At 46.0% G+C, this 236,005-nt stretch overlaps 6 protein-coding genes across 15 annotated transcripts; 5 read left to right on the top strand and 1 right to left on the bottom strand.

Moving 5' to 3' along the window:
* The first annotated feature begins 2,221 nt into the window (after positions 1-2,221).
* TOP6BL (TOP6B like initiator of meiotic double strand breaks) lies at positions 2,222-96,544 on the top strand. The gene is made up of 16 exons (XM_058526299.1): positions 2,222-2,266; positions 4,498-4,639; positions 9,078-9,131; positions 48,047-48,156; positions 53,455-53,538; positions 55,189-55,244; positions 55,890-55,961; positions 57,453-57,648; positions 64,458-64,608; positions 66,509-66,655; positions 73,839-73,960; positions 75,016-75,126; positions 80,442-80,540; positions 92,428-92,503; positions 96,098-96,279; positions 96,367-96,544. Exons 1-16 carry the CDS (start codon positions 2,237-2,239, stop codon positions 96,430-96,432), a joined length of 1,698 nt encoding a protein of 565 aa, XP_058382282.1. The 5' UTR covers positions 2,222-2,236; the 3' UTR covers positions 96,433-96,544.
* A 101-nt stretch (positions 96,545-96,645) lies between these two features.
* RCE1 (Ras converting CAAX endopeptidase 1) lies at positions 96,646-99,805 on the top strand. Of its 6 annotated transcripts, none has more exons than XM_058526294.1 (9): positions 96,646-96,845; positions 96,983-97,085; positions 97,179-97,262; positions 97,531-97,609; positions 98,135-98,302; positions 98,431-98,502; positions 98,732-98,838; positions 98,925-98,961; positions 99,135-99,805. In XM_058526294.1, exons 1-9 carry the CDS (start codon positions 96,661-96,663, stop codon positions 99,368-99,370), a joined length of 1,071 nt encoding a protein of 356 aa, XP_058382277.1. In that variant the 5' UTR covers positions 96,646-96,660; the 3' UTR covers positions 99,371-99,805. The 6 variants fall into 6 exon arrangements, with proteins under 6 accessions (XP_058382277.1, XP_058382276.1, XP_058382280.1 ...); XM_058526293.1 differs by having other exon boundaries at positions 98,925-98,985; XM_058526297.1 differs by having other exon boundaries at positions 98,925-98,990; positions 99,135-99,227.
* A 1,858-nt stretch (positions 99,806-101,663) lies between these two features.
* On the bottom strand, positions 101,664-205,435 carry PC (pyruvate carboxylase). Of its 5 annotated transcripts, none has more exons than XM_058526288.1 (23): positions 205,371-205,415; positions 204,952-205,004; positions 200,417-200,455; positions 125,048-125,183; positions 124,729-124,913; positions 124,309-124,474; positions 124,032-124,177; positions 123,767-123,884; positions 123,304-123,455; positions 121,725-121,843; positions 119,222-119,384; positions 116,673-116,855; positions 106,505-106,649; positions 106,050-106,139; positions 105,742-105,963; positions 105,086-105,242; positions 104,245-104,485; positions 103,850-104,099; positions 103,392-103,636; positions 103,128-103,307; positions 102,793-103,041; positions 102,374-102,514; positions 101,664-102,294 (listed from the first exon to the last, which is right to left on the bottom strand). In XM_058526288.1, exons 4-23 carry the CDS (start codon positions 125,181-125,183, stop codon positions 102,046-102,048), a joined length of 3,537 nt encoding a protein of 1,178 aa, XP_058382271.1. In that variant the 5' UTR covers positions 200,417-200,455; positions 204,952-205,004; positions 205,371-205,415; the 3' UTR covers positions 101,664-102,045. The 5 variants fall into 5 exon arrangements, with proteins under 5 accessions (XP_058382271.1, XP_058382273.1, XP_058382272.1 ...); XM_058526290.1 differs by lacking the exons at positions 204,952-205,004; positions 205,371-205,415 and adding exons at positions 189,872-190,028; positions 204,866-204,945; XM_058526289.1 differs by lacking the exon at positions 204,952-205,004 and having other exon boundaries at positions 205,371-205,435.
* LRFN4 (leucine rich repeat and fibronectin type III domain containing 4) lies at positions 109,820-113,592 on the top strand. Its single transcript, XM_058526292.1, has 3 exons — positions 109,820-110,336; positions 110,771-112,132; positions 112,756-113,592. The coding sequence occupies exons 2-3, from the start codon at positions 110,781-110,783 to the stop codon at positions 113,315-113,317; spliced, it is 1,914 nt and encodes a 637-aa protein (XP_058382275.1). The 5' UTR covers positions 109,820-110,336; positions 110,771-110,780; the 3' UTR covers positions 113,318-113,592.
* On the top strand, positions 202,189-205,759 carry LOC131395880 (uncharacterized). Its single transcript, XM_058527686.1, has 2 exons — positions 202,189-202,206; positions 205,046-205,759. The coding sequence occupies exons 1-2, from the start codon at positions 202,189-202,191 to the stop codon at positions 205,757-205,759; spliced, it is 732 nt and encodes a 243-aa protein (XP_058383669.1).
* Positions 205,760-215,747: 9,988 nt separating this feature from the next.
* Positions 215,748-216,666, top strand: C31H11orf86 (chromosome 31 C11orf86 homolog). Its single transcript, XM_058527685.1, has 2 exons — positions 215,748-216,017; positions 216,568-216,666. Exons 1-2 carry the CDS (start codon positions 215,748-215,750, stop codon positions 216,664-216,666), a joined length of 369 nt encoding a protein of 122 aa, XP_058383668.1.
* The last annotated feature ends 19,339 nt before the right edge of the window (positions 216,667-236,005 follow it).

Raw genomic sequence — 236,005 nt, 5'->3', positions numbered from 1 at the left:
GTTCCCATACTACAGACCCCTGAGACAAGCAGTTAGGTAGGTCACAGCCAGGTGGGAGATGAACTGGGTAGCTGTGGGAGAGTGTAAAGAGGGGTTAAGAGATTTTTGTTTCAGATTCTGGCTCTTCCATTTACAAACTCAGCATCATACAACCTCTTCTTAGAACCTCATCTTCACTTATAAAACTAAGATAACAACACCTTCCATACAAGGTTAGGAGGATTAGTTATGATAAATAAGAAAAAGTGAAGACCACTTAGCACAGAGTAGATACCCAACACATGTGAAGACTGCATCAAACCTGACTACTAGGGTTTATGCTGTGGAAGTCCTGATGTGGCAGGCCCTCACATCAAAGGCTCCCTTCCTCACTTCTGCCTACATCCAGAGGGAGGGCAGTTGTGTCCCTGGCTACTTCTGTTAGGCCTCCCCTGCCTCTAGGATGGTGTTGGATGTTCTACTGCCTGGTCGTCCCCGAGCCACATTCCAAAGAGGAAGGCTGGAAGCCAGGATGACCAACTCATCTGAAGTACTTCTACATTGGCAACTGTTCCTCCACTCTTTATTCCCAATGCTATTCTCAAGGTAGGGCATTTTCTACTGGGCCAACACTCTCCAGGGGAAGAAATATTTTAAAGAGCCATCCATCCCCAGCACCTTGGTTTCTCACCCATCAAGTAGTGAAGATAAGAGTTATCTCACAAGACACTTTTGAGAGTGAAAATTTATATAAATAGCCAACAACTCCCACTCCCACAACAGGCAGTCATTCAACAAATGTTAGCTCCCTTCCTCTTGGCAACTCCTCTTCCTAAAGGGCACACCTGAAACAAAAGAGAGTGAAAGAGTAAGGAAGGCTCCAATGATTTCCCAAATGCCAACTGTCTTATCAAGTCTGAGATGGTATAATAATGAATTTTCCAGAAATAAAAGACGACATTCTCTAACAGGTTTACCCGTGAGCAACTGAAATTGGGAGGGTGGTCAACAGCACTGGGCAGACTCCAGAGGGCTATGATTCAGGTCTCAGTAGACATGTGCTTTGGAGTAGCACCCAAGTTGTGTACTGGACAGGCACTCTGCCAGCTCCCCTGCCTGTTCTGTTCAATCCTGGCTTCTTAGAGCTGGGGTGGAAGAATTTTCCTTGAAGGAAAGCAGCCAACACCCTGTCCCACCCTTCTCCTTGGGTAACTCTTTGCCAGGTAGGAATCACTCTCACCAGTTTTCTTTTGGCTGCCTGAGGAACCAGCTGCTGGATCCTCAGTTTGGGCTCAAGGCCCCCTTACCACACCCCTCCCTGAACCAACCCTGAGTCCAGCAGCTGGAGCCTGGAGGACTGCCTTTCTGTCAGCTGGGAACACTCTTGGAAAAACCCCAGGGATGCTTCTGTCAGCAGGAGCCTAGGAATGCCAGCTCCTGCTCGGCATATTCAGTCCCGAGTCAAACGTGGGGAGAGGCCTTTTCCCCAGAGGGTCCCTTTTCAGGTCCTGCCGGGGGCTGGGTGGCCACCTTAGAATTAGGCTGGGGACATGCTTGGGAAGGGGTTGTCAGCGAAAATGCAGGACGCCCAGTTTTGAATTTCAGATCAACAAATAATTTTTAAAGTACATGTCCCAAATATTGCGTGGGACAGACGTACGCTTAAAAAATTTTCGTTTTATCTGAAATTCAAATTTAACTCTCCGTCCTATATTTTGACTTTCTAAGTCTGAAAACCAGAGGTTGGCCTGGGGCACCTGGCGCAGCCTCCTCAGGAGGTGAGGCTGCCTGGGGTCACGACCCGGCTTGGGGGTCCCGCACCGGGCACCAGCAGCTTCTCCAGGCTGAGGGAAAGCGCCGAGGGCGGCCCACGCGTTCCAAACAGGGCTGAGGGCTGCACCGCGGCGGCACCGTGGGAAAGTCTCTTTCAGGAGGAAGGAGGAGTCGCGGCCCGCCCTCATTCCTGCTCGCCTCCAGCCTCCGTCGCCGCCCGCGGGCTCTCCCCAGCCCCGCAGCCGGCCCACCCGTCCGCCCACGGACCGCCGCGGCGACAGCAGCCTGCCTGCCGCTCCTGGCAGGTCTCGGCAGCTCGCGGGCGGGGCGGCGGCGAATGCGCAGGCGCGGCCGCCGGTGGGCGGGGCTGGCCCGCGCGCAGGCGGGAAGGGAGGGCGTCGCGCGGCTGGGCGTGGGCGCGGGCGGTCGTCGAAGCCCTGTAGGGCGCCGGGAGACTCGGCGTCGGTGCTGCTCCCCGCGGGGAATGGAGGGGACGGCCGTGGCCGTCTGCGAGGTGATGCCGAGAAGGGAGAGAAAGCAGAGAAAGACACTCTGGGGAGACGGCCTCTGTGAGGAGACCGCGAAGTTTGGGCTGAGGGGTCTGGCGTTGCCTGAGGTTGAGAAGGAAGGTTCGGGAAAGATAGGATTCGGTGCAAGTCAGCCTGCCCCACACGGGGTTGTGAGGAGCAGATGAGCCCAGGAGCGCGGGAGCGTGTGGGCAGTAGAGCCCGCGGGGTACCGGTGAGGAATATTGACCCCGTGGGGGAATGGCCGTGCACCGAGCGCCGGTGCGCTGTCCCCACGGGAGCAGAAGCACCGCGCCCACTTCACAGCCGAGAAAACCGAGGCTCAGCGAGCTGAAGTGTTGGCCGAACGTTAGCGGACCGCCAGCTTAGAGCCAGGATGCCCGCCTACGAGGACCCAGCCCGTGCTGGGGGGACGCGCAGAGAGCAACCCGGGGGGAGTCGGGACGAGTCCGTGCAAAACGGGGGTGAGGGAACGTTGTTCTAGGCCCTCAGGTCGACCAAGGTGTGGTGCGATCCTGGGTCAGGGCCTGGAGCAGCTGGATGGTGCCAGGGCGGGATGCGGAGGCCTCCCCCAGCTCTGACCGCACCGCCGTGCAGAGATCTTTTCTGCTCTGGAAGGTGGGACTGAACGCCTGGCGTGACTCGCCACGTTTGTTCGTCCGTTCCAGCCCTTTCGCGGCCTTCGCCTGACGGAGTTCTGAGCTCCTGGCCTTGTAAGGGACACTAGACAGAGGAAATAGAACCATGGCCCGCGCGGGCTTGACCTGTTGGGACCCTAGAGTTCTCCCAGGCTTTCTGCCTTTTCTGTTGTCATCGAAGGAAGTTGGAGGATTAGATTTTACCAGTGACAGAACCTAGGATAGAACCCAGAGCTTCTGGCTCACAGGCCTATGTCCTTTTTCCAACTGCTCTCTCGTTGGAAGAAGAAACTTCGGGAAAATCTTAACAGAGGGAGCGCAGTGAAAGGATGTGTGAAGGAAAGTGTTAGACTATAGAAATGCCTGGAAACCATCCTTAAAAACTCTGGTACGAATTAGGATCTTAGTTCCAAGTTCTGTTACTGTGATCTCCCTGCCTTTAAAAAAAGGGGTAATAATTTTCCCTGTGGTACCTTAGTGTGGAAGTGAGGGTCTAGTTTCATAAATAATAGGAATTAAATACAATATACTTTATTTTAAATTTGTGTCATCAAGACTGAATGTTTTATCCAGACAACTTGGAGACCTGTTCAACTTAGAATATTGCGTGCAGTCCTTACTGCGAGTGAACTTATTAGAAATAATAGCTAATGTTGATTAAGCATTTACTTTATGCCAGGCACTGTTAAGCATTTTGCACATATTTTGTTTACATTCATCAGCAGCCATATGTGGTAGATTTGTCTTCATTTTTATGTATTTATTTATTTATTATTTTTTGGTGAGGAGGATTAGCCCTGACCTAACATCTGTTGCCAGTTTCCTCTTTTTGCTGAGGAAGACTGGCCCTGGGCTAACATCCGTGCCCATCTTCCTCTTCTTTATACGTGGGATGCCTGCCACAGCATGGCTTGATAACCGGTGCATAGGTCCGTGCCTGGGATGCGAACCTGTGAACCCTGGGCTGCCCAGGCAGAGCACAGGAACTTCACCACCTCTCCACTGGGACGGCCCCTGTCCTCATTTTTGTGCATGAGGAAGCTGAGGTACAGAAAAGTTATGTAACTTGCTCAAGGTCACATGCTAGAATAGACACATCAGGGATTCAAAGCCACGCAATCTGCTTCCAGAGCCAGTGCTCGAAACTAGTATTCTGACCCTCAGAAATGTTGATTTAATGAAAGGTAAAGATGATTCATAACCAGATGCGGTTCTTATTCATAATCTTCATGTTGGTTTTTATTTGGTGAGAAAAAGAAAAACAGGAAAAACTCGCACTTAATTTTTCCAAATTATTATTTCCAGATGAACTTAAACCTTTGAATAAAGCAATTTATTGTCTCCATTTCCTGTCTTGTTGGGCGTTGTGTTGAATTTCACTGTCTCCTTTCTTATGTCACTTCCCTAGCTATTTCTTTTTTTTAGATGCAGTGCTTTGTTCTGAGCAAATGTAAATTTGACATTTTGCAAGCAAGAATACTATTTTTTGGAAATTAGAATTATTAACTATATCATACAGATTTATTACTACCATGATTTTTAAAGAAGATTGTGTTTTCTTTGAATTGTTCCCTTTTCAGATTTTGAAATATTTAATAATTCACTGGAAGTGTGAAACAGCAGGAGAATCAAAGGGAGCGTTGCTAGAAGGACAGCTAGTGATTTCCATAGAAGCATTAAATTCTAAGCACCAGGCAAATACTCTTCATTGTGTAACAACGAGTAAGTGGAGGAAGAAAAAATACTGATTTTCTATCATTCTTTTGTCGTGATTTATGTTATAGTTTATTTAAAATTTTTAATTGGTCAGTCTTACATCATGTTATCACTCTTAAGGTTTTTCTATAATAAAAAACTTAACTGATTATATAATAAATATCTGGTGATAGGTTTACAAATGTGTCATACAGGAAAGGTGAGTACAATACTTATCACAGGATTATTTATTTTACTGGTTCAAGTTAAGATTGCTTAGAAACAGTTTCAGTCTTGTAGTTGGTTTTAACCTCCTCTTTCACAGCAAAATTATATTACATTGAGTTTTATCTCCTTTTTCTTTTATGTGTCCAGCCTTTGGTAGTGGGGAAAAGAGCCAAAAAGTAGAGGAAAAGGAAAAGAAATAAAATGATAAATGGTGCATACTTTGATAATCCTAACTTGCAGTTAGTTTGAAAATACATCTCTCTTCCATTTGGCTCTTATTCTTACATAATTTTTGCCTTTACTCTTGAGGGAAAGCTGATGTATTGAGTGGCCCCAAAACAACTAATTTTCTTGAACTTGTGAAGTGATAACTTGTTTGGTTTTTCGTATGTGTGTGTATAGGTTTATTGAAGGATACTTTGGAATGAAGTTGTCCCATCAGCCTTAGAGGAGTCACCCTGAGTCCCAGTTGGATACTGTACTGGATAGTACTTTAGGCTCTACAAGACATTTTCTTTGTGTACCTCGCAGTAAACATCCTCAGGAGAGGTATGATAGGTTGGTTTGCTGTTACTCTGCATGAACTCCACTCTGACTGGACAGAGTTCCCACCATTCATGAGAGAGATGGTTAGCTACATAGCCAGGGTGATGTTGGTCTGTATATGGTTGTAGGAGCTTGTGCATTGATTCTAATCCAGTAAACTGTGGTCAAGGTAGCAGGGTTGATTTCACTCACAGCAAAGAACTTGAGCCACAACAGCTTTTGGCAAGAAACCCAATTCCGTAGGTATTTTGAGCCTAAAGGACTTCTTCACCCCATCTAGTATAGGGGGTATTGCTCTTCTCTTTACTGTCTGTGATATTTATGTAATTATTTTCATAATTTTTTTGGCAGGAGGAAAGGTGATACATACTTTTCTTAAAACATTCTAATGTTACAGAAACGTATGTTATGGAAAGTGAGACTTTCCAGTAATTTCACCCCTTGAGATAATAATTAACGTTCAATATATATTCTTCTAGATTTTTCTTTGTATATGTTCATGGTCTTTCATCAGGTGGATAAAAAGCCAGATTGCCAGCATTCTGGGAGTAAGGGGTAATAGGGGTGTTGGGTATCTCAGCAATCAGTGTTTATGTTCATTCAATCCGTTTGTTTTTAGTAAAATTTTGATTCTCAGCCCAGAGACCCATGCTTCTACCTTTTCAAAGAATAAACTCTCCTCCAACCCCCACCAAGGTTAGGGAGGGCCAGTCCCTAGAATGCTGAGTGGAGGAGGGAATCTAAAGATCTAACTACTTAAATTTGTTTTTTCAACCGATTCTCCTTATTTTAGCTCCCACCCCACCTCTACTTCTAGAGGTTCCTGATACTGCTATTCCTGAGTCTTTGGGGATTTTGTTGTATAATTCAAGTTGTTTCTTGGCCTTCCCCTTTTCTGGTTTATAATTCAATTTCTCAGGTCTCCTAAATCCTTTCCCACTGGTCGTTCTGCTTTTCAGTTTCTAGAATTTTATTGCAGTCATCTTTTTGTCTTATTCCCTATCTTTGTGGGTTTATTCCTTTAAAAAATATCCCTTTTCTATTGTTTTATTGAGATTTCAGGAGGGAATAAAGATAGATGTGAATGTTCAATCTATCATCTTTACCTGAAAGTGTGATGTGGTATCTTGGTCTGAAATCTCTGATGATGAAGAATCACGATTAGTTACCTAGGGCTGCTGTAATAAAGTACTACAAACTGGATGGCTTAAAATAAATTTATTTTCTGACAGTTATGGAGGCCAGAAGTCCAAAATCAAAGTCTCAGTAGGGTTGGTTCCTTCTGGAGGCTCTGAGGAAGAAATCTGTTTCCTTGGGCCGGCCCCGTGGCATAGCGGTTAAGTGCGCGCGCTCCGCTGCTGGCGGCCCGGGTTCGATCCCGGGCGCGCACTGACGCACGGCTTCTCTGGCCATGCTGAGGCCGTGTCCCACATACAGCAACTAGAAGGATGTGCAGCTATGACATACAACTATCTGCTGCGGCTTTGGGGGAAAGAATAAATAAATAAAATTATTAAAAAAAAAAAAAAAAAAGAAAGAAATCTGATTCCTGCCTCTCTCCTAGCTTCTGGTAGTTGCCAGCAAGCCCTTAGTGTTTCTTGGCTTGTTGACATATGACTCCAATCTCTGCCTCTGTCTTCACGTGATGTTCTCCCCTGTGTTTATCTGTGTCTCTGTCTTCACATGGCCTTCTTATAAGGACACCAGTTGGATTTAGGGCCCCCCTAATCTGGTATGACCTCATCTTAATGTGATAATATCTGCAAAGACCCTATTTCCAAATACAGTCATATTCGCAAGTTCTGGGGCTTAGTTCTTCAAAATCTCTTTTAGAGACGCAAAATTCAACTCACCACAAACCAGCAAATTTTATTACTAGAATGATCCATCTCTGAGAAGGTGAGAGATGACTATATAGTTTTTTTCCATCAGTAATTGTTGAAGGCTTTAACAAATATTATTTATTGCAGTTTTTCCCAAACTGTGTGCTATAGAATGTTTATGTGAGTTATGAGAGAGGAGTTATGTAGTCATCTAAATTTATGGAACACTGATTAAAATCAAATGAGTTTCATTACTTTAGATCTTCTCAGAACCTTTAATATGCCAGCATGGACTCTGAATCTTTAAAAATGGGCTATAGTATATAGCATTTCCCAAATATATTTCACCTCATAGCTCTTTTTTTTTTTTAAAATATCATCTGTTCTGTAGAGGGAATTTTAGGGAATGCTGTTGCTTTAAAGATATGTGTTCTACAAATAGGTTTCTACTGTTGTCTTTGCATCTAAAGGACAGCACTTTATTACTTAGAAGTATAACTGAAAATTGGGGGCTGGATAGGGTGTGGAGTAGGCAGGATGATTGCTTTTCCTGAGCATATTCACCAAAAGTGAACCATTTTCAACAATTGTTGCCGTGATATTTGTTAAAACTAAGAAAAGATGTTAGAGGAAACAGTGTGACATACGCAATTGAGAAATGTCTTGGACACTGTGTGACATACAGGCTGTGCTTTTTTTCTTGTTAATGTTCTAGCTCCTCACTAATCACACCAGTATAGGCCTGCCACCACCTGCCATGCCTGTCCCAATGACCCACTGTCCTTTAAGTTAGAACCAGTATATGCCTGTGTGGAACACTAAGAGAAAAAAAGGTGATTGTCTTTTATTAAATTCTATGCTACTTGGGCTCAGGCCTTTTGAAGTATGTATTGTTTGTCCAGAATCATTCAAAATCTGGAGATCTAGAGCATTGCTACCCAATAGAACTTTTTGTGATGGTGGAAATGTTCTTTATCTGTGCTGTTCAGTACAGTAGCTGTTAGCCACACGTGGCTATTGAGCACTTGAAAGTGTAGCTAGTGTGACTGAGGAACTGAATTTTTCATTTAATTTAGCTAAATTTAAATTTAAATAACCTCATATAGCTAGTGGCTACTGGATTGGACAGTACACATTTAGAGAATGGTGTTGCCTCTCACTCCAGTGATTCTCAACCTTTTTTCCCTGCCTGAAGAATACACATTTCTTGAGGGATAGACACATTTCCATTGGTTCCTATGGCAGTGACTCTTAACTGTAGGTCATATCCCTTTGAGGGAGGGCGTGTTCAATTTGGAAGAAAGCTCCCAGTGGTTCTGATCTTTTTTCTCCTCTTAGTTGCTTGCTTTCTCCCTCACCCTCTTTCTCTGAAGAATTATTGCTCTAAATGTTCTAATGTTCAGATTTAGAACTCTAGGTACAGAGAGTTCTTACCTGATAGTCAGTAAAGTTTTTTCTACTAAAGAGTAAATTGGTCAAAAGAAGGACCAACATTTTTAATTGAATCTTATACTGGAACATAGGTTATTGGCACAATATACTCTAGTTCTAGCTACAGCTTGCCATCTTCCTATAATCCTTTTTTTTATCAGGAACAGTAATATCCAAAGAGGCAGTTGTGGTGTTGAATATAGGTGAAAAGACTTGCTATTTGGTTCTCATCTCCAAGAAGTTATTCTGACCCCAAACAGTCGTTGTAGCCTCATAATACTTTTTTGGTGCCCCCATTTTTACTGAACTCATTAGTAGTGGTCACTTTTTTATGTTCTGTATTTATAAGCAGTGTTTTCAGGCTCACATTTGATTTTTTAGATAAAATCCATTTAATTGTTTTATTTGTGATATTTTTTGTATTCTGTTTCTTACAGTTGCTTCTGCAGGAAGCATTTATGGTGGTTTGGACCTCAAGAAGTTCCTGAAAGGTAAAGAATTATTCAACTTCCACAAAAGTAAATCTTTTCCTAGCAATGAATTTGGTATTTTCTGAAACAGACTTATGCTGAAAGATAGGGTTGCCAGATTTAGCAAATGAAAATACAAGACACCCACTTAAATTTGAATTTTAGAAAAACAATGAATAATTTTTTGGTATAAGTATGTTCCATGCAATATTTTATCTGGCAATCCTACTGAAAGATGATCTATAATATTGTCTAGATACGGGAATGGACAAGATACCTAGGTCACTGTAGCTTATCTGAATACTCTCTAGACAATCTCAGGCAAAATTTTCCTAGATGTAAAATAAAATTTTTGTAAAGTATTTGTTCCCATATACCTCAAAGAAATAATGTGTGGAGAATGCTTTTACTGTAAATGATTTTGGCTAGTATTAATACTGTTTTCCACATGCCAAAATTGGTGTGGTTTAAGAACTTTCAGTGACCTTGGTTTTAGAACTTCTTATTGCCTTGACTTGAGAATAATCTAAAGCTGAAGGACATACATTTATTTTAAGGAGACCAAAATGATCTGAGAACTGTTGTGCTTTCATTTTTATCTTCTGTGGTTGTGTGGTTTGTAAAGATTATCCAGTGGGCCTAAGTTTTCCTAATGAGTGGTTAATTTACAAATTTTACAAAATAACTTTTTTTTTTTAGTGAGGAAGATTGGCCCTGAGCTAATATCTGTTACCAGTCTTCCTCTTTTTGCTTGAGGAAAATTGTCGCTGAGCTAACATCTGTGCCAGTCTTCCTTCATTTTGTATGTGGGACACTGCCACAGCATGGCTCGATGAGTGGTGTGTAGGTCCATGCCTGGGATCTGAACTGGCGAATCCCAGGCCGCCGAAGCGGAGTGCACAAATTTAACCAGTATGCCACCGGGCCGGCCCCCAAAAGAATTTTTTAAAAGAAACTTTCCCCAGCTAAATCTGGAATATAAGTAGATTGTGGTGTTTTTTTTTTTACATTTCCATTTGTCATTGCTTTAAGAAAATATGCTATGTATTAAATATGGAAACAACCAAAAAGCTACATTAGAAAGGTATATGTTATAAAATAAATGTTTATGAAATACCATTGGACTTTTTTAAATGGCAGGGTTTCTAGTGCTTTTTAAAATGCAATCAATTAAAAAATTTAATTTGTAACCAAGTTTCCAGCAACTCAGTTATTGCCTAAATCAGAAGTACCTTTATTTATCTTGGTCATATTAAAGAAAAAAAAGAAACTATTTTTGCAACCCACAAGATGAATGATTCTAAAGACATAAATGTATAGGAAACAATTTTACCTTTTGAAACTTCTTTTTAGAAGTAATTTTTACTTTAAGCATGGGGATTTAAAAGTGCTTGCTTGCTAAATTAAGGGTCATCAGGTGTATTCCTCTTTGCCTTCTAAATTGTCTTTGCCATCTGAATCTACCTTCCAGCTGTCTGTATCCTGGATTCTTAATAGACCTCAGCTTTTTCTCTGTGATCCGAATTTTATTTATACTCTGCTTGGTGTGCACACATTTAAAAGCAGTGATTGTGGAGGAAAAGTAATAAAACAAAAAATAAATTGAGATTTTTTGTTCTTAGCTCCATTACAGATAATCTGTGGGAGCTTGGGTAGAATGTTCTGTCTATACTAATAATCACAATGATGACTTATTGAGCATTTCTATGTGCTGAGCCTTGTGCTTGACACAGAGGAGTTCCGGTGGTGAACAAGATAGTTTTGGTTTCTCCGCTTATGCCCATACTTAAGATACCTTAGTCCCTTATTTCTGCTGCCTCTCAAAGCCTGTGCCCGGAAAAAAGGGAGAATCAGCTTATTGTCCTGGAGAACTTGTTCCGATTCTAAGACCTTTGGGAAATCTGAATCCAACTTTAAGAATCATGAGTTGACTGCCTCAAAATCATCTAGTCTATTTATCAATCTTTAGTTCTCCTCTTTTTTGGATTATGCCCTTGGGGTGGTGCCAAGGATGGAAAGATCATTCCTAATGCCACTGCTCCAGTTAATATGTGTGAAAGTGCTTTGAAAAAAGTGAAAATCCATATGAATAAAAGGGAGTATGTTATTAGCACTAGGGAGGAGATAGGAGTATTTCCTGCAACATAAACCTATACTTAACATGCCTGTACAATGAGTGTTCAGATCATACATGATGCTACTTCTTTGACTAATATTTGTGAAAAAAGTGAAAAGCCATGTAAGTACAAAGGGAATGGTTTTATTATCATTGTTAATACTAGGGAGAGAGTATTGAGTTCAGTATAGTTTGTGGAATAACCGCCTATTTATTATGCTAAAACAAACTTTAGACGGTTTGTGTCCTGGTAACTTAGTTTTATTTTAAAAGCTCAAAGCAATTTTATGCATATTTATATAATCTATTTTTATATCCTTGTGATAAAGTGGAGGGGGCTAACTTTTTGTACAAAGAAGTACTGCACATCGAGTACACAATAAAAATTGAGTCATTTGCTCATAGTCAATCACATTTAGTAGCCTTTTATTTTAGCCTGTCTCCTCTCCAGCTGTTAGGGCTCATAATTCTAACCTCCACTCAATAATGCTGTTTATTCTTATTAATTAGTAACAAAAATGACTCAGTGAAGCTCACAAATGAAATTGTCCAAGACTAAGATTTGAATCCCTTAGCTCCCTGGCTTATGCACCATTAATTATGCCTTTATTACTATTGTTATTTATTTAGCATTCCTATAACATTGTTAGCAAACTGCTTTAAATTAGTCCATTCACAAATCTTTACACTGTTCAATTAGCTTCATCAGGAAGTGTCTGGTGGTTGATTCATTAACCATCAAGATTTCCAGATGCTAAAGAATATGTATCTATACAAAATTAATAGTATGGCTCTGAATTCAATTTGTTAACTATGTTATCCTCTTCATCGCGTGGTTGATTTCTCTCGGTGCCTAAAATAAGGTCTGACCTTTGTTTAGGGAAACTGTACTGTTGTAGAGCTGTCCAACTTCAGTTTTCTTTACTCTTCAGTCTGTTCTATCAGGGTTGTATCAAGGTACTTTTTCTCTGAATCTGGAATACTTCAGAGTAATTCCTGTACAAACATGCTCACATTTCTGTGTGTTTTATTTGTGCTGGATTAATAAACAATGACCAAGATAATCTCCCTGTTTTCCTACCTCTCTAATGGTTTTTGTTCTCTTTTTTGTTTTTTTTCTTCTCTGGTCCCTAACTATTCACATTTTTATCCAGTAAGCCTTTACTGAACATCTCCCTTGCCACAAGGAAGTCATAGGGAGAGGTATCTCTGAAAATAAAATACGGTGTAATAAATACTCTAATGGAGGTATGTGCGTTCAAGCTGCTTCTTGGGTAACCCAGAGGATACTCCCTAAAGTTCAGTCGCCAGTATGCCTTTCTTCCCTTAATTATTCTGCATCATTATTCTACATTTACTTCAAGTAGGTTTTCTACTTGTAAGACTTTAGCTATCGTTTCTGTGCTGATGAGACATTTTTTTCCCTCTCTATCAGACTAACATGTTTCCAGCTTTGATTGCCAATTAGACTATTCCATTTGAGGGCTCCTCTGAAATATCATGTGCAACATGTCTAAAATGGGGTTCATTTTCTTGAAACTAACTTCCTATGTAATGTTTCCATTCCTTTCAATGATACTAACGTTCTCATAATTCTCCAGGCTTAAAAATTTTGGCTTCTTTTTTTGGCTTCTCCTTTTTCTTTTCTCCATTATCTAATCTAATTGAATTTTTTGTTAATTTTGCTTATAAAGTATAGAAGTATTATTTATTAAATTATATATTAGTTTAGATATAGTTTTATGTTCCTCCCTTAATGACTGCCAATTTGTTATTAGAATAAAACACCTCAGACCAGATTTGAGGTCCTCTGTCAATTAGAATAATCTGTACTTTGAAAGATGATGCCCATTAAGATAGATAAATTCTTATGTATTTAAAAATTCTTACTACTTCATATTAATATATGACTACTATTCTACATCATATACTTATCCATTTATGTAGAAATCCGTTTACGTATATGCTTATCCATTTTTGTAGAACTACCTCTGTCATAAACATCTGTTTGGTGGAACGTGATGGCTTAGGTTGTCCTTCTTGTCCAGGTCTGGAAGCCACTTCCTATCGTGTTCTTACTCTAGAGAAGAAAAGAAGAAAAAGGGTAGAAGAGAGTAATGAGATGGGGGAATATGAAAAAAGCCGTATTTATAGGTCTCTATTTATTTTACTGTTTCTTCCTCTTCTATTCATGTTATTTTTATTTATTTTTTATCTTTTCAAATATCTCCTCATTCCCGTGTTTATTGACATAATTTAATTGTTTAGTAAAACACAGTTTGTCCAGTCATTTTAAAAAAATGTTTGGAGAGCCAGCCTGGTGGCGTAGTGGTTAAGTGCCTGCGCTCTGCTGTGGCAGCCCGGGGTTCGGATCCCAGGTGCACACCAATGCACCACTTGTCAAGCCATGCTGTGGCAGCATCCCATATAAAGTGGAGGAAGATGGGCATGGATGTTAGCCCAGGGCCAGTCTTCCTCAGCAAAAAGAGGAGGATTGGCAACAGATGTTGGCTTAGGGCTCATCTTACTCACAAAAAAAATGTTCAAGAGGCCAGCCCGGTGGCATAGTGGTTAAGAGCGTGCTCCACTTTAGCGCCCTGGGGTTTGCAGGTTCGGATCCCAGGTGCAGACCTATGCACTGCTCATGAAGCCATGCTGTGGCAGCATTCCACATATAAAAGAGAAGAAAATGGGCACAGATGTTAGCTCAGGGCTAATCTTCCTCAGCAAAAAAAAGAAGAAGAAGAAGATTGGCTATAGATGGTAGCTTAGGGCCGATCTTCCTCACCAAAAAAAAAATGTTCAAGTGTTTTTCCCAGGTGAGAAAAGTTTTTTTTCTTCAAAAGACTAGATAAGTATACCAGCCCTTGAAAGTAGGAAAGATAGCTTTGCTGTTAATGTGTGGTTATATGGTTATGAGAGTTCAGTTTTTGCCTCTTTCCTGTGTTCCACCGTTTTGATGTCAGGGAGACTTTTAAAAAAATGTTTCATTTAATTTTATCCTCTTTGTTAATTTGTTGGGATAGGAAATGAGGAGTGGTGCTTTTTGTAACGTTAGAGAGATTGACCGGTCCAGGCTTGCTCAACATTGAGTGAGACACTCAAAAGGCTGAACTCGTGGATGTCTGGCTTAATTTTTTTTTAAATCTAAGATTGTTATATTCAAAGATTAAAAATCTGTTATAATTTTATTATAAGATCAACAACTCTAGGACTCAGTAGTTAGGTAACGCATTTCCCCCCAGGAGCACGTTTTGTGGACTTGATCTCATTCATTCTTGAGAGGTAGGTCAGACATAAAAATTATCACCATTTCTGTTTCAAAGATGAGGAACCTGAGACTTATCTCAGCGTCACATATTAAGTTTAGAAGTAAGGGAAGAGTTTGTGGACTCATAGGTCATTGATTACCCTGTGAGTCCACACTTAATCCTCAAGCTTTTGATATGTTCTAAGCAGTCTCTTGCTGCCACTTTTGCGTAACACAAGATTTTATAAAGAGAAGGTTGATTGAAGGTCGAGAAGTTAAAAGAAATGAATTTGTCTTCTTTTGCTTCCTTAATATTTCTTTAGTCTTTTCCCTGTTAAATTTATCTAATTGTACTTCACTATTGAGAATATTTTCAAGATTTGATGTGAAAGGGAAGGGGATGGAAAGGACATGAACCTTGATGTGTTTTTCTTCCTTTTGAACTTGAGTAAGTAAAAGAGGAAGAAAAGGACAACTCTTATTATTAGAGATCCTGGGAGGTGGCTCATTTTCCAGCTGAGTGGCTTTTATTCAGCACTCTATGTGAGCTAGCCTGCCTTGTACCTGCTTTGGCTTAAAATCTTTGAACTGTTGTTACACCTTGTTAGGTAATCAGCTGGGCACTTATTACTCCAACTCTGGCTTCTTGGGTTACCATATCCCTTTCATCTCCATAGCAGAAAATGTTAGCTACCTATGGTAGTGAATTTGGCTGGTATGGGAACAGAGGACATTTTGAGTATTCTTCCCTGAGTAGACTTTGTGGTTAGCTGTTTAGCACATGTTTAAATGTGGTCATGGGGGCTGGCCTGGTGGCATAGTGGTTAAGTTCCTGTGCTCCACTTCAGCGGCCCGGGGTTCGAGGGTTTGGATCCTGGGTGCAGACCTACGCACTGCTCATCAAGCCATGCTGTGGCGATGTCTTACATAAAAAAAAGAGGAAGATTGGCACAGATGTTATCTGAGGGCCAATCTCGCTCAACAAAAGATAAAATAAAATAAAAGTGGTCATATGACACCATATACAAAAGTTAACTCAAAATGGATCCAAGACCTAAATCTAAGAGCTAAAACTATAAAACTCTTAGAAGAAAACATAGGTGTAAATTTTCATGACCTTGAATTAGGCAGTGTTTTCTTAGATATGACATTTAAAGCACAAGCAACCAAAGGAAAAATAGATAAATTGGACTTCATCAATATTAAAAACTTGTATGCTTCAAAGAACACTATCAAGAAAGTGAAAAGACAAAAAAGTGGTAATTATGGGCCAGCCCCGTGGCTTCACAGTTAAGTGCGCGAGCTCTGCTGCTGGCGGCCCGGGTTCGGATCCCGGGCGCACACCGACGCACCGCTTCTCTGGCCATGCTGAGGCCGCATCCCACATACAGCAACTAGAAGGATGTGCAACTATGATGTACAACTATCTACTGGGGCTTTGGGGAAAAAAAAAAAAAGGAGAAGGATTGGCAATAGATGTTAGCTCAGAGCCGGTCTTCCTCAGCAAAAAGAGGAGGATTAGCACAAGTGTTAGCTCAGGGCTGATCTTCCTCACACACACAAAAAATAATAAATAAATAAATAAATAAATAAATAAATAAATAAAATTTATTTTAAAAAGTGGTAATTATGTGACATGATGGAGGTGTTAGCTAATGCCACGGTGGTAATCATCTTGCAATATCTGTGTGTTAAACTAACAGGTTGTACACCTTAAACTTACGCACTGTTATATGTCAATTATATATCAATAAAGCTGGAAAAAAACCTAAAAAACAGAGAGGGTGAAAAGACAGCTTGCAGAATGAGAGAAAATATTTGCAAATTATATATCTGATAAGAGTCTGATATTCAGAGTACATAAAGAACTCGTACAACTCAGCAATAAAAAGAAATAACCTAATTTACAATTGGGCAAAGGATCTGAACAGACATTTGTTATGAATTGAATGTTTGTCTCCCCCAAAATTCATATGTTGACGGCCTAATCCCCAATGCAATGGTATTTGGAGATGAGGCGTTTGGGAACTAATTAGGGTTAGATTAGGTCATGAGGGCGGGGCCCTCATGATGGGATTAGTGGCTTTATAAGAAGAGGGAGAGAGAGAAAGATATTTCTCTCTCCCAGTGTACCCACTGAGGAAAGACCATGTGAGGACACAGTGAGAAGGCAGCCGTCTGCAAGCCAGGAAGAGAGCTCTCACCAGGAACTGAATCACTAGTACCTTGATCTTAGACTTCCCAGCCTCCAGAACTGTGAGAAATAAATTTCTGTTGTTTAAGCCACCTAGTCTGTGATATTTTGTTGTGGTAGCCTGAGCAGACTGAGACAATATTTATCCAAAGAAGTGGCCAATAAGCCCATGAAAAGATGCCCAACATCATTCGTCATTAGGGAAATGCAAATCAAAGCCATAATGAGATACCACTTTGCACCTGCTAGTATGGCTATAATTAAAAAAGAAAAAAGAAGATAAGCGTTGGCAGAGATACAGAGAAATTGGAACCCTTGTACTTTGCTGGTAGGAATGCAAAATGGTGCAGCCACTTTGGAAAACAGTTTGGAAGTTCCTCAAAAAAGCTAAACAGAGTTATCATATCACCTAGCAGTGTTCACACGAAAACTTATACACGAATATTTATAACAGCATTATTCATAATAGCCAAAAAATGGAAACAAACAACACAAATGTCAATCAACTGATGGACAAGATGTGCTCTCTCCATACAATGGAATATTATTCAGTCATAAAAAGGAATCAAATCCTGATGCACGTTACAACATGGATGAACCTTGAAAACGCTATGCTAAATGAAAGAAGCCAGACACAGAAGGCTACCTATTATATGATTCCATTTATATGAAATGTCCAAAATAGGCAAATCCATAGAGACACATCAAAAGTAGGTTAGTGGGAGGAGGAAGGAATGAGGAGTTACTATTAATGGGTATGAGTTTTCTTTTGGGAGTGATAAAAATGTTCTGGAACTAGATAGCGGTGATGGTTGCATAACCTTGTGAATATACTAAAAGCTACTGAATTGTACACTTAAAATAGTGAATTGTATGGTATGTGAATTATAGCTCAGGTCTTAAAAAAATAGTTATATGAAAACAAAGTTTCTTAAACTCCCATATTCCTCTATCTTTCCGTCTTCTCTATGCTAACACCCCTTCTGGCCTCCCTGCCCAAGGTTAACCACTCAGCACAGTATAATCCCCTGCTTTCTACCTTTCCTTTGTTACCAGTCTCTAAACATGAGTAATCCCCATTGTTTGCTTTTTCCATTCTTATTTCCTAGCTGCCAAATATTTCCAGTACAAATCATAAAACTGGGCATTGGGTATAATACACATTTAAGCAGAATTTCCAACTTTATTAGGGTTGTTCAATAATCATTCTTTTATCTTTTTTTATCCTTTTATTTAATTCCCATAGTGTATGTTCCAACTACCTGAACTCATCTAAACAAATATCTTTGCCTTCTATTTCACTGAGAGGGTTGAGGTTGTGCAAGTGGTATTTCTTCAAAGTCCCTTTATAACTTAAATTTGAAATATGAAGTTGTAATGAAAAGATTGGTTTCTTATTAGCTCCATGGCCTTAGACAAATCACAGTCTCATGACAACTACTTCATCATCTGTGATATATCTTTGAAGACATTTGACTATATTTGGAACCTAATTTGTAATAGTTTCACTTTTATTATAAAATGATTTTGTATTATAATGAAGTGCTTTTGACTGAGTAGGTACAAGGTGTTTATAAAAAATTTTCCTACAGAAAGGTCACCAACCTATCTAAATGTCTATACAGTACTAAATAGCTGTAATCAGCAGTAAGATGTGGAATAAATATTGAGGAATCTGGGTTGTAGTCCTGACTTGACGTTAACCACTTGGTGTGATTTTGGTTATCTTGATCTTTTTGTACTTCAGTTTCTTGGAATGTAAAATGTAGGGAGGGGGGTCACTGTATAAAAAGCTTTCAAAACATAATTTTTTAATTCTGCCTTACATCTTTGAACCTTAGTTATCTGATATATAAAATGAAAAACTTGGGTCTCTTTCACAGGTGGCTTTAATTTTATAATGTGAAAGCGATTTGAAAAAGTATAAAGCACCATGTAAATTAACAGGAATGATATTCTGTATTTCCAGAAGTATTTCTCATCCTTTAAAAAAGACAAATATGCTATTTCTCTGTACTCTAGTCCCTTCCTGTTGAACCTACATCACCTCATTTTTTGTTGTTTAAATCTTTGCCTCTCATACTGGCTTCTTCGCCCTATGTGCAAATGTTATCAAGTCTTCCCCAGTTTCACAAAACGAGGAACAAAAACAACCAACTTTCAATCCTACTATTTTTCTCCTTTCCTCCATAAATTTCTTAAGGGAGCGATCTTTTACTGCTCTTATCTGTTCTTATTCACTCAATTCCTTAGTCCCTTATAAATTCACTTTTCCCTCTTACCATTCTATTGAAACCACCCCTGAAAGGTTAACATTAACCTCCATTGTATGTTTACATTTTAATAATTGTTTTCTAATTGTAAAATGAATACATTTTTGTTGTAGAACATTTGGAAAATGCAGAAAATATAAAGAAAAAATAAAAGTCACTTTATAAGTCCATCATTCAGAGATGATAATTTTTAACATTTTGATGTTTTTTCCCCAATCTTTTTATAGTAATAATTACACACAAGCCCAAACAATAGACATATCTAATATGGTTGGTTTTCTTTTTTAACAAAATTAGAATCAAACTGTATATAGAGCTTTGTAATGTATATTTTTCTATTTTTGATGTTATATTATGAGCACTTCCTATCACTTTTTAAAATTGCTGAACTTATTCTGAATTTTTGTATGTTTTATCATGCCTTGTATACAATAGATAGTCAAAAATTATTTATTGAATGAATGGATAGCTTAAGAAGCAGAGAAATTCAGAGGAAGAGCATATGACTGACTGTAAGATTTAGTCATTCTGGTTAGCCACTTGCCAGCTTTGTGGTTATGAGCAAGTTATATAACTTCCTTGTGCCTCAGTTTTCTCATTTGTAAAGTGGCAATAATAACACTTAGGGCTCTTAGGAAGATTAAAATGAAAAAATATTTAAAATAATTCCATACTGCCTGGACCGTAGAAGGTACTCAAGGCTTCTGTTTATGCCTTTGACCACTCCATCTTCCTTCCCCATTGTCGCCAGCCTAGATCTGTTCCCTAAGCTCTGGATCCATTCTCCATACAGCAATCAGAGTAGTATTGTAAAACTATAAGTTTATTATGTCATTCCCCTGCTTAAAACCCATCAATACTTACCATTGCAACTGGAAAAAATCTATATCTTCTTATCATAAACTGCAAGACTGTGAATGAGCTGGCTCATTTCTGCCTCTCTAAGCCTTATCTCAAACTCTCCTTTCCTCAGCTCTCTTGTCTCCAGCTGCACTGGCCTCATTTCTGTTCCTTGACACACACCAAACCCTTGCTCATATCTGAGCCTTTGTACTTAATCCCTTTACCTGCAATGTTCTTTCGCTAGTTTATTGTGTGGCTGATTGGTTCACTTCCATTTCTGTATCTCAGCTCAAGTGTCACCTCCTCAGAAAAGCCTTCTCTGACTACCCTATCTAAAATAGTTTCTCTTACTACTCTACTTATTTCTTTCATAGCACCTATTATGTTCTATAGGGATCTAATGGGGTTTTTTGTTGTTGGTATTTGTTTGTTTATTGTCTTTCTCAATTAGAATGTAAGCTCCATGAGGAGAGGGATATTGTCTACCTTAATCATCCCTATGTTTCCAGAATCCAGTACAATGTCTGGCATATAGCAGGTGTTGAATAAATATTGGTTGAATTAATGAATGTATTAGTCATCTCCTTTCTTAAAACTTTAACCTCTTTCTCCCTGTGCCTCCTTCAAATCAGTCTATAACAGACAGAGATTCTTAACTTAGGGTCATTGATCTAACTAAAATTTTGTGCAAGTTTTGTGTTTATGTGCATGTATCTGGCGAGAAGTGCAAAACTTAATGAGATTTTAACAGAGTCTGTGACCCAGTGAGGATTCAGATGGCAGGCTAACTTTCACCCATTCTTTAAATAATAATCTTCCTTAGGTCCCTCCCATACACATAATCTTTGTCCCCCTATAATAACATCTATTCTCTCTTTTTTCCTTTCCCTTCTCACTTAAACTTTTTAAGATTAGTCGTCTGAATTTCCACAGGTACCTCAAATTGAGTGTGTCTAAAATTTAATATCTCATGGTCTCCCATAAGCCTCCTCCTCCAAGTTTATTTCCTATTTCACTATCTAAGTAGCTATCCAGCTTAGCTATCTGAGTTTTTCTTCACTTTTCCTTGCACTCATATCCAGTCAATCTCAAAATTTTGCTGATTTTACCTTCAAAATATTTCTTGACTCTGCCTCCTTTTCCCTATCCCTATAATGGTCGTAATTCAGAATGTCATTATTCTTGCTTGTAATAATTTCCTAATTGGTGTTCTTATCTCTAGTCTTGGCCCCTCAAATCCATTTTCTTCAAAGTTGGCAGACTCCAAAGTCAACACTACTCTATAATTGATTCTCACTCTTACTAAAATGATCTATTAATGCATCTGTCTCCCTCATGGACCTTGAATTTCTTGAGGGTAAGGTTTTTGTCTTAATTATGCCTGTATCCCCACTGTTTAGCCCAGTGTTGGCCACAAGGTGGGTGCTCCATAAGGGTTTAAAAACATCTAGAAAAACATTTGAAATGTGAAATGTTTGCTTAAATACATAAAATATCGGGGCCAGCCCCGTGGCATAGCAGTTAAGTGCACGCGCTCCGCTGCTGGTGGCCCGGGTTCGGATCTCAGGCGCGCACCAATGCACCGCTTGTCAGGCCATGCTGTGGCTGCGTCCCATATAAAGTGGAGGAAGATGGGCACAGATGTTAGCCCAGGGCCAGTCTCCCTCAGCAAAAAGAGGAGGCTTGGCATGGATGTTAGCTCAGGGCTGATCTTGCTTACAAAAAAAAAATACATAAAATATCAAAGGATAATATAATAAGTTTACTCATTACACAAAATTAGCAGATATTGATATTGATATATTTGCTTCAAGCTTTTTTAAATGATAATACATTAGAGATAAAGTTGAAAACTCTCACATTCCCTGCAAGTTTTAAATGTGAACTTTGATAAGTTTTGAAATATGTGCTTATTTGTCATACGTATATTTTCCTTGGTGAAGTGTATATTCATATCTTTTGCCCATATTTTAATTGGGTTCTTTGTTTTCTTCTTATTGAATTTTGAGAGTTTAAAAAAATATATTCTGGACGCAAGTCTCTTATCAGATATGTGATTTGCATATATTTTCTGTCAGTCTTTGGCTTTCCTTTCATTCTTTTAAGTCTTTAGAAGAGAAGTTCTTAATTTTTATAAAGTCAGATTTATCATTTTGTTCTTTTACGGATCATGTTTTTGGTGTCTTATCTAAGAAAGCTTTGCCTAACCTAAGGTCACAAAGTTCTTGTTCTATGTGTTCTTCTAAAATTTTTATAGTTTTAGGTTTTACGTTTAGATCTATGACCCATTTTGAGTTAATTTTTTTATATGGTGCAAGATTTGGATTGAAGTTTATTTTTTTGCATATGGATATCCCAATTGTTCCAGGATCTTTTATTGAAAATCCGATCTTTTTTCCACTAAATTGCTTTTGCACCTTTGCTGAAAACCAATTGACTGTATGTGTGTGAGTCTTTTTCTGGACTTTGTATTCTGTTACTTTGGTCTGTTTGTCTTGATGCTAACACTGTCTTGATTACTGTAGTTTTAAAATAGGTCTTCAAGTCAGACAGTGTAAGTTTTCCAACTTTGTTCTTTTTTCAAGTTCTTTTGGCTATTGTGGGTCCTTGGCATTTCTATATGTATTTTAGAATCTACTTGTCAGTGTCTACAAAAAAGCCTGCTGGGATTTTGACTGAGACTGCATTGTATTGATAGATCAATTTAGGGGAGAATTAACATCTGTCTTAGCAATATTCAGTCTTCTGATCCGTGAACACAGTATATCTCTACATTTTTTAGGTCTTCTTTAATCTCTCTGAGCGGTGTTTTGTGGTTTTCAGTGTACAGGTGTTGTACCTTTTTGGTCAGATTTAACACTAATTGCTTAGTATTTTTGATGGTATTTCAAAAATTTTCAATTCCCAATTGTTCATTACTAATATTTGAAATGCAATAGATTTAAATTTTTTCAACATTGGAAAACTATTAGTTCTAATAGCTTTTTTGTAGATTCCATGGGGTTTTCTACGTTGAGGATAATACCATCTGCAAAAAGTGTTTTATTTCTTCATTTCCAGACTGGATACCTGTTGTTTCTTTTCTTACCTTATTGAACTGGCTAGATCCTCTAGTACAATGTTGGATATAAGTGGTGAAAGCAGACTTCCTCACCTTGTTCCTGATCTTAGAGGGAAATCATTCAGTCTTTCACTGTTAAGTGTGATGTTAGCTGTGGGGTTTTTGTAGACACTCTTTATGAGTTTGAGGAAGTTCTTTTGGTCCTGGCTTGCTGAGAGTTCTTATTAGGAGTGGATGTTGGATTTTATCAAATGCTTTTTTATACATCTATTGAGAGGATCATATGGTTTTTCTTTTTTAGTCTGTTAATATGATGAATTACATTGATTTTTCAAATGTTAAACCAACTTTGCATTTCTGGGATAAATTCCACTTGGCCATGAGGTATTATCCTTTTTATATATTGTTGGATTTGATTTGCCAAAATTTTATTAAGAATTTTTCCACGTTCACAAAAGATATTTGTAGTTTTCTTTTCTTGTAATATCTTTGTCTTTGATATCAGAGTAATACTGACCTCATAGAATGAATTGAGAGGTATTCTCTGTTTTTCAATTGTCTAGAAGAGTTTGTGTGGGAGATATTATTTCTTCTTTAAATATTTGGTACAATTCATAAGTGAAGCCATCTGGGCCTGGTTTTTCCTTTGTGGGAAATATTTTAACTCGAATTTCAATTTCTTTAATAATTATAGGCTATTCAGGTTATCTTTTTTTTTCTTGAGTAAGTGTGGGTAATTTGTGTCTTTCAACGAATTTGTCCATTTCATCTAAGTTGTTGAATTTATTGGCATAAAATTGTTCATAGTATACCCTTATTATCTTTCCAATATTTGTAGAATCTCTAGCCATAGCACCTCTCTCACTCCAGGTGTTGGTAATTTATGTTTGTTCTCTCTCTCTCTCTTTCCTTAATCAGTCTGGCTAGAACCATGTTCTTTCTGTTGTATTTTATTTCACTGATTTCCACTCTTTTTTTTTTTTTGTGAGGAAGATCAGCCCTGTGCTAACATCTGCCAATCCTCCTCTTTTTTTGCTAAGGGAGACTGGCCCTGGCTAACATCTGTGCCTCATCTTCCTCCACTTTATATGGGACGCCACCACAGCATGGCTTGCCAAACAGTGCATCAGTGCGCGCCCAAGATCCCAACCCGCAAACCCCGGGCTGCCGCAGCGGAGCACACACACTTAACCGCTTGCGCCACTGGGCCGGCCCCTCCACTCTATCTTTTATTCTTTCCTTTCTTCTGTTTGCTTTGTGTCTCATTTGCTCTTCTATTTCCAGTTTCTTAAAGTGGAAGCTGCAATTGTTGATTTAAGACCATTGTTTTCTATACTGAAGTAATAATATTCTTTTATATGGTTCTTTTAATAGGTCTAAAGTTTTAAAATTATATTTAAAAATTATTAGTTTAATTATTATAATTAATCTGGAGTTTATTTTTATTTATGATACAAATTAGGAATCTAATTTAAATCTTTTCATTTCTCCAATAATTTGTATTGCTATTCTATCATATAGTAAGGTTCCATATATGCTTGAATCTGTTTCTGGGTGCCATAGTCTTTATGTCTGTCCCTGGGCCATATCCTAGAGTTTTTTTTCCTAAAGCTTTAGAGTAAATCTTGCTATATGATAGAACAAATCCCCCCACCTTGTTGTTCTTTTTCAGAATTGTCTTTGGTTTTTAAAACCGTTGCTCTTGCCTATGAATTTTATAATTAGTTAAGTTCCATGAAAAATCTTGTTGTGATTTTGATGGTTATTATACTGAATTTATAGATTAATTTGGTAGAAATTAGCATTTTTATAGTATTAAGTGTTTCTACCTATGAGTTGATATAGCTTGTCATTTATTTAGGTCTTCTTTTTTTAAAATATGTTATTTAGTTTTAATTGTCATAACTAGAAGGTAGGCATTATAATTTCCAGTATATAGATTCTGTGGGAGAATAAGGAGCTTTCCAAAGAGTGCATGGTTAGTAAAGCCCAAGTCTGCCTGACTCCAGAGACCATTTTGCTAGATTTTATTATTTGTTCAAAATATTTTCTGCTGTCTATGTGGGGGAATTATACTTCTTGCCCCATTGAAATAAAGCTGGGCCATATAAGTTGCTTGGGCCAATGAAATGTGAGTGGAAGTGATGTGTACCACCTCCCAGGAGAAGATTTAAGAGCCAGTATGTGTTTTGGTCATAGCTCCTTTTCTTCTAAGGATGTCTAAGATGGAAGGTGCTCCTTTAGCCTGGATCCTGCTTTGAAGTGGCTCTTTTTTGCACTTGCTTGAAGTGCTGCAACCTCTTAATTGGTTTCTAGAGTTCTCACAAAGGCAATTTGATATTGTTGTTAAGTCAGTATCTCCAAAGAGGGGTGAGGGCCTGGGCTTCCTCTTCTTCCATCTTGCTGATGTCACTCCTATTTAGATCTTCTTTATGTTAACAGTTTGTAATTCTTTCCATAACAGTCTTAGGCATCTTTTGTTGTATTTGTTCCTAGTGTCTTATAGTTTTTGTTGCTACTGTGAGTGGTATTCATTTTTTTTTTCAACATTGCTGGATTGAACTCTTATTAATTTTGATAGTTTGTAGACTCTCTTGGATCCTCTATATGGGCAATCAAAGCATCTCTAAATTATGACAATTTTGTCTTTTCCTTTTCACTGCTTATATGACTTCTTTTCCTTATCATGTTGCATTGGGTAGAATTAGTATTAGTATTGAATAGAAGAGCAGGGGTGATATTAGGCAGTGTCTTGCCCTCCTTTAATGGGATTACTTAAAATTCTACTGCTAAGTATGATACTTACTATAGTTTTTTCATAGTTGCTCCTTGTTAGGTTAAGGAATTTTTGTTCTATTCTTAATTTACCAGTAGTGTTTGTTATGAATGAGTGTTGTATTTTCTTTTTTTTTGGCGAGGGGGAGGGGAGGAAGATTGGCTCTGAGCTAACATCTGTGCCCATCTTCCTCTATTTTGTATATGGGACGCTGCCACACATGGCTCGATGAGGGGTACATCAGTCCCCGCCCAAGATTCGAACCAGGGAACCCCGGGCTGCCGAAGTGGAGCGCGTGAACTTAACTGCTATGCCACCGGGCCGGCCCCCCAGTGTCGTATTTTCTAAATTGCATTTTCTACGTCTTCTGGGATTATGACACATTTTTTAAAATCTTTAATCTATTAATATTATGAATTGTGGTGATAGACTTTCTGATGAAAAAGCCTTGCAGTTTATCACAATTTGATGTATAATTTTGATATATCCTGAATTTAATTTTTGCATCTGTGTTCCTAGTGAGATTGGTTTATATTGTCCTTGTCCTGTTTTGGTATCAAGATTATACCAGCTTTATAAAATGATTGGGTAGGTTTAGTGGGGCCAGCCCGGTGGCACAGCGCTGAAGTGTGAGCGCTCCACTGCAGCAGCCCGGGGTTCGCAGGTTCGGATCCCGGTGCGCATCGACACACCGCTTGCTAAGCCATGCTGTGGCAGCGTCCCGTATAAAGTAGAGGAGGATGGGCATGGATGTTAGCCCAGGGCCAATCTTCCTCAAGAAAAAAAGAGGAGGATTGGCATCAGATGTTAGCTCAGGGCTAGTCCTCCTCACAAAAATAAAATAAAATGATTGGGTAGGTTTATCTATTTCTGTTTTGGAACTTTTTGTATCTGTTCTTTGAAGATTTGGTAAAGCTAACCTGTAAAAAAGTCATTTGCACCTGGTATTTTGGAGTGGGGGGAGGTGAAGAAGGAAATATTTTTGATAACCAACTTGTTTTCTTTCTTCTTTTTGTTTTGTGAGGAAGATCAGCCCTGAGCTAACATCTGACGCTGATCCTCCTCTTTTTTGCTGAGGAAGATTGGCCCTGAGCTAACGTCTGTGCCCATCTTGCTCTACTTTATATGGGACACTGCCACAGCATGGCGTGACAAACAGTGCATCGGTGCGTGCCCGGGATCCAAACCTGCGAACCCGGGCCTCCGAAGCGGAGCGCGCACACCCAACCGCTTGTGCCACCGGGCCGGCCCCCCAACTTGTTTTCTTTAATGATGTTTTGTTGTTTAAGTTTTCTATTGCTCCCAGAGCCAATTTTGGAGATACATATATTTCTTAAAACACACACAAATTATTCCTTACTCCCTTTCATTCATTCATCCAGTACATGTTTATTGAGCACCTGCTATGTGTTAGGCATGTCATCTTAGTTTTCAAATTAGTTGAATCAAAGTTATTTATAGTATTCTTTCCTGATTTAAAAATATTTGTGCTCTTATCTCTTTGGGGTTTCTAAATCTCTTTAGGGTTCTTTATGCTATTTTTGTGCCTTCTCTTTTTCTTGATGATGATGATGATAATACTAATAGCAAACATTTCATTTTAAACACAAAAAACCTGTTCAAAGTCACAAATCTAGTAAGCGGTTGAGTGGGATATGTGAACCCAGACTGACAGGCTCCAGAGGCTGTCTTAACCACTATTCCATAGTATTTTGGTCTACTCTACAGTATACTGTTTTGTTAGAGGTTTGCCTACTATACCACCTTTTCAGATAACCAAGTCTTCATTTATGCTAAATGAATGAACTGAACAGATATTAATTTCTCTCTTTCTTTGACAACTTCTCACTTCACTCTTACACCACACATTGAAGAAAGCTATAGCCTGTATCACATTTGGTCGTCAAGTTGTTGAGGTTTCGTGAAGAGGCAGGTGTAGGCTTGGAAAAACGATCAAGTTTTTCTCCCTCCATTCTCAATCTACGTCCTTTTTGTTTGGGAGCCGGTGGTAGTATGAGGCTCAGGTGTGTATTTCTTTGTTAGAGACTTGAGTGACCACATCTTTGCTGACTGCCTTGCTTGGCTTGGTAAGCCCATTGAATATGCAGCAATGGCTGCTATTCTCTCTGCTTTTTGAGGAAGTGAATGAAGATTTGACACAAGATTTCTGAAAGGTTGCTGATCCTCCATTAAAATGTCCTGCCTTCTATTTCTTTCTCTAAAGCATGTCTGGAGTTGTTTTATAATGTGGAAATAATTAGCCAATTTAACTAATTACATGAAGCCACAGAGCCAACCAAAGAACTTTTCATCTTTTGGCTTAATTAGCCTCATTCTTTAAAGTGCTTGGTATTACTACTTTATTTACTGGTACATTACTTGCAAGCATTATTATAAGACTATTTTAAAGGACAGGAGTCGGGCCAAACAAAACCAAATAGTTACTGGTTGGCTGAGTCTCTTGGGAAAAAAAAGAACCCTCACAACAAACAGATCTCAACTCTTGGCTTCATCAGAGAAGTTATTTTTAAGTGGAACTTTTTGGTATAGAAGCCATATAGCCCTTTTTAGAAAATTGGAAAAATAGAGAAAAGAAAAACCTTCTTGCACAATAAATATTGGCATTTTATTATATTCTTGTCTGACTTTCACTTCATATGTTTTTAATAAGGTTGTAATCACAATATATACACAATTTTCTCCTACTGCATTTTTTTCACTTAACATGTAAGCGTTTTCATGTTAATGACATAGTCTTCTAGTCGTTTTTAATTAATAAGTTGTCTATAAGAAGATATATCATAAATTAATCATTTTTATGTTTTTAGGCATTTAGGTTTGTTTTTGTTTTCCCATTATTATGAATAGCAGAATATTTTAGTGGTTAGGAACTCATGCTGTGTGTCCTTGAGCAAGTTATTTGATCTTTTGAAAGTACCTACCTCATAAAGCTGTTTTGAGAATTAAATGAGGTAACAGACATAATGCAGGTAGCACAGTGGTTATTCTGAGTACATAGTTCTCAATAAGTGCTAATTAATGTTAATGTCACTGGGATGAATATCTTAATGCATATAACTTGTTACTTAATTGAAAAATTTAGGACAAATTTCCTAAAGTAGAATTACTTGATCAAAGTATATGTATATTTTTATGGCTCTTGAAATTGCTTTAAAAAAAGTTGTGCCCTGTAATAGTAACATTTGTATGTGAAGATATCAACTTCCTGTACTTCGCTAGCATTGGGAATTTCAATTACTTAAAATGTTGTAGCCAATTTAATAGTTAATAAAATGGTATATAATTTTAATCTGTATTTATTTAAACCTTTTTATATGTGTTTACTATCAGTACTTTCTTTTTTTGGAACTTTCTCCATGTCTTTAGGAACAAACATCTAAGATGAAGTTTAGAATAAATTCAGTCATTAGTTGTATGCTATAGTCTGAATGTTTGTGTCCCCTCCTGAATTCATATGTTGAAATTCTAATGTCCAATGTAATGGTGTTAGGAGATAGGAACTTTGGGAGGTGTTTAGGTCATGAGAGTGGAGCCCTAATGAATGGGATTAGTGCCCTTATAAAAGAGACCCCACAGAGCTCTTCAGGTCCTTCTGCCATGTGAGGATACAGTGAAAAGTCTGCAACCCAAAAGAGGGCCCAGAACATAACCATGCTGGCACCCTGATCTTGGACTTCCAGCCTCCAGAACTGTGAGAAATAAGTTTCTGTTGTTTATAAGCTACCCAATCTGTGGTATTTTGTTATAGCAGCCCACACAAACTAAGATACTGTACAAGTTGTATTTTTAGACTTGACACCATTATGGACAAATTATTCAGATTCTATTTCACTGTTGTAATGCCATTTTGTTTTAAAATACTCAATTGGCTATGGAATGATAGGTCTAATGTAATGATTTCCTAAATCTCATTTTCTTCTAATACTCTATTGATACAAGATTATTGCTGTAGAATTTCTTGAAGAATTAGAATATTATCTAAAAATGTTCTTTCAGCAACAGCTATTTGTATGATGAAGTTCTTTTCCAAAGAGAATAAAATAATGAAAACTGAATGTCTGTACTGTGTTACTTATATTAGAATTTATTTCACTCTAAATAGGTATATATAGTGCTGAAAAACACAGGCTTTAGAGTCAGCCCTATGCTTGAACCCAAACTTTTATGTGCTATGTAACATTTGAACGTCCATTTTCTCAGTTGTAAAAATGGGAATAATAATAAAATTCCTACCTCATAGAGTTATGCAAATTTAGGTAGGTAATATTATGAAGTGTTAATATAGTGCCCAACACATAGGAAATGCTTAATAAATGTTACCTGTTATTAATAATAATAACATTTAGTTTTACTCTGAATGATCAGGCTGGGTTCTAAACAAAATTTCTCTTTGCTTTGCTCCAAACTTTCTGAAAGGATTTATTGAATATAAATTATTTCTTTTGGGGAAGCTAATAGAAAACTAGGTGGTATCAGTTCTCTTTAGTATTGGAAAAAAATCGTAACAGGAGAAAAAAAAGACTTTCATTTCTATCATATACTTTTTATTCTCATTCAAAAAAAGAATAATTGCTTTGCATATTAATTGCCAGATATAAAAAGTATATACTGCATAGCCTAACAGTTGGCAGGAACTTTAATTTTTCAGGTATTCTAGACTTGTCTGTATTTATTTGCTACATCAAATCCAAGTTTTATTTGAGTATTTAATTACTCTATGGGCATTTAAAAATTTCATTTTTTTATTGTTTATGAAATATTTTATATGAATGATATAAACCTAAGAATAATGAAAGAAACAAATATCACCCATAATTCTAGGGATAATTACTATTAACATTTAAGTATTTTTTCTTAAGGTCTTTTTTTCTGTACGTATATATTTTACATAAATACCATTCTGTGTAGTATATCTTATATTTTTCACTTAGAGTAAGCATTTTCTTATCTCATAAGAAGTCTGAAAATATCATTTAAAAATCATGGTGGAGGTCCTAGCCAATGTAATAAGGCAAGAAAAAGAAATAAAAGGCATAGAAGTTGGAAAGGCAGAAGTAAAACTGTCTTTATTTGTAAATGACATCATTGTTTATGTACAAAATACTAGGGAATCTGAAAGATAATTATATGAATTATGTGAAGAAATATGTGAATTTAGCAAGGTCACAGGATACAAAGTCAATATATAAAAAAATGTATTTTCATTTACTAGCAGCAAACAATTGGAAAATAAAATTAAAAACAATTCCATTTATAATAGCACCAAAAAACATGAAACACTTAGGGATAGATTTAATGTAAAAAAAAAAAAGTAAAATGTCTTTCTGCTGAAAGCTATAAAACATTGCTGAGAGAAATTAAACAATATATGGAGAGATATACCATGTTCATAGATTGGAAGATTCAATATTGCTAGGATGTCCATTCTCCGCAAGTTGATCTGGGATTCAACATGATCGTAATTCAATAGACTTTTTGTAGAAATTGACAAACTGGTTAAAAAATTTATATAGAATGATAAGCAGTTATAGCAAGGTTGCAAGCATCAAAGTTAATATACAAAATTCAATTGGTTTCTTATATACTAGCAAATGAAAGAGTGGAATTTTAAATTAAAAACATATTACCATTAACATTAGCACCCCAAAAAATGATATACTTAGGTATAAAGCAAAAAAAAAAAAATGTGTACGAGATCTGTGTGAAGAAAACTATAAGGCTCTGATGAAAGATATCAAAAGACAACTAAATAAATGGAGAGATGCTCCATGTCATGGATAGGAAGGTTCAATATTGTCAAGATATCAGTTCTTCCCAGCTTCATCTGTAGATCCAATGGAATCCCAATCAAAATCCCAGCAAGTTATTTTGTGAATATCAACAAACTGATTGTAAAGTTTATATGGAAAGGCAGAAGATCCAGAATAGCCAACTCAATATTAAAGGAGAAGAACAAAGTTAGAGAACTGACACTACCCAACTTCAAGACTTACTATAAAGCTACAGTAATCAGGACAGTGTGGTGTTGGTGAAAAAATAGATCAAGGGAAAAGAATAGAAAGTCCAGAAATAGAGCCCAGAACAAAATAGAGAGCCCACATAAATATAGTCAACTGATCTTTGACAAAGGAGTAAAGGCATTTCAGTGGAGCAAAGATAGTCTTTTCAACAATGGTACTGGAACAACTGGACATCTACATGCAAAAAAAAAAATCTAGATACAGATCTTACACCTTCACAAAAATTAACTCAAAATGGATCAAAGACCTAAATGTAAAAAAGCAAAACTATAAAACTCCTAGAAGATAATATAGGAGAAAACGTAGATGACCTTGGGTCTAGAGATGACTTTTTAGATACCACACCAAAGGCATGATCTGTGAAAGAAATAATTGATAAGCTGGGCCTCATTAAAATTAAAAAGTTCTGCTCTGTAGAAGACAATGTCAAAAGAATGAGAAGACAAGCCACAGACTGGGAGACAATATTTGCAAAAGACACATCTGATAAAGGACTTTTATCCAAAATATACAAAGAACTCTTAAAACTCAATAATAAGAAAACAAACCAGTTAAAAAAATGAGCAGAAGACCTGAACAGGCACCTCACCAAAGAAGATATACAAATGGCAAGTAAGCACATGAAAAGATGCTCCACATCATATGTCATTAGGGAATTGCAAATGGAAACCACAATGCGATACCACTACACACCTATTAGAATGGCCAAAATCCAGAACTGAAAACTCCAATTGCTGACAAGGATGTGGAGCAACAGGAACTCTCATTCGTTGCTGGTGGGAATGCAAAATGGTACAGCCACTTTGGAAGACAGTTTGGCAGTTTCTTACAAAGCTAAACATACTCTTATCATATGATCTAGTAATCATGCTTCTTGGTATTTACCCAAATGAATTGAAAATTATGTCCACACAGAAACCTGCACGTGGATGTATATAGAAGCTTTCTTCATAATTGCCAAAACTTGGAAGCAACCAATATATCCTTCAGTAGGTGAGTAGATAAGTAAACTGTGGTATATCTAGACAATAGAATATTATGCAGCATTAAAAAGAAATGCGCTATCAAACTGTAAAAATACATGGACGAAACTTAAGTGCATTTTGCTAAGTAAAAGAGGCCAATCCAAAGAGGCTATGTACTGCATAATTCCAAATATATGACATTCTGGAAGAGGCAAAACTATGGAGACAGTTAAAAAGATCTGGGGTTGCCAGGGGTAGGTGGGGGTTGGGGAGGAAGAATGAATAGTTGGAGCACAGAGGATTTTCAGGGCAGTGAAACTATTCTGTACAATACTACAATGGTGGATCCATGTGGTTACACATTTGTCAAAACCCATAGAATGTATAACACCAAGAGTAAACCCTAAGGTAAACTATGGACTTCAGGTGATAATGATGTGTCAGTTGATTCATTAGTTTCGATGATTGTAACAAATGTACCACTGTGGTGCAGAATGTTGATAGTTGGGGAGGCTGTGTGTGTATAGAGACAGAGAGTATATGAGAACTCTCTGTACCTTCCCTCAATTTTTCCCTCAAAACTGCCCTGAAAAAATAAAGGTTACTAATTTTTAAAAAAGCAGAAAAATGTTATATGAAAAATATGAAAAGGAGCTAAGACAGTCAAAAAAATCTTGAAAAGGAAGAGCATTGCTGGAGGACTTAACCTATACAACAAAGTACTTTCTACAAAGCTACAGTAACCAATACCGTGTCGTATTAGCATAAGGATAGACAAATAGAACAATGGGAAAGAATATTGTCCAGAAATAGGCCCATACTTATATGGTCACTTCATTTTTTTAATAAAGTTACCAAAGCAATCCAATGAGGAAATGAAGGCCTTTCCACAAATGTTGCTGGAACAACCAGATATCTATAAAGAAGAAAATGAATCTTGACACCTACTGCAGATCACACATACACATTAGAGGTGAAAGATAGACCTAAAAATAAAAGCTATGAAGATATTGGAAGAAAACAAAGGAGAATAATATCCTTGTAACCTGAGGGTAGGCAAAGATCTTAGGGCATAGAGATAAGTAACTGTAAAAGAAAAAAATTGATAAACTTCATCAAAATAAAAAACTTCTGCTCATCAAAAGACTGTTAAGAAAATGAATAGGTAAGCCACAGTTGAGAGAAAATACTTGCAAAAAGTGTCTGGCAGTGGGCTTTTATCCACAGTATAAAAACAGCTTCTAAAACTTAATAATAAAAAGGCATCTTGATTTAAAAAAATGGGCCAAACACTTTACACCTACTAGGATGGCAATAAAATAATAATAATAATAATCATAATAATAATCATAATAATAATAATAATAGTGGAAATAACAGATGTTGATAAGTATATGGCAAAATTGGAACACTTGTACATTGTTGGTGGGACTGTAAAATGGTATAGCCACTGTGGGAAACAGTTTGGCAGTTCCTCAACAAGCTAAACATAGAATTGCCATATGACCCCAAATTTCACTCGTCTGTATATACCCAAAGAAGTTGAAAGCAGGGACTCATATAGATATTTGCACGCCAATGTTCATTGCAGCATTATTCACGATAACCAAAAGGTGGAAGCAACCCAATGTCCACCAACTTATGAATAAGTAAACAAATTGTAGTATATATACAGAAGAGAATATTATTCAGCCATAAAAAGGAATGAAGTTCTGATACATCTTACAACATCAATTAACCTTGAAAACATTATGCTAAGTGAAATATGCCAGACACAAAAGGAAAAATATTGTATAATTCCACTTATATGAAATATCTAGAATAGACAAATTCATAGAAAGTAAATTAGAGGTTACTAGGGAGTGGGAAGGAAGGAGAATGGGGAGTTATTGCTTAATGGTTACAGAGTTTCTGTTTGGGATGATGAAAAAGTTTTAGAAATAGTGTGATGGTGCACAACATTGTGAATATAATTAATACCACTGAATTGTATACTTAAAAATAGTTAAAATGGAAAATTTTGCTATATATATTTTTTACCACAACCTAAAAAATTAATAATGTAATATACCCCAAACCATTGAATTGTACACTTTAGATGGGTGAATTGTATGATATGTGAATTGTATCTCAATAAAGGTATTTTTTTTTTGAGGAAGAGTAGCCCTGAGCTAACAGCTGTTGCCAATCCTCCTCTTTTTTTTTTTTTTTGCTGAGGAAGATTGGCCCTGGGCTAACATCTGTGCCCATCTTCCTCTACTTTATATGGGACGCCGCCACAGCATGGCTTGATAAGCAGTGTGTAGGTCCATGCCCAGGATCTGAACCTGCGAACCCCAGGCCACTGAAGCCGAGCATGCAAACTTAACCACTACACCACCGGACCAGCCCCATAAAGCTATTTTTTTAATGAGCCAAAGATTTGAATAAATACTTCACAAAGGAAGATATCTGAATGACCATTAAGCACATGAAAAAGTACTTAACATCAGTCATCAGGGCATGCAAATTAAACCCACAATCCACCAGGATGGCTAAAATTAAGAAGAAAACACTAAATGTTCGCAAGGATGTGGAACAGCCGGCACTCTGATATAATGCTGGTCAGAGTGTAAAATGGTACAACCACTTTGCAAAACTGTTTGACAGTTTCTTATGAGTGAAACATATACCTACGTCATGACCCATCAATTCTATTTCTAGGTATTTACCCAAAAGAAATGAAAACATATGTCCAAAACAGGATTTATAAAAGAATGTTCATAGCAGCTTTATTCAAAATAGCCAAAAACTGGAAAAATCCAAATGTCCCACAGGAGAATGGATAAATAAATTGGGTATATTCATACAAAGGAAAGCTATTCAGAAATAAAAAGGAATGAATTACTGATACATGTAACAACATGAATTAATCTCACAGACATTATGCTGAGTAAAACTGGACAGAAAAGAATATACTGTATATGATTTCATTTGTTTCAAGTTCAAGAACAGTAAATCTAAAGTAGTGAAAAAATAAAAAAAATGGTTGCCTCTGAGAGGTGTTGACTGGGAAGGAGCAGTTAAGAATTTCCTGGGATGATGAAAATGTTCTGTATCTTGATAGAGCATGAGTTACTTTGATATATGCATTTGTCAAAACTCTGCAAATTGTACACTTAATATTTGTGCATTATACTGTATGTAAAGTTTACCTAAATAAAAGAACTGTAAACAAATATTGAAATCTAGTTAGTAGGTTTGCTTTTTCCAGAGATGTGGTTTAACAATTCTGAAACTACTTTGTGTATTCTAGCTTGCTAAAATGAGTAAGTATATTGAGGATAATGGGAGCCTGATTTCTCACTGTTGGACAGGAAGTTCCATGTATGGAAAGGGGCAGACTAAAATGCACCCTGTGGAATTGGAACTCATGGTTCCAATTATAGAGTATGTATTATATGTGATAAATATAGAAATATAGAGATATGTGTGTGTATCCTAGCTTTGTCTGTTGAGAGAGCCTAAAAACAATGATACTCCAATAGCAATCAATGCGCTTACTTAGCTCTCAAATCTTGGTTTCTAAACACGCTTTCCCACTTAAAAGAACCAGAACTTCTTAGAGAAAACACTGATTCCAGTGTTGGGGTAGGGAAAATACAAGATGAACCTAGAACATCCTAGAAATTAAGCAAGTTCTCAAAGATGATGGAGATAGATTAGAAGACACAGGAGCCAGTTGGAAGGGACTTCCACTGACCAAATATAGGACAGTAATATAGGATAAATAATGATAGTAAGAGATTATAATTCATTGAATAAAATAAGAATGCATGACTCCATACTGATGTAAATATGTAGGGGAGAAAGGAAAGCTCTTCTTTACAATAGAATGCCAACTAATAAATGTAGAAGGGATAAAGGACTTAGAAAATCATCAGTGGATGCTAAAACAGTGACTTTGGTGAGGAACAGGATATATATGTAATTTGTGGAAAGCTACTTTGAAACTATTAATTAATTATGGGGGAAAAATAATAAATGTCGCAAAGGAATCTATGCGACATGTTAACCAAATGATCAGTTAACATCACCAGTATTGGAACAAACTGATATCATATACCTCCTGATAGCACTGAAGACACAACATCACTTTTGTGATATTTCTGCAAAAAGTGTATAACCTGAATCTAATTATAAGGAAAGAGCAGATGACCCAAATTGAGGGACATTCTATAAAATAATAAGTCTGAACTCTTCAAAAATGTCAAGGCCAGGAAAGACAAAGAAAGGAGAGTAAAGAAACTGAAAACTAAATGTAATGTGCAATACTGGATTGAATCATAGGCCAGGAAAAAAGTAGCTATGAAGGACATTATTAGGATAATTGGTGAAATTTGAATATGGACTATGGATTAGATAATATTGTATTCATACTAAATTTCCTATTTTGATCATTTTACTGAGGTTATGTAAGAGATCTTAGAAAATACGCACTGAATTATTTAGGGGTAGAGGGTCGCAATGTCCTTATTCTCAATTGATTCAGGAAAAAATATGCATACATATGCACACAGAGAAAGAGAAAGGAGATAAAGCAAATGTGTCAAAATATACAATTTCTAAATCTGGGTAAAGGGTTTATGAGAGTTCCTAGTACTCTTCGTTGAAATTTGAAATTATATGAAGTTTGAAATTATATGAAAATAGTTTGAAATTATATGGTTTGAAATTATATGAAAATAAAACAAGTTACAAAAATTTATACTATTCCATTGAAAGGTTGTATAATAATTTATTTAACCTTTTCTCTCTTTCAGGATATTTGGTGATTTCCAGTTTTGTGGTATTATAAATAGTGCTTTGATGAAATTATTAGATTGTTTTACATAAAGGTATTGCAATTTACATTTTCACCATCAGTGCATACAAACACCTGTCTGATCCACTCTCACCAGTATTGTTCATTACTATTTGAAGAAGACTTTGATAATTTGACAGGCAGAATATCATATTTCATTTTTTTAGGTACTGAAAACACCTTTTTTTAAATTTCAAAAGCAATTCCCAAATATTATAAAAAGTTAAATCAAAAGGTGAAAAATAAATATTTACAATCTTGTTCACTCAGAGACAACCATACTTTGAATAACTTGGCATATCTCCTTTCAAATTCTCTTAGGAGTGTGTGTGTGTGTGTGTGTGTGTGTGTGTGTGTGATTGTGTATTTCTATTTCTACCTAGAAAAAAATAGAATTATTATATCTCATTTTAATTTGCATTTTTTAATATAAGTGGAATTACTGTCTTATGTTTATTGATTGGTTTTTTTTTCTTTGATGAATTGTGTGTTCATATTCTTTGCTCATTTTCACCTTTAGGATCTTAGCGCTTTTCTAATTGATACAAAGGTCTATCCTTTGTATAGTAAGTATAGTAATCCTCTATGCCATTGTTGGCAATTATTTTAATTTTTTTGTTTTTGCAGTATTTTAATTTTCAATATTTACATTTTAAAATTTTTTCTTGGGGGCCGGCCCTGTGGTGCAAGCAGTTAAGTGCGTGTGCTTCGCTGCGGCGGCCCGGGGTTCGCCGGTTCGGATCCCGGGCGCGCCCTGACACACCGCTTGTCTGGCCATGCTGTGGCGGCATCCCATATAAAGTAGAGAAAGATGGGCATGAATGTTAGCCCAGGGCCAATCTTCCTCAGCAAAAAAAGAGGAGGATTGGCAGGTATTAGCTCAGGGCTGATCTTCCTCACAAAGAAAAAAAATTTTTTTTTTCTTCTTTTAGCTTGTATGTATTTATTGGAAATAGATTAAACTACTTATGATCAACTCTGGTCCAAAGAATCCCCTGCTAACATACTTGATAATTGGCCATCTTCATTTAAATGCAGATTTTACATAGGTTTAAGTCTGAAATTTTTTAAATTGAGGTATAATTGACATATAACATTATATTAGTTTCAGGTATACAATGTAATGATTTGATATTTGTATATATTGCAAAATGATCACCACAATATGTCTAGTTAACATCCATCACCATTCAGTTACACATTTTTTTTCTTGTGATGAGAACTTGCAAGATCTACTCTTTTAGCAACTTTCAAATATGCAATACAATATTAACTATAGTCACCATGCTATACATTACATTACCATGAGTTATTTATTTTATAACTAGAAGTTTGTGCCTTTTGACCCCCTTCAGCACTTTACATTTTCACCATCAGTGCAACCACCCCTTGCCTCTGGCAACCACCAATCTGTTCTCTGTATCTATAAGCTTGTTTTTTTTTTTAAAAAAAATTCTATGTACAAGTGAGATCATACAGTGTTTGTCTTTGTCTGACTTAGTTCGCTTAGCATAATGCCCTCAAGGTCTATCCGTTTTGTCTCAAATGGCAAGATTTTGTTCTTTTTTATGACTGAATAATATTCCATTGTATGTATGTGTGTGTATATATATATATATATATATATATATATATATATATACACCACATTTTCTTTATTCATTCATCCAGTGGTGGACACTTAGGTTGTTTCCATAACTTGGCTACTGTAAATAAGGCTGCAGTAAAGATGGGGGTGCATATATCTTTTCAAATTAGGGTTTTTGTTTTCTTTGGATGAATACCCAGAAGTGGAATTGCTGGATCATATGGTAGTTCTATTTTTAATTTTTTGAGTAACTTGCATACTGTTTTCTGTAGTGGTTGTATAAATTTACATTCCCACTAACAGTGCAGAAGAGTTCCGTTTTCTCCACATCCTTGTCAACCCTTGTTATTTCTTGTCTTTTTTAAATAATAGCCATTCTAACAGGTGTGAGGTGATATCTAATTGTGGTTTTGATTTGCATTTCCCTGATGATTAGTGACGTTGAACACCTTTTCATGTACCTGTTGGCTGTCTGTATGTCTTCTTTGGAAAAATGTTTATTCAGATCCTCTGCCCATTTCTTAATCGGATTTTTTTTTTTTTGGCTATTGAGTTGTATGATTTATTTATATATTTTGTATATTAACTCCTTATCAGATACAGTCATGCGTCACTTAACAACAGGGATACATTCAGAAAAATGCCTCATTAGGCGATTTCATTGTTATGCGAACATCATAGAGTGTCCTTACACAAACCTAGATGCTATAGCCTACTATGCACCTAGGCTATATGGTATTAATCTTATGGGCCCACCGTCATATATATGGTCCATCGTTGACCAAAACAACATTGCACGGTGCATGACAGTACATGATTTGCAATTTTTTTCTCCTGTTCAGTAGTTTGCCTTTTCATTTTGTTGATAGTTTCCTTCACTGTGCAGAAGCTTTTTAGTTTGATGTAGTCCCACTTGTTTATTTTTACTTTTATTGCCTTTGCTTTAATATCATCACCAAGACCAAAGTCAAGGAGCTTACCACTTATGTTTTCTTCTAGGAGTTTTATGATTTCAGATCTTACATTCAAGTCTTTAATCCATTTTGAGTTAAATTTTGTGTATGGTGTGAGATAGTGGTGCCGTTTCATTCTTTTGCAAAGTATTTACATTTTTAATTTAAAAATAATTTAGACTTACAGAGAGTTGGGAAAACAGTACAAAGAGTTCCTGTATACCTTTCACCCAGCTTCCACTACAATTAATATTTTAAGTAACTATAGTACAATTACCAAAACTAAGAAACTAACATTGGTAAAGTACTATTAACTAAACTACAGGCTTTATTGTTTTTACCAGTTTTCCACTAATGTTCTTATTCAGTTCCTAGATCCATACTAGGATTTTGTTTTGCATTTAGTTGTCATGTCTTTTTAATCTCTTTCAATCTGTGACAGTTCCTCAGTCTTCCTTTTTCTTTCATGACCTTGACACTTTTGAAGAGTACTAGTCAAATATTTTGTAGAATGGCCTTCAATTTGAGCTTGTTTGATGTTTTCTTATATTAGCTTGAGGTTATACATTGTTGGGAATAATACCACAGAGATGATGTATCCTTTTCAGTGCATCATATCAGGGGATTGATCATGTTTATATGTCTTATTATTGGTAATATTAACCCTGATCACTTGGTTAAGGTGTTATCTGCCAGATTTTTCCAAGTAGAGTTACTTTTTGTAATTTTTAAATATTTGCAGGAAATCCTATGAGACTATGCAAATATCCTGTTTCTCCTTAAACTTGCATCCACTAATTTAGCATTCATTGGTGGATCTCACCTGCAGAAATTATTACTGTAGTGTTATTGTGATTTAACATGTCCTCATTCCTTCTACATTTATTTATTGGAATTTGTAAGGAAGAGCTGTCTCTTCTTCACCTTTTATTTATTAATTCAATTATTTATATCTGGATGAACTTGTGGATATTTATTTTATTTTGGGGTTTATAATTCAATACTATTTTTTGCTCTATTTTGAGTTTTCAAACGTTATAATTCCTGCCTTACAATGTCATTATTTTTGCTTTAAACTGTTAGTTGTATGTTAAGAAAAATGTGAGAAGAAAAAAATAGTCTTTTATATTTATCCACTTATTTATTATTTTTGATGCTCTTCATTTCTTCCTCTGTATCTGGGTTTCCATCTTCAGCCTAAAGAACATCCTTTGGAATTTCTTCTATTGCAGGTCTTCCAGCAACAAATTATTTCATCTTTTATCTAAAAGTGTCTTTATCTTACCCTCATTTTAAAAGGATATTTCACTGGATTTGAAATTCTAGCTTGACAGTTTTTTCCTTTGAGCACTTTAAACATGCCATTCCATTGTTTTCTGGCCTCCATTATTTCTCAGAAGAAGTTAGCTGTCATTCATATTATAGTTCCTCTGTATGTAATATGTGCTTTTCCTCTGGCTTCTTTCAAGATTCTCTCTTTATCATTTTTTTTTTTTTTTTTGGTGAGGAAGATTTGCCCTGAGTTAACATCTGTTGCCAATCTTCCTCTTTTTTGGCTTGAGGAAGATTGGCTCTGAGCTAACATCTGTGCCAGTCTTAGTCTGTTTTGTATGTGGGATGCCTCCACAGCATGGCTGATTAGTGGAGTAGGTCCACGCCTGGTATCTGAACCTGTGAACCCGGGCTGCCGAAGCGGAGCACAAGTAACTTTAACCACTTGGCCACGTGGCCAGCCCCCTCTTTATCTTTTTTTTTTTAAGATCACTTTGACTGTCATGTACCTAAGTGTGATTTTCTTTGCGTTTATCCTACTTGGGGTTTGCCGAGCTTTGCACATCTTAATATTTTTCATCAAATTTTAGAAAATTTCGTTCATGAGTTTTTAAATATTTTTCCAGTCCCGTTCTTATTTTCTTCTCCTTTTGGGACTCTCATTACACGTATTTTTGACTGATTGATATTGTCCTACAGGTCTCTAAGAATATACTTACTTTTCTTCAACCATTTGTTCTCTACTCTCCAGATTGGATAAGTTTTATTCTTTGTCTTCAACTATTTCACTGACTCTTTTGTCACCTCTAATCTGCTATTAAACCTATCCAGTGAATTCTTCATTTCAATTATAGAACTTCAGTTATAGAATTTCCATTTGGTTCTTTTTTTATAGTGTACATTTCTGTGCTGATATTTCCTGTAAGATTACTCATTTAAGCCACCTTTTAAGTCTTTGAACATATTTATAATATATGCTTTAAAGTCTTTCCTAAATGTAACATCTGTAAAAGGCTTGGCTTTTATTGATTCCTTTTTTTTTCTTGTGAGTTACATTTTCCTTTTTCTTTGCATGTCTGGTAAATATTTATTTCATACTGGGTAGTATGATCATATTCTATATTCTGTTCTACCTCTGAAGAGTGTGGATTTTTGTTCTAGCAGGCTAATCATCTTGACCTTGTGCAGGCTTGTTTTATACATTTTAAAGGGTAGATCTGTAAAAGCCACGTCATTTTCCAAACTCTTCTAACTTGCTACCACTCAACCTCCAAATTCTATCTTCTCTGTGGATCTTGTTGAGGCTTGGTTTTAGGCATTTTTAGGGTAGATCAAGAGCAGACCTTCATTTAGGATATGGTTTTTACTACCAAAGCATTACCATTTTGGCATCTTAGCTGGGCGCCATCAGTTTTATCAAGGTCTCTCCGTTCTGGCTGGGCCTGAAGGCCAACATTTCCCAGCACTGCTTGACCACTAGTATCGTCTTCCATTCTCAGCTCCATTGGAACTGCTCTCTCTGCTCTCTTATGTAGTCTCACCTATGCATGCATAGCCCAGCCCTTGGCCAAGGACTCATGGGGAGCTCCTGCACAAACTTTTGGTACCCACTTCTGCACAGCTCCTTCCTCTCCAGTGCCCTGCCTCACAGACTCCAGGTACTTTCACAACCCTGAACTCGATTCCCTGTCTCCTCAGCTTAATGGAACCACTGTGCTCTGCTTGGGCTCCAGGTCCCTGCTCCATGGACAGGAACATTTCCCCAGGCAGACATTCAGAGCAATCATAGGTTTTATCTCATGAGTTTCCCTTCTCTCAAGGATCACAGTCTTGTGCTACATATTGCCCAATGCCTGAAAACAATTGTCTCGTATATTTTATCTAGTTTTATAGTAGTTTTTGGTGGGAGGGCCCATTTGGTACCCGTTATTTCATCATTGCTGGAAGGTTTTGATGTATGTTCACATTGCCACATGATTGAAATTTTTCTGTCTACTTTAGCAGTTGAAGAGCTGTGTGAAGAGGTGTTTGATATTGATGATAATATCATTCTTTCCCTCTTATTCCCACGCTATTTCAGCAAATAGATGCAAATGTAAACTCATTTTTAAATGGTTATGAATGGTAACTAGACTTTTAGTGGTGAACACGATGCAGTCCATACAGAAGTCGAAATATGGTGATGTACACCTGAAATTTTATAAACCAATGGGACCTCAATAAAAAATAAATTTTAAAAATAGGCACCAATTAAAAAATAAAATAAATGGTCCTGCAGGTTTATTTAATAGTTCTTTCAGCAAGGACTTGTGGAATGTAAACACTTTAAGTTTCTCAATCTTTAATAGTTTGGTTCTCTTAAAAGTCCAGAAAGTCCAAAATTCCAGTCTCTTTATTTCTTTTTATGGCCAGCCTGGGGGTGTAGCGGTTAAGTGCGCGCTCTCTGCTTTGGCAGCCTGGGGTTCGCAGGTTCGGATCCTGGGCATGCACTGATGCACTGCTTGTCCAGCCATGCTGTGGCGGCCTCCTATATAAAATAGAGGAAGATGGGCATGGATATTAGCCCAGGGCCAATCTTCCTCAGCAAAAAGAGGAGGATTGGCATCGGATGTTAGCTCAGGGCTAATCTGCCTCACACACACACACACACACACACACACACACACAAAAAAAAGTCCAGATTCAAAGCTAATTTTCTTCAGATCTTTGAAGATAGTACTCAGTTATCTTCTGGTATCTAGCATTGTTGATGAGAAGTCTAACTCATGTACCTTTTGGCTAGTTTTATTCTCTTTTCTAGCTTTTAGGGTTTTCTCTTTATCCTTGTTATTCTGGGTTTTGTTGTGATGTGTTTAGCTGTGTGGCTTTCTTGCTTTATTTTTATTTTTATTTTTTTTAGAAATTTATCCTGCTTGGCACTTGGTAAGTTTTTGTTCAAACAGTACTTATATCTGTCTTTGTTTTATGATAATTCTCAGTCATTATTTATTCTAGATCTATTCTTTTTTCTTTTTAATTTTTTAGTGTTTATTTTTTATCTATTCTTAATATCTTTTATTTTTTACTTTCTTCTTCTAATTGATACATGATTCACATGCCATAAAATATACCATTTTATTTATTTATTTATTTTTAATTTTTTATTTATTGCAGTAATATTGGTTTATAACATTGTATAAATTTCAGGTGTACATCATTATACTTCTATTTCTACATAGATTACATCATGTTCACCACCCAAATACTAAATTACAACCCATCACCACACACATGTGCTGAATTATCCCTTTCGCCTTCCTCCCTGCCCCCTAAAATATACCATTTTAAAGTGTACAATTCAGTGGTTTTAAGTATCTTCACAAGGTTGTACAACTATCATCACCATCTCATTCCAGTACATTTTCATCACTCCAAAAAGAAACCCTGTACCAATTAGCAGTCACTCCCCTTCCCCCTCCCCCATCCCTTGGCAAACTAATTTACTTTCTGTCTTTATGGATTTACCTATTTTGACATTTCATATAAATGAAATCATACAATATATGGCCTTTTGTGTCTGGTTTCTTTCACTAAGCATAATGTTTTCAAGATTCGTCCATGTTGTAGCGTGTAATAGTACTTTATTTCTTTTTATGGCTGAATAATATTTCATATTTTGTTAATCTGTTCATCATTTGGTGGACATTTGAGTTTTTTCAGTTTTGCCTATTATGAATAATACTGCTATAAACATTTAAGTACTGCCTTTTCTTTTAAATGTGCTCTTTTACAATGTCTAATCTACCATCCATAGGGTTTTCATTTCAAACACTATGTCTTTAATTCCCAAGATTTCTAGTAGGGTTTTTCACTATTACTTTCTGTTTAATTGATGGCAGTGTATTTTTGTTTCATAGCTTCTTTTTTTTTTTTCCTGAGGAAGGAAGACTAGCCCTGAGCTAACATCCAATGCCAGTCCTCCTCTTTTTTTTTGCTGAGGAAGACTGGCCCTGGGCTAACATCCATGCCCATCTTCCTCTACTTTATATGGGATGCCGCCACAGCGTGGCTTAACAAGCGGTGCGTCAGTGCGTGCCCAGGATCCGAACCGGTGAACCCTCAGCAGCTGCTGCGGAGCACGCGCGCTTAACCGCTTTCGCCACCAGGCTGGCCCCTCATAGCTTCTTTTTATCTTTGAGAGTATAAAATATCCTTGAGAGTATAAAATATAGAGTACTTAATTTTAAAGTCTCTTTCAAATTGTTTTGTTAACTCTGTTTCCTCAAGTGTAAGTTTTATTGGTTGATATATGTCGTATTTTTTCATGGTATTGATCTTTGTTGGTTGGTAATTTTTAGTTAAGAGCTAATTGTCCATGATCTGTTTGTCCTGAACAGATCCTGCATTGATAGCCTTCCAGTAGGAGGTTCTTTGGGTTGCTGAGCCCTAATTTTGCAGATTGTATATCTTGGATTAAAGTTTGCTTGAGTGGCAAGATACAAAACTCTTGCATCTTAACAGATTATATAATTCTGAGTCTTATCCCCACTTATGGGGGTAGGGGCACTAAGGCCCTTATCCTGCGTCCTTGATGCTGCTACTAGTATCATTGGGCTTTAGCTGACCCTCAGGTAGGCAGGTGCCACATCTCTGGCCTTTGTTCATGCTTTGGTCCCTTACTTAGACCTCCTATGTGTGGCCTGTGTGACTCTTGCTCTTAAGCCTGTGGGTTGTTGCAATATTAGCCCCATGGTTTTCCCAGGTCAGGCCCCAAATATGGTGCATCTTTGGTCCTTACTTCCCATTGTAGATTCTCTCTCTCTCTCTCTTTTTGCTTTCTGAAGATGAGAGAAGAATACCTCCCTATTTCTGGTCTACAGAGATTTTTCTTTTCTTTTTTTCTCACCAGGACTATGTATTTATTAAGATTTAAAAATACTTGCTTTATCATTTTCTGTGTTTGAATGGAAAGATGAGATTTCAACATATGCTCAACTAATCTTGAAATAGAAGGGTTTTACTTAGTTCTGTTGTTTCACTTTTCCACATTTAACTCCAGTCAATCCATCTGGAATTTTTTTTTTTTTTTTTTTTTTTTTGGTGTATGGAGTGAGGCAGTTGAAATTGATTTCCCCCAAAATAACTGCACATTTTATTTTAAATTGTTATTAAGGTTTCTGGAGAAGTCGAAGTTATTGACAAGCCTTTTTCTCATGTATCTACATATTTTCCCCATCTGTAATACTACTTCAAAGAGAAGTAGGATTCAGGAACAATTTTTTCTTATTTCACAAAAAGGTAATTAAATCACAGAAAAAAGGGGGTTACTTTAGGTCAGAAAATCAATCAGTGGTAAAACTGAAGATTGATGTTAAGGCATCCTCGTTCAGTGCCAAGTTCATTAAATTCAGTGTAGCAATTCCTTGCTGCCATAATATCTTGGGCTTTGTGACTAGTTTATATTTGAAAAACAAACTAACAGCAAGAAAATATTACCCATTAAGATTGATAGTTAGAACTTGATCTTGATAATGTCCATACTTTTTGACGTGGTTAAAGGTTTTTTAGATATGTAGTATGAACACTTTAGGAGAAAGTTGTGCTATTATTTTCGGATATATTTTATTGTTATTAGATTTTTAAAGTTGAATTCTTGTATAATATCAGCATTGTCAATCTCATTTACAAGGTAGAACTTCCAGAGACTGAGATATCTTTATTCATATTTAGTTCTCCATTATAATACTACTGTACAGGGGAGATAGGGGATGGCATTTTATAAAATGGAAATTTGGTTTCTTTCCTTTATGAGTGCCAGGGTACATAAAAGAAGAAGGGTAGTGCATACTTTGAGGTTCTCTTTGTGAATGATGGTCTAGAACTCACTGATGCTTTAGGGAAAGATAGTTCTGAGTCAACACATGTAAATATACCAAGTGGTTAATTTACAAATTAAATTAGCAAAGTTTGCTTTTCTTTGTTAAAGACTACCTCATTAAAAAACATACTGTATATTAGGTATATGCCTGAGAGAGTCATTCTTGAATTTTTCTGCTTTCATTTATTTTTTTAAATTTTTTATTTTATTTTTATTTTATTTTATTTTATTTATTTTATTTTATTTATTTTATTTTATTTTATTTTATTTTAATTTTATTTTATTTTCTGTGAGGATGATTAGCCCTGAGCTAACGTCCTTTGCCAATCCTCCTCTTTTCGCTGAGAAAGATTGGCCCTGGGCTAACATCAGTGCCCATCTTCCTCCACTTTATATGGGATGCCGCCACAGCATGGCTTGACAAGCGGTGTGTCGGTGTACGCCCGGGATCCGAACCCAGGGCTGCCACAGCAGAGCGCGCAAACTTAACCGATACGCCACCTGGCCGGCCCCTCTGCTTTCATTTCTAAATCCAATACTGGATTTGTGTTTATTAATAATGAATTAATTTATTAAAAAATACAAGAATATCAGCTAGACCTACCAGTTATGAAGATTTCTGATATTGAATATGACCTCATAGGAGTTAACTGAAAATACAAATTGATTTAGCAAATGTGAAAATTGAAAACATGAAATTAAATGTCTTAACCCCGTAAAGTAATTCTAAATGTTCAAGCAATTTGCTGATCCACAGCCATTTCCAGTCATATTTTAAATTTTGCAAATAATCTTTTCATCAGGGAAAAGCCGCCTTGGCTCATCAGTTTTATAAACAATTACAGAAACTCTGGTGCTTATCCAAACTGCTTGTTGTATTTTGTTGCCATTTCTTCTCGCACAGAAATACAGTCGATATTGCCTGGATTCTCTGCAAAGCTGAATTGGACTTCAGAGGAAGCCAGCTGTTCTCAGGACATATCAGGGATAACACCCTTCCAGATGATTTTTGAGGCAGGTTTTGTTGTGGTTCTATAAATAACTGATATTTTGATTCTTATTTTTCTACAAATCTAATAACAAGAAACGCCTAGGTTCAGCACAGTTCCAAGTTGAAATGATGAAAGGATTGTTTCCCAAACTCTCCTGTGCAGATTTTAAATCACTTGGGAGCTTCCAAAATATTGATGTTTCTGTCTCCCTCCAAGAGGTTGTGGTTCAGCTGGTCTAGGGTGTTGGATTAGTCTGCTAGGACTACCATAAAAAAATACCACAGATTGGGTGGCTAAAACAAAAGAAATTTATTTTCTCATACTTCTGGAGGCTAGAAGTCCAAGACCAAGGTGCTTGTCACTGTTTTCTAACATGACCTTTCCTCTGTGCGTTATGTGGAGAAAGAGCTCTCTGGTGTCTCTTCCTCTTCTTATAAGAATATCAGTCCTGTCAGAGTAGGGCCCCACCCTTATGACCTCATTTAACCTTAATTACATCCTTAAGGCCCTATCTCCAAATACAGTCACATGGGGGGTTAGGGCTTCAGCATATGAATTGTGGGGGACACAATTCAGCCCATAACAGGTGTGGCCTGGGCTTTGGAATATTTAAAAAATCCCAGATGATTCCTAATGTGCAGGTAAATTTGAGAACCCTGAAACAAGCCATTATTTGAATTTGAGTCTCCTGAAAAAGAAAATAAAAATGGATTCTCAGTGAAAATCCTATTTGGATACATGTTTATTAGATTGGTTTAAAGATCTTTATTGATTTATTTGTAGCCCAGATTTTTGAGAGTGATAGTTTTATTCTCCATTCCCTTAACAATTCTATGATGCCCTCCTATCTTTCCTTTCTTTGAGTTGGTGGAGACATAAAGAATTAGAGTACTTTAAACATTCTTCCAAGAAGCACTTGGGAGGCCTTTCTCTTATTTGAACAATTATAAGCTCCTTCTAAAAGGAAATGGGACAACAGATATCCCTGGCCTGTTCCTTATCTTCTTTAGAGGAATGAAGGGTAAGCAGTCTGGAGCAATTAATGGTTAGTCAGCGCTGAAACTATTAATGTCAAGTAGCAATAAAAAAGCTGACTCCAGTGAACCAAGGAAGGCAGTTCTAGAAAAGGAGATCATAGTGCCAGTCTGAACAAACACTGATAATTCTTATACCTAACATTTATATATGTTATTTAAGCCTCGTGACAACTGTGAAGTGGATAGGACAAGAATTTTCACCCCATTTTACAGATAAGAAAACTGAGATTCAGAGAATTCCAACAGATTTTCCCAAGACAAAAGTTAAGTGACAGAATTAGAATTTGAACCAAAGTCTTACTCATACTGTTTCAATATTTTTTCATTCATTCCGAAACCTGTGTTTGTTCAAGTCAGCCTTACTGTGCTAGATGTTGAAGGTACAGAGTTCCAAGATATGTTACTTGATCCCAAGGAACTTGGAATCTAAAGGAAAAGATAGAGAAGTAAACAAATAATTACAATACAGTGTAATATGTATCATCTTAGAGGTAAGCACTGAATGTTGTGGTAGCATAGAGGAAGGGTACCTAACCCAATGGGAAGCAGTCAAGGTCTAGAGGTCTTGATGAGACTGAAAAACAGATTTTCTGGGTATAAGGGGTTCAGAGACTTGAAAGAATAGTAAGTTGTCATCATAATGATAAATTTTCTCTTGTTTTTTTTACGTTATTGCAAAAGCAGTGTTTCCCTCAGGAAAATCAAAGTAAGCTTTAGAGCACAGATAATTTGACTTAATCAAGGTAGCCACTATTAATATCTTGGTGTACATCTTTTCACATAAGAGTGGGACATTTCAGTTTAAGGTTTCCAGAATGGTACAGTTCCAAGCTTTGGCTATGGAAATAGTTGGCTAGAAATGAGTGGAGGTCAAGGTCATTGGAGTTGAAGAGGTCAGGGAATTGTGAGACTAAGTTGTTACTTAAACTGGTCATCTACTTGGATGTGGAAATCAGCCAAGATGATGGCAGGACTTGGAGTGCAGAGGAGAACTGTGAGCTTAGTGTCAGTAATCAGGTGGTGATGGATGAGGAGAGGTAAAATAGTATAACCTCAGAGGACCAGGGGTTTCCTGAAAGCATTTGTTCCATTACATCTCATTGTCTTAGTACTGTGCAGCTATTTAAAAAATATTTGAGTGAAGAGAGAGAAGAGAAAACAGAGAGATTATGAAAGATTTCATCATATATACCTCAGCTGGGGAGAAGGGTCAAGTAGCAAGGTTCATAGCAAAGGCTAGTGAGTGGAGACAGCCATGAAAAAGCTATAATAAATGATCCACTGCTTTAGGCGTATGAGGAGAGTTAATCCCAGGGAAGACTGAGGAAAGCTTCATTTAGGAGAGATGCATTGTGTTTGTGCTCAGAGTCAGTCCTACATCTTGGGCTCCATTAGGCTGGATAACATGTCCCTCCAAAAGCAATTTGATTTTATAAAATCTTCATGACATCTTTATCCATTTCTATGTTTATTTTTGCCATAATACTAAATGATAAAATGGGTATACATATATATATAGATATAGATATATATACACACACACACAAACATATCTATGTATTTATACCTATCTCTGTATTTCTCTATTTCTCTATCATCTATTTATCTATTTAACTAAAGAGAGAGAGAGATACACTTCTAGAAAGTCATATAGGACCCATGACTGCGTCAGTTCATGCTTGAAAATATAAAACAGCTCCCATATTCTATCATATAATTAGACTTGTATTTAAAGGAGAAGGCTGAAACATATGATTCAGTAGAGGTTTCTGCTGCCCAGCACTGGCAGCATCTTTTTTTTCCTGACACACTTAAGTAAATTCACTGCCTCTGTAGGGATGTCAGGCTGGGCTACTGGGTTTCTAACACCCAACTGTAAAAGGCTGTAAAAGGCTTTGCAGTCAGTCTCTCTCTCTCTCCCTTAATAATTTATGAGTGGATTTGAAAAGGAGCTATTTGCTTCGTGTTAACTATCCTCTGCTGACCTGACATTAGGTCACTTTATCTTCTCAGTCTGCAGTAGGTGCCAATCCTTCGTGTGTATTTCTTTATCATCTCTTATATCTAAATCATAAAACTTTTCACGCTATTATATAAATTTTTTTTTGTCCTTCTCTTCTGCTTTCAAATTCAGAGATTGTTTTATTTATCTCTGTAGGCCCAGGTATGTAATTAGCCACATTAAGTGTTTTGCGAGTGAGTGAATGCATATATTCAGTAGTCATGCATAAGCATTGCCTATCAGGCTCCATAAAAAATGATGATAGATTATATAATTCTTAGAGAGGCAGCATCACGTGGTGGAATGTGAGCTTTGGAGTCAGATCTAGGTTTGAATCTCAGTTCTGCCACTTAACTATCTATTTGTGACCTTGGACAAATTAATTAGCTTATTTAATCTCATTATCTTCATCAGTAAAATGGAGTATTTCCTACTTGCATGTAAACTGCTTGGCATGTAGCAGGTGTTCAGTAAATGGTGGCTCTCATTCTTATTAATTGTAGCCCCTCTCTGGGAGCTGCTCAAGGAACTTTCACTTACTTGGTTGCCTTACTGCTATGTATAATTAGCCCTTTCTGTGATACACCCTATAATCACCAAGGTTACAGAAGTTTGAAACTGTTCCAAGAAGTTGTTTTGCAAGTGTTAAGTACAGAAAATGCTTTTAAGAGACCATTGCTTTTCTATTATTTGAACATTTTATAGTAACATTTTTCAAATGAAGGATGTGACTATGATATGTATGCTGCAGTTACTATTTAATTACTGCTGTTTACATTTAGATGTTTCCAGAATTTTCTAATAATCCCCATCAGTTTTTCTAATAATTTTTCTAATATTTTTGTAATAATTTTTCTAATTATCCCCACCCGTTGCACAGTTGTTGATCTCTTTTTCAGTGTACTTATTAAAAGTATTATAATTTATTCTTCTTTATTAGATATTTACATTTTTCTTCTTTATTGTGTTATGAGATTTTGAGGTCTGGGACCATTCTTTTCTTTAATATATACCTAGTACATGGCTCTGTATTCTCTGAGCCACCAGTAAGAACTTACTGATTTCTGACTGTTTATCATCTTCTCGTTCTCCTGGACTTGTCTGTTTTCTAGCAGACTCCTTACAACTTTGGTTTTAGGGAAACTATATTAAATACAATGAGTTAATATAGAAAAGTGGTTAATACTAAAGCTTTGGAGCCAGATCATGTCGCCTTGGCAAAGTTGTTTCACCTCTTCGAGTCTCATTCTTTTTCATCCATAAAATGTGGGTTACATGTACCTAGTAGGGTTTTTGTGAGGAGTAAATAGGGTGATATAAGTAACACACTTTAGCACCATTCCTAGAATAGAGAAAGCCCTCATTAAATAGTAAATCTTATTATATTTGTAGGGAGGTATCAGAGTATATTGGAAAGAGCATGGACATTTGGTGTTAGATAGACTTAGGGTCAAATTCTAGTTTTATCACTGAACAACTGAATGACCCTGGGCAAGTTGCTTAACTTCTCTCAGCTTCATGTTTTTTTAAATCGACAAAGGGGGGATAGTGATACTTGCCTCCAGGATTGTTGTGAGGTAATATAGGTATAGAACCTGCACAATGCTTGCCACATAGTAGGCATTCAGCAAGTGGCATCTATTATTGTTATCACGTATAACATATGCTTTCAGATTATTATTTGATCCTTAAAACAGTTCTGTGAGCTAGAAAGAGTGAGTTTTATCCCTGTTTTGCAGATTAGGAAATAAAAATGATTTTTTTTTTCATGGTTACTTAAGTAATTTTTACAGAGCCAGTACTAGAACATAGGTCTTCTGACTTTGGAGCTTTTTGCTTTCCAGCTTTTCCTTAAAAATAAATGTTTGGATGAACAGATTGACTTTCAAAAATAGGTTCCTTTTGGTGTCTGCTCCTTTGACTCTACTCGGATTCTTAATACAGATTGGCCTACGTTAGGATAATAGAGTTACTCTTCTCAGCTCCAGTCTGAATTACTTTTAAATTTGTTCCAAAAGGTGGTTTTGAGATTGTGGATTTTACTCTGATCATTGTTCATGTGTCTTCTGAAGTTCCATGAAATAGGTTCTCTAACCCCCAAAGTGATGGCTGTTATATTCCCTTTTGTGTCCAATTCTCAGACCCAAAGATGTTTCCCCTTGGATGTCTGAAAAGCTTTCTGAGGTGTAGTTACTTTTATAGGAAGAAATACCATAATTTAATTCATTTGTGCTCTTGGGTTTCTGTATGCATGGTGGATGTTTTTGTTGTGTTGTTACAGGTGGATGAAAAGCCCACAATTTTGATGACAGATAGTCTGGTTATAAAGAATTTTTTACGAAAAATTGTCATGGTGCACCCTAAGGTAAGCTGTTCTTTTCCACAATAATAATTCTCTTGTTTAAGTCACATATTTTCAAGAGACCTCTACTCTGTAGGACATGGAAGGATCTGGTTGGTTCTCTCTCTTTTAATGACAATGATTACAACTTTTAATATTGAATTGATTTGGTTTCTTTGTCTCTAAGGCAATCTTAATGTTGGTCATGTGACATAGCTGAGAGCCCTTGGATATAGAGAGAGCTTTCTTTTGGGTTCTTATTTTCACTTCCTTACTGTTTTATTGTATCACTTTGGATACCTCTTTTCCCTGCTCTGTGCTTCATTTTTCTGTTAAACCTGGGTCATAAATCTTGCTGAATATCTTCTTTTCTAAAGTGACTGTAAGAGCAAATAAGGAAATTTTGATAAAGTACTTTGAACTTTGGAGAGCTAAAATTTTTATTATTCTCTGTGGTTAGATATGTTTATAAAGATGCACACAGTTAAGTATTCTATATAACTTCCCCATTTTTTCTCTTGCTAGCTTCCTACTTTTTCTGTCGTCAGCAGGGTTCAGTGCTTATTGTTTGGCAGTCACTATTCTAAGTGCTCTCCATGCACTCACTCACTCACCCCTCACAACACTCCTCATGAAGTAGGTTTTATTATCATCATCCCCATTTTGTAGCTGAGGAAACTATGGTACAGAGGTTAAATAACTTGCAGAGCCAGGATTTGAACTCAGGCAGTCTGGCTCTAGAATCTCTTATCACCCATTATGTTATATAGAAAGAAAAATGTAGGTTGAAGGTAGGGAATAATTAGAACGGTGAAATAAATTGGAGGGAAGACATAAAAGTCAGATGGGGGCAGGGAAGGAAAAGCAAAGAAAAAAGCATGGAATCTTCCATGTATGAGAAGAATGGAAAGAATAGAGAGAAAAATTGATAGTTCCTTTAAGAAAGGGGAGAAAAGATACATTGGGAGAACAGCAGAGGACAAAAGGGTAGGATTTCCTGATAATTTGTGACTGCTTGGAATTGTAGTATAGGACTCAGTGTATTTAAGACAGAGAATTTGGGGCCGGCCTCATGGTGCGGTGGTTAAGTGCACGTGCTCTGCTTCAGCGACCTGGGGTTCGCAGGCCGAGATCCCAGGCGCAAAACGATGCACTGCTTGTTAAGCCATGCTCTGGCGGTGTCCCATATAAAGTAGAGGAAGATGGGCCAGGGCCAATCTTCTTCAAGAAAAAAGGGAGGATTGGCATCGGATGTTAGCTCAGGGCTAGTCCTTCTCACAGGAAAAAAAAAAAAAAGATGCAGAATTTGAACACCAATAAGTGTTAATTATGTTTAGGGAAAGTACAAGTGAAAAAAAGGTGATATAAAAAAATCCCCTTTAGGAATTGAGTACGGAAGTTTTTTTTTTATAATTTTATTTATTTTTTTTTTCCCCCAAAGCCCCAGTAGATAGTTGTATGTCATAGCTGCACATCCTTCCAGCTGCTGTATGTGGGACGCGGCCTCAGCATGGCCGGAGAAGCGGTGCGTCGGTGCGCACGCGGGATGGAACCCCGGGCCGCCAGCAGCAGAGCGCGCGCACTTAACCGCTAAGCCACGGGGCCGGCCCTGTACAGAAGTTTTTAATGGCTGTCCTGGTCCATGTTAAATCTCACATCCCATTTATTTTTCAGATTAGATTTAATTTCAGTGTAAAGGTGAATGGAATCCTCTGCACAGAGATCTTTGGGTAAGTCCTTAAATCCATGGCTTAAGTTTATGCCATGGCTTTACAGTTTTGCTCAGTCATTATTGTCCTATTTCCAGTGGGTTTACAGTTTGATTTTTTGACCCAAAGTCACCTTAAAACTAATTTTCTGAGACCCCCCAACATTTTCTTACTCTATATTAGCTTTTTATTTTATTTTATTTTTATTTTTTTAGTTTTCATTCCTGATTTTTTTTTTTTAATTTTTTGTTTATTGCAGTAACATTGGTTTATGACAAACACATAGGGACAGAGATCGGATTGGTGGTTACCAGAGGGGAAGGGGGGAGGGAGGAGGGTGAAAGGGATAATTCGGTACATGTGTGTGGTGATGGGTTGTAATTAGTATTTTGGTGGTGAACATGATGTAATCTATGCAGAAATAGAAGTACAATGATGTACATCTATATTAGCTTTTAATGAGTAAATAGATTCATATAAACCTTTCCTGTCTTTTCGTTTCACTCGAGTGGGTGAACTTAAAAATTGTCATTTTCCCCTTGGTTAATTGGTTACTGAATTCCAGTAATCTCTGGGGGTGCTAGTAGTCATGGAGCAAAATTTGTGTCAGGCAGAGATTGGTTTTAGAATCTTTGAGATATAGCTTAGCTTTTCTTTGCTTTGCAGGGCCGAGAATGAACCCACTTTGAACCTGTTGAATGGAATTGCTCTTGTCGTAAACTGTCAGCATTATGTGAGGTGAAGGGGAAAAGCATTGTTGTTTCTCTGCGTGTTTTACTCTCCTATTATGAGTATGAGTGTGGGTAGAAATTGAAAATGGTCTCACTTGTCATTTCTTAGTGCCAGATGTCAGATTCTCTGTAAGAAAAGTTAAGGTAAAACTTTTAAGCTATTTGTATTGAAAACTATTATTATTCCTGGCTCCTTGAATATATTCTAATTACCTGAGGACATGTTCCTTCTCTCCATACCTTATTTTCTTCTGTAAAGTAAACAAAACAAACCCTGCTAATTCCAATCCCATTTAGACATGAGAAGAGAGGACTGAATTTAAAAGGTTACCTGAACTCTTAGCTAGAGAGATACTATGAATAAAAAGGAATTCTTCGTATATTATTGTTTGTGCATCAGCATCTTGCATATATTTGGAAATCATCTCTCTCTTCACCTCCACCCTCCTCAGATTGCAAAAAACCCCGTGGAGGAGGTAGTAAGTAAATGAAATAGAACCCTCTGCCTTGCCTTCCTATGCTATCCAACTACCGCAGAATCCAAAGTGAACATGAATTATAGCAAGAGAAACCTAATTTATGTTTAAGTCCAACTAATTTGTTCTTTATTCAGTAGTTTCTGCCTCCATTTATATGCCCTGAATCAACACTGGTAGTTATAGGATCTTAAGGCTTGAAGAGACTGTCCATGGTTTTTTAGCCTGTTTTCTTACTCTTGCTCAAAATTACACCTCAGATTAGAATATTTTTTTATTCTTTAATATATACAGGGAAAAAAACCACCACCCCTTATCTTTCTTTAGTAATCTTCTAGTATCATACAGTCCTAACAGGTAGATAGCTCGTTATCGTAGATTTACTGAAAGAGTTTAAGCCTTTGAGCCAATGTTTATGGACACATTTCCCTGAGTGACCTGATTAGAGAGAGAGGAAAAGGTTCATTAATACTTCTTTTCTGTTTAGGAAAGAGTGTTGGAAAGTAAGCAAATATCAAATTTCACTAGATTCTTTCTAGCAGACAGAGATGTCCTAATTTTTTCTTATTACTCCTATCAAACAGTAACCTCAGACCTCATTAGGGGAAGGTGTAGCATGTGTGAGAGCAGACATCTGAGTATCATGAGGCCAGTTTTAGGCTGTTTGTGATTCAGGGGCTACCTCACCCCTACCATGCTGGTCTTTGAATGATCTTGGAAACTTCTGCTCAGAAGCATAGAGTAATTTTAGTAGAGGAAATACGCTTTTGAGAATATGAAACTGCCAATAGTGGCAGCAAAAGCAGGAGATATGATACCATTCCTGAAATGCCAATTTGTCTACTCTTTCTATTGCTTGTGGTTCCCTGAGTGGGACACAAGCTACTTATTCCAGCAAAACTGACATGGCGGGTTATATGGTTATGCATATGCTAGAGGTTATAAAAGGAATTTTGAATGCCCATTTAAAAATTTCTTAAGAGGGGAAAAAAGCTAAATTTGTCTTCCCTGTTTTTTGACAGTAGACCAGAATTTGGTACAAGTGAATTATTCTGCAGCAGAATCCATCCTGTGCTAGGACATCCAATAATGCTTTTCATCCCTGATGACGTGGCTGAAATGGGCTTGTCGAGAGAGCTGATACTGACTCCAGCTGCTGCTCTGTGTCCCTGCCCGAAGGTCTTTTCCAACCAGCTGAATAGGATTTCTTCAGTTTCCATATCCTTTTGATGACAGAACCCATCCAATTGTCTTTGAAAATAGATTTTTATATCCCAATTCTAGAAGAACCTTTAGCATATAAACTTTGTGTCTAGAAGCCGGTATGATTTGTATAAAAACAAAAATCCACATGAAAGCCAAGCTTGAGAATTTTTCTAAGAAACCAAAAACTATAAAATGTGACCCATGTGCCACATTCTTTTCATATAATCCAATATGACGAAGCATGGAATGAATGGTGTAAGAGGGAGAGATGAGGCTGGAAAAGTAGTTTGGAGTTGAATATGGTGGATCTTGAGTTCACACTGAGTGTGAACTGTATTCTCCATATAATGGGAAACCATTGAATGTTTTAGGAGTCTCCAGCTGCATTGTACAGGATGGATGGGAAATAGAAGTCAGTAGTCACTAAGTAAATAAGTAAGTGAACTGGGCAATAGATAACAAGTGCCTGAATTAAAAGTGTGATGAGCATGGAAAGGAGAGACTTATTACTGGAAGGAATCAACATAATGAGGTAACCAATTTATTGTTGGGGTAAGGAGAGATTAGAGGCAGGGAATGGCTCAAGTTGATATCAAAATTTCCATATCCAGGGGCCGGTCCTGTAGCATAGCAGTTAAGTGTGCACACTCCGCTGCTGGCGGCCCAGGTTCGGATCCCAGGCGCACACCAACGCACTGCTTGTCAGGCCATGCTGTGGCGGCGTCCCACGTAAAGTGGAGGAAGATGGGCACAGATGGGCCAGTCTTCCTCAGCAAAAAGAGGAGGATTAACACAGATGTTAGCTCAGAGCTGACCTTCCTCACAAAAAAAAAAAAAAATTTCCGTATCCAGAATAGGCAAATCTATGGATACAGAAAGTAGATGGAGAGGGATTCTTTTTGGGGTGATAAAAATATCATAATCATAAAATTTATGGTGGTGACAGTGCACAACTCTTTGAATATATTAAAACTCATCTCATTGTACACTTTAAATGGGTGAATTGTATGGTATGTGAATTAAATCTCAAAGCTGTTAAGAAAGATTTCCATAGATGACTGACAGAATGATGATACTGTCAACAAGATGCAAATCATAAATAGTAGATTTGGGGGGTAAAGAAGATTAGTTTGGCTTTAAACATGTTGAGTTTACGGTGCCTGCATGACATCCTTTGAAAATGGCAAGCAGCTATGTAGAAATTTTGGTCTGGAATTTGGAAGTGGTCATATTTAGAGATTTTAGAGCCTCAGAGTTTGCTCCTTAGGTAAGTATAGTATAGTGCTGTAGTTAGAGCATGGCACAGGAGTGAAATGCTGGATTACCCACTAATTAACTGTGTGACTTGAGGCAGCTTACTCAACCAGCTTAAGCCTTTATTTCCTCAGCTTTAAAATGGGGATAATAATGCTTACCTCATAGATTTATTTATTTTCCCTTGCAAAATAAATTCTCTTGGGGTTTGTTTGTTTGTTTAGGATTAATTGTATAATAATCCACATGAAGCTCTTAGCATACTACCTGACAAATGATAAGTGTTCAGTAAATACTAGGTATTATTATTATTATATGATTGAAGCTATAGGAGTAAATGAAGTTATAATAGAGTACAAAGAACAAGAACAGGGGCCGGCCCCACGGCATAGCAGTTAAGTGCACGCGCTCTGCTGCTGGTGGCCCTGGTTCGGATCCTGGGTGCGCACTGATGCACCGCTTGTCAGGCCATGCTGTGGCGGCGTAGCATATAAAGTAGAGGAAGATGGGCACGGATGTTAGCCCAGGGCCAGTCTTCCTCAGCAAAAAGAGGAAGATTGGCATGGATGTTAGCTCAGAGTTGATCTTCCTCACAAAAAAAATAAAGTAAAAGAACAAGAACAGGAAAGGACCAAGGTCATGGTATGATAAATGTCAGCTGAGAAATTTTTTAGGCAAGTGGAAGGAGCAGGATAGTGATAAAGACTGTGCATGGACATTTTGTATTTTAAAACATGATTTTTCTTCATATCTAGATCATACAGAAGAGTATAAGGTAAAATATACAAGTTCTTCTTCATCCTCATCCTATTCTCCAGAGGGAATAAGACGAATTTTCTATCCTTTTAGAGTTGACATTTTAATGTCAGCACACTCCGCTGCTGGCGGCCCAGGTTCGGATCCCAGGCGCGCACCAACGCACTGCTTGTCAGGCCATGCTGTGGCGGCGTCCCACGTAAAGTGGAGGAAGATGGGCACAGATGGGCCAGTCTTCCTCAGCAAAAAGAGGAGGATTAACACAGATGTTAGCTCAGAGCTGACCTTCCTCACAAAAAAAAAAAAAAATTTCCGTATCCAGAATAGGCAAATCTATGGACAGAAAGTAGATGGAGAGGGATTCTTTTTGGGGTGATAAAAAACTCTGGTGGGGTTTTGGTTTCTGAAAATGGCAAACGAGGTAATTTAGACCAACCTTCCCAGTGAAGACAGAGGCTAGATGAAATATTAAAACATTCTAAAAGTATCTAAGAGCTGGTGAATACAGAGGAATTTCTGGGCCATGATTTATGAGAGAAAGGAATTATAGAAAGACGAGCCCAGCATTGGGGTCTGCTTTTGCCCTGGGGTCATTTGCCAATTAGAGCAAGCAGCTGAGAGGCTAAAATGCACTTCTGAATCAATGCAGGACAAGAGGGGGTACTATTAAAAACATCTCTTGTTTTGGGTGGGGATAACTAAAAGGCTACACTTTAAGGAGTAAGGTGAAGTTGAAATAAGTCATCCTTCACATGAACTGCGTATGTTTTTTGGGTCATATAGGCAGGCCAGAAAATGTGAAACTTTGAAATTGGATTAAGATGATTCTAGATTGATAATTCTCCCAGATGCCTTGTAGAAACAAACAAAAATTCTTTCTGGAGGAATATAACTGCATTTATGATTCAAATTATTTAATAAATACTTGCTTAAATACAGTGTCCAGCTCATATGCACACACACATGCACACGCGCACGTGCACACACACACACACACAAATAACCAGGTACAAGAGAGGACAAGGTAACATGAATAAGAGCTAGCAAAAACAAAGACAACAGAAACATCCCCTGGGACTCCAGATATTGGTTATATCAGACGTCGATTTTAAAAATAAAAACTATGTTTACTATGTGTATGAAAATGAAAGCCAAGCTGAAAACTATAAAATGTGACATAAGTTTTAGAATAACCAAACAGAAATTGTAGAACTAAAAAATACAATAACCAATAATGAAATTCAGTAGGCAAGACAGCAAATTAGACACAGTCTAAGTGAATTTGCGAAGTAAAAGATAAGGATAGCAAAAACTTAGCAAAATAAAGCAAAGAGAGACAAAAGGATGGACAATACAGAAGAGAGGTTAACAGTGAGACAGTATAATGTATGTTTAATTCATGACCCAAAGGAGAAGAGAGAAAACGGGGCAGAAACAATATTTGAAGAGTTAATGGCTGAAGCATCTAAAACAGATTTAAAAGCTCAGCAATCAAGCAGGATAAATAAAAAGATATCCATACCTGTAGAAGATCAAAGACAGAGAAAAATCTTAAAATCAGTCAGGGAAGACAGATTTTCTTCAAAAGAGAAACAAATTGACAGCTGACTTCCCTAAACCAAAAGAAAGTAGTAGAATAATAGTGTTAATGAGCTATAATAAAATAATCATTAACCTAGAATTCCATACCCAGTAAAAATATCCCTCAAGATAAAAGATAATGACCCTATCTGTATATTATATTAATGTCATAATCCATACAGTCAGAAGAATTAATTCAACTGACTTTAGAATGTAGTGGGTTTTTTTATTGTGGGAACATGAGTTTATAACATTATATAACTTTCAGGTGTACATCATTATATTTCGATTTCTGTATAGATTACATCATGTTCACCACCCAAAGACTAATTACAATCCATCACCACAAACATGTGCCTAATCATCCCTTTCACCCTCCTCCCTTCCCCTTTCCCCTCTGGTAACCACCAGTCCAATCTCTGTCTCTATGTGACTGTTGTTGTTTTTATCTTCTACTTACGAGTTAGATCATATGGTATTTGACTTTCTCCTCTGACTTATTTTGCTTAGCATAATACCCTCAAGATCCATCCATGTTGTCACAAATGGCTGGATTTCATCATTTCTTATGGCTGAGTAGTATTCCATTGTGTATATGTACCACATCTTCTTTATCCGTTCGTCCCTTGATGGGCATCCAAGTCTTGGCTATTGTGAATAATGCTGCAGTGAACACAGGGGTGCATGTATCTTTACACATTTGTGTTTTCATGTTCTTTGGATAAATACCCAGCAGTGGAATAGCTGGATCATATGGTAGTTCTATTCTTAATTTTTTGGTGAATCTCCATACTGTTTTCCATAGCAGCTGCACCAGTTTGCACTCCCACCAGCAGTGTATGAGAGTTCCCTTTTCTCCACATCCTCTCCAACACTTGTTTCCTGTCTTGTTAAATATAGCCATTCTGACGGGAGTGAGTTGATATCTCGTAGTTTTGATTTGCATTTCCCTGATAGTTAATGATGTGGAACATCTTTTCATGTGCCTATTGGCCATCTGTATATCTTCTTTGGAGAAATGTCTAGAACATAGTGTTTTGACTGTACATTCTTGGTGGGATAACTCTAAGGATGAAATGAACTGCAAAGAACTCTTAATTCATTCATTGGTCTTGATTCTTAGTAATAATATTGGTATTATTGTATTGAAATTGTTGTATGCATACTTATTATAAAACAAATATGTAATTATATTAACATTGGTAGGAAACCAAATTTTTAGCATAAGGTAGAAGATATAAGTGTAAATTCAAATAAATAAAAAAAATTTTTTAAGTAATCTTAAAGTAGAATTGAACATACCAGTATGAATCACCAATTTTTCTGACTTTTAAAGTTATGTATTTTTTAGCTTTGTCCGCTAAAGAAAACTTAGAAGCAGTGAGCACTCCCACTGCCTAGAATGTGTTCTCTAAATGCCATTGCTCACTAAAAAGGAGAAATGGCTTATTCTAGGCCTCAAGTAGAAATATACAAGATGAGCCTGGGTATCCTGTTTAGCCAGAAGGCAAGGGAGCTATCAAAGGCCAATGAGATTATGTCAAAGGATTTAGGAACTTCCACTTCCAGCCATGATCAAATAACAAGGACTGGATTCAACCTCCTACCTTGAACTAAAAAATGGACGAATCACATTAAACAACAGTTTTTATATATTACACAACAGATGGTGCAGGACAGTGGTTCTGGAAAGAGGAGAAACAAACAAATGAACCCTACAATTGCCCCCACCATACTGCCTAGAGAGAATTTCCAGGCTACAAAATAGGGGGGGGGGATGGATATCCAACTAGTATCTGGCAAATCTCTCTGAGTTGAGAAGACAAAGTTCAGAGTTCACGGAGGTCCAGGCAGCTATAACTTATAGAAAAGAGTACTGAAAAGGAGATAAATACACAGAGCCAGAGAGAGCTCTAGACAGAGGAGAATCCCTGGAGTGCACACAGAGCTGGGAATAATTTCTGTTCCTACCAGGCAGGATGGAAAACCTCGTATTTCATAAGGCATCAGGTGGAGTCCTAAGAAGGGTTTGCCTGAATGGTGGGGGAAAGTTAGCCCTAGCCTGCAGGCTTCTCTGGTCCCACCTAACAAAGCTTTACAAAAGTAAGACCCAAAAGGCTCAAACTGTTTCCAAGTAACTTTATAGCGTCCCAGAAAAAAAAAGTTCAAGAATATTTATAGGAGTACAGAAATATCCTGCACCCAACATGGTAAACTTTACAATGCTGGGCATCCAATAAAAAATTATTTGCCATGCAAACAAGCAGGAAAAATAAGACCCATAATGAAGGGGGAAAAAATTAGTCAATGGAAACCTATTAAAAAGAGGATGGAAAGCAAAGAAAGATAAAGGAAAATATATATTCTGGTCTCTTTAGCCTCGGTTCAGGGGACAAGAAAGGTTAGGCAGTGGTTCTTAACTGGATAATTTTGCCCTCAGAGGACATTTGGCAATGTCTGGAGACATTTTTGATTGTCATGGCTAGAGGGAGGGGTGCTACTGGCATCTAGTGGGTAGAGGCCAGGGATGCTGCTAAACATCCTATAATGCACAGGACAGCCCCCACAACAAGGAATTATCTGGCCCAAAGTGTCAATAGCGTTGAGGCTGAGTAACCCTGGGTTAAACGGAGGGTGAGAGTGGGAATGGGAATTCAAGAGAAAGGAACCATCTCAGCGGCCTGCCTTCCTTTGTCTTGGTTAGAGAATAGGGTTGGAGAAGGTGAAAAGTTTCCTTCTCAATCTGAATATACTCAAATACTTACTGGAAAATATTCCTTTGAAAATACTTCTATTCTAGCATGTATCACATTGTATTACAGTTTACTGGTTTTTATGTGTATCTCCCATACGATAAATATGATAACTTGAAGATCAGTATTAAATCTGGATATTTGTCTTTGTATCCCCAGAACTTAGTACAGTTATTAGCCTGTAGTACCACTCAAACCTATGATTGAATGAGTAAGATGAATAAATAAACGAATTGTCCCAATACTATAGCTGCAGCAGACACTCATTAAACCCAGAATAAATTTCTAGGGATTCTAGTGGCTCTATCTCTGGTGCCTCACACCTGTATTCAATGTGGAAAAGGCTTAATAGGTAATTGCCTAGCACACTAGTTTATTTCTGGGAGTGTGAACCAGGTCAGTGTTATGTTTGTTTTATGGAAATGAATACATAGTCATAAAAAACTAAAATTTGGCAGTTTTCTTTAGCAACTATACATATTTCTGTATGGACCTTCATGTCTGCCTCTGATATCGCCAAGTCAGGAACAGCCAACTACTACTGTCTTCAAAGATACCTTTCATTTCATTGACTGGAAGAAATATCACTTGTGTGTGGTGCCCAATTTGGATCTTAATTTGGATAGAGGTATATCTCCTTCTCTTTGCACAGGAATAAAGAAACATGGAGAATATTAGAGAAATGCAAGGACATATAAATGGCAGGTATATATAAAAATAGGATCCAGTGTTCTGATGGCCTAGGTTGTGGGGTGCAGGTGGGAGTCTGGCTAAGTTTAAGAGTGAAGTGAGATGAACAGGTGTCAACAGGCAAAGCCCCATCAGAGCCTAACCGTCTTGGCATTACATGTTGATGCTGGTTCTCCCCTCACTTTGTCTACTGCCTCTTCTATTCCTGGTCCTCTTGAAGTAGTCAGTGGGCCTTCATCTTCTAGGGCCTTGTTCAGAGGTTTCTGTTGTACCTTAATCTGTCAACTCTGGGGTTTTAGAAAGGTTAGTAAAGGAGCAATGACATCTTTGAACTATTATGGAAGAGAAATGTTTCCTAATGAAATGAGAAAATCCACACAAAATTACTTAGAAAAATTAAAACACCACATAAATGCAAGGCAGGAGTATAAACCATTTAGGAACAAACCTAGGAAGTTGGCTGTAATATTTATGTAGAACCTAACCACATTAGCTTTGGGTGAATCATGCTGAAAGTTGGATGCTTAATAACTGGACCAGCAAATAAAACTGGGAAATAGGAATGTGCAACCATGAGCTGATGTCTAGGAGGTTTACAGTCTTGAGCATGACTGTCATTAGCTAGAATCCTTTGAGATTTAGAAGGTAGTCTGGTCACTTGGATCCTGAGGGTCCTGATGACCAGTAGGGAAGAGGTATTCTAGAGTTGTGACTGGCATGAGAAGATTGAAGCCTCCTGGAATGGGGAAGTATCAAGGGGGAATGATAGAATCTTCATTTAGGAAGTAAGCCTCAGGGTAAGGCTCTATTTTCTGGAGTTGGAATTTATCCCAGAGGGTGGAATGAAAGGGTGGTGTCCTTGGATAGGGTCTCTGGAGGTAAGTGGTTTTGTGAAGAATGTTTGGTCTTAACAGATGGGATGTTATGCCATCAGGGTTTTTGAATCTCTAGGGCTCTCCATATCTCCTTTTCTCTTGCATTTTTATTTTCGTTTTTTGTTGGTTTCCTTCATTTTTTTGCCAATTTGTGATGCCTGAACTTGCTAAGTTACCTTTGGAAATGAATAATGTAGAAAGTGTCCCCTCATCTCCCTTTCTCATTACTCTAAAGGATGGAACCAGGATCCACATGGAGATACTTCTCTATATGGATCTGGATGGAATTTAGGACTATCGTGATTTTATTCTAAAGGATCAAGGTGCTAGAAAGTGACCAGAGGGCATCAGATTACTTGGGAAAACAAATATCATATAGTATTCTGGCTAAGAGCAGATTTTAGAGTCAGTCTAAAACAGTTCCACTACTTACTGTCTCACGTTGGGCAATGTATTTAACCTGTCTATGCCTCTTTTCTTATCTGTAAAAGGGCATAAGAATAGGTCTTATACCATAAGGTTGCTGTTAAGTCTAAATGTTAAGATAGTACGGGCAAAGAATTTAATATAGTATGTGGCATGTAGTAAGCATTCAATACAAGTTAGCTGTTACCATTATCATTACTCAGGTTTGACTGTGACCTCTGCCTCTTACTAGCAATACCTACCTTAGAAAGTTGTATGAGAAATGAGTGGATTTATTGTATAATGCTTCTCAGTAAATTCTAAGGAGTGCTGTTTAGTTTGCATTTTGCACACTCAGTTGTTATTTTGATGTTCTTCCTGTGCATCACTATTAATTTGCTTCCATCATGTGGAGAGAGAAACTGATTCAGGAGAAGGGAGTGTTCAAATTTAGCTCTATCTCAGATCCTTCTTTGTTTGAGGTATAGGTTCTTTATTTACTGCACATTTTGAGGGCTTTACTTATCTTAGAATACTGTGTAATAACTTATTCTCTAGATTTGGTGTTTCCAGATGTGAGTTATCAGGTGGAATCCAGTGAGGAGGATCAGTCTCAGAATATGGACCCCCAGGGACAAACTCTGCTGCTTTTTCTCTTTGTGGATTTCCACAGTGGATTTCCAGTCCAGCAAATGGAACTGTGGGGTAGGTATAGGAGAATGGGACTGCCAGCTTGGGTGTGTTTAAATGTTAAGAGAATAAAGAAAGGGAGACTTTATATGATGTATATATCTGAATTAGAATAATGAATGTCAATGAAAAACCTTGCTTAAATAAGTTAAACAAATTAAATGCTCTGTGGAAAAGATCTGTATCTTGAAGCGTCAGGTAAATGATGACATTCCCAGATTTGTTTGGCCGGAAATCAGTAGACACTTCCTGTAATGCTCCCTACAGAGTATATTACCTTAGATGGGTGGTTCTCAACCTTAGCTGCACAATATATTATCTGGGGAGCTTCTAAAAAATGCCCAAACCTCACCCCCAGAGATTCTGATTTCCTTGGACTGAAGTGGGGCTCAGGTATCAGTATGTTTTTAAAGCTTCTTAGGCTTGAGGAGAATTCACTGCTCTGCTGCTTTTCCAGGTGGAATCAAGAAATGTTATTGGCCTTGCTTGGCCTTGATGCAACATCTCAAGTATAACATGAGGAGATGTGGGAGTGTTTTGGTATGAATGGCTTTGTGTGATTGCCACATAGACCTCTGGAAAGGGAGAAATTGTCCTTGTTCAGGCATACAAGGGAGAGCCTTTGGCGTTTATCTAACAGATGGGTGATAACCTGTTATCAGAAAGGTTCTCTCTGTTAGAGGTAAAGCAGTGATTTCGCTGTTTTGTGGTCCATGAAACACATGCATCAGAATTGCCTAGAGTATTTGAAAATGTGCAGTTTCCTGCGCCAAGGATTAACTCATTGTTTTGCTGTAATTTAAAAATCTGGTACCGCTGAAGAATCTGTATTTTTAACAAGATTCTCAGGTGATCCTTAGATATAGTAAAGTTTGGAAACCACTGAGTAGGGAGTTGGCTTATGCTTTTTAATCCAATAAACCCTGAGACATAAATTTAAGTATTTCTCAATGCCCTCCTAAACTCTGAGAGAAGTAGCAAGAAGTGGAGCTTATAAATGTCTGGGGAAAAGTTCAGAAGCCTGCCTTTTGGTGCTCCTGATTTGTTTCTGTGTTCTTCTTTCTCTGTGGGCCAGTGTTTTTTCCTGGGACTCTACTCTCCAGGCATTCCAATGCTGTTTGGTGTGGCCCTGTTCCTGTGGCCTTGAGTCATAAGAGAAGTGAGACAGCGTATAACCTCAGATCAGAAGAGCTCACTTTGGCTGGTTCCAGCTATTTGTTGAACAAACCATTGTCAGCTGTGGGATTCTTCCTGCTGCCTGCCTTCCATGCCTCTCCTACCTTTTCCCAAGATGTATATATTCTTTAGGAGAGAATCACTGCTTTCCTGGGCTCTGGCTTGCAACTCTTTGTTTGAGGAGCTGGTGTTCTCTGGTGCCCCACTGTCCCATTCATTAAGGCCCTGGAATGGAAACATAGAAGAGACCCAAACTAATGAGGCTTCCAGCAAGGAAGTCAAAGGTGAGGATGCCCAGGGTCATTACCTGGCCTGTGCTCACATGGACAGAGACTGAAAAGAGAAGCAGCTTAGTATTGTGGAAAAGACTTTAGGGTAGAATCAAGAGACCTGACTTTAATTTTATTTCTGCTACCAAATTCCTCAATGATTTTTGGAAAGCAAGTCACATAAATCATCTGATCCTCCCTTTTCATGTATTTAACATGAGATTGTTAGACTAGGTGATATCAAAGCCCCTTCCAAGTCTAAAGACCCTCTTAAGACTTAAGATCTGTTATCTTCTGGCAGGTTTTGTTTTTTATTTATTTTTTTTTTTTTGAGGTCTGCTAGAGGGAGCACCTTATTCAGTCTTCCCTAGGATGACCTAACATCTGATACCATGTTCGGAATCCTGTTGAACATACCTCAAGCACTCAGATTCCTCAGAAACCAGTGTTACCTATCATTCTTACAGTACTGTGATAGTTTCTGTTTAGCTTGACTCTGAAGGCCTGTAGCATCTCAGGTAGTTGTATTCAGTATTGGATTAAGTCCATCACTGCATTAGTAAACATAGTATCTTTTTAATTTTTATTTATTTATTTATTTTTTCCCCCAAAGCCCCAGTAGATAGTTGTATGTCATAGCTGCACATCCTTCTAGTTGCTGTATGTGGGACGCGGCCTCAGCGTGGTCGGAGAAGCGGTGCGTCGGTGCGCACCCGGGATCCGAACCCGGGCCGCCAGCAGCGGAGCGCGCGCACTCAACCGCTAAGCCACAGGGCCGGCCCTCATAGTATCTTTTTAAATTTCCTTACACATTTGGTAGTTTAGGACTAGCCTTTGAAGAATATGCACTGTGAGGGTAAGTAGATTTAGATATATGGATATAGCTATAGTAATTCTGTCTTCTTTTTCCCCTCTACTTTCTCATATCCTTGGAAGCTTTCTCTGGAGCTCCTTTTAGGAAACAGATTGTGCAGAACAACAGTCTGTTTCCATGTGTCTTTAAAAAATCACTTAATTGGCCTTCTGCCCACCTTGTCATGGTAACTTTTGTATGATTACCCATTATTTTGCCACAGAGTTAAAGGCTTCTAGCGATATCAGCAGTTTTAGAAATGAACTTGTAGCTTTTTAATTAAATGTCTGCTTTCAAAAGAGGTCTAACTGATTTCTTGAGACTATTCGTAGGACCAAACTGTAAAAAATAGTAATCCAGATGATATCATAGCAACAGTGATATTTTCCCTTTGATTATTACAATGTACATTTCAAAACACTTCATATATATTATTCCAGTTTATCTGCACAACATACCTGTGAGAGCAGGTGGTACAAAGCCACTTTCTGTACTGAAGTGAGAAAAGTGAAGTGACTTGGTCACCACTAGTTGGTGGTAGAATTGACCCTAGAATCTATGTTCTCCTGACTCCAGTTCCAGACCCCTGTTGAGCAGATGACGTATTACCTTCCCCTCCAGGAAAGCATCATGGTGCCTCGGGGTAGATAATGTTCCTTCCATTTATGGTTTCCTTTGTCGTGCAGAAGCTTTTTAATTTGATGTAGTCCCATTTGTTTATTTTTTCTTTTGTTTCCCTTGCCTGAGGAGGCATATTCAAAAAGATACTACAGGGGGCTGGCCCAGTGGCGCAGCGGTTAAGTGCGCGTGCTCCGCTTCAGCGGCCCAGGGTTTGCAGGTTTGGATCCCGGGTGCACACCAACACACCGCTTGTCAAGCCATGCTGTGGCGGTGTCCCATATAAAGTGGAGGAAGATGGGCATGGATATAAGCCCAGGGCCAATCTTCCTCAGCAAAAAAGAGGAGGATTGGCATTGGATGTTAGCTCAGGGCTGATCTTCCTCCTCCCAAAAAAAAAGATACTACTAAGACTCATGTAAAAGAGCATACTGCCTATGTTTTCTTCTAGAAGTTTTATGGATTCAGGTCTTAGATTCAAGTCATTCAAGTCTTTACTCCATTTTGAATTAATTTGTGTGTGTGGTGTAAGATGTGGTCTATTTTCATTCTTTTGCATGTGACTGTACAGTTTTCCCAACACCATTTATTGAAGAGACTTTCTTTTCTCTATTGTGTGTTCTTGGCTCCTTTGTCGAAAATTAGCTATCCATAAATGTGTAGGTTTATTTCTGGGCTTTCAGTTCTGTTCCATTGATCTTTGTGTCTGTTTTTCTGCCAGTACCATGCTGTTTTGATCACTACAGCTTTGTAGTATATTTTGAAATCAGGGAATGTGATGCCTCCAGCTTTGTTCTTTTTTGTCAGGATTGCTTTGGCTATTTGGTGTCTTTTGTTGTTCCATATAAATTTTAGGATTCTTTGTTCTATTTCCATGAAAAATGACATTGAGATTTTGATATGGATTGCATTGAATCTGTAGATTGCTTTAGGTAATATGGACATTTTAACTATGTTAATTCTTCCTATTGTGAGCATGGAATATCTTTTCATTTCTTTGTGTCTTCTCAGAATGAAAAGACAATCTACCAATTGGGAGAAGATATTTGCAAATCATATATCCGATAAGGGGTTAATATCCCAAATATATAAAGAACTCATATAACTCAACACCAGAAAAATAAACAACGTAATTAAAAAATGGGTAGAGGATCTGAACATTTTTCTCAAGAAGATATACAGATGGCCATCAGGCACATGAACAGATGTTCAGCATCACTAATTATTAGGGAAATGCAAATCAAAACCACAATGAGATAGCGCCTTATGCTCGTCAGAATGGCTATTATTAAAAAGACAAGAAATAACAAGTGTTGGAGAGGATGTGGAGAGAAGGGAAACCTCATACACTGCTGGTGGGAATGTAAATTGGTGCAGCCACTATGGAAAACAGTATGGAGATTTCTCAAAAAATTAAAAATAGAACTACCATATGAGCCAGCTATTCTGCTTCTGGGTATTTAGCCAAAGAACATGAAAACTCTAATTCAAAAAGATATATGTACCCCTATGTTCATTGTAGCAATATTCACAATATCCAAGACTTGGAAAAAACCTAAGCGCCCATTGACAGATCAATGGATAAAGAAGATGTGGTGTATATATGTATAATGGAATACTATTCAGCCATAAAAAATTAAATCTTACCATTTGCAATAACATGGATGGACCTTGAGGGTATCAGGCTAAGCAAAATAAGTCAGACAAAGAAAGACAATTACTGTATTATTTCACTCATATATGGAAGATAAACAAACAAACACATAGATAGAACAGATTGGTGGTTACCAGAAGGGAAGGGGAGGTGGGGAAGAGTGCAAAAGGGGTAAAGGGGCATATTTGTATGGTGACAGATGACAACTAGACTTTTGGTGGGGAGCATGATGTAGTCTATACAGGAGGCAAAATACAGTGATGTCCACCTGAAATTTATACAATGTTATAAACCAATGTTACCTCAATAAGAAATGAAGTTTAATTTAATTTAAAAAGAGAAAAATGTTTCTTTTGTCTTGCATTTTTAATGCAGCCCTCAGAAAAGCCAGCCAGCCTTAGGCTGCTTCATCATAGTACCTTTGAACAGACTATCCAACGGAGAGTAGAAAAACACTGAAAAAAGAAAGATTAATTAATAAGTATTTTCTCCAGGTGCCCTATGAAGTGAATTTTTCTGTGTCTGTTACATCAGGATCATCAATACTAGCCTATTGTTTGATGACATATTTTGCCCGTCGCTTTCACATGTTAGCTTTTCTGAGTGATGCTGAGCAGTGGTGCCTATGGTTACTTTATCAGAGATAGTCCCCCATTTAAGAAGACCTTATACCAGCAGTTCTCAGTCACCTTTTTTTTTTTTTTTTAGAGTAGCAGATTTTAATACTGCACTTTCAGTAATTGATAGAACAACTGGACAAAAATTATAAGAATACAGAATATTTGAACAGCACTATCAACCAACTTAACCTAATTAATGTTTATGGAACACTATATCCTACAACTGCAGAATACTCATTCTTTTCTTTTTTTTTTTTAATTTTTTGTTTATTGCAGTAACATTGGTTTATAACATTGTAAAAATTTCAGGTGTACATCATTGTACTTCTATTTCTGCATAGATTACATCATGTTCACCACCAAAATACTAATTACAACCCATCACCACACACATGTACCAAATTATCCCTTTCACCCTCCTCCCTCCCCCCTTCCCCTCTGGTAACCACCAATCCAATCTCTGTCCCTATGTGTTTGTTTATTGTTGTTATTATCTACTACTTAATGAAGGAAATCATATGGTATTTGACCTTCTCCCTCTGACTTATTTCACTTTGCATTATACCCTCAATGTCCATCCATGTTGTCACAAATGGCTGGATTTCATCGTTTCTTATGGCTGAGTAGTATTCCATTGTGTATATATACCACAGCTTCTTTATCCATTCGTCCCTTGATGGGCACTTAGGTTGCTTCCAAGTCTTGGCTATTGTGAATAATGCTGCAATGAACACAGGGGTGCATGTACCTTTGCAAATTGGTGTTTTCAAGTTCTTTGGATAAATACCCAACAGTGGAATAGCTGGATCGTATGGTAGTTCTATCCTTGATTTTTTGAGGAATCTCCATACTGTTTTCCATAGTGGCTGGACCAGTTTGCACTCCCACCAGCAGTGTATGAGAGTTCCCTTCTCTCCACATCCTCTCCAACACATGTTGTTTCCTGTCTTGTTAATTATAGCCATTCTGACGGGCGTGAGGTGATATCTCATTGTAGTTTTGATTTGCATTTCCCTGATAGTTAGTGATTTTGAACATCTTTTCATGTGTCTGTTGGCCATCTGTATATCTTCTTTGGAGAAATGTCTGTTCAGGTCTTTTGCCCATTTTTTAATTGGGTTGTTAGTTTTTTTTGTTGTTGAGATGCATGAGTTCTTTATATATTTTGGAGATTAAGCCCTTATCAGATGTATGGTTTGCAAATATCTTCTCCCAATTGTTAGGTTGTCTTTTCGTTTTGTTGATGGTTTCCTTTGCTGTGCAGAAGCTTTTTAGTTTGATGTAGTCCCATTTGTTTATTTTTTCTATTGTTTCTCTTGCCCGGTCAGATGTGGTGTTTGAAAAGATGTTGCTAAGACCGATGTCGAAGAGCGTACTGCCTGTGTTTTCTTCTAGAAGTTTCATAGTTTCAGGTCTTACATTCAAGTCTTTAATCCATTTGGAGTTAATTTTTGTGTATGGTGTAAGGTAAGGGTCTACTTTCATTTTTTTGCATGTGGCTTTAATTTTTTGCATGTGAGTTTTAATTTTTTCCATACCACAGCATATCTGAAAGGATTGACACACTGATAGTGACAGTGGCTCGCCACAACAGTGATGCTCAAATAGGAACAGAGTAGGGTTAGACACACTCTCCAGGAGGCTTTCCCTCCTCCTCTCTCTCTTCTCCTTTGGGAGTCACCGCTATCTTTGTTTATAGTATGTGGTATATATCTCTGTTTCTGATATGAATTAAATAGGATCCTTCATTTGTTTCTGCAAAAACAATGTCATTCTTCACTTTAATTTCCATGAGCTTTCTTTTATTTGTAAGTGGGAATTGGGTGAGTTTGTAAGTTGCTGGGGGGTTTTTGTCTAAAAAAAAAAGTAATTATTTGTGGACAGTCAGAAGTGGCCTCTTCTTTCAAGAGGCCTCTTTCCCATTCCCAGCCCTGACTCACAGCACAGGAACAGCAGTCTTGAAGTGGTTGTTCTCACTCAAGGTTACCAACATTCTCCCTCCTCTTAGGAGTTCACACTCTGCTCACAACTCATCTCAGTGCCATCCTCATGGAGAGCCACAGCATGGTGCAAGATTCCATCAAGGTTGCCGTGGACCAGGCCTTGGAGCAGCATCACCAGGCTGCCAAGGTAATAAAAAATTCACAACTCCCTTTCTCCTACTCTCTCTAAGAAAAAGATAGCTAAAGTATATGGCAGACACGGCCTGAGAGCCCTTCCTCCCTTAATGCCTCTTCCTCTCATCTTTTGTCACCTGGGCTGATCTTGTACACTGCATCTGGCTTAGGAACTCAAGCTTTAACTTAGATGGGTCACTGTAACCAGCTTGCTTAGTCTTACCTCCTAGTAGGTGAGTTTGAGTAAATAAGGACAAAATAGTAGACAAAAATGACTGATAATGCACCTCTTCATTATCTATATATATATATATATTTTTGTGTGTGTGTGAGGAAGATCAGCCCTGAGCTAACATCCACGCCAGTCCTCTTTTTGCTGAGGAAGACTGGCCCTGGGCTAACATCCATGCCCATCTTCCTCCACTTTATATGGGACGCCGCCACAGCATGGCTTGACAAGCGGTGCGTGGGTGCGCGCCCGGGATCTGAACCGGGACACCAGCAGTGAAGCGCGCGCACTTAACTGCTATGCCACCGGGCTGGCCCCCTTCATTATCTCTATTAATCTCCCCTTCCCACGCATACTTCTGGAGCTACTGCTTCACTAAATCTTACATTCTCCCCCTATTTCCTAATCCTTTATAACATCACTTTCTTTTCTTACCTGACTTTCTGAATTCCTCTCCTGTGTACTTTTGGTAACACATTTCTTACTTCTTATGGTTCCCTTTTCAGGGAAAAAGCAAGCATAGCAAGAAAGCAAAGCTTAAAGCTTTTGTTTTTAAATAGTAAATGTATCTGTCATATTGCCCAGTGTCTTATTACTTGTCTTTTCTGAATGTGTCTGTGTCAATAAGTCATCTCTATGAAAGGAGAGAACATTTTTAATTTATTTCAATCCATAAGTGTCTTTTATATGTCATGACCTCAGTAAGTATTGTTGATGAGGAGGAAGAATTGTTGAAATCCTGCTCTGACTGAAATCTTTGGTCCCTTTGGGATTTTCTGAACCAGCAGCTTGAGATTATTATAAACTGTGGTCTCCCCCTTACTTGTTATGTTCCCTAGGCTCATCAGAAACTGCAGACCTCACTCTCAGTGGCTGCGAATTCCATCATGAGTATCGTGACTGGAAGCACCAGCAGCAGCTTCCGAAAGATCTGCTTCCAGGCCCTTCAAGTTAGTAGGAGATTGGGTATGCTTAAATGTGCCAGGGTTTTAACGACATTCTACTACCTAGCTTAGTAATATGTACAGTGCTTTCAGAAACATTATTTCATTTGATCCTCCTGTAATCCTACGTAGTACCAGGCCTTTGGTAAGTGTTTTAAGAAATATTTGTTGGGGCCGGCCCCGTGGCTTAGTGGTTAAGTGCGCGCGCTCCGCTGCTGGTGGCCCGGGTTCAGATCCCGGGTGCGACCGACGCACCGCTTCTCGGGCCATGCTGAGGCCGCGTCCCACATACAGCAACTAGAAGGATGTGCAACTATGACATACAACTATCTACTGGGGCTTTGGGGGGAAAAATAAAAAAAATTAAAAAAAAAGAAATATTTGTTGAATGGATAGTGTTGTGTATACTATTTTATAAATGAGAAAACAAGTTATTTAAAATTTCTACTTCCTTTGGGTCATGTAGCTAGTTACAAGCAGAGCTAGGATTAGACCAGTAATTCCTAATTCCTTGTTAAAGAATGTTCTGTAGACTCATGGTGACAGAATACATTGGAAATAGCTGGGCAGCCATAAGTATTATGTGTATTTGGCAGTATGGAATAGTGTAACAAGTTTCGGAATTAGATGCCTGAGTTCAAATCTTGACTCATTTACTACTAGCTATGTGGACTTAGGCCTGTACTTAACTTTTCTATAAGTGCTTCATCTATAAATTGGAAAAAGTAATAGTACCTCACAGGGTTATTATGAGGGCGAGGGCTAAATGTGAACGTGCCTAGCACATGGTAGGTTGTCAATAAGTGTTAGTTTCTCTCCTTTTCAAGAATATGTGCTGACCAATTGATATTATTGATATTATCAGTGGGGTAACACATTCATTCCATGTCTGTTGCTTCACTTTTTTGGTACTTTTTTCCTTGAAAAGATAGTATAAATTTTTTTTTTCCCCCAAAGCCCCAGTAGATAGTTGTACGTCATAGCTACACATCCTTCAAGTTGCTGTATGTGGGACGTGGCCTCAGCATGGCCCAAGAAGCGGTGCGTCGGTACGCGCCCAGGATCCGAACCCGGGCCACCAGCAGCAGAGTGCGAGCACTTAACCGCTAAGCCACGGGGCCGGCCCGAAAAGATAGTATAATACACACAAAATTTTAAATAATAACTAACAAACTTTATCACCATAATTAAAAAAATTTTTTTATTGATATTTTAATGGTTTTTAACATTGTGAAATTTTGGGTTGTGCATTTTTGTTTGTCCATCACCATATATATGACTCCCTTCACCCCTTGTGCCCACCCCCCACCCCCACTGCCCCTGGTAACCACAGTACAGTTTTCTCTGTCCATGTGTTGGTTTATATTCCACATATGAGTGAGATCATACAGTGTTTGTCTTTCTCTTTCTGGCTTATTTCACTTAACATAATATGCTCCAGCCCCATCCATGTTGTTGCAAATGGGACGATTTTGTCTTTTTTTATGGCTGAGTAGTATTCCATTGTATATATATACCACATTTTCTTAATCCAGTCGTCAGTCGAGGGACACTTAGGTTGCTTCCACTTCTTGGCTATGGTGAATAATGCTGCAGTGAACATAGGGGTGCATAAGCCTCTTTGGATTGTTGATTTCAGGTTCATTGGATAGATTCCCAGTAGTGGGATAGCTGGATCATAGGGTATTTCTATTTTTAATTCTTTGAGGAATCTCCATACCGTTTTCCATAGAGGCTGCACCAGTTTGCATTCCCACCAGCTGTGTATGAGGGTTCCTGTTTCTCCACATCCTCTCCAACACTTGTTGTTTTTTGTCTTGGTGATTGTAGCCATTCAAACAGGCATGAGGTGGTATCTTAGTGTTGTTTTGATTTGCATTTCCCTGATGATTAGTGATGTTGAACATCTTTTCATGTGCCTATTGGCCATCTGTATATCTTCTTTGGAGAAGTGTCTGTTCGTTTCCTCTGCCCATTTTTTGATCAGGTTGTTTGTTTTTTTTGTTGTTCAGTTGTGTGAGTTCTTTATATATTATGGAGATCAACTCCTTGTCAGATGTAAATATTCTCTCCCAGCTGGTGGTTGTCTGTTCATCTTGATTCTGGTTTCATTTGTCTTATAGAAGCTCTTTAATCTGATAAAGTCCCACTTGTTTATTTTTTCTTTAGTTTCCCTAGTCTGGGTAGGCATGTCATCTGAAAAGATTCCTTTATAACCAATGTCAAATAGTGTGTTGCCTATATTTTCTTCTATGAGTTTTATAGTTTCAGGTCTCACCTTCAGGTCTTTGATCCATTTTGAGTTAATTTTTGTGAATGGCGATAGCAGATGGTCCACTTTCATTCTTTTGCATGTGGCTGTCCAGTTTTCCCAACACCATTTATTGAAGAGACCTTCCTTTCTCTATTGTATGTTCTTAGCACCTTTGTCAAAAATTAGCTGTCCGTATATGTGTGGTTTTATTTCTGGGCTTTCAATTCTGTTCCATTGATCTGTGTGTCTGTTTTTGTACCAGTACCATGCTGTTTTGATTACTATTGCTTTGTAGTATGTTTTGAAGTCAGGGATTGTGATGCCTCCTGCTTTGTTCTTTTTTCTTAGGATTTCTTTAGCTATTCGGGGTCTTTTGTTGCCCCATATAAATTTTAGTATTCTTTTTTCTATTTCTGTGAAGAATGTCATTGGGATTCTGATTGGGATTGCATTGAATCTGTAGATTGCTTTAGGTAATATAGACATTTTAACTATGTTTATTCTTCCAATCCACGTGCATGGGATATCTTTCTATTTCTTTATGTCATCATGGATTTCTTTCAATAATGTCTTGTAGTTCTCATTGTATAGGTCCTTCACCTCCTTGGTAAGATTTATTCCTAGGTATTTTATTCTTTTTGATGCAATTGTAAATGATATTATCTTTTTGAGCTCTCTTTCTGTTAGTTCATTATTAGTATACAGAAATGCAACTGATTTTTGTGGATTGATTTTGTACCCTGCAAGTTTGCCATAGTTGTTGATTGTTTCTAATAGTTTTCCAACAGATTCTTTAGGGTTTTCTATATATACAATCATGTCATCTGCAAATAGTGAGAGTTTCACTTCTTCGTTACCTATTTGGATTCCTTTTATTCCTTTTTCTTGCCTAATCGCTCTGGCCAAAACCTTCAGTACTATGTTGAACAGGAGTTGTGAGAGTGGGCAGCCCTGCCTCGTTCCTGTTCTCAGAGGAATGGCTTTCAGTCTTTCCCCGTTGAGTATGATGTTGGCTGTGGGTTTGTCATAAATAGCCTTTATTATGTTGAGGTACTTTCCTTCTATTCCCATTTTGTTGAGAGTTTTTATCATAAATGGATGTTTTATCTTGTCAAATGCCTTCTCTGCATCTATTGAGATGATCATGTGGTTTTTATTCTTTGTTTTGTTGATGTGATGTATTACGTTGATTGATTTGCGGATGTTGAACCATCCCTGCATCCCTCTTATAAATCCCACTTGATCATGGTGTATGATCTTTTTAATGTATTGTTGTATTTGGTTTGCCAATATTTTGTTGAGGATTTTTGCATCAATGTTCATCAGCGATATTGGCCTGTAATTTTCTTTCTTTGTATTGTCTTTGTCTGGCTTTGGTATCAGGGTGATGTTGGCCTCGTAGAATGATTTAGGAAGTGTTCCATCTTCCTCTATTTTTTGGAATAGTTTGAGAAGGATGGGTATTAAATCTTCTTTGAATGTTTGGTAAAATTCACCGGAGAAGCCATCTGGTCCTGGACTTTTATTTTTTGGGAGGTTTTTGATTACTATTTCAATCTCTTTACTTGTGATTGGTCTATTCAGATTCTCCACTTCTTGTTGGTTCAGTTTTGGGAGGTTGTATGAGTCTAAGAATTTATCCATTTCTTCTAGATTGTCCAATTTGTTGGCATATAATTTCTCATAGTATTCTCTTATAATCCTCTGTATTTCCGTGGTATCCATTGTAATTTCTCCTCTTTCATTTCTAATTTTATTTACTTGAGCCTGTTCTCTTTTTTTCTTAGTAAGCCTGGCTAAGGGTTTGTCAATTTTGTTTATCTTCTCGAAGAACCAACTCTTTGTTTCATTAATCCTTTCTACTGTTTTTTTTGGTCTCAATTTCATTTATTTCTGCTCTGATTTTTATTATTTCTCTCCTTCTGCTGGCTTTGGGCTTTGTTTGTTCTTCTTTTTCTAGTTCTGTTAGGTGTAATTTAAGGTTGCCTATTTGGGCTTTTTCTTGTTTGTTAAGGTGGGCTTGTATCGCTCATAATTTTTAATTTTTTCATATTATCTCATATTATTATATTATGTAGTTGTAACCAAAGTATTCTATATTCTTATGTAATTTTACATTTCCCCCTGTCTTAACAGTCTTAAAATTTGAATTGGTTAGCCAGTAGTCCACTATATTGATTTAATCTAATTTAATAAACCATTCCCCTAATGATAGACATTTAAGTTGTTTACACTTTTTTGTCATTATAAATAGTGCTTCAGTTAATACTTTTATGTGATACCTTCTTTTGATTTATTTCCTAGAGTAAATTTTTATAAGTGGAGTTATTGGCTCAAAGAGTATAGTACCTTTATAATCCGTGCATCATAGTTTCAACTTTCTGGGTCATGTGGATAGCACAGGGTAGTGAGAAGAATACTATATTGGCAATCCTAAAGTCAGACCTAACTTTCATACTAACCAGCTGTGAGAGCTTGGGTGGGTCACTTCTCCTTTTTGAATTTCAGTTTTCTCTAGTATAAAATTAGTATATTGTATTAGGTAATTATTCTGTCCCCTTTAACTCTAATATCCTACAATTCTATAGTAGAAAGTAGAGGCTGTTACCCATTCTTTATGGATGCAAACTGTATTATTTTGTTCCTTTCCTCCCTAAAAGACTTATCTGAGGAAAAGTTCTTATATCAACCTTAATTGTTCAGTGGAACCTCTGCTCTCTTGGAACTTGTTTTAGAGGGGAGCAGGTTACATAACCCCTTCGTGAACAGGTGGATCTCCTACAGAGATAGGAGGACAAAGACCTTGTTCGAAAGATCTTGCTTAGGTAACGGAAATTGGAAGACATATAGGAACCACAACTGCCTGCCTCGTGCCAAGTATCCCAGACCTTCTTTCTACTCCTCCAGTGTCCATAGGAACTAAGGAAACTCCTAACACAATGTGAGGAGTGTCGTTGGTTTGCTTTCCTTTTTGTGTCATCCTCTCCCCCTATAAACTTCCTGTGAGTTCTTCCCCTTTGGTTGCCAGTACTGGAACTCAGCACATTCTATCTCTGGCCCATTTTAGGCAGCTGATACACAGGAGTTTGGAACCAAACTGCACAAATCATTTCGTGAGATTACCCAGCACCGATTTCTTCACCATTGCTCATGTGAGGTGAAGCAGGTAAGTGTAAAGTAATAATCAGTACTTTGTTGGAAATCTTCCATATTGGTATATGGGAATCTTGAATACAGGGTGGGTAGGTGCAGGTGCTTTAGATTGCACAATCTGAAGTTAGTCTTTCAGCAAAGAAGGCTGTGGTTCAGAAAAACTTTATAGAATGTAGTATTACATAGAAGTTAAGAGCATGGTTAGGTGTCACTTGAATTCCATTTCTACCAGTAACTAGTTGTGTGGTATTATTGTGGAAGCTATTTAAGCTTTCTAAGCCTCAGTTTCTTTATCAGTAAAATAGGAATGATGCATACCTAAAATGATTGTTGTGAGGTTTGAATAAGATAATGTATGTAAAGTGATAAGCACATACCTACTCATAATGGTGATGATATGATGGAATTCTTATGTTTAGTTTTGCCTAATCAAAAACATACTTTTATCTATTCACCTTCTTGGATGCTGGAGATATAGAGTTGCATTAGTTGGGGTCTCTACCCTCAAGGAGATCAAATAGCTTCCTCTGGTTTTGTGACAGGCTCCTCTAATGAGTGAAGAGAAATCATAGCTGGGAAATTCTACATATCTACAGATTCCAGGTGTAGCTTCTAGTAGTATTCCAATAAAGCCCACTTTTCTGGCTTTCTTGGCTCCAATCAGTAAAATTAATTTTTCTGCAACTAAAGTATAAGATGAGTAAATAGATTAAAGATGAAATTATCATACAGTAGCTTCTGGCCAAGGTGGAGTAACAGGGACCAGATTTACCCTCCTGCCTGTAATAACAAAAAATCTGGACACAACATATGAAACAATGGTTCTCAAGTCACTGGGCATGAGACAATTAATGGCATAGTCATTCCTGAGAGATGGAAAACAAATGAAGTGAGCCTTATGCTTGCCCTAGCATACTGCCTAGAGAGAGTAAAGAGGCCATGGAGTAGGGAGAGGGAATCCAGGCAAAGCCTAGTGGTCTCCCTGAGTTGAATAGATAAAGCTGGGAATCCAGGGATGCCAAGGCAGCTAAAGTGTTCAGGGAAGAGTACCATAGAAGAGAAATCTGCATAGAGAGAGAATTCTGGAGATCTTCAGAGGTTCCCCCTCTGGTGTTCAGTTGAGTACTGATCAGCTCATTCATGTGAAGAAACATCTAGGTAAAGAACCACCCAGAAGGATTAGAGGGAACAATATGCAGAGCTTACACAGGGCTAGGAATAGTGCCTATTCCCCACCAGAGAGGAAAGCCTTCTAATTCACGGAGCGTCAGGTAGAATACTACAAAGCGTCTTGCTTCAGGAATGGAGTAAAATTAAACCTACAATAAACACTCCTCCAGTCCTGCCTAACAGAGCTTAAAAGCAGAAGCAAGACCTAAAAGGATCAAGTTGTTTCCAAGTAATTCAACGGCATCATAGAACAAAGTGCAAGAATATTTATAGGAATTCGAAAATATCCAGCACCCACGAAGTTAATATTGACAGTGCCTTGCATCCAATAAAAAATTAACAGGCATGCTAAGAAGCAGGAAAAATAACCCACAATGAAGATAAAACTCAATCAATTGATCAATCAATCATTCAATCAAAACTGATCCAGAACTGATACAGAAGATAGAATTAGTAGACAAAGACATTAAAACAGTTATTATTATAACTGTATTCCATATGTTCAGGAAGCTATAGGAAAGATGGGACACATTAAGTAGAGATATGGAAGGTATAAAAAAGACCCAAAACAAACTTTAAAGATAAAAACTATGATGTCTCTGAGGTAAAAATTACACTGAATAGTATTAATGGCACATTAGACACAAGTAAAAACATATAGCAATAGAAACTATCAGAAATGAAACACAGAGATTAAAACAAACAAAAAAATAATAGAGCATTGAGCACCTGTGAGTTATGGGACAACTTCAAGTAGCCTGATATATGTGTAATTGGAGAATCTGAAGAAGAAGCAGGTGCAGAAAATATACAGTATTTGAAGACATAATGGCTGAAAAATTTCCAGATTTGATGAAATCTATAAACCCCACAGATCTAAGAATCTTAACAAACCCCAAGCCCAAGGGACATAAAGAAAACTACACCAAGGCACATCATAACTAAATTGGTTAAAACCAGTGGTAAAGAGAAAATCTTAAAAGCAAACAGAAGGGAAAAAAAAACTTATTATGTACCAGGAAACAAAGATAAGGATTATAGCAAATTTCTCATCAGAAACAGTATAAACTAGAACAAAATGGAGCAACATCTTTATAGTACTGAAAAAAACCTGTCAACCTAGAATTCTTTACCCAACAAAAATATCTTTAAAAACAAAGATGAAATAAGGACTTTTTCTGGGGCCAGCCTGGTGGCATAATAGTTAAGTTCGTGTGCACCACTTCAGCAGCCCAGGGTTCGCAGGTTCAGATCCTGGACACAGACCTATGCCTCGCTTATCAAGCCATGCTGTGGTGGCATCCCACATATAAAGTGGAGGAAGATGGGCACGGATGTTAGCCCAGAGCCAGTCTTCCTCAGCAAAAAGAGGAGGATTGGCAACAAAAGTTAGGTCAGGGCTAATCTTCCTCACCAAAAAAATAAATAAATAAGGACTCTTTCTGACATACAAGAGATGAAAGAATTCGTTATTAGCAGACAAGAAATGTAAAGAAAGTCCTTCAAGCAGAGGAAAAATGATACCAGATGGAAACCTGAATCTACACAAAGGAATGAAGAGTATTGAAAATGGTAACTACATGGTGAAATATAAAGACTTTTTCTTATTATTTAAATCTCTTTAAAACATAATTAACTTTTTAAAGCAAAAATAGTATTTTATAATCTATATAGAAGTAAAATGTATGACAACCATAGTACAAAGACCAGAAGGAGAGAAATGGAAATATACTATTGTAAGGACTTATACTATATGTGGAGTGGTATAATATTACTTGAAGGTAGACTGATAAGTTAAAGATGAAAGGAACCATCAAAATAACACAACAAGGAGTTATAGCTCATAAGCCAAAAAAGGAGATAAAATGGAATTATAAAAAATATTCAACCCTTAAACGAATGAGAAGACAAGCTACATACTGGGAGAAAATATTTACAAGAGATACATCTGATTAAAGGACTGTTACCCAAAATATACAAAGAAGTCTTAAAACTTAACAGTAAAAAACAACCTGATTAAAAAATGGGCCAGGGCTGGCCCCGTGGCTTAGTGGTTAAGTGCACGTGCTCTGCTACTGACGGCCCGGGTTCGGATCCCGGGCGCGCACCGACGCACCGCTTCTCCGGCCATGCTGAGGCCGCGTCCCACGTACAGCAACTAGAAGGATGTGCAACTATGACATACAACTATCTACTGGGGCTTTGGGGGACGAAAAAAAAGGAGGAGGATGGGCAATAGATGTTAGCTCAGAGCTGGTCTTCCTCAGCAAACAGAGGAGGATTAGCACAGATGTTAGCTCAGGGCTGATCTTCCTCACACACACAAAAAAAATGGGCCAAAGACCTTAACAGACACCTCACCAAAGAAGACATACAGGTGGCAAATAAGCACATGAAAAGGTGTTCCACATCATATGTCATCAGGGAAATGCAAATTAAAACAAGATACCACTACAAGCCGATTAGAATGGCCAAAATCCAGAACACTAACAACACCAAATGTTGGTAAGGATGTGGAACAGCAGGAACTTTCATTCATTGCTGGTGGGAATGCAAAATTGTACAGCCACTTCAAAGACAATTTTGCAGTTTCTTATAAAACTAAACATACTCTTACCATGTGATCCAATAATCATCCTCTTTGGTATTTACCCAAAGGAGTTAAAGCTTATGTCCACAAAAAAACCTGCACATGGCTGTTTATAGCAGCTTTCTTCATAACTGCCAAAACTTGGAAGCAATCAAGATGTCCTTCAATAGATGGATGGACAAATAAACTGTGGTACATCCAGATGATGGAATATTATTCAGCCTTAAAAAGATATGAGCTATTAAGCAATGAAAAGACATAGAGGAAACTTAAATGCATGTTATTAAGTAAAAAAAAGCCAATCTGAAAAGACTATATACCATATGATTCCAAGTATATGACATTCTGGAAAAGGTGAAACTATGGAGACAGTAAAAAGACCAGGGATGGACCAGCCCCGGTGGTCTAGTGGTTAAGTTCAGTGTGCTCTGCTTTGGCAGCCCAGGTTCCGTTCTCAGGCACAGACCTACACCACTCTATTAGAGGCCATGTTGTGCTGGTGGTCCACATACTGAAAAATAAAGGAAGATTGACATGGATGTTAGCTCAGGGTGTGTATTCCTCAGCCAAAAAAAAGGGAAAAAAAGATCAGGGGTTGACAGAGGTTAGGAGGGAAGGAAGAATGAATAGGTGGAGCACAGATAACTTTTAGGGCAGTGAAACTACTCTGTATGGTACTTTAATGATGGACACATGTCATTATACATCTGTCCAAACCCACAGAATGTACAACACCAAGAGGGAACCCTAATGTAAACTATGGACTTTGGATGATAATGATGTTTCCATGTAGGTTCATCAATTTGTAACAAATGTACCACTCTGGTGAGGGTTGTTGATAATGGGAGAGACTGTGCATGTGTGGGGGCAGGGAGTATATGGTAAATCTCTCTACCTTCTGCTCAATTTTGCTGTGAACTTAAAACTGCTCTAAAAAATAAAGTCTATTTAAAAATTTTCAATCTAAAAGAAGGTAGAAAAAGAGGAAAAGAAGAAAAGGAAACGAAGAGATGAGACAAATAGAAAACAATTAGCAAGATGATATATTTAAACCCAGCCATATCAATTATCATTTTAAGTGTAAATGGCGTAAACAACCAATTAAAAAGCAGAGATTGTTAGATTCAATAAAGAAGCAAGAGCTGGGGCCCACCCAGTGGCGCAGCGGTTGGGTGCGCGTGCTCCACTTCCGCGGCCTGGGGTTCGCCAGTTTGGATCCGTGGCGCGCACTGATGCACTGCTTGTTGAGCCATGCTGTGGCGGTGTCCCATATAAAGTGGAGGAGGATGGGCTCGGATGTTGGCCCAAGATCAATCTTCCTCAGCAAGGGAGAGGAGGATTGGCATAGGATGTTGGCTCAGGGATGATCTTCCTCACAAAAAAAAGAAGCAAGAGCCAACTATATGCTGCCTACAAGAACTGCAGTTGGAGTATAAAGACAGAAGTAGGTGGAAAAAGATGGCTTACACTAATAAAAAGAGAGCTGGAGAGGCTACAATAATATTAGACAAAGTAGATTTCAGAGAAAAGAATATTACCAGGGATAAAGAGGGTCATTTCATAATGATGAATACAATACAATGAGTATACTACAATGAAGACAATAGCCCTAAACGTTCGTGAAACTTTTTAGAGAGCTTTAAAATACAGGAAGCAAGGGGCCGGCCCAGTGGTGCAAGCGGTTAAGTGCGTGCACTCTGCTTTGGTGGCCCCCGGTTCGCGGGTTTGGATCCCAGGTGCACAGGGCTGCACTGCTTGGTAAGCCATGCTGTAGCAGCATCCCATATAAAGTAGAGGAAGATGGGCATGGATGTTAGCTCAGGGCCACTCTTCCTCAAGGAAAAAAAGAAAAAGAAGAGGAGGATAGGCATCGAATGTTAGCTCAGGGCTAGTCCTCCTCACAAAAAAAAAAAAAAATACGTGAAGCAAAACTAATAGAACTGTAAGGACAAATAGACAAATCCACAATTATATTTGGAGATTTCAACATACTCCACTCAATAGTTGATAGAACAAGTAGACAGAAAATCAGTAAGTCTATAGAAGTCTTGAATAACACTATGAGTTAACTTGACCTGATATTTATAAAACACTCTGCCCAACCACAGCAGAATATACATTCTTTTTAAGTACACAAGGGACATTTAGCAAGATAGACCATATTCTGAGCCATTAAATATATCTCAATAAATTTAAAAGGAATCAAGTCATACAAAGTATGTTTTTGACCAGAATAGAATTAAAATCAATAACAGAAAGATATATAGAAAATTCCAAATATTTGGAAACTAAATGACACACTTATAAATAACCCATGGGTCAAATACAAAATAAAAAGGGAAATTAGAAAATAATTTAATTAAAATGGAAATGCAAATTATCAAAATTTGTAAGATGTTGCTAATGCAGTACTTGGAAAAATGCCTGTGTTAGAAAAGAAAAAAGTCTCAAGTCAATGACCTCAGCTTCCAACTTAAACTAGAACAAGAAGAGCAAACTAAATATGAATTAAATAGAAGAAATGAAATAATAAAGATTAGAGTGGACGTCAGTAAAATGGAAAACAGAAAAACAATAGACAAGAATCAATGAAACTTAAAGGAGGTGCATTGAGAAGATTAATAAAACTGATACACATTTAGCCAGACTAATCAGGATAAAAAGAGAGAAGACACAAATTGCCACTATCAGAAACAAGAGAGGTGGCATCAGACATTAAAAGGATTATCAGAGTATATTATGAACAACTTTACTGCAGTAAATTTGACAACTTAAATGGACAAATTCCTTAAAAGACAATTATAAATTACAAAGTTCACTCAAGAAGAAATAGTTCTATACACCTGATAGCTCTATGTCTCCTAAAGAAATTGATTTTTCAGTTAAAAACCTTACCACAGTATTCAGAATGTTTAAAAACTCTCAAAACTCAATAATAAGAAAACAAACCAATTTTGCCCACTTTTTAAAGTGGGCAAAAGATTTGAAAACACATTTCACAAAAGAAGATACACAGACAGCAAATAAACATACAAGAGGGGCTTGCCCAGTGGCATAGTAGTTAAGTTCACATGCTCCGCTTCGGTGGCCTGGGGTTCGTGGGTTCAGATCCCAGGTGCAGACCTACACACTGCTCATCAAGCCATGCTGTGGAGGTGTCCCACATACAAAATGGAGGAAGATTGGCATGAATGTTAGCTCAGGGCCAGTCTTCCTCACACACACACACACACACACACACACACACACACACACAAACACACATACGAGAAAGATGCTCAGCATCATGAGTCATTAGGGAAATGCAAATTGAAACTACAATGAGATACCATTTTACACCTACTTGGGATAACAAGACTGACCATACCAGGTGTTGGCAAGGTCATGGAGGAACTGGAACTCTTATACCCTATTTGTAGGAATGAAAAATGGTACAACCACTTTGGAGAACAGTTTGGCAGTTTCTTAAAAAGTTAAAATATACACTTATCATACAACCCAGCCATTCTACTCCTAGATATTTACCCAAGAGAAATGAAAGCATATGTCCTCACAAAAACTTACACACTAATGGTCATGGCACCTCTGCTGTATTTGTAATAGCCAAAAACTGGAAACAACCCAGTGTCAACAGGTAGATGGATAAACAAATTGTGATAGTATATCCGTTCAATGGAATACTACTGAGCAATAAAAGGAATGAACTATTGATACACACAGTAGCATGGATGAATCTCTAAATAGCCATGCTGAATGAAAAAAACCAGAAACACAAGAGTACATACTGTTTGATTGCATTTATATGAAATTGTATAAAATGCCAACTAATCCATAGTTACAGATCAGTGGTTGTTTGAAGATGGGAGGTATGGGAGGTGGAGGCAGTGATTATGAAGGGCAAAGGAAACTTTTGAGGGTGATGGATATGTTTATCTTGATTGTAGTGATGGTTTCACAAGTATGTACATATGTCAAAATTTATCAAATTGCACATTGTATATGTATATGCAGTTGATTGTGTATATGCATGTTGTATCTCAATAAAATTATAGACAGTCTCTGAGAGAATGACAGGCCCTTTAGCACCTTTTCTGCTGCTTCTGTCCCTCTCCTACTTCTGTTTGCCTGATTAGATGGGGAAGTTTAGTTGACCAGGCACCCAGGGATCACAGCATCTCATGGATTTGCCCATCCTTGTCTGCTTTGTAGCTAGAAAGGCACAGGACAGCTGTGAAACCCCTGTAAATGCTCTCTTCACCACACCTTTTTTCATGGTTGTATGTACCTTCTAGGAAGCACCTTCCTAGGAATGCATCTGCTGTTCCCTCCAGCTGGTTCACTGCAAATACTTTTTTTTGGTGAGGAAGATTGGCCCTGAGCTAACATCTGTTGCCAGTCTTCCTCTTTTTGCTGAGGAAGATTGGTCCTGAGCTAACATCCATGCCCATCCTTCTCTACTTTTTCTGTTGGTACGTGGGATGCCACCATAGCATGGCTTCATGAGTGGTGTGTTGGTCCGCGCCTGGGATTCAAACCTGCAAACTCCGGGCTGCTGAAGCAGAGCATGTGAACCTAACCACTATGCCACCAGGCAGGCCTCTCACGGCAAATATTTTTGCTGGTTTCCCTCCAACTTCAAAAGCTGCTGCCCACAACTTAAGCAAATAAAAGCTAATACCCATTGTATCGGTTTCCTATGGATGCTGTAACAAATTACCACAAACTTGGTGGCTTAAAAGCAACAAAAATTTATTATCTTACAGTTCTGGAGTCCAGAAGTCTGAAATCAAGGTGTTGGCAGGGCCACACTCTCTCCAAAGGCTCTATGGGAGAATCTTTCCTTACCTCTTCCAGCTTCTGGTGGCTCCAGATGTTCCTTGGCTTGTGGCCACATCACTCGGATCTCTGCCTCCATCCTCACATGGCCTTTCCCCTTTGTCTCTCAAATCTCCCTCTGCCTTTCTCTTATAAGGGCGCCTCTCATTGGATTTAGGGCCCACTATAAATCCACGATGATCTTACCTTGAGATCCTTAATTACATCTGCCAAGACCCTTTTACCACATAAAGTCACATTCACAGGTTCTGGGAGTTAAGACTTGGACATATCTTTTGGGGGGCCACTATTCAATTCACTACAGCCACCACATCTTCAAATTTCTAGGGATAGGTTCAGGGGGAGGCATGTGCCATTATCATAGGACCTGGGATAGATGAGTAGGATCTAGAAGTGTTTCAGCCTGTAAAGTCCTTTTGCTTGGGTCTGTGATATCTCAGTGAGATCTCAAAAGGAAATGATCTGACCTCTTTGGCCCCATTCTGTTGCTATAGTGATAGCTCATAGCCTCAGGACCATTCATAGCCCAATTAACTTGGCAGATGGCTCGTGAACTCTTATTCAGTAGTCATAGGTCTTGGAAGGAACAGTTATTGAATCCTTAATCTTTGCCAAGATTTCCATTCTTATATCCACAAAGATCCTACGACGTAGGTTGCAGTTTTCCCATTTTATAGATAAAGAAACTGGTTAGAGAACTTTCCTAATTTGCCCAGAATCACAAAGTCAGTAAGTGGGAAGGCTAGGATTTGTACTGAGGTCTCCTGGCTCCGAAGCCTAGTAACGTTATTACCTTATAGGACTGGATCACAAGCCCAGGGAATACTAATGATCAGAGGCATTGATAAGAACCCATGCTTCTCCACTCAAGATCATTACTGTTTCCCTCTGATAATGGCCATTTAATGATAAATAACTTGTTAGTGGCACAAGAGTGGCACCCAGTGGCTTCAGCTAAAAACTACAAGACCAATGACAGGTCAAATTCTACCTCTGGACCAGTCCCTCAGTTTCCCTTTCTAAAACGGTAAAGTATAATAGCTGACCTCTTGAGTAATATAGAATAAAACCATCTATGGCTATTATATAGTTTATGGGAAAATGGAAGAAATGAGAGAATATGTATTTAGAGTTTTATAGAATATATTCAGGGAAAAGTCATGCCAGGAGTGGAGATATTAAGCCTGGGTCTTGGAACAGGGCAGTGGGCCATGAAAGAGTAGAGATAGTGCTCCAGGGCTTAGTGTCATAGATATGTGTAGGGACTGAAAACTTAAACGCAGAATAAGCAGGAGCAGTAACAGGAAGGCAGCTTTCTAAGGAAAAGTATTGTTTCCCAGGAGGGTAGACCAGAATTAAATGTCTCACAGAGTGTTAAATCCAAGGAGGCTGACTCATCTAGGGGACCTGATGATGAATGAAGAGTGTGCAAGGCTCCGCTGGGACTCAAAGCTTTATATCTAAAGGTGGGTATTTCCTTGGTGAGACCAATTTCAAGACAGGAGAAAGGTTTGTCTATTACATGAGCTTTTCCAGGCTAGAGTTAAGTAAAAGAATATGCTCTCTCTCAAAAAAGAAAAAAATGTTTGGAAAATTTCCTAGTACTGTTTCTTTTTTAATACCCTTAGGGCCATCTTGACCCCTTCTATGTTCCTTGAAATATAATTACTTAGAAATTGAAACTTGCTTTAGTAAACAATATATGATAGAATGTCTGTTTTTCATTGTTACAATTCACATACCAGAAAATTTACCATTTTAAATTGTACAATTCAGTGGTTTTAAGTATATTCATTGTGTTATGCAGCCATCACCACTAAATTCCAGAACATCTCCATCACACCAAAAAGAAACCCTGTACCTAATTTGCAGTCAGTCCCAATTCCCCCATCATCCATCCCCTGGCAACCACTAATCTACTTTCCGTCTCTATGGATTTGCCTCTACTGGGTATTTCATGTAAATGGAATCATACAACGAGTGGCCTTTTGTGTCTGGCTTCTTTCACTTAGCATAATGTTTTCAAGGTTTATCCATGTTGTAACATGTAACAATACTAATTCATCCCTTTTGTGGTTGAATAATATTCCACTGTATGGATATACCGTTTTTTTAATCCATTCATCAGTTGATGGACATTTGTGGTATTTCCACTTTTTGACCATTATGAATTATGCTGCTATGAACATTTTTGTGTGGATATATGTTTGTAATTCTCTTGGGTATATATCTAGGAATAGAATTGCTGAGTCATATAATACCTTTATGTTTAACTTTTTGAGGAACTCCCAAACTGTTTTCCAAACTTACTTTCCCACCAGCACTGTATATCGGTTCCAATTTTTCCACATCCTCACCAACGGTTGTTATTGTCTATCATTATTATTGCCATACTAGTGAGTGTAAAGTGGTATTTTATAGTGGTTTTGACTTGCATTTCCCTAAATAAATAATGTTGAACATCTTTTCATGTGCTTATTGGCCCTTTGTATTTCTTCTTTAGAGAAATGTCTATTCAAATGCTTTGTCAAACCCATTTTTTAATTGGGTTGTTATTTTGTTGTTGAGTTATAAGAGTTCTTTATTTTGGATACAAGTCCCTTATCAGATATGATTTGTAAATATTTTCTCTCATTCTTGTGGGTTGACTTTTCTTTATAGTGTCTTTTAAAGCACAAAAGTTTTTAATTTTGATGAAGAGGGTATCTATTTTTATACACTTGTATTCTTGAAAAACAAGGAGCTAGGTGGATTGGGTTCAGATTTTAGTAAGTACCTTAGTTTCTCTGTCCACACTGAACCAAGTGTGGCAGGGCTTTGAAAGGCTGCAGAGCACTATAAGATGTGCTCCGTGGCTTCCCAGGTTTAGTCTCAGTCAGTCATTTGTTGAGCACTTACCCTGTGCAAGGCACTATGCTAGCTGTAGAGATATAGGCACGAGGAACCTTACCTTTCAAGGAATTTAAGATGTAGAAAATGGACACACACACATAAAAATGAACAGGGCCATGCAGTGCATACTTCAGAGCCCAAGGAGTGGGGCAGACAGTAGGCAAGTGACTGGAGTTCAGAGGAGGAAGGAAAAGCCCAAAGTGGCTGAAGCAAGCTAAAAAAGGCTCCAACAGAAGAAGGAAGCCTTGTTGGGGGCTGGGGGGATTCACATGAGCCAGGAGGAAGTAAGAGGGAGTTCCAGGTGAGGGAGGACAGCTCTGTGAGGTCAACAAAGACACCAGGCACACTCGTCTCACTGGGGCTTGTTTATGCTTCTGCAAAACTCACTTAGGACTTCTAATTTTTTAAGCAGCTGCTCCCAGAGAAAAATGATGCAGAGCAGAGCACAGAGGATGCACATGAAAACAGCAACCTGGAGCTCCTTGCAGGTAACGTTGCAGCTTTCCAGGTGAGCCCTCGACCAAAGCTGGGAAGTAAAAAATATGACTTCAGGCTTTCAAACTGCACCTTCTACCACAGCCATATCCTTCCGGGATTTGGTTGGCTCCCACCGCCACTACGGGTGTTCTAGGGCAGACGGAGGCACTCCCTCCCAAAAGCTGATATGAGAGGACTAGAAATTTCCCATATAGTTTGTGCAGTTACAGATAGCTGCACATGATGGGGCAGGACTCTGAATCCAAGGGTGGGGGGCGTGTGGCTGGAAATAACCATAGCCACTGGCACCTGAACCTGTATGGTGCAGGTGCCAGGCACTATTCTGAGCTTTCAAAATGCATTAATGCTCTTAATTCTCAAAACAATCTTATGAGGCATAGGCACTATTATTATTCTCATTTTACAGATGAGGAAACTGAGGCCCAGAGATGTCAATAAACTTACCAAGGTCACATAGCTAGTAAATGGCAGAGCCAGAATTCAAACCCAGGCAGCCTGGCTCTGGTCTGTCTCTAAAAGAGCCAGATGAGCGGGAATGCACCATCGGACAAAACAGTGCCTGAGCTTGAGGGAACCTGGGGACTGACTTCAGCACCTGTGCTTTGGTGGTAAAATTCCTCTTTGCAGGGTCACAACTACAACATGCTGTATGTTGTCTATGCTTTGGCCTAAGATGTATTCCTGAATCATCCTGTCAATTGAACCAGTTTTAAATGTTGTGGGGGCTGTTGCCACTGCAAAGAACACTGCAGTGAAGGCTTGTATAAAGCAGAGAATCTATTTTTATAAATTTAGATTGGAGATTTAAAAGAGTGGAAGTATATCACATACCACAATTCAGTATTTACCACATACAGTTCAGTATTTTATGCGGTGAAGGGACAAAAGAATAAGTACTTTCCTTAGAAGGAAGAAATTACCATTTAATTCAGCACCTTCTGTGGAACTGGGGTGATGCTAGGCTCTTCCACAGTAACCACTCTTTCACAGGGGATTTCACAGACCCTTTGGGGTAGGCAGCATTGGTCCTCTCTCATAAGAGACAACCCAGGCTCACGGGCTGAGTAGAGTGCTTAGCAGGAGGAGGATGTGAATTCAGCCTGCTGCCTCTAAAGCCCATGCTTTCTCCAAAAGCCTTAAAATCTAGGCGTTTACAATCTGGTGGAAACTCCTGGAAGACTGCTTGAGTTGCTCTGCCTTATAAAGCTGCAACTCTAGTTGCCATCAGTCTATGCCCCACGTGGGCAGCTCTGCTGAAGAAAATCACCAAATGCTGCATGATGCCACCATATGATACACCTGTGGTCCATTCACTGAGAAGCCTTGTTTGTCCAATCCTTTGTCTTCCTGGCTTTCTCCTCAGTCGCTACTCCATTCTTTTAAAAATCTACCCAGCCTCTGCCTCCTGACTTAAGCTTCCTACTTCACATTTACTGATCTCATTTCTCAGTAAACTCACCCAACTTGTACTCCCCCACTGCCAGAACCTTATCAGCATGGGACCCATTCCTTCTAGGCTCAGGAGTGGCATTATCCTACTGCTTTCTCAGGGCCTGCTTGCATCAGTTATCACTTCTGTACCTTCACCTTCTCTTTTGAGTTCTTTAGCACCAGCAGGTCAGTCTCTCATTCTTCAAAAGGAAATCTCCCATGATCTTGAACTTGTTCCATCTCTCTCTCTCCATCACGTCTCAGCCAAGGTTCTCAAAAAAGCAAGCTGCACTGTCTCCCTTTCTTCTCATTCTCTTGCTAACCCTGGGCACTTGCTTTCCCTGTGGCTTCTGAACTGCAAGCTCTCTTGTTTGGGAAGACCTCTTAATTACCAAATTGATTGTGTATTTATCTTTACCGTACTTGAACTATTTGCAAAATTTGGTACTGTAAGACTGTGGTTCTCCCCTCTCTGACATTTTCTCTTCAACTGGCTTCCTCTGGTCATCCCAAAACAGTGATCATACAGCACTCCCTCCCTAACTGCTCTCTTCCACCCCGGGTGTTGACTCTTGCTCTGGGCTCAAGACTCCCCAGTTGGTATGACCAGCCTTGGTCTCTCCTGAGTGCCAGTTTTATCTCCACAGTAGGCAGCTGCATGTGGAAGTCCCATTTGTACCTCAGTTTCCTCTTTCCTAATACGTTCCCCTCTGCACACCCCCTCAAGATCAGCTTTTCTTACTTTAGTCTCTGTCATGATGGGTAGCACCACTATCCAGTTTTTCACATCTGAAACCTGAGATTCATTCGAGATGCTCCTCATTCTAATGTTCCACATCCAATCTATCACCAAGGCCTGTCCGTTTGGCCTCATGAATACTTCTGGGTTTTTGTTTTTTGGTTTGTTTTTTTTTTTTGGTCAGGAAGATTGGCCCTGAGCTAACATCTGTTGCCAATCTTCCTCTTTTTGCTGAGGAAGATTGTCCCTGAGCTAACATCCGTGCTAATCTTCCTCAATTTTGTATGTGGGACATCACCACAGCATGGCTTGATGAGTAGTGCCTAGGTCCGCACCTGGGATCTGAACCAGCGAACCCCAGGCCGCTGAAGCAGAGTGTGTGAACTTGACTATGCCACCAGGCCGTCCCCTCATGAACACTTCTGACTCCTCTATTTCCAGTGCCTTCACTTCTCCTGGACTCCAGAGGGCTTCCTGCCTCTAATCTGACTCTAAGCCACACCTTGGACAGAATGATCTTTCTAAAATACCAAATATCTCCAGTGTTTAAAATTCTTCACTGCCTTCCTATTTCCTACAGATAAAAATCTATTTCTTGGCCTTCTCTGATTCCTACTCATCCCTTCAGATTCATCTCCTAGGACTCCCCACCTTGCATTTTATGTAAGATGCTGTTAATGCCTTTGGGTGTTTGTCTAACTCCTTCAGCCTGAATTCCTTTCCTCTGAGTTCCTTGTCAGCCTGGCATATTTCTCTTCATCCTTCAAAACCTGGCTCAGACATCTCAGAGAAAGCTTTCTTCATCTCCAGAGACGGTTAACAGCTTCTTTATCTGTTCTACCCCTGGGCTTTGTGCACACTTCTGCATCCCTTCTAGGATCTGTGAGCTTCACGCAGGGAACAGCTCGTTGATCTACATTCCTAGCACCTGCTCAAGAAGAATCTATCGACCCAAACTTGCTTTAAATTTGCATCAGTGAATCAGTTAATAGTACAAAGGCTGCCTATGGGCGTGAGCAACAATGGGAGAGAGAGGTGAGGCTGACTTTAGGGCAAGGGAATCCGAGCTTGGCAGGGAGGGAGCTGGATAGTGCAGACTCCACGAAGAATCTGTGTGCAGTGACTGAGTGGGGGTGAGCCCCAAGTGAGGGCTTGGTACAATCACAGATGCCCCTTCCGGGGCGCAGCTCAGAGGGGACAGGGAGACCCTGAAACCATTCTGCAGCCTCAGCTTGATCCTGAAGGCCCTGAGCTGCCGGGTTTTGACCTGGACAGGACCTAATGAAAAGTTGAGGTGGGAGGGCTAAGAGAGCCGGGCCCCAACTCCTCCCTTTCTTCCAGGTTTCCCCCTGCCCCCAGGGTCTTTGTAGCACTGGGCCATGGGTGTAAGATGAGTGGGCTTGTTTTCTCCTAGGGATCAGCAAGCAAGTGAAAAACAAGAGGCTCAGGAGGGGCAGTCTCCGCCAGGGCGTGGAAGACAAGCAGGCTTTCCACTCAGCCAGGGCCCCGAACCCGTCGGAGGCCGGCCCACGCCCCGCGGAGCCTACCGCGGCCTCCCTGACCCCTAGCAGGGCAGGCCCGGGGAGAGACCTGGAGGTAACAGGACGAGGGAGGGCGCGGCGGGAGGGCGGGTACCCGGCGGCGGCCGAGGTTCCTCACCCCGGGCCCCCTTTCCTCTCGCAGGACGCGCTGTGGCTGCAGGAGGTCTCCAATCTGTCCGAGTGGCTGAGTTCCGACCCTGGGCCCTGAGCCGAGCCCTCTCCCCGCGCGTCCGGCCCGGCGGCTGCTGGAGGCGCGTGCTGTCTGGCGTTCAATAAACCTGCTCCTCGCGTGAAGCTTCTGTGTCGGTATCGGGGCCGGAGCGGGGGGCGGGGCCGGGAGCCCGCGCCGCCGGATGACGTCACCCGCGCTTCTGGCAGGCGCGGCCCGAGCGGCGGCGGCATCGCGTCACTGGTGCGCGCCGCGAGTCCGGGCGCGATGGCGGCGCTGGGCGGGGACGGGTTGCGCCTGCTGTCGGTGTCCCGGCCGGAGCGGCAGCCCGAGTCCGCAGCCCTGGGCGGTCCAGGCCCCGGGCTGTGCTGCTGGGTGTCCGTGTTCTCGTGTCTCAGCCTCGCCTGCTCCTACGTGGGCAGCCTCTATGTTTGGAAGAGCGAGCTGCCCAGGTGCGGAGATTGCGCGCGCGGCCGGAACCCGCGCCTCCGGGAGGCGGCGCTGCGGGCGGAGCTTGGGCGACCCAGGGGCGGGGCCGCGCTGTCAGGAGGCGGCTGTGGGCCCCCTGAACTTGTTGCCCCTTCCTCAGGGACCACCCTGCCGTCATCAAGCGGCGCTTCACCAGTGTCCTGGTGGTGTCCAGTCTCTCGCCCCTCTGCGTGCTACTCTGGAGGGAGCTCACGGGCATCCAGGTGCGGAGGAGGCGGGGCAGAGGGTGGCGGGGGGAGAGATCTTGGGACTCTGGGCGAGGGAGCAAGACTGATGCCTCCTTTCCTGTGGCTCAGCCAGGCACATCCCTGCTCACCCTGATGGGCTTCAGGCTGGAGGGCATTTTCCCAGCAGCACTGCTGCCCCTGCTGCTGACCATGGTGAGTGTTCCTGCTTTATCTGTCCTCCTGTTTCTTTGTTATTAGCATGACTCTCCTTTTTGTGGCCACTTTTTGTTATCCTGATTGTGTCCCGCTTTTGACTGATGGGAGACAGGAATTGTGGATGGCTCTCGGCCCTCGGGTATGCATGGGTGGGAAATCCTGGCTAAGAACAGGAAGCTTGAAGTCTCGAGGCCTTGTCTGAGCAAGGACAGTGGATTATGGTTTAAGCCTTTCCTTTGACCGCTCCTGTTTTTCTGCCCCCCAGATCCTTTTCCTGGGCCCACTGATGCAGCTCTCTATGGATTGCCCCTGTGACCTGGCAGATGGTTTGAAGGTTGTCCTAGGTGAGTCCTCGGGACTAGGGGAAAAAGTAGGCACAGGCAGTCCAGGACAATAGGGAAAGGGAGTCAGTGTGCTCATGGTGGGACCTGGACATAAGATGTGAGATATTCCGTGTTTCCTCATTAGCAAAATGAGCACATGTAGCGGGTGGCCTCTAATAGTTAGTTCCTGATGTCCAAGGAGCCCCTTAGGGACCCCCAAGCAGTACTTGGTGTGAACTAGAGAGTTTTGTCCCCTGCTTTCCCTACCTTTTGGCTTCCCCAAACCAGACCTGGTCTTGGGCAAATTTTGATGTTTCCAGAGTTTACTACCAGGATGCCCTGCCTCAGCTACCAATGCCTATCCTTTCAGTTCTCTTGAGACATTGTTCTATGCTGGGTCTGGTAAAGTCGACCCTTACCTTTTCTCAGGAGTATTGATGCCTAACCTGAGTTTGGCCAGGGGAAGGTTATGGGAGAGGGACCCTTGGGAGGGGATCTCTGTTCAATAACTAGTCACTCATTGCTTGTCCTGAATCCCCTCCCTAGCCCCTCGCTCCTGGGCCCGCTGCCTCACAGACATGCGTTGGCTGCGGAATCAAGTGATTGCGCCCCTGACAGAGGAGCTGGTGTTCCGGGCCTGCATGCTGCCCATGTTAGCACCGTGCACGGGCTTGGGCCCTGCTGTGTTCACATGCCCACTCTTCTTTGGAGTTGGTGAGTCTGTCCAACCTGGTCCTGTTGAGATGATCCCAGCATGGGAGCCGAAAATGGGGCTTGGGGCAAGAGTAGAACCTATAGGGTGGGCCAGGAGGAATGTGACATGGTTCTTGCTTTCCTCTTAGCCCATTTTCACCACATTTTTGAGCAGCTTCGTTTTCGCCAGAGCAGTGTGGGGAGCATCTTCTTGTCTGCAGGTGAGTCCTAGGGTGCTTGCCTGGGGCAGTCCTGGGTTGGGGTGTGTGAGGGTGTCCCTGATGAGCCACTCTGGAGGAAGAATTGGGAGCAGAGGGCTATAGTATTTGAGGGGCCGCTGACCATGGGAGTTGGGGTGCAGAGGACAGCCATAGGTGCTGGAGCAGGCAGCCACTGCCCCCAGGGGGGAAGGGAATGTCTTTGGCTGATGGGTGTGCAGTGCTGGGGCAGGAAGAGCGTGCAGGTGTGGTCACTCGCGGCCTCCCCGTCTTCAGCGTTCCAGTTCTCCTACACAGCTGTCTTCGGTGCCTACACTGCTTTCCTCTTCATCCGCACAGGTTGGTCCTCAGTCTCTCATGGGTCCCCGGGGGCTCAGGGGCCCACAGGAGTGGGTGGGAGAATGGGAATGCTGTGTTTGTTCTAGGAGCGACAAGTTTCTTCTACCACGGTCCTTGAGACAGGTCTGAGCCAGGGCCCTCAGCCTGGTGAGGTGTGAGAGGTGGAAGAGGAGGCCATGGTGTGTGGGTGGGTGGAGCATTGCTCTGCTCTTTCAGGAGAGGAGGGTCATTAGCCCTGGAAGGGCTTGGGGAGGTGGTGGGGCTGCCCCATGAGCTGCTCTGTCTCCCCTCCCCAGGACACCTGATTGGGCCGGTTCTCTGCCACTCCTTCTGCAATTACATGGGCTTCCCTGCCGTATGTGCGGCCCTGGAACATCCGCAGAGGCGGCCCCTGCTGGCAGGCTATGCCCTGGGTGTGGGACTCTTCCTGCTTCTGCTCCAGCCCCTCACGGACCCCAAGCTCTACGGCAGCCTTCCCCTCTGTGTGCTTTTGGAGCGGGCAGGGGACTCAGAGGCTCCCCTGTGCTCCTGACCCATACTCCTGTACACACTCCTATGAACTCTCATGGGCTCTCTAGCCCCTCCCCATCAAGGGGTACTGCAGGGGAGGAGCTGGCCGGGGTCCCCGAGATCTCAGGAATTTTTTTAGGGGATTGAAGCCAGAGCTAGTTGAATCCCAGGGACCAAGAGAAAGGAGCAGAGATCCAAAGGGTGTGGCCCCTGTCAAAAGGGGGTTGAGGAGCAGCTGGGAGTGAGGGGCAAGGGGCAGGTCCCAGGAGCCATGCACTCCCTTCCTCACTTTGGACTGCTGCTTCCCTGAGCTCCTCTGGCCCCCTCTGCCTCTGAAAAGCTGCTCGGGGGTGGAATTTACAAAACCCCTCCCCCTAACTTCCCAGGGTTTTCTCATTGTCTTTTTGCATCAGGACTTTGTATTGGGATATTAAAGAGATTTAACTTGGGTAACATGGCCTTAGACCTTTGGGAATCAGTCTGTTGGGGGTCTTGGGAGTGTGCCCACCACCTGTCCCAGCTACCTGGAACACTAACCTCTGGGCAGGTCAGCCTGGTAGGCATAGTCCCCTGGAATAGGGGACAGGATAGGGGCCTCTGGCTGCCTTGGGTCTGTAGCTTCTTCCTTCCTGAGCCAGGCCCCAAGTCCTAGGACAGGTGGCCTGGGGCTGCAGGCACCAAGTGTGGGCCCAGTTCATCCTGGGGCCTGTGCCTTGGCCACCAGAGTCAGGGAGTGGGACCCAGGGCCCTGACTCCAGGGATGGAGCCTCCAGCCTGTGTCCTCTGAGAGGGTGGAGGGTCCACTGTGGGGCCTCCACCAGCACCTCCCCAAAGTCTACCAGCCTCACATTACACAAGGAAATAGGTCCAATTGGAAGAGGAACCAGCTCGGAGTCACCTGGGAGTGGACGTTTCTCTGGGTCTCTCCACCTCGGACCTCTGCCACTGTGCTGCTTGTCTGGTCCCTGGAGCAACCAGAAGCAAGGCTGCAGCCTCGAGAGCAGCAGCAGCGCTGCTGAGCAGCAGTAACTCAGGGTTCTTTCTCGGAACCTGCTGGTGCTCTACATGCTCTTCCTCTTGGTTTTAGAATGCGTCTCATGTTCTCATTCCCCTGAGACCACTTGTTTTAATTCTTGAGTATTATTCCTTTGAGTCACATTCCAAACTGAAGGAGGTTGTTCCAAGTCCCCTTCCCTGAGGCTGGTGGTCGAAGGAAAGGAAACGGATGTGCCAGTCACTTCGCACGGCACCCCCATGTTGGCTGTGCCTAAATTACATTCACCTGGATCTAAAAGGGCATCATGACAGTCACACACCTACCTCGCTGGAGAACTTTCCTCTCCCCTAGCCTGTGTAGCAGCTGTCGGGGAGGCAGGGGGGTTGAGCACAGGCCTGTGTTAGAGGGTATATTTGGGATCTTGGAGTCCAAAGAGGAGGACGCCAAGGTCCACCCCAAAGATTGGGTTGTGGTACCCCGAGAGCAGTGGGGTGGCAGGGTGCTGGGGATGTACTTCCTGCCTGGTCCCCCAGGTCAGGGGATCTGCATTGTGCCCGTGCCCTTTCCCTTCCCTCATGCTCCTGCTCAGGAACTGCCTTTTACCTCAGGCACCATCCTCACCTCCCCCACGGGGGCAGTGGGCAGCAGTGCAGTGATGTGGGCAAGGTTGCTGTCCCACCTTATAGGTAAGGGAATTGCAGCTCAGGATTAGGATTCTCTGGAGGACTGGTTGCGGGGGGGGGGGGGGGGGGGGGCAGGATTAGATCCTAGGACTCTCAATCCAGTGCTCCTAACATTCCACTGAATTCCTCACATCCAGAGGTTCTCACCTGAGGGTCTCTGTCACCTCCAGAAGGTGGTGCCTGTTTGCATCCAGTCCTGAGCTAAGTGGGAAGTTGGCCCTGGATTTAGAAAGTAAAGCAGTGTGGTTGGGAAGCAAGTCCACCAACCGCCTGGGTTTGAACCGTCTCTGCCTCTCCTGGATGAGTTATTTAACCTTCCTGTGACTGCATTTCTGTGTCCATAAAATGGGTGAAGAAGGTTGATTCCCTGAGTTAGTAAGTGTTTAAATGCTTAAAACAGTCCCCCTGGCTCCCAAGCAAGCTTTCAGTAACAATTAGCTAATCCTGTTCAGGGTGTGTATACAGTAGGCACTCAGTAGTGGCTTAAGCCAAGGCCACTACTGTTATCCTCACTACCTTCCAAGGAGGAAGATGAACTGGCCTGCACCCCCATGGGGAGTCCAAGAGGCAGCCCTGCCCCTCTGCTGAGTGATTCCAGGGTTGGGGGTGCTGCACAGGACCCAGCATGCAGCATGGCGGGCAAGGAAAGCCAGATTTATTGAGCACAGTTCTCAGGACCTGGGGCTGAGGTCACCCCCCCAGAAGGCAGGACCCCTCAACCTGCTCTCCTGGGTCCTGCCCACCTGTGATGTGCCACCACCTGTAGCCTCCAGCCAGGAGAGGACCCTTGTTTGGCAAGAGATGAATATGTGAGCGACTGTCCACTAGCAGGGAAAGGACAGATGGCTGGAGGAAGGGAATGGGCTACCGCAGGCAGTGTCTCTCCTGCCACAAAGAGCTGAGGACAGGAGCTCCAGGGCAGGCCTTCCTGCCCTCAGGCACCAGCTGACCTGGGCCTGCCCTGGCAGCGAAACGTCTGTTGAAGGTTTGGGATGGAGCTGCCAGTCCGGGGCAAGATCACTCGATCTCCAGGATGAGGTCATCACCTTCCAGTGTCATGTCTTTGGTCACGTGGACCTTGCGGACAGTGCCCTCCATGGGTGAGGTCACCACAGTCTCCATCTTCATGGCGCTGAGCACACACAGGGGCTGGCCCTTGGCTACCTTGGCCCCTGCTTCCACCTTGATGTCTATCACCTTCCCAGGCATGGGTGCCCCAATCTGACCCTTCACGTCCTTCAGGGCCTTGGGGTGGAAGTGCATCTCCTGCAGACAGGGCAGAGGGCAGGTGAGACACCAGGCCCTGCCCAATCCCACCGCCTGGGTGGCCCTGGGGGAGCTGTACCTTCATGGCCTGAGTGTCCTTGACCAGAATGCAGCGCAGCTGTCCATTGAGCTCAAAGAAGACCTGCCTCTGGCCAGCCCGGTTCAAGTCACTTACGGCCAAGGCTTTGATGTGCAGCGTCTTGCCCCGCTCCAGCTCCACCTGTGGGGAGGGCATGGAGGCTCTGAGTGGGGCCGGGGCAGGTGGCGAGAGGGCAGCCCCTGGACCCAGTCCCAGGCAAGTCCCCCACCCTGGGTCTCAGCTCCTCACTAGTACAGGCCTAGCTCCCTGGTCTGTCAGGGGTACTTCATGTACCCACAGCTCATGAGTCCAGGTGATAGCCAAGGTAAAGCCTGGAGCTCTAGCTGTGCTGGGGTCCTCAGGGATGGCCAGGGCAGGGGTGCTGGGGTGGAGAGTAGACAGGTGCCAGAGCCACTGACCTCAAATTCCTCTGCAATTTTGGGTCCCTGCAGGAAGAGGCGGGTATTGAGGCTATCCAGGGGGCCAAAGGTGGCAGTGAAGTCCTTGAAGTGGGCAAAGACATCGGGGTATATGGCCGCCGAGAGCACGTCCTCCGGGGTCACCTCCTCCCCATGCCGCTCTGTCAGCTCCTTCTCCAACGCCTGCAGATCCATGGGAGGGAGGGAGGCTCCAGGCCGTCCCTCCACCCTTGGCAGGTCCTTTAGAACCTGGGGAGCAAAGCAGAGGATCAGGCCTGATGCCTGCACTCAACACCCACCCTGACATTCTGCTGGGCCTACTGGGCCTTCCCTACCTTAGAGCGAAAGGGCTCAGGGAACCCCCCGTGGGGGATGCCAATGTAGCCCTGCAGGAACTCCACCACGGAGCGGGGGAAGGACAGCTCTTCTGCCTGGGCTTCAGCCTCCGCCCGGCTCAGCCCATTCTGCACCATGAACTGGGCCAGGTCGCCCACGATCTTGGAAGAGGGTGTCACCTGAGGAGAAGGGCCCCTGGATTAGGGTGCCAGGCACCTTATGGAGGCCCAGAGGCAAGGGTAAGAGCACTGGGCCTGGCTCACCTTGATGAGGTCGCCCAGCATCTGGTTGGCCTCCACGTAGGCCTTCTTGACTTCCTTGAACTTGGAGCCAAGCCCCATGCTGTGTGCCTGGAAGTGCAGGTTGGTGTACTGGCCCCCTGGGATCTCGTTCTCATACACGTCCGAGTTGCCAGACTTCATGGTGGCCGTGCAGTCAAAGGCCGCATACAGTCCCCGGGCCCCCTCCCAGTATTCACTGTAGTCAAACACACGCTCCAGGGGCACTCCTGCAGGGATGCCAGAGGTGGGAGGGCTTGGAAATGTGCTGAGCTCTCAGGTGCTCCTCCCAGGACCCCAGGGCCAGCTCAGGTCCCATCTCAGATGTGGGTGATGGAAGGCAAGGCCAGGCAAGAGTATCTAGATTCTAGGATATACCAGACTCTACTGGTGGGGGCTGCAGCTTTGAGAGGAGAACGGCTGTGGGCTGCTGCTGTTCCTACCTGTGTCCAGGGGAGTCCCTCGGGTACAGGCCACCAGGGCCCCCATGCTGGGCTGTGATGTCATCCCGGACATGGAGTCAGATGCCACATCCACCACATCGGCCCCAGCCTGGGCAGAGGCCAACATGGCTGCCACGCCTGCCCCTGATGTGTCGTGGGTGTGGATGTGCAGCGGGAGGTCGGGGAAGCGGTCCCGGAGGGAGTTGACCAGCATGGTGCAGGCCAATGGCTTCAGTAGCCCTGCCATGTCCTGGGGAAAGAGGGGAGGAGAAAGAGAAAGACGGTAAGGAGGAGGCATGATGTGTGCATGGTGGGGGAGATGAGTGGGGGGGATGCGGTGGGGAGGGAGAGATGGGCAAGGGGGAGACTCCTGGGGGTGGGCCGGGCCCAGGCACCTTGATGCACAGGATGTGGGTGCCAGCTCGCACCAGCTCTTCAGCCAAGTCCATGTAATACTGCAGCGAGTATTTGGTGCGGGTGGGGTCGGCCACGTCACCTGTGTAGGAGATGGCAGCTTCCACCACGCCACCAGCACTGCCTGCTGCCTCCATGCCCAGCAGCAGGTTGGGCAGGTAGTTGAGGGAGTCAAAGACCCGGAAGACATCCATGCCGTTCTCCTTGGCCACCTCACAGAACCTGAGTGGGTAGGAGAGTCCAAGGGTTAGCCCCTTCCTCCTCCCCGCTGCACATCCTTCTCTGGCTTCTGGCCTATCTGTGGACCCTAGGGAACGAGACTGAAGAGTCTGGCCTGGCAGTGGGCGTGGCACCCACAGAGCCAGTGTTGAGGGCAGCACAGTGTGGACAAGGCCTTCTCCAGGGCAGCCTGGGCTGGGCAGGGTCGCCCCAGAGGCATCCAGCACGGAGCAGAGCTGTCCAACGCTAGGCACGTGCAGTGCAGCTTAGTCTGTCCAGGTCAGAGGAACCAGCTGGGGATTCTTTGCTTTGCAAAGGAGTGGCAGGCTGAGGGAGCAAGAGCACTGGCCTGGGTTCCAGCCCCTGCTCTACACCACATGGCCTGGGACAAGTCACCTGCCCTCTCAGGGCCTCCACTGCCCCGTGACCTAGAAAGCTTTCCGGTTCTCAGACTATAATTCTGCACTTAGCAGTCCTTGCTCGGGTGCAGCCACTGAGAAACTTGGTTTTGAGCCCGCTGTGGGGAGTACAGGCCATTGCACTGTGGCCCAGCACCTGCATGCGCACGCCATGCACCGTCTGCTCACCCCACCCCAGGCTCACTTGAAGACCACATTGTCGGGGTAGTTGGTGTAGCCCACGGCATTGGCCCCCCGCAGCAGCATCTGGAACGGGATGTTGGGGATGAGCTCACGGAGCTCCTGCAGCCGCCGCCAAGGGCACTCATACAGGAAGCGCATTGCAACGTCAAATGTGGCTCCTGCACGGGGACCGAGAGGCCTAGGTCAGCCCCGCATGTCTCGGGGACCCCACCACGCCCTGCAGCTCTGCAGCCTGAGCCTCCAGCCCTAACATCTGGCCTTGCTCATCCAGGGTCTCACGTTTCCACCCCGACCCCTGCAGACTTTTCCCTTCGCTGATCTTTCAGGGCAGCTCAGGCTCACTGTGTTCTCTCTGCACCCTCTTTCACAGCCCCCCCACCTATTCTCTGTGCTAAAATTAACTAACAGGCTGGTGTCTCCTCTCCGGCCCTGAGCTGCCTGGGTCTCAGCTCTGATCTCATGCCCAGCACCAGGCCTGGCCAGAGTGGGCACCAGTCACTGCTGAACAAATGAACGCTGTGCCTTCTTTGGTTCTCTCTAGTTCCATCAATGTTAACATCTCCAGCTTCTCCTGCAGAGTCCCCAGGGGCCTGGCCACACTGGGGTACCAAATTCCTTCCAGGTGCTGTCCCACATTCCAGCCCTCTTCCAGCATACCTCCCCAGTTCTCTATGCTGAAGAGCTTGCTGAAGTTGTGGGCAACATAGGGGGCGATCTTTTTGAGATCGTGGGTTCGCACACGAGTGGCCAGCAGGGACTGGTGGGCGTCCCGGAAGGTCGTGTCCATCAGCAGCAGCCCCTGGTGGTTCCGCACTGCTCGAGCAAAGCCTTCGGGCCCCTCCCGAAGCAAGATGTCTCTGAAACCAGCTGGGGGTGGGCCTAGGGCAGACCAAGGCATTAGCATCCATCCTGCAGGCGGCAACCTCCTGTCTCCCCTATGAGTTGGCAAAATGAATCTCACTTACCTATGGGCACCCCAGGGACAATGGGGTCCGTGGGGCTGGGGTTGGCCTTGACGGGGATCGGGGTGGTCGGGCCATTCACCATGACATGTCCTGGGGAGAGAGTGGGCATCAGGTCAGGGCAGAGTCTGAGTTGAGGGCAGGAGTGAGAATAGGTGGGCTCGGGGATGGGGGGATTCCTCCAGGATCCCCAGTCCTCCAGCTGGCCCCTGTCCTCTCCAAAGCCAGGGCCTCGTGGGTCCAGGCAGTGGGGACCTATTGAGGGCCACATGGATGGGAAGGGGGGGGCGTATCTCTAAGATCAGGAGCAAGGAAGGTGGGGCTGGGGGAGACTGAAGCAAAGGAGGAGGGTGCAGGATCAGATTGAGGGCAGGGGCAGGGGGTGCTAGGAAGCTCTGGGCAGGGGGCCAGAAGCAAGGCATCGGGGAGGGGAAAGAAGGGCAGTCTCAGGGCCGGACCCAGGTAGTGCAGCAGCTTCTGGGCCCGGTTCTGTGCGGGCCGCAGCTGGAATAGTTCCGGGTTCTCGTCGATGAACTGGGTGTCCACGGTGCCTGCCAGGAACTGCTGGTTGTTGAGCACATTCTGCAGGAAAGGGATGTTGGTCTGCAGGACAGAGGTGGGTGGGAGGGTGTCACCACGCAGCATGGATGGGGAAAGAAGAGGCTGAAGGTGCCACCCTGGGCCAGCACAGCTTCTCGAGTTCCCCAGGATTCCATGCTGAGGTTCAAGGCGTCCCTGTGGAGTGCCATTTCCCCATCTCCTCACAACACCCTCCTCCCATCCTGGCAGAGTCCCCTAAGCTGTCAGGGGACTGAGCCCACTTCCTCCTTGCTCATCCTGGGGCATGTGCTGAATCCCACCTCCTCCTTCCTCAGGTATCTGGAAACAAGCACTTCCTCCCCTCCACACAGCCCAGAAAGTGGATTAGGCCTTTCCCACAGCACTGTGGTGTAAAGCAGCCACCCTCTCGCCTTCCTGGCCACGATTCTTGAAAGAGGCCCCTGCATTCAACAAACCCACTCCCCCCACACACAACACACGGCCACGCCCTGATATTCTCACATGATATTCTTGTCACTAAATCCAATGGCACTTTCCCGCCCTCTCTTGCTAACAGCTCCCACCTGGACGTTTTCTCCCTGAGCTTCTAAGACCTCTTGCTCTCTTTCTTCCTGGTTCCCACTGGGGGCTCCTCTCCCCCTGCAGGATGGCGTTCTGAGGGCTGTCACCGGGTTCTCCTGCTCACACAGCACACTCTCCCTGGGTGGCCTCATCCTAGGCCTCCAGCTCCAGAGCCAAGACCCTACAGTGGAAATACCTCCTGGGCACCTCTCCTGTGTGTCCCTCACACAAGCTCATCAAGTCCAAAATCGGCGTCCGTCACCCAGTCCTCCTCTGCCTTCTGGTAGGCTTTACTGTCTACCCGGTTACCAAACCTACATTCCATCACCCTCACCACCCACTCCTCCTGCGCCACTGGTCACGCCAGACAATTCCCCCATGGCCATCTCTAGCTCTGACCCCTTGCCTCCAGCCCACGCCTCCTGCCAGGCTTCCTTGGCACGACCACCTCTAGCCACACCACATGTGCCTTGTGCTCTTAGAGCTCCACGCCTCTGCACCCGCCCGGAAGCTCTTCCAGGAAGTCTGGAAGTCAAAGCCCTCCTTTGTCCTCACCACCACCCTCACAGCAGAGCCCGACTCTAGTAGGCCTCTGTGGGATCAGCTGTTGGAAAGTTCCTCCCTTGGCCTCATCACCTTTTGCTTGTCTGCATTCCTCACACACCTGGGAGCATTTTTTGGGGAGCAGGGGTGCTGTCTGAGGTACCTGTATCCGCCTGCTTTGTGCACAAGGGCCCTCGGTTCTGCTCATTAAACGCTGGGTGACAGCCTGAAGTTGGGGCAGGGTAGTCCAACCCAGAGGCCGCATGGGGCCTGGGAGCCAGTGCTGAGAGATGCCCCGTGACAGTGAGGCCATGTGGACGGGATTTCAGCGTGCACGTGCCCGTGACCACATGGCGACAGCCCTAGCTGTCACTTCAGAGAAGGCATCTCCGTGTGTCACCCACTCATAATCTCTGGTTGCACCTTCAACAGGGACTCCAGGCCCAGCATGAGCTGCTGGACCCTGTTGCTACCCTGAGATATTCTATCTGCCCCCCCAGGGCTCCTACTGCCTGGAGGCCTAGAGGGGAAGGGTGTCTCCCCCCACAGAGTCCCACAGGCGGTCATTTTAGAGTGGGACCCAGCCAACATGGCCTCATGCCTGTCTGGTGTGACAGGTCTGCTGTGTGTCCCTGAATCTGGTCTCTGCTCCTTCTAAAGAGATGCGGACATTTCACTTGGGCCAAGGCATGGCATTTGAAAAGAGAAAACCAGTGAAACCATGTAAAGAACCTAGAACCACGTAGAGGTGAGAGGATCCTTGGAGGCCTCCCCGTCCCATCTTGCATTTCCCTTTTGTAGATCCCTCCCCCTTTGTAATTCTGGAGGGATCTGTCATCTCCTCTGCGCTGTAACCCCAACTCTCAGCACAGAGCGGCATGTAATGGACGCTAGTAAATGTGTGTAGGGTGAATGAAAACATTTCTGATGGTGAGAAGAGGAACACAGAAATATCTGATGCCACTGAGCATCAAAGTTGACCTGGGCTAGGGTCCAATGCCTTCATTCTACAGATTCAAGAGCTGAGGCCCGGGAGCAGCAACAGTAAGAATAGCTGCCAGCGGCCGGGCAGCTAAGCCCTCACAGGCTGCATCACTTCTCTTCCCACCCCTACTAAGTGCATAAGTACATACAGTTAACAGCCCTTGACCTAGATGACAAATTGTTTCAGTGGTTAAATAAGTTGCCCCAGGCTACCTGCTGTACCAGGCAGGATTAGAATTCGGTCTGTTTCCTTGAGTTTGCCGCACCCAGCCCCTAGGAATCAGGTCTAGAGAGAAGGGAGGGGGCAGGGGAGGACCCAGGTAGCCTGAGAGCGAGGAGATACTAGGGGGAGATGGTGACTTCCTGTTTCCCAACCAGGGGGACCACTGTGAAGGACCACGGTGCCCGAGCTGGTTCCAAGCCCTCAGCGCTCCCACCCAAGCCCGGCTCTTGGAGGTAGGAAACCGGGAACTCACACCGGGGGGGCCCTTTCTCAGCGGAGCCGAGCTTGTGTCCCGGGCCACCCCACCAAGGAAATAGCCCGGCAGGGGCAGAAGGGGGAGGGAGGGACTGCCAGCCGGCGAGGATCACTGACGCACAGCTTCAAACAGCGTGCCACCGCCAGCCTGCTGGGAAACCGAGAGCGCAGACCAATCGGGCCCGAGGTGGAGACCGGTTGGCTCCCGAACACCGGGCAGGCGGGGCGCGGAGCCTGGGAAGGGGGAGGGAGGGGCGGGCAGCAGGGGCGGGGCGCGGCGCCAGCCCGGAGGCCGAGCCCTCTCGGCCCCACCCACGGCAGCCCTGCCGGGGGCGTCGCCCAGTCCACCCCAGTCCCCCCCAAGGCCCCTTGCCTGTTGGGGACCCTTCACGTGACTCGGTGATGCAGAACGGTTATGACCTTCAGTGTGTGTCTGTGAATGTGAGGGTCCCAGTAACAGTGCAGGTTTGCGCCCGGCCCTGCCTACGGGTGCGGGGACGTGTGGGTGTGTAGGCATGTGTGGGTGTGTTGGGGAGGGTGCCCAGCGACATGTGACAAAGACTCCCGTCTCTGGGAGATGGTGAAGAGGCCCGCGAGCTGGCGCTTTGTCTGGCTGTCTACAGAGTGACGGTTCGCGCAGCGGCGGCGGCGGCGGCGGCGGGCGCCCGTGCGGTGCAGGATGCCGGGGCGCCAGGGTGGCCGGGGGCGCGCGCGCCTGTGCCAGGGTGAGTGCGCTGCAGCAGTGCTGGGGGGCCGCGCGGCGGACCGCCGCCGGCCGGGGCCTGGGGCGTGACCAGGAGCCACCCGTGGGCGCTGCAGTGGCCGCATGTCCCCGTGACCTCGGGAGCCGGCCCGGGCCCGCGTGGATCCCCGCGCGCCCCTCCCCGTCCGCCCTCCACGTGCGTGTCCGCGGAGCGCGTGCTCGCTGGCGCGCACCCGCCTGCCTGTCGCCGCCGTCGCCGCCACCGCAAGCCGCGCCGGGAAAAGGTGCCGGGAACCGAGTGAGCCGGGGCCGCGGGCCCGAGCGCCATGGGCCGGCGGGTGCGCGGCGGGCGGCCGGTCAGCCCAGGGCCTCGCCCCCACGGGAGAGCCGCCTGGAGTCGGCGAGGGCCGGCCGGGCCCACGGGGAGGCCGGCCCGCGCCCCCTGAGCTACAGACGCCAGGTGAGGGGGCCGCGGGGTAGAGCGCGGAGGCTGTCAGGGGAGGGGCGACGGGCCACAGGAAACGTCCGGGGGGAGCCTTCCCTGGCGCGGGAGGGGATGGCGCAGAGGGGGGTGCTGGCGATTCCAGGGGACGCCAGGGAAAGGAAGTTCCGGGACCCTCCCTGCTCTTTTGGCCACCTCTGCTTCCTGCCTCATGCCTCATCTTGTCCCCCGAGCCTGGACTCCCCCTAACTGCTTAGGAAATGTGACCTTTACTCAGGGGGGCCTGTCCCTGCAAGCCCCAGCCTTCCCTCAACCCTGGGGGGCCCCTGTGGCCTCTGACCCTCACCCCCTCCAGGCCAGGCTCTGGAAGCTGGCCCCTGGGACTGGGCCCTGGGCACAGGGAGCACCTACACCAGCCACACCTGTGCCTGGGCTGTGGCCCTTCCCTACAGGGCGCTCACCATGGCCCCACCACCACTCCTGCTGCTGCTGCTGGCCAGTGGAGCGGCCGCCTGCCCACTGCCCTGCGTCTGCCAGAACCTGTCCGAATCGCTCAGCACCCTCTGTGCCCACCGAGGCCTGCTGTTCGTGCCGCCCAACGTGGACCGGCGCACAGTGGAGCTGCGGCTGGCTGACAACTTCATCCAGGCCTTGGGGCCCCCGGACTTCCGCAACATGACAGGGCTGGTGGACCTGACCCTGTCCCGAAATGCCATCACCCGCATTGGGGCTCGCGCCTTTGGGGACCTGGAGAGCCTGCGCTCCCTGCACCTGGACGGCAATAGGCTGGTAGAGCTGGGTGCCAGCAGCCTTCGGGGCCCCGTTAACCTGCAGCACCTCATCCTCAGTGGCAACCAGCTGGGCCGAATCGCGCCGGGGGCCTTCGATGACTTCCTGGACAGCCTGGAGGACCTGGACCTGTCCTACAACAACCTGCGGCAGGTACCCTGGGCTGGCATCGGTGCCATGCCCGCCCTGCACACCCTCAACCTGGACCACAACCTCATCGACGCACTGCCCCCGGGCGCCTTTGCCCAACTCGGCCAGCTCTCCCGCCTTGACCTCACCTCCAACCGCCTGGCCACCCTGGCGCCCGACCCGCTCTTCTCCCGGGGGCGCGACGCTGAGGCCTCGCCCACCCCCCTGGTGCTGAGCTTCAGCGGGAACCCCCTGCACTGCAACTGTGAGCTGCTCTGGCTGCGCCGGCTGGCCCGGCCCGATGACCTGGAGACGTGCGCCTCCCCGCCAGGCCTGGCTGGCCGCTACTTCTGGGCAGTGCCCGAGGGCGAGTTCTCCTGTGAGCCCCCCCTTATTGCCCGCCACACGCAGCGCCTCTGGGTGCTGGAGGGCCAGCGGGCCACGCTGCGGTGCCGGGCCCTCGGCGACCCTGCGCCCACCATGCACTGGGTTGGCCCTGATGACCGGCTAGTCGGCAACTCCTCCCGAGCCCGGGCTTTCCCCAACGGGACCTTGGAGATCGGGGTGACAGGCTCTGGAGACGCAGGGGACTACACCTGCATTGCCACCAACCCTGCTGGTGAGGCCACAGCCCGCGTAGAGCTACGGGTACTGGCCTTGCCCCACGGCGGGAACGGCAGCGCTGAAGGGGGCCGCCCGGGGCCCTCGGACATTGCTGCCTCAGCCCGCACTGCTGCCGAGGGTGAGGGGACGCTAGAGTCTGAGCCAGCTGTGCAGGTGACAGAGGTGACCGCCACCTCAGGGCTGGTGAGCTGGGGGCCAGGGCGGCCAACGGACCCCGTGTGGATGTTCCAAATCCAGTACAACAGCAGCGAGGACGAGACCCTCATCTACCGGTGAGGACGCACTTTGCAGCCCCGTGGCCCCCAGCTTCGTTCCCAGCCGCCCTCCCTCTGAGCCCTGCTCCACTCCTCCTGGGCGCTGCCACACACCCCTCCTCAGCTTCTGAGCTGCCGGGGGGTGCTGGGGCTGCAGGGACAGAGGAGGCTCAGGCACCAGGGACAGGAGGTGGGGAGTGCTGTGAGGAGGCTGGCGGGCCCCACCAGGTCTGTCGGGTGCGGCTGAGCAAGCGCAGGCCTCCTGGTGTGGGGCGTCCATGTTTAAGCACGTGGGGCCAGGCCCACAGGTGCATGTTGTTTCTGCCTCTGGCGATGTGATTCTCCACTTGTGGCCTCCTCGGCTTGCCCTGGGCCTGTGTCCACACCTGTGGACAGACACCTGTCTGTCCCCTTGCACTGTCTCCACTGCCGCACATGCATGCCTGTTTTGGTTCCTTTACCTTCTTGAGTGAACAAGGCACATGTGGTCCTAAGGGCAGGGGGTGTTCAGAGCTGGGACCTGGGAGCACACTGAGGGCGGCGGGGAGTGAGCTGCGAAGGGCACTTCGAGGCCATGTGAGGGTGGGGGCTGGGGCCTGGACCCTGATGCCTGTGCTCTGACCACCTGCCCTTGCCCACAGGATCGTCCCAGCCTCCAGCCACCACTTTCTGCTGAAGCACCTAGTCCCTGGTGCCGACTATGACCTCTGCCTGCTGGCCTTGTCACCCGCCGCTGGGCTTTCCGACCTCACGGCCACCAGGCTGCTGGGCTGTGCCCACTTCTCCACACTGCCAGCCACACCCCTGTGCCACGCCCTGCAGGCCCACGTGCTGGGCGGGACCCTGACCGTGGCTGTGGGGGGTGTGCTGGTGGCTGCCTTACTGGTCTTCACTGTGGCCTTGCTGGTTCGGGGCCGGGGGGCTGGGAATGGCCGCCTTCCCCTCAAACTCAGCCACGTCCAATCCCAGACCAATGGAGGCCCCAGCCCCACGCCCAAGACCCACCCGCCGAGGAGCCCCCCGCCTCGCCCCCAGCGCAGCTGCTCCCTGGACCTGGGAGACACCGGGGGGTGCTACGGTTATGCCAGGCGCCTTGGAGGAGCCTGGGCCCGACGGAGCCACTCTGTGCACGGGGGGCTGCTCGGGGCAGGGTGCCGGGAAGTGGGGGGCAGTGCGGAGAGGCTGGAAGAGAGCGTGGTGTGATGGGAAGGGAGCCAGCCCGGGGCAGAGGGCGTGGGGCGGGCAGCCGCCTGGCTGGTAGGTCAGTACTGCCTGCGAGTCCCTCCGGTTTACCCTCGGTACCTCAGGCCCCCTTTATGCTTGGCAGGACAGGGGGCCCTCCCTCTGGTTCTGGCCCCCAGATGGGCATAAGGGGACAGGTCCCTCTGACAGGTGCTCACAGCCACTGAGGCAGGGGCTGCAGCCACCAAGTGGGAGTCTTGTTTTTCTTTATAATAAAATTGTTGGGGACACCTCAATGCTAGTCTCTGGTCTCATCCTGCTAGGCTCCCTGAGAGGGGAGGGGAACACATGGGCCAGTGGAGGCACACAGACAGGATGGGGTCAGGGCTGGGGCTGCCAGCCCCGTGGAGGCGGCCCAGGCAGCCCGGGGTGCCCTCGGCCCCCTCACCGTCTGACGGCCCAGTGCCTGGGTCTGCTGCCTCCAGACCTGGGTGAGCCCAGGCCCGGGCCCTAGCGTACCATGCTCACCGGGCACAGCACCCTCCGTGCTCTGTAAGTGCAGAGAACACGCCTTCCTGGCAGGACGTGGCAGGATGTGACGCCCTCACGGTGGCCTGGATGTTAGAATGCAACTAGTGACAATAGGAGCAGGTGAGACATGGCACAGCCCCTCAGGGAAGAGGCCTGGGCTGGCAACATTCTCTTAACACAACTTAGTGGGCAAGTCCCCATGGCTTCCGATGCTCATGACCTTATTCGCCATCTCCCAGGGCATCTCCTGGATTTGTAAAATGTCATCCCAAAAGGACTGGAAAAGGGCTTGGGATCCCACTGCCCTGCTATCAGCCCAGGACCCCCTGGAAGGTTCCTGTCAGTGCTGCAGGCCCTGAGCGAGATCCCGGCTCCCCAGCTGCTCTGCTGACACCCCCGGGGCTTTGCTCTGGGCCTGTCTGGAAAAACAGAGTCAAACCTCCCTCGCTGGGCACTGGAGGGGTGCCCACAGCCACTGCCCTGCTCTAGTCCCCACTCCGAGGAGCCACAGTCCAGGGGTGGCATGCCCTGCTCTGCTTCCTCTGTGCCCAAGTCCCTGCCAGCCTCTCGCCCTGGGCTCTGCCAGCCTTCTAAACACTCACTGCTCCTGGGCATCGGCTGGAAGAATCAGTGCTTTGAACACAAACACTCACAGGCGTGTGTGCTTCCCACTCTGCGCCAGGCGCGCCCAGGTCCTCCAAGAACATGCTGGTGCCTGACCCACTGCGGAGGCTGGGTGCTGGCACCCCGGGGCCTGTGATGGTGCCTGGGCCCCGGTGGCCAAACTACACGTGCCGAAGGCTGTGTGGTCTTTCTGTGTAAGGCCTGCTGTGGTTCTGATGGGCAGCCCGGTGAGAGCTGGTGCAATAAGGTGTGTGTGCACACGTGTGCAGACCAAGTTCACATGCTTGTGGGTTTGCACAGCATTGACACACACACGTGCCTGCCCTCCCAGCCGCAGAACACATACCTGGACGTGGCCCAAGAAAGATCCTGGTTTAAATAAATGAAACAAGATCGTCAACAGAGAAGAGCAGGAGAGCATGAGCCCGCCAAGGGGCCACGGAGAGAGGGCAGAGGCGGCCCAGAGTTGAGTGGGGAGGGGGACAGGAGGCAGGGCAGGGTGGGGAGGGGCAAGGCACGGCCCGGCGGCAGGTGCAAGGTTGGCAGGAGGCTCCAGGCATGGCAGGAGCCCGTGGCCTAGTCTGAGTGCACGTCCGGGGAGGACACTGCTGCCCCCAGGAATCAAAAACACATGTCCTGCTGCTGGCTGCCCCCCTTCTTCCTTGTGGCTCCCCTGGCCCTGGTTTCCCTCTTCCACCTTCAGGGTTCTAAGGTTGTGGGTGCTCGTGAGCACTCCAGGCTGTAGGGCAGGTGGACAGTCCTATGGCCCAGGAGTACAACCACAGCAGCCAGCCGGGGTCACCAACGAGGACAACACACAGCAACAGGGGCGGGCAGGCGAGGGGTGGGGTAGCCGGCCCCCCCACTGGGGTCACGGTCGCACTGGCCACCCAGCCCTGGAAGCAGCCCCAGGACACCATGCCAGGAAACCAAGCCCCCACGGCAAGAAGCAGGCTGAGCACACGATGTCACGGCACATCTGCACACAGTGGGAAACGGCCCCCTGACCAGGAGCCGCGAGGCTCCTCCAGGAAGAAGGCAGAGATACCAGCACCTGGGGAACGGGCCTTCCCTCTGCGGGGGGCTGAGGGCCTGGGGGGGATGGCCGGCCTGACACGGGCCCCATAGGCTCCCTCCCTCCCATGTGCTCTGTCAAAAGGCTTCTGCACCCACTGGGGCACCTGCCGCCACGTGCCACAGAGCCCTGTCAGCAGGTGGGAGGAAAGACGCAGGGCGCAGAGGATAGCACTGCCACACCCCCCAACCCCACCGGCCGAGCCTGGACCACAGGCAGGCTGGCAGCAGCTGAGCAGAGAAGAAAGCGACGCGGAGTGCCCATCAGCCAGCGCCCCAACACCCCCCCACCCCTGTGCGCGGCAGGCAGGGGAAGCCGGGCTCTGTGATGGGCGACCATCCTTGGGGAACTCCCAGAAGAGGATGAGGGGGCCTGCGCAGGGCCACCCCTCACAGGGCAGAGCCCTGATCGCCTGTTCTCCTCGCCCTGCAGCGTCTCCTGGTAGCGTCTGCCCGGGGAGGCCCACAGATACCTGGCGGCGCTGGCGGCAAGGACAGGACAGTACGTGGCTGTGACTTCATCTCTAGCTACAGAGCTAGGGCACGGGGCCCAACCAAGAGGCCAACAGGCACTTCCGGTCCTTGCCTGGCAGCCAGGCTGTGAGCCCCCTAAGGGTGGGCCCCTGGCCTCCTCTGCCCTTTGCTCAGGCCTGCTGGCTGCAGCCTCCTTCTTGGCTGTCTCTGAAGATCCCAACATTCTGCATGTACCAGGCCTGGCGGGGGCCACGAGGGCAGGCGGGGGTCTGCCTTTATGCAAAGTGACCTCATCCATGCAGGCCTGCCCTCTCACCTGGGTGTCCACAATTTCCTGGAATGAAGAACTACCTGGAGAGCTTGTTCAGAACACAGGCTCCAGGGCCCCTACCCAAGCCTGTGGGGTCCAAATTTCCAGAAGAAAGGCCTGGTAACATGCAGATCTAACACACGCTCCAGGTGATCTCACCCGAGGGGCAGGAAGTGGTGTGGGGCTCCCCTGAGCAAGACTCTCGACTCTGGCCGAGGGCCAGCGCCCCGGCCGACTCCCCGGGACACGGCGGGGCCGGCACCAGCAGGGACTGAGAGCTGCAGAGTCCACGCACAGCAAAGGGGCAGGACTGAGGCAGGGATGTGCACAACGCGAAGGCAGGCAGGGCCCGCGGCCTCTCACCTTCACACCCCGGACGCGGAACTCGGCCAGGGCTCTGCTCATCTTGGTGGCGGCCGTGGGGTGGTCCTTGCCGTGGGCGATGACTTTGACCAGGAGGGAGTCATAGTGCGGGGAGATGACGGCTCCTTGGAAGGCGGAAGCGTTATCCAGGCGGATGCCCATGCCCTCTCCGCTCCGGAACACCTGCGGGGAGAGGGGAGCAGAGTCAGGAACTGGTCAGAAGCCGGAGTCAAGGTGCGGCCCCCAGCCCAGGCTGGACGAGGGTGGGCCTGGCAGGGCACTGAGGGCCACGCACGAGAGCGCCCACAGGTTAACCCCAACTCTGGCTTGTGAAGTTCTGCTTAGTTTCTGCCAGAGAACCCAGGGGCACACTGCCTTCTCTAAGTGCACCCAGTCACTGCTTCCTCCTCCCCGAGCAGAGCTGGCAGGGGCAGGACAGGGGACAGGGGAGGACACGCCCTGCCAGCGCCAGCACTCTGGGCTGACAGAGCCCAGCACAGCACAGACAGGGGCCTGGGCGGGCAGGGACCAGCCCTGCGTCTCTATTCCAGGGCCCATTCCCAGCGAACTTCACCGCCCGCCTGCCCGGCCCTCCTGCCTTTCAGAGTCCTTCATTTGTTCACTCATTCACTCCCAGGCGTGTGTGCCCACCACGTGCGAGGCACTGGGGACAGGGCAGCTAAAACAGAGTCCCTGCTCGCATGGGGCTCCCAGCCTGCCAGGTAAGGGGACAAACGAGAAAATGCCCAGACTGGTGACAGGGACGCTGGGATGGGAGCAAGGCGAGGAGACGAGGCAGGCCAAGGGGGTTCTGTTTTAGTGTACAGTGATGGGGAGGCCTCAGTGTCCCCCCACTGCCCCCTCCTTCCAGAAGGGGAGAATCGGGGGAAAAGGGAGATGAGGCAGAGGAAGAGGCGAGCAGCTAGGAAATACCAGGACAGGGAGAAGGGCTGGCTGCGGGAGAGACGCAGGAGGCCAGGTGCGCACGTGCCCACACAGCTGCCCGGAGAGGGAAGCAGGGGAGAGAACGACGGGTCAGAGAGGCCGACTTGTGGGGACAGACGGGGAGGGGCTGGGGGGACAGAGGTTCGGGGTGTCTGGGGGTAACTAGCACACAAGTGAATGTTGTGATGGGATGGGGGGTGGGGGTGAGCCCCAGCAGGAAGAGCCTGCCCCAGGGGCAGGGGGACCCTCATGAGGCCCTTGTAAGGGGACGGGGAGTGGGAGGGACAGCCAGGGGGCTTGGGACACCCAGTGCACCACATTTCCGCTTCTAAGGGACGCGGGCCTGTGTTCGATAAAAAGGAACTTAATAAAATATTTAAGGGTGAGCACTCAGCTGTGAGCAGGAACTGTCGGCTAAAAATACCCTGTGGTAAACCAGGTTTGGAGGAGCCAGGCGAGGAGGCGGAGGCGGAGGAGGCAGCGTCGCGTCACAGGGCTGCCCCTTCCGGCCGAGGGCAGAGAAGTCAGGGGCCGCCGGCCGCATAGCACCCGGGCCTTGGGGCTGGCTCCCACCTACGACTTGGATCGTTCCAGAAACAGAATTCTGGTGGCAGCTCTCTGCCTCAAGCCAACCAGCTCTAGGCGACTTTCAGAATCCAGACAGCCCCCCTTCCCTGCAGACGTCTCAGAAGCCCAGTATCTGTCTCAAAATCACCCTGGCCTCTGGAGCAGGACCTGAGCTCCCCAAAAGGCCTGCTTCCGCGGAGGCCAGGCCACCTGGGGAGGCAGCACACCAGCAGAGCTGGCAGCAGGGCTGCTGACACACGGGATCTAGGGCTACCTCAGCCAGCGTGAGATGGGGGCCAGGGGACAGGCACCCCAGCAGGCCAGAGGGCCCTGCCCGCAGCAGTCCTGACACTGGGGCGGGGAGGGGAGACAGATGGCTTTCGGGGCACCTCCGCACTGGGAGGAAAGAGACAAGGTGCAGGAAGTGCCCCAGAGGAGTCACAGGTCCTGGTGTAGGGGAGCCTGCCCGGCTCCCTCAATGTCCCACCATGCCTGCAGCCCCAGGCCCACCTCCCAGGCTCCTCCCTGCCTCCACCATCCCCTGACTCCCGCATTCATCCCGGATGGGCCCGCTGGCTCAGCTTGCCCCCTCCAACGGGACATCCGGGCCCCAGTCCTTTGCTGCACCCCCTGGGTCCTGCCACGCCAGCCACCCTTCCTCAGACCGCAGGCAGGACAGAGGGGGCAGCACCGCTCTGTGGGCTTCTGAGAGAAGAGAGCAGTCAAGGGCCTGGGCCTCATTTCTGGGGACTCTGCGTTTGGCTTCACCTCCTGGTCTGCTCCCTGATCCGCGTGATTCACTGGCTGGCTTGCTAGCCTGTGCACGTGGCAGCCTCCCCCCAAGGAATGCTCTCTCCTTACTCTTGGACATTGCCTGGCTCCCATATTCTCTAAGCCATCTTCAGACCGGCCCACACGAGGGTTGCCCTCACTGCCGGGCCCACGGGCTCCCTTGTGCCCCTCGGAGAAGCAGTCTGGCCCAGGAGAGTCTCCAAACGGCCCGGGCCGAGCGGGTGCTTGGTGGAATGTCGGCCTACCTCGATGCGGCCCGTGTCTGGCTGGAAGCTGCGCGAGGGGTCCTCGGTGGTGACCCGGCACTGGATGGCACAGCCATTGATGCGAATGTTCTCCTGCCGCAGGCCCAGGTCGGGCAGGCTTCGGCCCTCAGCCACATGGATCTGGGCGTGGACCAGGTCCACACTGCGGGTGGGGGGAGATGGAGGGGAGCATGAGGCAGGGGATGGACGAGGAGGGCGGTCCACACACAGACTCGGCCCGGCCTGGCCTGCCCCTGCCAACTCTTTCCGACCTGGGCAGCCGGCTCCTCCCAACCAGACCGGCGGCCCCTGCCCTGTGCCCACCAGGGCTGGGAACTCTGCACGGCTGAACAGGGAGAACCTGGCAGCTCGAAAGGCAGGCTGAAATACTCGCACCTACCTGCTCTTGCACCTCCCCCAAACTACCCCTCCCCGCACTCTGCCCTTCTTCCTCACTGGGGTCTCTCTGTCCTCCTGCCTCCCTCAACCCCGCCTTGAAAAAGCCTGGATTTGAAGCCTCAGATGCCCCGTTCTTAGAGTGGTGTGAGCTATACTGTGTGTGTGTATGGGGAGCAGTTTGCAAGAGAAGGGGGTTGTGAGGGCCGGGCTCACTGAAACGGGGACCACAGCCGTTGGAGGGTCCACATGGGTGGGCGCTGTGGGCAGGACACTGTCCTCTCAGGGCCTGTGCTACAGCTGGGCTTGTGCCCAAGACCGCCCCCCGCAAGAAGCCCTCAGAGCACAAAGCTCTCCAAATGGGCATGGTTTTATAAGCTCAGCCTCACTGCCTGCCACGCTCCTAAGGACAGCAACAAATCCAAGTGGAACAGCTATTAAAAAAAACACTCAAGGTTTAAAATTTATTGTCACTGAGGCTTGCAGTAAGAACAGCCTGGAAACTGCACTGGCAGATCTTCCTCAGTGTTTTGTATTTCCTGCTAAACCACTTCACAGTAGTGATGCTGATTACCACGGATCGCCACGTCCACACACCATGGACTCTGCCTGCGCTCTTTCCAGGCTTTATCTCTACAATAATGCTCTGAGAGTCACTGTCATTCCCACCAGAGGAGGAGCCTGAGGGTCAGAGAGGCTGCAGCTCACCCAAGCGCTATGCGGCTAGTGACCTGGGAGGAACCTGACCTGGGAGGAACCTGCACCCCAGTCTGTGTCTGTCTGACACAAAAGCCCCGCTCCCGAGCCAGCAGAGACCTCCATCCCTCAAAGAGCAGGCTCACGATGGATGACAATTCTACAGCAACGAGATGGGGAGAGGCCCACGGGGCCAGAGTATGGAGCGTCCACCCTGACTCCGCCTTGCCCTCGAGAGAACAAGGCGTCTAGGGGCCTCCGTGCACCTTCTGGGCAAAGGCAGGCGCCCCCACAGCATCCTCCCTCTCAGGTGGGATCAGGGGTCGGGGAAGGAACTGTCAGGAAAGTTCCATGGTGAGACGGACTGGCCCAAAGCCAGGGCTTGACACTTAAATGGCTCAAAATATGTTCCTCGAAACAATGAAAGACCGTTTAACTGTTTATAAAATGGGCAGATTTTTTAAAATGTCTATACTCGATGCTTGTGGGAGAACAAACTGGTACACGCAATCTAGAAAGCTAATTAGGCGAGATGCTGCCTATCCTTCAATCAGGCAGTCCCACCAAAGGTGTCTATCCTTGGAACTGTTCAGAGAGGCAGGGGAAGACTGGGGAACAAAGATGTTAGTCGACACACCCTTAACAACCACAAAAGCCAGACACAACCTAATTGTCTAATAATAGAGGACTTATATGTAAATAAGTTATGAAATATACAGGAGATGGAATAGTGTGCAGCCACTAAAAGTATTTAGAAAGAATAACAGCCCGGGGGAATGTCTTCAACATATATTAAATTTAAAAAGTAGAATAAAAACTCTATACAAAATACCTCAGCTGTCTCAAACTATTTATAAAGTAAATAAAGATGGAAAGAAACCAAAAGATTTAGAGTGGGCATAGGCAATACAACACAGGGCTGGACAGAGACCAGCTGTGTGACCCTGGGCAACTCTCTTAACCTCTCTGAGCCTTGGTTTCCTCACCTGAAAAGTGGGGATGATCGGCACCTTCCCCCAGGGTGGCTGTGACATGCAGCACACAGCACAGCACAGCCAGAAGCCGCCTCATCATCCAGTTCTGAATCTTTTTTTTTTTTTTTTTGGTGAGGAAGATTAGCCCTGACCCAACATCTGTTGCCAATCCTCCTCTTTTTGCTGAGGAAGACTGGCCCTGGGCTAACATCCGTGCCCACCGTCCTCTACTTTATATGGGACGCCGCCACAGCATGGCTTGACAAGCGGTGCGTAGGTGCGCCCGGGATCCAAACCTGCGAACCCTGGGCTGCCGCAGCGGAGCGCACACACTGAACTGCCGCGCCACCAGGCCGGCCCTGACTCATTTTTATTTGCTCCTGTGAACTAGCTCTTACAACAACATTGATGCTTTCAGCATATAATGTAACGCTCACTCGGTGATCTCCTCGGTGACGGTGTGCTCCACCTGCAGCCGGGAGTTGACCTCGATGAAGTAGTGCTTGCCGTGCTTGTCCACCAGGAACTCCACCGTGCCCGCGTTCTCGTAGCCCACCTGAGGGGCGGCAGGGTAAGAGGGGCGCGGCGATGGGAGCCCGAGAATGACTCCATCTCACCCACTGGGTTGGTTCCATAAAAGAAGAGACTGCAACAAACCCTGCCCCAGTGGACGGCAGGCAGCCCACCGGCCCTGCCCCTGGGGGGGGCAAGCGCCCTGAGCCCACAGCTGGGCCCCCACCTGGACGTCTTCCCCCAGGACTCCACCAGGAGCCTCAGATGGCTGCACCCAGCTTGTCTGGGGTGAGACCTCAGGAGAAGCTCCCGTCCGCCCAGACCGGCGCCCTCTCCCCAGTGGCCTCCTCGGCTTTCTGGCACAAGCCCCACCCATGCATACCCGGCTTCCCCTGGACCCTTCTCGTTCTTAGAGGGTCTTCATAAAGTTCTCCTCTACTGCATCATCACCGCTGTCCACTACCCAAAGAGATGCCAGTTGAGGGGAACCAACAGATGATGGCTCCAACTCAAAATTCAACCCTAATTCTAGTGTCACTTCTGGTCCTCCAAAACCACACACTCGACTTCATTTGGCTCCCTTACATATGTTCTGGATGAGACCTGGCATAAGCCAATAAATAAGACCAAACTCAAGGTATGAATACACCTCATATGAAGTCACCAAACTCCCAACTCTAAATTAGACCCTATCGACGCCTTCAGCTTCAGCCTCGCTGCAGAGTGCCGGCTCTGGCTTTCAGTCTGGGGAAGGTTACAGACTCATCTGCTGTCACCTCTCCTGGGACCAGGCTGCCTGAGAGGTCTGAGGAAGCATAGCTCTGGAAGGAGAGCAGGACCAGGGGCCCACCTGGTGACCAGAAGAACCGAGAGCAGGACCCCTGCTACAGGCCTGGCCATGGCAGGTGCTCTCCTGGGACAGTCTGGGGACAGGTCACTGCTGGGGAGCCAGCTGCCGTCTCCCGCCTCCAGGCCCCAGCAGGCAGAGACTGGACGAGAGAGGACCTTAGGAGCAAATGGGTTGCAATGAATGTGATGTAGGGGACAGTTAGCAACCAGTGAGGAAGAAACGCCTTAATAACGCTTATTAATCTTGATAGAAGCCACTGAATCTCATTCCCTTTATGCTGGGAGTTTGTGGGTGCCACACAGAAGCACAGTCTATGCAGAGGGTGCTGAGAGAGTGGTCGGTGACCTCTTTCCCTCCCTCTTTGCAGCCTTTCTGTACTCCAGGCTTAGCCTCTGGGCCTGGCACCTCTGCTATCAAACAGCAAGATCCCAAGGACCCCACATCAGCCCTCTGTCCTCCAAGAGAGTCCTTGCCCCAGCCTCCCAGAGCCGGTCTCCCTGGCCCTCCCTGCTCCCCAGCAGGCTGTCCACACCTGCACCCCAGTGACCACCGGCCATGAGGCCTATGCCTGCAGGAGCTCAGAGCGAGCCTGCAGGAACAGGCTCCTTGTCTCCCCGTGGGAGACTCTGCCCCAGAGAGCCCCTGCCCTTCACCTGCTTAGCTAGTTTGACGGAGTCGCCTGTGAGCCGGGTCCGGAGCTGGGGGTCCAGGTGGGCAGCAGGGGCGATCTCGACCACCTTCTGGTGCCGCCGCTGGATGGAACAGTCCCGCTCATACAGGTGCAGAATGTTCCCATACTGGTCCCCTGGGGCAGAAGGTAAACCAGGTTCGGCTTCTGCTGGCATCTGAACACCTCCTAAACACCCGACAACCCCACACAACCACTGTGGCCAGTCAGGGCCTGCTCCCCACAGGCGGCAGCCAGGACAGAAACCATCACAGCCCAGGCATCAGGGCCCTGACCAGTGCTGCCCCAACAGCCCGCCTTCCTGAGGGAGGGTCTGCCTGAGGGAGACTCCGGAGCTGTCCCATGGGCCAGCCGCTGCGAGCCCAGAAGGATCGAGGCCTGCTTGGCTCCTGCCTTGTGCTGCGGCCCCAGGATCGCTCCCCACTCACCCAGGATCTGCACCTCGATGTGGCGAGGCTTCTCAATGAACTTCTCCACAAACAGCGCCCCGTTCCCGAAGGCGGCCAGAGCCTCCGAGTAGGCCCGGGTGTAGTTCTCCTCCAGCTCCTGGGAGGGCGGGCAAGGCCAAGCAGACGTTGAGCCCCGCAGCTCTGTCTCCCTGTCTGCATGACCCCCACCCACTCCCAGAACCCTAGGGTCTGCTCTGGTGGCCTCCCAGCCCTCCCTGCTCTGCTCTCTCGGGCTTCTGCTCACCTCGTAGCTGTGCACGACCCTCATGCCACGCCCCCCGCCCCCATAGGCGGCCTTGAAGATAATGGGGAAGCCGTAGGTGTTGGAGAACTCATGGGCCTCGTGCAGGGAAGTGATGGGGGCATCTGTGCCAGGGACCACGGGGACACCTGTTGGGAGACAGGTACGTGTGGGGCCTCTGTAACAAGCTGGAATCCCTGCCAAAACCCACCAGCTCCCTTTCCAGACGGCCCGTCTTGAAGAGCTGTGTGGCTCCCTGTGGCCTGCCCGCCATATTCACCTGCAGCGATGGCGATGGCCCGGGCCTCCACCTTATCTCCCATCTTGCGGACCACCTCTGGGCTCGGCCCGATGAACCGGACCCCGGCATCTTGGCAGGCTTGGGCAAAGTCCGCTCGCTCTGACAGGAACCCGTAGCCAGGGTGCACTGCGTCCACATTGTTTTCCTGGGGGTAGGGGTGGTCAGAAGAGTGGAATGCCCCTCAAACCCCTTCAAACGGGCCCTGACCAAACCCTGTGGCTCTTGCACCTCCCCCACCTCACTTGCTCCATTCATTCATTCATTCATTCATTCATTCATTCATTCATTCATCTGTTCACAGAGACTTACTGCCAGCTGGCGTGGGGGCCGGCCACAGCACAGAGAAGACAGAGGACCCAGTCCTGGCCCTCAAGAGGCCTCCCGGCCCAGCTGGCTCACCTTGGCCACCTTGATGATGTCTGGGATATGCAGATAGGCCTGCACCGGGGCGAGGCCGCGGCCAATGAGGTAGGCTTCATCTGCTTTCTGCCGGTGCATCTGGCCCGTGTCCTGCTCCGAGTAGACCGCCACGGTGCGGATGCCCAGCTCCGTGCAGGCCCGGAATACCCGGATGGCGATCTCACCTGGGAGGTGGGCAACAGGATGAGAAGTTAGATTCCTGGGTCCTGGGAGAAGCAGAGAGTGGAGCCGGGGGCCGGGGTGGAAGAGGAAAGCTGAGGTGGGGCTGGGTGTGTGGCCCCTCTCGCCATGTGCTCACCTCTATTGGCCACCATGACCTTCTTGATGGGCTTGTACTCCAGGCGCCGGACATTCGGGGAGGGGGCAGGGGCGGTGGAGGTTCGCCGGACACCCAGGAGCCTCAGGCCCCCGTGGACAGTTCGGAACCTCAGCATCTGGGGAGGCAAGTCAGAGACAGGTTAGAGCAGCCTCAGCACAGAGGGTCCCCAGGAAGAGCGAGGGTCCCACCCCAGCCCCGCAGCAGCCCCACGTAGAAGCCTGCATCATCGCCCTCAATTCCTGGCCGACCCCAACATTCCCCGGGGCCTGACTGGCTGGAGGGAGAGGAGCAAATTCAAACCCAACCTGAACCCCAAGCTTACCCTAGTACTCTAATACTCACTGTAATTTTTACAACACCTCAAGCTCTTAAAGCAGTTCCAGAGGCCCTGTGTGACCCTGGTATGTGTGCTCTCAGTGTCCCCTCAATGCCCTCTGCCAGGTAGCTGGGCCCCAGCAGTTTCAGGCTTCAGAACCTCCCAGCACCACACTGATCCCTGTGTCCCTCCCTCAGGCTCCCTCTGGCTGGGCAACGAGGGCAAAGTGGATCTCGAGGGTCGAACCACATCAATGTGCCCTCAGGAGGCAAGGCCTCCACTCAGGTAAAACACATATTTCTTCAAACAGCAGCAGAAACCTTCCTTTCTACTGAAGACTAGTAAACAAATTAGTAATGAAAACCAACTGAGAGCAAGTGAAAGAGGCCAGGCACAAAGAGGCTAATACTGCATGATTCCATTTATATGAGGTCCCAGCATCATCAAATTCACAGAGACAGACAGTCAGCTGGTGGGTGCAGGGCCTGGGGGAGGGGAGTGGGGAGCTAGCGTTTAATGGGGACAGAGTTTCAGTTTTGCAAGATGTAAAGAGTTCTGGAAATGGACGGTAGTGATGGTTGCACAACAGTGTGACTGTACTTAATGCCACTAAACTATATACTTAAAATTGGTTAAGATGGCAAATTCTGTCATATATATTTCACCACAATACAAAGAATTTTTAAAAAATCAACAGAGGGCAACTTAATCCCAGAATGTAGAACATCTTCAGAGGTCAACCCCCTCCCCCATTTTACAAATGAAGAAAACCAAGGGACAGACAAGCTTAAAAAGACATGTTCAAAGTCACAGCTATTCACAGCGGAGCCGGACGGCGTGCAGTCCCTCAGCTCCACCCAGTGCCTGGATCTAGCTAACCATGTGATTTATTTCTTAGTAAAGTTCATAACCCTTGGCTCGACCATTTTAAGTAAGGAACATAAAAATATGTTCAATAAATAAAACAGATATTACAAAAACCTCAGTGTCATATTATGGCGAACAAGACAGTGAAGGGGAAATAAAGACCAAACAGAAAAGAGAAGATGGGAAATAAGGAAACGAGGAGAAGAGAGAAGCCCTCAGCCCGGGGAGGGAGGATGGCCGCTGACCATCGACCCCGAGCCAAGCACAGGGCCAGGCCGAGGCAGCAAGGGCAAGGCAGTCGAGGAGGCCTCTGCCCTCACAGGAGGTTCCAGCGAGAGGAGAAGAGGAGAGGAAAAAACCAGACAGAGTAAGGTCCTTTCAGATCATGATCAGTGCCTCAAAGGTGAGAAAACGGAACATTCTGCCAGCTACCCAGGGGGAGCTCACCGGGGCTGGGGTCAGAGCAGGCCTCTCTGAGGAGGGCACATGAGCCGGGACCCGAGGCGGGAAGCAGCGGCCGTGCACAGATCTGCAGGGAACGCACCCCAGGTCAAGCAGCAGCGATGGCCTGGGCCCCAAGGGAAGAATGAGCTAGATGTGTTTAAGAAAGAACCGTCGGAGAGCTGGGGGCGGGGACAGTGTGGCACGAGGGGAGGCTGAAGGTGCGGGCGGGGCCCGACTGTCCAGGCCTCTCTCGGCTCTCCTCTATGCACAGAGGGATGGTGGTGGAGGGGCCTGACCCGCTGCACGTGTGGAGAAGATCTCTGGACTGGAGGTCAGGGAGGACTGTCAGAGGGTGCACGTTTGGGGCAGAGACGAGACATACCGTGCCTCTGCCTAGGGTGTGAGCAATGGGGGCTAGGGGAATTGGAGAGAATTTGGGGGTACAATAGGCAAGATTTGCAGAAAGATCCACTGTGAAGACGAGGGAAAGGAAAAATTCTAGGATGGGTGGGTGGAAATGATCCTCCCTGCTACAGGAGAGACTAGAGAACCAGGACCGGCCGGGAGCGGGCTGGAGCCCACAGGAGAGGTGAGAGCAAGGCAGAAAACCTGGTGCTGGTGGCAAATGGGTGATGTTTGAAGCCATGGCCTGGAGGAGAACAGACTAGAGAGGGGAGGCGGGCACCTTCGGGGCCCACTAACGGGTTAAGAGTCTGGATGAGGAGGAAGAGCCATGGAAGGAGACTGAGGGGCCCCAAGAGGAAGAAGGAAAGCCAGGAAGCGCCGCGTCTGTCAGGTGGACCAAAGTGTGTGCTCTCGGCACCGTCCGAGAGGCAGAGTATGATGAGGACTCAGCGGGGCCGCTGTGCGAGACAGGACGAGCCTGGACAGGAGGTGGGCGCCCCCAGTCAAACCCAGCTGCCCGAGCACGGGGGAGTCAGCCTTGCTGGGCTCTGGCTCACCTTCTAAAATGGAGGACATTGTCCTTATTTATTAATTACAAAGTGGACACAGCTGGCAGATGCCACGGTGACCGAGCAATCCAGGTTAACATTGCCAGCACAAAAGGGACATCATGTGCCTCCTGATATGAGGCCAAGAAGGACCTGAGGGGTGTTCCCGCCACAGAGGCACAGCCTGACTCTAATCAGGAGACAACATGAGGCAAACCCCAACTAGGGAACATTCCACAGAATAACCGGCCTGCATTCTTCAAACATGTCAAAGGTCATGAAAGACAAAGACTAAAGAACTTTCAGGTTCAAGGAGGCTGAAGAGACATAACAACAAAGTGTGTGTGTGATCCTGGATGGATTCTGGATTTCTGCTGTGATAAAGGACATTAGGGAGACAACTGATAAAATTGAAACAAGGTCTGCAGATTAGAACTAAAGAGTATTGTGTCAACGTTAATTTCCAATCCTGATCACTACACTGTGGTTATGGCAGAGAACATTCTCATTCTTAGGGAAAAACACTTATTGTTTAGGGATTTAGGGGCATCATGTCGGCAACTTACACTCAAATGGTTCAGGGAAAAATATAAGAATAATGAAGAAAATATGCTAAATATTAGTATTTGGGGAATTTGGGTAAAGAGTGTTAGAGAATTCTTTGTACGGCTTTTGCAACTTTTCTGTAAGTCTGAAATTATTTCAGAATAAGAAACGAAAAAAGCCATCCCTCTAGCAAACACTGACGGAAGAGAGAACCACGGGGAGCAGTACGCACTCACGATAGGTGCCGAGGTACCAGCTGGGCGCTCAGGGGTGGAAGCATTTGACCTTCACACCTTTCTGAAAGCGCAGTGAACTTCAGATGTTATCCTGTTATCTCCCCCTCACAGAGCCACCAGCAGCCTCATCCTCTGCCGCTCTGCTCCGGATAACCAGCCCACTGGGAGGGAAATCCTTTCCCGGTGGAGCAGCTGGGACCAGGCAGGCCCTGGCAGTCGACAGCACACACATCAGAGAGCAGGCGTGGGGTGCGAATCTCCACCTCATCCTGGGCACCGAAAGCTCTGCTCAGGGCGCAGGTGGGATCTGCAGCAGGGAGACAGCCCAGGAGAAAGAGCCCAAGCTACGGCACAGGGTCAAGAAGAGGCAAAGCGCTCCTTCTGGCAGCACAGCAACAGAACAGTAAATGCAAGTGGCTAATAAATTGTCAAGAGCTTCACCTCACCAGAAATCACCATGTTCAAGAGAACGGAGAGGCCCCACCTCTGCCTATTAAATTAGCAATCGTGTTGTAAATAGTCAGATTAATGCCACTAAGGCCTGTGGGAGACAGACCCCCGAGGGGTGGTCTGGACGTCTGGATATCAGGGCAGCTCTCTGGAAGCTGTCGACAAAACCCATCAAGAGGCTTTAAAATATTTATGTACCTTGGCCCAGTAACCACCAATCTAGGAATGTAACCCAAGGAAACATTCTAAAATGGGAACCCAGATGGACGCAGAAAGATGTTCAAAATAGCATTATTTACAATAGCAAATAATCAGAACCCACTTAAAGACCCAATACTTGGGCATCTATACAAACAGACATTATGATTGTTTGCACAGTTTTGATGACACAGAAAATGCTTATGATAGAATGTGACGCTAAAAAATTACAAGATACATAATATGATCTCATGAAATTTTTTTTTTTGGCAGGGAGAGAGTCACCCTGAGCTAACATCTGTTGCCAGTCTTCCTCTTTTTGCTTTTTTCTCCCCAAAGCCCCAGTGCATGGTTGCATATCCTAGTTGTGAGTCCCTCTAGCTCTTCCATATGAGCCGCTGCCACAGCACGGCAGCTGACAGACGAGTGGCGTGGTTCCAGGACTGGGAAACGCACCCAGGCCTGAGAAGCAATAAGAGCACCAAACTTCAACCACTACGCCATCAGGTCTGGCTCAGGAAGTTTTTTTTTAAGGCAAAGAAAATAACCAGGAGGAACTCTGTCAGCGTGGCACCATCACTCACGCCTGTGTTCCAGAATTGGTGGTGGTGTTCTTTCGTGCTGCTTTATGCGTCTCTCTACAGTCTATATTTTCTCCTTTGGGGATGTAGTATTCATAACTAGAAAGCAAAGTGAAGAAACAGAGGGGATAGGAAGACTTTTGTAGAAAAAAGCTAAGAGGAGTTCCTGAATCGTCTCCCCAGGTGAGTGAGACGACTCGGCTTACATCCTGTGAAAACTCTGCTGCGAGTGGGGCCGGGCCTCCAGGAGGCTGGTGCCCCTTCCCCACACACAGCAGGGCCACCTCACCTTCCTCACTTATTGCCCCAGGTGAGCCTGCTATAGGTCTTCCTCACCTGTCTACGGGTGAGCAGCTTCACAGCAGGTGCCACTGGCACTGAGATTCTCAAACCTCCAGGACACTGTCAACTATTTCCAGGGAGGCCCAATCTTTTCTCCCAGATGGGTGGGTTTACCCCTGTGACCACTTGGGCACTTACCTATTGTCTTGTGGGTAAATAGATCATTTCTGTCCCCACGCACCACACACACTCCCCACTTCCTTTTCCAGATAAAGAAAGGGATTCCTGGAGGTTATGCCCACAGGGTGGTACCAAGTGCCTCCTCAGCTCACAGCCAGGAACCCAGGGAGTCTCGCTGCCAGGCATTAGAGACCCTTGCACACAAGTTCTTCCATCTGATCCTCACCAGGGCTTCCCTGGCAGTCCCACCTTACAAACTAAGAACACGGCTCCGGGCAGTGTGGGCAGCGTCTGAATGCCCCGGAGCCCTGTGGCCCAGCGAAAGCAGGCCTGGACTAGAGACCTGAGCAGTGTAGGCCCTGGGGCACAGGAGCAAGCCAGGCAGACGTTTACAGAGGGGAAAGGTCAGGGCCCTTGGCTGAAGTCAGAGGACTGGGGAAAGTGAAGCAGAGAGCAGCCTCGTAGGGCTGGCAGCCCAGCGCGAGCCTGGAGTCTGCAGGCCTGGGTCTGCTCCCAGCCATACCTTCCCCAGCTGTGAGGTCTGGGCACCCGAGGCCTCAGTTCCCCATCTGTAAAACTGAGTAACATGACCCCTACCTCGGTGGGTTACGCAGGGGCTCACTGAGCCAGGGCACCCTGCGCGCCATGCCTCGGGAGATAAACACTGGTCTCTATCCCTACCTTCCCACCAGCCTTTCCTCCCAGATGAGCACAGGGAGCAAGAAGGAACCCCCAGCCTCCACACAGCCACGCAAGACCCACACTCTGTACCCACTCGCTCAGGGCAGGGCCACAGCATCGGGCCGGGAGAGCCTGGAACGTGCGCCAGCCGCCCAGCAGACCTCACCGGAGAAGGAGGGCAGACTACGCTCAAGGAAGACCCACACCCCACAAAAGCAGATGGGGAGTGGCTCTCCCCAGAGCACTCACCCCGCACCAGCCAGGCGCCCAGAGCTGCTTCTGCCCAGGGAGGCCGCGGGCGGCAGGCTGCCCCACCTGAGGGCTCTGGCTCCAGGATACAAAGTTCTCAGGCTCCAGACCACTGGAGGCCTGGGTGGCAGCCAAGGCTGAAACCAGGGGAAGGGGCACCCCAAACAGCTTCCCACCTCCTCCTGCTCTGGGGCCCAGAGGGGGCCTGGGAGACAACGGGAGGCAGGGAGGTTGGGTCACGCAGGCAGCAGGTGATTCACAGCCCAAAGCCTGCTCCCCTGACCCCTGGGACCAGGAGACTGTGAGGGAGGTGGTCTGAGGCAGGGCACCAGCCAGGAGAGGGACAGCAGACCTCCTGCTGCCACTGGAGTTAAAGGCACAGAAACATCAGCCAGCAGGGAGAGTGGGGCTGGGAGGCTGATCAGGAGGCGCTCTCGTGGACGACAGAGGGCACAGGTCACACTGCCCCTTGGAGCCTGGACAGAACGCTGCAGCTCAGTTCACAGCTTAGTCACATGTGGACCCTCCCCCTGCCTCCCTCAAAGCCCAGGCCTGGGACCTGAGGACACAAAGATGAATAAAAACACTGCCTCAGGGCCGGTCCCGTGGCTTAGCGGTTAAGTGCACGCGCTCCGCTGCTGGCGGCCCGGGTTCGGATCCCAGGCGCGCACCGACGCACTGCTTCTCCAGCCATGCTGAGGCCGCGTCCCACATACAGCAACTGGAAGGATGTGCAGCTATGACATACAACTATCTACTGGGGCTTTGGGGGAAAAAATAAATAAATAAATAAAAACACCACCTCATTCTCAGAACACCTCCACCTTTCTCAGAACTTATTACCCAGCACCCAGTCTTTTCCCTGGTCAAATCCCACCCCGCCTTGGAGACCTGAAATTCAGGAGGTTTGGCTGCCTGGTGCCTCCCAAAGCCTTTCCAGAATCAACTTCACTGGGAGAAAACCTACAGGTCAGATGTGGGCCACCTCACGGAGCCCCCTCTTCCCGGAAGCAGGACCTTCATGGGTCACATGTGTGATGTGTCCACTCTGGTTTGTTGGTCTGGATGGGCCAAAGGGAGTTGCTGAGTGGGCAGATTCCCACTACTCCCTAAATCTTGCCCCACTCCCAAAGCTGGAGCAGGGAGAGGCCCCTGAGCAAAGCTCGGGGTGGCGCAGGCAGGAAGCCATGCAGTGACCCACCAGTAGACGCAGAGCACCTGAGGTGTGAGTGGAGGCTGGTGGGAAGGCCTCAGGGCACCAAACTCCCTTCCTGCAACCCTTCTAGAGAGCTGCCTTCAGCATTAAACGGGACCCTCTGCCCCGAGATCAAGCCCTGGCATCCTGAGTGCCAGCCTCTCCTCACAGTGGCACTTTCCTAAAAAGAGCCTCTGGAGTGCTGGCCTTCCCTCGGACACCGTTCCAGATGGCATCCCTGTCACCCTCACACCAGGGCAGAGAATGGGCAATAGCGCCGGTCATAGGTGAGCAGTGTGGGGCTGGTGCCAGGCTCCCACCACGGGTTTTTGGTTGGTGGATAATGACCAAGAAGTCCTCAAGGTCGGGGACAGTTTGGCTGAGAATCTTCTTTAAAAACTCCAAGGGCAGGGCTGGCCCGGTGGCACAGTGGTTAAGTGGACGCGCTCCGCTTTGGCAGCCCGGGGTTTGCAGGTTCAGATCCTGGGTATGCACCGACGCACCGCTTGTCAAGCCATGCTGTCGCGGCGTCCCATATAAAGCAGAAAAAGATGGGCACGGATATTAGCCCAGGGCCAATCTTCGTCAGCAAAAAGAGGAGGACTGGCCTTGGATGTTAGCTCAGGGCTAATCTTCACCACAAAAAGAAAAAAAGGCTCCAATGGCCTTGTTAACCAAACCCAGCATCTTGGAAAGCCCTCGTGTTCTGTCGCATCAGCTGACCCTCCCAGGCAGAGCCACAACCCTGAATTCAGCCAGGGAGGCTGCTTTCCCTTGCTGGCTGGATCTCCCCAGCAAGAGAGGCCCCTCAGATGCTGCCAGAGCATCTCTGGTCACCCGCCTCAGGGACATCAAGTTGCCTTGTTCGGTGCTGGTGACGCACATGAGCAAACATCACCCTTTCTGACCTCAGAGATGGGGGAAATGGCGAGTAAGAGAAAAGCAACCATCATCAGTCGAAGATCCCTTCCCCTAGTTTCCTCTCTAGAGAGCTGACAGTCCCCGAGAGGCCCGTTTGCTATTTTTTGCAAATGCCAGCTGACAGATCCCTTTCCTTGGCCTCAGGTTGTGCATTAGAGACAGGAAACAAGACGGCTTTGACTCTCGCTTGGGACGTGTAAACAACGCCTCGCCGGCAAGACTGAGGCACGGAGAAGCAGGCAGTGTCTGGAACACCTGTTTTCTCCCCCGCCGCCTCTCAGCGTGACACCGCAGACAGTTTCTACTTCTCTTCAGGCTTCAATTTCCTCCTCCCACACTGGATCAATAGGCTCAGTGCTCTCCTTTCACAGCAAGTGACGAGGACCGAGTCAGGGGACTGAGGCAGGGGAAAGATCTTGACAGCGTCTGCCTGGTCCTGACGATCTGCCCGCGTTGCTTCCACAACATCCAACACTCACTCCCCAAGCGCCGCCTGTGTCCCAGGTCGGTGCCGGCAGGAGGGGGCACAGTCCTGAGCGGCACACCTGGCAGAGCCTCTGCTCTTTACCAGGCACAGGATGCTCTACCGGTACTGACTCAGGGAAGCTCATATCTCCTAGCCCTCCCTTTCACAGATAAGGAACCAGCTGTAGGGGGATTAAGTAACTCCCGAGGTCACCCAGCAGGGCCAGATCTGAGCCCCAACTGTATGCCACCCTCCAGAGCCGGAGCTCTGACCCACTAGGGCATACGGAGTCACCACCCAACTAAAAGAGTAAGTTGTGACTTTCATCAGAACCACAGTGTGACAGGCACTTGGAAACCAAAAACCAAAAACCCCACCCCTGATAAAAACTGTGACCGCAGCCCTGAACTCCAGCACAGCCACCAGCAGCGCTCTGCACTTCCCGCCAGAGAGCAGGCCAACAGTGCCAGCAATCGTGCGTCCACCATAAGCAAGGGCAGTTTCAATGGGTCCAACAAATCATCAAAATGTCACTAGAAATCCCACTACTTCAGACCTAAAACTACAGCTCCCAGGCTGCCTCCTGCAACCAGAAACAGCATAGAATTCAGCTGTCAGGCCAGCATTGTCCAAGTTTTGCTCCAGACAATATGGCCACTTGCTCAGGGTGGACGTGCCCTGAGCCAGGGCAGCCTTGCCGGGGTCAGGGAAGGGCAGCCACTTGAAACTGCAGCCAAGCATCAGGTCCTGGAACATTCCTTCAAGGATTTATACTGCTTTCACCCTGAATATTCCTGTTCTTCACATAGCGTCTCCTGCAGCCTTCGAGGGCAGCTGTGGGCAGGAGACACAAAGGAAGGGAAAGCCAAGGCCTGCTTCAGGGGTGGCTGGCTGGTGTGTCTGTTTTGAAAGCCCACAGTCTGGACTGCCTACCCTGAGCCTCCATGTCCCTCATCACATCTGTCTCAGAGGTGTGTTGGAGAGCAGCCAGAGAGGGTGAGAAGAAGGGAGAAAGCGTCAGAAACAGGCCCCTAGGAATCTCAATTAACTAACAAGGCTCCTATACATCTTCCTACCACCCTCTCCCACCCAGCACCCCCACCAGGCTCTGTCCCCCGCCCCCAGCCGGCCTCAGCAGCTGCCAGCAAAAGCAGGTCAGAACCAGAAAGAAAGAGTTCTTGGCAGAGGACTCCATGCTGTGGCAGAAGCGCGCCTCAGATGGATGGGGCCGCTCTCGGGGAGCCTTCCTTCCTTCCAGGCAGCTCTGCGCTGTCCTCAACATGTCCGATGGGGGCCCCAGGGCTGGCGGCCAACGGGGACAGATGAAAGGAAAAGCTGCGCCTGACTCTCGGGGCTGCAACAGCCAATATCAAAGCACCCAAGACAGGACAGACTAAGGCTAAGATTTCTGGTAGGGGGAGCTGAATGGAGACACAGACACAATGAAGGTGACAGAGGAAGAAGAAAGGAGAGCGAGAATACCAAAGAGAGACTCGGAGTGGAAACAGCATGCGGGCCTCTGGCAGCACAGCTCCTACCCAGAGCGGGACCTAAGCGGGACCGCAGTGGTTCAGAGCCGCCCCGGCGCGGCTCCACATCGCCCCGGCAACCCTCAGTGTCAGGCAGCAGGCAGAGGGGAGAGGGTGGAAGAGCGACAACTGAGACAATTGGCACTGCGTGGGCCGCGGAGATTTGTGGACTGGGGGACGGAGGCTCAGAGAAAGGAGGCGAGGGAGGGGTGCTCAAGGCCCGCAGGGGAGTGGCAGGGAAGTGCAGGGATGAGGAGGGGGCCGGCTGGCGCCTCAGTGGCTGCCCTGTCACAGCCTCTTTTTGAGAGCAGGGAGACTTTCAGGGTGAACACTGCCCCCTGGTGCAAAAGGGGCGCTACTGCCGACCTGTGCCTGCCTGCCCAGGCACCTGAAGGTCTGGGTAAGGCTCACAGGGGGAAGGCCACCTGCCCTCATTTCTACACATCCTATAGGACTCACTCAGGAGGGCCTTCCTGGACACCCTCACCTCTCCAACCAGGCCGGATACCCTCCCTGGGGCAGCCATTTGTTTTCAGCATAGTTCTGTCATTGCCCTTGCCATACCCCACTATCCAGCTTATGCGGCTCTCCACAAGGTCGTGTCTGCATCCTTGGGAAGGAGCCCTTAATGTTATAACCATTCATTGACCTGTCTCACCCGACACTGTGAGGACCTTGGGGACAGGATCCTCAGTCTATTTTGTCCCCCATTGTCTCCCTAGCACTCTGCACAGTGCCTAATACTGAAATTAAATGTCTGGAGAATGAATGAATGAATACTCCAGGTCATACAATGAGTTCGCAGAGTAGTATGATTCCAGAAATACTATGGAGCACTCAGACAAAGATTAATAAAGCATGGCCCCTCCTAGAAGCAGCACACACAAGCTAGCAGGACACACAAGTGTGTCCCTTACACATAGATTAGAACCCAAAGTGTTGATAAGGAAGGTCAAAAGGGCAAAGTCAGCAAAAACCAGACCTCCCAGACTGAGAGTGGGAGCATTTCAGGGCTAAGTGAGGGAACAGGCACTAGAGACTCAATTCTAAATGTGGCTGGTCAATGCTTTGCAGGGAGATGGACACCAGAACACAGCAGGCATTTGCAGGTGGTCCAGAAAGCTCCCTGACCCCTTTACAGCCCACCCACGCGCTGCTGGAGAGTCATGTAGGACCTCCTCCCCACTCGCTCACTCAGTTCACCCCAGTTCCAAGGTGGCAGGAAAGTGATGCTGGCTGGCTTAGGGAGGGACTCCCAGATGCCTCAGGGACTTCTGGACCTGGAAAGCTCAGGACAAGCAGGTCCACCCAGTGTAAGAGCTGAATCGTGTTCCTCAAACAGAAACGTAGAAGCCCCAACGCCCAGGACCTCCGAATGTGACCTTAGCTGGAAATAGGGTCTTTGCAGAGGTAATCAGTGAAAATGAGGTCACTAGGGTGGTCCCCAATCCAATATGCTTGGTGCCCTTATAAAAAGGGAAAATCTGGACACAGAGACAGACACACAGAGAGAAGATGATGTGAAGACACAGGAAGACGACGGCCATGTGCCTGAAGAGATGTATCTAGAAGTCAAGGAAAGCCAAGGATTGCTGGAAAACACCAGAAGCTAGAAGAGACAAGGAATGATCCTCCCCTAGCGCCGTCAGAGGGACCGTGGCCCTGCCAACACCTTGATTTTTGACTTCCGGCATCCAGAACTGAGAGACAATAAATCTCTGTCGTTGTAAGCCACACCGTTTTTGGTACTTTGTTATGGCAGCCCTAGGAAACTAACAGACTCAGGTTCCCCACAAAGGACCAGAACCTAGAGAGACCCAAAAACCAGGGGCCAGGGGAGCACAGGGTGGTAAGGATGTCCTCTACTCTCACCTGCTCATCCTGATGCAGACCACAGTAGGGGCCTTCAGAGCACAGAGCTATTTAGGACTGGGATCAACGTCCCTCCGGGCCAGGGAAGGCCGAGTGGGAGGCAGCAAACACAAGCACGTGAACGGAGCCGACACCAGCATGTGGCTGCACGGAGAGCCGGCAGTCAGCAAGAAGACCTCCTGAAGAAAGACACCGGGAACAAATCTTAAAGGATGAAGTGAGGCCGGGAGGCAGGGAGTGAAGGTGCTCAGGGGAAGACCAAGCGCAGACACCTAGATTCCCGGTTCGGAGCTCGCATGCACGGCAAGGAACACAGACTGTACCCTCAACGTCAGTGGATGTGACCAAAGAAACCAGGCAGGGGAGAAGAGATCTGCAATTTAGAGGGACCACTCTGGCCATTCCGAGGAAGTTGGATTCGAGGAGGAAAAACTAGAGGTGGAAGATAAACAAGGAAGATGTTCTAATGTAGGCAAGATTTAATGAGAACTGGGTTAAGAAACACGCCCCAGGTAATATCACCAGCACCTGGTAGATGAGGGTAACAGGTAAGGACAACTCTTGGCTCCTGTTTTAAGGGAAAGGGTGAACGGTGGTGACGCCAAGTTAGGGAACACAGAAGCGAATGTCGGTAGAGACGAGTGAGCTCAATTCTGACCCTGATGAGCTTGAGTTAACCGCCAGCTATGCAGCTGGGGAGGGCACACAGGCAGCTGGACTGTGAGTCTAGTGTTGAGGGAGAGCTCTCAGCAGGAGAGGGAGATCTGGGAATCATCCTCAGTCTGCTCAGGGGATGAGGGCAGGAGGGGCGGATGAGACGGCCAGAAACACCTACAGATTGAGATGAGCAGAGGGACATCCAGGGACCGGCCAGAGAGCTGAGGGTTCCGAGGAATGAACAGTGTCTAATCCACGGGATTCAGCAGCAGAGCTCTGATAAGGAATAAAACAACAGCCACGGGATTCAGCAGCAGAGGGCTCCCTGGTGGCCTCGGTGGCGGCTCAGAGAGGGTGGAGGTAAAAGTGAGGGCAGGAGTGAGTGAGAGGTGAGGAAGTCTCTCCTGCAAACTCCCCAGAGTTTGGACAAGGACTTTCAGAACATTTAGGTAAGAAGAGGAGAAACGCAGGATGAGCTAAAGGGTACTGGGATCAAAGGACTCAGGGCCGGCCCCGTGGCTTAGCAGTTAAGTCCTAGGGTTCGCCAGTTCAGATCCTGGGCACGGACCTACTCACCACTCATCAAGCCATGCAGAGGCGGCGTCCCATATAGAAGAGCTACAACTCTACAACTGTGCTACACAACTATGTACTGAGGCTTTGGGGAGAAAAAAAGGAAAACAGTGGAAGACTGCAACAGATGTTGGCACAGGGCCAATCTTCCTCAAAAAAAAAAAAAGGACTCTTTCTTCTTTTTTTTTTTTAATGAAGCATTTGAAAACCACAGACAATACACCTAGCAATATGAGACCCAGGAATCCACAATAAACTGATGTCACTACATTGATGTATTTGCTCCACATTTTATGGTAAGAACTAGGTCTGGTGAAACGTAGAGGATTGAACACAGGGGTTCATCTCTACGCCCTTCTAAAATCCCACTAAAACATCAGTGAAAGGATCTTTTTTTAAAGAGTACAAACCCAGAAGGAGAAAGAATGGGAAGGCCAACGACCGAAGATGAGAGAGATCAATAAAACTGGACGAGAGACAGCAAGTGGACGAGGGGCAATGACTGAGGGGTGGAGAATGCGCAGGGGATGCCACAGGCAAGCGACTTCGAGCGGCAGGCTCCTGGAAAGTTCAGAATGTAGTGGCTCAGGTGCCTCAGAAGGTGGGGCCGTAAACAGAGGCTGATTACAGTCTCAGGGAGTGATAGCCTGGACCTGTCCCCGCAGCACACACGGCCAAGGGACCCTCCCAACCCCACTGGAACGACAGCAGCAGCAAACACCCTCGGCCAAGCCCTCTGCAGTCACTTGCTGAATCCTCCCAACCACCCCTGCGACGGCTTCACCTGCACACATGTCGAGAGCCGTGGTCACTGCGACTAGGGCAGGACAGATGGAGTCACGTGCCCAAGGCGCGCTGCTAGAAGTGTCAGAGCCGGTGCACCGGTCATGGGCATCCAGGGCCTGCTCCTACCACCGGGCGCCAGCGCCTGTCAGAAGACAAGAGCCTAGGTCCCTGGAGAGGCTGCTCCTCAGCCATGAGGCCCAGCCCAGACAGAGCACAGGGGATCATGGACGGGTCTACCAACAGACAGGGAGACTGCAACCTCTCAACTCCCACAAAGCGGTCCCCAGGCTGAGCGCCAGGCCACACCAAGGACTCCTCTCTAGGAAGTGACGCTGAGTGGGCCCGCAGTCTCCTCTCCCGAGGGTGATGACAACCGGGCCACAAGCCCCAGGCTCTCCAGTCGGCTTTGCTGTCACCATCTTCAGTAGGAATAGACATCCCAAATCACCAGCTGTTTGAGGAAACTGCCAAAAAATTCACCAAAACAAGCTGGGAATTAGAAAAAGGGAACGCTGACGAGAAAAGTAATATAGAGAGCAGACACTTAGAAAAAACTATAATTAATCTCCTCAGAGAAGTAAGAGAAGCTATTGCCTGGAGAGGCGGCAGCTATTTTAAAAAGGCAAGGAGAAAGAGCTCTAGGAAATTAAAAATAGAGGTGCAGACATTTTTAAACATAATAAATAGAAGGATTAGACAGTCGAGGACATCACCCAGAAAGCCTGACAGAAAGGCTGCCGTATGGCAAACAGGGAAAAGGTGAGAAAAAACGAGACCAAGTCCCGGGAGCCCGGCACCCAGCTCCCCGGAGTCCCAGTGCGGGTTGGGGGATCATCCACAAAGGCTTCCTGGAGCTGAAGGACGTGCACCTCAGGTTTCGAGGGCTCTCTGAGATCCCAACACGACGCCCAAAGTCGCCCCTGGAAATGGGATCAGGTGGGATCCCACTAGCTTCCTGTATTAGTTTCCTGGAGCTACTAAAACAAACTACCCACGGACTCGGTGTCTTAAAACAACTGAAATGTATTCCCTTTTAGTTTTGGAGGCCAGAAATTCAGCATCAGTTTCCCTGGGCCCAAATCGAGGCGCTGACAGGGCCACACTCCCTCTGGAGGCTCAGTCCTTCCTCGCCTCCTCCAGCTTCTGGCAGCTGCCAGAACGCCTCTGCTTGTGGCCGCGTCACACCAGGCTCTGCCTCTGTCATCACTTGGCCTTCTCCACAGTGTGTGTCTAATCTCCTGTCTCTCTTCTGAGGACACATGTGATGACATTTAGGGCTGCCCAGATAATCCAGGATCATCTCCTCATGTCAAGATGCTTATCTTCATCACATCTGCAAAAACCCTTTTTCCTTATAAGGTGACACCTTCAGGTGCTGGGGATGAGGGCTTGGTTAACTCAGGGGCCATCACTCAGGCTACTACCCTCCCAAAGAGGAGAATGAGAAGAAGGTCACACAGCAGCCTTCAATAGTGACATGGAGCCAGAAGCTACTTCTGAGGGGATATGTTCTCCAACCTAGAATTCTCTACCCAATTAGGCCATCAGTCAAGTGTGGGGGGCAAAGTAAAGACGTTTTGGACATGCCTGACCAAGGAAAGTTTACCACCCACATGCCATTTGCCCGGGAAACTCCCGGGGACGGGCACTAACAAAACAGGGAGTAAATAAACCAAGACTGAGGAAGGCTCGGGAGCCAGGGCCTGGGGAGCCAGCACAGAAGGAAGCAAGGGGAACTCTCAGGGTGATGGTGCAGGAGGCCTCAGCACGCCTGCCATCCAGCAGCCTAGAGAACCACCGCTCCAGACAACAGCAGAGGCCAGACAGCTACCAGCGGTGGGGCAGTCCCAAGCGTGGGGCTTAGGGGTGTTTAAACAAACAAACAGGCTAGATTACCTAATGTCTCTAAAAGAATGGAGAGGAGACGGCAATCTACAATTTGTCTGGGAATGAAGGGATGAGGCAAACAGTAACTCCGGAAACTGAGAAGTTATACAAGAAAGTGTTAAGGCCGGCCTGGTGGCTTGGCGGTTAAGTGCGCGTGCTCCGCTACTGGCGGCCCGGCTTCAGATCCCGGGTGCGCACCGACGCACCGCTTCTCCGGCCATGCTGAGGCCGCGTCCCACATACAGCAACTAGAAGGATGTGCAACTATGACATACAACTATCTACTGGGGCTTTGGGGAAAAAAAGGAGGAGGATTGGCAATGGATGTTAGCTAAGAGCCGGTCTTCCTCAGCAAAAAAAAAAAAAGAGGAGGATTAGCACAGATGTTAGCTCAGGGCTGATCTTTCTCACAAAAGAAAAGAAAAGAAAGTGTTACCATGTATACACTCGGCGCCTTCTCAAGTGTGAATGTTTACTTGATTTCATAAAGTAAAAAACGAAAATGTACTTAAAAACAGTTACATAATCATGCTGGGAGGAGGGAGGCAGGGAAAGTGGGTATACGTCTGGGGGCTGGGGGTAAAAGCAAGCTCCATCTCCCCGAGGAGGAGGTCAGTCAATGGAGTCCACGCCACGTGGAAACAGGAGGGAAGCAGCTAGGAGTTAAACAGATGGAGCAAGCCGGAGAAGGCTCTGAGGCTCAGGTAAAGGGCTGGCCTTGAACTGGATGAAGAACACCTCCCTCCTCTGAGACCAAAGCGCCTAAATTTTCTGGGACAGTCCCAGTGTAAAATACCCCAGCGTCTGGCCACAGGCAGCTATGAGGATGTAGCTGGGTGGGACCCCGGCATCACCCAACACTGACTCAGCCCGAGGCTGAAATGACCAGTAGCTTCTGCCCTCTGGCTCTCTACGCTGAGACGCCTAGACATCACCTTCTGGGCAGCACAGCCGGAAAGGCAGCAGCCCAAGAAGATAAATGTGCCGACGGCAGGGCTTCCTGTTCACAAACAAACTCCCTGTGAGCCACAGCTGCTCCAAGAAGCAGGAATAATGAGTTCAAGCTGCATCAGAGATGACTGAGATTCAACTTGAAAAAGAATGTCTGGCCAGTCAGATCAGCAGAAGATACAGATTAGAAAAAGCAGTGGCATTTCCCTCTGAGGGAGTTTAAAAAAAATTTAGACAGTTTTCTGAATGAGTTGGTTTAGGTTAAGTGATTCTTCTGGAATAGCAAAACAGTGATTGGGTGAAATTTCTTAAATTTCTATTGTGATTATGTATCCTTGCAGAATGGGAAGCAAAGCAGTTTTCAACCTGTATTTTGGCATGTTCCTATAAAATACTGTTTTAATATTCTTTCTTTAGAGAAAAAAAGCAAAAATTAGACACGTTTGGAGTTCAGATACTAAGTATATTTTACTTTAAAATATACCATGGATCAGAGATCTGCAGCGCTCAGCACATCCTGGCCAGAGAAACGTGAGCTGCAAGACCAATTACTTCAGTCTCCTCCTGGGCTCCTGACTCTTCTCAACCAAGATAAAGCTACTGAGCCAAGGACTGCCAGATTCAGCAAATTAAAATGCAAACTGTTCAGTTACAATTTGAATTTCAGATAAACCACAATTTTTTTAATGTACAAGTATATCCCGTGCAATATTTGGGGTATACTTACACTACAAAATTATTTGTTGTTTATCTGAAATTTAAATTTAACCAGGCATCCTGTATTTTATGTGGCAACCCCACTGTGCCAGCAGTGCTGAGGCCCAGACTGGGCCTCAGGAGAAAAGAAACATGTGAAGAGGGCCACCCCGTGGCGTAGCGGTTAAGTGTGTGCGCTCCACTGCTGGCGGCCTGGGGTCGGATCCTGGGCGCGCACCAATGCACTATCAAGCCATGTGGTGGCAGCATCCCATATAAAAAGTGGAAGAAGATGGGCACAGATGTTAGCCCAGGGCCAGTCTCCCTCAGCAATAAAAGAGGAGGATTGGCATGGATGTTAGCTCGGGGCTTATCTTTCTCACACACACACACACAAAAAAAAACAACATGTGAAGAGAATTCCCAGATGCTGACATAACAGGGAAGGAATAACATAGGAGGTAAGACCGCAGGGGTCCAACAGCCGGGGGTTCCAGTCAGAGCTCCACCAGGCCCACTGACTCTGGCCCTCAAAGTCTTCATCTGTAAAATCAGAGATAACAACAGTAATGCCTACAGGGTTGTTACCAAGATCAAACGAGTTAATGCCTGTTAAGTGCTTAGAACAGTGCCTGGCTCAGAATCAACCTTTATTATGAATATCAGCTTTTAGTAGTAGCAATGGGGGTGCTGAACAGTGGGGACATGACCTGCTTCTGATGGACAGAGGTGAGGCAGGGAGGGGAGTACGAGAGCGGGGGGTGGGGGGGGGAACCAGAGCACAGCCGAGGCCAGTCGGGGCTGGGGCTGTGCACGAAGTACCTTGTTCGTTGGGATGACACTTTGAAGTACAACCTGACCCCGATAGCCTCCTTAGTCACAACAAGTCAGACAACCTAAGAAACAGGGTCCTCTCATCCAGCTGCATCATGTCAGCAAGGACCCGCCGTGAGCCACACGCGCCAGGTGCAGCTGGCTCCCACAAGCTCACCCAGCTCGGCCTCTTCCCAACTCTGTGCTCACTGACATTGAGTTGGTAGCCTGAAATCGGCCACAGTGGGCGTGTACATACCACAGAAAACGGCAAACGCTACCAGCAGGGCCCTTTCCTCACCTCCCCAGAGCCATCACTGAAAGAACACCCATGTGGCCTGAGTATCCCACCTTGACCCACAGACGGGAAGTGAGGGGGGCTGGGCGAACGGCGCCTCTTCTCCATTTTCCCTCTTGGCTACAGAACCCAAACAAAGAGGCCTGTTTCTTTTGTAAGGGCCTGGTGTCCAGAGTGCTTAATTTGGTCAAAACATGTCGATGAGTAAGGAAGAAAAGAATTAGGCACTCTCTCCATGTCGTAAGGCAGTTAAGAAGCCATTCTGCAACACAAATTAACCGTGAGAATATCAAAATAAAGATTCTTTTGAGAATCTCATTTAACAATGTGAAAATTATTCTTTTGTTTCTAAAGGATTATTTTCCTTACTGCTACCCTTGACACCTTTTCTCTCCCTCCCTCTCTCTTTTGTTTTTTTTTTTTTGGTGAGGAAGATCAGCCCTGAGCTAACATCCAATGCCAATCCTCCTCATTTTTTTTTGCCGAGGAAGACTGGCCCCAGGCTAACATCCGTGCCCATCTTGCTCTACTCTATATGGGACGCCGCCACAGCAAGGCCTGACGAGCAGTGCATCGGTGCACGCCTGGGATCCGAACCTGCGAACCCCAGGTTGCCGCAGCGTAGCGCATGCACTTAACAGCTACACCACCAGGCCAGCCCTCCCTCTCTCTCTCTCTTTCTTAACCAACATAGGCATTTGCAGATTGAAGCGTGAGGGTTTACAAAATGGCTGTTGGACGTACATGTCAAATCTCTGGTCTATAACAGAACTTACCCCCCTCCCTCCCTATGCCCTTCCTGCCCCCTCCCAAATGACACACACACCCCAAAACCAAACCAAACACCTTTTCCTGTCTTCCTCACCTTCATCTCCCCAGGAACTACAGCTTAGGTTTTGGAGTCATCTTCCGCCCTTCTCTCTCCTTCACCCACCATCTAGTCAAGAAGGCCTATCACCTCCCTCATGTCCTCCCTCTTTTCATTTCTACAAACAGACCCTAGATCATCCCCTTCTTACTACTTGAACTCCTGCAAAAACCTAACCATTATGAACCATTACCATCGGTTGGCTTCAGCCACCAATCCACGCTATACACTGTGGATAGTTAGTGTCCCAGAATACAGGCATTATTTCACTCTCTTCTTAAAAACCCTCTCCGCCTCGCCATTCCCACAGGTAAGAACCTCGCCTCCTTTAGGCCCTCTCCCATCAAGAGCCCAACTTGCCTTTTGAGCCTTATTTCCCATCATTCCTCAGCTTCCTGGATCCTATAACTCCAGCCCAACAGCCTCCTCCTTGTTCCCAAATAATCCAAGCACTTTCCCATCTCCCTTGGAGCACTCCCTCCAACGAGACACTCCCCACCTGGAACACCCTTCTCCCTGTGCCCACCTGTGCAAAGCCTGCTCATGTCTGGGTTATACATCTAATTTTTCTCCCTCCTGAAATCCCACCAAAACTTCAGTGAAGAGAATTTTTTTTTAAGCTATAAACCTCCAAGAGCAGAGAGACCAGGAGAGGAGACCACAGCAACATAACTGTGGAAGCTGGAATGCAGCTCAAGTTAGCAGACCTCACGGCCTCTGACTGGCAGTGGGGAAGGCTGACCACTCACCAGTTTCCACCCCAGAATCCAAGAAAGGCTGGGGAACAGCGGCGCCAAGTCTCCTGGACTGGGATGAAGGGGCTGATAGTACAATGCGGGCTGGGTGGAAAGCTTCTGAGAAGCAGTTAGATCCCTAGATCCGTTACCTCAGGCTGCTGGAGACCACCCTCTCCCGTCCTCTCTGGAAGAAGAGCAGAGGTTTACTCTCTGGAGGGATAAAGCCTGGGGTCTCTGCACCGGGGGAAGTGAGGCACAGCCAAGGGCCTGGGTAACTTGCCAAAAACAGGGGAGGGAGGTTGAGCGAGCCTGTGCATCCTGTCCCCTTGCCCCTCTCAGCTCCCAAAACACCAGCAGCCAGCCCTTCCCCTCCTTCGAGACCTGCTCCAGCCCCAGAGGGAAGACCTCAGGACATTGACACTGAGGTTTCCCAACGAAGAGCACACCACATCACCTACTGTGCAACTCAGACACCGGACCCCCAGGCAGCTTCTGGCTCCTAATGGTAATGGTGAGCAGGCAACCATGAGCACTGGGCAGCCGAGGAAAGACCCCTTCAAAGACAGAGACCAAAGGAAAGCAGCAGAAAAAAGCAATTGGAGGAAACAGCTTATGCAAGGACAAGAAAACTGACACGGCATTAACAACCTCCGAGAAATCAGAAAAGATCACATCAGTGAAACAACAGCATATGCATATGCTATGCATATATTTCTAAAGAACCATTCAGAGAGCACAAAAAGCTCTCAGAAATTAAAAATATGATAGAAATAAACAGAAAACCAATAGAGGGGTTAGAAGATAGGGTAAAGGAAATCTAGAAACTGAAGCAAAAAGACCAAGAAATGGAAAATAGGCAAGAAAGGGAAGAGAACTAGAAGGCCAGTCCAAGAGACCAAGAGCTAAACACCAGGAGTCTCAGAAGAGAGACCGGCGAAAACCAAAGGGGAAGAAGTGGAAGAATTCGAGAAACTCCCAGGACAGGAGGACGTGTTTCCACATGGAAGGAAGCACTGAGAGCCAACAAGACGGATGAACAAACACAGACGCACACACCAGACATGTGAAATTTCAGATCCTGTAAGCTTTCAGGAAGAGGGCAAAAGAAAAGAACACAAAGAAATCACTGGGGGTTTGGATTTCTCAACAGCAACTGGGGAAGCTAGAAAAGTACCAAGCAATCCTTCAAAATTGTAAAGGACAAATGATTTCCAACCTGAAACTCTCTATCCAGCTAAACTGTCGATTATGCATGAAGGTAAAATAAAGACAGAGGACCACGGCTGCACCAATTGACCTCCCTGGCTCCCCTCCTCCTGCGGATGCGCTCCCCCAGAACAAGGGGGCAACAGGCCAGAAAGGCAGCAGGAGCCACAAAGAGAGGCAGCAGAGGGTCCGGAGCACCAAGCTGAGAGCAGCGCACCAAGGGGAGAGGGCGCAGGACCCATGCCATGGGCACCCTCCCCTCGGGGCCCCTGAGGGAAAGCAGAGCCAGCATTCTGACTGAGGGGACCCCCGGTGGAAACGGCCTCGGCTGAACCTGACTTGAGACGGGAAAGTAGCATGAATGACACTCGAGACCCAGGTCCTGGCTTCTAACCCACATCTTAGAGCGAGGCTTCTGATCCCCTCGGAGCACCAGGGAAAAGATGTTAAAACCCGCCCGACCAAAAGGAGACCTCACATTCAGACACACACAGGCTCGGACGCGCGTAGGGTATTTCTAAAATGAGACTCAAGACGCGGGTAACAGTGGTGCCTCTGGGGAAGAGACATGGGGAAATGGTTTATCGTTCACTACTTACCCTTTTGAATTCGCATTATGTTCTTGATTATTCAACAAGTGAATAAAATACAATATATGAAAAGGGGATCGTCCTGCTCTTCAAGGCCCCTCCCTCAGGAAGCCTGCCCTTGTTCCCCTACATGACCCCCAGCACCAGCCAGCTCTGGTGTCCTCTTCCCTTCGGCTTCTCACTGGGCCCTGGTTAGCAAGTGTTGGCTGAGGGATGGACCTTGAGCTCTTTGTGGACAGGTCTAACTCATCCTTGAATTTGCTCCAGGACCTGTGGAAGCGAACTTTCATTTTCCGCCTACTATATGCCAGGCACTGGTTTGCTTAATTCTCACCACAGTCCCACAGGGATCAACCTCATTTTACTAATAAGAAAAATAAGGTTCAGAAGGACCCAAAAGGAGTAGCCGACTCAAGAATTATGGAGCCCGTCCAACTCCAGAGCCCCTGTTTTTTTTCACGAAAGGACCTAGCTTGGTGCCTCATTTGCAGTAAGGTTCCAGAATGTTTAGCTGAAGCAAAACAAAATTGGGTTGGAATTAAAGTTTTCTACTGGAGGTGGGGTCTTCCCACGCTCTGAGACGCAGAAAAAGAGGCCAAGGGTCTCAGTGGCACGCAGCACCTCTGCCCAGCCAGGAAAGCCAGGGCCAGCAGTTACAAAACACTAAGAAAGTTTCCTCATTAAGTCATAGTCTTTTAGTCTACTGGATTACTGTTGGGGGCCAGGTTTTCGTTTTTTTAAAAAAGCAGCTTTATGGAGATATAAGTCACATACCATACAGTTCATACATCTGAAGCACAATTCAACGACTTTTAGTATATCCACAGAGCTGTGCGTCCATCACCACGATCAGTTATAGGACATGTTCGTACTCCTTAACCATCACCCCCTCAACTCCCTCAGCTCCCTCAGTTTGAGGCAATCACTAATCTACTCGCTGTCTCTATGGATTTGCCTATTCTGGACATTTCATATAAAAGGAATAATAAATTATATTGTCCTTTGTGTCTGGCTTCTTTCACTCAGCATAATGTTTTCAAGGTTCATCCATGTTGTAGCACGTATCAGTACTTCATTTCTTTTAATTGCCAAAGAATATCCCATTGAATAGATATAGCACATTTTATTTATCCATTCATCAGTTGATGGACATTTGGGTTGTTTCTACTCTTTGGCTGTTATGAATAACGCTGCTATGACCATTTGTGTACAAATTTTGGGGTGCACGTGTTTTCATTTCTCTTGGGTATATATTGCTGGATCCTAGGGTAACTCTGTTTAACTGCTTGAGGAACTGCCAGACCGTTTTCCACAGCAGCTGCTCCCTGTTATATTTCACCAGCAGTGTATAAGGGTTTCAATTCCTCCACATCCTCGCCAACACTTATTATCATCTGTCTTTTTTTTTGTGTGTGTGAGGAAGATTAGCCCTGAGCTAACATCCATTGCCAATCTTCCTCTTTTTGCTGAGAAAGATTGGCCCTGGGCTAACATCCATGCCTGTCTTCCTCTACTTCATATGGGAGGCCACGGCAGCATGGCTCGATAAGTGGTGTGTCAGTCCACGCCCAGGATCCGAACCTGCTAACCCCGGGCCACCGAAGCGGAGGGCGCGAACCTAAAGGCTACACCACTGGGCCAGCCCCTATCTGTCTTTTTGATTAGCCATGGTAGTGGTAGCGGGTATGAAGTGGTATCTCATTCTAGTTTTGATTTACATTTCCCTGATGGCTAGTGATGTTGAGTATATTTTCATGTGCTTACTGGCCATCTTTATATCTTCTTGGAGAAATGTCTATTCATATCCATTGCCCATTTTAAGTTGGATTATTTGTCTTTTTATTGTTGAGTTGTGAGAATTCTTTATATATTCTAGATACAAGTTCCATATCAGATATATGATTTGCAAAAATATTCTCCATCCTTTGGGTTGCCTTTTCACTTTTTTTTTATTTTTTGTTTATTGCAGTAACATTGGTTTATAACATTGTATAAATTTCAGGCGTACATCATTATACTTCTATTTCTGCATAGATTACATCATGTTCACCACCCAAATACTAATTACAACCCATCACCACTCAGACGTGCCTAATTAACCCTTTCGCCCTCCCCCCTCCCCACTTCCCCTCTGGTAACCACCAATCCAATCCCTGTCTCTGTGTGTTTGTTTGTTGTTGTTATTATCTACTACTTAATGAAGGAAATCATACGGTATTTGACCTTCTCCCTCTGACTTATTTCACTTTGCATAATACCCTCAAAGTCCATCCATGTGTCACAAATGGCTGGATTTCATCGTTTCTTATGGCTGAGTAGTAGTCCATTGTGTATATATACCACAGCTTCTTCATCCATTCGTCCCTTGATGGGCACTTAGGTTGCTTCCAAGTCTTGGCTATTGTGAATAACGCTGCAATGAACACAGGGGTGCATGTATCTTTATGCATTGGTGTTTTCAAGTTCTTTGGATAAATACCCAGCAGTGGAATAGCTGGATCATATGGTAGTTCTATCCTTACTTTTTTGAGGAATCTCCATACTGTTTTCCGCAGTGGCTGCACCCGTTTGCACTCCCACCAGCAGCCTTTTCACTTTCTTGATAGTGTCCTTTGCTGCACAAAAGTTTTTAATACTGATGAAGTCCAATTTACCTAGTTTTTATTTTATTGCTTATGCTTTTGCTGTTGTATCTAAAAAACCACTGCCTGACCCACAGTCACAAAGATTTATGACTGTTTTCTTTTTTTTTTTTTTTTGGAGGAAGATTAGCCCTGAGCTAACATCTGTTGCCAATCCTCCTCTTTTTGCTGAGGAAGACTGGCCCTGGGCTAACATCCATGCCCATCTCCTCCACTTTATATGGGACGCCGCCACAGCATGGCTTGACAAGCGGTGCATTGCTGTGCCCCCAGGATCCGAACCTGCAAACCCTGGGCCGCTGCAGCAGAGCACGTGCACTTAACCGCTGCGCCACCAGGCCAGCCCCAGTGACTATGTTTTCATCTGAAAGTTTTATAGATTTAGCTCTTACATTTAGTCCTTTGATCCATTTCGATTTTTATATGTGGAATGAGGTCAGAGTCCAACTTCATTCTTCTGCATGTGGATATCCAGTTGTTTCAGCACCATTTGTTGAAAAGACTATTCTTTCCCCGTTAAATTTTCTAGGCACCCTTGTCAAAAATCAATTGACTGTAAACGTGAGGGTTTATTTCTGGGCTCTCAATTCTATTCCATTGATCTGTATGTCTGTCCTCATGCCAGTGCCACGCTGTCTTGATTACCGTAGCTTTGTAGTAAGTTTTGAAATCGGGAAGTGTGAGTCCTCCAACTGTGTTTTCTTTCAAGATTCTTTTGGCTGTCAGGTTGCCTTGCATTTCCATGTCAATTTTAGGATCCTCTTGTTAATTTCTGCTAATAAAGGCAGCTGGAACTGTGACAGACATTGTATTGAATCCATAGACCAATTTGGGGAGCACTGCCATTTTAATAATAAGTCTTCTGATCCATAAACACAGGGAGTCCATTTATTTAGGTTTCCTTTACTTTGTTTTACACTCATAAGTTTTACACTTCTGTTGTTAAATTTATTCCTAAGTATTTTATTCTTTTTGATGCTATCGTAAATGGAAGTGTCTTCTTCATTTTCAGTTTGTTTACTGCTGCCATATAGAAATACAATTGACTTCTGTATATTGATCTTGTGTCCTGCAACCTTGCTGAACTCGTTTATTAGTTTTAATAGATTTTTAGTGCATTCCTTAGCTTTTCCTATACAAGACCACGGCAGGTGCAAATAAAGATACTTTTAACTTCTTCCTTTCCAGTCTCTATGCCTTTCATTCATCATCTTTCCTAATAGACCTCAGTGACCAAATTTGAAACTGGTAACTAATTTTGATTTGGAGGCAGCCCTGTCCCAAAGCAGCAGCTTCTCTGACCCTGAGGAGGACAGGGTTCGCACTCCCCTGCCGGTCACACCTGTTGAGGCAATGTTTCCACTAGGATTTAGCCTTCAGGGGAGGCCTCCTGACTGGTTACTCTCTGCTCACCTGCCCGCATCCCCTTCTCAGCTCAGGGGAGGGTAGGTGGAGGCACCTGGGCCCCCTTGCTCGCTGGCTTCCCGAGGGTCCAGCCAAGGGGAGGCACAGGCAGGAGAGAGAAGAGTAGGAGGGGAGAGAACCTGGGGTGTACCTTCCCCTCTCTCTACCGGTTTTGGTGCCACAGTCCTGGCTGGAGTTGTGTCCTGCCACTATGACAGTACCCGCTGGGCGGCCTGGCCTCCAGGCTGTCAACCCTCCCAGGAGGCTGGAAGAAACACTATTTCCTTTCCCGATGTCTTCAAGCCTAGTGGTAGTAACGGCTTCCCACTAGTGCTCGTCCCTGGGGGCCTCAACTTTCCTGCTGGGTGCCTGACTTGCCTTGGCTGATTAATTCAGTTTCTCGGGATCAAGGTGTGACCGTCAACGTTCCTGGCCAGCCTCTACTGCTATTCTGCTAGACACCCACATCTCAAACACCCCCACGGAGGAAGGCACGGTGGAACCTCGCCAGTGTGAAAACTTGGTTCTCTGGGTAAACCAATCTCAAAGTGCCCAGTCCATGAGCCAAGGAGATGGCGAGGGAATTCAATGGCACAGAGCTTTGGTTCCTGGAAGGAAGAATGTAAACAGCAACCCAGACAGGATGTGACCATGACTATGGCTGCTGCTGCTGTCTCTCCCTATTCTTGACCCAGGAAATGTACCTTTGTAGCCCCCTGACCTGACCTTTCACCCTCTGCTTTGGAACTTCAGCACAAAAGCTGGGGCAGAGGCTTCCCAGAGACAGAGTCCTAGGCATCCACTACTGCCAGTTTTATCCTAATGACCACAGCCACATGGCAAAGTGTCCGAACCACTGCTGCCATTTGCATGGGCTTGCTACTGAGGACCAGCCATTGCATTAAGGGCTTCATATTACCTCATTTAATCAGCAAAATCCTTATACGGCGGGTATTATGGCCCCAGCTTTGTAAGTAAGGAAACAGAAACTCGGGATAAAGAGCTTGGCCAAGGTCTCAAAGCTGAACAGCACTCAGACCCTGGTCTGCCCATGGTCTTGAGCTGGGCCTTAGACACTGCCTGCTTCCCAGGAGTTGCCTGTGGGTAGATTTCAGATCTATTATCCTGTCTAGGCTACAAGTTAACACCCTCTCTCCTCCCTGCCTGCCAAGCTCCAACTCTCCTCCACCATGCTTGCCCCAGGCCACTCCCAGGCCTCCCAACGCTGTGTGAAGGGCCTCCTCCCTTCCAGCTGGATCAGAGTCACACCTACATCTTGTCCTCCCCCCTATCGCCCCCTAGCCCTCTCTCATCACAGGCATGCTGCAATCCCGGTGGGAGACCCACTAAGCACCCAGCTGAGTGGAGCAGGAACCTCCCCTGGGTTGTTCTGGAGTCCTACAGAAATGACCAGAGGCTCACAGACTCACACTGGCCTTTACCCTGACGTGCATGCCTGGGAGGGAAGAGGAGCAGGGTGGAGGCCCTTCACCTACTGAGCAAGTTCTGACTTGCCAAGACTCCCTTTTCTGCTCATCATTAGCAGGGGGCCTGTTCATTCGAATATAATAGTTTCTCCTTAATGGTTAGAACTTAGATTGCGGAATAGTCCCTGAGGAGGAAGGAGCTTCCCCGCTGAGAACTTTAGACCTTATGGGAAAGCAGGGTTTACTACTGAGGTAATAAGTGAATTATGAAAGTGAACTATGAGAGCCCCAGGCCACAGACTGCCTTTCCCATCTTCCCAATCCAAGGGGTACCCACTCCAGGACGCCTTCTCAGTGCCACGTGCCCCCCATCTGAGGGAATAGCATGTTTTACAATAATTATAAAAAAATAATTAATAACAGCTCCAAGTGTCTGTTAAGTGCCAGGCCCTAGATGAGGCCTCACCCAGGTCATCCCACCAACACTTGTGAGGAAGGTGTTACTCCATTCGACAGTTTTATTGAGCTATAATTTACGTACTATAATTGTATTTAACAACAATATTCTATGGCGCTCTGCAGTTTATGAGGTACTTGGACACTCTCTTCTGTTACTAACAGCAACCTTTACTAGTAGGAAGGGCAAGATTATCTTCATTTTATAGATAAGGAAAATGGGGCTTTCCAGTCCCATCTGCTGCCCCCATACCCCAGCACCACTTCCTGAACTCCTTGCCACTCCCCGACACCTCAGTCTTCTCCCACGCAGCCCATTCTCCCGGCTCCGTGAGCAGTCAACTCACTGTGTCAACATCCCCGGAGGTGGAGCTTTGGAAGGATACAGGGAAAAACAGCCAGGGTTCTAGCGGGGCGGGGATGGTGGGGTGACGGTCAAGTGAAGTCAGGCAGAAATCTCCCTCCATGAAGGACAGGAAAAGCCTTGATGAAGCGGAGATGGGAGCCATATGCCCCTATATGCCACTGCAGACCCTGTGCTGCTGTGATTCCACGGAAAGCGCAAGGCCCTAGAGTCAGAAAACTTGGCTTCAAATTCTGGCTTTGCCACCATCCGGTCATATGACCTTGGAGATTACTCTACCTCTCTGGACCCGTGTGATATTGTGACATACAGAAAATATATAATTTGATTTCTGTCCCTGGTTCCTGGCACAGAGCTCCTAAAACCCTTGTAATTTCCTGACTACAGGGGAGACAGAAGCAACTTTTCTTATGCATAATGAGCCCCTTTCAACCACACTTTGTACTAATGAAGTGACTCCTGTTGGGCCCCTAGATAGCTTCAGGACAGAGGCTGGTTGCCATAGGAACCAACCATGTGATTAAAGGGTTGGAACTGTCAGTTCCCCCTCAACTTGGGGGGGGGGTGGCTGGAGATTGAGTTATCACCAATGGCCAATGCTTTAATCAATCACACCTACATAGTGGAACCCCCATAAAAACTCTAAACAATGGGGTTCAGAGAGCTTCCAGGTTGGTGAATGCATCCATATGCCCAACTCCATAGGGACAGAAACTCCTACACTCAGGACCCTTCCAGACCTCACCCTGTGCACCTCTTCATCTGGCTGCTCAGCTGTATCCTTTCTAATAAACTGGTAATAGTAAGTCAACTACTTTCCCGAGTTCCCTGAGCAGTTCTAGCAAATTACCAAACCTGACGAGGGGATTGTGAGAATCTCCATTTATAGCTGCTTCGTCAGTTGGACAAGCAGTTGGCATCTGAAGTGGGGGCTGTCTTCTGGGACCAAGCCCTTTGCCTGTGGGGTCTGTGCTAACTCTGGGTAGTTAGTGTCAGAACTGAATTGAATTGGAGGACACCCCATTGGTATCCGCAGAGAATTGGAGAATTGGTTGGTGCGAGGAAAAACCCACGTATTTGGTGTCAGAAATGTTACTGGTAAAAAACAGTTCCAAAATAAAATCTTAAAAAAAAAAAAAAAAAAAAGGGCCGGCCCCGTGGCTTAGTGGTTAAGTGAGCGCGCTCCACTGCTGGCGACCCGGGTTCGGATCCCGGGCTCGCACCGACGCGCTGCTTCTCTGGCCATGCTGAGGCCGTGTCCCACATACAGCAACTAGAAGGATGTGCAGCTATGACACACAACTATCTACTGGGGTTTTGGGGGGAAAAATAAATAAATAAAATCTTTAAAAAAAAAAAAAAACAGTTCCAAACCTGTTAGTCCATCTATGAAATACGCTTATCCCCCCAGCAGAGGGCTGACGATGAAGTGACCTGTTGAATGTGACACTTGAGACTGTCCCTCCAGTTTCCTGAACCGTAAACCACAATACATACTTGAAGGACCATGATGAGATTTCATACAATCAGAGCCACCAAGTGTTTACTGAGCACCCACTACCCGTAACACACAGTCAAGGGACAGGGGATAACATAGAACACGGCCTCTGCCTTCCAGAACCTTTCTACCTGGTGAGGAGTCAAGACTAGCACCCTGGAGATATAAGAAATCTTAAACACCTACTCTAAGCAAAGGAAATGCTTTGAGAGAAAAGGGAGATGGGGAAGGGGAAGGCAGGTGAGGAGAGCTCAGTGCCATAGAGGGGGGACTTGACCTGGGCTCAGAAGAAGGATCCACCCCAGAGGCCCCAGCGGGTCGCTGCACCTGGCACACGGGTGTCAGCAGCAGCCCAGCGAGTGGACGGGTGGTGAGAGGGAACGGCAGGGCCGAGCATCCTCTCCCTGCAAGCGTGCTCTCGCCTGACTAGTTGAAGGTCAGGGCTGGGCAGCACCAAGTAGATGCTGACCAGGGGAGAAGTCTGGTATGGAACCAACAGAAGATGAGGTTGGAGAGGTTCAGTGAAATGATAAGCAAAGAAAAAGCATTTGTTCATGCATTTATTCAATATTGATGAAGCCTCTGCAACGTGCCAGGTACTGTTAGGCACTGGAGACAGAGCTGAACAAGAGAGAAGAGGTCCCTGCCCTCACGCAACTCATATTTCATTCCAGTCAGAAGGAGACCAAGTGCACAAACAAGATCATTCTAGACCCATCCAGATTAATAAGTACTGATTGTCTCCTTGCCTCAGACCTTCTCCTGATGACAGGTCTCCCTTCAAGTCACCTGACAGAATAAAGTCATAGGACCCACATCCCTACAGCCCTGGTCCAGAACACCAGGGAGAAAAGGCACATCCCTTATCAATTTCCAATCTCAGAAATTTTGGGACAAAGCAGAGGGAAATGTACGTCCTTCTGTCCACATCAGCCCCGTCCCTCCCTCTCATCTGTTCCTCGAACCACATATGTGCACGCACGCACACACACACACAGGGCCAGTTTCTCCCTTATCCTTGAATTCTTATCCCATGACTTGGAAGAGAGTCTAACCTGTTTGCAGTTGAAGATAAGACCAGAAGCCATTTGGGTCTCTTATCAATTTCTCCTCCCCCTGAAATGAGGGAAAGGTTTTCTTCTAAACAAATGGGAGTTCTCTCCCTTTAGATCTGAGCAGTGAGTCCTGCCAATGCCAGAAATCTGGTCTCCCAAAAGGCAGGGAGATACACACTTCACCTTCATTGCTGCCTAGGATATAATCACAAACTCACGTCTTGAGGAGAGCTCATCTTGACCCTTCCATTTCCCAGATTCCTAGAGGAAAGCCAGGCCCTCCTGTTCGGCAGCTCCAGAGCATTTCAGCAAGGCCCAAGCTGGCTGAGGAGCTGGAGCACAGCACATGTGGGCCACTGGCCTGCTCTATACTCAGAGCAGACCCTTCTCCCCACCACTGGCAGCTTCACCATTTCCACAAGGGACCCTAGTCAAGAGAACCATATGACCTTTCCCCCAACCATCACCACCACACAAAGGCATTCTGGCCCAGAGCTCTGGGACCCCTGGTCCATCTTCCCCTGTCTCCAAGGTCTCAGGCAGAACCCATTTTCATTCTCAAATAGCGTTTGCCTACCTGGGGCTCCTCGGTTTTGCCTATCTCTGACCAGAACCGTCCCCAAGGTCCATGAGCAATGATCTAGCCCACCTCTCCCCTGGATTCCTGTTCTCTAAGGACCTTTTTCAGAGGCCCTCTGTCCTCTCCTTTCCCAAGTACTAGAAGGCTGCCAAATTCTAGAGGGAAGAGAAACAGTGGCCACAGTGCGTACACACCGCCACCCAGGACAGTGTGCCTAGAGGCCTCTGAAAGGTGGTCCTCTTACTGTGACAGCTGGTCTGCAGAGCCCCAGGGAGGCCACGCTGTTCCTGGCACTGGAACGCCCAAATCTGAGCCCTCTGCCCGCTGCCTGTTTATAATTGATGTTCTAGATTAAGCTTCTGTCAGTGACTTCCCAGAACTGCCCCCTCCCATACAGCTCAGAGGACAGAGAGGCTGCTTGTGAGCCAATCTCCAGCTCAGGGGTAGACCTTGAACAGACTGTTCGAGGGAAGGAAAAAAAAACAAAACCAGGTCAGGGGTGAGCTGGGAGGGGGCGGTCAAATGCCACTGCCTACCGGTTGTGGCGGAAGGATTAAAGGGCCTTAAAGGGCCGTGGTGTTTGGGTTTTACAAAGGAAAGAGAGCCAGGGCCAGGGATGGGAGAGGCAGCCAGGAGAGAGAGCTTCTAGCCTAAGAAAAGGAGCAGAGGATCTGATGGGAGAAGAAAAAAATGAGGAGTCTAACGTCTCCCTCCTCCTGCTGAGACCTTGCTATGCCTCAAGTGTCCCCTGGGAACTGGTGTCATTATGGTCCTTTCTCCCCAGGGGACCAGGAGACTGGATTCCTCACAAGGGCACATGTTACCCAGTGGCTCTTGTGAGCCACTGGCCTGGCGTGACTTTGTTAGCAGGGTTTTTAAACGCTTGAGCGTACTATGAAACCCACCCAGATCAATTCATTCAATGTACTGTCATCCCAAAGACCACTCCAGTCAATAAGAGGAAGAGAGAGCCCACCCACTGGGCAGCACCCCACTATTGCCAAACCAGGCTGAGCTCTGACACGAGTTCTTGGAGAAAGCACAGTCAATAACTCAGTGTTCTCTCTCTGCTTAGCTTCCTGAACCCGAGGTTAATTAGTCAGGGAGGGCCTTCCCTGGTTCAGAGGGCTCACTGCCTGACAGGGCAGACAGCACCCAGAGAAGTCAGTGGCCTGAGCCTGCTAAGGAAATGCGGGCACACCTGATCTGGGCAGAGTCCTAAGTCAGACGGAGGTCCAAACGCTCGGGGGTCGCCAGGACACCCACGAGTTAAATGAAAACTCAGTGTGGGAGGGAACTTGCTCACTCCTCTAGGATCCAGGATCCGGACCCGCACAGGTACACACTTCTGTTTCCACCTCTTCTCCATCTTTCTTCAGAGCTGACAATAAGCAGTCCACCAAGGAAGGGTGCTAACCACTAATAAACCCTGACAAAGGCAGGCAGCCGGAGGTCCCCGAAGGTGAGGCCAGAACGCCACTCCAGCTAGAGGCTCCGCCCAGGAACAGTAAGAGTAGAGGGTCGGTTGGAACGCTGAGGTGAAAAACCAGCACAAACTCCCTGCTTACGGTGCTACACCTTCCGAGTTGTGGCAAGGCTTGTCCTCTCCTGGCATCGGGACAGGCAGCCGGGGCTCTTTCCAGCTAGAGGCAGAGAGGAGCCACTGACTCCCACGTCTGCCTTGAGACCATCATCTGGCTGGCGAACTGCTGGGTGGGTAAGCTGAAGGGAACAGTCAGCATTGGGCCAGCACACAGGCCTCAGAGTCAGCCAGGAGCAAGGCCAGGAGCAAGAATGGCCTGAGGGACAAAAGAAGTCCATTACAGTACAGAAAATCCCTAAAAATGCAAGCCATCTATAGTGACAGGAAGCAGAATGGTGGTGGCCTGGGGTTGGGGTCGGGGGCGCAGGGAGGGATGGATTACGAAGAGGCACCAGGAAACTTTTGGGGATGATGGCTATGTTCTTATCTTGATTGTGGTGATGGTTTCATGGGTATATACAGATGTCAAAACTCATCAAATTGTAGCCTACGATACGTGCAGTTTATTGTATGTCAATTATACCTCAATGAAGCTATAAAAAAAGAAAAAAAAAAAAAGAACAGTCTGAGGGACATTTCTACAGCATGAGATCTTAGTCCGTTTTTTCAAGCACTTTCACACAGCTTATCTCAACCTCCCTACACCACTGGGAAGAAGACAGGATAGAGGCATTTATCCCCACTGATGGAGGTGAGTTGAAATTCTCACGACACGAGCACAGAAAACAGATTACCCCAGTCCAGGTCTCAGAAGGACTGGACAGTCCAAACCTACTTGGGAAAAGGTACAAGCTCCGGGTGGGTACCCCTGGGTAGGAATTGGCAAAAATCAGGAAGGATGGGAACCTCCTCACCAGATGCTCCAGATAAGCTAGCAACACTGGGGTTACAAAGGTGGTGATGCTCGGTTCTCATGGAGGATGAGCTGGGCGTGAGAGAACAGAGCCTGGGAGTAAGACAGACCTGGGCTTGGATTGTAGCTCTGCTATGTGTGTGTGACATGGGGCAAGTCATTTAACCTCCAAGTCTCAATTTTGCCATTTGTAAAATGGGGATTAACAACACATACCTTGCAGGGTAGTTTGTGAGGCTTAATGGATCTGATTATTATGAATAGCCAGTTTCTGTTTCCACTTGTTCTCAATTTTTCTCATAAAAGTAGAACCTTCCTCATGAGAGAAGTGGGCAGACAGGAAGGAGAAATATATCCTAACATTCTACTGTTTCTCCAGCTTCTGTTAATCTCCCAACATTGAAGAACTCAACGAAAGAAGGACGAGGGTAAGCGGAGAGACTGGTGGTCAAATCGGCCCAGTTAGATGGGTGGGCACACACACACTCATTTCCCCGTAATCTCCTCCTGGACAAGCCCCGGCAGCAAAGAGGCACTGTGAAATCTGGTACCTTCCTCCCCATGGCATCTGGTATCTGGGACGAGATCAAGGAAGCAAGTCACCTAGCTTCGAGTGGGAGTACTCCCAGGAAGTACAGAGTCCTGAGTTCTGAGAGGAGAGAGGATTTGAGAGGACACAGGTCTCTGCTTGGGCCTCCCTAGGGCCAGAGGGGACAGGGCAACTCCCAATGAAACTGATGTCACTCCTCACAGGCACTTCTCCTGGGCCCCAGCCACCTCTGCTCATGCTGCGTCTCTGGCACATGGAGATAAGGCAGAAGTAACCTTCAGAACAGGTGTTTCTACTCCTCCTCCAGCTTAGAGGTTGGTTGAGAGTTGGCCCACATCTTACTCAGCTCTACCTGTAGTGGGCATTTCAGATTGTTACTGGCCTGAACCAAAAATATCACCAGCAGCAGAAGCAATGCCACATGTTCCGTTTAGCCCATTTCAGCCTGCCTCGGCCTCTACGAGCACTGGGGACACAGAACGACTGAGGCATGGTCCCTGCCCTCAAAGCATTCACGGTCAGGAAAGGCACTAGATATGTAAACAAACAAGGGAAACGAATTGTACAGCATGGTGATTATAGTTAATAATACTGTACTGTACATGGAGATTCCTCAAAAAATTAAGAATAGAACTACCACACGATCCAGCTATTCCACTACTGGGCATTTATCCAAAGAACATGAAAACACAAATGCGTAAAGATATGTGCACCCCTATGTTCACTGCAGTGTTATTCACAATAGCCAAGACTTGGAAACAACCTAAGTGCCTATCAAGGGATGAATAGATAAAGAAGATGTGGTATATACACACAATGGAATACTACTCAGCCATAAAAAAGATGAAATCTTGCCATTTGCAACAACATGGATGGAACTTGAGGGAATTATGCTAAGCGAAATAAATCAGAGGGAGAAAGTCAAATATCGTATAATCTCACTCATAAATAGAAGATAAAAACAACAACAACAAACACATAGATACAGGGGCTGGCCCCGTGGCTTAGCGGTTGAGTGTGCGCGCTCCGCTACTGGCGGCCCGGGTTCGGATCCCAGGTGCGCACCAGCGCACCGCTTGTCCAGCCATGCTGAGGCGGTGTCCCACATACAGCAACTAGAAGGATGTGCAACTATGACATACAACTATCTACTGGGGCTTTGGGGAGAAAAGGGGGGAAAAAAAAGGAGGAGGATTGGCAATAGATGTTAGTTCAGAGCTGGTCTTTCTCAGCAAAAAGAGGAGGATTAGCATGGATGTTAGCTCAGGGCTGGTCTTCCTCACAAAAACAAAACAAAACAAAACAAAACAAAAAAACAAACACAGAGACACAAAGATTAGATTGGTGGTTACCAGAGGGGAAGGGTGGAGGGAAGAGGGTGAAAGGGGTGATTAGGCACATACGTATGGTGATGGGTGGTAATTAGTCTTTGGGTGGTGAACATGATGTAGTCTACACAGAAATCGAAATATAATGATGTACACCTGAAATTTACATAATGTTATAAACCAATGCTACCTCAATAAAAAAAATAAATAAAATAAAATAGGAACATTCTCCCCCCAAAAGATAATAATAATACTGTACTGTATATTTGAAAGTTACTCCAGTGGATCTTAAAAGTTCTCATCACAAGAAAAAAAATTTGTAACTGTGTGGTGATTGACGTTAACTAGACTAATTGCGGTGATCATTTCACAAAATATACAAATATCAAATTATTATGTTGTACACCTGAAACTAATATAATGTTATATGACAATTATATCTCAATACAAAGAAGTGAAATGAAGTGTGGTGGGTACTATCATATAGAAATAAGCAGGTAGGGTGAGGGCCTAAGAGGTAATTGTCAGCTCTAAGCTGGCGGTGGGAGAAGGGGGAATCAGGTACCAGGAAAAGCATCACAGAGATGAGACTGAAAGATGAGGAGGAGACTGACAGGTGGACTGGCGGAGAAGGAGGAAGGGGAAGCATTCTAGGAAGAGGGAGCCTTGTGACGGGGACGCCACCCAGCTTTGCGTGTTCATAAGCTACGCATAGCTTGGCATGGCTAGGACAAGGCACCAGAACAAGGCTGAGGAGAAGGGCAAGCTCCCCACCTGTCACTGCATCATAGAGAAACATAATCATCGGTGCCACTGTTTTCAATCTAAACAGAACATCCAGCATCAAAAAAAAGCAGCAATTAACTTTCCCCGCAGCTGTAAAATACTGCCAAGGCCACCAACTACTACTGCTTTATAGTTGTTTTCTTTATCTTAGGAAAACAGAAGTGGGGGAGGGATTAAGTGTCTGGCTCAGTTAAACTGATGGCAAAGTTATTCACTGCTGTTCTGGTTCATGGGTTGCTCAGATGTGGAAACAACACTGTTGACCCTGCATGTGACAGTCCAGACTTCCCATCAGCGATTCCAAGCGGGAACTACATCGGTCTGCGCTCACCTCTGCGGGTGGGGACACAGCTGACAAGAGGCAGACTGAGCATCTGTCCCATGTCTCCTGTCTTGCACCACCAGGGCAGCTGGACCCCTCTAATGGCCTTGGTCCTCCATTTTCCATCACCCCAAATCCAGCCACAGAGGCAGTGAGGTCCTATGACTTCTATGGAGCAAAGCAAGCAGGTAGAATGCCTTTTATTTTTACAAAAACCTTATAAGGAATGCCCACCACTTAACAGAAGCAATGCTAGGTGCTATAGAGAAACAAAGATAGAGGGTGATGGTCCCTACACTTTAAGAATTCACCATGTGGACGATGGAGGCAAGACCGACATGTGGCAAATTAGCTTCCACCACCACAGTTAATCGCCACAGGATAAAGCCTCAGGATATGGGATCACATGGGCTGTTTCCAGGCCTCTACTATCTCTTTGCCACCCCTAGAAAGATGCAACAAGCCAACCACTTTGAGATACCAGCTCCAGGCCAAAGAGCAAATGCTTCTGGAATGATCCAACCCAACTCTAGTGTTGCTGAGCCTCTCAATTTCCAAGAAAGCCCCCATTCCCTTCCTCCTCCCCACAACTCACACCTTCCAGCACCACAACTCCCCTCTTTCATCACCAGAGTTGAGCTTTGGGAACTGTGTTGAACTGCAGCTCCAACATGTAATTTGCTCTTTGACTTGGGTGTTTACATGACCCTCTGAACCTTCGCTTCATGATCTATAAAATACAGAATGATCTGAGTCATCTTGTAGAGTTGCTCTGGGAACTTAATGAGGTCATGTACTTTTGAAATACCTAGAAGAGTCTGGCACATTAGAGATGCCCAGAAAAGTGACCCCAGAGGTCAGCCCTTGTGATATCAGCCTTAATCTGTCTTTCTTCCCATCATGCCTTGGGGCTCAATATAAGAGAGGCAGCGACACAGACACAAGCCCAGGGGACCAAGAATACAGTGTCAGTCCCATGCAGGATGACTGGAAGGAGCAGTGGGCTGTGAATCAGAAAGGTCCTGGTCCTACCTCTGCTACCATTAACCAAGGCTGTGCCGAGAGGCAAGTTACCTCACGTTCTGGGCTTGGGTTTCTTCAACCATTAGGCCAGGGATAATAATGACCAAGCCTTCTTCAAAAGTGCAGTGTGGACAAAAAAATAAATCATAAAATCTTTACTGCAGTGCACTGTGCTACCAAAGTACCAGACCTTGTGGAGACTCAGTCTAGTTGAGAAGCAAAGAGTGGGGAGGAGGTTAATCCACATAAAGTTAAATCAATGTACAGTAAGAGAAGAATGAAACAAAAGAGAATAAAACACTGAGGAACAAATTTAACAAAAGAAGTGCAAGACTAGTACAGTGAAAACTAAAAAAGAGCATTGAAACAATTTAAAGACCTAAACAAAAACATCTCATGGTCACGCATCAGAGACGTAATACTGTTAAGACAGCAATAGTCCCCAAATTGATCTACAGATTCAATGCAATCCCTATCAAAAATCACAGCTTACTTTATTTGCAGAACTTGACAAGATGATCCTAAAATTCACATGGGAATGCAAAGGAACCAGAACAGCCAAAAGAATTTTGAAAAAGAACACAGTTGGAAGACTCACACTTGGCAATTTCAAAACTTACTACAAAGCTACGGTAATCAAGACGGTGTTATACTGAGATGTGGATAGACATATAGATCAATGGAATAGAATCGAAAGCCCAGAAAACCCTCACATTTACAGTTAACAGATCTTCAACAGGGTGCCAAGACGATTCAACAAATGGTGCTGGAACACCTGGGTATTGGATATCCACAGGCAGAAGAATGAAGCTGGATCCCGACCTCCCCTCACCTACAGAACTTCACACGAAATGGATCCACGACTTAAATGTAAGGGCTAAAACTATAAAACTCCTAGAATAAAATATAAATCTTTGTGGCGTTGGATTAGGCAATGGTTTCTTAGGTATGACAGCAAAAGCACAAGGAACCAAAGAAAATATAGATAAATTGGCTGCATCAAAATAAAAAGTTTTTGTGCTTCCAAGGACACCAGCAAGAAAGTTTAAAGGACAACCCCTAGAATGGGAAAAAATTTTTACAAATCATATAATCTGACAAAGGTCTAATATGCAGAATATATAAAGAACTCTTACAATTCAACCACAAAGACACAAACAACCCAATTAAAAACGGGCAAAAGATTCGAATAGATATTTCTCCCAGAAGACATACAAATGGCCAATAAGCACATGAAAAGACATTCAACATCATTAGTCATTAGGGAAATGCAAATCAAAACCACAATAAGATACCACTTCCCACTCACTAGGGTGGCTATAAGCAAAATGACAGACAACAACAAGTATTGGTGAGGATATGGAGAAACTGGAACCCTCATACACTGCTGGTGAGAATATAAAATGGTGCAGCCACTTTGGAAAACTGTTTGGAGTTCCTCAAATGATTAAACACAGAGTTACCATATAACTGAGCTCCTAGATATATACACAAGAGAAATGAAAACATATGTCCACACAAAAACATGTATGTAAATGATCATAGTAGCATCACTCATAATAACCAAAAAGTAGAAACATCCCAAATGTCCAGTTGATGAGTAGATAAACAAAATATGGTATATCCATACAACGGTTTCTTTTTCAGCCATCAGAAATGAAGTACTATTATTTGCTACGAAGCGGATGCACCTTGCAGAGCATCCTAATTGAAAAAAGCTGGACACAAAAGGCCACATATTACATAATTCCATTTATACGAAATGTCTAGAATAGGCAAACCCATAGAAACAGAAAGTAGATTAGTGGTTGCCAGGGGGTGGGGGGGAAGGGTAATAGAGAGTGACTGCTAATGGGCACAGGGTTTCCTTCCGGGTGATGTGAATGCTCTGGAATTAGATAGTGGTGATAGTTGCACAACATTGTGAATATACAAAACCACTGAATTATACACTTTAAAAAGCTAAATTCTATAGTACAGTCATGCGTCACTTAACGCTGGGGGTACATTCTAAGAAATGAGTCATTAGGCAATTTCATTGTTGTGTGAACATCAGAGCGTACTTACACAAACCTAGATGGTAGAGCCTACTACACACCTAGGCTACATGGTACTAATCTGATGGGACGACCATCATATATGCGGTCCATCATTGACAGAAACATCGTTATGTGGGGTATGACTATATGTGAATTATATTTCAATAAAGCTGTTATAAAAATAAATTTTAAGGGGCCTGCCCCGTGGCCTAGCGGTTAAGTTTGCACATTCTGCTTCGACGGCCCAGGGTTCCCCAGTGTGGATCCCAGGCGCAGACCAATGCACCACTTGTCAAGCCATGCTGTGGTGGCGTCCCATTTAAAGTAGAGGAAGATGGGCACAGATGTTAGCTAAGGGCTAATCTTCCTCACAAAAAAAATAAATAAATAAATAAATAAATTTTAAAAAGTAATGCATGTTAAAGCTTCCTGAAAAGTTAAAATCCTTGTACAAATAAGTTTTTTGTGTTTGCTTTTTAACCATCAACCGGAAGTCTATATGCTCCTTGACCTCAAAGGGTCTTCTAGTAAGAGGAGGAAACCTTTCTGTAGGCAAAGCAAATTCAGTGCTGAGTTATACCAAGATGTAGTACCCTCATTTATATTTATTAATTCATTTAAAAGTAACAATAATAAACACAAGTTAACATAAATATTTTTAATAAAACCACCATATTTAACAAAAACTTACTGAGAAGAGTGGTATTATTTTACATTTTTGCAAATCTCTTTAATGTCCAGCTTAATAGAAGACACTGGACTCTCACATCTACGCCTCCGTGTTCAATCTGTTGTAATAAGTAATGTTTATGAAGAAAATCTGGACTCGCCCAGACATGTAGTTGCAAAAGGGAAGAATATTTTAATAGCCTTTTCAGACAATTGTGGATACTCCTGTTTGATACTACACTAAAACTTAACAAATAGTAGTTAATCTTAACGTGGACTCTGAAACCTTTGAACTTGAATGTGCTCTGTTATGTTAAAACCCACTCGTCCTTTGCTGAATTGCCCACGGACCTTTTAGTCAACGTGATTTTATAACCTCACACACTGATCATTTGGAAAATACTGGGTCACTGAGTTATGCTGATCTTCAAGATGTTGACACATTTTATAATAAAATGCCAAGATATGACATGTATAACATCACCACCAATCTCATCAGAACAGTCTTTAAGAATTGAGAAGCTGTCGACCCCATGAGAATGAATATAAGTTTTCCAAAATTCTAATTTTTGCTTGAAAGCTCTTATTTTACCATTGGCAACAAATACTATTAGTTATTTTCTTTGAAGCAACAGGCTCACTACATTCGTTTTCGAGAAAAAGCCTGTCAGATACCCAAGTCTGAATAACCACAGCTGTCAGCTGATCCTTCAAGTAAAAACAGTATCCCCTGAAAAAAACGGCTAGTTCAGCTCCCAACTCACACAACCCCTTGTCTTCAGGCCAACCAGCATAGTTCGGCATGCAATGTTTACTTCCCAACTCATCACACAGAATATTAGAGACGTGTACACAAGCGTAGAGAATAAATAAAAGCGATCATTTTTACCGCTTCATCAAGGCCAGTCTTAAGTGAAGTTGGCTCTTCTGAACTGCAAGTGCGTGAGGGTGAAGGGCTCCGTGAGCGCCGGGCAGTCTGCTGCCACTGCCCTGATTCCTGCGAAGGCGCCCACAGTTTTGCCCATCACTGCTTTGTGCAAAATGCACAACTGCATCGGTGCAAATCTCAACACAGTGGAAAAAGCAAGTAACCTCTTGGTATTATTATGAAAATTGTTCTGACTCAGCGACTCCCTTGAAATGGTCTGGAGGATCTGCACGGGCCTGGGGACCCCACTTATAGAAACACTGGTCTAGGAGGCCACTCTCTGTGGACTGAGAGAAGGGAAAACCAACTTGAAAACAAAACAAACAGCCCTCTTCACTTTGTGACATAAGAAGAGGTACCAGAGGTGAGCAGAGACGGGGATGTGATTCCTGTACTCTCAGCGCCGGGCGCTGACCTCAGAGCCCTGTAATTGACAGCCTTAAAGGGCCCGGAGTTTCAGCTGAACAGATTGTTTCCTGTGATTTCAAAACCTAACAAACAAGCTCTCTGCTTGTTTTCTCTCTGCCCCCACACCACCTTTCCATTCTTTGACCTCAACACAAAAGAGGCACCTTCAATTCTTGGGGTCGTGTACCTGCTCCACACGAGAGGGGGCGAGGCGGTGAACACGTGCAGCTGGGAAGGAGAGCAAGAAGGCGAGAAAAGAAGAGGCTAGCAAATACCACCATCTGGCCCTGGCCCAGTGGCCCCGCTTCAGCTCACCGGGGGCGGGGAGGGGCTTTCCCACCACTTCTCCACATTCCCACCACATTCCCTTCCTGCCAATTCAGAGCTGGCTAGATTCCTCCCAACCAGCCCCCTAGTCCAATGTTAACAAAGGGGTTTTTCCCCCTTTTCCTTCTCTCACAGCTAAGATCTCCGGGGAAGGTGCCTTCTCTCAGCACCTCAGTTACTAGCTTCCACCCAGCAGCCACCAACACAAGACCCTAAGTTGGCTCAAAGCCCTACCCTCCCGGGACATTAAGTAAAACCATGTGAAGTCAGGGTGGGAACAGCTCTCTCATGGAGACTAGACCGTTACAAGTGCAGCAGCAGGAGAGCCGCTGGCCCCGGAGCCGAATGCAAACAAAGTGCCTTTCAGGCCCCAGGGACAAACAATAGGCTCTTATCCTCTTCTCTGGTCCAGGCCAAGGGCTGCTGAGCAGAGCTGGAGGGCCCAATGGGCAGCCTCTGGGCAGGGCTGCCCCTAGGATGTGTGGGGCCCAGGCAATTATTTTGGGGGGATCCCCTCATCTATATAAAAAACTGGAGTCACTCAAAATTAGTGTGCTAGCAGCACCATGTTGGCAGCCCGATCTCACATGATCCTACAAAAGAAATACTGTGGCCACCAGTGGGCGCTGCCCTCCTGGAACTGGGCCCCAACATGGGGCCCTGGGACAACTCTGTAGGACATTTGGTTGTGCCGGCACAGGGTAGAGAGTTGAGAGCACCCCAAAGGGGCTGATGGATCCCAGTCCGGGTTTGGAATGCCCCGCCAGAACAGCCCTGGAGGGGGACTTAGAAGATTTAGAGGGAGGTACTCCAAAGTGTGGGGCCCCCTGAGGTACAGAGTTCCAGGGGGGACCACAGGTGCCCGGCCTTAGGGTGGCACTGGCCCTGTGGGCACAGCCACAGTCAGGGGCTTGAAGGGTTAAGAGGGCTGCCTTCAAAAAAGAAATCTAGGGACTCACAGCCCAGGTGCTTCTTGTTTCCCAGTCACCCAGCACCTGGGTAACCGGAATGCGCCTCAGTCTTCTCTACCTGCACTCCTGCGGGGTCCCAGGGTGGCTTATTTTGAATTTCACACCTCATCCTGCCCAGTCTCTCTCAGGAAGGCCAACAGGTAAGAGGCCAGGAAGAAAGACACCAAGAAGACTTTGCTGGGAGTTCTCTGAAGGAAGGACTGAGCCTGGCCCGAAGAAAACGCTCAACAAATGTGAGGAGAGAACAAAATAATCCACAAACTGATAATCTGCTGCCAGGCAAGAAAGCCTTTAATTCAACCTAAAAGAGACCCTGTCTCCTCGGAGCATTTCTGGATCACCTCAATGACACCACAGGGGCCAGTTAAGAGCAGTGCCACACAGGGTCCTGGGGTGCACCAGTGGCAGGGGCTCACCAGGTCGACAGAGAGACAGCTCCGCAACCAAGTCCAGTCAGGCTCCCATGGCTCCTCCCACCATCCACTCCGGTTCACGGAGAGTCTGAGTCCCTGAAACCTGCCTAAAGTTCTCTGTGTTCTGCCAAGATCCACACCCAGCCACTGCGTGCTGTGGAGGCAGATAACCGCCTGGGGTGTGGCAGGGAGACTTCCCCAGCCAGCCGGAGCCCACCCGCCCGGGTTAAGGCTCTCTCCTTACCCACTGTGCTTTCCTCTGCAGCACTTATCACAGCTCTCACTAAACAGGGACTGGCCTTCTGTCTGTCTCCCCTAATGACAGGAGATAGCCTTGGTCTTTCTTGTTCCCTGCTGGGTCTCCAGCATGTAGCACGGGGCCTAGAACACGGCAAGTGCTCAATAAACAGTTGGGGAGCAAATGCAAGTCTCTCTCAGCCACTCAGTGGCTCCCTGAAGCTGAGGGCCAGCTGCAAACCACTCCATGCCCAGTGACCATGGAGACCAAAGGCCCCAGGGATGATTCAGCTCCACCCCGCAGAGGGCTGTGCCGGGGGCCCTCCTCTCAGTGGGGGCTCCTGGAAGAGGGCAATAGGCCTCAGAGAGCAATTCCTAGGGAGACGTGCTTCCGTGACAAATATCCTGAAGTCTCGTGCTCAAGGAACAGAGAGGGTAATCAGGCAGAAGTCCTGGCCCTGAGGAGCAAGCAAGGGAGACAGGGAGAGGCTGGTTCTAATCCTCTGAGGCCGCAGATTCGGTTTAGTCTCCCTTCTCCTTTCCCAGTCTTTGCCTAGGTACCAGCTCTGCTCACATCTTGTAGCATTTCAACCTAAGCGCTAACTACCCTTTCTCCCCACACTGGCTCAGCCAGTCTCTCCCTCAATGCTCTTCATACCACCCACTGCCCTCTGCTTCAGTCTCTCCTCCTCCTCACCCCCTAAAACAAACACACCAACTTGCCTTTCTTTTAGCCACCCACAGATTCTGCTAGAACTCACTCTACTGCTGGTGGGACTAGCAAGAATGAATGACCTTTGCACACGGGCCCAGACCTCCTTCGCTCTCCCATCAATGCCCAGGCTTTCTGTGCGTGGGCCCAGCTTCCAGGGAAGGCGCCTGGTTCTCATTCCCCAAATCCTCACCAAGCATCCCCGCCACTCGGCCCAGCCTACAGTCTTCCCTTAATGGGCAGGCCAGGTTCATGGCTGTGGACAGAATGCCTGTTCTGCTTGTTGGCCAAGCAGTTTTACCCGTGCAGTCTATGCTCCTAACAAGGTTAAGAAGAGCCTTACCTCCCAAGTGACATGGCTGGCTAGAGGCAAGTAGCTCAGCCCATTGCCAGGCCTGAGACCACAGCTTATTCATCCTGGGATCCAAACCTAGCAGAGCAGGGAACCAAGTAAGCACTAGGTAAATGTTTATGGAACCAATAAACTGTGAAGGGAGATAAACATAGCATCACAGAACACACAGGAGACTTAGTGGCAGAATACCTGGATCCCAGGCCTGGTTCTTCGTGACCTCGGGCAAATCACCTGTAAAATGAGACCCCTAAACCCTCTCAGAACATATGTAAAGCTACTTTCTACCGTAAGGATCTATGAAACTGGTATCGGTTTCCAGATACCACCTTTTCCTACCTGGCATAAGGAGTTCAAAGGTGTGGAGAATTGATAAGCTAAGAAAAGAGGTCAAGTCTGAAATTCCAGAACTAAGCTCCAAGGAAAACTGGAACCAGGCTGGGAAGCCCAACCACATTTTATAGTGGTTGAGTGTTTGCTGCCATGTACATTGTTCTTAGGCTCTGCCTGGTATGCGTGAGTGTTGCCTTAGCAAGACCTAAGCTTCAGAGTAATCTAACACCTAAATAAATGCTTGTCAACGGCTCTGATGGATATAAGCGAGTTACCAACAGGGGATAGGTTCTGGAACACTGTTGGCATTCTGTATAACAAGGGAGAGATTATTTTTTGGCTGAACTTGGGTGACCTGGGGCAAGAGGCACTTCAGCACCTGCCTCAGCCTTCTGGGAGAGCAGCACTCACAGCCCAGGGTGGCTGTGGGGACGGTCCAGGAGGACCTCCTGCTACCGGAAGGGGAGAAACTGGAACGCGGCAGCTCACCCCTCAGCACGCATTCTTACCGCTTATGGGCACCCACTGCAAAATCTCACTCAAAATGCAGCATTCCCTCACAGCAACCTGTGAGCTCTCTAGGTGGTAAGGAAAACAGCAAATGAAACCCTTTTTCCTCCTTCGAAAGATGCATTAAAGAAAAATTCATGTGAAGGCAATTAGAATTCTAGTTTCCACCCACAGCTCCTGTATAAGGGAGGTAAACAAACCACCAGGACTCCAATCTTCTAGAGTCTACGCTGTTAATATTTCTTCTCCTAAGGTTCTCTTTTTGAGGGTGTGGGTGGGAAGATGAGAGTAAAAAGAATAGACAAATAAGAGAATGAACAAAAGGCTTCCCCACCCCCTAAGCCTCCAGATGTGCTCACCCTGGCCTTAAAGCAGAGCCCCAGCCAGGTGGAGAAGGCCCAGGAGAAGGGGACAGCAACAGTCAGGGCTGCTCCCTGAAGATCTCGTCCATCCAGAAGTGCCTCTACTCCGGCAGCAGAGAGCAGCTAGACCCAACTCCACAAGCCTCCAGTGCCCACACAAACCAGACGGTTTCAGGAGAAACTCTGGAAAAGACTCAGACAATTCTGGCAACATGGACCCAAGTGGACTGTCTCAAGCCATTGGGTTAGTCTCAAAGGGTAAAATGAATGGCGAAAATTTTTCTATTTTCAAATCTCCCTTCACTCGCACCCTTAAAGAGCATCTTTGCGGACCCCTGGGTGTGGCTTCCCGTGTGCTAATGTCAGAGACCCTCCGGAGACTCTAGGAGCTTCACAAGCTGGGAAGGAAGGAGAAGCCATTGGCTGGGGGGGAGGGGCAGAGGGAAAGAGTAGTGACAACAGTTGAATGGGCTCCAGGCCAGAGGCAGTGAATGGGCCAGTCCTGAGGATCTGTGCTAGGAATAGCAAACGGATAACAAAAGGGTGGTGGTGGGGGGATCTAACTCCCAAGCCGAGAAAACAATGAAGCCTGGCAGTGAGGGGCTGGGTCCAGGCTCCCCCTTTGAACGAGGTCAGAATCAAAATCTAGGCCTCAGCTCTTTGGGGAAGAGATACTGTGTTACTCAAGAGGAATATCTAAGTTTATAAAACCGGCATCAGGTCAAAGGCACATCAGTGACCCAAACGTCTGCAAGTGATACTGGTGTGATATCAGATACAGCCTTGAGAATACAGCTGCCACAGGGCCTGGCACAAAACACTTACTGAACAAATATATGGATGAATGGATTCAGAATGAGGCTGGTTCTATCTGGAATAATCAGATTAGCAGAGAGAGAGAGACGATGCATGCATAAGTAATGAGGGACAACTCATCTTATGGTAACAGACTCAGAATATACCACGCCTCTAGCTGGGGCATGGAGGGAATGGGGAGGGAGAAGGGGGAAAAGCAAGGTAGATGTGTTCTGAGTCCAGATGCCAACAAGAGAACCTCAGCAGACTCAGAAGACGCTCCGCAGAAAGGTGCAGCTATTCATCAGCAGGGCCATCAGCCCCAGATCTCAGAATATGGGGCTAGGACAAGTGTAGGGGGACAGGAGAAATGGCAGGACCTAAAACCAGGTGTATAAAGCGGCAGTCGCTGGAAGGCCTGTCTCCTGGGAACCTGTCTGCAGCTTCAGAAAAGGGCAAAGGGCCACCTCTAAGCAGTGGTCTCCCATCAACCCCAAGACTCTCAGAGCTACTCCTCTGTCTTCACTGCACCCTCCTCCAAGCAGCCTCACCCCTTCGCCTTCTTCCTTCTACTGAGAATCAGAACTCTGACCTCCTCGGGGAATAGTGGCTCTGGGCCTGGACTCAAATTTAATTCGTTCAATGCACAGAAATACATGCATGTGACAGAGGAAATGTTGCCGAGGACAACACGCCTTAGTGGGTCTGTGGCTCGACTGCCCCTGACTGCATCCATTTATACGCTTGTCTCCTCTGCATCATGAGAACAACAACCCACTTTCACTGGGGCATCAAGGGGTGTGGCAAGAACCTTGCTAAAAAGCTCAACTGCTTGCTAACAAAACTTCTCCTTGACATTTTTTCAAGCCCTTAGGCAGGATTATCTTTATCTTCACCATAGCCTTAAAGAAGCGGCATTCCAGAGAGGAAACAAAAGCAAAAAGAGAAGCCAAGGATAATTTTGTAAAACAGATGAGAACCAAGATGTTCTGAGCAAAGGAGCCTGCTCCCAGACCCTAGGCATCATGTCAGATGCTAGGGAAGGGCAACTAAAAGGAAGCCAAGGCTTTGAGAAGAGCACAGAAATGACAGAGAAAACCCGTAGCCATTCAGAGAAATAAATGTGCAGCATTCTGGCAGCAGGGGGTGTTCTGTTGGCAGTGGCATGACGCAGGGCACAGCTTGGGCATGGGTGTCGGGGCAGAGAGACGCGTCTGGACCTGAGCTCTGCCACTTCGTGGTTGGACGACTTTGGGCAAGTCTTCACCCTCTGGAGCCTCAGTTTCCTCCAGGTAACACCTTCTACCTCCAGAAGAGACCACAGCAGAGCATACTGAACGGAGCTGCCGTTATTAAATTTAGCTGCCATTATTATTTTACTGTTGTAGTCTTTCACATAAATTTAGTTCTAAATGAGGGAAAAATCAACCAGCAGATACAAAACCACCCAAGAATTCTGATCTCATTTCCCCACACTTTGGAATTCTCCCTGAGAATTTCAGACTGACAGGCTCCACAAAGAGAAAGCTGCCTACCCTCTATATCATTCACAAAGGAGTTCCTTCCCCATCCCCCAGCTCAGTTAAATAGGAAAAAGGAGACTTACCATCTTCCTAATTACAATTTCCCTGTGCTTGTGAATGAGGTTGGGGGTCCCTTTGTCTACATAAAGCTCACCCATCCCAGAACAGACTTTCTGAAGAAATTCTTAATTTAAATCAGAGGGAGGAGGGTGGGAAAGAGCTTTGAGGCTTGAAATCTAAGTAAACAGAATAATGACAAGAAAGATGAAGAGGTAGCTATCAACAGATGTTCTTTCATTCAACAAATAGCTGCCACATCCTAAGATTAAAACATTCTTTCGGCCATCAGCATCAGTTAGGAAAAGCAATGGCCACCAACCCTGTTGGACCTGAATCTACAACTGCAGGAAGAACTGCCTGGTCTTCCTCTGCTCTCCTCTTTCATCTCCTGTCTCTGGTCCACATCCCTATATGGCTGCAGGTGACATGGGCATGATGGTGTACTGTCCCCAGGAAGCCAAGAGCCACTGGTCTCTCCATCACTGTTAGCTTCACTCCAGGTCCTGGGCTCACCCCTCACTCTGATGAACTGTCTTGCCCAAGTTTGATGTCAGCTAAAAAGGGGGTTTCGGCCAAGGATGCAGAGGGTAGGAGAGAGTCCTCATTCCTGGAAAATAACTCCCAAGAGAAAAGCAAGACACAGGTCAGTAACATCAGCGGCCTAAATAGAGAACAGCCGTCACCGCTACCAGGTCTCATCTCTTCATAAATAGAGATCGGCCCGTCACCACTACCACGTCCCACCTCAAGGTTGCTGAGCAATGAGTGTACCAGGGAAAGGGGACCAGACACCACTGAACACCATGAAGGCAGGCTAGTGAACAGCTCTGCCGCACACAAAGGGAAACGGAGAAGTCTTAGAAGCCACTGCTTCCTTTCCACAAAAGAGCTATGTCATAGATGAGGGTTTTAAATGGGTCACAGAAAAGCACACAGCTTCGGGATGTCAGACAATCACGAGGCAAAAAAAAAGAGAGAGAGAGAAAGAAACAAGTTAGGAATTAAGGGTGTTGACTTGGCAGAACAAGTGGCAAACGCTCCATTTATTCTCCCTTCTTATTTGCAAACAAGATAGACGTGATCTTTGGATAAGAAGACAATGGTATCCTAGGCTTTTGTCTCAGAGAGGGTATCTAAGAAGCTACTCAGAAGGAAATGATGAAAGCCAGGCAAACTCAAGACACAGAGAAGATAATGAAAAAAATGATAGGGCAGAGGGATTAAAAAAAAGCAGCCTTATGCAGAGGTGGAATTGTTTGGAGGCCCCTAAAATCTAAAGGCGACAGTCGAGGCAAGACCATCATCTGAATCTCTCACAATTAGCAGATACTACCTTTGTGATCAGAAAAGGCAAGCAGGCTATTTTCTATCCGGGAAAAATATATACACAGCTTACAGATGTAAAATGTAGAGCCCTTACTGAAAGGCACATGATATAAGGGATATTATCTTTTTTGAAACAATCTGGAACAAAGGGTAATTATAGCTAACCTGCAATTGTCCACACTAATGAAATGGGAATAGCTAGCACAGGAAACTCAATAAATATTTATAGCGTACTTCTTAAGTGCCTGGCAGGGCGTAGGAAGTAGAATTTTTTAAAAACTGAATCAAATCACAGTAAATTGATACGACCAGGAACTAGGTACATGACCAATTAGAACTGTTTGGCACACGGGCCTAATGATGTACATACAGTGGTTACAAGTATGTACAAAACGTACAGGTGCATTGACAAAGAGGAGAAAACAGTCTAACGTGATGTGACTAAGCTTTCAGTTTGCTACTTTACAATTATTTTTTAGGTGCTTTTCAACATTTAACCATTTTAAAGCACACACTTCAGTGATTTTTTACTACATTCAAAATGTCATGCAACCATCACCACTATCTAATTCCAGAACATTTTCATCACCCCAAAAAGAAACATGGTACCATTAGCCGTCACTCCCCATTCCTCCCTCCCTCTAGCCCCTGGCAACCGTCAATCTACTTTTTGCCTATGAATTTGCCTATTCTGGACATTTCATATAAATTTCATACAATAAATAAATAAATAAAGCCTTTTGTGTCTGGCTTCTTTCACTTAACATAATGTCTTAGAGGTTCATCTACATTGTAGATGGATCAGTACTTCGTCCCTTTTTATGGCTGAGTAACATGCCATTGTACAGATATACTACCTTGTGTTTATCCATTCCCTGGTTGACATTTGAATTGTTTCTACTTTTTGGCTATTATGAATAATGCTGCTATGAACATTCATGCATGTGTGACTTTTTAAACATATAATTTGGGGGGGGGGGGGTGGGCAGCCTGGTGGCATAGTGGTTAAGTTCGCGGGCACCGCTTCAGCAGCCCAGGGTTCGCAGCTTCGAATCCCGGGTGCAGACGGACACATCGCTCACCAAGCCATGCTGTGGCAGCATCCCACATACAAAATAGAGGAAGATGGGCACAGACATTAGCTCAGAGCCAATCTTCCTCAGCAAAAAAAGGAAGATTGGTAACAGATGTTAGCTCAAGGCCAATCTTCCTCACCAGAAAAATAAATAAATAAATATATATATATACACACACACACACATACATATAAAATTTGTAACCATCCAGGCTGGCTTCCCTAATTATGCTTTAATTAGTCAAAGATTTGAGCCCAACAGTTTGACTCCAGAGCTCGACTCCCAGTCACACTGCTGTATGTCTCTCCATTTTCACTCTCTGATATGGACAGCACGCAGCAGCCCAGAAATGCACTAGATGGCAGGGGGAAGCAGCAGAAATTTAAGTCATTGTTAACAATCTATATACATGAAGGATTCGCTGCCCGGACAGAAAACCAGGATTGTGTTTGTTGATTGTTTACTCCTTCCTGTCCCCACAACCCAATAGAAGGGAGATTACAGATAATCAATGGGAAACTACAGGCTGACCTTTTGGATCCTCTAGTAAAACAGGAATGCTGCAAGGTGCATTCATGCTGCTGTGAGGCTAAAGAGACAAGGGGGATGACAGGTGGGCAGGCAGTTACTCAGCCCCCGGGACACAACCGGCTTTCAGTAAAGGTGCCTTTGTTCACGCAAGAAAGAAAAGGATAGCATTTGTGGTGCTAACTTTGGGTTCTGCTCTTCCCACTTGAAAGAGCTGGATGGTGTCAAACCTATTTAAGGTGCGAGAGTGGTAAGAAAGGCAGGAAACCAGAGCATGGGAAACAAGAAACGTTTGTAGAATCAGGACTACGAGAAAGAAGAGAAAAATGTAAAGAATAGGAAAAACTTACATGAAGAAACGGAAAAGGAAGAAAGTCTAAGACAATAAAAACAAACATAAGAATATATATCTAAAATGACCCAGACGAAAGGAGTGATTTGCATATGTGTGTGGCGATGGATGGTAATTAGTCTTTGGGTGGTGAACATGATGTAATCTACATAGAATCAAAATATAATGATGTATACCTGAAATTTATATAATGTTATAAACCAATGTTACCTCAATAAAATAAATAAATAAAAAATAAAATAAATAAAATAAAATGGCCCAGAGAACAGACTGATGGTATGTGATGAGCACAGCATGACAGGCAGATATCAAAGGGACTAAGAAGAACAAATACCACCTGGGCGCAAGGAGCAGAAGCACTGAAGAGGCAGGAAGGCCTCAGGGTGCACAGAGGTTCGAGGGCATTTCCCTGGCAAAGGAGGGGAAGCTGGAGAGAAGAGATCTAACACGGGAAATGAGACTATGCAGATAGGACAAGGGAAAGAGAGCAACTGATTAACAGTGCAATAGGCAAAGCTCCACAGCACAGAACATGCTCAAAATGTGATGGTTACACTTGCTGAACTCAGAAGGCGATTTACAGAACTGAGACAGTAAAAAAGGCAAAATTCGGGGCCAGCCCGGTGGCGCAGCAGTTAAGTACACGCACTCCACTTCGGCCACCCGGGGTTCGCAGGTTCAGATCCCGGGCGTGCACCGACGCACCACTTGTCAAGTCATGCTGTCGCGGGGTCCCATATAAAGTAGAGGAAGATGGGCACAGATGTTACCCCAGGGCCAATCTTCCTCAGCAAAAAAAAAAAAAAAAAAAAGAGAGGAGGATTGGCATTGGATATTAGCTCAGGGCTGATCTTCCTCACACGCACACAGAAAAAAAGCAAAATTCCTGTAGAAAGAAAATGAGAAGAGGAAAAAGGGACACTAGAAAAGGAGAATACAAAAAAGAAACAGGTATTTTGGAGGAAAGTTGTCTTTTAATTTTTTATATCATTCTATAACGTAGAATTCTACAAAAAATGAATGTTAACTTGTATATTTATGAACACATCAATAAGAAATGATTGCTTTCTCTTCCTCTTCAAGAGAAATGTGGAAATTGGAAACCCATCTACTCTTAGAAGCAGAGTTGGTCTACCACTTGGTGCATCCAAGGGGCAAGTTACTGAACCTCCCTGGGACTCAGCTGCTGAAATCTGTGATATGGGGCTGGTCCTCTCAAATGTGTAGGCAAGGCAGGCACTGAATGAGATCACACATGAAAGTACATTGGGAATGGTAAGATACAACAACAAGATGATAATCTGTATGTACACAAAATAAAACAGGAGGATTCTGGGAAGATGGCACAGTAGGAAGCACTAGGAATCTAACTTCCCACCTAGATAACAACTGTACGGAGCATCTTCTGATGTAACTATTTTGGAACTCTGGAGTCTGCTGAAGGCTTACAACTTCCAGGGGAAGACTGGGAGGGTAAACTGCAGTTAATTTTGGTCAATTGCAGTTAATTTCGGTCAATTTCAGCTCTTAGCACAGCAGCATCTTCTGTCCCCCACCCCCAGCCAGGAGGCAGGCATCTGTGCACATGTTCCGGGAGCAGCTTGCATACAGCTTGTGGGAGCGAGGGTGGGCAAAAAGGACCCTGACCTCCAAATATTGAGGATGTGTGCTCTGATCACTGATTGCTGCTTCTGAACCCAGAGATGCAGACAAAGAGGCAGACAGCCATTGCTGTCAAACCTCCCCCATTGTTGCAAGCCCCTCCCCCTCCACTTGAAGTGACTGCCAGGGGATTTAAAGGGCCCTCACCTCCTCTCCCCACTTTGTTTTTCACTTTTTCCCCTTTGGGGAGCCAGATATTAGAGACTAGGACATTCAAAAACAACTCCACATACAGGGAATATTAGAAAGTGACTGCGCATGCCTAGGAAAAACCTCAGAAAACACCTAAAAAGACCTTAAGTTTACACCTCTGGCTGATCTTCAGCACAGAGACAGCCTAAAACAATCGAAAACAAACAAAAAAACCCCCAGCAAACCCTGGGAAAGGGGGAGAATCTGATTTCCAAAGTTACCACATTATTAGAATCAAATGTCCAGTGTTCAACAAAAAGTCACAAGGCATACAAACAAACAGGAAAGTATAGCCCATTCAAAGGAAAAACAGAAACTGTCCCTGAAAAAGACTTAATGGCAGATATACTACACAAAGATTTTAAAACAATTGTCTTAAAGATGCTCAAAGAACTAAAGAAAGATGTGGAGAAAGTCAAGAAAACGACGTGTGAACAAAATGGAAATACCAATAAAGACACAGAAAACCTAAAAAGAAACCAAAAAATAAATAAATTCTGGTACTGAAAAGTACGATAACCGAAATGAAAAATTCACTAGAGGGATTCAAAGGCAGATTTGAGCAGGCAGAAGAAAGAATCAGTAAACTTGAAGACAGGACAATGGAAATTATCAAGCCTGATGAACAGAAAGAAAAAAGATTGAAGAAAAGTGGACAGAGCCTAAGGGGCCTGTGGGATACCACCAAACAGACCAACATACTCATTGTAGGAGTCCCAGAAGGAGGAGAGAGAGAGAAAAAAGGGAGAGAGAGATTAGAAGAAATAATGGCTGACAGCATCCCAGATCTGATGAAAAACATGAATATAAATATCCAAGAAGCTCAATGAACTCCAACTAAGATGATGCCAAAGACCCACACCAAGACACATTATAATCAAACTCTGAAAAGACAAAGAGAATCTTGCAAGCAACAACAGAGAAGCAAATTGTCACATACAAGGGATCCTCAATAAGATTTCTAGCAGATTTCTCATCAGAAACTGTAGAGGCCAAAAGGCGGTGGGCCAATATATTCAAAGTGCTAAAAAAATATATATATCAACCACAATCCTATATCCGGCAAAACTGTCCTTCAAAAGTGAGGGAGAAATTAAGATATCCCAGATAAACAAAAGCTGAGAGACTCTGTGACCACTAGACCTGACCTGCAAAAAATGCTCGAAGAAATCCTGCAAGGTGAAATGAAAGGACACTAGACAGTAACTCAAAGCCATATGGAGAAATAAAGATCTCAATAGAGGTAAATTCTAAAAGCTAGGCAATTCTAAAAGCTAGTATTATTGTAACGATGGTTTGTAACTGTACTTTTTGTTTTCTACATGATTTAAGAGACTAATACATTTAAGGAAAAAAAATAATTATTAGTGTAAAAGCTAGTATTACTGTAACTTTGGGTTATAACTCCAAATCTTGTTTTCTACATAATTTAGGGGACTAATGCATTTAAAAGAATTATTAGTTTGGGCCGGCCCAGTGGCTTAGCAGTTAAGTGCGTGCGCTCTGCTGCTGGCGGCCCGGGTTCGGATCCCGGGTGCGCACCGACGCACCGCTTCTCCAGCCATGCTGAGGCCGTGTCCCACATACAGCAACTAGAAGGATGTGCAACTATGACATACAACTACCTACTGGGGCTTTGGGGGGGGGAAAGTAAATAAATAAAATTAAAAAAAAAAAAAGAATTATTAGTTTATGTTTCAGGGCACACAACATATAAAAACATAATCTTGTGACATTAACAACTGAAAGGGGTGGGGACAGAGCTGTAAAGGAGCAGTTTTTATATGTTATTGAAGTTAAGCTGGTATAAATTCAAATTAGAGTGTTATAGCTTTAGGATGTTAAATGTAATCTCCATGCTAACCACAAAGAGAATAGCTATAAAATACACACAAAAGGAAATGAGAAAGGAATTTAAATATTTCACTACAAAATTTCAACTAAACACAAAAGAAAACAGTAATGCAGGAAATGAGGGACAAAAAAGCTACAAGGCACGTAGAAAACAAATAGCACAATGATAGAAGCTAAGTCCCTCCTTATCAGTAATTTCTTTAAATGTAAATGGATTAAACTCTCCAATCAAAAGACAGAGATTGGCAGAATGGATAAAAACACATGATCCAACTATATGCTGTCTACAAGAGACTGATCTGAGATCCAAAGACACAAACAAATTGAAAGTGACTGGACAGAAAAAGATATTCCATACAAATAGTAACCAAAAGAGAGCAGAAGCAGCTATACCAATATCAGAGAAAACAGACTTTAAATCAGAAAATGTTACAAGAGACAAAGAAGGACATTACATATTAATTAAAAGTCCAATATAGCAAGAAAACAACAATTATATAATTTTACACACCTAATGACAGACCATCAAAATATATTAAGCAAAAACTGACAGAATTGAAGGGAGACGCAGACAGTTCTACAATAATTAGAGACCTTAATACCCTACTCACAGGCCGGCCCGGTGGCTTAGCGGTTAAGTGCGCGCACTCCACTACTGGCGGCCCGGGTTCGGATCCTGGGCGCGCACCGACGCACCGCTTCTCCGGCCATGCTGAGGCCGCGTCCCACATACAGCAACTAGAAGGATGTGCCACTATGACATACGACTATCTACTGGGGCTTTGGGGAAAAAAAAAAAGGAGGAGGATTGCCAATAGATGTTAGCTCAGAGCCGGTCTTCCTCAGCAAAAAGAGGAGGATTAGCATGGATGTTAGCTCAGGGCTGATCTCCCTCACCAAAAAAAAAAGAGGAGAGAGAGGAAAAAAAACAAAAAAATACCCTACTCACAATAATGGATAGAACAACCAGACAGAAGATAAGAAAGGAAAGAGAGGACTTACACAACACAATAAACCAACTAGATCTAACAGACATATACAGAACCCTCTATCCAACAATGACAGAATACATACTCTTCTCAAGTGCACATGGGAAATTTTCCAGGATAGACCACATGTTAGGCCACAAATTAAGTCTCAACAGATTTAAAAAGATAGATATCATACATAGTGTCTTCTCTGACGCCAACAGGATGAAGTTAGAAATGAATAACAAAAGGAAAACTGGAAAACTCAGAAATTTGTGGAAATTAAAGAACACATTTTTAAACAACCAATGGATCAAAGAAGAAATCACAAGGGAAATAAGAAAATACTTAGAGACAAATGAAAACAAAAACACAACATACCAAAACTTAAGGGACTCAGTGAAAGCAGTGCTAAGAGGGAAATTTATAGCTATAAACACTTACATTAAAAAACAAGAAAGATCTCGGGGCCGGCCTGGTGGCACAAGCAGTGAAGTGCACGAGCTCCACTACGGCGGCCCGGGGTTCGCCAGTTCGGATCCTGGGAGTGTGCGAGTGCACCTATGCACTGCTTATGGAGCCGTACTGTGGCAGTGTCCCATATAAAGTAGAGGAAGGTGGGCATGGATGTTAGCTCAGGGCCAATCTTCCTCAGCAAAAAGAAGAGGATTGGTATCAGATGTTAGCTCAGGGCTGATCTTCTTCACAAAAAAAAAAAAAAGATCTCAAATCAACAACCTAATTTTACAACTTAAGGAACTAGAAAAAGAACAAACTAAACCCAAAGCAAGCAGAAGGAAAGAAATAATAAAGATTAAGTGCAGAGATCAATGAAACAGAGAATAGAAAAACAGTAGAGAAAAATCAATAAAATCTAAAGTTGGTTCTTAGAAAAAATAAACAAAATTGACAAAGCTTTAGCTAGATAGACTAAGAGAAAAAGAGAGAAGACTCAAATTACTAAATCAGAAATGAAAGTGGGGACATTACTACTGATTCTACAGAAATTAAAAGGATTATAAAAGATAACTATGAACAATTGTGCCCCAACAAATTGGACAACCTAGATGAAATGGACAAATTCCTAGAAACAAAATCTACCAAGACTAAATCACAGAGAAGTAGAAAATCTGAATAGACCTATAACTAGTAAAGAGATTGAATCAGTAATCAAAAATCTCCCAACAAAGAAAAGCCCTGGACCCGATGGCTTCACTGGTGAATTCTACAAAACATTTAAAGAACTAATACCAATGCTTCTCAAACTTTTCAAAAAAATTAAAGAGGAGGGAACATTTTCTAACTCATTCTATGAGGCCAGCAGAGCCCTGATACCAAATCCAGACAAAGACACTACAAGAAAAGAAAACTACAGATCAATATCCCTTATGAACACTGATGCAAAAATCCTCAAAAAAATACTAGCCAACAAAATTCAGCAGCATATTAAAAGGATTATACACTACGACCTACTGGGATTTATTCTGGAATGCAAGGAGTGTTAACATATGAAAAGAGATCAATGTAATATGTCACATCAACAAAATGAGGAGAGAAAAAAAAGGATCATCTCAATTGATGCAGAAAAAGCATTTAACAAAATTCAACACCCTTTCAGGATACAAACACTCAAGAAAATAAGAAATGAAGGAAACTTCCTCCACATAATAAAAGCTATATATATGAAAAGCCCTCAGTGAACATAATAATCAATGGTGAAAGACTGAAAGCTTTTCCTCTAAGATCAGGAACAAGGCAAGGATTCCTGCTTTCACCACTTCTGTTCAACATAGTACTGGAAGTTATTTATTTGTTTGTTTATTTGTTTATTTAGTTAGTTAGTTAGTTTTGTGAGGAGGATCAGCCCTGAGCTAACATCCATGCCAATCCTCCTCTTTTTGCCCAGGAAGACTGACCCTGAGCTAACATCTGTGCCCATCTTCCTCCACTTTATATGGGATGCCACCACAGCATGGCCTGACAAGCGGTGCATCGGTGCGCACCCGGGGTTCCGAACCCGGGCCGTCAGCAGCGGAGCGCGCGCTTAACCACTACGCCATGGGGCTGGTCCCCAGTACTGGAAGTTCTAGCCAGAGTAATTAGAGAAGAAAAAGAAAGCAAAGGCATCCAAATTGGAAAGAAGTAAAATTATCTCTGTTTGCAGAGGATATGATGTTATATGCAGAAAACCTGAACGATTCCACAAAAAAAGCTGTTAGAACTAATAAACGGGGACCGACCAGGTGGCATAGCTGTTAAATGCGCGCGCTCCACTTTGGCGGCCCGAGGGTTCACAGGTTCGGATCCCGGGCACGCACCGACGCACAGCACCGCTTGTCAAGCCATGCTGTGGCAGCGTTCCATACATAAAATAGAGGAAGATGGGCACAGATGTTAGCTCAGGGCCAATCTTCCTCAGCAAAAAGAGGAAGATTGGCAACAGATGTTGACTCATGGCCAATCTCCCTCACCAAAACAACAAAAGGCAACTAACAGAATGGGAGAAAATATTTGCAAATCATATATCTGATAAGGGATTAATAGGCAGAATATATAGAGAACGCCTAAAACTCAACAACAAAAAAAACAAACAATTCAAAAATGGGCAGAACTTGAATAGACATTTCTTCAAACAAGATATATGAATGGCCAATATGCACATGAAAAGACAGAAAGTACAACGGTGGTTGCCAAGGCCTGGGGAAAGGTGAGAATGGAAGTTGTTTAATAGGGACAGAGTTTCAATTTTACAAGGTGAAAAGAGTTATGGGGAGGGATGGTGGTGACAGTTGCACAACAATGTGAACGTACTTAATACCACTGAACTTTATACTTAAAAACAGTTAAGATGGTAAATTTGATGTTAAGTGTATTTTACCACAATAAGAAAAAAGGAAAAAAAAATAAGGAGCCTTTTTGGTATTCAGACAACAGAACAATATAAAAAGAGTTTTTAAAAAAACAAAAACAAACAAGAATCAGGCCAGCCTGAAATTAACACCTACCAAGATCAACTTGGCAGTAGCAGAATGACAATGGGTTATTCACAACAGTCTCCCCAGGAATGCAAAATATGTGAGAATTAGGGAAATTTCAGAAATCAAAAGGGCAAAATATTTGGAAAAAGAACTATGTGAAAGTAAGACTCTGCAACCAAAGACAAGGGAGACCAGGGTCTGAAATAGGACAATACCATTCTAAAATCCCTTAAGACATGTATTATTAATTGCCTGTGCTATTCCAGTTCTCCAAGCAACTCTATCTATAGAGTGAATGCTAAGTGGACCTAGCCCCCAGCAAGACTCCCTTGGTACAGATGGGCCAAGCACGGGTCTTTAAAACTAGAAGGGGCAGACCCCAGGGATTCCATGTTCCATTACAAATTCACAAAGTGGCCTTCTGGGACAAATCAGTGAGTGTGAAATGAGTGAGTGAGATTTCCAGGCCCAACCCAAGCATCAAAGCACTACAGTTCTGGGGGAGTGGCCCAGACTGCCTGCATAACCTCACTGTGCTGCTGGCGGTCTTATTCTAAAGTGAGAATGGAAGGCATATCCCCAGGGAGGCAAGAACCTCATCTCAAAAGCACTACTTTAAAGTTAAACAAGAGTTTTTCTAGCTGGGCTAGATAACCATCCATCCCTCCTGCTGAAAACAACTAAAAATGCTGAATAAAATACGTCTAAGTATGTATATATGTAAATACTTATATATTTTTAAAATTTTTTTTCTTAAAAGCATAGACAAGTTAGCAAGAAAACAAGGAACACTCAGGCCAAAATCTAAGCAGAGACAGAAACCCAGAGAGACAAGTAAACACTGAAACTTGTGCCCTGAAGGCACTTGCAGAACCAAACAAACCTGAGCTTCAGCTTTCAAAGCCTCAAAGGGCACAGCGGCACAGCCCAGAGTCCACCCAAGGTGGGAAATCTAAGGAGACCTTGCCTCCAGTGAAGCTGGGACTTCCAAAGGCTACTTCCCCAGAGTAAGAGTAAAGCAGAAATAAACCTGATCTACCTCTCCTCACTCCGAAGAGCCACCTGCAAGAAAAATCAAGCGTCTCAATCCTTGTCACTGAGCAGCTGGAGAAACAAAAAACCCACCCCAAGAAGTTATCAAAAATAGGGCAGGCCCCATGGCTTAGCGGTTAAGTGCATGCGCTCCGCTGCTGGCGGCCCGGGTTCGGATCCCGGGTCCGCACTGACGCACCGCTTCTCCGGCCATGCTGAGGCCACGTCCCACATACAGCAACTAGAAGGATGTGCACCTATGACATACAACTATCTACTGGGGCTTTGGGGGCAAAAAACAATAAATAAAATTAAAAAAAAAAGTTATCAAAAATAGCCCTCACAGATTTGCAGTCCAAATTCCCACCATGTGGGTGATCAGAAAACACTCAGTGCTCTATACTGCTGGCGGGAAGAAGGGTAAATTAGTACAACCACATTAGAAAAGAGTTTCACATGCCAGCAATTCCACTCCTAGTTTATACCCTGGAGAAACTGTTGCTCATGCACACCAGGAGCCATGTAGAAGAATGTTCTCAGCAGTGTTGTTCCTAAGAGCAAACACAGAAGCAGCCCAAAGGCTTCTTAGCAGTAGAAAGGATAAATAGATGTAGCACATTCATACAGCGAGCTACACAGCAGTGAAGATGAATGGAGCTCTGTGCATCCATATAGATGAATCACAGATGTAACGCCGAGCACAGTCACAGAGGTCTACAGGATGACTCCACGTCTATGATGTTCAAAACCAGGCAAAACTAAACAATAAGTTATTTAGAGATTGTTCATAGCTGGTAAAACTATCGAGAAAATCAAGAGAATGATTATCACAAAAGTCAGAACAGCTGTGGGGGTAAGGGGCTTCAACTGGGGAGGGCACAAAGGGGGCTTATATATTCCTAATTTTATTGCCTAACCTGGGGGATGGGAACACAGATGTTCACTTTATTATTCTGTTTCAATGTGTGTGTGTATGTATACACGTATGTTTTAAATATGTCTTTTGTGATATATTTTGCAATAAACATATGACAGAAAAACTATGGAATGCCACACAGCTGTTAAAGAGGCACACATCTCTGTACTGATATGGGAAGATCTCTAAGATAAATTGATAAGTGAAAGGGCACAGAGCAGAGAGAGGGTGTAGGAGGAAAAAAGAAGAGAAATATATTTATATTTTGAATGGACACATCATCTCTAAAAGGATAGACAAGATACTCTAACCAGAGGTGGCCTCTAGGGAGCAGAACTGGGGGGCGGGTGGGAGGGGAGACAGGAGAGAGAGAAAAAACAAAAGGAGACTTTTATACACATAAATGTTTGTATCAGGTGAGAGTATTACTAGCTAAAATACACAATTTTTTTTTTTTTTTTTAAACATTCAGCCCTAAACCCTTGGGTTACCACTTGGTAACCTGTTATACGACTCTAGTAGGTCCGTGGGTAGTGCCTCTAAGGCAGTTACCTGGGTCACACCTCTGCTTCCTTTGCCTTATCAGTAACTGTCCACTAGACCTGTCTTCAGGGTGGAAGGCACTCCATCATCTCAAATGATTTCACAGCAAGGGTAGAACTCCAGCCCATCCAAGCCTAGAATCCCACAAAGACCCTGTGATACTGTGATATAATAAGAAATATATATTTGGTCTTTGTTCCAGGTTTCTGCACAAGAGCTTCTAAAATTCTTGGAATTTTCTTAGTGATAGAGGTGTGAGGAGCATCTTTTGTTATTCATAATAAGCCCCTTTCAACCACACCTGAGTTTATGCTAATACGATGACTCTTGGTGGGCCCCTAGATAGCTTCAGGATGGGGGCTGGTTGCCAGAGGAACTAACCATGTGATCAGAAGGCTGGAACTTTCAGCCCCACCCCTGTACCTCCAGGGAGGGGAGAGGGGCTGGAGATTGAGCTAATCACCAATGGCCCATCATGCCTACGTAATGGAACCTCCACAAATACCCTAAACAGCAGGGTTCAGAGAATTTTCGGGTTGGTGAACACATCCAGGTGCCGGGAGGGTGACATGCCCCAAGTCCACAGGGGCAGAAGATCCTGTGCTCAGGATCCTTCCAGACCTCACCCAAAGCACCTCTTCATCTGGCTGTTCATTTGTATCCTTTATAATAAATCAGTAATCAGAAGTCAAGTGTTTCCCTGAGTTCTGTGAGCCATTATAGCAAATTATCAAACCTAAGGAGGGGTTGTGGGAATCCCCTATTTATAGCTGGTTGGTCAGAAATATAGGTGGCAACCAGGGACTTGTGACTGGCATCTGCACTAACTCTGGGTGGTTAGTGTCAGAACTGATTTAAATTGTAGGACACCCAGTTGGTTTCAGAGAGTGGGAGAATCTGTTGGTATTGGGAAAAATACTACGCGTTTAATGTCAGAACTGTTGTAGGTAAAAAACACCATCAGAGAACCCTGGCTGGGATCCCATCAATGACTGGACCCTTGCACTTACTCAGCTGGGCTGGCTGATCTGGGACAAAAATCTCAAAGAGGCAGTGGCTAGAATGTCCTTCTGGGGCCATACATCTGCTAGCAATGGCTGAATTTGCCCTCCACCCACCCCCTGGGGGGAAAAGCCTCTTTAAGTTGTGTGTTCCCTCCAGGTGGAGAGGCCAACCATGAGGGGAAAGAAAAATGACTCAGAGCTGTAAAAAAAAAAAAAAAAAAAAAACCAGAGAGGGCAGCCACATGACTAGACTTGGATCTCTTCTTAGAAGATAAAGCACACCACCCCTTCACTTGTGACTTCAATCTCAGCGTGCTTCCTCTCTTGTCAGCAGGTGCCCCCACCTGCCTATGCAGCTAACCAAATGCCCTTCCAAAGGCTTAGCACAGAACCATGAAAACCAAGCACTTGGGGGAAAACCAGAAACCAGAGTTATACATTCATATTCTGAGTATGCTAGGAGAATCCCTCTCTCCAAAAAGTCTTCCTCGCCATGCACCTAAAAAATACAAGAAAAAACCAAAACTTCTCAAATCTAACATCTACAAATACAAACTCATCTACAATACATTGTTTTGTTCAGAGTAAATCCGTGTGCAGGCAATTTCAACTCCCACTCATCCTGTCCTGGAAGGAAAGGGAAGGTGCCCAGTACTCAGAAGGTGTTTCTCTCCTGTTAGCCCTTCCAGCCCGACCTAACGAAGCAGGAAGGGGCTCTGAGCCCGAAAACTGGAGGAAAGGGAAGGCCCTGAGAGGCAAGAGCTGGGGAAATCAGCTGGGGAATCTTAGGACTCAGCTTGACCTCTCTCCTCTCAGGATAAGGTTTTCTCCAGGTAAGGTCTCAGGACTGACTGTTCTGGTCTCAAGCAAACTCAATTTTCTCAGGAAATTGTGAGTTGGGCTTAATAGCCCATCTCTCAAGATGGCTGAAGGTGTGGAAGACATCCTCTACCCACTCTGGGTCCTTTCTGGCTGGGCTACAAATTAAATTGACATGAGACCGAATAGCAGGAGAAAATCAAACAAAGCTTTATAACATGTATACATGGGAGAGACCCACTGGGTAACTGAGTATCTCGATAAATGGTGGAAGTTTTCACCTTAAATAGCATATTCAGGTAGACAAAGGAGGATGTTGGGAGTCGGGGGGAGCCAGCTATGGGAGATTACCAGAAAGCACAGTAAACAAGAGTATGCAGATTTAAGTCCTCACCTTCTGCACCGATAAGAGTTTCTAGACATAAGGTCATCCCTTATGTCTTCCTAGTACAGAGAGGGAGATACCTTTATAAATGGAAATTTCCCTTATAAATGTAAATGTGTCTTACAAAGGATAACTTGTACTTTTACTTGGAATTGGCTTAGCAAGGACCCTCCCAGTCTATCCATACCCAGAGTTAAATTCTTTTAGGCAGTTAGTGGGGGGGGGGGGGGGGCTCAAAATTTCTGTCTTTCAGAGAAAATAATCAGGGTAAAGAGACATATTTTGAGGTAGCCAATTCTGATCCCCCACACACCCCATCCCAATTCCCTATTCCTATGCCTCTCCACTTTTCTCCTGACCTCAGGTCATCCAGCTACATGAATTAGGTTGCTTTTCCAGCTCTGCATTTCAGGATGGAGGCAGCACTGCAATCAGAGCTCTCCTCGTCCTCTCTCCGCTTCACCCCAGGACACCTTTTCTCCTGTAGCAATTGGTAATTGCTTCTTCCTTCCCATCACCACCCCCTCCCTGCTCCACACCTGCGTCAATGACTACACGTCCAAATTGCAAGAACTGCCTCTCAGGGCTAGTCCTCCACTCTGACCTGACTCTCCCCATCCCAGGTCAGCCAGAAAGACTCTTCCAGAAGAGTCTTTCAAACCCCATTCACCTGTGGGTGGTCGCAGGCTCAAGCATCTCAGAGAATTCTCATTGTCTCAAATCCTAACTCGCAGCTGGACATTCACAGAATGCATCTCCCGGCACTCACGCTCACTACTCCCCAACAGCATCCATTCTTCCAACAAGATTTCCTAAGCACCAGGCTCCTGTGGGTTCAGCAGCAAACACAGCAGATGCAAATCTTCATCCTCGTGGAGCTTCCATCGCCTTCCTCCGGCCAGTGAGGCTGGGGCATCACCCTTTACCCAACGCCTGGCTTTTCTCATTGCCATGATTTGCTCCATGTGCTACTGTCTGGGTGCCATCCCCTCCTCTCCACCAACCCAAATATGACACCTCATTCAAGGGCCAGCTCTCCTAAGAAGTCCTTCCTGAGTAGCCACCCACCTGACACAGTCCCCTCAGCTCACAGGCCCTTGGACTCACGTGTTCTCTCCACAGTGAGCTCTCCTGTAACTGTTCTCCACTGGTACCATTAACAGAGCCATAGCTATGACGTGTCCACTGGGTGCCACTTTACATAAGTTATTTCATTTAATCCCCCCAACAGCCCCGTGAGGAAGGTCTTATTGCCCCTATTTTAGATGAGGAAATCAAGGCTCAAAGAAGCTTAGGAACTTGCCAGAAATGACAGGGCTGGTAGAAAGCTAAGCTTGAACTCCACCCCTGACCCCTGACTCCAGAGCCCTACTCTCAGCCCCCTCCCTGGTAATTTTCTGCATTCATTTTTGCAGTTAGCATCTTACCTGGCACAGAAACAGTACTCAGTAAAAGGCAATTATGACTATTCCTTATTAACTAGTCACTACTTGAGCATGCATTCCTTCCCACCCCAACCATAGGATAAGGGCCCGAGGGCAAGGGCCACATCGTCAGATCCTCTTGAAGCTGTACAGCACCCAGTAAAGAGCTGTGCCTGCCACAGATGCACAGTAAATGCTTGAGGAAAGAACGAACAATTTCTTGGAATACTGCACAGGAATAACTTTTGCCCTTCTTAAACCATTCAGTCAGTTGTGAAAACTCAGGATTAGATCATGGGGAATTTATTCTGCCAAATATTAAAATTGCCATTTAAGAATTTCAGAAGTAAAAAAGGATGGAAAGATGGCCCAGGTCAGCAAAAACACAAATGTGTTTTGCAACCCGCTGGAATGGGATAGTCAAAAGCCAGAGAGGCCGAGGAAAACCTTAAGTTCTTACTGAATCGGCCTCAGGCAACACGGCAGGGAGAACTCTGCCCTGAGTGAAGACTCCCAACTGGCCACAAGCCCAAGGGACAACAAATAGTGACAAGTGACAATTCTGGTGACAGAAGCTGCAAACACCTCTCAAGAGATTAATTTAAGTAGGAAAGACGGAGAGGTTTGGGTTGGTCTTTTCCGCCCTGTGCACAGTGACACTGAGATGTCGCATTCTAACACCCTGTGAACAGCAGGAAGAACCCGAGCCCAGGAACTGGAACAGCTGCTTTCAAAGCTCAGCTCTCTCTCACCGGTGGAGCTGGATGAGTCACTGAACCCTCTGAACCTCTGGTCCATCATCCATAAACAACTAAACCACCACCTTAACCTGTCCCAGTGAGAATGTCCAATGAATAATAAAATGATACAGTGCTATACACATATAAGGAATATTATCAAAAACAAAGGCAATAGAACATCAGCAGTTGGCTCTATGGTATCCTGGAGTAAGCTAGCTGAGATGAGACCCCAAAATTTGTTGAAACTTTGATGGCTGATGGGTAGGGGAGAGGCTGCCCTTATTAGGTTATGGCAGTTTTTTTTTTTTTTTTTTTATGAGGAAGACTAGCCCTGAGCTAACATCCGTTGCCAATGCTCCTCTTGTTGCTGAGGAAGATTGGCCCTGGGCTAACATCTGTGCCCATCTTCCTCTACTTTATATGTGGGATGCCTGCCACAGCATGGCTTGATAAGCGGTGCGTGGGTTCATGCCCAGAATCCGAATCTGTGAACCCCCGGCCACCAAAGCGGAGCATACCAACTTAACCACTAAGCCACTGGGCCAGCCCTATTTCTCTTGAGGTGAATGTCGAATTCACCTTTGGGGACAAAACTTGTCTTTCTGTATTATAATTCCATTCTGCTATACCCGAGCATTCAGTAAAATTTTGTAAAATGTTAGCAATATTTTTAAAAGGTGTACTTTGAGAAGTTATGAGACAGGTCTATTTGCATGTTTACGGCAAAACAGTATGAAGAGAGAGGCAACAGCCCTGGGGCTGGGAGAAACTGGTGACATGCAGAAGAGAGGAGTGGACAGACAGCTGGCCAAGGAAATAAGCAACCCAGGTAGATTTCATTCATTTAACAAATGTTTTTTTTTGAGCCACTACTATGTCCCAGGCTTGATGGAATACATAATAAGCCTTCCTTAGGTATTTCTAGAAATACTTGGGGAGGGGAACTTGGTAAAAGACCAAGTTCCTGCAGGTCAAGTATGAAAGGAGTGTCAGTAATTGTTATTTAGGGACAAAACTGACATATCCGTGAAGATGGAAGACATCAGAGCCATCTAAGACTCAAAGGTCAAATACAGTTGAAGGTTTTGCCTCATATGGCATCTATGTTCATCCCACCGCCTTCTGGACTCCATGGTTTCCAAGGAGAAATGGGCTCTTAATGTTATCAAAGACTACTTGTACATGATGAGTTGCTTATCTCTTGCTGCTTTCAAGATTCTTTCTTTGATTATGGTATGTCTAGGTGTGGATCTCTTTGAGTTTATCCTACTTGGAGTTCACGAGCTTCTTGAGTCTGTAAATTATTGTCTTTCATCAAATTTCGGAAGTTTTTGGCCATTATTTCTTCAAATATTCATTCTGTTCCCTTCTCTCTATCCTTTCCTTCTAGGACTCCCATTATGTGTATGTTGATAGGCTTGATGGTGTTCTACAAGTATCTGAGGCTCTGCTCATTTTCCTTCATTCTTTTTTCTCTCTGTTCCTCAGACTGGATAATCTCAATTGACCTATCTTCAAGCTTGTTTATTTTTTCTTCTGCCTGCTCAACTCTGATGCTGAGCCCCTCTAGTGACTTTCTCATTTCAGTTATTGTACTTTTCAACTCCAGAATTTCTTTTTGGTTATTTTTGTAATTTCTATCACTTATTGATCATCTCAATTTGGTGAGGCACTGTTCTCATACTTTCTTTTAGTTCTTTAGACATATTTTAAAAGAGCTGCTTTAAAGTCTTTGTCTATGAAGTCTGGAGTCTGAGCTTCCTCAGGGACAGTTTCTATTGATTGCTTCTTTTCCTGTGTATGTGCCATTCTTCGTTTCTTTGCATGCCTCATAATATTTTTTGTGCGTGTGAGGAAGATCGGCCCTGAGCTAACATCTGCCAATCCTCCTCTTTTTGCTGAGGAAGATTGGCCCTGGGCTAACATCCATGCCCATCTTCCTCCACTTTATATGGGATGCCGCCACAGCATGGCTTGACAAGCAGTGTGTCGCTGCGCGCCCGGGATCCGAACCGGCGAACCCCAGGCCGCCAAAGCGGAGTGCGCGCATTTAACCACTTGCGCCACCGGGCTGGCCCCCCATATTTTCTCGAAAACAAATTCAGGCATTTTTCTTGAATAAATATTCCTTGGATTGCTGCAAGCCTTTGGTTAATTTCCAGAGTTCTGAAAAAGTTGATTATGTCAGTTAATGCCAGTTTTCTCATTTCTTTTATCGAGGAATATCTTACTCCCTCATGCCCCAGGAATGTATATCTCATATGGCATTTATAAAAAGGTTTTCATCCCTTCAAAGAATTTTTTGGAGAAGAGGAGTAAAACAGAAGAACTCTGATAGTTAAATACCTTGTACCTGATCTTAAGCCCCAAGTAGTGTTATAAATTGCATGCTTTACTTTTTTTAAAAAAACCTGATTATTTAAAATTAAGACACAGCAAAAAAAAATTTTTTGAACACACAATTTTATAATTCCAACATGCAGAAAAAAACTTTTGGTATAGCATTCCAAAATAACCAAAAATGAGATGTTACACATTTTTTTTTATAATGTACCTTTCTTGTGTAAAAGCATCATGGCTCTTGTTCTGTGGTAATAAATTTAGAGTGACAGTTTGATTAGGGTACATGGGCTATTTTTAAAGCTTCCTCGTATGACACTGAACAGACTGCATATGTAGCAATCCTTTTCTGACGTACATTTTGGTGGTTTCCCATTTTCTACTATAAAAATGCTGATCTGAACAGCATAGTATTGTTTGTGTGCTTGCCTCATTATACTTTAGGTTACATTTCTAGAATTGAAATTGCCATGTCAATTTTTTTTTTTAAGTTTTAGGTTTACTCTTTTCTGTTCCCCTGCCATTTAATGCCCTGCCCTATGGTAGAGCACATTTTCCTCTCTTTGAACAGAAATTCTGTCACTCAGTGATGTCACTGCCATCATTTAATATACTCTTAAATGCTATTAATCACTCAGTGCTCCTTCACCACATGAAGGGGGAACTCAGAGCCACAAGTAAGGAGAGATTGTATTTAAAACTGCAGATCAGGAATCCAAGGCAGTCACCCTCTCAAATTTCCTTTTCTTGGAACTCCACAGATCTTCACTCTTACCCACATGGGGCCACATAAGCATCAGACATCAAGGGAGAGGTCAGATTGCATTAATAATTTTCAGCCAGTCCCACGCACCACCCACAAGCTTCCCTAGGCTATACCCAGTGACCAGGACAGGAATGCAAGTCCACATCTGTTTATCATCTAAAATCCAAATCTCCAACAAGAATCTGAAGGCAATGGCCCTTCCGAAGAGATCAGTAGCTCTCTACTAGGAGGTTAGAGAGAGGCCAGGGTGCTCACCATTTCCAGGTGGGTGAGCCAAAGAACAGGAAAAGGAAGGCACGTGTTCCAGGTGCCAGAATTTCTTGGTAACCAAGCCTGATCAGAAAGCAAGAACTCTTAAGCACCAGACACCCTTTCTCTTCATTTGAAAAGATGTAAGATATAGGGGAAATGCCAGAAGACTGGGACTCAAATTCAAACACTGCTGGGTCACTGGCATGATTTTAGAACCAGTCCATGGTCAGACAAAGCCTTGGGAAATACGCAGAATCCAAATTCTACCTATTTTGTATTTTAATTCCACCTATTTTGTGGCCATAGTGCATAAGAAATGAAGGCTTAAATAGATTAATTGGGTCTGGTATAGCAGCCTGGGTGAAGAAGTGCAGAGTTCCATGAGAAGAGAAGGATTAGGCAATGGGATGCTTCAATCTAGGGCACATGGGCTGTGAGACCATCCCCATTTGGGGGCAAAATGGCACTGAATCAGGGGTCTGCCTAGCAGTTGGATTCAAAGGCCAAGACCTAGTTTCATCTTGGCGAGGAATCGCTTGAATTATAAAGAAATGTCATCTAGTTGAGAAAGAAACTCCAAAAGTTGCTTAGGAAAGTAGTTTACTATAGTTTGAGATCATATCATTATTTTCCTTATTAGGTAAGCTTCTTGAATTCCAGGAAGATACAGCATTAAGAATAAATATGCCTGAGAAAATAAAAACCATAGCATTTATAATTTTGTGTTAAGAAATCTCTATCTGTTACTTTCTATACTTTAACGTTCAAGGGAATTTGGTCTGTTCAGAGTAACAAGTTAGTCTCAAGATTCCAATTAAAATATGTAACTGAGTAATTGGTTTAGACTTGTGATTTTAAGTAGGAATTTTACTAAGTTTAAAATCAGTACCGGCATGGGGCCGGCCCAGTGGCGTAGTGGTTAAGTGCACGTGCTCCGCTGCTGCGGTCCCGGGGTTCGGATCCCGGGCGCGCACCAACGCACCGCTTGTCAGGCCATTCTGTGGCAGCATCCCATGTAAAGTGGAGGGAGGTGGGCACGGATGTTAGCCCAGGGCCAATGTTCCTCAGCAAAAAAGAGGAGGATTGGTGACGGATGTTAGCTCAAGGCTGATCTTCCTCACAAAAAAATAAATAAATAAAATCGGTATTGGCAGATGACAAACAAGCACATGAAAAGATGCTCAACATCATTAGTCACCAGGGCAATTCGAACTGAAACCACAAGATCCCACTACACAGCTTTTAGAACGGCTAAAATTAAAAAGACTAGTCACATCCAGTGTTGCTGAGGATGTGGAGGGACTGGAACTCACATACACTGCTGGTGGGAACATAAAATGCAACAACCACTTTGGAAGAGAGTTGGGGAGTTTAAGTTAAACATAAACCTGCCATACGATCCAGCCACTCCACTCCTACACATCTGCCCGAGAGAAAAGGAAATATGTATCCATACAAAGACTTGTACACAAACATTCACAGCAGCTTTATTTAGAATTGCCAAAAACTGGAAAAAACGGAAACAACCAACAACAAGTGAACAGAAACAAATCGTGGGATAGCCACATAATGGAATACTACTCAGCAATAAAAAGGAAAGGCTATTGATACATACAACAACATGAACAAATCTCAAAATAATTACGCTGAGTGAAAGAAGCCAAACAAAAAAGGATACAGACTATGTGATTCCCCTTATGTAAAATTCCAGAAAATGCAAACTAATCTACAGTAACAGAAAGCAGTTCAGTGGTTACTTGGGGTTGGGGGAGGCAGAGAGGAGTGGAAGGGAGGGACTACAAAAGGCCACGAGGACACTTTTGGAAGTCATGGATATGCTCACTCTCTTAATTGTGATTATGGTTTCACAAGTGTATACATATGTCAAATTTTATACATTGTACACTTTAAATATATGCAATTTATTATTTATTTTTTTATTTTTGTGAGGGAGAACAGCCCTGAGCTAACATCTGTGCTAATCCTCCTCTTTTTTTTTGCTGAGGAAGAACGGCTCTGAGCTAACATCTATTGCCAATCCTCCTCCTTTTTTCCTTCCCCAAAGCCCCAGTAGATAGTTGTATGTCATAGTTGCACATCCTTCTAGTTGCTGTATGTGGGACGCGGCCTCAGGACGGCTGGAGAAGCGGTGCGTCAGTGCGCGCCCGGGATCCGAACCCGGGCCGCCAGTAGCAGAGCACGCGCACTTAACCGCTAAGCCACTGGGCCGGCCCAAATATATGCCATTTATTATGCCAAAAATACCTCAATAAAGCTGTTAAAAAAAATTAAACATAGGGTGCCGGCCCCATGGCGTAGCGGTTAAGTGCGCGCACGCTCTGCTGCTGGTGGCCCGGGTTCAGATCCTGGGCACGCACCGATGCACCACCTGTCAGGCCATGCTGTGGCGACGTCCCACATAAAGTGGAGGAAGATGGGCACAGATGTTAGCCTAGGGCCAATCGTCCCCAACAAAAAGAGGAGGATTGGCATGGATGTTAGCTCAGGGCTGATCTTCCTCACACACACAAAAAATAATAAAATAAAATAAAACATAAAACAGTATTGGAATGTTTAAGAAAATTTAAGAGTTAGCTTAATTTATTAGATTTACAGGAATTATTTAAGTATTAGGGACGTTTTTTAATCAGACAATTGGAAGTATTAAAATAATTAAAGGAAGTTGAGGGCCGGCCCCATGGCTTAGCGGTTAAGTGCGCACGCTCCGCTGCTGGTGGCCCAGGGTTCAGATCCCGGGCACGCACAGAGGAACTGCTTCTCTGGCCATGCTGAGGCCGCGTCCCACATACAGCAACTAGAAGGATATGCAGCTATGACAGACAACTATCTACTGGGGCTTTGGGGGAAAAGAAAGAAATAAAAAAACTAAAAAAAAAAAAAGAAGTTTAATATAATTTACATATTCAATTTAAAATTTTCAAATGAGTTAAGTTTGCAAATGGGATCAAGTATTAATCAAAAGGCCCCTTTCAAATTGATTGTTAAAATTTTCTAGAATTATAAATAGAACAGAAAGATTTGTAGGCTGCACTTAAAAGCTAAACTTAAAAGACTAGCCCTTAAAGGAAGAACTAGATTTTTGAGTTGGTAACTTTAAGAAATTGAAAATCAATTTTTTTTCCCCAACCAAAGTAACTCTGAACAATCTTGGCATTACACAAAAACCCAGGGGTAGGGGTGGGGTGTGGCATCAAAAATCACTCAGACATGCCACTCACTCTTCACCTGAAACTCACCAAGTCACTTAGTCTCTCTGAACCTCAGTTTCCTCATCCACAGGAGAGGAATGTTTTCCAGAATAAATAAAACATTTATTATTAGTGAGGTAACATTAATAAATTTCATATTGCTAGACAGCACATTAGTTAGTAAAAGCACTTGGAGGGGGCCGGCCCAGTGGTGCAAGCGGTTAAGTGTGCGCGCTCCACTGCAGCAGCCCGGGGTTCGCCAGTTCAGATCCTGGGCGCGCACCAACGCACCGCTTGGCAAGCCATGCTGTGGCGGTGTCCCGTATAAAGTGGAGGAAGATGGGCATGGATGTTAGCCCAGGGCCAGTGTTTCTCAGCAAAAAAAAAAAAAAAGAGAAGGAATGGCAGATGTTAGCACAGGGCTGATCTCCTCCTCACAAAAAAAAAAAAAAAAAAAAAGCACTTGGAGAAGCACACAGTGATGCACAAGTATAAGAGATGAGCAGTATCACTCCGTAGTAACTGCAGCCTCTCCCAGACCCTGGGCTGACCGGTGGCAGATGTGCGAAAGGTGACACGTATCCTCAGAGACTAAGCATGACTCAGCAGAGCCGGATCATGGAATTTTCCTCCGACGACCCAGCCAGGGAAGGATGTGGCTCAGGAGAGGAGCAGCCACATGTGGAGTTTGGCTCCATTCCACACACAGCTGGTGGAAATGTACTTAGAGCAGCCTTGGATAGCGCAGCCCCACCCCTTCTCCGGCCTGTAGGCAAATCAGGATGAGGAGGTAAAAGCAGCAATGAGGGGCTGCTGGGATGACCTGGGTTATGCCTCTGGCACAGCACTTACAAAAAAAAAAAAAAGCCCACATCCACCCCCCTCCAGGATCACCAAGGAGACAGCAGAGGAAGAGGGCAGGGTGGCAACCTTCCATGGCAGAGTCTTGGTTACGGTAACTAATGGGGACTCAGCAGGGACTTAGGGACTGAAGAGCCAAATAAGCTTTAACAAATTAGATGACCTGGGAGAAGCCAGCCCTTCTTGGCGACTAATTTTCCCTTCCTACTGATGGATTTTCCCTTCCTACCCATAGATTTTGGGGAAGACATGCAATAAAAGATGACACACACACAAAAAGAAGGGAGATGAGACTCTTAGATTCAGCGAATCTGCCTTCTCTGGGCCCCAATTTCTCAGCTCCATAAGAGAGGTAGTTTGGGGGCCTTCACCCAACTCCCCCACTTCTCCTTCAAGTAAGAGCAACAACATTCAACTCTATCAACCAAGAATAGGAGGACGACAGCAAGCAGAGAACAGGGCAGTGGAAACTGTGTGGAGGGTGGAGTCCAGGAAAGGTCCGAGCCGTTTCCACCCCATACTCATCTGCCTTCACTCTGCCAGCGTTTCTAAGCAAACTCGATCACAGAGTGGTTAACTGGCCACTACTGGCCCAAGACCTGGAACAAAAGAGGACAGCAGAAAAACCTCAGAAAGGACAACTCCTGGGTCATGAAGGGTCACCTGAGAAAAATCCCTACACACTGGGTAGAAACCCAAGAAAAATCCCTACACGGAGGAATCCCCACTCTGAGCACTGAACACAAGCTCTGGGGTTAAGCTGTCCCTGAGCCACAAAGTCCCCAGGGCACCTGGCTGTGGAAAGGCACCAGCAGCTGGCCTGCCTGCGGATGAAGGGAAGAGTATTATCAGCGTCTGAAACGCGGGGGGAATGCCAGCCAGAGAGCGAGGATCATGCCTGGCTAGGATGCTCGTGCACCAACAGCGGGAGACAGGACTGGACCAGCAGGCGGACCCGGCCCTGAGGGCTTTGGAATTCAGGCTGAGGAGATGCACCCGCATCAACGCAATGAGAGGCAACTGTATGAGGGGAAACCTTAAAAGGCAGTACAGGGCAGTGCTGCCCGAGCACGTGTGCAAGGAAGAAGGGACAATTCCACCTTCACGCCTTTGTCATTGTGACTCCTAAAGGCTGAGCGTCATTCTCTGGAAACACGTGTCAAGTGTTTTTTACAGCCAGCTGACAGAGCCACCTCCCGTGCCAGCTGCACCTTTCCCCGAGTCCCTCACCGCCCAGCACCTGCTTTCCACGTGGACTCAAGGGGTCTTCCCAGAGGCTGCCCGGCCCTAGAGGTGCTTCCTGTGGTTTTGAGGAGCCTCACCACCCTCCCCCTGACCAGCTTGCCACGCCGCACCCTTCCAGAAGCAAGGCCTCCTGCTTGAGGCTGCCCAGCTGCCAACTGGGGGCCAGCAGGGAGCCAGGTGTCACTTTCCTGTGAAAACCAAGAAAACCAAGAGACACCGGGAACAGACAAGGACTGCTTATATTTTCCAAAAATCAGAGCTTGGCCTCTTTTATTTCTAGAGCATGATAACCGACCTGCAAAGACTGTTAACACCTACAGCTCCTCCTGAGGACGACCTGCACGCATCCCCCAGACTGGATTCCGGCACAGGACTTACCCTCAGTGTCTGTCAGGTCTCTCGGAAGTCAGGTGCTGTCTAAAGTAAAAGAAAAAAGAAGCGTTATCCTCATTTCTCCAGGCACTCCCCAGAGAATCTGGGGGTGGCAAGAACACAGATTTAGAACCCAGATAAGAACTGCTCCTTTGCTTCCATCCCCGGAATCTGGGGCAGGGTTGGGGGGCATCAGGATAGCACAGGGCTGACGGTGCCCCAGCTCTGTTGTCCAACTGCCTGGGCCCCACCCTTGCTGCTCTGCCACCCGCTCCTGTGACCACTCAAAGCCTGTGTCCTCATCTGTAAAATGGGAGCAACACCACCACCCATCTCCTAAGGTTCCCCATGAGGCGACACACACAAAGCACCAGCACTGCGCCTAGTACAGAGGACATACTCAGACGTTAGCCGACGTGCTTAGTAAGAAGCATTTAAGTAAAATCCTTTTCTGGCACCTGCTGCACAAGAAGAAAGTTCTAGAAACTTTGACTGTATTATCTGAAGTGTTTTCTCTTCCTGCCCATTTCCATCCAGCCCCAGGCCCACTTTCTCCGCAGAGCTGTCTCCAATCCTTCAGGCGCTACCTTCCCTCGGATTCTCTGAGCCTGGTTCCTATCTCACTATGCTAATTGACGCTAATTAAGCACTGCCTTCTGTGAGCTGAGAGCTGACGTGTCTCCTACTTCCCTGATTATTTCCTCAGATCCTTTCCTGCAGAGACCCAACCCCCAACACACACACACACACACACACACACACACACACACACACACACACGCACGTAAGCGCACACCCCATGATTAGACCCACGGGAGCCCACAGTTGGCAGTGCACAATCACTTTTTGGAGTTTACAGATCACTTGTTTTTGAAAGGCCACACCTGTCAGTCAGCTCTAGCGAGTGGTCAATAAAGAGCAAAATGGAGACATAGGCCAGCAAGCCATCAAATGAACTGAATCTATGTTCTGAGAAAACCAGATGCCTTGGTAGATTACGACAAGGCTGAAAATGAATGTTTGGAACATTCAATTCAATAAAATATTTACTGAGCACATACCTTGCATAAGGCACCATGCCAGACGGCACAGGCTCTGCTCCCACAGTGACAAAAAGCAAGTTGTTGGGGGCTAGCTAAAAGAGGGTAAAAACGGATGCTATGTGAGAGGGGCCCACACGGGGACGCTAAGCTGGACAGCCCGGGGTGGACCTGTAACCAAGGATCGAACAGTACCTCTGTGGTCGGGCTGTGATAATCAGTAAGATGTTACAGGTAAAGAACTTGGCAAAGTCCCTGCTACCATATAGTAAGAGCTCAATAAAGGTTGACTTTTATTATTAATAACAATCAATCACTCTTTATCATTACTAATACTAAAAGAGAGAACCCACGTCCAACTGAATAGATTTGGCAAGACTTAATGTAGGAAAGCTTGAGTCTTAAAGAATAATTTAATTTTGACAGGACAAGATGAGGAGAGGCCCTGCAGAGAACAAGGTCACTGGGAACGAGAGAGGAGGAGGGACACTAAGAAACCAGTGTGGGGGCAACAGTGAATCGTCTCCTACGAGGGCTGAGGTCCAGAGGGTACCTGCAGGGTCAAATGGAAGAAAGAGCCCAAGAGGTGGAATCGTATCTTTTCATTCAGTAGGCAAGAGGAAAGAGTTTCTTCCTTCCCTCATTTTCCCATCTTCCACCAGCAGGCCCTACTCCTTCGGCAGTGTGGCAGAGGATCCACAGCTGAGACTAGAGGCAGCTAAGAAAAGAGGTGAAGGGATGGCCAGTGAGGCCCAGGTGAGGTTTCAGAGTGAGCAGGCAAATGCCCCACTTCTGCGAAGAAGTCTCCAGATGAGAAACTAGCCCCCAGACAGGGACACTTTCTGGACCTGGGAAGCAGGGGCCCGCTCAGAAGAGGGTAAGATGCTATTGGGAGGCAGCCAAAGAGAAGGCCCACAGCAATCCTCAAGGAAAACGTTTACCTGAGGAAGGCACCCAGGGCATGCGGAAGGGTGCTAGAGAGAGAGCTGGACAGTCTGGGGCCTGCCCAGGGCTCCCCCAGACTCACTGACATACAATCATCATCCCTGCAGCCCCCAAATGTGACTCCTTTCCTGGTTCCCCAACTTCCACCTTTCCCTCCTCACTGATTTCCAGTTTGAGCCATTTTCTTGTTTGTTTTTGTTTTGGGGGGGGTGTGCGTGCGTGCGTGCGTGCGTGTGTGTGTGAGATTAGCCCTGAGCTAACATCTATTGCCAATCTTCCTCTTTTTGCTGAGGAAGATTGGCCCTGGGCTAACATCCGTGACCGTCTTCCTCTATTTGTTTATACGGGACACCGCCACAGCGTGGCTTGACAAGCGGTGCGTTGGTGCGCGCCCGGGATCTGAACCTGTGAAGCCTGGGCCACTGCAGCGGAGCACGCGCACTTAACTGCTACCCCACTGGGCCAGCTCCAGTATGAGCCATTTTCTACTAATTCATCCAAAACATGTGTCAAGCGCCTACTTGTTCCAGCACTGCGTTAGGGACTCTGAGGACACAGGGAAGAGGGACCCAGAGAACTGCAACTTGGAGAGAGACCTGGGTCTGCAGTCCAGCCCTGCCATGGTCCTAGGGCCTCCGAGAGCTGTTTTGGGAGGACAAGCACCTAGCACAGCACCTGGGGTACTGGGGTACTGGGGTACTGGAAAGGAGAAAGCAAGGAGCAGCACAGAAAAAGGGCAAGTTGCCTGTACCAGCACATTAAAGGCAGGAGGGATCCACAGGGCTACAGCCGCCAAGGCAAACCTTCCTGAGGGGTGATCCTGGAGGTGACAACTGGCACAGAGTGGCATCAGTCAAGCTGGAGCAAGCTCCAGTAGAGAGAGAGAAGGAGATAAGGCGCAGCGGGAACTTCGGGGTAAACTGTGGATGGCAGCCTAATTCAGTTCAACAAACAGATATTGAGCAACTATAGTGAACAAAGTCCCTTCCGGCAGAGTAGGGTAGCCACAAGAAACACAGGACGCCTGCTCTCAAATTGCTTACGAGAATGCAAACAGATACAACCTGTGGCTCAGACCTCCTGCTGCGCCCTCAGAGCCCAAACAAGCATGCCGGCAACTGTGGACCCAATCTCACTCTGACCCACCTGCACTTAGCAAGTACCCTCGCCTTCTTCCATCTCCCAAAGAGGCCTCTTGGCGGTGAGCCACCCAACTTCTCACACTCAACTGGGAAGCGCTATTTCCCCCACATTCTCCTTCCACCTTCCTCAGCCTTTCTCTTGCAGGTTCTAGTTGCTTACAACTCACCTCTCCTCCACAATAAAACCTCGGCTGCTCAAATCCAATCATTGCTTCTTCACTGCCGGCTCCAGAGGAATCAAAAGAGGCTTATGAGGCAGCTCATCGGCAAAGCCTCCCCGACTCCATCCTCATCCAGCCCCCCACCAGTCCCTTTCTCCTCTCCCTGGCCTTAGTGTGTGGTTTGCCCTGATTTTCTGGCCTCTACTTAACTTCCTCCTCCACGTTCTCCTGGGGCCCCTGCTTCACCCATGAAGGCTCTCTACAGACATCTGGGCACTCTGACCTGCTTCATAAGTTCTGTTCCTTTTTCTCTCCCCCAGTCAGTCTGTTGCCAGTTCTAGGACAAGGATTAATCTCATCACCCAGGTCTTCTCTGAGTGCCCAGGCGAGGGCTCCGAACATGGTAGATGTGCAAAAAATTCGATTAAGAGTTCAAGAGTTAAGATGAAGACTGGGCAAACAGAACAGCTGTAGCCACGAGTGAACAGAAATGCCGAGCACATCCACCCCCAGCAGAAGTATTTGCATCCCAGGCAGGGGACCAGGGCCAAGGGGAAGCCAAGGCTGCTGGTAGCAGTGGGTAAGGAAGTAACAGGGAAGGCACATGCTGGGGAGACTCTAGCTGTGATTTGGCAAATAGCGGCAGCTCTCTGAGCCTCAGTTTTCTCGGCTGCAGAATGGGGATGATGAGCCCTCATCTACTCTCTTCACAAAATGAACAACCAGATGTTTAAGAATGTCAAAGCTGCCAGGGACCTAGGGACCTGGCCTCACCCCAGCATTCGTGAGATGAGGAAAGAGCTCCCCAGAAGCGAAACAACTCACACAAAGTACAAAGCAAGTCACGCTAGGAGGAACCTGCATGGCAGGTCCTCGAAGCCAGGGCTCTGACTCCATGCCCTGGAGGGCACCTCTCGGCCCGCCCGCCGCTCCTCACCACCCCGGGCTGAGCGCACGTTGTAAACTGCTAACAGCCACAGAAATAACGGACTGAGCCCAGCCCCGCCTCCCCCTAGCAGAGCAGCCTTGGGCGAAATCACTGCTTCTGGGTGCCTCAAGCGTCCTCACCCGAAACTAAGTGGAACCGAGATACCCCGCAAAGTTACTAGCAGGATGCTACGAGGGGCGGAGCGCGGGCACTTGGGATACGGGAAAACCTCGCCTTACACGCCGCGGTTTTCTTCAGAGCTGAGCAACTTCCAGTATGATGGGGAAAACTCGGGCTCCCGATTCTGACAGATTGGGGTTCGAACCCTCAGGGACCTGGCGTGAGGCGTTTTAGGGCTCCGGGCGTCAGTTTCTCCATCTGCAAAATGGGCCCGAGAACAGGAATAAGGCCGCCGGCAGGGGCGCGGGGCGGACGAGGCCCGGCCACGCCCGCACGGGAGGGATGCTCCGGGGCCGCGGGCCCGGGGGCGGGGCGGGGGGCCCCGGAGCGAGGGGGCGGGCCCGCGCCGGCCGTCTCCGCGGGAGGGGGAGGGGAGGGGCGGCGCACGTCACGTCGCGCCGCACACCGCCCGCCGCCGCCTCGTCCAGCAGTCACTCGTGGAGCCCGCACCGCCTTTGCGCGCGCGACCCTTACATAAGCGTCCCCCGCTGCGGCGCCGGCGCACGCCCACCCGCTCCGACCCGCCGCGGGAAGAGGAAGGTGCGCGGCGCCGCCGGCACTCACCTCCTCGCTGCCGCCGCAAGTCGTCGCCACCGCCTCTACCGCCGCTGCCTCCACTGACAGGGAACAGCTGCGGTCTCCGCGCAACCGAACTTGCTGCAGTCTCGGCCCCGCCTTACGGACTTCTTATTGGCTCAGGCAGCCAAACCCCTCCTGTTATTGGACAGTGTCCTCCGTCACTCACCACTCTCCCGCCCAGGACTCCTCCCTACACCCCCCTGCCCGTCACGTTTAAGCCTTGGCGCCCCACGTCAGCCCCGCCCCTCGCGTCCCCGGCGGGCCCCTGGATTGGAGACGAGGCCGGCAGAGCCCGCCCCTTGCGCACCACCGCCTACTCCTCTGTCTCCAGAGCCCCACGTGGGCCGCACGGCTGCAGCCGCGGCCCCCAATAGGCGGAAGTGGTCGGGCTCCGACAGGCTGTGATTGGCTGTCGGCGGGGGTGGGTCCTCCGATTCATTCAGGCGAGCAGCACGTGTCTCTCAAAGCCGCAAGCATAACAGATAGCACCGGGCCTCAGGGATGCGGGCGAGCGGATGGGGAAGAGATCGGAGGAAAAGCGTTTGGCGAAGGGCAGGAGGAAAGAGAGGGCGCTTGTGCCACGCGGGTTTACGTGATTTTGTCTTTTCGCAGCTGTGGGGGTGGTGGTGATGGGCAGGAGTCCGTCTGTGTGACCTTGGACAAGCATCCTCACCTCTCTGAGCCTCAGTTTCCGAATCTACAAATTGAGGCCACTCAGGACCTAGAAGGTTTAGAAGGTTTGGTTGAACGGAAAGCTTCATAAGCGGGGCTCTGTGCCAACCGGGGGATACGGGAGTGACCAAAACAACCCAAAATCTCTGTCTTCCAGTGAGGACAGACAGACGATAAACAAGTAAAATATACGGTACATCAGATGCTAATCAGGGTATTGAGAAAAAATAACCTGATTCCAGACAGTTGGGAGGACCAAGGACTATGAGAACATCTTGTTAACTAGAAATTGCTTATTGAGCGTGGAGAAATATTGCAACTCCGTTCTCTTCTCTGACTCTGTTGTCTGTTGTGTTTGTCCCTCCAGCTTCCTTGACCTTCCTTCCATCTATCTGCCTGAACTCCATCCTACTGTCCCTTCATAGAGCTCACATTCTATTAGATGTCCAAGTCCTGGGGCTCCTTCTACCTCACAACTTTCTTTGTGCAGGAAAGAGTTAAAGTTGAGTGACCTTGGGCAGGTCTCCTCCCTCTCTGGACTGAATTTCCTCATAAAAGGAGCTGGACTTGGGCCGGCCCTGTGGCTTAGCAGTTAAGTGCGCACGCTCTGCTGCTGGCGACCCGGGTTCGGATCCTGGGCGCGCACCGACGCACCACTTCTCTGGCCATGCTGAGGCCGCGTCCCACATACATCAACTAGAAGGATGTGCAGCTATGACATACAACTATCTACTGGGGTTTTGGGGGAAAAAAAATAAATAAATAAAATCTTTAAAAAAAAAAGGAGTTGGACTTGATGGACGCTGAGTCTGTTGTTCAGTTGTCGTCCCTATTACTCTTCTAGTGTGTGCCTACTTTGTGACTTCTACACTTCTGGCCTGTATCTTCTCTCCCCTGCTGCATACATGTAAGACCTGAGTCCCTGTGTCCCTCAGAAAAGGCAAGGCCCTGTTCTAGAGCTGGCCATGCTACAGGGGCTGTGACATGTTGGCTCAATCCTGGCTGGTCCCTGTGAACTCCCGGGTCTAGAGCAGAGGGCAAATGGCTCCACCCAGGTTCAGGAGAATCTTACATCAACACCACCAGGTGGAGGTCTGAACAAAGAACTAATTGAGAACTAAGAAATGGTCACTAGCTGTGAACAAAAGTATGGGTTTTGAACAGTTAGCTCAGACATATAAATTATCTAGTTCAAGTTAGATTAGGAAACAAAACACCTCTTCATCCAGGCTATGTCCTGCCTCCAAGATGAGGTCCCCAGGAGGACAAAGTGGGAAGGGGTATTCCACTCTAGAAAGAGAAAACTGCCCAGGTGAAAGCCTAGGAGAGGAGTCCAATGCGGCTAGAAGAAGCATTTCTCGGGGCTGGCCCCATGGCGTAGCGGTTAAATGTTCGCGCGCTGCTGGCGGCCCGGGTTCGGATCCCGGGCGCGCACCCAGGCACCGCTTGTCCAGCCATGCTGTGGCAGCATCCCTTATGAAGTGGAGGAAGATGGGCACAGATGTTAGCCCAGGGCCGGTCTTCCGCAGCAAAAGAGGAGGATTGGGGTGGATGTTAGCTCAGGGCTGATCTTCCTCACAAAAAATAAAAATAAAAAAAAAAGAAGCATTTCTCAGAGTGGGCTTCTGCACCACTAGGGACAGAATCTCCTTAGGACAGGGTGCTAGTGGGAAGCACAGATTCCTGTGTCCCACCCATGGCTCTTGTGCATATTAACCACCAACTCAGAGGTCTTAGAATCACCAGCAGAATACCACTTAAGTCCATTTTTGGGGAACAGGATCTTCTGCATTGCATTGCTAGTTTTAGAATCTCTCCAAATATTTCTAGTGTGGGTCAGCATTGAGATCCACTGAGAGACCTAGGGAAATTGTTACCCAGACTTCCTTGATGATAAGAATCCCCTGGGGCTCTTTAAAAACAAAACGGATTCCTGGACTCCCAGCCCCTATAGATTCTGATTGAGTAAGGCTCAGTAAATCCGAGGTGTGGCCCAGGAATCTTATTTACTTATTCTTTTTAACAAGCCCCAACTGATTCTTGTGGCCTGGGAAGCTTGAGAAACTTGGCTGAGTTCCTAGGAAGATTTAGGGGAAGGTGATACTGGGTAGAGAGGCTGAGACCAGCCTGTGGAGGGCTGGCTGGGAGTCTAGGTCTGGTGCACAGGGCACAGGCAGCAAAGCTCTGTTGGGAGGAAACGATCCGGGGTGGCTGCAGAGCAGCTCATGGGCCCCTGTGAGGCTGGGAGTATGTCTGCTTTCTTGCTTCTTAGTATCGATCACTTTCTGGAAAGTTCTTAGTTTCGATCACTTTCTGGAAAGTTCTTAGTTTTTGTTTATCTTCTATACTCCCGTTCCCACCTTACATTTGAATATTATCTCTACGAGAGTTGAGTTTGGCACACAATACTTGCTTAATGAATAGTTGGCAAATGAAGGAATGGGAGTCATTAGCTCACGCTTAGTGATTAAAACTACAGAGTGACAGGCTGGCCCTGTGGCCTAGTGAAGTTCAGCGTGCTCTGCTTCAGTGGCCCTGGTTCGGTTCCCAGGTGCGGACCTACACCACTCGTTGGCGGCCATGCTGTGGCGGCGACCCACATACAAAATAGAGGAAGATTGGCGCAGATGTTGATTCAGGGCGAATTTTCCGCAGCAAAAAATATCAAAACTATGGAGTGAATAGGACTGCCTGCCCCAGAGGCTGAGTCCACCAACAGAGAGAGGAGTCAGAGGGCACCACCCTTAAGAGGAAGGGGAAAGTTAAAGAGGTGGGGCACAGACTGTTAGGAGGAGCAAATTCTGAGGAGGGTGGCGTCGACAGTGCCCCGGCCCAGGAAGGAGGATGGATGGTGGCAAACAATGAGACATGTTCACTCCGCAGCCATTCCAGCAGCACTCAATAGAGACGCAGTGAAAAGGAGCAACTTTCCTGTCCCCAAGCTGCTCCTAGACCAGTGGGGCACATAGACCTCAAAGCACTCGATTTCAAAACAGTGTGGTACTGTCTAGAGATAATGGCCAGAGTGCTATGGGAGTCCAAGGAGGGGTCCCTTGCCCAATGAGGGGGGCCTTGGAGAGCTTCCTGGCGGGAGTGATAGGTAGATAGGTAGACAGACAGACAGACAGACAGACAGATGATAGCTAGCTAGCTTATCAGGTGACTATACTGGTAAAAGGGATCCCATACACAGCCCAAGCAAAGGCAAGGAGGCATGATGGGGTCGAGGCATGGAGGGGTCAGTGAGGACAGCTTGCCAGCAGGTTCAGGAAGCACAGCCTGAGAGGGGGCTGTGGGGAAGGCCAGGAGCAGTTAGGACGAGGAGGCTTGGGTAAGCGGAAGCACCCAGGAGGATGGGGACTCCCAGACAAAGTTTGAGGGGTTTGGGGACCCCTCAAACTGTAGCAGTCACCATGAGCCCCGAAACAGCCCATCCCTCTGTGTTTACAGTTCAGAAGGCTGGCTTTGCCCTGAGCATCTCACAAGGAAACCTAGATGCCCCAGATCCTTGTCCTGGGATGATAAAAGAAAGTCATTTTTTTTTTTTTTTTTAATTAACCAAATTCTGGCAGCTGGAGCCTCAAATAGCCTGACTGCTGGTGAGACCTCAGGGTTAAACCCTTAATCATGGGCAGACAGCAGGGCACCTAGGCCCCTGGGGACACGCCCACTCACTGCCTGAAGTACCAACAAAACAGTCCTTTTCCAAAACAGTTCTTTTCTGCGGGGTGAAGTTGTGTCTTCTATTCTTCTAAGCAGCACAGAACCCTCAGGGTGTGTGATGGGGGTGCAAGGGGGTTCAGGACTCACTCATCTGCTCTTTTTGATCTGTTTCCCTCCCCCCATTTCCTCGAGGGGTACAACTCACTCCACCCAGACTCTAGGGGTGACTCCCATTCACAACTGCTGCTAACACATGCTGTGCCTCGTGACAATGCGGAAAAGATGCCCTTCTGAGTGGCATGCTAATGCTAAGGCCCTTCTTGGGGCAGGGGCAGAGTCACGCCAGCACAGCTGAGCCAACAAACCAAGAGTTGGATTGCAGTCCCAGCTTACTCCTTCAGCCAGGTGTGTTTGTGCAGTGTGGAAACTGTACAACTGTGTGGGGCTACCCTGTGCCCTTGCCGTGGCCACCCAAGAGCAGTTTTTGGGTTGGGGGGGAAACTCAATCCCAACGCTTCCTCTACTGTGGTCTGCAGGCTCCGTTAACCCCATAGCCTCCCACCCCCAGGGACCCATCCTGTCTTTTCGGCCTCTTCCTACTCTGGTCATTTAGTCTAGAGGGTTCCACTGGGTCTCCTGCCATCATGGGATCTCTACGAGTCAGTCAGACCTTCCACCTGCCAAGGTGGGCCTCGGTCTAGCAGATTGCAGCCCCGGCCCTTCCCCAGGTCCACACCAAGGCCTCTGCCCATGGTCTGAGGCAGAAGAGGGATAAGGTCCTCCCCCTCACTCTGAGCCATAGCTCTTCTCGTTCTTCCAACATCCCCAGGCAGGGATGCTGTACCCATTTTGCAGATGTGGACACTGAGGCTCAGAGAAAGGAAATGACTTCTCTCTGGATCATACAGCTCATCAGGGGCAGATCCAGGACTGGGCCTCTAGTCCCTGGCTCCCCAGGCTGTGCTTTTTCTGCTCCACTGGCTGCCTTGGGGGAAAAGAGAAGGAGAGAATGTGCAGAATTCAGATCCAAAGGAAGGGCTTTGGTCTGAAATTTGAGTTAAGATCATAGACCTCGGAGGAGGCGAAAGGGCCTGGAGCAATTATGTTTCCAAGTTTTCCCACAAGACACAGACCACCTGGGACATGATCCTACAGACAGCTTCTCAGGCCCCTGCCCAGACCTGTCTTCGCTCAGCCCCATTTACAGATGAGAAGTAGGCTCAGACAGGAGAAGGGACGGGGCCTTCATTAGTAATTTTCAGGTCCTGTATATTTGAAAAAGTGCAAGAGCCCCTGTGTTACCAGCTCCAGGCTCCTGCACATATTGGTCTCAACTGCTTTGTCTGTAAACTGAGACTAACCCTCCTGGGTTATTCCTCGGAGGGCTGTGGGGACTCCGTACAGGAAGCCCTGAGCACAACACCTGGCGCGGAGCCCGTGCTCAGAACGTGAGATCTTTTATAATCAGTAGCGTCATTATTATTTATCGTTCTCTGTGTTTGGTTTCTCCAGGTGATAGGTGGCCACAGTCTGCCGTTGAACCTGACAGCCTGGCATTCTAGCTTCCTGTGGGGAAATGCACACCCAAAGAGTGGGGCACATCTGGTGCCCTCGTTCTGAAGTAAAAGAACTAGTTCCCCAAAACGTACTGTATTATATGAGCTGTGCAGGCAAAGAGATACATTATCAGCTGAAACATAACGCAGACAATTTTAAATCAAATGTGTATATCTGCACAGCCCCTGGCCTCACTTCTGGTGGGCATCATATTTTCAAGGAAAATTCTAGAGGCATTAACTATTAGGCTTAGAGTTCTGTCTGATCATCCTGTCAGGAGCGTGAAGACCCACGCCCGACCCATGGGGGATGGAACACACATTTGCCGAGGGCTCTGCTGGCCTGACTCTGCAGGTTTAGATTCAAAGCCCACTGCTGACTTTTGTGTCTTTGGGCAAGTTGCTTCACCTCTCTGAGCTTCTGTTATTCTACCTGAAAAATGGGGCTAAGCCCCAAGCCCCAGAGTAGTGTGAGGGGGAAATGCGATCACAGAGGTAAGGCTCCTGGAACACAGGGTCCACTCAGTCCCTCTTGCCTCACCAAGTCAGATTCCTCTTCCTGGCCCTGGAGAGTGGGCTCTAGTCTGTCTTTCCAGATTCTTCTCCCACCCTAGGGCAATCCTGTGTGTTCCCTGGCTCTGGTCACCCACAGGATCCCACCCCCATCTCTACTGCACCAGTCCTCCCTGCCCTCGAGACTGAATTCCAACATCACCTCCTCCAGGGAGTCTGCCCAGATTCTCCCCATCCCCAAGCCCGATGTGGGCTCCCATTCTCTTCAGTGCACCTTCAGCACTTGGTGTCAGTTTTAAGGCACTTTCCTTTATGTACACGAGAATCTCTCCTTTTCCGGGGGCGGAAATTCTACCCTGCACCTAGGCACGATCAAAACAAGATCTTTACTGCAGCGTGTAGATGTGGACTAATTTCACTGGCTCACTAGTAAGAAGGAACGTCTGGGCAGCCTGCCCCAGTTTGCAGCCTTCCATATATCTGAACCTCACAACAACTTTATTTTTTTTTATTTTTTGTGAGGAAGATCAGCCCTGAGCTAACATCCATGCTAATCCTCCTCTTTTTGCTGAGGAAGACCGGCTCTGAGCTAACATCTATTGCCAATCCTCCTCCTTTTTTTCCCCAAAGCCCCAGTAGACAGTTGTATGTCATAGTTGCACACCCTTCTCGTTGCTGTATGTGGGAGGCAGCCTCAGCATGGCCGGAGAAGCAGTGCATCGGTGCGTGCCCAGGATCCAAACCTGGTTCGCCAGTAGTAGAGCGCGCGCACTTAACCGCTAAGCCACGGGGCCGGCCCCTCACAACAACTTTAAATGACACCAGTCATTTAAGTCTCAGAACCACCTTAGGAAATAGGTACTGTGTGTTGCATTAATTCCAAGGCACACATTTTTTCCCCCCACGTTTTAACCTCTCTGAAAGGGTCACGTCTTCCAATGAATGGGCAGTGGGTATTCTTTTTAATGGTGTATAAAATAATGCTATCTTTCCATCGATGACATCTTAGATTTGATGAAATAAGGTATTATTCCCATTTTATACCTGAGAAACTAGGCACATGAGGTTAGGCCACTCACTGAAAGCACACAGCTAACATGTGAAAGGGTGGGGCTTTAAATTCAGGCATAGGATGGGTTTGGACTCCAGGTCTCATGGATAGGCAGCCTCCATGATGACCCCCAACCGTCCCATCTCCTGGTGTTCATGCCCTGTGGGATCCCTCCCTTCAGTGTGGGCTGGGCCTGATGACTCAAGTTAAAGGAACAGAATACTATATAAGTGATGGGAGGTCACGTCCAAGATCACGTCCAAGTCTTTGGTTCCCCAAAGACTCTGGCTTCTGCTCACCCACCATCTCTTGCCCTCTCCCTTGCCGGCTCTGGCAGAAGCCAGCTGCCACGTTGTGAGCTGCCCTTGGGAGAGGCCCACATGGTAAGAGCCACCAACCATCAAGAAACTGAGGCCTCAGTCCAACAACCCGCAAGGAACCGAGTCCTGCTAACAGTTGTTAGAACCACCTTGGAAGCAGATCCATCCCCAGTCGAACCTCCAGATGACTGCAGCCCCCTGACTAGAGCCTGCGAGGGACCCTGAGCCAGAGGCCCCAGCTAAGCCATGCCTGGAGTCCTGACCCACAGAAACTGTGAGGTCATACATGAGTGTTGCTTTAAGCCACTAAGTCTTGGGATAATTTGTTACACAGCAATAGACAATTAATAGTGTCCAATATTTAAGACCAAGTGTTTACTATGCCATGTCCTGCAGACACAGAGATGAAAAAGACATTGTCCTAGCCTTCAAGGACGTGGAGTGGTGGGGAAAGGCAGATGTGTGTAATTGCTGCCACTGTGTATTGGGTGGGTGGAGAGGGGACCGCTGAACTGAGGGATCTGGGCAGGCTTCCAGGGGAGCAGGGTCTGGAAAGGGAGTAAGAGCTTGCCGGGTGACGCAGGCAGAGAGGCAGTGGGGAGGGGAGGAAGAGAACACATATTTTCTCCTTGTCCTCTGTGGACTTGGGAAATTGTTGTAAGATTTCATGCTTGGCAAGAGGGTATTCAGCAGCCATACGCTCGACGCAAGAGCGAGTGATTCACCCACCGTCTCGGAAGCCTGTGAGTCAGCAAGCTCTTCCCCGGCTCGGCCTCTGGAGAGAGTGGGGACTTTAGTTGACTCTGCTGGGGTGAGGGCACTGAAGAGAGTGTAATGGTTTTGTTGCTTTTTAACCAGGGTCAGGGTTGGCCTATGGATGAGACATTAGGGTGTGGTCAGGGTTGGAATGAAGCGGCCTTTGGGACAGGCCGGGGCAGAGGGCCAGGGCCCGTTTGCTGCATTCTCCTCTTCACACTGGCCCTGCCTTAGCTCCTCTGGCGGGGAGCTGAGCCTGGTGGATATGAAGAGGCCCTTCACCCAAGGAAGGCCTAGCAACTCCAAGAGAGGACAGAGAGCAAAGCCAGACAATAGGGGGTCGGGAGAAGTCTGGGGTGAGCCAGACGGGGCGCCCTGTGCAGCAGCCTAAACACAGAGGAGGCAGAATGCCTGGCTTCCGCTCCTGCCTCTGCCACTAACGCTCGGGCAGGAGAGCAGAGTGGTTGAAGCATGGGCTCAAAAGCCAGGCCAACCAGGGTGGGAGTCCCAGCTCTGCCACTTACTGGGCATGCTCTCTGGCCAGGTGCTTGATCTCTCTGAGCCTCAGTTTCCTGATCTGTAAAATGGGTATCAATGCCCACCTCATAGGACTATCATGGGATTTCAATGAAATACACAGAGGGATTAGCTCCAGAACCAGTAAAAGTGCTCAGAAAACAGTGCTTAAAACAAAAAGGAGTGTGGACCAAATGTGTGAGGTCCCTTTCAGCCCTCAAGGTCTATGATTCTGCGGATCTACTAGTCCAGCCCGGGACATTTCTCTTTTTCCTGTCTTGGGAGAAAGAGCTGCTGCTGGTAGTCTCGCTCTTACATGCCTCCACATTCACGATTTCATTTGATTTTCGCAACAACCCGTTTTACAGATGACAAGATTGACTTCAAGGGGAAGGGATTTGCCCAAGATAACGAATACCACCAACTCACTTTTAATGCTTGGCCCAGCATTATCACATTTAATCCTCACAACAATTACCTGAGTTATTTGTCCCTGTTACAGATGAGGAAACCAGGGGGAGAATGTGCCCAAGACCGCACAGCTGCGAGTGACAGAACCTTGATTTCCCCAGAGGCATTTTCTCCTTAGAGCCTGAGCTCTTTATTCTGTGCTGGAAAATGAGAGGCAGAGCCAGGCCGGGAAAAAAATCCAAGCCTCTTGACTCCCATCCTGGAGATGTTCTTTTCCTTTTTTAAATTTCAGATTGTAGTAAAATATACATAAACATAAAATTTACCATCTTAGCCATTTTTATGTCCAATTCAGTAGTGGTACATACGTTCACATTGCTGTGCAACCAATCTCCAGAACTTTTTTATTTTGAGAAACTCAAGCTTTATAGCCAGTAAACAACTCACCATTCCCCTCATCCCCTGGAGACCACCATGCTACTTTCTGTCTCTGTGAATTTGACTATTCTAGGTTGGAGCTGTTCTGTTTCTTAAAAGCCCGTCTCTGTTTTGCTGTTGAGCCATCTGTTCTCACTGTTGACGGAATGAGTTTGGACAGCCAGGGCCGCAGGAGCTCAGGGAAGGCCAAGCTCTTCAGGGCTGGAGTGGTCAGGGAAGGCTGCCTGGAGGAGGAGGAGGAGGAAGAGGCCTGCACCCTTTCCCTAGAAGGTGGAGAGGCGGTGACGAGGGTGACTCAGGGAAGCTCCCGATGGTCTGCCCTTTGGTTTATGGTGGCCACCTCAGTAACTCTAACCTTTGCCCCCAAGGGAGCTCCTGTCAGGTGGGTGGAGGCGCCAGGCCATCTCAGAGGGCCAGTCACTTGCCAAGGGGTTGGAGCAGTCCTACGCCTGCAGCCTCCAGAACCATGGGGATAGGGCTACGCAGCCAGTCCTTGCGAGGACCCCGGCCCTCCTATGGCAAGCTCCAAGAGTCCTGGGGGAGGCCCCTGGAGGGCCGACGGCGCCGGGCACTGAGCCTCAGACACGGGCGTGAGAAGTCCTGGTCCTCAGACGGAGGCCCGGAAGGGCTGGACGCCCCCGGTCAGGAGTGGCTGCCAGGGGGCCTGGGGGACACGGAGCAGCTGATCCACGTTCAGCAAAGAGACAAGCGGCTATGGCTGAGACAGTATCAACAGGTTTGGCTGAGGGCTGATGACGGGAGCGGGGAGAGTGGGGACTCCAAGGAGAGGGACCAGGGCAGCAAAGGCTCAGAAGTAGAAACATCCGGGGCCATAGACCAAGAAGACAATAGAACTATCTGAAGATGAAGCTGGAGAGAGAGATCCAGGAACCATATTTCAGAGGGCACTGAAGGCGTTTGGGATTTATCCCACAGGCACTGGGGAGTCACGGATGGTTTTAGAGCAGGCCAGTGACATGGTCAGAGCTGTTCTAAGATGATTAATCTGTCAGTGTGTTGAATGGGCAGAACTTGCTGGAAGCAAGGAGATAAGCCAGTACAACTTCCCCAGGGTTACAACTTGTGCTCCCCTCTCCCCTGGAAAAGGAGGGATTGGACCCCCTTGGTGGGAGCTGCCAGCTCCTGGCCCCTTCCTCCTTCCTTTAGTGAGCAGAGCTTTTGTCTCTGGGGTCTACCACCACCTCGTGGCTATAGGTGGAACAACACCTGACGCCCACCACTCAGCTGAAGGACCTGGGCCTGATCCCCACCCCACTGTCTTCTAGCAGGTAAGGAGAAGGTGGGCGAGCTTCGTTGCCAGCTTCCCCAGCGTGACCCTGAGCTGGCCGGCCTCCCCACAGCCCTCTCTGGACACCACCAGCTAAGGAGGTTGGAAGCGGTGGGGGCCCCTGCCACACCCGGATGAGACAGCCATGTCTGCTGACCTACCTCTTCTCGGCCCTTCTGGACTGTGGATGGTGCGGCCTCCTCTACGTGGACTGCTCCAGCCTTCCTTACGTGACCCACTGAGGCCTCTGCCACCAGCTCACTTGAGGTCCCTGTGGTTGCCCCTCAACTCTGGCCGTCCACTGCAAGGCTCCACAGCAAAGACCCCAGCTGGGCTGAGAAGAAGGGGGCTCAGCTCTGCCTCCTTGTGGACTCTGCCCTCTGGGCATGGGAGTCCCCTGGATGGTGACATGTATGAGGGTCTTAGAAACCTGCCCAGAAGTGGGGGTGTCAATGCTGCTGGCCCCACAGAAGACCAGTTATAAGCTTCCAGGACAGAGCTCAGTGAAGCCAGGCCCCCGGCTGAGAGGCTCTCACACATCACTGGGGGCTGGGCCAGGCTCCACCCGCCCTTCTGCCAGGGGCTAGTGGTGGGCGGGACGTGAGCCTCCCTCCCAGACAGTGAGCCCCCCCGGGGCAAGGACCACGTCTTGAGGGACCTCACTGCTGGTGCTCTGTGGCTGAAAGGCCCAGGCCCGTGTATTGTCGCTTCGATCCTCACAGTATCCTGATGAAGGACGTAGGGGAAGCCTTCCCTCCCCACGTGACAGAGTGGGAAACTGAGGCCCACAGTGGGGAAGGGATTATTGTCTTCGGCATCTCTGGCCCCACCTCCACCCAGTGCCCAACACTGGGGCTGAACACAGGAATAAAGGTTGCTGAGCTGAAGTAAATGATTTGCCTTCTGACTAACTCACCTCCAGGCCTCTCCCAACCCCCACAGGGCAAGCAGGGCCCAGAGCTTCCCAGAATGGTGGGGCAGGGACACCAGGGGCGGGTCCCCGGGAGTCTGGGCCTTTCCTGCCACTTCTCGTGACCTTACTCCTCCGAGGAATTACCTCTCTCCCTGAGCTGACCTCCAGCCAGCTTCCGAGGACCCGGCTCTCTCTTGCCTTTCTGCTCACCCCTGTGAGGAAGGGCTCAGTCTGAGGCTCAGAGAGAGCAAGGGGCTCGCCCAGGGCCACACAGAGGGGAGGGTCTGACTCCAAAGAGCCTGAGCTCTTTGAGAGACACTGGCACTTCGCATAGGGTCCCTGGGGCTCTCCTGACCTAAGGTCAAAGGTGAGGGAGCAGCAGCAAGCATTCTGGTGCAGAGTCTGTTCTGGGCTTGTGGGGGGAACAGAGGGTCCAATGAACAGACAGGTCCAATGGCTCCGTTTCCCCAAAGCCCAGAACCGTGGGAGGGCCATTGAAGAACAAGAGGGGTCCTGGGAAAATGTTGTCCCAGACAGCCACTGGGATCAGATCCTGGGACGCCTGGCTTGGAACCTGGACTGTGAGCTGACCAGAAGCTTCTAGGCCAATTAGTGACAACCTTTAGATGCCCCCTGCTCCGCCCCCTTTTGCAGTAGTCCTGGGGTGCCCCTGGGGAATGCTAGGACTCCAGGGTACGTAGTTTGAGTCTACTGCTGACAAACCCTCTCGACGTCCAGAGGAGGAAACTGAGGCCCAGAATGGGGCAGGACTTCTTATCATGCCCCAGGTCTCTGCCCTCAAGGCTCATCCTGGCCTGTTTGTCCCCAGGGATTCTCCAGCCCAGCTCCTTGCTGTTCTTCTACTTGTCATGTTCAGTGATCAGATTATCCACTTATGAGCTTTTGTCACCCACAAGACACACAAGACGGAAAATTCCATGGGGACCTGGCTTGCTCACCACTGAGACCCCAGTGCCTGGCTTGGGGCCTGGCACATAGTAGGTACTCAGTAGGTCGTTGTTGAGTAAAGTGGGATTGGCCCAAGGTCACCCAGTGAGTTGATGGCTGAGCTGGGCTCGAGGCTCCCACTCAAGCAGAGCAATTCTACCTCAGCCTCATCATAACCCCATCATCAGGGAGCACATCCCCGGGCCCCTTGGCAGAGGCCTTCACCAAAACACATACATACGCCCGTGAGTTGTTTCCAAAGACCACCACAACCACCCTCCCATGGTTCGTGCCCTACTGCACTGGGTCTCTGCCACACCTCCATCGAGATGGGTATTCTGTCTTCCCTCCGCTTGAATCTGGGTGGGCCCTGTGACCTGCTTCGACCCACAGAATGCAGTGGAAATAACGTTCTGGGACTTCTGGGCCTCGGCTTTCAGAGGCTTTGCAGCTTCTGTTTCTGCGCCCCTGGAAGCCAGCTGCCATGTAAAGAAGTCCAGGTGATCCCGTTAGTGGGTTGAGAGGTGGCTCCCAAAGAGATCTGCCCATGTTCTAATCCCTAGAACCCGTGAAATTTGCCTTACTTGGAAAAAAGCTCTATGTCGATATAATCATTAAGGATCTTGAAAGGAGGAGGTCATCTCGGATTATCACGGGTGCCGGAAATCCAATGGCAAGTATCCTTATAAGAGAGACGCAAAGGAGAGGACGCAGAGGGGAGGGCCACAGGAAGATGGAGCCAGAGATTGGAGGGATGCGGCTACAGGTCCAGGGACACCTGGAGCCTCCAGAAGCTGGAAGAGGCAGGAAGGACCCTCCCTTAGAACCTCCAGATAGAGCACGGCCCTCCCAGCACCTCGATTTCAGACCTCTGGCCTCCAGAACCGAGAGGGAATAAATTTCTGTTTCTTAAGCCGCTGAGTTTGGGGAATTGTTACAGCAGCCCCAGGACACTCACACAGAGTGTCTGTGTGATTCTAACTCTCGACAGAGTGTGACCAGGTGTTCACCAAACCTGGACATTAGAGCTAGAGGACATTTTCCAGCCTTCCTTGCGGTCAAGTGTGGCTGTGTGGCCAAGCTCTTGTCAGTAGAATGTGGGCAGAAGTGGCATGCACACCCCTCCAGACCCAGCCATACAACCTCCCTGCCCAGCCCTCCGTGCTTCCCTCTTCCCTCACAGCCAGCCTGATACAGAGGGTCTAAGGGGACCCCATCTGAGATCAGGGGATGGCAGTGACACTGAAGCAGAGCCCTCTGCCACCCATTTGGACTGTGACATGAGTGCAGAACAGACCTTCATGGTGTTAAGCCACTGAACTGGGGGTTGCCTATCCCAGCCGCAGGCCCATCCCAACTCATTCAGTGTCAGCAACGTGTGGTTACCTCAGGAGACTGGAAACCCCGAGAGGGCAGGACATTTCTCTTCTCGCTCCCTGCGAACAGCTCGCTTTGGACAGTGCCTGCCCCATTGTAGGAGCTCAGGAAATAGTTGTTGAATTACTGAATGCGCTGAAGCCGAGACCTGGAGGACGAGTCGGAGCTGGCCAGGCCGAGGGAGGGGATAAGTGTCTCACGTGGAGGGAGCTGCCTGGGCAAAGTCCTCGAGGCCAGAGAATACGGTGCATTTGGGAAGTGCAGACATCTGAATGGTCCAGGACACGGCAGAGGCCCCTGGCTCAGGCTCAGAACATATTTGCTGCAAATGAGGCCCCTCCCCACCTCCCTGCCTCCTCAGGATGTGCCCTCTTCAGGCCTCGCCCATCCGGGTTTCCTCAGCATGTGAAGGCTTCACCCTCATGAGGTGGGACGGACACTGGGCCTCAGGCTGGGCTCTGTGACTGCTGCCCACACGCTCACGCACTTGGGGCCTCAGTTTCCTCATCTGTCAAAGAGAGAGGGTAACCTTGCCTTGCCAGCTTTTGGAGTGGGGTGAGGTGACAGGAGGAGGCATGGGTACCACACAGAGCTGGGCCAGAGCCACAGCCGGGCTGGGTTCAAACAAGGCGAGAATGAGCAGGTGTCAGGTGTGGGCAGCTCCCAAGCCAGCGAGCAAGCAGACCTCAGAGGATGTTGCCAACGTCACGGATACGCATGGGGGCACGTGGTCCCCTCAGAGGCCTCCCCCATGTGGGTGGTCACTGTGGCTCACGTAGAGAAAGGACCCCGCCGGGGGGGCTCTCTGAGTTTATCCACCGTAAAACCAGCGTCAGCCCAAAGGTCGCATAGAGACATCCTTGCTGAGTCGGTGTTACGCTTCTGCGCTCTATTTCGGCTGCCCACGGAGGGCAGAGGCTCCCAGTCCTCTGCCGTGCAGAGGTCTCAGAGCCAGGAGCTGGAGGGGCCTCAGACCCTTCAACCACCCTCACAGCTCCATTCTCTCTGCTGCTCAGCATCCCTGCCACACTCAGCCTCTCCGCGCATGTTTCCAGAACCGGGAGCTCATTGCTTATCCAGCTCTCATCTTTCCATGTGACCTCTGCCCTCAAGGAGCTCACAGTCATGCTGGAGAGGGAGACAGATAGACAGACAGATGACCGGCTGCTCTGCTGCGGAGCAGAATGGAGTGAGTGCTCACTGGGGCCTCGTGGTGAGGCGGATTGAACGGGAGGCCCTGATTCCTTAACCAGTGTGACGCTCTGGGTTTGCCCTGACGCCTTCCACAGCTTCCTGTGGCCCGCAGCCACATCAGATGGGAGGAGGCTGCGAGCAGGTGGGAAAAAATACCCTGCAAGGGAAATGGGACCACTCTGCTGCAGTAATGGGGAAAGCAAAGCGGCGAACAGGACACACCGCGTCCCCAAACACCTCTCAGCGTGGGGGCTGTGAATTCAGGCTGGAATGGCCCTCAGGGTCCAACAGATCCAGGCCATTTATTTCACAAATGAGGAAACTGAGGCTTCCCACAGCAAGCCGGAGGCAAAGCTGGGCTGTCCCCCACATCTCCTGCCTCCCAGCTCAGAACTCACTGCCCACCTGGGTGCACCAAACCGGTTCCCTCAAACTCAGCGTGTCTAGTCAGTCAGGTGGGCCAGGGGGGGCCCGAGCCTGGGTGTCAAACCTGGGGCCCAGGCCTCTGCCCTGCAACTAACTTGCTGAGTGACCTTGGGTAAGTCATTACTCTCCTCTGGTCTTAATTTTCTTCTCTGCAAAATGGGCATCGTGATCTCTGTGTCTCCCCTGGGCTGAAGGGCAGATGAGTTGGCAAGTGTGCACAAGCTTTGCAAACTGTGGCATGCTGTGTCCTGAGAGGGAACACCATCATCGCCCCCTCCTTGTCACCCTCCTCCTCAGGCTGAGAGCAATGAGCCTGAAAGCTCTGTGGCCAAATGCCTGAGTTAGAACCCTGGGTCTGCCACTTCCTAGCTGGACGGCCTTGGGCAAGTCGCTTAACCTCTCTGTGCATTGGTTTCCTCATCTGTTCAGTAAAAGAATAACGGTCTCTCTTCACAGGGTTGTCGTATTGCCTGAGTTCACGCACATAAAGCACTTAGAGCAGTCAGCCCTCAGTTCTTAGTAGCCAGTTCTCCCCGTGTGACCCTGGACAGGTCCTCCCTCTGAGCCTTGGCAGCCTCCTCTGGGAAATGGGGGCTAATAATAGCACCTGGCTCAAGGGGGGATGAGATGGGCCAAGGCACCCAGGCGCTGAGCCCAGCGCCAGCCCGTGGAAGTGCCCACTCCATGAGAGCCTCCGGAAGCCTGGCGCTCGGAGCCAGCGTGTCCTCGGCTCACCTTGGCCCGGCTGGGCCCTTGCTGGGCAGTGGGCATCAGATTCCAGGAAAGTGGCCCCGGCCGCAGAGCAGATGGCCGCCCTGGGGCCTCCCAGGAGGTGGTCGCTCTCTTAGTGACAGTGCAGTAGGCGTGAGAGGAAGGCCTCTCTGCTCATCCCACCCCACCTCCCACCGTGGCTGTCCCTGAACCCTTCCTGTCCCCACCCCCCACCAGGCCATGTCTCCCTTCTCTGAGCCTCAGGCACAAGCAGCCAGTTCAACCAACACTCAGCAAGGCTCACTCAGAGACCCACTCAGGTGAGGACTTCAGGGAGGGCGTGCACAGCCCCTGCGAAGGCCACCGCGGTAACAGCCAGGGAAATGAGCCAGCACTCCAGGGGAGGGCTCAGGGAGCAGATGTGCCCCGAGAAGGGCAAGGTTAGCTCCTGGAGAGCAGGGATCAGAGAAGGCTTGCTGAGGAGCCAACAGCAGAGCTGGACATGGTTCACCCCAACAGAAGAGGTGGGCAGGGTGTGCCAGGCCAAGGTAATGGCACGTGCAAAGGCACGGAGAGGTGAAACAGCTGGAATCTTCAGAGATGGAGGCATAACTCAGTTTTGCTGGGGAGAAAGTGGGAGTGAGGGAGGTGAGGACAGACAGATAGACAAGGGACAGGGCTCAAAGGACCCAGGATGGCACTTCACCTGAGGAGCACTGGGGAGCCGTCACAGGGTTTTCAGTAGAGGAGGGAGAGGGGTGGCTGTGACCACTTCCGCACGGCAGACAGGTGGGGACCCACTGGGCAGAGTGCAGATGGACTGTGCTCCTGTCTTACGGATGAGAGTCTCGAGGCCTGGGGGGAGCGAGGAGCTCAAGTGGGTCACATGCAGTGAGATGACCCCTCGCTGAGTGCTCTGTACTCCACACCCCACCCCCCCATCAGGCGCAGCCACCCGCCACGCGCCTCGGTACAACTTCACCTTCTGTCTTCTTTCCTCCACCCGGGGCCCACCTCCCAGGGTAGCAGCTCCCAGAGGGTGGGGTGCTTGGCCCCGCTCTTCCCAGGGAAGGCTTCAGCTCTGACAGTGTGGAGTGGATGGGTTAGCGAGGGCCGGTGCCCAGGAGGCTGGCCGCAGACCTGGGCCCCTGCTTCTGCCCCCAAGGCAGGCAGGAGTGGGATTCGCCTGGCGTTGGACATGCTCCCAATCTTTCCCCAACCTCCCTCTACTTCTGTTCTTGCTCGCACCCTGGAGCCAAGGGTCCCACCTCTCCACCTTTCCTTGCACAACTGCCACCCCCCGGGACACACAGACGCCGGACGTTGCTAGTTAGTGTGCTTATGTTGCACGTCCACACACCAGAGACGGTTGGAAAAATGGAAGCCAAAGCTGTTCCTGATGCCCATTGCTCCACTTTCCCATGGAAGAATGGCCCTCAGGGGCTGCTGGAACGTTCTATGAAGAGCTTAAGTGAGCTGGAGCCTGCCCAGTGGGCTCCCTGCAGCCAGTGGAGTCCCCGGGAGACTCCAGACTTCCAAGTCCCTCTACGAGGGAGACTCCATTCCTGCAATGGGGCTGGGGTGGCTTGTTCCCAACCAGCAGTCTTCAGAGATGTTGAGTGAAGAGGTTGGTTGGTCTACTCAAAAGGCCTCAGTTACCCATTTGCTCACTAGTTGTGTGACCTCTGGGAAGTCGTTCATCTTTTCTGGGTTTTACCTTTTTTATTTAGAAAGTAAAAGGATTGGATGGTTTTTCAGGTACAGCTCTTTCTGTTTCAATTAACAGGAAACTCAACTCAAACTAGCTTGAGGAGAAAGGGAATTTTTTGACTCACGTAACTGAAAAATCCAGACATAGGTCTAGCTTCAGGTACAGCTTGATCAGGGGTTCAAAGCCATCCCTAGCACCTATGTTATTTCCCTCTCTCTCTCAGATTCACTCTCGCCTCATGGTCTCCTCATGGAGCTGCAGCAGCTCCCAGCCCTGATATCCTAAAGCCCACAGGGAAAGAGTGCTTCTCTCTGTCCACATGCTCATCTCTGGACCACTCACTGTGACAGGCAGTGTAAGGCTCTAACTGGTCAGGTCTGAGTTGGCTTCCCTGGAATCACATGGAGACAGGATGGGTTCTCCAATTAAAATGTAAAGCTGTTACAGGAAATAGAGTAAATTGCCCAAGATCACACAGTCTCCCACACCCTATCCCCAACTTCAGACTCCTCCGTCCAACTTCCTACACCTCAATGTCTAATAGGAATCTCAGGCTCCACATGTCCAAAACTGTCCTCCCATCTTCTGGTCCAGCCTGCTGAACTCCAAACTTCCCATAACCTGGACCAGAAACCTCAGTGGTCAGTGCTTTAGTCAGGGTTCTCCAGAGAAAGAGAACCAGTAGATAGGAGATTAGATCAGTAAGTAGGTAGGTAGGTGGGTAGAGAGATAGATAGATTTTTTTTTTTAAGATTTCTTTTTTTTTTTCTTTTGTGAAGAAGATCAGCCCTGAGCGAACATCCATACCAATCCCCCTCTTTTTGCTGAGGAAGACTGGCCCTGAGCTAACATCCGTGCCCAGCCTCCTCTACTTTATATGGGACACCACCACAGGATGGCCTGACAAGCAGTGCGTCAGTGTGTGCCCGGGATCCGAACCTGGGCCGCCAGCAGCAGAGCGCGCACGCTTAACTGCTACGCCATGGGGCTGGTCCTAGATAGACAGATTTTTATAAAAATTGATTCATGTAATTATGGAGGCTGAGAAGTGTGCATTTGGCAAGCAGGAGACCAAGGAGAGCTGATGGTGTAAGTTCCGGTCCAAGTCCGAAGGCTGGAGGAAATCGATGTCCCAGCTCAGAGACAGTCGGGCAGGGAGGTTGAATTCTCCCTTACTTGGCCTTTTTGTTCTGTTCAGGCCTTCAACTGATCAGATGAGGCCCACTCACATTGGGAAGGGCAATCTGCCTTACTCAGTCTCCCAGTTCAAATGTTAGTCTCATCCAGAACCACCCTCTCAGACACACCCAGAATAATGTTTAAGCAGATGCCTTCCCCAGTCAAGCTGCCACAAAATTAACCATCACAGTCAGTGGCTAATCTTGTTGGCCTCACCTTCAAAATGCATCCAAACTCTGAGCACTTCCTCTCCCTCTCAGCACCATGGCCCTGGGCGAAGCCACCAGCCCCTCTCACTAGGACCATCTCCATGGCCCCCTCGCTGGTGGCCCACTTCCAGCTTGGCCCCCTGCCATCTACTTTCCACATGGCATCCAGGGTCTTGCCTCTACAACTGGAGTCTGATCAGGGCATTCTTCTGCTCAAAATTTGGAAATGGCTTCCCTGCTGACATGCAGTAAATTCCATGGCCTGTATCATCAACTGCATCTGGCTGCCTCTCTAACTTCATCAGGAGCCCCTCACCCCCACCTCCTGCCCTGTGCTCCCTGGCTCCAGTCACATTGGTCCCCTGTTGTTTCTTAAACACATCAACACACTATCCTGCCTCAAGGCCTTTGCACTTGCTATTCCCTTCACCTGAAATGCTTTCCCACAATACCTGCCTCACTTCCTTGCAATCCCTGCTCATTAACTGCCTCACCACAGGGGCCTTCCCTGACATTTCTACCTAAAATAGCTCCCCGATCCCACCCTTTCTCTCTGCCCCTTACCCTACTTGTTCTGCCTGACATATTTTCTTTTCTTTTTTTGGTGGATGAGGAAGATTGGCCCTGAGCCAACAGCTGCTGCCAATCTTCCCCTTTTTGCTTGATGAAGAGTGGCCGTGGGCTAACATCTGTGCCCATCTTCCTCTATTTTGTATGTGGGTCGCCGCCACAGCATGGCTTGATGAGCGGATCCGAACCTGTGAACCCAGGCCACCAAAGCAGAGCATGCTGAACTTAACCACTATGCTACCGGGCCAGCCCCTGACATATTTTCTTATTCTCTCCCCGACCAGTGTGTCAGCTCCATGAAGTGGAAACTTGATATGTTTTGTGTCCTGCTGTATCCCCACGTCTTGGCACACAGCAGGTGCTCAATTCATAGTTGCTGAGTGAATGATTCATTGAATGAAGTGTCAGTCTCCAAAAGGGTTTAGGGAACTTCACAGAGGGAGGCTAACTTGGGTCAGGTAGGAGAATTTGAGAATTTGGGGTTCTCTCTCTAATCCTTTGAATTTACTGGAATGTATCCACCCTGACCCTGATTTCTTAAATGAGCATCATTCATTCATTCAGCAAACCTGCACTGACTTCTACTCTGGGTGGGGCCCTGATGATACCGAGCAATAGGCTAGCTCTGCTCACCTCGATCTGAGCCAATTAATCACAAAGAGTTAGGGATCGAGAAAGGAAGTTTTAATTCAATTAGCCAGAATAATCAGGAAGATGGCAGATGAATGTTTCAAAAAAACCATCATCAAAGGTTACAGAATCTTGAGGCAGTCCTACAGGGAAAACGGGCAGTAAGGAGGGGGTCCAGGGATGTTGGTCTCCAGGCATCACATCGTTCCATTCTTCTGTCAGCTGTGGTGGATACCTTGTAGGTGTGTTTCCCGCCTGTGCTCAGCCTGTTTCTGGAGAGAAACTCATAGAACAAAGTTTTAATTTATCAAGCTATCGGGGAGTACATACGTAAGCGGAGGCCATAAATCAGGAGAGCATGTGAATTTTTTTAGAGTAGGTGCAGAGCAGCAAGTAGGCACACAGAAGAGGGACTGGGGCCATTTAGCGTAACAAGATGGCCTCACTTACGCTCACTTACACTGAGCAATCATGCCCCAAGCCTGTGCTCATGAAAACAAAACAAAAATGTACGAGAAAGAAACGAACATATAGAACACTAGGTGGCCAGCTGTGAACAGTATTTACATGGTCAAAATAATGTAACCAATGACTATTTATCTAACCAAAAGTCATGATTAATCAATGATGTAACTCTATTGGAAGGGTGGGGAAAGGAGATGGGGGGTGAGGGATGATAAACACGTACTAAATCCTTACCTTCCATGGTAGGAAGTCAATAGATGCTGTCCACATTTGAAAAACCAAGAAATTGCAATGAAAGCATATTATCTAGAAATCTTGAGATAAATCCCAGAGGAAACACCTACCAGAGCTGAAGCTGGCAGCCTCTGGGGGCTCCCGTGGGGGTGGGGTGGGGTGGGATAAGGCAGAGCACCGCTAGTTTTCTTCATAAGTTTAGACGATTTGATTTTTAAAACTAAGTACATAGATTGCTTTTGTGAAAGATGACATGAGTGGAGCCATATTAAAATAGAGCCAGAGCAGCCATTTCGGACAAATTGCCTTGCACGTCTTGTTTTCTTTATCTTCCAAAATGGACCAAACCACCAACATTCCAAGAAGTCAGTAAGGACAAGAATGTCCTGTTTGCAATGACTAATGGAACTGGATTTTGCTGATGACCGCGTCACTAACCAATCGATGAAGCACAAGTCTGGCATTTTGCCTGATGACCGAATCTCAAGCCAGTCTGTGAGGTACAAACCTAGCCTTACCTCACCTAGCACCAATGAGCTCTTCCCTATCACAACTCACCTCATCTTCCTCCCTTTTGCCCATAAAACCCGAGCCCCTCTCCTGTAATCGAGACGCTATTTGGGTTTCTACCTGAATCTGTGCTCCCCAAATTGCAATTCTTTTCTCCCAAATAAACTCTTTGCCTCTTAAACAGCTTTCTGTTTTTGTAGGTTGACACTTTGGTAAAAATTAAAATGAAATGAAAAATAAATTTAATATAGATCTATAAATTATTTATGAGGATATGACCTCATGGCTGCAGGGATTAGATGTTTTGGAAAGAAGTCTTTTAAAGGTCAGTTCAAAAAGCAGCGCAGGATAATTGGCAAAATTGGGGCATGACCTAGATATTAGATAATGGAATGGTATCACTGTTACATTTCCTGAATTTGATGGTGTGACACAATGAGAAATATATATTTGGTCTCTGTCCCCGGTTCCTGGCACAGAGCCCCTAAAACCCTTGAAATTTCCTGGGTGATAGGGATGGTGGAGCATCTTTTGTTGTTCATAATAAGCCTTTTCAACCATACCTGAGTTTTGCTAATGAGGTGATGCCTGGAGGATGGGGGGCTGGTCACCAGAGGAACCAGCCTCGTGATTAGAGGGCTGGAACTTTCAGCCCCACCTCCCAACCTCTGGGGAGGGGAGAGGAGCTGGAGATCGAGTTCAATCACCAATGACACATGACCAATGATTTAATCAATCATGCCTATGTAATGGAACCTCCATAAAACCCCTAACCAATGGAGTTCAGAGAGCTTCCAGGTTGGTGAACACATCAAGGTACTGGGAGGTTGGCGCTCCTGGAGAGGGCACGGAAGCGCCATGCCCCTTCCACGTGCTTTGCCCTCTGCATCTCCTCCATTTGGCTGTTCATCTGTATCCTTTATTACATGCTTTGTAATAAACCGGTAGACATAAGAGTTTCCCTGAGATCCGTGAGCGTTTCTAGCAAATTATCGACCTTGAGGAGAGGGTCTGAGAACCCCTGATTTATAGCTGGTTGGTCAGAAGCACAGAGGACAACCTGCAGCTCATGACCGGCGTCTGAAGTGGGGGCCGTCTTGTGGGACTGAGCCCTTAACCTGCAGGGTCTGCTCTAACTCTGGGTAGTTAGTGCCAGAACTGAATTGTCGGACATCTGGCTGGTGTCTGGAGAGTTGGAGAATTGTTTAATGTGAGGGAAAACCCCACACATTTGGTGTCAGAAGTGTAGTGAAAAATAGAGAGAACCTGTTTTTCTTTGAGATGGTTATAGAAGAGAGTTCTTAGGAGATGCAGGCTGAAGTATTTAAAGGTGAAGGGGTTGATGTTTGCAACCCATTCTCAAATAATTTAAATAAATATACATATGTAAAAGTGATAAAGCAAATGTGACAAAAATTGGTAAATCAAGGTGAAGGGTATATCGGAGTTCCTTGTACCATCCTTGCAAATTTCCATAGGTTTGAAGTTTTTCCAAAACGAGAATTAAAAAAAATAAAGCAACACGATAAAATCACAAAAGGAGAGGCAACAGAGTATATGAAGCATTACCATCTATGAACTATTCTTGCCCAAAAAAGTTGAGCATACATCTTATCAAGCTTCCAGATCCAACTCCCAATTTACAAGAGCCCCCAAGGACAGAGAAACATGCTCATCTACCCCGTGGGACTGAAATCAGCAAAATCCGGATGATGGTGCTCCCTACAGGACAAACAGCCCAGCTTTTTTTCAACAAATAAATCGCAAAGGAAAAGACAAAGACAGAGGGAGAAATTCTAGAGTCAAAGAAACCTGACATCTTACCCAATTGCAATGTATTACCCTTATTTGGATACTAATACAATCATCAAAAAAAAAAAGAAAATATTTACGAAGCATCTGGAATATTGACCAGTTATTTGATGATATTATAGAACAATTCCTTTATTAGAGGTGAAAATGATATTATAGTTACATTAATAAAGACTCCTCAGCTTTTAGATTATCCTTACCTTTTGTGGGTGAAATGATACAATACCTGGGGTTTGCTCTGAAGGTGAGAGAAAGTGATGGGAACATGGATGAGTGAGATCAGCCCTGAGCTGATGGATAACTCCTGACGCTGGGTGATGGAGATTGGGTCAGGGAGGTGTTCTGCCTAATTTTGTATATGTTTAAAATCCTCCACAATCAAGAGTTTTTGAAGAGCAGCCCTCTCTGTAAGTGGCGACCGTGTGGCGACGGTCTGTACCCTGATTCATTCCCTGGACGTGAGGCTGGGGTGCGGGGTGCTGGCGACAGCCCTGTTGGACGGCTCACAAGGGAGCTCTGTCTAATGACGGAGACACGGTTGTCCCAGGTGTTCAGGAAGACTTTGCTCACAAATGTTTCATAAAATGTGAAGAGTGGAGAATGTAACCGAACCGGGATGTGGCTGTTAGCTACTCCTGCTGCTGCTGCTGTTGATGATGGTGGCGATGAGGCCCCGGGGTGCAGGTTTCTTCCGTCACACAGCAGAGGACACGTGCCTTTCTGATGAGGATTCAGGACCCAGAACCAGGAGCAGGAGCCAGGCGGGATGTTTAGAGTTCCAGCCACCCCCGGCTGAGGCGACACTTATCTCTGTATATTTGGAAATCTGTGGGCGGTGTTTATTTACTGGGAAGTCTGGGTCCCTTCCCCTGAGGGTGCTAGAAACCACAACGGCCAAAGGACACGACCTGGAGGAGGCTCAGGATGGGCAGCTGGGGGTGGGGCAGAGGCCAGGGTGGGGCCCAGTGGGTGAGAAACAGCCGCAGACTCAGTGGGGTCAGAGGTGGCCTGGCCATGGGAGGGCCTGGGCAGAGCCATCAACTTGCTGGGTGGACTCAGACAACCGTCCCCTTTCTGGACCTTGGTTTCTACATCTAAGCAGTTACATCCAGGGTCGGACAGCCCCAGGTGGGAATCCTGAGTTTGCCACTCGCTAGCTCTGACATGGCTAATCGGGGGAAGATTTTGCTTTATCGTCTATGAAATGGAGCCAATAAAGGGACCCACATTACAAGTTGTCCTGAGGGGTCGGCGAGGCGAGGGCAGAAGCTCTTAGCATGGGGCTTGGTGCTGTGGGAGCGCTCGCTACACGGAAGCTGCTAGCGCCACTGCTGCAGTCCCTTAGACGAAAGTCTTTCCAGATCTAAAGAAACCGAACACGTCAAACTTCCGTATGAAAAGGCACCATAAACACAGTTAACAGACAAGAGATGGGGGAATGAACGAGTCACCTGACAATGGAGAAGCCTGCCACATACAACCTCAGCCAGGCGATCAATGTCAACACTAACAGTGATGATAAGCGATACCACGAAAATGGCACTTTATCTCTGTGCTCTTCCCCCCAAAAGCCATAATCTCTGTCTAATCATGCGAAAAACGGACAAATCCCAATTGAGGGACATTCTACAAAACCTGACCAGTCCCCCCTCAAAACTGCCACGGTCAGAAAAAGACTAGGGGGGCTGGCCCGGTGGTGTAGCGGTTAAGTTGGAGTGCTCTGCTTCGGCGGCCTGCGGTTCGCAGGTTTGGATCCCGGGCGTGGACCTACACACTGCTCACCAAGCCATGCTGTGGCAGCGTCCCATATATAAGGTAGAAGAAGACTGGCACAGATGTTAGCACAGGGCCAATCTTCCTCACCAAAAAAAAAAAAAAAAAGACAAGGGAAGTCTGAGAAACTGTCACAATGAAGAGGAGCCTAAGAAGATGTGATGACTAGATAAAACGTGGTGTCCTGCATAGGCTCCTGGGACAGAAGAAGGACATTAGGTAAAAACTAAGGAAATGTGAAAAAGTTTAGACTTTAATTAACAATAATGTGTCAATATTGCTTAATTAATTGTGACAATTGTACCATACTAATGGAAGGTGTTAATAATAGAGAAGGCTGGGTGTGGGGTATATAGGAACTCTCTGTTTTACCTTTGCAATTTTTCTGTAAATCTAAAACTATTCTAAATTAAAGTGTGTATTAAAAAATTTAAAAAAGGGCCAGCCCTGGTGGCCTAGTGGTTGAGTTCGGCGTGCTCCACTCCAGCAGCCCAGGTTTGGTTCCTGGGCGTGGACCTACACAACTTGTCTGTCAGTGGCCATGCTGTGGTGGCAGCTTACATACAAAAAATAGAGGAAGATTGGCAACAGATGTTAGCTCAGGGGCAAATCTTCCTCAGCAAAAAAAAAATATATATATATATATATAATTTTTTTAAAAAAAAGAAAGAAAAAAAAGATGAGATAACCTGGAGGGAAACTATTTGCAACAAATAAAACAAGAGAAAGATCTGTAACCAGGATACATAAGAACTCCTGTAAATGTGCAAAGGAAAGAAATCGGCAAATTCACAGAAGGGGAGACAAACGGGTGAATACTCACATGAAGAGATGCCAGCCCACCCTGTAATCAGAGGACTGCAAATTAAAACAATAATGAACCAACATCTTTACTCATGTATCAAACTGACGGTGTGAGGTATTGATGAGGACATAGAGAAATACTTAGGGTTAGCAGGAGTATAAATTGGTACACTCTTTGGAGGAGACAATGTGGCTGTAATTTTTAAGGTAAAAATGCACATGTCCAGTGTGTTTGTTGCAGCATTATTTGTAATAAAAATTAGGAACAATCCTGGTCCATCAAAAGGAGACCATGATGTACCCATACAACGGAATATTCCGCAATAAAGGAAAAGCATGAGGGGCCAGCCCCGTGGCATAGTGGTTAAGTCCAGCACGCTCTGCTTTGGCGGCCCAGGTTCATGGGTTCAGATCCCAGGCGCAGACCTACACCACTTGTCAAGCCATACTGTGGGGGCAACTCACATACAAAATAGAGGAAGATGGGCATAGATGTTAGCTCAGGGTTAATCTTCCTCAAGCAAAAAGAGAGGAAGATTGGCAACAGATGTTAGCTCAGAGCAAATCTTCCTCACCAAAAAAAAACTAAAAAGAAAAAGCAGGAAATAGACCCATAGTACAAATAGTGCCACAACAACAGGCAACACTGCACAGTACTCCTCATGTGCTGGCCTCTCCCTAAATGTAACTTTCACAACTCCGTGAGTTAATTACTATTGTTATTCCCATTTTACAGATGAGAAAAATGAGTCACAGAGAGGATAAGTAATTTTCCCATGGTTGCACAGTTAGTAAATAGCAGAGGAGGGATTTGAACTCCGGCAAGCTGGCTCTAAACAGCAAAATATAGATGCACACACACAAATCTGGGTGTATATACGTATGTGTAAGTGCATAAACCATCAGCTGATAAATATACTTGCTTTTAGAGGCCAGAGTGGGAGGATGAGGAGGATGGGGCTTTCGCTTGATCTGTGTAGAAGAGAATTATTTTAATTCTGGGGTTGTTTTTGTTTTTCCTTTCATTTTACTATTCCCTCCGGCCAACCCCCACCCCCAACACCACTACACCCGCCCGCACTGGCCGCTGGACGGCCTTCCCCAGCACTGGCCCCAGGAGGCCGACACAGGAGAACAAAGAAGTCATTGATAAGCTTTGGGTTTCAAATTAGGCTTTTCAAAGCCCACAGCAGAAACAACAGCCTTGAGAACAAGCTTCTCCTGGTAGGATCTTGCTATTGTGGGGCTTTCTGAGGAAGAAGGAGTTTGTTGAGAAATGAGGGGCTGCAGGCCTTGGAGGTCTCATAGTACGAAGTTTTCCACAACTGCCCAGGTGCGGAAGGAGGTGTGTGTGGGGGGGGGGGGGGGAGGTAGGCACGGTTCCCTGCGTCCAGCAGGTGGGAAGAGAAGCTCTAGGGGCCTGAGATGTGCCCCAGCCCCACATCTCCCCCATCTCTGCCCATGTCCCAGGCCCTGGCCTCCCACAAGAGCCCCAGGAGGCCTACAAGCCTCAGGGAGAGCTACTTAGCCATGTCTGAGGTAAAACCAGCAGGTAAGAAACCAGTCTGGGCCCTCAAGCCACCACTCTTGCACCCCACAGAGACAGAAGAGCTTCTGAATGTTTCCTGAGCTCTCTAAGAACACTAGCTCAGGCCCTAAGGGCTTGGAGCCAGGAAGGGAGGATGTGGTGTGTGGCCTGTTGACCTGTTGACAGAGGCCTGGTCAGGCTCTGATCAGCAACAGCCAACGCTAGACAGAGGCCAACATCCAGGAGCTGAGGGGTGATCCCGCCTCAGGCGGAGGACAGAAAAACGTGGGGCGACCCGGTGCCCCTTTCCTGATGCTGGAACCACACCTAGACCCGTGGAGCTTGGATCTGCCCTGGGAGAAGAGAAGGGGCAGGGAGAGAAACTGGCTTACGACCCATCAGTGGTTTCTGAAATTCAGTGGGTTGACACAACAGAATAGAATCAAATAAAACAGCACAGAATAGAGTAGAAAATAGGAATAGAATAGAAAATGTCAGTGTATCACGTTAAGCATTATTTTATGAAATTTTTGCTACATGATGAATTGATTAAATGTCACACTGGGTTTCAAAGTGCAGTGAATTTCCTACTGCTAGCCAAGGTCAAAAATATGGGGAAAACTTTCTCAAAGGCTTCAAAGTCTAAGTGTAAATGGAAAGTGCCCGATGCTAAATTGGCCAGATGCGTCAGGGATTTCGCTGCCATTGAGCAGAATTGCGGAACAGCAAGCTCAGTTAGAGGTAGAGTTACAGTTTTTCATACTAACTTTTGTGTTTTAAATCTTAAACTACAGCCATTTCTTTGATTTTTGGTACAGTGAGGATATAACTGTATAGTTTCTGTAATTTAAAAAAATTTAACGAATGTATTTCTTAAAGACTAGCATGACTGCAAATAAAAAGCAAAAAGGACCAGCTGTGACGTTATCTGGGGCCTTTGTTTTTTAAAACCCATATGAATAAGAACCCAAAAGAGAGCCGCCCTGATGGGCTAGTGGTTAAAGTCCTGCACTCTCCGCCTTGGCCGCCAGGGTTCATTTCCAGGTCGCGGAACCACACCACCCATCTGTCAGTTGCCGTGCTGCGGAGGAGGCTCATATAGCACTACAAGGACTTACAACTAGGATATACAACCATGTGCTGGCGCTTTAGGGAGAAGCAAAAAAAAGAACCCAGAAGACTGTTCTCTCATTTGGCCTAGAAGTGGCCAACTCCCTCTCTGTCCCTGCAGATGGTCCTCACTGCACACCTGGGTACAATCAGAAAGGGACCTGGGAGAAGGGGATCAAAGGTGACAAGCCTAAGCTCCCCCTTCAAAGAGCATCCTATTGCTCATTGTGCCCACTCTGTGGCCACCCTGTGTGAGGCATCAGGGTGAAGCTGGTGACAAGAGTCCTCGTCATCATAAGGGACAAGTGGGCCTGATGGGCACAAAATTGACCATTGTGATACTGGTTGGGGGAGTTCTAAAGGGGTGAGATAAGCCACATAGGATGGAACTATGACCCCACCACGGGGGCAGTGGGAAGAGAGCAGAAATGGCATGCAGGATGAGGATGGGGTTCTGTGAGCCCTGAAGGTTGCATATGAGTTAGGCAGGTGGGAAAAGCACCCTCCAGGCAGCCAACAAAGTCCCTGAAGGGTGTGAGGGCTCCCTACCCAGTGGAGAAACTGTCTGGCCCCACCATCTCCGGGCCTGGAGGGCCGGGGCCCTGGAGGACTGTGTCAGACAAGGTCAAGGGTAGACTGGGTTGAGCAGGGTGCTGCCCAGGGTGATGTGCCCAAGGCAAGGAGAGCCATCACTGAGGAGGAAAACCAGAGGTCAACCCCAAGGGACAGTGCCACCTGCCAGATCCAAGTGGCAAGCATGAGTCTGTGCATGGGGTGCAAGCAAAGGGGCCAGGAACTGAGAAGGTCCTGGATTGTGTTCCCCCCACCAAATTCATATGTCGCAGCCCTAACCCCCAACAGACTGTATTTGTATTTGGGCCTTTGGGGAGGTAATTAAGGTTAAATGAGGTCATAAGGGTGGGGCCCTAATCCAATAGGACTGGCGTCCTCATAAGAAGAAGAAAAGACACCAGAGAGCGCTCTCTGTCTCCAGGGCACACAGATGAGAAAGACCATGAGAGGGCACAGCCAGAAGGTGGCCCTCTACAAGACAGAGAGGTCTCACCAGAAACCAACCCTGCCAGCACCTTGATCTTGGACTTCTAACCTCTGTAACCATGAGAAAATCAATTGCTGTTGTTTAAGCCACTCTGTGGTATTTTGTTATGGCAGCCCAAGCAGACTAAGACAGTCAGGCTGGGAAGAAGAGCTCAAGATGGGGCAAGGAGAGAGGCAGCATGGGCTACACGAGTTGCAGGGCCCTGGGCAAAATGAAAATGCTGGATTCTTTATTCAAAAGTCACTGAGAGGGCCGGCCCCGTGGCTTAGCGG

This window comes from Diceros bicornis, chromosome 31 (assembly GCF_020826845.1).
Source record: "Diceros bicornis minor isolate mBicDic1 chromosome 31, mDicBic1.mat.cur, whole genome shotgun sequence".
NCBI lineage: Eukaryota > Metazoa > Chordata > Mammalia > Perissodactyla > Rhinocerotidae > Diceros > Diceros bicornis.
Note: the sequence above shows the minus strand (reverse complement) of the source record. Positions and strands in the feature narration are given on the sequence as shown.

Excerpts from the sequence above, each read along its gene's own strand:
- RCE1 (XM_058526293.1), top strand. The coding sequence starts at position 96,661 with ATGGCGGCGCTGGGCGGGGACGGGTTGCGCCTGCTGTCGGTGTCCCGG. Across the intron at positions 96,846-96,982 it reads TGGAAGAGCGAGCTGCCCAG|GGACCACCCTGCCGTCATCA; the intron begins GTGCGGAGATTG and ends CCCCTTCCTCAG. Across the intron at positions 98,839-98,924 it reads TTTCCTCTTCATCCGCACAG|GAGCGACAAGTTTCTTCTAC; the intron begins GTTGGTCCTCAG and ends TGTTTGTTCTAG.
- C31H11orf86 (XM_058527685.1), top strand. The coding sequence starts at position 215,748 with ATGGGGATAGGGCTACGCAGCCAGTCCTTGCGAGGACCCCGGCCCTCC. Across the intron at positions 216,018-216,567 it reads GGCTGAGACAGTATCAACAG|CAGGTAAGGAGAAGGTGGGC; the intron begins GTTTGGCTGAGG and ends ACTGTCTTCTAG.
- PC (XM_058526289.1), bottom strand. The coding sequence starts at position 125,183 with ATGCTGAGGTTCCGAACTGTCCACGGGGGCCTGAGGCTCCTGGGTGTC. Across the intron at positions 124,914-125,047 it reads GGTCATGGTGGCCAATAGAG|GTGAGATCGCCATCCGGGTA; the intron begins GTGAGCACATGG and ends CCCACCTCCCAG. Across the intron at positions 116,856-119,221 it reads CAGACACGGGCCGCATCGAG|GTGTTCCGGAGCGGAGAGGG; the intron begins GTAGGCCGACAT and ends CTCTCCCCGCAG.
- TOP6BL (XM_058526299.1), top strand. The coding sequence starts at position 2,237 with ATGGAGGGGACGGCCGTGGCCGTCTGCGAG. Across the intron at positions 4,640-9,077 it reads TCTTCATTGTGTAACAACGA|TTGCTTCTGCAGGAAGCATT; the intron begins GTAAGTGGAGGA and ends TGTTTCTTACAG. Across the intron at positions 57,649-64,457 it reads ATAGGATTTCTTCAGTTTCC|ATATTTCTGTATGGACCTTC; the intron begins ATATCCTTTTGA and ends TAGCAACTATAC.
- LRFN4 (XM_058526292.1), top strand. The coding sequence starts at position 110,781 with ATGGCCCCACCACCACTCCTGCTGCTGCTGCTGGCCAGTGGAGCGGCC. Across the intron at positions 112,133-112,755 it reads GACGAGACCCTCATCTACCG|GATCGTCCCAGCCTCCAGCC; the intron begins GTGAGGACGCAC and ends CCTTGCCCACAG.